Source organism: Rhinoraja longicauda, chromosome 31 (genome assembly GCF_053455715.1).
Source record: "Rhinoraja longicauda isolate Sanriku21f chromosome 31, sRhiLon1.1, whole genome shotgun sequence".
NCBI classification, from domain to species: domain Eukaryota; kingdom Metazoa; phylum Chordata; class Chondrichthyes; order Rajiformes; family Arhynchobatidae; genus Rhinoraja; species Rhinoraja longicauda.
In genome coordinates, this window is record NC_135983.1 from 18196425 (window position 1) to 18421227 (window position 224803).

At 41.7% G+C, this 224803-nt stretch overlaps 2 protein-coding genes across 13 annotated transcripts; one reads left to right on the forward strand and one right to left on the reverse strand.

Annotated features, from left to right (window-relative positions):
* Positions 1-3895: 3895 nt before the first annotated feature.
* Positions 3896-153211, forward strand: gpsm1b (G protein signaling modulator 1b). 12 transcript variants are annotated; one of them, XM_078426477.1, is made up of 15 exons: positions 4142-4280; positions 15577-15661; positions 62579-62800; positions 63295-63430; positions 65990-66132; positions 69297-69420; positions 72678-72793; positions 78813-78968; positions 82139-82247; positions 91010-91136; positions 129629-129699; positions 130622-130798; positions 144911-145070; positions 148274-148494; positions 150576-153211. In XM_078426477.1, the coding sequence occupies exons 1-15, from the start codon at positions 4274-4276 to the stop codon at positions 150756-150758; spliced, it is 2037 nt and encodes a 678-aa protein (XP_078282603.1). In that variant the 5' UTR covers positions 4142-4273; the 3' UTR covers positions 150759-153211. The 12 variants fall into 12 exon arrangements, with proteins under 12 accessions (XP_078282601.1, XP_078282603.1, XP_078282613.1 ...); XM_078426475.1 differs by lacking the exon at positions 15577-15661 and having other exon boundaries at positions 3896-4280; XM_078426487.1 differs by lacking the exons at positions 4142-4280; positions 15577-15661 and adding an exon at positions 9803-9815.
* A 25427-nt stretch (positions 153212-178638) lies between these two features.
* On the reverse strand, positions 178639-200277 carry LOC144608460 (prostaglandin E synthase-like). Its single transcript, XM_078426237.1, has 3 exons — positions 199682-200277; positions 192633-192715; positions 178639-182307 (listed from the first exon to the last, which is right to left on the reverse strand). The coding sequence occupies exons 1-3, from the start codon at positions 199784-199786 to the stop codon at positions 182058-182060; spliced, it is 438 nt and encodes a 145-aa protein (XP_078282363.1). The 5' UTR covers positions 199787-200277; the 3' UTR covers positions 178639-182057.
* Positions 200278-224803: the final 24526 nt, after the last annotated feature.

Consider the following 224803-nt stretch of genomic DNA (forward strand, 5'->3'; position numbering starts at 1 on the left):
CTTTCTGGCCTGTTGTGTACCTTTTAGTTACATCGTATCTCAACTTCATTAACTTTCTTTGCTCTGTATCCTTTCATATCCGTATCCAACAAAATCCATTTACTTGGCCTTAAGTGAGGTAGTAATGTTGGTTAAAACACATACCTACTATAATCAGTCTGAAGAAGCGTCCCGACCCGAAACGTCATCTATCCATGTTCTCCAGAGATTCTGCCTGACCAACTGAGTGACTCCAGCACTTTTCCATTTTTGGTAAACCAGCATCTGCAGTTCCCTGTTTCTATATACTGTAACTACTATAATCCCTAAAATCCTCAACCTACAGACATTTCTTCCAGAACTCCTGCAATGGTCAGTCATAGTTTTACCAATGCTGGCTCTGCTTTGGTGCAGATGAATCACTGATTCTTGCACGGTGTCCACTGATCATATAGAGTTTCTGGTGAACTAATGGACAAATTCAGCAAGGAAAATAATATAGGTCTAAAATGTGGATAATGAGACAGAGACACCAAACAACCCCCCCCCCCCCCCCCCCCTCCACCCCCACCCTGTTTTAATTGAAGATTGGAGATAAGTAATGGCTTGTGAAGACTGAGGAGTCAAGGATCAGTTATTACTCAAAAATTACTTAGCGTCCCACCCCAATATGTTGCCTTCCTTTCCCTCCCCAGATGCCATTGAGTTCCTCCAGCACTTTATATTTTCTTGAAGATTCCAGCATCTCCAATCTCTTGTGCCTCAAGATTTACTGCCCGGTCTAGCCAGAATATGACCATCACCTCTCCCGGTATTTCCAAATTGCTATATCCCTCCAGTTCTGATCTCCTGTGTATCTCTGCCCCTGTACTCCACTATTGGCAACCATGCCTTCATAGAATTTTTTCCCCACTGCTGATCTCTCTCATTGCCTCTTCCTGTTTCTTTAGCCCCATGTTAAAGCTTTTTCCTATTGGCCAAACTATGATGAATTCTCACTCTACTCAACCTCCAACATTCTCTTCATTGATTCTTTGTGCAGTGCTCGGTTTTGCTGTATTCTTATGTAAATACAAGTTACTGTTGGCCTGGAGCACCCTCCTATGGCCGGATCAAAACAACGAAGGCAACAAGAAGGGTTGGATCCTTCCTCCCTGGACTATCTCCCTTGCTGCAATTATTGACCAACTTCAAAGGCACCAGGAAATTGGAAAGGAGGAGGAAGGGAGTCTTCATTTCCTTGGAACATATCAAGCTCAGCTGTTCTAATAATAAGCCAATCTAATCATCCCTTCAATCCTTTTTGGATTCACGAAGGAAACAAATTAATTTTTATGATAAGAAACAGCGGAAAGAAAGGGAAACAGATGTTATAATGAACTATAAATATTTCCTGGCTGACTAATTCGCTAATATTTTCAATGTAGCTATCAATAAGACTTGTTACTGAAAAGAAGGGTAAAAATAGAATCAGTTGCAACTAAGTAATTGTACCAAAATTGTATACCATGGTATACTCATCTCTGAAGGTATGCTTACACCTTTATAGTGAGGTTCAGGTAACCTTAGTTCTGATATTTCATCGCCTTGGCTTGAATTCCCACCAGTTGTGAAGATTAGCTCCACTCCAGTGGAAAGTTTGTCGAGGTGATGTGCATAAGTATGGTTGAGAATGACTGAAACACGTGCCAGGGCACTGACATAGCCTTGTTTGCCATTAGTCTACAGTGTTATTGGCTCTATTGGAGACCTGATCATTAAAATTGTGGCTTTACAATTGTGAAGCAAATGTAATAAAGAGAAGAATGTCTCAGAACAGCTGAAATAGAAATAGAAATAGAAAGCTCCCCACTTTACCTCCAGCTTGGAGGATTCAAATATTTTACTGAGGTTCAAAAAGGCCAAATAGAGTGGTTGGTCCTGCTCTCTGCATTTCTGCAGTCATGCAGCTAAGATCATGTGTGTTGTGCCATTGGATTGACAAAATTTAAAGTAAAACTCAGGGAGCATCTTTTTGACTACCTCAGGAGGACGTGGGTGAGGAGGACGCTGGAGATGACTTTTCCTGTTGCAGACAAAAAGGAGATGAAGAGATCGACCAGAAATGTGGACTGTCCATTTCCCTTCACAGATGCTGCTTGACCTGCTGTTCCACCAGTAGCTCTCCTTTCTTTTGCTGAAGATGCCAGCATCTGCAGTCTGTTCTGCCTCCTGCTCGTAGCTCATTGCCATGTCATAAATCCTTGCAATCTTTATTTGAACTTATGAACAGCAAAGATCGGACAGCTGAAGTATTTATCCCAGGGCAGGGAGTCGAGAACTAGGGTATGGATTTAAGGTGAGAGTGGAGAAATTGAAAGGAGATCTGAGGGTATGTTTTTTCACACAGAGTGGTGGTTATCAGGAATTAGCTGCCAGAGGAGGTGGTGGAGGCAGATACAATTACAACATTTAAAAAGCATTTGGGCAGGTACTTAAATAGGAAAGGCGTAGAGGGATATGAGACTTGCAGGATTAGCCGAGATAGGACTGGACGAGGTGGGTGGACAGGGCCAGCTTCTACAATTCTATGAATGCTGTACAAATACCAAACAATTTGTTATTTTCCCAGCAAATTCTGGACCCAATCAATTCTCCAGCATTTGCAGCCCACTCACCTCTCAGTGCCAGAACACAATTTGGATATTTAGCATTTGCTTTCATTTCTTTAGTGTCCCATGTTGATTCTCGGGGAGATACGCCAACTAACACAAGAGGCTTCTAACTTGATGAGCCTTCTAACTTGATACTGGTATTGCGGTACTGTTACCAAGACCACATTCCGGCAATTTGCAGTGCAAGTATGGCATAATTTTAATAATGAATATAAAAATGCAAATCCTTTGAGCAACCACAAGAGGATGTTTTTTTGTTGACAGCGAGTTGCCAACTTCTCTTAAAATATCTCGGTGAATCTGTTAGGGAAGATACACATAAACAGCTGCATTATTTATATATATCAGATCTATTGATAAAATAAAGATAAACTTCTGTCAATCATTCTGTATGAAAATAATGTAATTGCATCAGTGCTTCAAATGACAGAGACAGAATAAAACAGGAACACAAGAAACTGCAGATGCTAGAATCTTGAGGAAAAACACAAAGCTTTGGAGAAACTCAGCAAGTCAGGCAGCATCTGTGGAGGGAATGGACAAGCGATGTTTTGGATGGGGGCTCTTCAGATTGATTGCAGTGGGGGGGATAAATCCTGAAAAGAGGAGTGAGGGCAGGATAAAGACTAACAAGTGATAGGTGGAGGTAGGCGAGGGGGTGATTGGCAGATGGGTGGACAAAGGCTAGAGATTGAACATTTTTCTCCCCTTCTCTCTTTATCTGACAGGGTGTCAGAGAAGGAGAGAAGAATAATGAAATGTAAAGCCAGAGGGAGGGATATAAACCGGTCCTGCTGAGCCGGATGGTCACATCGCACAGTGAACCGGCACAGACCTACTTGAACTTTATACTGTTTTAAAACTGTTTCTAATTTTGTTTCACTGGATTGTATAAATTTATACTGATTAGCTAATTAATTTATTGCATCGTATGGAAGGCGCATTCCTAATCTCGTTGTACCCCTGTACAATGACAATAAATATATATTGTATTGTATGTTGGTGGAGGGGGAGAGGGTGAAAGTAGGGGTTGGAAAAGATGAGTAGAAAGGGGGTGCAAGGGGGGGGGGTGTGGGTGCAAGGGGGGGGGGGGGGGGGGTGCAAGGGGGGGGGGGTTGGAAAGAGCGGAAAATGACATTGTGGGAGAAATGGGCAGAGGAAAGAACGAGGATAGTATTTAAAATTGGATGTTGGGTTATAAGCTCTGCTGGAAGTTCTGCAGACAGCAGATGGCACGATTGCTCCAGAATAAAAGTTTCACAAAGCAAACCAGAGAACTAAGTTTGAAACAATCATCCTTTCTTTGGCATTTTGCAGAGTGACGCTGCAAATTAAAAAAATAAAGCTAGTTGAAGGCAGTGAGTGGCGGGGCTGCGTTGGGTTGTTCGAGCCCTTGGACGCGGTATTGTTGCTACCACTCAACTCGGGGAAGTTCAGGCAGCGTTGACGGCGACCATGGATGGAGCTGCCCGCTCGGCTGCCGCTCCCCACTCCGCGCCGAGGCCCGGCTCAGCCTCTGGGATGTCCCCGGGCGCAACCGCGATGCCTCAGTGAAATACTCCACAGAGAGAGGGGAAAAAAAGTTTTAGTCGAGGAGAGGTTTGTAGCTGAAGACAGTCACCTGCGGCGGCCTGTCAGACATGCTGTGTAAGTAGTAGTATATATCACAATCATCACCTCAAAGCTCGCCACCTTTGCTCTGCTTTACTTCCACCTACTTCAGCAGTGTTTCAGGAACTCGAGGGAAATGTGGCCTTGGCTTAATTGTTTCAAGAACTTTGGGTAGAGTTTGCCTGATTCACTGTTTGAGGGCATGCTGCGCAAAATCTTATTTGCATTTAAAAAAGGAAAAGCCTTGCTACGCGTGCCAACGTGACTTTTTGTTGTGTGTTTTATTTAATATGCGTTTGATGGCTTCGCTCTCTCTCTCTCTCCCACTACTTACTTTTTATGACAAGGCCTAGTCGAGAACGGGACCTCGGCCCCGAGTGAGAGTGTCGGCGGCAGGAAGGCGAGGCAAGGCCGGCGATCTGACTGTGGCCTTGTTGTACGGAGTTGAGTTGAACAGCGAAGGGTGCATCTTCCTGCTCTGGTGCTGGCTTTTAATGTCAGGAAGAAAATGTACATGTTTGATCTATGTTGTTGGTTCTGACTTTCCAACAATAGAAACTCAGTAGCCATTAACTCCGTTAAACTGGAAAAGGAAGTTAAAAGATTAAATTTGAAGCATTGTGCAGTGTCTCAGCACACATGTGTTCTGGTACAGTATTCAAATGGTCTGTAAACTGGCAGAAACTTTAATGTTTACACGAATTTAGGACACCAGGGAATAATTGTTTAGCTATAATATTTCTCTTGTGGTTCAATGTCAACTGATTAGTGTGCCAACATTTATTTATTTTTCGCTTACTTAAAAAGCAGTTGAGTAGGCATACGGCTAGATTATCCTTTATCTGTGTCTGTATCTGTGTTTATACAGCTCACTGACATTTGTGTTCAGTAAGTACACTTAACCACAACACCACATCCCTAGACGTCAGTCTGTGTGACCCTGTAAAACTGGCAATGTTACATTAATCAACTCCAGATCTGTATGGATATCAAATTGTACAACAGCTGGATCAATGAAGGGTGTAACTTGGCACTCCAACAAACTTGGACATGTTAAATCCTCCAACCAACTCCGACATGTCAAATTAACTAATCTGAGGGAGGGAAAGGCTTTGGTGTTCTTGTGTTTTTAGGAAGGACAAGATTAATCAGATCAATTTTCCTCCAATTGCAAACCAAAACAATTTGCTTTGTTTTCACTGGCGCCTAGTTAAAAGTATGGCTAAAAATTAGATGACAGGTTGGCCTCTAATATCTGTAGAGGGAATGGATAGGCGATGTTTTGGGTCAGGGCAGAGACACAAGGAATTACAGATGTCAGAGACATGAACAAAAAAAACATTGGTTCTGGAGGGATTGAGTGGGTCAGGTAGCAGCTGGGGAGGGAATAGACAGGTGACATTTTGGGTCAAGAATCTGAGGAACTGTCCTGACCTTTGCTTATCCACTCCCTCCACAGATGCTGTCTAATCCGTTGAGTTCCTCCAGCACATTGGTTTGGCTCCATTTTGCTGCTTTCTCTCTAGACTTGGAGAGCAAAGAAGTTGAAGAGTTGTAGTCACCCAAATGTACTACTCAAGAAGTTATCACAAAAAGCTGGAGTAACTCAGCGGGTCAGGCTGCATCTCAGGAGAGAAGGAATGGGTGATGTTTTGGGTCAAGACCCTTCTTCAGACTGATGTCGGGAGGGGGCAGGACAAAGAAAGGATGTAGAAACATAGAAAATAGAAACATAGAAAATAGGTGCAGGAGTAGGCCATTCGGCCCTTCGAGCCTGCACCGCCATTCAATATGATCATGGCTGATCATCCAGTTCAGTAACATGTACCTGCCTTCTCTCCATACCCCCTGATCCCTTTAGCCACAAGGGCCACATCTAACTCCCTCTTAAACTTCATCCTCAACATTGATGGTCTCCCAATATCCACCTCCCCTCACATCCGGAATCTTGGAATCATCTTTGATCAAACCCTCTCCTTCGACAAACACGTCAAACACATCACAAAGACAGCCTTCTTCCACCTCAAAAACATTGCCCGTCTCCGTCCATCCCTCTCCTCCACAGCTGCAGAAACCCTCATCCACGCCTTCGTCACCTCCCGTCTGGACTACTGCAACAGCCTCCTCTATGGCGCACCCTCAAAAATCATCAGTAAACTTCAATACATTCAAAACTCCGCTGCCCGTCTACTCACCCACACCCCGATCCGTGACCATATCACCCCCGTCCTTTACAAACTCCACTGGCTCCCCATCCCCCAGAGAATCCAGTACAAAATCCTCCTCATAACCTACAAAGCCCTCCATAACCTGGCCCCATCCTACCTGACCGACCTCCTCCACAGGCACACTCCCACCTGCACCCTCCGCTCTGCTGCTGCCAATCTACTATCCCCCCACATCCGGACCAAACTCAGATCCTGGGGGGACAGGGCTTTCTCCATCGCTGCTCCCACCCTATGGAACTCACTACCCCAAACCGTTAGAGACTCCTCCACACTCACCACATTCAAAACATCGCTGAAGTCTCACCTGTTCAGTACTGCCTTCAACCACTGAAGGTCACCTCACCTTCTGTCTCCTTTCTCTGTTCGTTTACTTATTTACTTATTTATCTATTTATTCATTTCCCTATGTTCTCTAAATCTCTGTAAAGCGTCTTTGAGTATATGAAAAGCGCTATATAAATAAAATGCATTATTATTATTATTATTATTAAATATAGCCAATGAACTGGCCTCAACTACCTTCTGTGGCAGAGAATGTAGTTGGAGACAGGAGGTCGGTGGGAGAACTGGGAAGGGGGAGGGGAAAGAGAGGGACAGAGGAGCTATCTAAAGTTAGAGAAATGAATGTTCATAAGCTGCCCAGGCAAAATATGAGGTGCTGTTCCTGCATTTTGGGCTGGGCCTCACTTATTTCGCTTGGGCAGCTTACACCTCAGCAGTATGAACGTTGATTTCTCTAACTTTAGATAACTCCTCTGTCCCTCTCTTTCCCTTCCCCCTTCCCAGTTCTCCCACTGTCTTCCTGTCTCCAACTACATCCTTTCTTTGTCCCGCCCCCTTCCCTGACATCAGTCTGAAGAAGGGTCTCGATCCGAAACGTCACCCATTCCTTCTCTCCTGAGATGCTGCCTGACCCGCTGAGTTACTCCAGCTTTTTGTGATACCTTCGATTTGTACCAGCATCTACAGTTATTTTCCTACCTCAAGAAGTTATGATGAGAGACATTGATTTTGTCTATGGTTTTCACATGGGATTTGGATGCTTCCGGGGAATAAAGGGTGGTAAAATTAGAAGAGGATAGTATTGGTTAAAATTGTTTTTATTTAATGTTCGTAATTGGAATGAAGAAGGGGAGAAAAGCAAATTGCTTTGAAGTGTGGTGCCGGATAACAAATTTATGAATCTCTGCATTTCTGTATCCCTTTTTAAAGTTAGCATTGAACCTGTTTCTATTAAGAATCTGCTGATGAGTGTGTGGAAGGGGCTTCGGCCATAAATAGGCTCTGCCCTAGATCATTTGACAGGATGGCTTGTTTCTGTGCTGTAGAGGATAACACCATCAAACTGTGCGCCTTAGGTAAAAATAAAAGTAATTTTGCGATTCCGTGCCCTCTTGTTACTGATCCACTGTCAGGGGAAATTGCTTTTTGGCAGAAGTTGGGACAATCCAAGCTTCTCATTTTTTCTCTTTCACCGTGGAATTGGAATCTCTCATTGCTGGAAGCATTGTGATTTTCTTTTGCACCCTTGCCAAAGACCTGACATGTTTCCTAATGAATTAGACCGAGGTTTGACGCAAGATTCTTGCTTGGTAATTCAACAAAATCAACCAAATTCAAACCTTGCTCTTGGTTTAATTTTTGAAATGAAGCTAAATTATCTGCTTATTTTCCCTTTTAACTGGGTGGATTCTAGTTATTTGTATGATTTTTTTTTTTAAAACACTCTAGTAAGAGCATATATTGGAAAAAAAAAAGTTGCATGTTCAAATTTAAACTGAGAGCTCTCCAGCAGCCCCTCCACACCAGCTTTTCATGAAATTTTCTTGGACAGGAGAGATGATTATTGCGCATTCCTGTTCTATCGTCATAAGACAAGTATTTGTCACCAACTCTCACTTGCCACTAATATAAAATTTAAATTAAATACTTTTCTACATTGGAACAGTATAGCCCCAAAACAGGTCCTTTGGCCCACAATCTCTGTGCCGAACATGATGCTGGAACCAACTCTTATCTGTTTGCACATAATCCATATCCCTCCATTCCCTGCATATCCATGTGCCTATCCATAATTCTCTTAAATGCCACTATCGTATCTGCCACAACCATCACTCCACAGCACATTCCAGGCATTCATCACCCTGTGTTTTTAAAAATACACTTTCTCTGCACATCTCCTTTACGTTATGACCCTCTCATCTTAAAGCTATGCCCTCTAGTATTTGATTTTTCCATCCTGGGTTCTTTGAAGTTGAGTTATTGCATGAAGGTATCCCAATCAAAATTGTGAGGTTTTGGGCAGCAATATTATCACATAGGTTGGACTGTGGGTAGTGGAGAGGAGGGACAGAGCAAGCTGTGCTCTAAAATGTTTGGAAAAGATCTTAATATTTAGACGGGTTGTACCACCAAGCTTTGCTACTTGTCAGTAAAACCAGATAATGCTGGAAATACTAATTGGATTGTGTCTACCTTGGATATGGGGAAAAGTTTCCTGCAGTCTACCCTCTCTTTACCCCTCATGATTTCATATACCTCAATCATGTTCCCCTTAACCTCCTGTGCACCAGGGAGAAAAGCCCTAGCTTCTCTAGTCTCTCCTCAAACCGGAAATGCCCCATGTCAAGCAACATCCTGTTGAAGTGTCTCCGCACCCTCTCCAGCGCTATCACATCCTTACTATACCATAGTGACCAGACTGCGTACAGTGTTTCTTCATATAAGGTTTAATAAAGTTCAAGCATAATCTCTCTCTTTCTGCATTGATACCCCAAGCAATGAGGGTGGTATCCTGCCTGCCTTCCTAACCTTGTTGTATATCTGCAATGCTGCTTTCTAGTTTGTCCGAGCCTTATTAGTGCTCTCGAAATGTATCGCCTCACATTTATTTGGATTAAATTCCCCCTCTATATTTCACCCCATTTTACATAAACATCAATATCCCTCTGTAGCCTAAGTTATCTTCCACATCATCAACAGCTCTGCCAATCTATGTCATTCCTAAACTTACTCAACTTGCCTCCTACATCCACAACAACAAGTGCCGCAGTACTGATCCTTGCACTAGTCACCAGTATCCAATTGCAAATACAACCGTCTACCATTACTCTCTGTCTCTTATGGTCCAGCTAATTTCTGATCCAGTTTGCCAACTTGCCCCAGATCCCATGGGCCTTAACCTATTTTACTAGTCTCTCATTATGTATTGAAATGCATGTAAATCGCATTTACACCCTACTCTCATCAATATATGTTGTTATTTCTTCAAAGGATTAAAAAAAACTGAAGAGAGCAAAAATGGAATTACTGTGACAATGTTGATGACCTTTCATTACAACAGGTCGGTTTAACACGGGCTGAAAAGGCTAAATTGCATGGTGACTCTTGAGGCCTCTAATGAGCCTAGTTGAAGGATGAGATGCTATTAAATTGTACATTGTTGGAACAGTGTAGGTGGCCAAAGGCAGAGGTCGTTGTGAGTGTCGGATGGAGAATTAAAGTGACAGGCAACTCGGAGCCCAGAATTACCCTTGGAGACTTGATGGTAGTTTTGCTAAAACAGTCAGTCAATCTGAGTTTGGTTTCTTCTGGTTTCCAGACAAGATCAAGGGTGGGAATATAAGATGGGCGGCAGTTTTGTTTTGAGAAATCATCACAGGTGTGAGAAGGGATAGTATGTTGGAAGACTCATGAAATGTGGCTTTATGGTTTGACGCTGATAAAAAGAAAAGCACAGAATATTTGTAAGGGCAATGAATTCCTAAATTGCATTCACTTCTTTTTAGCTTGTTTGTAAACAAGTCACACACGAGGGAATGGTATGATTCTGGAATTAAGACAGGGAGATATAATATCCACTGATATTCCATATTAATTATGATGTGGTTACATTTAATAGAATTATAGATGATAAAGATTTACTAGAAGTTCTGAGTTTGTGTGAACATCAATGTGATTGGAATGAGAATTGAGCTAGAAGAAGTAACTGAAAACAACTGCAGTACTTAACTATTCTCATACCAATGGGAAACACTTGAAGATAAACTATTCTCATACCAATGGTAAGAAGGAAGTTTGGGGTAAATATTTTCCCGCAGGGATAAAGGATGTGGCTACAAAATGTACTGCAAATGAATGGCAATTCCTCTGTCTATACTAGAATTCGGAGGCAAAATGCTGCCACATTGCCTTCGCTCTTGAATGCAGCCGTTCAGTTCATGGTGGGACAAAGCTTATAATGAGATCTGGGGCCAGCAGTCTGGGCAAAACTGCACTGAGCCTGTATGTCTTTGCACTACCCGATGATAACTTCGATAATTTTGCTTACTGGCTTTGATTTGTTCTTTCAGTGGAGAGGGCAACAGTGGCAACTTTTCATAATTCCAGTCTAATGCCAGTGTAGTCACTGTTGGAGCAGTTGGAATGCAAGTTTAGCTAACTACTAAGGAGCATAAGTGTTTAGTTGGTGGGTTGGTATGTTGTCCCACAGTCTTTGCTGAATCCAGTGCTACTAGCCATCTCTTGAACGCAGGTGGAATTAATCAAATGAGCTGAAGACTTTGAAGACTGGGTTTAATAATACTGGGGATAATGGGAGGAGGCCAAGATGAATGGCTTTGTACTGTTTATTGGAGGAGCCCTTTGAGCTGCTGTCAGCTCCTCACATATACCCCTGGCTGTCATCGCACCATTGGCACGAGAATAATTGTAGCATCATTTCCCACACCAACCTTTCAAAAAGCTTTTGAAACAAAAACATTGAAGTCAAGGGGAAATTTGTCCCAATGAATTGATGAACATGCTCTTCTACTTGAACTTAATGGTGCTATGTTCAAACCCAGACTACGTGTCTTGTCCTTTGTTTCACTGAATTTTCGAGAGGAAACATGAAGGTTGTTAGTGATTATGTGCTGTTTACATGTAGCGTTGGCTTGAACACATCCTTGAACATAGAGTGTGTGGGGGTGGCAAGCCTAAATGTGTCTCCTCTTGCCTGCCTCGATCTGACTCATAATGGCCAGGATGTGTGACTTAAAAAAAAACCTACAACAGCTATTTTCATGCAGAGTTAGCTCAGTGCACATTTCTGCATGGTAAGAATGTAACAAGGTATCAGCAGGAAGTGGTGAGCTTCTATGTTGGAATGCTATGTTGGAAAAATACTACTTAGACCTCCTATTAAAATAATATTTTGCACAGAACAACTCCTTGAGTAGTTTCACAAGTCATGGCAAAGGAAAATTAAATGACTTCAGATGCTGGAAATCTGAAATGCTGGAACCACTGAATGGGTCAGGCAACAGCTGTCAAAAGAGAAAGTAAATGTTTAAGACATAAGAGGCTGTAGATGCTGGATTCTTGAGCAAACCAGAAAGTGGTGGAGGAACTCCAGAGAGGGAATAGAGTCAGAAGAAGGATCCGGACCTGAAAGATTGCGTGTCCATTCCTTCCCCAAATGCTGCCTGACCTGCTGAGTTCCTTCAGCACTAACGGATTTGCAGTAAACATTTGAGGTTGAAAACCATTTTGCCAGAACAATCTTTGATCTGACACATTAAATTAATTTCTCTATTCACAGATGTGTCTGACTTTCTGTGTGCTTCTAACATTTTAGAGTTATAGAGTGATACAGTGTGGAAACAGGCCCCTCTGCCCAACTTGCCCACACCGACCAACATGTCCCAGCTACGCTAGTCCCACCTGCCTGCGTTTGGTCCATGTTCCTCTAAACGTCCTATCCATGTACCTGTCTAACTGTTTCTTAAACTTTGGGATAGTCCCAGCCTCAACTACCTCCTCTGGCTGCTTGTTCCATACACCCGCCACCTTTGTGTGAAAAAGTTACCCCTTAGATTCCTATTAAATCTTCTCCCCTTCACCTTGAACCTATGTCCTCTGGTCTTCGATTTCCCTACTCTGGGCAAGAAATTCTGTGCATCTACCTGATTTATTCCTCTCATGATTTTATACACCACACCCTCCTATGCTCCAAGGGATAGCGACCCAGCCTACTCAACCTCTCCCTATAGCTCAGGCTGTCTAGTCCTGGCAACATCCTCGTAAATCTTCTCTGAACACTTTCAAGCTTGACGATATCTTTCCTATAATATGGTGCCCGGAACTGAACACAATACTCTAAATACGGTCTCACCAACATGTAGGTCCTGCCACTGTGTAGGTCCTGCCCTTGTTAGACGTCCCAAAATGCAACACCTCACATTTCTAATTCAGATTTCCAGTACTTGCATTTTGGGTTTGTCAATGTGCATTAAAGTTGGAGATGGGTTTGGCAATTAAATGCTCCGATTGATTCTAAAAGTTAGAGTTGGAGCATCTGAAGAAGACACCACTAATATTGTGAAGGGTAGAGCACAAATGTAATCAGATCCTCAAAAACTGGCTGCTTTAATATTTTATAACAATCTTTATGTGTCCTCAAACACTTTGGTACCAAACAAGTATGTTTTCATTTACATATTTTAAACAGTTTTATATCAGTTAAAATGTGGGAAATTTGTGCGCGATAAGCCCAAACAAATAACAATGAGAACAATAGCCAGTTTGAGCAATATTCATTGAGGACATAATTGTTGATGGGTTTTGATTTAATATTTGATCTGAAAACCAGTGGTCTGAATGCAGCATTCACTGTGCTGCACTGGCACATGGTGACGTTTGGATGTCATGGGAATATATGTGGGAATGGAATCTTGTGGAATGTGAGAGAGATGTACCCTCAGGTTATGAGGAGGTAGACTAGGTGTTTAGCAGCAGCAAAGTTGAAATTACACTAAACCTTGTTGCAGAGGAGAGTTGAAGGTAGCCTTAATAAACTGATGAGTGTGAAATAGAAAGCAAGTAAACAATAGAGAGTGATTGGGGAAAGGGAATTTGGAAACTACATCAGTGACACCATTTAGAAATTAATTCATGGTCATTGAAGCACTTTGGGTTATCTTAAAAAGTTGTAAAAAGCACTTTAATAAAAATGGAAGTGCAATTATCTTTGCTTGAGACTAACTGCTGCATCAACTATGCATACAAGATGTGCTCTGGGATGACTAATTGAAAGGTTGCAACTTTGGTCTCCTGCATGGGATGAGTGCGAATGTCACCAGTGGCTTTGAAGATCTTTGGGGAAGTCCCTAAAACCAAGTTTGTAGCTCCTATTACTTTTTGAATTGGGAGACAAGCAATAAGCGGATGGTTTGGTATTTTTACTTTGATGTGTTGAGTTGACTAGATTGTGGGTGTTTCCACTTGAAATCTTTTAACTTGGGTTGTGGGGAATGAGAGAAAGGAACTTGAACCTGTCATAAACCTGGCACCCAATGCCATGAACATTGGTAAGTCTGAAGAAGGGTCTCGACCCGAAACGTCACCCATTCCTTCTCTCCTAGATGCTGCCTGACCTGCTGAGTTACTCCAGCATTTTGTGATACCTTCGATATGAACGTTGGTAATGTAATTACTGACTTAATCATGGTGGAAAAAAATCACCAGCGATACCGAACAGATAAGCAATTTTACTAAAAGCTGATTGAGGGATAAATATTTATGCAAACTGCACAGGTTTGAAATAGTGCGCTGCAAAATTCAGTGACCGCCTAAGAATGTGAATTTAATGTGAGGATGGCATCTCTGACAGTGCAGGTTTCCCTCAGTACTGCGTACACTGAATTGTTAACCTCGATTCCTTTCTGAACCTGGCACAGATCCATTAAGGCAAAAAATCTGAGTGGAAAAGTTCTGCTCATCAGTTCTCTGCTATTCCTCCAAAATGTGTCCCTCTCCTCATAAATGGAATCCATAAATGGCTGCTTGTAATAACATTGCTTTCTTGGCAGAATGCAGACTATTAGATATGCCATTAAATCCACTCGGGGCACTGTTGTAACTAACTGGGATTTATATTTTTGTGCATAATTTTGTTTTGTGTTGCTAATCGCCCGTCATTGCTTTTTGTGGGAAGAAATCTCAGTAGGAGATTTAGCTGTACTTCCAGCGCCTTAAATGTTTGGTGTCATTTATAGTAACATTCTTAAGAAAATGAGATGGCTTAGTATCATGCCACTGTGACAGTTATTTGTTATTTGTCCGCATGGAACTGCCATCAGCTTGATAAACACAGCTGCTGCATTGGGTATTTCAATCATTCACTGCACAGAATTTATTATAGTCATAGTCATACAGCACGGAAACAGACCCTTGGTCCAATTTATCAACAGTGACCAAGATGCCTCATTTATGTTCTATTTGCCTGCATTTGGCCCATATCCCTCTAAGCCTTTCTTATCCATGTACCTGTCTAAGTGGCTTTACTATGTTGTTATTGTACCTGCCTTAACTACCTCCTCTGGCAGTTCCATGTACCTATCGCCCTCTGAGTGAAAAAAGGTTGCTCCTCAGGTCCATATTAAATCTTTCCTATCTCACTTTAAACTTATGTACTCTTGTTCTTGATTTCCCTGCCTTGGGTAAACGACTCTGTGTATCCGCCCTATCAGTACCCCTCGTGATTTTATTTCTCAGATCACCCCTTAACCTTCTGTGCTCCAAGGAATAAAGTCCTAACTTGCTCAATCTCTCCCCATAGGTCAGGCCTTCGAGTTCTGGCAACATACTCGTAAATCTTCTCTGCACTCTTTCTAGCTTAACAATATCCTTTCCCTAGCATAATGACCAAAACTGGGCGCCATACTCCAAATACAGCCTCACCAACGTGTTGTACAACTGTAACCTAACATACCAACCTCTAGCTCCACAATACCCCGACTGATGAAGGCCAATGTACCATAAGTTGTCTTTACTACCCTATCTACCAGTGACACCACTTTCATGGAACTATGCACATGTGCTCCCTTTGCCCTGCAGCATTCCTCAGCCCCTACCATCAATGTGAAAGTTCCTGCCCTGGTTTGAAACCTCACACTTATTTGCACAGAATTCCATTAGCCATCCTTCTCTCCATTGCCGAGCTGATCAAGATCCTGCTGTAATTTTTGATAACCATTTTCACAGTCTATGATGCTACCTACTTTAGGTATAAACCAGTGTCATATGAACTGGTGTCATATAAACCAGTTCTGTTTCCTGTGCAGCACGTGTTAATGGGATCCTGATGAATGGATCGGCCTTTGATGCAGGGACTGCAAGCTGGGAAAGTGGATGGTCTACTCGCAGTCGGTAAGCTTTGACTTCTTGTTCATCCTCTGTTGGGAATAGACTATGATGGAAGCTGAGAGGAGAAGATAATAATAATAATAATAATAATAATAATAATAATAATATTCACAAAATATATTATTTCTAAGGTAGACACAAAATGCTGGAGTAACTCAGCGGGCCAGGCAGCATCTCAGGAGAGAAGGAATGGGTGACGTTTCGGGTCGAGACCTTTCTTCAGACTGAAGAAGGTCTGAAGAAGGGTCTCATTCCTTCTCTCCTGAGATGCTGCCTGACCCGCTGAGTTACTCCAGCATTTTGTGTCTACCTTCGATTTAAACCAACATCTGCAGTTTTTTTCTGACAGATATTATTTCTACCTCTGTCATATCCTGAAGGCATTCCCTGTTTAATTTCTTCTGAGGAAGTGCTTTTTTTTAACCTGGTTTTGACTTGGTCAGCTATGGTAGTCTGCAAAGTGCAGCATGATAACTAGAAGCAGCAGATTCAGTTGTTTCAACAGAACATATACTTGAAGGGAAAAATATTTGGCAAAGGGAGCCTAATTGAATCTCACTTTCAAAGAGCTTGTCAGAATGATGGGCGGAATAACCTTATTCCGTGTTGTATTTTTGATCCTGCAATATGCATATCACTTTTCAAAGACAATTTGACAGCACTTTACATGTTACAGTAAAAATGTCTTGGCATCAAATCATGATCACGTTATGTGCTCTTTCTGGGAAGTAATTAAGTATTTGATTTATTCACAAAATGCTGGAGTAACTCAGCAGGTCGGGCAGCATCTCGGGAGAGAAGGAATGGGTGACGTTTCGGGTCGAGACCCTTCTTCAGACTGATGTCAGGGGGGTGGGACAAAGGAAGGATATAGGTGGAGACAGGAAGATAGAGGGAGATCTGGGAAGGAGGAGGGGAAGGGAGGGACAGAGGAGCTATCTAAAGTTGGAGAAGTCGACGTTCATACCACTGGGCTAAGTATTTGAGTTTGGGATGTTTGCAGGTGATAATTAGAAAGATTTGCATTTAAGTAGCATCAGTCAATGCGATGGGTTATTCTAACAACTGATGATTAAAATGCGATTGCTATGGTAATTTAAGGAATCTGGAAATCCGGTGTAGGAAGTGTTTCTTGTGTTTCTCCTGATGTTATTTGATGTGGGTGCTGCACCAATGCAGGAGACGTTTGGGCCCACTTGGTCTAGTATATCTTAATTATGAATACCTGTTTTGATTGTGTGACCTTCCACTTGCTTTGACTCGCATTTAAATCCAAAGATGCACATATTGCATCGAAAGATTCATTTGCCTGCAATTTCGGGCCTGGGACAGAGCAGATGCTGTTAGATTTCTATCTGTGTATTAATTTTTTTTTTTTCTAACCTAATTGCTTCTCTTTAGTTGCTGTTTGATTATTGAAACAGATTTTCAACAATGATAGAATTAGTAGCAACATTTAAGAGGCATCTGGACAGGTATGTGAATGAGCAAGCAGAGGCATTAATGCGGGCAAATGCAATTAGCATAGATAGACATGGCGGCAGACATAGAAGTTGTGGACTGAAGGGGATATTTTTATGGTGTACAACTTTGTCCCAGCACGAGAGAAGTTGTCTCTCAGCATCTATACCAGGTAGTTAATGGTATTTTAATTTGAAATTCAAGGCAGAAGTCTGCATGAGTATCTCCATGTTGGAGTGTGGCTTAATCCCACCTCCATCCTTTACTTTAGACCTTGGAGATATAGTGCGGAAACAGGCCCTTCGGCCCACCGAGTCCGTGCCAACTAGCGATCACCCCAAACACGAACACTCTCCTGTACACTACGGACAATTTTACCATTTTTAACAAAGCCTATTAACCTACAAACTTGTACGTCTTTAGTGTGTGGGAGAAAACTGGAGCACCCGGAGAAAATCCATGCGGTTACAGAGAGAACCTACAAACTCTGTACAGACAGCACGCGTAGTCAGGATTGAACCCGGGTCTCTGGCGCTGTAAGGCAGCAACTCTACTGCTGCACTACTGTAAGGCCCTGTTCCTTACAATCTCACAGTACATTTTTTTCTCTCCAACTACACAGTGCTGAATTCATTGAATTAAGTAGGTTAAAGTGCAGAAATGAACTATCATCGCATCCAGTCAAATATTGTGTCTGTTTCAGTCTGCTTTCCAAACAATGCATCCTTCTGAAGACATGAAATTGATAAGAGTGTGAATAATAAGGAATGTTGTAGACGGATACAGATCAATTGGAAATTTTGGTGATGACAATGAAGTGTGAGGTGATGCATTTTGGGAGGTTGAATGCAAGAGGAACGTCTACAGTGAATGGCAGGCTACTTTGGAGCGTTGATGCACGGAAGGATCCTGGACTGCATCTCCATAGCTTCCTCAATGTGGCAACACTAGTGGATAGAGTGGCAAAGATTGTTGCATTGGTGGACATTGAGTACACAAGTTGGGGAAGTTGTGTTTCAGTCATAAAACTTTGTTTAGACCACATTTGGAGTATTGTGTGCAGCTCTGGTCACTTCATTATAGGAAGCCTTCGGACATGGTGCAGAAGGGGTTCATAAGTTCATGTCATCAGAGCAGAAGTATGCCATTTGGCCTCATGGCTCATGAGCCATTTGGTTCATCAGGATGTTGCCTGGATTGGAATTAATTTGCAATAACAAGAAAGTAGACATATTTGGATTGTTTTCAAAGAAGTTTTGGAGGCTGAGTGGCAACCAAAGATAATAGAGCAGAGCAAGATAGACCACTCGACCCTAAAAACCGTAGTATGTCATGGCGCCATTTTAGTAGGCAGAAAGTTGCAGAAACATTCAAAAAGAAAAATAACAAAAACCTGTGAATTGATAGATGAGATATATTCTGCATTATATGGTATCATCACATGTACTGTTCCCCCAAAACACTGATTACACTACGAGAGGCATAGCGAACGGCGGGTTTTGCCTACTAAAATGGCGGAAGTTTTGCTCCTTTGCGTACTACACTTCAGTATAGGCGATATCAATGGAGTAGTTCATCTTGCTCCTCCAGTATCTTTGGTGGCAACCGAATAGAAGTATATAAATCACAAGTGGTGTAGATAGGGCAGATAGTCTTTTCCAAGGATGGAAAAGTCAGATACCAGAGGACAGAGCTTTATGATTAAATGGGGTGGGTTTAATGGAGATTTGTGAGGCAATTTTTTTTAACATTGTGGTAGATGCCTGCAAGAATACTGCCAGGGGATGTGATAGAACCAAATTTGATGGTAATGTTAGAGAGGTATCAATAGGCAGGCAATAGTGAGATATTGACCACATGCAAGCAGATAGGATTCATTTTGATTGGCATCATGGTTGGCACAGATGGGTTAAAGGGGCTCCACAGCTGTATATTCTATTTTATGTTCTGTTCTTTTCTCAAATGCACAGGATGGTTAGGAGGCCAGTGTGCCTGCCACGTTCTTTTTCTGTTCACTAATTCTTGATCCTTCCACCAATTTGAACAGGTTCTCTCTTGGTAATTAGTCTAGAGCGTTAGTGATTTGAAATGCACTGCCTTCTTGTAATATCCTTAGCCCTATCCACATAACTGATGTTCCTCTTTGGAATAGTTTTAGTAAATCTCTTGTTCCCTCTGTATCGCCTGTTTATCCTTCCTGAAGTGTGCACTCAGAACTGGGCACAGTCCTTCAATTCTAGCTGATCAACTGTTTTATAAATGTTATCATGATTGTTCTTACCTCCTCCTCCTCCCCACCAATATATATTTGTCTAACCTATCTATGCTATTCATCTTGGCTATTATTTGTTAGATTATTAAACAAGTTCCACATTATTGGAATGAGAACTTTTACTCCATTTCATACCTGCCAAATGGTGTCAGAGGTTATGGGGAGAAGGCAGGAGAATGGGGTTAGGAGGGAGAGATAGATCAGCCATGATTGAATGGTGGAGTAGATTTGATGGGCAGAATGGCCCAATTCTGCTCCTAATATGCATGATTTTACGATTAGCCAGGAAAATAAACTCCAACGTGGTCCTGGTGTGGAGTAATTGTGTTTTCAGTTGGACACTTGCAGATGTGTTGCCCCTGGCCATGTTCGGCTTGTTGCTGCTTTTGTTTATGCACAATGGACATGTTGAACAATTGAGACTGATAACTAGCTAATTAATGATTTGTGCCTGGGAACCAGAGCAGTCGACTTTCAAAAGGCTGTCTGAGTGGAATGATCGAACACTCATTGATGTTTGAAACCAAAAGTCAGGAGGTTGGACTTTTGCATGAATGGTCAGTATTTCCTTGCACTGACCTTCGCTTTGGTCATAATGATGCCAGAAACAGCGGGGTGTGGCTTCTCCTCTTTCTTCACTGTGTCTCATCCTCTGTACACGACCACACAGCCCAAATGCATAAGCAGATGGAGAGCTAACAGCTGGGAGGAGTTGCCAGAGCTGGCTCGGCTGATTTATTCCTGTCACTGCTACATTTGTGTGGTAAAAGGTAGGCAAGTCGATGACTTCATGGCTTTGTTTCCTAGCAATGAGAATCGGAGAATAACAACAAGGACAATCTCATCCAGGTAAGATTGTGCATCTGACATCTATTCTCATCTGGATACATCAATGTTGCTTTCTCATGTGTTCTATTTGTTCATGTGTCTTTTGCTTTATAAATCTGTTTAATTACAACTTGCAAATGTTGTAAAGATCTGGAATAAACATTATGGTCTGTATTTAAATGACATTAACTTATTCTGTTTTCTTGAACAATCTTTTTTTAACACACACCAGTTGAATCCAAACATTTATTTTATTAGTAATTAATGGTCGTGACATATTCACATCTCAATTAATTTCAAGCATGTTTTCTAACAGACCTCATCTTTACTCTGTGCAGTTTGAGTCTGTATGCAAATCTATCAGACACGTATGTGTTCAAGCCGTTTTTAAGTCCCATTTTTCACCTTGCAGTCTTTTTTTTAAAGCTTAATAAGAAATATTAGTATTCATCACCACACCTCTGGCTCTAGTGTGCAGTCTTGCTCCTTCCATGTGAGTAATCTTTTGAAATATTGCATCTCACTGCTGTGTAGTTTAAACAATGCAATGCGATTGACATTAATGCTTGTTGGATATAATTGCATTGATGCTTGGGACAAAACACAAGGGAGTAATACAGACCAAAGCTTTAATAAACATACAGCATGTCGCCAGCAGTATTGATTCTTCTTGTAATTGATATCTTCCTGTGTTTGTGTTATTGGTCAAATGTCCTGCACCTGCATACAAGCATATAAAATTGAATGGTGGAAAATTATTATCAAGCAGGACTTTTCTTAATCTCCCTTCTTTTCTTCCAAGTACCAATGAAACATTCAGAGTACAGATGCAGCAAAGGGAAAGTAAAAGTACTCAATAATATGACACAAAGAAATTTGATTTCTGTGGTGTTTATATTTTAGCATTGCTTTGAATTTTTTGTAAAGCAATGCAAGAGAGTCCACAAACAATGAGACCAAAAGATCGGCAGTAAAGTCAAATGCTGAATTGCATGATTTAAGTTGCTTTGCCTAATTCTTATCTGGAGTATAACTTGTGCATTAATGTCATTTGTCATCTACCTCACATGGTTTCTCAAACTGATAAAAAAGCACATTTTCACCAGTAAGCCATGCTTTAATGGTTGTGATGAAAGATTTTTGGAATCAGTGTGAAACCATTGCTCCAGCCCTCGCAGAATATTTTTAGGTTTGTGGATTTTTTTAAAGGCTTAGAATTGGTGTTTGGTTTGGAGAGGAGACCTTGGATAGATACCAGCATCCGCTGTCTCTTGAACAAAAAAAAGAAAGTGCTGGAGGAACTTACAAGCAAGCAGCATCTGTGGAGGCAAAGACGCTTTGGGACGATACCCTGCATCTAGATTGAGAGTGCAAAGGGGAGATAGTTAATATAACAAGGAGAGAGGGAAGGGCAACATTTTATATGCAATTTTGATAGGATTGTACATATTTAGACTTATCCATCTCATTCCTGTAATATCCGCTGACTGTCCCCACAAAATCCCTGTTATTGGTTCAATTCAGTTTAGTAGTTCTCTGTTGAGTGATTGTAGCAATTCTTGTATATCAATGCATCCAAAATAGTAAAAGTCAACTATTCATGTAACGCATTCAATGGAGTAAAATGTCCCAAGATATTTGATAAGTGGTTGTCAAACAAAAACACCCCTGTTTTCCTTCCTAATTCCTTGCTTGTTAACTTTGATTAATAATGTATAAGAACACCCAAGTCTCTCTGAACATTAATGTGTTTCAAATCTCTTACAACATAAAGACAAAATGCCTCATCCAATTTGTATGAAAATAGAATGATGATGCCACAGTTTTCCACGCCCTGTTCTATGTGCTGCAATGTTGCAATCTTGAGATGATTGCATTAATTCCCTTATCTGTTTCAGTGGGCGTTATAATCTGGGATTGACCATACACACAATTTGTACTGTAACCATTCTCAACTTGTCACATTTACCCAGTGAAGGTATTCTGCTGTGCTGGGGAGTATCTACTCTAGTTTTGGGCCAAACTTTGAGGGAGCCCCATAAATTGAAACCCCAAGTACTGCTCCACCTCCTTCTCCTCATTGGCAGACACGTGTGTACTCCAATTAGAAATTGGGTTCCAAATGGGCCACTAGTCTGATGCCAGTTCTGCACGAGTAGTGCTAAGTGTCAAGTTGTAAAGAACTACAATGCTATAAAATTGATGCAACATGTGCAGTCACAAACCAACCACGTGGCGGCACAGACTGTAGGTTAGTGTGCCACAGACTGTAGGTGTTTTGGTGTTAGTTGTGATTGTATGTGTTATTGCATTTTTATTGATTAATCTTATTGGTCTTATTGTTCAACTGCGGGTAATGTTTCATTTTACTACACATTTATGTGTATGTAACAAATAAACGACTATTGACTATTGACATTGATATTGACTAGTGTAGTTGCAATGCTTTGGTGAACCAGCACTTTCTCACCGACAGGTGGATGACTGAAGCTGGTGCAATTGAGGCTGAATGCTCAAGTCTAAACAAGACAAAAATACAAAAAGACAAAAATACTTTTTGTCTTTGATATCTAATGGAAAACATCCCAACCATGATAGTTGAACAGAGAGTTTGAAGTATAGCGTGTATAAATTGTGGATGGGCATGTGGAAATGTTCAATTGTGAATAATCTTTAAAATAGATGTTATGGTTACCTGGTGAGAATGCACCAGGCCACCATGTACCATTGATCTTTGCTGCCAGATTCTGATTCTGTGCAGAATCCCAAATAGCTCATAGCTGACAGGCTCCACAGAATCCTTGCTACAGAATCCCTGTTAGTTCCATTCAGTCGTTCTCTGATATGGTTGCAGCAACTTGCACATTAATGGATCATGATATTGATGGTCAACTACTTATGTAGTACAATTAATGGAGTAAAATGTCCTAAGATACTGGACAAGAGTGGTTGTCAAACAAAATAACCAAATAATCTGCTTTGGGTGGAGGTTAAGAAATGAATATTTGTGGAGGTAAGGGAAAGCTCTACAATTTATCTTTGAAAATCCTTATGGGATTTTAAAATATCCATTTAAGATGTATTTATAAGCTCATTTTGATATTTTTCTTAAAGAGAGAATGATGATGGCACCCGTTCAGAAGATTTATTGATTCAAATCAAGTGATAGCCACAATTGACTGGGGAAGGACATAATCATTTTGATTAAGTAGGCCTTGTGAAATAGAATTGTCCGTACAGCTCATTTCTGTTTAGCATTTTTATATAGCATTTAGAATTAGGCTGTCTTTCTGCAGCAGTTGTTAAACTAGTAAGTAAATATGTATGTACACCCTTATTAATGAATACGTTGAAAGCTAGTTTCGGATGCGATGATAGGTTATCAGAACAAATCCAGTGTAATTTAATTCTTTGTGCATTTGAGTAAACAAAGCTGAGGTTTTGTTGAAAGTGAATCAACAGCTCCTCCGATTACATTGTGCAAATGCAAAGAATTAACCTTGCTTTTGTTGTGCAGCAATCACGGTATTTTTCCCTGGTCTGTGTTCAGAGCAAGGTTACCATAGTGATGAGATCAGAAGCTGCTGGACCTTTATGGTGTCGGAGTTGGGCATTCACAACAAAAGCAAACAATCCCCAATGATGAATACTCTCATCAGAGAGCTTTAACGGATGAATTTCATTAATCGTAGAAAATTTTCGAGAAAATGGAAAACGCTGGAAATAATCAACCAATAATCATGCCAAACAGCATCTGGAGAGAGCAAAATACAGTTAGTGGGCTGGATGGTACAACTGCTGTAACAGTGTATACTTGCTGCCATTACAGCTCAGAAGATGAACAGGTCAGCAATTTCCTTTGCAATCACCGAGTCATCTACCTGATCCTACGCCACATTGCTGGGACTGGAATCTCCTCACCTCATTAGCAGGCAGCTTCTCGCTCAATTAATGAGGATCCACATCTAGAACATAATGCATCAGAATCACAGGTACAGGTCTCCATCTAGTACTATAGGATCAGTGTTGCATAATGTGGGGGGAGCCCAGTTCCAAAGTACAGCATGAAGGAATTTTGCAAAGTACTTTAAACTAATTGAAATAGAGATTTAGGGCAAGATGGCTTTCTACATATAAATGCGAGCACATATTCAACAATGGGATTATTATTTTTTAGAATTCAGACTATTTCAAATCTTAATTGTCGAAAGAATTCAAATCAAGTGGGCAATTGTAATAACCGTCATTAACAGTATAAGAAATGGGAGTTAGACCTTGTGTCTCTTTTGAGTTTGTTCTACCATTCAACAACATCATTGACTGAACTTCTTCCTCTTCACCAATTTCCTGTCCTATCTCCGCATCCCATGATTCATCAAATCATCAAACTGTTTTAATCTCCGTTTTAAATGACATCACGGACTGAGCAGGGGAAACATTTCCAAGAATCTACCACCCTTTGAGTAGTCATAGAGTCGCAGTTTTGACAGAAATGAGCCCTTCAGGCCTAACTGTCCACGCCAGCCAAGTTCAATGGTTCAATATTGTCGCATGAACTGAGGTACAGGGACATTTGATTTGCCTCCTGAGTTAGTTTTTGGCTTGGCTCCATTTGCCTGTGTTTGGCTTGTATCCCTCAAAATCTTTTCTACCTGTGCAACTATTCTTTTAAACATTGTAATTGTACCTGACTCTACTTCTTCCTCTGGCAGCTCATTTTAGATACCTACCTCCATCTGTGTAGGGATAAAAAGCTGCTCATCTGTCCTCTTTCAGTCTTCCTCCTCTCACCATTAAATTCATGCTCTCTAGTTTGAGATGCCCCTATCCTGGGAATAAAGACTGGGATCATCCACCTTATCAAAACCCTTCATGATTTTATGTACTTTCATCAGGCCATCCATCACTTGAAGAGAAAAAGACCCACTTTTAGCTGTTTCAGACTGCCAGCAATTCCTCTTTCATGATGTAAATATATTTCAAAACATCACAGTTCTCTTCCCTAAATTTCTCAGCTTCCATTACTTCTACTTGGTAAATTCAGATGAAAAATGTTCATTTAAAATGTGTTTCTTCTCATTTCAGTCACAAATGCATGACTTGTATTTTCAGGGAACATCTTCCTTGTATCTCCCCTGCTGAGCCTTCTAAGAATTTGAATGTTTCAATTATGTCTCATCCTTCTAAACTCGGCATTTCTGTTTTTACTGCCAAAGGAAACCACCTCACATTGAACCACGTCGTCATTCTATCAGCCGTGTCATTGCCTACTCAGCTTTTCTATATTCTTAGAAGTCTCTCTGCATCCTAATGATCATTGATACTCCCATCTGGTTTTGTGTCATCAGCAAATGTTTGGCCTTCTCTGCCAAACTGTTGATGTCGATGAAAAATATTTGGAGTTCAAGCAGTGGTGTCTCCAAAGTTCTCCCTTTGTGGTGTCTCCCTGTGGTGTCTCCAAAGTTCACCCAAGACAGACCAGTTTATTCCTGCTCTTGGTTTTCTATATATTAATTAACTCTCAATGCAAATTGGTAAATTATCCCCAATTCAGTGAGCTACAACTTCATTCTGCAATCTTCTGGGGGAAATCTTATTTAAAGCCAACAGGAAATCTAATTGCACCACATCCACTCGTTTCACCCCACCTCCCTGTCCACTCTACGTTCTTGAGGAATTCTAGCAGATGAGTCAATAATGATTTCCCTTTTATGATTTTTTTGGTCACTTTTAGTCTCCCTTATTTTATGAATGTCTTATCTCATCCATGATTTATGGAGTCAGGATGGGTACCAATGATAAAACTGCAGATTACATTCATAGTTGAGAGAAGATTTATGAACCCCAACCAGCCTAGGTAAAAGCAGTCAGGTACCAGTACCAAATAGTATATTTACTGCTGTAATGCTTTGAAGAGTTTTGTGGTATGTGTTTGAGAATATGGTGGGATAGCTTAAGTCCCTTTGCAGTTGATGTCAAGTCAAGTTTAATGCCATATGCACAAGTACAACGAGGTACACAGATACAGTGAAAATCTTACTTCCAGCAGCATTCACAAGTACATAAACTCAGACAACACACAAAACATGTGTTCGACATAAAGTTTACAAGACAGCAAAAGGAAAAAGACTACGCAAATGGAAAAAGGCAAAAACACAATTAGAAAACAAGTCCGTGATAGTGCAAGGAGTAGTCTGTAGTGTTCTGTTGTTGAGGTAAGATTAGGGCTGAGCAGGTCAGTTCAAGAACCTGATGGTTGTAGGGAAGTAGCTGTTTCTGAACCTGGTGATGTGAACTGCAGGCCTCTCTGTACCTCTTTCCCGAAGGTAGCAGGGATTAGATGGTGGGGATACTTAATGATACATGCTACCTTCTTGTAGATGAATGTAGATGCTTCAGATTGTGCAGAGGACTGTGCCCATGATGGTCAGGGCTGAGTCCACCACCCTGCACCCCCTTTGTTCCGTGTCATTGATCTGAAATCTCTCTATGTCCTACTAGATATTTACAATATTCTATTCTCTTATTTCAGATTTCCAGCATCTACAGTATTTCAGTTTAAGATATTATAAATATTAATTGCCTCTTGTAAGTTGCCACGAGTATGCAGATGAATGATAAAACCTGGGAGAGGGTTATTGATGGCAATATGGGGAGAATAAAATGGTATTCTTGCAAATGGGTGCTTGATGTTCAGCATGGACACAGTGGGTCAAATGGCCTGTTTCCATGCTGTGTTATTTTATGACCCTATGCCCAGACTGGAACAAACTACATTGCTATGTCTCACAGAAAGACACTGTTAATACGAAAGTAAGTTACCATAGCAACCCTATTTTTATCTGGAAGAAGCAAGTGGACAATTAATCCATTGTGTAGCCAGGCGAAGAAGGGGAGAAATGGACAGGGATTGAATGGGCAGCTCTTGATAAAGAAATATCTCAAGGTCATTCCTGGTCAGCGCTGGAGCTGTCCAGCCACTGCTGAGTCCATAATCAAACGAAATGCTTCAAACCAGAAGAGCATATGTTCCCTTCTGTTGTAAGTACATCAGCTCAGTTGAGCTGACTTGTTCTTTTACCAAGATTGCAATAAACATTGAATGGATTGGGCTTGGCATAGATTATACATATATTTTAATCTTCTAAACCTGTGCATAATTCACTATCTTAATTTGTGGCTAGTTGTTTGCTGCAATTTTAGTTCCTTCTATTTATGCTCTTCCGTGTGACTCCCCAAATCCAGCATCAAAATGGTTATTTCCAGATGTTCTTGTTTTTAGCTGTGAATCATATCCCAGTTTAAAGTGACATCCAACAATTTATCCTCGTATTCACGTTGCACCAGGTCCACTTAGTCAAGGGAAAACTACTCAGTTTAATTCAAGCAGTAAGGCAGTCATCGTTATTTTTTTGTATATCTTTCATTCATTTGTTCTATACATCACCGTCTATATCTCTCGTCTTCCTTTCCAGTGACTCTAGTTTGAAGAAGGGTCTCGACCCGAAACGTCACCCGTTCCTTCTCTCCAGAGATGCTGCCTGTCCCGCTGAGTTACTCTAGCATTTTGTGTCAGGTGGATTTGGCTCTTTGGTTGGATTTGTCATTGGATTGTCTATAGCCATGTAAAGGCAATACTGAGCTCCCCGTTTGGAAACATAATGAGCAACACAGCACTACATGTGAAGATAGACACAAAATGCTGGAGTAACTCAGCGGGACAGGTAGCATCTCTGGATAGAAGGAATGGGAGAGGAATCGGGTTGAAATGTCACCCATTCTGCCGATCTCTCAGCATCCAGCATTTTGTGTCTATCTTCAATGTAAACCAGGCAGTTCCTTCCTACAGAAGTACATGTGTCCTGCCCTGAAGTGGGAAGGTTGTATTTTCATAGCCATTGGTTCTGTCACTGTTAAGGGAGTTGTTATTTAAAATGTAACCTTTAGTGACCTAAAACTAGCAAAAAAGTTTAATCAGTGAGAGATGAATAAAATTTCTAATGATTTTACAGAGAAAAAAATAATAGACAATAGACAATAGACAATAGGTGCAGGAGTAGGCCATTCAGCCCTTCGAGCCAGCACCGCCATTCAATGCGATCATGGCTGATCACTCTCAATCAGTACCCCGTTCCTGCCTTCTCCCCATACCCCCTCACTCCGCTATCCTTAAGAGCTCTATCCAGCTCTCTCTTGAAAGCATCCAACGAACTGGCCTCCACTGCCTTCTGAGGCAGAGAATTCCACACCTTCACCACCCTCTGACTGAAAAAGTTCTTCCTCATCTCCGTTCTAAATGGCCTACCCCTTATTCTTAAACTGTGGCCCCTTGTTCTGGACTCCCCCAACATTGGGAACATGTTATCTGCCTCTAATGTGTCCAATCCCCTAATTATCTTATATGTTTCAATAAGATCCCCCCTCATCCTTCTAAATTCCAGTGTATACAAGCCCAATCGCTCCAGCCTTTCAACATACGACAGTCCCGCCATTCCGGGAATTAACCTAGTGAACCTACGCTGCACGCCCTCCATAGCAAGAATATCCTTCCTCAAATTTGGAGACCAAAACTGCACACAGTACTCCAGGTGCGGTCTCACCAGGGCCCGGTACAACTGTAGAAGGACCTCTTTGCTCCTATACTCAACTCCTCTTGTTACGAAGGCCAACATTCCATTGGCTTTCTTCACTGCCTGCTGTACCTGCATGCTTCCTTTCATTGACTGATGCACTAGGACACCCAGATCTCGTTGAACTCCCCCTCCTCCTAACTTGACACCATTCAGATAATAATCTGCCTTTCTATTCTTACTTCCAAAGTGAATAACCTCACACTTATCTACATTAAACTGCATCTGCCATGTATCCGCCCACTCACACAATCTGTCCAAGTCACCCTGCAGCCTTATTGCATCTTCCTCACAATTCACACTACCCCCCAACTTAGTATCATCTGCAAATTTGCTAATGGTACTTTTAATCCCTTCGTCTAAGTCATTAATGTATATCGTAAATAGCTGGGGTCCCAGCACCGAACCTTGCGGTACCCCACTGGTCACTGCCTGCCATTCCGAAAGGGACCCATTTATCCCCACTCTTTGCTTTCTGTCTGTCAACCAATTTTTTATCCATGTCTAATAATGGAAACTGCATGATTTAGCAGAAAAATGCCGAGGAGATAACCACCTTACTGCTCAAGGCTAAAATAATGACCATATTTGGTGCAACTGTCTTGAAAGGATATTGGGTTTGCTACTGTATCAAAAGCATACATGAATTTATTTTTGTTATTGAACTTGGGACACAGGATTTGCTTTGAATTGTTTCAGAAAGAGATTACAGTAATACTCTGTGCATCATAATCCCCATTGATATAATTTTGTATTCGTACGTGGATGCTGCAAGTCTTAAGTCAACCATAAACTATGATTAGTTCTGTGCCACTAACGCTGTTCTTTTCCTTGCAACCTCCTCATTTGATGGACAAAATGCCATTGAACAGACAAGCAATATTACCAGCAGTTCAAGTAGCTGATGACTTTGCTGTGCAAATAATATCTGTGTGATTTAAAATCTAGTCTTGCTGCATGAGGGAGTTTTGTTGCAGTACTTAGTCAGGCATGCACTGATGCATGCGTGCGTGCACAGAACACTTGCAGCAATCTGGCTGGATTAATTTCTATTGTATTGTACAATGAACTATTCCAGCGACCAAAATCTTGTACTGCATTCCTTTCAGATGAAACCAAGCTCTATGCAGCAAATATGTCAAGCATCTAATTGAACATTCATTGTCTAATTTATTCATGTTTTTGACACAGTAATGAACTTTAACAATCGCAGTAACTTGTATTTATGTAGCGCCACTGCATAATAAAATATCGCAAAATGCTTCACAATGTGCTTATCAAATAAGAATGTGGCAGAATTTCACCCTCATTGATCATTGGACGTCATATTAGCTGTTCTGACAAACCTAATTGAATAGCCTCAAAGTTCATATTGAGTGATATCACTTCTGGTTGCATAAGATTGAGCAGATGACCAAAGATGATTGTTTGGTTGAAAGAACAAGAAAGCAGATAAATTAGCATTCGACGAGAGGAATCTATTAACAATATTGGCTAATGTTGCATCAAAGAGTGAAAGCTGGTGGTCCATGGTTTGGTTGAAAGAGCATGAGTCTCATGTCTTGAACTTGGAGCAAGCATATGAGGAGTTCAGGGTGGATCTTGAGGAAAATGTGATTTTTGGGACTGGGGGAGCAAGAAACATGGGAAGGTATGGACGTGAACAATGAGAAGTGGGGTTGTGATCGGCCAGTACGAATCGTCGAAACAATGAGAACTCTTACTATTAAAAGTGGTGTGTGAAGGAGAAACAAATAGCTCGAGAAGTCAATATGTGGTAATAAAAACTAGGGATTTTCTTTCAAATCCTTTGATATTGGAAAAATAATCTGTTTTTGTAAAAGGAAAGCATGTGGCAAATACATTAAAACATGGTCCAGTCAAATCTGACAATTGATGCCAACCCGATTTTCTGCTGGAGATATTTCAACCCTTAATCCTTTGATTTCAGAGCAGAGGGTATAGACCTTGAAATGCGTTGGGGAGTTTTTTTTATTAGAGACAAAGAGCATCTTAGGGTTGTGATTCGCCAGATTACTAGCTGCAGCGATATGGTTAGAGGACTGAAGGCTTGAAAACTAGCATTTTGGAAGTTATTTCAGGGAAAGTTTGTTCCAGAGCCAAACCCAGAGAATTGGTGTTTAGAGAATTGGGTTGTGAAGAACAGGAGTAGGCAGTAAAACCTGGAGAAAAAAAAACAGAAATTTATTTTTATAGTTACAATAATGATAGTAGAAGGGCCAGGTTAAATGGTAAGATTAATGGGATGGCTTTGACTCTGGAGAGAAGAGATCGTAAATAATCGGACAATCAAATGAGAGGAGGAAGGATTTGAATGGTTGAGCAAATAGTTGAAATTGCCTTGAGTGAGTAACCATTCAATGGTGGTTGAGCAAAGAAAGCAGAACAAAGTAATTCCATCTACAAACGTGGCATGAGATGTTTGTGGATGGTAAAGATCGATTTGATGTCCTGATGTTGTCTTCATACAATGTTAACAGAGGAATACTATTGTTCAAGACACCAGGAATAATTATCTTGTCATTCTTAAAAATACTGCCATAGAATCTATTACACTCTTTTGGAGAGGATAGGCAGGATTTTGGCTGAACATCTTATTTGAAAAAGCATTTGGTTAATATTTTGTAGAATTCTTCATTCTCCATCATTGGACAGCAAAGTACTGCCATAAAACATTAATCCAAATAGAGCATCACCATGTTATACAGTTTAAAGGAAATGTAAGATGTTTGAGGGAATTTGATTAGTTATTCATGATTGAAATACAGCACGAGGTAAAAGAGTCAGTGTTCAAATTGAGTCAAGAGATCTTATAAATGTAAGAAGAGTTTTTTTTATCCTTCATCTTAGTCGAAGAAAATAGAAGTATGCTCTAAATTTAGCTTTGACGAATAACGGGCTCTTTCTTACCTTGTTGTTTTTAAACTCTGTGGTTTTTCTCGTGTTGGGCATTTGGTTCAAAATACAATCGGAACCTGATAAACATGTAATTTGTTCACTCAGAAATTTTGCGTTTGAAACCAAATTCATATTGGATCAATAGAAAACATAGAAAATAGGTGCAGGAGGAGGCCATTTGGCCCTTCGAGCCAACACCGCCTTTCATTGTCATCATGGCTGATCATCCACAATCAGTAACCCGTCTCTGCCTTCTCCCCATATCCCTTGATTCTGCTAGCTGCTAGAGCTCTATCTAACTCTCTTTTCAATTCATCCAGGGAGAGAATTCCACAAATTTGCAACACTCTGGGTCAAAAGGTTTTTTTCTCATCCCAGTTTTAATGGCCTCCCCGTTATTCTTAGACTGTGGCCCCTGGTTCTGGACTCCCCCAACATTGGGAACATTTTTCTTGCATCTAGCTTGTCCAGTCCTTTTATAATTTTATACGTTTCGTATACAATTTCGTATACAATTTATGTATCTTTTATTTATAATGAATGACCTCTTGCTCTCTTGCTATCCACTTTGCTGCTGTAACACTGTACAGGGAGCGGGAGGGGAGAGGGAGGGGGGTAAGAGGGGGTGCCGTACCAATGCAGGAGAGGTTTGGGCCCAACGGGTCCACTTGGTCTAGTATATTATAAATAGTTGCGGCCCCAGCACCGAGCCTTGCGGTACTCCACTCGCCACTGCCTGCCATTCTGACAGGGACCCGTTTATTCCTACTCTTTGTTTCCTGTCTGCTAACCAATTCTCTATCCATGTCAACACCCTTCCCCCAATACCATGTCCTCTAATTTTGCCCACTAATCTCCTGTTAGGACCTTATCAAAGGCTTTCTGAAAGTCCAGATACACTACATCCACTGGCTCTCCTTCATTAATTTTACTTGTCACGTCCTCTAAAAAAATTCCAGAAGATTCGTTAAGCAGTATTTGCCCTTCATAAATCTATGCTGATTTGGACCAATCCTTTTACTGCTATCCAAATGTGCCCTTATTACTTTAATAATTGACTAGTGTCTTCCCCACCACCGATATCAGGCTAACTGGTCTATAATTCCCTCTCTCTTGCTCCTTTCTTGAAAAGTGGGAAAACATCCGCTACCCTCCAAACCACAGGAACGGATCCTGAATCGAAAGAACATTGGAAAATGACCACCAATGTGTCCACTATTTCTAGAGCCACCTCCTTGAGTACCCTGGGATGCAGACCATCAGGCCCTAAGGATTTGTCAGCCTTCAGTCCCATCAGTCTACCCAATACTGTATCTCGCCGAATGCAAATTTTTCAGTTCCTATGTCTTCCTAGATCCTCTGTCCTCTCGTACATTGTTTGTGTCTTCCTTAGTGAAGACAGAACCAAAGTACTTGTTCAACTCTTCTGCCATTTCCTTGTTCCCCATAATAGTTTCACCTGTTTCTGCCTTCAAGGGACCCACATTTGTCTTTGCTAATATTTTTCTCTTAACATATCTAAAGATGCTTTTACCATCCTTTATATTCTTGGCCAGCTTACCCTCGTACTTCATCTATTCACCCCGTATTGCCCTTTTGTTACCTTCTGTTGTCCTTTGAAAGTTTCCCAGGCCTCTGGCCTCCTGCTACTCTTTGCTATGTTATACACCTTTTCTTTTAGTTTTATTCCATCCCTAACTTTCCTTATACCTCATACCCTATACCGTGTGACAACAATAACCTAAACCTCTCTTTAGTGCTGTTACTTATTTTTCATTGTGTACATCTTCCACCATGATCCTGCAAGTATAATCTCTTTTCACCTTGTGTTCTGTCCTGGACCTGTGTGCATTCGTACATTCCCGTCTTTTCTCAATCTAAAACTACTGATACCTTTCTGTTTGCAGTGTTCTTGAATCCCTCAACTTTTCATTCCCTCATCTGTCCTCATTCACTTTCAAAAGATTCCGTAAAAGCTTACCTCTTGTTGAAGAAAGCTTTTTGTCTACTTTTAATTCTGTCTCTCTCGTTTTTTGCTTGAGACCGCAACACCTACTTTCACCATCTCTCACCTTAAATGTTGACATGCTTAATTAACTGCGAAGTGCAAGATTAATTTGTTAGCTAAATATTCAGTGGTCTGTTCATACATGAGTACACGCTTTCTATTGTGTGTGTAAATGATGGGTTTTTTTCAGCCATTGCCATTTCAGAAGTTTGATGACATTTCTGCATCTTTTCCTTTGTCCCTTTATTTCTTAGATTCAACCTGCTTTCACCCATCCTTGTTTCTCAAAGCTTTATATTGCCAATGTAAACTTGTGCTGCTCCATTGACGATTTACGTTTTTCCAATATTTATTATTATTTATTTATAAATTAACATAATTAAAATCAGACTATTTAGTTATTATGAAGTTGCTTGCTGTACATAAACCTGCATATTTTAAAATTGCGACAATTACTTTTTCTCTTCCATGGTATTTTGTTCATTGTAATATGCTAACGTTAAACTGAAGACTTGAAAGGACCGTACATATGCAACTCTTTTTAACTTTTAATGAGTGTGGTTGTACATAGACTTGTATTTATAGTCTCCTAAATTATATTTATGCTCCTTCTGAATGCCAAAAAAACACGTTTTGACCATTTCAAAAACATTCTAAGCATAAGTGATAAATTATTACTTGGATCACATGACCTAATTTGAAAGCATAAATTTGCCAATCAAATCTCAGTAGTGGTTTCAGTGGAGCTACAGCAATAAGCAAAGCAGTTATTTAAAGCAGCATGATACAGGAGAACGTACATTCTGACTTCAACGTGTAACAGGAAGCCAGCAGGGCCAGAGAATAATCCTTTGAACATGGTATGGCTTGTCTAACTCCTCACCCTGCAGAATTGTGGAAACATTATCTTGGAGGCTCCGATAATGTGTATCTTTGCTTTCAAAGAAGGTATGTCCCAATGTAAATGATATGTACTTTTAAACAATACATTTTGGAGTCTATGACTGCTTCTTACTGTATTTGATGCCGAGGTCTAGCGTTATCTTCATAGACTGATGTGGATCTGTTATGATCATGACCATTTGTATTCTTGTTTGCTGCTAGATTTGTGCATATGAGCTAGAAATTAAATGGAAATCCACACACTGGGTGTATCTAGCACAAATAGAAAAAGAGCATAATATTTGAGGAAAGATGAGGTCTTGAAGTGAGCAAGTCATTTCTTTTTAAAATACATGCCCCCAGCTGCAGTATAGTTGTAGGAAATTGCCTATTTCAGAAATGGAATTTGCATAAATGGTAACTGCAAATTCCTGTACATTTTTATAAAAGCATAATTAAGGGCATAATTGCAGTATCAAGCTCTCCTGCTATTATTTTACATTTATACTTTACGGATAATTTATTTTATAAAATGATTAGGTCAAGGTTTTCCACAGAGATTTCTCTGCTTTCTGTGTCAACATAAGCTTTTCAATCTAGGGATGAATACAAGCCAAGGATTCTTAGATCTCTTTAATGTCCAGTTTGTTTTGGAACTTGGTTTCGGTTGCAGTTTAAGTTGGATTTTTATTTTGATGCAAAAGTGGGAAAAAGTATCCAAAGTGTTGCATCTGACGTTTTTGAACCAGACTCCAAACCATTTTAAAGTTCTGATCTAGTCAGCCATTTCAAACATAGTTGATAGGTTTGCCTGCTTAGACAGATTTAGGCGATTAAAATAATCAAATACATCTGCCAGATATGCAAGCGTAGCACGATATTGGAAATTGTGAAACTATTCTACTAAGGCAAAAAGCTTCAAGTTCACATTGTATTTCAGTCAGTTTAAAACTTTCCAAGGGGGTAGCTATCACACTTCAGCAAATAAAAGTTGGGGATGGTCACCTGCCATTCCATCTCACTGCAGCACAGGCATGACAACTGAGGAAACATTGCAGGTTGAGACCCTTCTTCAGACGGTCTGAAACGTCACCCATACTTTCTATCCAGAGACGCCTGCCCCGCTGAGTTACTCCAGCATTTTGTGTCAATCGTCGGTGTAAACTAGCATCTGCAGTTCTTTCCAACGTTATTCATAGCTTTAATTACTGTGACAAAGTGGTTGTTAAAGCTCGAGAGGCAATTGCTTGGCTATCAATATCTCTGCATGAATGCAGCAATTTGTTGCTTCAGCATCTGGTGCATTTTCTCTCCCTCTGGCCACAACACCTAAATGTCCACTTGTCATTGCAGCTGCTCATCACTGTACATCCGTTTAGTCTGAAGAAGGGTCCCAACCCGAAACGTCACCTATGCATTTTCTCCAGAGATGCTGCCTGGCCGGCTGAGTTACTCCAGCATTTTTTGTCTATCCTCCAGCATAATCCTTTGGAATCTATGCCCTAAATATACTTGTGCAGAATTCAACATATTTCAGCATCAGTTGTTTTTTCTGGCAGTTCTTCACAGTGTAGTAAATCTTAATGGAACGCCCCTTCAAAGTTGTGTAAACTGACTTGTCCAATTGCATTGCAAACCAGCCTGATATCCCAGCAGTTGTTTAAGATAACAATACATTTGTGATTCATTGTGAAACAATAAGATTTGACAAAGTCATTTTGATGATTTTCTATTCACAAAATGCTGGAGTAACTCAGCAGGTCAGGCAGCATCTCGGGAGATGATTTTCTAGGTATTTATTACCCAAAGATGAATGCTGGATATCTATTATTGAAGGCATTATTAAGTCATCATCTATTGTAAGGGGTGATTTACATTTGGCAGTGTAGTGAGCCAGGAGATCAGCTTTTGATGTAACTTCAATTGTCATTATTGCAGAATGTGTCTTTGGTTGAGGTGCCACGTTATCATGCTTCAGGTAGAAAAATCACACTTACTTTTATTTTAAATTTGTGTGTTCTCAAGGTAATGAATCATTTGGGAAAGTTTCATGGTGTTTTTAAGGACTGCACAGTTCTGGTTGTGGCATTTTTCTTAGGGGACTTGGGAAAAACAATCCTTATTTTATGTTATCTCGTGCGTATTTTCTGTTGAAGGCCAAACACTTCCATGTCTTTTGTGTGATGTTATTCGTGTCTCATTTCCGTAATTTCCCAAGGTTGTTACTGGCTCTCAAGGATTGAGGATCTGCTCTGGGGAATTTAATGTTCAAACATTGGTGGGTACATGTGAACTGCCACTAAACACATGCACTAACTGCCCTGTCATGCTCACAGATGGACTCGTGGCTCACTGGCTCACAGCTTCCCTACTTGTTTCTTGGCCACTTCTGTACCCCCCTCCCATATTTCTGGCTATATTCTGACTTCCAACTCCCAATCTCAGCCACTGACCTGGTAGACCTACCCATTCCCAAGCTCCAGCCACGTATCTGTCCACATTCCTGGCTCCAGGTCTCTAGTTCTTATTTAAAAATCATCATTCGTATTCATCATTTCACTCTGCCTGTTTAGTGCTAGGTTTTGGTCCACTTGAGTGGGCATAAAAGATCTCTGCTTCTCTTCTTCCTGGAAAGACAACACTGTCAATGTAGGATTTCCTCAGTGTGGGCCAAGATGTTTATGCAAAAGTGGAGGTGTGAACCATCAACTACTGACACCAGCAAAGTTGCGCTCAGACCCAAGACAGACACTCTTTCACTGGATAAAATATGTATGTCAGAATCAGAATCCGAATAACCTTTATTGTCATCCAAAAACATGTTTTTGGACGAAATTCCGTTACCCACAGTCCAACAATAAGAAGCGACAAAAATAAAGCAATAACAAACACAATCACAACCAACATAAAACAAACAAAAAACATCCATCACAGTGAGTCCCCTCCAGTCCCCTCCTCACTGTGGTGGAAGGCCAGAATGTCTTTCTCTTCCCTGCCGTCTTCTCCGGTGGTCAGGCTGTTGAAATTGCCACGTCGGGGCGGTCCCGACATTGAAGCCCCCGCCGGGCGGAGAAAATCCCGCGGCCTATTCCAGGTTCACAGCGGGCCGACCCAAGCCCTGTGATTCGGGGCGGGCGAAGACGCTGCCGCTGCCGGAGCCCCCGAGGTTGGCCCCCACCCAGGGACCTGCGAGCTTCCTTTTATAATTTCAGAAGTCGCACCTCAAAAGTAATTTGGGGAGACTGATGATGTGCAGCTTATTTTTCCTTAACTATGTATGCATGTTAAATTATGAGTGGCACGGTGGGGCAGCTGGTAGATCTGCAGCCTGACAGCTCATGACCCAGGTTCAAACTTGATCTCCAGGGCTAACAGTATAGAGTTTTCACATTCTCCACATGTTTCGTCCTTTTACCCCAAGTTGTAGATAATTGGCTATTGTAAATTCCACTCGAGTATGTATGTAATTGAAATGTAGGGAGAATAAAATGGGATTAGTGCAGGACAGGACAGAATGTATCACTTGATGGAATTGGAAACCAGTGGAAACATCACTTCAACTCTATTTTTGCCTTTCATTATTCTGTAAGTTTCAATGAGGTCCCCCCTCAAGCTTCTAAACTCCAGTGAGTAAAGGTGCAGTGCTGTCAAACGTTCATCATATGCGAACTCACTCTTTCCTGGAATCATTCCTGTAAACCTCTGGAGCCTCTCCAGAGCCAGCACACCCTTCCTCAAATATTGGGCCCAAATCTGCTCACAGTGCTCCAAATCCGGCCTGACCAGCGCCTTATAGAGCCTCGGCATTCCATCTCAGAATGGGTAGTTGATGGTTATTGATGGGCCACGAGACCTATTTCTATTGTGTCTCTTTTTTTAAAATTCAGGCAATTGTCGGCCGCATAATTTTCAAGGGTATTTGCACTTTGAGTTGTTAATATTCCCAATGGGATTTGGACTTTGATAGGTTTTTCAAAATCAAAATTGTTGAAAAAAATAAGAATCAGAAAGGTTTTGTGAAATATTGCAACCAGTTTAAATACGCTCTTGACACAATGTTGACATTCTGAACGTTGAGTCCTACAATCTCCGTTCACGGCTCCACGGTGAACCAAGTGATGATTTGAGCATAATATATTCACCCTTTAACGAAACGAGTGCTGTGGACTAGCATACTCAAACATCCAAGAGGATATGCAGAAGGATGTGGTGCTGCTGCATGCAACCACTATAAGGACTCTAATAAGGGGAATAGCTACAGTTATGGGTGGTATAATGGGGCATCTTCTATCGCTGCAGCTTCAAAGCTCACGAGTCCCGTGTTCAATCCTAATGTCCAGTGATACCTGTGCAAAGTTTGCGCATTCACCAGAAATTGGTTCTGTTGCTGGTTTAAAACAAAATCCGGTTGGTATTTTTTGAAGAGCAGTAACATTCTCAGTCTCCTGACTAATGCGTAACACCTCACCAAACTAGGTTTGAATCTACTTGAAGGGTTTTATCGTATGACCTTTTTGTCCCTCGTAGTCTTACCTAGTCAAACAGGCTTGTTTGTCTTGCCCCTCCCCTACCCTCAACTTACTCCCTAAGCTAATTTCCAGTCTGAGTATAATGAAAATAAGTTTTTAAAGCACAATTACGTTGCTGCCCCTGTGCTTTTCCTCCCAGGTGACTTGAAACAGTGACTTGGGGATTAACATTGCATTCCTAACATCTGTCTCCAAGAGATTCCTAAAGTTTTGGACAACCTAGTTCTTGTTTGTGTGACACTGCCTTGTGTAGATAAGCTTTTAGCAAAGGTAAGCTTCATATCTTGCATTTCCTCTCGAATGCTTTGGGGAAATAAGTTCCAAGACATATGCATGTGTATCAGGAAATTAGGAAGGTAAATTATTCACTAACATTTAATACTAGAGGATTTAAATTCAGGTTAGGGAGGTCTTTCTGCAATTAAATGAAACATTGAAGATAGACATAAAATGCTGGAGTAACTCAGCGGGTCAGGCAGCATCTCTGGAGAGAAGGAATGGGTCATTCATTCTCTCCAGAGATGCTGCCTGACCCGCTGAGTTACTCCAGCATTTTGTGTCTACCTTCGATTTAAACCAGCATCTGCAGTTTTCTTTCCTACAAATGAAACATTGATGTGATCACACCTGGAATGTATAAGAAAATAACTGCAGATGCTGGTACAAATCGAAGGTATTTATTCACAAAATGCTGGAGTAACTCAGCAGGTCAGGTAGCATCTCGGGAGAGAAGGAATGGGTGACGCTTCGGGTCGAGACCCTTCCTCAGACTGTTGTACACAACTTTCCAATTTGTTGTCTAAATATGACTATATTTCCTACAGAGGGTCTGCAATGAAGATTCATCACACTATTCCCAGGAATGAGGAGAGACTGAGTAGGTTAAGGAGAATGAGAATCCCCCCCCCCAATTGCTTCAAATGCGAAGAGAGTATGTATTAAATCTTGAAAGAGGATTGTTGTGCATTGTACTATACAGTGGAGCAAGAAATGGTCAGTGCTGAACTACGCTTGGAAACCTTGCGGTCTCGTGTTGGGTGTAATTTTGCACAATAGCTTTGAGCCAAAATGTCTCAAGGTTTTCAGTGTTGTTGTTCAACTAAACTCTGTCTACAAAATGTTCGTGCAGGTGTGAAAATTAGTTAATGCAGTGGTGCACAAATAAAATGAAGAGATTTATTCTGGCGTGAGTAAAAGGTAACCTTTCAGATGTCTTTGTGGTTTCTAAAGGGAGAGGGGCAGAATTCAGGAAATTATAACCTGGTTAACTTAACATCTGCTTTGTACAATGTTCGAAGCTATAAACATATTATAACAGGGCACTTAGAAAATTCAAGGCAATCTGGCAAAGTCAACGTGGTTTTATGGAAAGGAAATAACATTTGAGGTCTTTTTATAGAACTCAAAATAAATAATATGCTATGGATAAGAGTGAATTGGTGGATTTACTCCACCTAGATTTTTAAAAGGCATTTGGTGCTGCATTGAGTCATTGCAGAATCTAAAAGCACATGGTGTAGCTTATGGCATGGATTGAAAACTTGCTGGCTAAATAAGGCATAAATGGATCTTTTTCCAGTTGGCAGGATGTAATTGTTGGTGTACCACAAGGATTTTTTACAATTTATATAATTAAACACATGAAGGTGTTGAACGTATGTTGCCTGACTGATTTCAGGTGAGGGACCCTCTGAAGGGTCCAAGAGGTGAAGTATTAACTGCTTCTCTCTCCATACATGCTACCTGATCTGCAGAATGTTTCCAGGATTTTCTGTTTCTATTGCATTTTTTTCTCTCCTGTAATTGCCTGGCTACAGCTACAATCTTGGGTGCAGTGCACAAGCTAAATAACTAGGTATCACAAAATGCTGGAGTAACTCAGCAGGTCAGGCAGCATCTCTGGGGAGAAGGAATGGGTGACGTTTCGGGTCGAGACCCTTCTTCAGACTGATGTCAGGGGGGGGCGGGACAAAGAAAGGATATAGGTGGAATTTCATCCAAAAGACTTGTTTTTTTGGATGACAATAAAGGCGATTCTGATTCTGACAGGAAGACAGTGGGAGAACTGGGAAGGGGAGGGGAAGAGAGGGACAAAGGAACTATCTAAAGTTAGAGGTCAATGTTCATACCGCTGGGCTGTAAGCTGCCCAAGCGGAATATGAGGTGCTGTTCCTCCAATTTGCTAAATAACTAGGTCACTGAGGTTGACTGTCTTTCATCTTGAGCTGGTCAGAATTCTTCCATTATTTCAGCTTCCTAAATGTTTTTAATTTGAATCTGAAACTAAGAAACAGATGATTTTAAGGATAACAATAGCCATTTATAAAGCATTTTTAATGTCATGAAAACTTTGCAAAGAACATAATTCAAGCATTATTAAGCAACAGATTTGATAATACCTCATGGAAAATTGTAAAAAGGATTACAGAGGGAATCCCAGACCAGTTCAAATCTCAAATAATTTGGTTTAGATTTTAGATTTAGAGATACAGCGCAGAAACAGGCCCTTCGGCCCACCGGGTCTGCGCCGCCCAACGATCCCCGCTACGGACAATTGTTTTTTACATTTGCCCAGCCAAATGTACGTCTTTGGAGTGTGGGAGGAAACCGAAGATCTCGGAGAAAACCCACGCAGGTCACGGGGAGAACGTACAAAATCCGTACAGACGGCGCCCGTAGTCAGGGTCTGAGTCTCCGGTGCTGCATTCGCTGTAAGGCAGCAACTACCGCTGCACCACCGTGGAGGGATTAACATTCAAATATGAGCAAGAAGTCTGAATTGGAGGAGTGAAGGAACTGTGGCAAGTTAAAGAATTGGCAGAGGTTAAATGCTTTGCGGTAAACAAAATTAGGGTCAATTGGGTATTGAGTCATGAAATTTTGGAATTCTTCAGCTTCAGAAATAATATAATGCTTAAAATATTCCCATATTGGGTCCAGAAATTGTGTGGCACTGGTGTTTTGAATGATCTTTTTTGGTAACCAATTTACAAAATATACAAGATCCCAAGAGATGGATTTCCTTTTGAAGTATAATCTAGAAACACGGGTCACCCAGGCAAGAAAGATGGGATTTTTTTCCCTTGAGCGTCATGAATATTTGGAACTCTATTCCTGGCAGTGTGGACTTTGAATATTTTTAAGGAAGTGGTAGATTCTTGATAAGAAAGGAAGTGAAAGGTTACAGGAGGTCAGTAACCTTTCCTTAAGAACTTATTATAACTTCAACTCTGAACATTGGTCTGGGGGTTTCTGCTATTTCTGCTAAATTTCAACTGAGCTGTGTAAGCAGACAAGAAAATAAGCATTGTGTCAAGCTTAGACCACGTATTAAGCTTCTTGAGAGGCGAGGTTTAGGGATGGATTTCAGAGTGGTTAGGGCTTGGTTATGGTGGAGAGATGAATAATTTGGGATACGCAAAAAGCAGGAATTGGAATAATGCAGAGAAAATTACAGAGATGGGAGGGGAACACGCACACGCACATGCGCACACGCGCACACACACACACACACACACGCAGTAACTTTATAACAATATAGAAAGTTTTAAAATGGCCTCTACTTTTTGCAGATGATAAACTAAGTTGCATTTTATTTCCAAATAATTGGAACAAAGTATTCCACTTTGATTTAGACAATAGACAATTTGGAGTTGTTTCTGCATCACTGACTTTCTTTACTCTATGAGGATAAAGGCCAGTGAAATCAAACAGTTCACAGTAATTATCGCCCCCAGTGTTTTGCTCTTAGAGATGGCAATCCTGAAGAATAAAGCACCAATAAAGGCACCATTGAACCATTGAGGAATAATTATCTTTTATCTTAAATGCATTGCTGTAACACAGGTCCGCTACAGCAGTACATTCTGTACTTGTGGTAGGTATATTTGTGAATATGTAACAGAGACCATGACGTTGGGAAATAAAGGGAGCAGAATTAAACAGTTTGATTTGACTATCATTACCAGTGTTTAACCCAGAATTAACCTTGCTCATGTTTAATGTTAGCTGACTGTTTACTGGCTCTTTTTAGGGGGGTTTCTGTTTTATTGGTTAATCATTGATGGAATTTAAAAGTCAGTAAGATAAGCAGACAAGGAGTATAATTTATCTTTTAGATATTTCATTAACAGCACAAATTCGATGAACGAAATAGTCTCCTGTGTTATGCAGTGAGCTCTTTGAGACTGATTTTTATTTTCTGGAGTTGGGGTTTGCAAAATCAAGAAATTGATAAAACTGTTTCAGACCAGCTTTTAAATTAGGAACACTGGATATTTGGAATAACATTTTTTTGGAAAAAAATGATATTGGTCCAAGAGTAAACAATTGAACAGAAATCCTAAGAAATTGAACAGAATGAGAAGCAAAAACTGAATTACCAGCTACGTGGATTCAAGATAACAAGGCACAGTTGAGGTGAATATCATTGAAACATTTACTGGTAAGTAAGAGAGTACAGCAGAAATATATATTGAAGAAAGAGGATGAAGAAGAACGAACGATATGCTGCTTGTGTTGACTTCAAACACTAGGAGGACTTTGCTTTAAGGAACTGCAAATTTCATTTAATATTTAGCTTTTTTTAATGAGGAAATAATATGAAATAAATACTTGGAATTTTAATTGATTGTGTCTTTCAATTTGAAAACTGTCGCTGGCATAGAATTTTAAAGCATTTCTGCTTTGATAAAGTGAAAGTCTTAGAAGATCAGAAAAAAATCTAGTTCATCATAAGCCAAAGTAATGACTGTGCCAATCTTTTGATCGTCCAAACAAGTCTCATTTACGTAGTGCCAGCCCATGGTCTGTTGCTCGGATGTTTGAATAGGTTTATTTCTGTTGCTATGTCAATGACATTTAGTCTGAGAGTGCTTTGGATCACATCAGTTCATCTCTGGAACGAGGGGTTGAGATCGTCCTGTATTTCAATTTTGTGTTTGTGTCCACAACACAGGCATTGATGCAGCATAGCATAGCACAGCACAACACATAATCTGTTGCATTTTCCTTTAGCAATGCTGCAGAATGTACTGCTAAAGAAAATGCTGCTAAAATTGAGTTATGTTGCTGGAAATCTACAAAAATATATGAAGAAATTTAAGCGTTGGGCACAGAAAGAATTACAATCACCAAACTCTTGAAAAGATTCTTGATGACAAAAGTTTGCCACCTTTTTGCCTCCAGGTGAGACGGAAATAAGAAATGGAAAAAGCTCAGTGGAAGGAATGGGCAATAGACTCCAGAATGCTGCTGCAATCCAAAACAGATTGGGAGATAACTTGGGACAAGTGTTATCTCTTTGCCTCCGTCTCTTTGCCTCCGTCTCTTTGCTCCGAAACAATACTGAATGAATGCTGCCTGAAATTTGTCTAGCTCCCTGTTAAATGCTATTATTAGTTCCCATCACTACTTGCAATTTATTTTACAGGCTCTCTGGAAGATGCCAGATCAGTTGCATGGTATAAACGTGTCTCTGAATCCTGCTCTGTTTTCTTAATTTGTCATTAAATGCCTTTTAATTGGTAGTTGATGAAATCTCTGAGTGATAAGGTAAATAACAAGATTTGAAGTGAGTTCATTGCTTTGTTGCCCCAACTCTATTCTTTTTGTTTGTAGGTGGTAACATTAAGAGGTGCTAGGCATTTTGGATCTCACTAACTGTGAATTCTATTTTGCAAGGCGTGTTGAATTGGATGACTGTCGAAAAGAATCAGCACCCTGTGAGCTATTTTTGTTGAAGTGTATCACATAGACCTGCCTAGTCATTTGTGTGAAACAATACTGAATCAATGCTGCCTGAAATTTGTCTGTGCATTGATTAGGAAAACATTGATGCATGTGTGTTTGCTACTGAAGAAAAGAAAGCTCCAGCTCTCAAGCATGTAACCTCTTGAAAGCTCTGAGGTTGCAATATATCAAAGAATTTGGAACAAACATTATCCTAGTGTAATCAATCTTCTTGAAACACAACATGGACAGTTTTGCAGTGTTTCATGCAATCCCCAATTATGGCATTGAATAAAATGTTCAATGAAACTATTTCCTCACCATTCTATTCTGGTTGTTTCACCTCATGCTTTATACTTTACCAATGTGATCAACAACTGTGTTTCAATACTGTTGCAGATCTGAAGCTGTCTTTGTAGAGTGAGCCATTTAAAAAAAATGCCTGTGTTTATTTAAATTACCAGTTATCCATGATATCTTAGAGAGTGAATGAGGAAAGATACTGCTGCCCAAAAGACACAAAAAACCTCTAAATTTGATAGAACAATTTAATTAACAAACATTCAGCAAAAAACAAACTGCTGGAGGAACTTAGTGGGTCAGGCAACATCTGTGGAGAGAAATGGACAGATGATGTTTTGGGTCGAGGCCCTTCTTCACACTGATGGGGTAGAAGGGGGATAACTTGTGGAAAGAGGTGAGAACATTGGGTGCAGCAAGAGCAAGCAAGCGATGGGTGGATCCAGCTAAGGGGTTGATTCGCAGATGAGTCAGGTGGGAGAAGCTAGGGCAGATTTAAATACCAAGACTCGAGTGGAGAAGACAAAAGGGTGCAAATTGTATCATCTGATAAGAAAGTATATTGGGGATTGGGGAATGAATTGTAGAACTGGAGGGGGGGATGAGTAGAAGGGGACGGTGGTTGGAGGGAAGAAAAATGAGGAAGCCAAAGTAGGGAGGGTTGGGTGATGAGCAGATGGAGTCAACGGAGGAAGGGGAAGGAACTGGGTGGCAGACAGATGAGTCGGGTCGCATAGAAAGTTACCAAGGCTTTGGTAAGACCCGATACATCGTCTGTCCATTTCACTCCAAAAGTGCTGCTTGATCCGTTGAGTTCCTCTGGCAGTTTGATTATTGCTCAAGATTCCAGCAAGTGCAGGCTGTTTGTCTTTAGTTCATGGCATTGTTACGCGATATACATGGGCCGTTCATCCTGACTGCACGAGTGCTCTAGAGTGAAATTAAACTATTGATCCAACAGGCTGTTTAACAGATGGCTGTTTTGAGGCCCTTTTGGTATCAAATAGGCTCTTACTGATTAAAAAAATAAATTATGATTAGTTAGTCAACAGGACATACGATGAAAAGCTTGACCAAGTTGGTAAAGTAGTTTGGTATTTCTGTTGATTATAGTAAAGATCTTTGATTTAGACTGAAGATGTCACCAGTGTCCGAGCTGTGATCCACTCTTTGACCATTGCCTGTTATTAAGAATAACATTTTGTACTTCTGTTTTGAATCTACCAGTTGCTATTCATTTTCCACTCTTGCATTTCATATCTGAATTTCCTTTGCCCTTACCACCTCCCAGCCCTCACACTTCTGCTCCATGTCAGTAATGCAATAGTCCAGTGTTTGACAATTCATTTTAATTGAAGATGCAATCTTTGAAAACATGGTGTTTGGAAATAATAGGTTAGAACAATCAAGTGTGTTTCACATGACCCTTTGTGAAATATTTCATCTTGCTCACATCTGTGTTTATGTTCCCTGCCAGTAATCTGAGGGTTAAAGAATAGAAAGCTGATGCTGGCACTTATCTGAATTAGAGGATTTCAGTGACAGTGTTAGCTGCGCAGTAACAGATGTCATTGTGCCTTCCATGATTTCAAAGGAGTGAATTTCCTCTCATTTAAGTAGCTCAAGCTCAATCTTTTGTGCTGTTACAATACACCTGTGTTGTTCCAGAATGTTGCATGTTTTGCTAGAAAAGTTTCTGGTAGAATAATATCTACCAGAATAATATCAATTCCGTGAAGATTACATCGTATTCACATTACAGTTTTGTGAATCTGCTATTCATAAAAAGGAGTCCCATTTTGATCCTGAGGAAACAAGTGGATACCTTTTCCGTTTTTTTGCAAGATCTGGATCTTGTTCCAAATCTACTCCTAAACCATGCGGATACTACACGTAAAGACTCAGCCCTTGGGTTTCAACAGGGCTGAGATGGCGGTTTGCAGACTTGTCTATTCTGGGTCGAGACCCTGTGCAGTCTTGCTACCGATAGACACAGAGTTGTGCTTCTATGTTCAGAAGATTAAATGCATGCAAAAGAAAAGGTAAGTTGCTTTTGCACAGTTTAAAAAAACAAATGCTAATAACACTAGTACGCGTGGTGTTCCATTTCAATCAATGTTAGACACATAAATCTTCACACATATTGAGGGCTTGTACTATATTGTCTGTTACTTTGACAAAATAAATCCACAATCCAAAAAGGCAACTACCTCACTAAGTGTTTGCTTTTTGCTTCTCATAAAATATGTGTTGCATTTAGAAAGACTGGGAGTATGTGGTGTTGGACATTACTGGCAATAATTAGAGAGGCCATTGAACGAAAAAGAAATGTTATAACACAATCTGCTTTTGAAATTAATTGAATTGCAGGGGAAGTGTGGATTGAGAGATTTCAAATGTTTTGCTGTTGTATATCTGCAAAAAGAACCAACGAGCACAAGTAATTTCTCCAGCCATTTGACCCACTGTGTCAGCTGTGGTAATTGAAAACAAAACAAGTGTAGGTCATGGGTGCAAGACTGAAATCTAAAGGCCAAGTTGAATGCTGCCAGTCCAGTACAGGAATGTTCCAATATTAGAAGCAACTGCTTTCAGATGAAATGATAAACTGAGGCTCCATCAGCTGAACATGCAAGATCCCATGGCATTATTTCAGATGGTTGCATGCCTGCCTTGCCCACCTATTGTTCCTAATGTTCAATGATATATTATTATCATATGTACAGTGAAATTCCATTTTTGCATGCAGTTCAGTAAAAGTCTTATTATACATGGGCACAATCATACTTAAGGACGAGTGTAAAAATAGTAGATTACTCTAAGGTAGTACACAAGAGTCACCATGTTTCTGGCTCCAATTGGTATCCTTCAAGTACAAAATTGTTAAAAATGTTGGCCTGAACTTGGGTATAAAGGCACATTGTCTTGGCAGCCCTGGGTTGGAGTTGCAGGGGTCGGCCTGGCCAGGCAATGTTGTTGGTGCCTTTCTCTGCCGCTCCGTGCTTCTGCAGGCATGTCCATTCTGTGCGCTCGGCCTGTTGGAGCAACACCCAATCTAATTTGGTCCCAAGCTGCCACAAGGCCTCCTGCGGCCTACTCCACCAATGCCAGAGACGTTGACCTGTGAGCACATCGTCCCTCGCTTCACAGAGTCACACACAGCCTCTGTGCCCTGGGGCGCCTGTTGCACACTAACCTCTGAAAACCAGAGCAACTCCGAGGGCACGGGAGTGGAGTCCTCGGTCTCCGCAATGGAATTGTTCATTTCCTCCATCCACCGCCGCTGTCATCCTGAAGGATCTGTCTCATGTCTAGCTGAAAATTCATGCTTCTATCAATGTCAGTGACACAATTCACTTATTATCTTTCCTGTTTGTGCAAACTAGCTGTGCACAAATGGTCTGCGGTATTTCCTGCATTTTTTGAGGTAGAGAAAGGTGAAATTAATTGTGCTTTTTTCGTGTTATCCTGCGGTTATAGAAGATAAAAATTCAAGAATTGCATTTCATAGAAAGAAAGAAAATAAGAAAGTTTGAAGTTTTTCTTGAATTTCATAGCAACACTTAATGCTCATCTATTTTCCCCTTCCTAGTGTTGAATCACATGATGAATCAATTAACTTTAAATAACATTCCTCATCCCCAAATAATAGTTTTGTAAACTATGGTTTGAGATCTTGGATTTGTTTTGCTGTGAAGCAGACTAAGATGCTGATTTCTGTCCCTGGATGAAAAGATGTACAGGATTTCACTGGAAAACATATAAATTCCTATATTTGATTGCAGTTAATAAATTAGTAAAATGGAGGTAGAAATTTAGAAATGAGTCATAAACTATTATGAAGACACAAAAGACACACTGGTTTATTTCTGTTTAGTTTGAGAAATTAATACCTTTCCATCTCATTGTTTTGCCTAAATTATTTGTCAAAGTTAATAGACTTATTTCTCTGATTTGCAAAAAACTCAAAAAAGCAATGTTAAGGTTATTCCTAGCAGCAGTATAAAACAATTCTCCAAAATGAGCACCCTCTGGAAAACACAAGTACCTTAGAATGATCCCCAGGTAATTATATATTTGTGTTTTGCAAGACTGCTATAAACATCTAATTGTGTGGTTCTTTAGGGAGTTGAGCATCAGACCAGTGAGAAAGCATGAACAAAAACTAAATGCTATGCAAATAAGAAATACAAATAAATAGTGGAAAATGCTTAGCAAGTCAGGCAGAATGTGTGGAAAGAAGCAAAGTTAATGTTTCAGACTAGTGACCTACTGCCAGAAGCGTTAACAGATTAAATATACAAAAATAATGAAAGGTGTAAAATCTGTAATTGGATGCAAGGTAGAACGATGATGCTGCAGTTTTGCTGGTGTTTCACTGCTCCATGCATTCGGTTTAATTTTAACTTCAGGTGATGTCTATGTGGGGTTTGCATGTTCACCTGTGACCATGTGGGTTTCTGCTGGTTGCTCCAGATTCCTGCCACATTCCAGGTGGGCTAATTGTTAAATTACCTCTTAGTGTAAGTAAATGGCTAAATATTAAAAATAAAAGAGGGGTTGATGGACAAATGTGAGAATAAGTTGTAGGGCCACAGGGGAGTGAGAGTAAGGACAACAGGTGGACCTGAAGAGCTGATATATCATAGATTACATGCAAAATGGAATAAATGTTTAAAGTGGTGATGTTGCAACTCAAACGGACAGTAGTAATGAGACAACAAACAAAAAGGGTCTAGCTTTGCTGTAAAAGGCAACAGCTAAACATAATCGAATATAAAATACTGGAGTAACTCAGCGGGTCAGACAGCATCTCTGGAGAACATTGATAAATGAAGATTCAGGTTTGGACTGAAGAAGGATCCCAACCAGAAACTTCACCTATCCCTGTTTTCCAGAGATGCCTCCTGACCCGCTGAGTTACTTCAGCACTTTGTGTCTTTCTTTTATAAACCCGGACCTGCAGTTCTTTGTTTCTCCAAACATAATCAGATCTTCTGTCCTCAAAATTGAGTTGTGAACCAAAGTCACTCCTGATGAACCTAAAGACAAACTGCTGGAGGTACTCAGCAGGTTAGGCAGCATCTCGGACTCTTCTTCAGACTGAAGAAGGATCCTGACCCAAAACGTTTACTTTCCATTCCCTCTATGGATGCTGTGTGATGTGCTGAGTTTCTCCTGCAGTTTGATTTTGCTCAAGAGTGCAGCATCTGCAGTCTCTTGTGTGGCAGTGATCTGATGATTTGGAGTTTATATAACAATTGATCAGAACAGGCGTAGGCTTATGGACCGAATCAATACTTTCGGTCATTTGGAGGAGCCGGCAAACATGAGCATTTAGTACAGGAGTATGACATTCTTTTTATAATCTTTGCTGTTAATTTTGAACCACATCTCTGAAATGATGCTTGCCAACAATATACTCCTTCTAAGTAGAACATGAGGATTGATTGGCACACCCATTTCTTTCTTTCTATCTCTTGTAGCCAAGTTAAATAAATCTCTCGTCAATCTGGAGCCAAGGTTTGTAAGTTGCTACGGTGATGTGAATTTCAGTGTGATTTTTAATGAGGTGTGAAAGATATTACGGCTTCAGCATGTAGATGGAAACAAGCACAAGTTTTCAGTGCACGCTGTTGCCAGTGTGGGTTTTTATTTTACAAAAGTACACTGCGGAGGTACTCATATTTATGAGACTGATAAGATATTGAATATATCACATGACACATCATACCATTCTAGTACTCGGTACTTAAAGTACAGTACCATTATATACACTACACTGCTCTCTTAGAAAGTAAAATAACTTGTAAATTAGACAAACACGAATAATTTTATAAATATAATCTGATGACTGGTTTACACACTCTGATCTCCTGAGTGGTTTAGGGGGAGTGTCAGGATGTGGTTCTAAACGAGAGTCAAGTTCAGGATCATTTACCTTTGTCTCTACTTTCTTTGGAGATTCTGCTGTTGCATCTGAACTTGGAATAATACCAAAGTCTGACAGTTCTGCTTCTTCGTCTATACATAGCTCATGAGCACAATTCTAATACGTCCTCCAATTTCTACCAAGTACCTCCTGGTTCCACACACTTCAACTATTGTTCCTCCCTCCATTTGTTTGCTTTGTAAGGGGGGCTGAGAACATGAATCTGATCATGTGTATTGAACCTACGTTTTTTTTAACTTCAATGACGTTTCTGATCAGATTGTTTGCGTTCAACCTTAGGAGATGGGTTAGGTCAAACCAAAGTCTAGTTCTGAGCCTTCTTTTCATGAGAAGTTCAGCTGGTGTATACGCTGTGGTAGATTGGGGCGTGATACGATATTTCAGTAAGAAACTAGCTAGCTGCTGTGACATACTGAATTTTGAATTCCCTTCAAGAACTTGTTTCTTGGGAACTTTGACTATCCTAACTGACCTTTCGGCTGTGCCGTTAGATGCCGGATGGTAAGTTGGCACTAAGGTATGCTTGATACCATTTAGCTTCATGAAAGTTTGGAACTGTGCAGCACGAAATTGGGGGCTCTTCAGGTAATCCATGACATGCAAAGATAGATCACAATGCGTCTGTTGTTCTTTCTGTTGTTGTGGTTGTACCCATATGTACCACCTCAATCCACTTTGAGCGGCTATTTACCAAAATAAGAAAATTATTATTCCAATCAATTATTATTGATTCACAAAAATCCACATGAATCCTCTGAAAAGGTCTAGTCGGCCAAGACCATGTTTGCAAAGGGGTTTGGGCAGGCCTACTTCTACAACTCTGACAAGTGCTACATTTGCTTGCCATTTTTCTATGTCATTGTCCATTCCTGGCCTATACATGCCACCTCTGGCTGTAGACTTCATTCCCACAATATCTGTGTGTTCACTATGGAGTTCTTTAAGTAATCTTTGTCTTAAACAATTGGGTATTACTAACTTTAACTCGCGATTTGTATCACAGTAAACAATGCATCACTGGTCAGGCTCTTGCATGCATCATAAGCATTTTGTTGCTCTTTGGACCTTTTGCCATTTTTTAATCCTTGATCAACAACTTGTGAAGAGGAGCTAGCTTTGTTGCTAACTCGGGTAAGAAGCGTGAGTAATACTGTACCATACCCAGGAAGGAGCGGAGTTGAGACACATTCTGTGGTGTTGGTGCGTTTGCGATAGCTTCAATCTTTTCCTTCACTGGTTGTAGTCCATGTTGATCCACTTTCAACCCAAGATCACTACCACGGTCTGTCCGAATGCACACATTGCTTCTTTTCAACTTTATATTGTGATCTTCAAGCCGTTTCAACACTTCACTGAGTATCACCAGATTCTCCTCCTTAGTAACAGTTGCAATCAGCAAGTGATCTTGATTGCTCAACCATCGTGAGGTTCCTTGCAGAATCTTGTCCATTATAGCTTGGAAGATTTTTGGTGCTGACTTCACACCATATGGTAGTTTTGTGTAGGAATACAGCCCCATGTATGTGTTTATCGCAAGGTACTGCTGGCTCTTACGATCAACATTTAGCTGAGCACATGCATGTGACAGATGTAGCTTGGAGAATACCCTGGAACCAGCAAGTTCAGCATATAAATCTTGTGAGGTTGGTAGTGGTACTGTTCATCATCTACTGCCTGATTGATGGTCACTTTGTAGTCTCCACACAAAACTCACTGTGTTGTCCGCTTTCGGGACCACTATTATTGGAGTAGCCCAATCACTGTGATCTGTTTTAACCAGAACACCGTTTTGTTCCAACTTTTTGATTTCAGCTTCCACTTTACTTTTCAGCGAATATGACACTGGTCGCGGTCTACAGTCGACAGTTCCACATCGGGTCGAATCCTGATGTGTGCTTGCTCACCCTTTATGCCATCGTAGCTTTCATTGAACATAGCTTGATGTTTCTACAACAACTGATCCAGTTGTGTTTGCGCTTTGACTTGGAATACAGATTTCCAGTCCAGTTTGAGTAAGCGGAGCCATTTTTTGCCCATCAACGTTGGCCTATTGACATAACTCGCGACAACTATTGGCAACTTAAGTCTTGCCTTTGTGTTGTACATCACAAACTATCTCTCCAGATGTCTCCAACACTTTTCCAGAGTACATATTCAGCTGAACGTTTGTTTCTGTGATAGGCATACTGCTAAACTTGGATTCATAGGTGTCTTTGCTTATAATTGTGCAATCAGCAGCGGTATCAGTACACATTATAATTTATTGATTGTTCACTTTGATCCTTATCGAAAAGTCTCCCTTTCCAGACCCACCGTTCGTAGTATAGATGCCGTACAGTCCAAGTTCATTACTCTCTGACTGTTCTTCGAGGTTGTGAATCCCACGCATTTAGTTTTGTCGAGCCTTTTGTTTTGCTTTGTCCTGTGATGGTGCTCTACATACTGATGCAATATGGCCTTTCTTTTAACAGTTGTTGCACTTAGAGTCCTTGAACTGGCACTTATTTGCTTTGTGTTGACCATTGCACCGATAGCACATATCTACGCTTTTCCCAGAACATTGCTGTGAAGGCCTTTCCCCTGTCTTGTCATGCTTGTGCTTTGGAACTGCCTTTTGACTGTTGACTGTTCCAGCATGTGTTGGTCGAAACTCATGTGCACTTTGACATGCCACAGCAGTTTTACGTGCCAAATCAAAGGTAAGGTCTGGTGTGTTCAGTAATTTTGATTGAATTTGCTCATCTAGCATACCACATACAAATCTATCACGCAAAGCTCGATCCAGAAATGTCGCAAAATTGTAGTGTAGAGACAACTTCTTCAATGAGATAATGTACTCACCCACAGTCTCACCAGACTTCTGGTTTTGTTGTGTGAAATTTGTAACTTTCTGCAATCTCTAAGGGCTTAGGGTTAAAGTGAGCATCAAGTTTTGAAAAAACAGTCTGAAATGAAACATTCATTGCTTTCTCTGGGGCTGGGATGTTGGTGAGAGTTTCGTAAACTTCAGGGCCAATTTCAGTTAATACAATGGCTTTCTTTTGTTCATGGATGGCCTTGTTTTGTGCTCATACCTGCCCTTGATCATCATCCTCTGTTTCTTCAGCTTCAATAATGTAATTTGCAATAAAAAACATTTCCATTCGCTCACAGTACGAGGTAAAGGTTTCACTGTTTTTGTCGGAAGTCCCTAGTCGGGCCTATGTATCCCAAGGACGCCATCTTGCCCCGTAGATATAAATTACTTAGAGGAGGGGACCAAGTGTCAGATGACGCAAAAATGGAAGGTAAAGCAGGGAGTGAGGAGGATAGAAAAAGCCTGCAAAAGGATATAGATAAGCTAGGAGAATGGGCAGCGACTTGGCAGATGAAATTTAATACTGATAAATGTGAAGTTATGCATTTTGGAAAAAAAATCATAAAGAAAGTTATTTTCTAAATGGGGAGGAGCTGCGTGGTAATGCAACACAAAGGGACCTGGGGGTACTAGTACAGGAATCACAAAAAGTTAGTATGCATGTGCAGCAAGTGATTAGGAAGGCCTTTACTGCCAGGGCAATAGAGTATTAAAGTAGGGAGGTGTTGCTGCAGCTGTATACAGTGTTGGTAAGACTGCATTTGGAATACTGTGTGCAGTTTTGGTGTCCATATTTAAGAAAGGATGTACTTGCTCTGGAGGCAGTGCAGAGAAGGTTTACACGGTTAATTCCAGGGATGAGGGGGTTGACATATGAGGAAAGGTTAAGTAGGTTGGGACTTTTCTCATTGGAGTTCAGAAGAATGAGAGACGATCTTATTGACGATTTGTACAGCTGCTGTTTTAAACTACAGTCCCAGTCTGATAGGCCCAGAAGGATCTGTGGCCTATCATGTCCAGTTCGCAAACAACTGTGACACAACTTCGTATTTGCTGCTTAAAATGTTAAACAATACTGCATCTTTGCAAAACAGTCCTGCACTGTATTTAAAGGTTGAGTTCACAAACTCTATCCGATCTTCGTCGCCATTGTAAGATATTACAGCTTCAGCATGTAGATAGAAACAAGCACAGGTTTTCAGTGCACACTGTTGCCAGTGTGGGTCTTCTTTATTTTACAAATGTACACTGCGCGTACTCACATATTCATGAGACTGGTAAGATATTGAATATATCACATGATACAAATCATACCATTCTAGTACTCAGTACTTAAAGTTACACTACCATTATACACACTACAAGGTGTAATTGATTATTTTGTTTGTTTCGGTCTGTTTGCAGCCAATATTATTACTTCCACATAAAATTCTGAAATGTTTTCACTACACTATGACAGGCCCTGTACAATTTTTCTGTCTGTGCACAAAAGTAAATTTTTAAGTATTGAAGACAACTTTGAGACTTGTTAACCCTTTGCAGCTAAAATGCGCTCTTCACTCCCATAGCTGCTTCAAAATCAGATCTTGCACATGGTATTATTGGCTTGTACCTAAATGCTCAATATATTCCACCTAGATCATTCTGTGTATGTTCCTTGTCATGGAAGTTTAACACATCTTGTGTAACTACAACATCACACATTGTGAGAGCAGTCAAGGTGAAGAATGAAGCCATTCTTTTTCAATGGTTGAATTGATATAATTATCTGGGAGAATTTATGGCAATGGAAAAATCTTAAATCAATCAACCATCTCAAACATTTATAGCTACTATCTCCACCCAATCTAGTTTCAAAATAAGCATTGTGACTTTATTTCCAGGCTTATCATTGAGTAAAGGTTCTGTGTCAGATGCAAATGGATTTGCCTCTCGTGCTGGGCTAATTAAATATATATTTAATTTATTTTTGAACTTCTCCAATCCTATTTTCTCCAGTTCTGCAATCCCTCAGCCTCGCTAGATCTATCTTGCTCTGTCCTCAGTTTTATACATTCCATCAACGATTGCCTTTAGTTTTAAGTGCCCAAACTTCTAGAATTCCCTGCGAGGGCTTCTCCTTCTGCCATGCAGGTTGATTCACTGCTCACCTGCTCTATTATCTCAACGAGAAGTCAAACCAGGGAAGGACCTTCACAGTGAATATTAGGGCCCTGAAGAGTGTTATAGAGCAGAAGGATCTAGGAGAGCAGGTACATAGTTCTTTGAAAATAGCATCATGGGTAGATAGACTAGTCTCCAAAGATTGATAAGAACATTGGTCCTTATCAGTCAGGGTATTGTATAAAAGTTAGAATGTTATGTTACGGTTGTAGAAGCCATTCGTGAGGTTGCTTTTGGAGTACAGATGCTCCCCGGCTTACGATGCTTCGACTTACGATATTTCGACTTTGCGATGGTGCAAACGGCAGCGACCCGTAGCGAGCCACAGCTCGCTTCCGGCCACGTGATCACGTGTATTAAATGCATTTCGACATGATATTTTCGGTTTCCGATGGGTTTCTCAGAATGTAACCCCATCGTAAGTTGAGGAGCACCTGTTTTGGTCACCCTGTTATCGGAAGGATGTTGTCAAGCTGGAAAGAGTGCAGAGAAGATTGCTAGGACTTGTGGGCCTGAACTATTGGCAGAGGCTGAGCAGGAATGCATGAGGCTGAGGGATGATAGAGTTGTATAAAATCATGAGAGGATAAGATAAGGTGAATGAATAAAGTCTTTTAGCCAGAGTAGGGGAATCAAGAAACAGAGGACATAGATATTAGGTGTGACTGGAAAGATTTAATAGGAACCTGAGGGACAATTTTTTCCATGGTGGATATATGGAACGAGCCATCAGAGGAGGTAGTTGAAGCAGGTACAATAACAGCACGTAAAAGACACTTGGACAGATAGGAAAGGTTTTGAGGGAAATGGGCCAAACACAGGATGGTGTGACTGGTGTAGATGGGTCATCTTGGTCGGCTCGGGCAAGTTGGGTTGAATGCTTCCATGTTGTATGACTCTAAGGTGCTTATAGTGAAGTTGCATTGCATAAGTTTTATCCAATGCCTTGGGCATTTGACTTTTGTTAAAGTTGCTTGATAAATGCCCATGTTGTTGCCATGTATCATCATTTACGCTGTTGACCGTCGCTGTGACTTAACACTTAAAAAGCTGCCACTTCAGACAATCTGTTGTGCTTATGCTACCAGTTATCGGCAGTATATAGTTGTTTGCCTCAAAGCCCAAAATGTCACTGCTTTTCAAAAGTCATGTACATCTCGCAGATGTCCTTGTGTAGGAAAGTCTCCGACTACATTCTATCTCTGTCCCGCCCATTCCCCTGACATCTGTCTGAAGAAGGGTCTCGACCCGAAATGTCACCCATTTCTTCCCTCCAGAAATGCTGCCTGCCCCGCTGAGTTACTCCGGCATTTTGTGTCTACCTTGCAGATGTACTTGCCTGGTCTAGGCATGGTTTAATACTATCTTACTTTTGGACGTCAAATTGAAGAGCCAGATATGTTTTAATGATGGCCATCGTACATTGGAAGTTGATCCATTTTTGTGCATCTTTGATGGAGTCGTGTTGAATTGTTAATGTATTGTCATTATTAGTTTTGAAAAAGCTTTTCAGAATAAATTGCTATCGTATGCATATATTTACATTAATTCAGTCCATAAGCCTACATTTCTGATCACTAGCCATTCTGTAAATGAAAAATAGAGGTTGAATAGAGACCTTTTGCAAACTTAACTTCTAAGTACACTGAACATGGTCTGTTTCACTGGTATCTTGTGCTCACCAAAAGAACAAAATCAATTAATCAAGCAATGGAAAATCAATATCTGACTTTGCTTTTCATTGATAAACAACTCACAATATTTCTGTGGAGCTTAGCATCCTGAGTCATTTTTGAAATAAAACTCCAGTGTATTTTTAATCAGATGATTTCTTCCATAACTGCATCTGCGAGATTACTATGGAAACGCATGATGGTTGTGCAGTGTGCTTGCATAAGCCACAGCGTTTCATTTTCAATTTCATTGTATCTCAAACCGCACTGAGATACGCTGCCTATGTGTACTGGCTGTGCAGTTTGCTGGGTTTCAGTATTCATGTGAGTACTTGCCATATTTATTGTGGTGCTATTAGAAAATAGCTTTTGTCATTTCTTTTGAAAGGAAATGTATATTTCTGAGGAAATGTAAGTTGCATTTAATATTGAAGTGGATATGCAAGTACTTTGCCCTCTAATACCCTTTCAGGCAGTGAATTCTAACTTATTCTTCACTTTAATGCTCCTCTGAACTACTTCAAAACTGATGTGGGGTCCGCACGTGAAACATCGTCTCTCCATTTCCCTCCACAGATCTGCTTGATCCGCTATGTTCCTCTGGCAGTTTGTTTTTCCTTCAAATCTGTTCTCACTGGTTATTTCCTACAAAAGAAAATGTGTTCATGCATTTTGTCTAGAATCCATGTAATTATGCACCCTTCAATTAAATCTCCCCTTGGCTGTTTTTGTTCCAAGGGAAAGAAGCCTAGACTGTTTGATTTTTCTCCCCTAGCTGAAGTCTTGATGGCATCCTGCAGATCTCCATTACACCCTCTATAGTGGTAGCTCACTGTTCCTGTTTTGTGACAATCCAAACTGTGCATGCTGGCTAGTTGTGGTCTGAGTAGTCTTTACCTTTGTTACTTATTTTATCTTCCCTGTCTCAGTATGCTGCTATTTCATCCTCTTTCCATGCTATCTTCAGGGATCTGTAGGCACACAGCCAAAGGTCCAATTGGTCAGCTAGACTTCTCTGTGGTTTTCCACTAATTGTGCATTCCTCTGCTTTATTAGCCCTCCACGGGTTCGTTACTTCATGGTCTTTCGACTGAATTCCTTTCGCACTTTTCTGCCCGCAAAAGCAATCTGTTTGAGATGCTAGGAACTATTGAGGCAAAACACAATCATGAGCAAAACACAAAGTGCTGAAGGAACTCAGGGGGTCAGGCAGAATCTGGAGAGGTAAAGGACAGGCGATGTTTCGGGTCAGGACCCTTCTTCAACAGTCTATTGTTATGTTCCTCCGGTCAAGATGATCTCTGACGACTACCTGGCCAATTTTTGCGTGGTTTGTAAATCTCTTTATTATGACTCCAGCATTTATTTCTAACTCATTGAAAGATATCATGTAATCCACACAAACTACATGATCTGCACCCTTATTGGTGGGACGGTTTCATTGATTTCTGAGGGCATGATTTACTTCTCATCATAAGTATGAAGAAACAAAAGATATGAACAGATTAATTTCTGTTCAGAACTGTAATTCTGTTCAGATTACTAGTAAACAGTAAGAAGATACTAAGGCTTCTGACCCAGAATCTATCCATTCTCTCCATAAATATGGCCTGACCTGCTTAGTTCCTCCAACCCTTTGTGTTTTGAATATAGGTGGCGAGCTTAAAGCTTGCCGTTACAAAATTACAGAGATAATTAACAACTGCCCACCTTCACTGTGTCCTCTGCCCAGATGGCTTTATGTGCCCTTTGTCTTTCCACTTTGTTGACCCCTGTCTCTCCACACCCCACCCCATAGCTCCATCTTCCTTCAATCAACCCTCCTCTGTCTACCTGTCACCAAATGTGGCGTCTCTCACCCCTGTCCCCCTCCCCTCGATACTGACTATCTTCCCTCTCCACTCACATTTCGGGTGCAGGATCTCGAGCAAATGGTCACAATTCTCTACTCCACACATGCCACTCAATCTGCAGGTTCCTCCAGCAGATTGTTTCTTTTGCTCCAGATTGCAACATCTGCCATCAATTTCCAATTGGTTATGTTTTTTTCTTCAATCTCAGGCCCCATTCACATTAATTGTTGCCTTTGATGCCTACAAGATTTTTCAATTAGCTCGCAAGATATTTAACATTGACATTAATCATTTATCCTGCCACGATAATTAAAGATTCATTGCAACAAACTACTCTTCTACCCTGCTCTTATTCAGTCTTTTTCAGAATATAGCCCCCCTAATCTGTTTGCCAATGTTATACAGCGTGATGTGTTCTACAGCAGCAACAATAAAAAAAATATTGATCACACTTATCTTTTTTTAAATGCTGTAGTATAATAACAGAATGATTGATAGAACCTAAGTTGAGCTTATAGGACTTGATATTACAATCCATACTATAATTCGCACCTTCTTACTATCTTGAGTCGGGGTGGTGTGGTCTGTAATTGGGAGTGGTTAATATATAATAGTTAAAATTCAATGACTAATTCTGAAATTTATCCTTATCAAGAGTGGTCAGTGGGTTCATTGTCCTCCTGTAAAAAGTGTACAAATGAGTGGTCGAATTGGGAGTTGATGAGAAAATGGGGAGAATACAATTTTTTGAGAGAAAGATTAGTGATGGTGTTTGCTGATCAGCGCCACACTCAGTGGGCCAAAGGGACAGTTTCCATGCTCTGTAATTCTATGATTAGGATGTTTAACTCAACCACATGGAGGATTAGAAGCAATTAAATCAAGATGCCTTTAAGGGGAAATCTGAGCTAGATCATGATCAACAATTGAATAGAAAGGTATGTTCATATTGTTATATAAACATATTGCAAGGAACATAAATATCAGTGAGTAGTTAAACAATGTGGCTTTTCTCTGTGCTGTGAATTCTATGTAATGAAATTCCACCATAAATTGCATTTGGCCTATTTTGATCAGGATTGCAGTTTTCTTCAAGCAGCAGATAATACGTGAAAAATGGTTCACTTGTAAATGTCACTAATATTATCCTGGTTTATACGCTGGTCTGATTGCTTTTGAAGCTTATGTGACACGTAATGGGTGTTAATAGGTCTCATCAACGTAATGTTCAATGGTGCAGCAAGGGCATAACCTCCAGAGTCGGGCTGCTTAATGATTACTGTGGATCTCTGAGAATGATGAGAACCAGCTGCTCTGCTCTCTGTTGACTCATAAAAACAACTGCATCTTCCAGAAACTACTTCTCAGCCAATTCCTAGACACTAATCATTTTATTTTTGATGTGACTTTTCTTTACTGTTTCCCTGCTATTTCCACTGATATATATTTTTGGATTATAATCACAGTGCAGAGACACAGTACCACGCTGCAAGGAGTCGCAAAATAATGCCTGGAATTCTTTAGCTGTTGCTGACATTTGATCAGAGTTACGCCAGTTTATTGAACATAAACTCCAGGAACAGAAGAAAGAGGACCTTGCAGATTCAGCGTATACATTTCAGCGCAGTTCTCTGGTGGTGTTTGATGCTAGTTTGAGAACTAACTTTCTAAATTAGTACAATTTATTTACCACTTCCTCTACCATTAATTTGACCAGAATGACTGCAATATTGTCTCTACCCTGCATAGTGGAGGCATTTTGCAGCAGAATACATCTATGATTTCAGAATCATAGAGTCAAATAGCTGTACAGCACGGAAACAGGCCCTTCAGCCTACCTTGTCAATGCCAACCATGTTGGCATACTGGACTAGTCTCATTAGCCTGCGTTTGGCCTGTAGAGTTTTTTAATTCATCCTGGAAAAGAACAGATTAGTACAAATTATAAGTACAAATTAAAGCTTTTCTTTTATCCTGACAAATATAATTATTTTCTCCATCTCTATGCAGAGATTTGGAATTGCAGATGTGAATCGATGTGAAAGGTTGAGTCTTTTCACCCAGACTTTTTTTAAGTAGAAATAAAACACCTGTGAAATGGTTCTGGATGCCTCTTATTCTCTTATTTCTCATAAGAAAAGTCTTATTCTCCAGTGTCTATTTAAAGTTGTAATTGTAAGGTCACCAGGGGATTCTGTGGTTGAAGATCCTTCAGGGTCAAGTAAAACATGACAATTATGAAATCTTAAAGTGGATTTTCAAACTTGTATTTCAGACGGGAATACTTTTGATCATTCTGCCTTGGTGCCCTAAGATCTCTTCATAAAATGGTCCATCTCTTTTTAACTTGCATGTTTGAACTTTTTGGTCATCTATTGTAATGTCTTGTAATGTGGGTAGCTGATGATTGTTTCTGACAATTTCTGGTTTTTATTTTGAAATTATTTTGTTACGAACGCTCCACAAATCCAGGCAGTTTGTGTTGTACTAATGATGCTAGTCACGAAATGGACTTCAAAGCTTTAAATGTGTTCAAGTGTATGATGTGTAGAAGATGTGAAGATGGCCAGGAGAGCATTGGATTGAGTAAATCTAGAAAGAAAGGCTTGTAAAGGAGTTTCTGTCCTGAGGCAGGACTGGAGATGGGTCGTGTTTTCGAGGTGGAAACAAGTGGTCTTGGTCATAGGACGTTTCTATGATTGGAGCTTGTAATAGGGTCGAATAGGACATCGCATTAATGAATGATATGGTTAGGCCTTGGACAGTGGCTTTGGAGAGGGATGGTGCAATTGCTGCACAATGACAGAGGGCCATGATGTGGAAAGAATACTTCAATTCTGTGTGTCTTTTTGTATTCAACAGAATGGAGGCCTCGTGCCTTGAGCTTGCCCTCGAAGGTGAACGGCTGTGCAAAACTGGAGATTTCAAGGCTGGAGTGGCCTTCTTTGAAGCTGCTGTGCAGGTTGGGACGGAGGACCTGAAGACTTTGAGCGCCATCTACAGTCAGCTGGGCAATGCCTACTTTTACTTGAAGGAATATTCCAAAGCTCTGGAGTACCACAAGCATGATCTAACCCTGGCCAGGTGAGTTTGGTGAATCTGGCTGGAGCAGAATGTTGTAACCAATCTAAGGTGCAGGGAGCCCATTCCCCAACCTGCTTGGTTACCCAAGATTCAGGTAGGCTAAATGGATTGCTCTTGGAAAGAGACGATGCAGATATGATAGTCAGCTTCTCAATTGTACTTTTCTATTCGGAGGCGAGTGTAATTTCTCTGCTGCTGAGGATATTGCGGTAAGATCTCCCCATTAAACTGAATAGTTCTAAACTTTATAAAACACAATTTTTAATCAATTAAGGAATACTTGAACTAACTGATTTGCCATAGATTCATGGGAAGCTTTGGATGCCTATTTTAAGCTGCCATTTCATGGCACAATGCCTTTGTTAAAAGTGTTGTGAACCTTCATCTGGTAGATCTTTGCACTGAGTAGGAGTAAATGGCATCTTACATGAAAATATTCAATTAGTTTGAGTTCCAGTGGCCGAGCATTGATTAATTGATCTGTCTTTCAAAAGGACCATTGGGGATCGGATTGGTGAGGCAAAAGCTAGTGGTAATCTCGGAAATACACTGAAGATACTTGGCAACTTTGATGAAGCAATTGCTTGTTGTCAGAGGCACTTGGACATCTCGAGAGAACAGAAGGATAAGGTAATCTTCTTTTCCAGGTTGACCATTTGATTCATGTGCTGACCAATTTAATTTCCAAGACAGTCATCAATGATATTTGTTTAATTGCTTACTGAGGCAGGGAGTTGCATGTTACCATTACCCTGTCACAACCTCTTCACTTCATTGTCCTGAATTATTGGTGTTCCCAAAAATAAAAATAAATTTTGGCCTAAGTTGTTTCTTTCTTGATTGCAAAGTTAATGTTTGCATGTAGAAGATGTTTAGTTATGTCCTATGTTACCTGTTCATGTAAGCCTGTTGCATAAAACATCCCCATGCAATATGATTACTGTGGAGAACTAGAGAAAGCACTTCAGTCACTGAAGCCATTCTCAATTAGAAAGTGGCTGATTATGTGGTATTGCATGTGCACATCACATGTAATGGATGACTTAGTGCAAGTCTCTCAGTGATGAGTAGGCCTTTGTGTACATCCAGTACTTTCAGTTTGAAAATTTTAAACATGTCTGGAGCGATTGCCATTGCAATGTGCAAACTTTGTAATACATCATTAAAAATGTTATGAAATTATTCCTATTCCAGCTAAATGACTAAAATGCATATTTGCAAATTAAACGTAAGCAGATTGTTTTAATTTTTAAAGGTTGGCTCATCCATTTTGACATGATTTACTTGCATCTAATATCAGAAGCAAAAGTAAAGATAGGCACATGGATATGGTGGGATGTGGACTCGTGAGGCGATGAGAATATTAGCATCATGTTCGGTATGGGCATTGTGGGCTGAAAGGCCTGTTCCCATGCTGTACTGTTCTATGTAATGCTATTATATTTTTTAATATTTTCATCTCTTCAAACAACAACAATAATAAAAGAAACCTAGAAACCGAGGCTCTTGATTACTGCACAACACTAACCACTACCTCAGCAACTGTGGTTTACTTTGGATCTTGATTTGATTGCACTACGGACTTTGGTTTTGCACAATTATGGTCACCTGGAACTGATTCATTTAATGTATTAAATCAATAATTTAATGTATTATTGATTATTATATATTGATCTTGTATTATTGCATTAACGGTCTACTAAGAAGCAGCAAGTAAGAATGTAATTTTTCCTTTGCCATTACGTTTACCAATTGAATACCCTGACTCTTGAGACACATATACTAACAGACTGCATTTGAAAGTTTCATCTATCCCTGCAGTTGAGCAACAGGAAGGACCGAGATATTAAAATTTATGATAATATCCATCTGACAGGAGAGTCAGCATTGAGATCTGCCTTGGGTAATTTTTGAGAAGTTCTCTGAGGCTAGGTGGGTGGTGCAGTTGTAAAGTTGCTGCTTTACAGCACCAGAGACCCGGGATCGATCCTGACTACGGGTGCTGTCAGTACGGAGTTTGCACGTTCACCTGTGACTTATTGGGTTTTCCCCGGGTGTTCTGGTTTCCTCCCACACTCCAAAGACATAGAGGTTTGTAGGCTAATTGGCTTCGGTAAAGTTGTAAATTGTCCCTAGTATGTAGAATAGTCCCAGTGTACAGGGTGATCTCTCGTCAATGCAGACTCAGTGGCTGAAGGGCCTGTTTCCGCGCTGTATCTTCAAAGTCTAAAGCCAGTGGAGCTGAATGTTGGAGGAGGTTGGTGCGGCCAACGGAGGAAGAGATTGAGCACATCAGGAAATAACAGTACAGAATGCTCTGGAACACAGATTGAGTGTATTTATTTTATTGATTGATGATTAAATTCTGATAAGTTCAAGGGATGACTGATGCAGGGAGCATTGTGCAAAAGCAATATTTAATTGTGGAAAAAAATTATAATTACATTATAATCCAGGTATTTGCTGCCTAATGGATCTCTCCATGTTAAAAATTACAACATATAATAGAAATTGAAAATTAAAATATAAACAAAGTGCTGGGAATGGGTCAGGCAGCATCTTGTGAGAGAGAAGAAAAGTTTGTGTTTCAGGTCTGTGACCTTTTGTCAGTTTTCATGATTAAGTTCAACAAACAGCCATTTGCAACTCTGCTCAATTCACTTTTTGTTACTTGTCCTATTAACCAACTTTGTCTGTATTGCCATTGTTTTGATAGACAAACCTTCCTGGCATTCACCCTATCACAGATATTCCATTTTCATCCTTTCCTCTCCCCTCCTCTCTGTTCCTCTATTCACTTGAAACCTTTATCGTATCATTAGCTTTAATTCCTAAACTTGAAAGAAAAGAGACAGACCTAACATGTTAACATTAATCCTGTTTTTCTCTCCACAGATGGCACCTAAGTAATTTGTACATTTATTGTCCTAATATTTTTTTTTAGGGCATCCATTGAATCTCCTGTGGGGTTTCCTTGTGACTCTCCTCATTGAAAGTAATTCTGCAATAAAGTGGGAAATAAGTTGCCCAATGTGTAACGTTAAAATATTTTATCTTCCTGCTGTCCCACACTTAATCTAACTGGATGCTGAGAAAATTGTTTCTTCCTTCTGAAAATGTTTGTTTTCCATAATTTTTCAAAGCAATGGTTGATAACTAAACATATCTCTCTTACTCTCCCTTGCCCAGGTCAGTGAAGCACGAGCACAGTACAACATTGGCAATGTTTTTCATGCCAAAGGAAAGCAGCTGTCCTGGGTCACAGCCCAGGAATCCGGAGACTTACCGAGTGAAGTGAAGGAAACTTTAGAGAAGGCCACTGAGTACTATGAGTGAGTAATACAGCATCTGCCTACAAATGAAGCTCTTGAGAGGAATTGGCAGTAATTGAGACTGTTGTTCAAAATGTGTTCTGACTATCACACTTACACCATTCCCTGAATGCTTGGAATTTTAACTCAAATGCTTTCATGTGCAACTTGGTGAAAGATGTACATTAAAAATGAAACACATACATGAATAAAAATATACATGAAAGCATTTTATCAGGATGCATCACAGCATGGTTTGGGAATAGCTCAGTCCAAGACCACAAGAAATTGCAGATTTGTGGACGCAGCCCAGACCATCATACAAACCATATTCCCTTCCATTGATTCTATCACACTTCACGCTGCCACAGCAATGCCAAGAACAAGTCTCATCCTTCTTCTCCCCTCCCCTCCCCTCTCCCACCAGGCAAGAGGTACAGAAGACGCATCTTTCCAGATTTGAGGACAGTTTCTGCCCAGCTGTTATCAGGCAAATGAACCATCTTATCACCAGCTAGAGAGCAATCGTGACCTATCATCTTCCTCATTGGAGACCCTCAGACTATCTTTATTGAGACTTTACTGGACTTTATCTTGCACTAAACGTTATTCCCTTTACCTTTACACTGTGGACGGCTTGATTGTAATCATGTATAGTCTTTCCCCAGAGAGGATAGCACACAGCAAAAAAGGTTTTCACTGTACCTCTAAACTAAACATTAATTGAGATCCACCAGTTTAGTTGACTGTCTGCAATCCATTTTTTAATATCCAAACTTGTGCCAAGTTCTGTTTGCTCATCAGTCCTGTGTTTACCGAGCCACATCTGTCTCTATCCAGAAATTACATGATTTAAAAATTCACTTTTAAAAATCAAGTTTTCAGTCCGTTGAAAAGACAAAATCTTGTCCTATTTCACCTCTTCATAGCTGGATAACCTTTCTCAATCTCGTGCTCATCTGCATCCCTGATTTGAATTGCTTCATCATTCACCTGGCAGGACAGTGAGTTCAGAAATTCTCCCCTCTCTTTCTCTTTCCCTTAAAGCATACCCTTTTGCCACTTTTGTTTGGCCAGCCACCTGAATATCTCTGAAAATCTCTTTCAGAATCATGGTGTCAAGTTTTTTTGGGAGGTTTCAGTCTGTTTAAAAATGCCATGGGAATTCAAATTGTTATTTTCATGGATAATGCATGGAAACAATCAGGTTTTAGGCTTTAATTGAATAACGTACCACATTTTTATAAAATGGTTATTTAGATAGTTGTTTGGGAAACTACACTTCAGAATATAATTTACTTAAAAAGGAGGTGCAATGGGTTATCCCAAGGTTATGAAGGACATAATTTGAAAGCATTTCCTTTTTCTCTTTCACTGCTCCAAAGTTAATTATTTACTTGCATTCATTGTCTTCTACTGTTTAATAGTGGATGACAGTTGCAGCCCTAAAGTTTCCCAAAGATGAGGGAATGTAAGAGCAATGGATTGTTCCAACCTGGCCAATGAATACGGGCATGAACAATGGGAAGATTTATTTCTCAGCCTATCAAAGTTGACACTAATTTAGAAGACTAAAAGATACATGGGACTGAGCCATCTTTTGGAGTGAAGGAGAAAACAATTTTTTGAACTGCTGCTTCAAGAACCTATTTATCACGAGAAATATTTAGGAATACATATATCTGAACTTCAAATTTTACTATATATATATACTTAAAAGAAAAAAATCAACATTCCGTCTGCTGGATGATAATGTTGTCTGAATTTTAAATTCTGCAGCATTTGAGAAGTTGATTGATCTACTTCCATATAATAGTTTTTGTAGAAACGGGCCATTTGACCTAACTGAGTGGTCTGTACTTATACACCACACATACTTTTCTTGTCCCCTTTCACTAACCCCGCCAATAAAACTTTTGTTTGTCATTTGTTTATCTAGCTTTTCCTGTAGTTTCTAAACAAGTGCAACAAAATTTCAGCATTTGCTTTGTGTATGACCATCAATTAATGAGAACACTTATTTATTATGACTTGGTTATTTTTTTCTTTGCTCAATTCTTTTAGTCTCATGGGTGCCTTGTGTAGTGCGCCCTTCTTGCTAGCCTTGCTACCACTATAGTACCTTGTAATCAAAAGTGAACTCCTACAGTTAAATGTGGTTAGCCTTATGCCATTAATGGATACGGCAATATAGATTTTGCATATATTCAAAGGCGACAGGTTATGAAAGGAAGAATGGGACTTTAGAACAGAGAACTCATTGTAAAAATGTTAAAGATCTGATTTGACGATATTTGCATCAAAGATGATTGTGTAAAGGTAGGTTGGAAGTGTATCTTTTATTAAAATGATACCAATATAGTTTTACATCTTTACAAAGAGAAGTGGAAGTCAAGAATATTGCTTGTTAATGGTTTTTACATTGTATTCATTAAGGTCTAATTTTTTTGCTTTTTCATTTTCTTCCATCTCCTCCTTGCTTATATTCCCTACTTTCCCATTTCATTTTGTATTTTTTAAGAAATAGAAGCAGGAGTCGGCCATTCAGAAAGATCATGGCTGTTTTAATGGTGTATGTTCTCCCTTCCCTTGATTTCTTTGGTGTAATTTTTTTTTTAAATCACTTGCTGCTTTCCTATCTTTTTCCCTTTCTTGCATCAGAGGGCAGATTGCAAATTATCTTGGATGACGAACTGGACCACCACCATCAGTGATTGATTCATCAAGCAAATCACTTCAGTAGCCATCTTGTTCCAAATTCTACAATGATGAACTTAGGCTTACATTCACCAAGTATCTGGAGGAAATGCTGCAATACAATCTGAGTGCTGTTCTTCACCAAACAACTGTTAATTAAAAAAGTTCAAAGCTAATTCTTGAAGACTAGCAACCACTTAATCAAACTTAGTTTGAACTATTAATTTGAATTAAATTCTCTTTGCTGATGTGGAATTTGGGTCACACTTGTCATGAACATACAAGCTATTCATTATAAAATAAAACAAGTGTATCTGAAAGCATTTCTAAAACTATCTAGATTTAGACAATAGTTAGAAACTATTGGAGTTCTTGAATCCAAGGTTGGTCTGCTTCTACAATGAATATCATTTTGTGGTTGGGTTGAATATAAAGGATTCTTCGGGTTTTCAATGTTTGTAATATTTTTCTTTCTTTGTCTCATTTAGGATGAATCTTAAAATTGTCAAAGAATTAGGTGATCGAGCAGCTCAAGGCCGAGCCTATGGTAACCTTGGCAACACACATTATCTTTTAGGAAACTACAACGATGCCATTTCATTTCACAAGGAGGTAAAAATACAGTTATCACATTTCACCTCAGATTTGATAAAGTTCTGATGTTGTACGTTCAGGTGTGCTCACTTGCATGGAACTTTTCCAAAGGATAGAGCTCTTAAAGATAGCAGAGTCAGGTGGTATGGGGAGAAGGCAGGAACCGGGTACTGATTGTAAATGATCAGCCATGATCACATTGAAAGGTGGTGCTAGCTCGAAGGGCTGAATGGCCTACTCCTGCACCTATTGTCTGTTGGATGGTGTCTGGAAGTTTTTTTTTTGGTCTTCATCATCTCATAATGTGATCCTGTAGCCATGCTTTTGTTGCACTATGTTAAATGCACTGTAGAGTGTAGCCCAGGAAGGAACACAAAACTCGTCTTTGTCGTAGTGCCCATTGGTGTCAGTGTGCCGCTGCTAACTTGTATGTCAGGCAATAATTTGGAGCAAAAAAAAACTCGGATGTAGGGTCAGTTTAAAAGTAAGCAATTAATTTAACAGAAAATAAAATCAATTTGTCCAGTGGAGTCTAGTTGAACGGCATGGTAACATAGCAGTAGAGCTGCTGCCTTGCAGCACCAGAGACCCGGGTATAATCCTGACTATGGGTGTTTATTTGTACAGAGTTTGTACGTTCTCCCCGTGACATGCATGCGTTTTCTTCGAGATCTCTCTTGCGAGTGATAGGATGGTTCAATTTCCTCCCACTCTCCAAGGACATAGAAACATAAAAACATAGAAAATAGGTGCAGGAGGAGGCCATTCAGCCCTTCGAGCCAACACCGCCATTCATTTTGATCATGGCTGATCATCCACAATCAGTAACCTGTGCCCAACTTCTCCCCATATCCCTTGATTCCACCAGCCCCCAGAGCTCTATCTAACTCTTTCTTAATTTCATCCAGTGATTTGGCCTCCACTGCCCTCTGCGGCAGAGAATTCCACAAATTCACAACTCTCTGGGTGAAAAAGCTCCTTCTCACCTCAGTTTTAAATGGCCTCACCTTTATTCTAAGACTGTGGCCCCTGGTTCTGGACTCCCCCAACATTGGGAACATTTTTCCTGCATCGAGCTTGTGCAGTCCTTTAATAATTTTATATGTCTCTATAAGATCCTCTCTCATCCTTCTAAACTTCCTCATATGTCAGTCCCGCCATCCCAGGAATCAATCTCGTGAACCTACGCTGCACTGCCTCAATTCCAAGGATGTCCTTCCTCAAATTAGGAGACCAAAACTGTACATAATACTCCAGATGTGGTCTTACCAGGGCCCTATACAACTGTAGAAGAACCGCTTTACTCCTATAATGAAATCCACTCGTTATGAAGGTTCATGACAAGCAGATGTTTGTAGCAGCAAGAACATTGGATTAAGAAACCACCCAGGTTAATAAATGAGTCGAGCTGGCCAGATGGCTGAATTGGCCAATGTGATGAATGGTGAGGGCTATGAAATTAAATTTCTGCACAACGTATTGAGCATGTTACTTGCTGAAGAAATGACGATCGTAGAGTTTTAGTAATTAGAGTTCTGCAGTTTAAAGAGATGTGTGTCTATGTACATGAATTATTTTCAGCTGGAAAATACAGCTGAACAATCCACCAGAAGAAAAATTCTGTGAACCACTGATGTCCAGAAAGCAAATCAGCACATAAATATTAATAATAGACTTTCAATATAATTGCTGGGTAACTGATTTTTTAAAATCTCTCACGAGGTTACAGTGGAAATTGAAACATCAGCTCAAGGGTAATAAACTTGAAAGAAAATGTAAAAAATAAATATCCTGAAATAACTGCTTTCTAAAAGCAGACAGTTGTTGATATTTGGGAGGTGTATTTAAGTGGAAGATGATCTCTTATCCAAACGTGATCCAGCAATGCTGTGTAATGTGGAAACAGAAATGCGTGCCATCGGAAAATAAGGCAGATTTAATCATGGCATATTTGGCTGTATCCTAGCTATTGGCTACAAAGGATGATTTTGATAGTCACACGGAGAAATTGGAATTGTTTTTCTCCTCAGAACAAGGAGAGGTTGCATGTTATGAGTGATTTTGATTGAACATATAAGGAGAAGTTATGTGGAATGGTAATCTAATACTTAACCCTGAGAAAGATGATTCCTCAGAGAATTTATAATTTGGAAGCATCACCCAAAATGACAGTAAAGTCAATTTCCAAAGAACCCTAAAATGGGCAGTTGTACAAATATTCCCCTTGTGTTTGTGCGGCAGAAAAGGTTGGGGTTTGTGGGAAAAAATAGACGTTCATTGAAATTGGTGGTTTTGTGATGGTGAGGAGGATAATCGTGGGCTATAGAAATGTATTGATCAGTTATTACAGTGGGAAGATCAGACACCTTTGGAGGCCTAATATTCGTAAGAAATAAATAATGATTGGATTGTCCTTGTGTGTATTGTGGAACAGAGGGTCAATGGTATATAACCCAAGGATCCCTGAAGGTGGCAGCACTTTAAATGAAATAGAGAAGAAGCCGTGCAGGTACTCTGCTTCCTTCGTCTGGGCATGGAAAATAAGAGAAAGGAAGCTATGCAAGGTATTGATCAATCCACATCAGGATTAGAGAATGGTTGGGTCTTTCTTCAGTCCCATCTCTCTATGGCTTTGTTTATGATTAAAAAAGATTACATGTTATGGAGACTTGAGCTTTAAGAGATTGTCTTGTTGTAGTGACCAAGTATTTGAACAAGGGAACATTGAGCATCTAATTTGAGGGCAAGGTTTGATTTTAAATTGGCAATATATTTTCAATTTTTAATTGAGGAAAGTCTTAAATATTTCACCGGTATTATTCAAGTGGTGTATCAACCTGTTGGGCAAAAGAGTTGTGTACTTTTCCCAAATGCTAATGACAAATAGGAAATGCCTGAAAAGGTTTTCTGTCGGTCATGTTGTATTTATCCCTAAGTGCGTGGAGAAAGAGGCATATTTCAAAATATCGTTGAAAGCAACTATTACAGCAGTGTTTGTGGAGGTAATAATTATCGGAGGCTTGTGTGGCTGTGTGAGACCATCTTCTATAGGGGGCGCTGGTGTCAAATAAGAAACTTAGCAAAACAAGATGTTCATTAAAACACAGTTTAAGTCATGCAATCAAAGAATGGCCCTGAAATATCCCAATTATAAAAGTTAAAAATGATAAAAATTGTTTGACCATCTAGGAAGTTGTGAATCTTGAAATGATATTCCAGTGAAGTTCAAGATAAACAGGATGTTTATTAAATATACTTATTCAAACTTTTTTCAGCGTCTTTCAATAGCTAAAGAATTTGGAGATAAAGCAGCTGAGAGAAGGGCCTACAGTAACCTGGGGAACGCGCACATATTCCTGGGGAAATTTGACGTGGCTGCTGAATATTACAAGTAAGGTTTTATTCTTTGGTTCAAAATTGAATGGTGCATTGCACTGTTAATTTTGCTTTGCAGGTGCATTTCAGGCTTCACTGATGCTGATATGAATTCACTGAGTATTCAATCATATTGTACTTCATAGATACTGCATATTATGAAAGTACCCATTCCAAATACTCAGCTTTGTACAGTTCAATGAGAATTTTTTGATTTTGTTTTTAAATTGTTGGATTTCTAAATTTTCAGTTAAATTTTTTTTTGTTTTGCTTTAGGCTAAAAAGCTGCTTTTTAGCTGGTCATTTTACTGTAAGGCATAAATAGCTCCAATTTTAGAATGGTTACTGATTTCATAAACTTCTAAACAAAAATGTGTTGGGACACATATAACAGTTAACACTAGGTTATTGGGTGCTGTACATCGATCTAGTTTTTAACTCTACGGAGGTGCTGAAATAGAGAAGAAGCCTCGTGCTTATCGTCACAAAAGAGCTCTACCGACAAAGAAGCCCGTTAAATGAGTTCCTGTTTCTGTGATGATCAATGTTAGACTTGAAGTCGCACGCTAGCTTGATGGCACAGGGTCAAGTCCAGATAAAGGTACATGAGATTATGTACTTCGATATAAAATTCTCTTAAATTGCATGGAACTTGTTGAAGAAACAGCCTTATCCCGAACTCCACTCTATGTTGAACAATTTCTGAAAGACCACACCTTACCGCTAGTAATGAGAATTCTTTGTGTTGTCATGTAACGTTACATGTTTTTAATTATATTCTTTGAAACTTTTTTTGTCCAGTGTCAGAATGTACTAAAATCTGAAGTTTGTATTTTGCTTATCCAATTAATCTCATTCCCTTGCACTTTTCCTTAAGGGCTGTGGGTGTGTTTTTTCCCCCTCTTCATAAAAACACATCCAATTCCATTACAATAAGTATTGAATTGTCTTCAAAAAGAAGGTAGACACAAAATGCTGGAGTAACTCAGAGGGACAGGCAGCATCTCTGGAGAGAAGGAATGGGTGGTGTTTCGGGTTGAGACCCTTCTTCAGACTGAATTCTCTTCAAACGTTTTAAGGCAGCGTTTTCCAGATATGGCCAGTCTCAGCTGGAGCACCAACGCGGCTGTGCATTTGACTTCAGTGCCCAGAGACAAAGAATGGGAACATCAATCAAGGATTTGAATACTTACTGAGACTGACCATTGTGGCTCCCAGGTGTAGAGCCAAACAGAAGGGTAGCCTGGGAAAACACATCACAGTTCAATGCATTATGGTGAGACTGTGGTTTTAAAGAGTCGCAATGGATCAAATGACTGCTTTCTGCACAGAGAGATTCATGGTGGTTTTGGGAACAAGAGAAGATTTAAAAAAGAAATAAACAAAAAAAAACAAAAGAGAAATGTAGAATCGAGGAATTGCAGATGCAGGTTTGCAAACAAAAAGACACAATGTGCTAGAATAACTTTGTGGGCAAGATTTAATAGGATCTTTAATGAATGTCCTCATTCTTTAATGAACATGGTCTCCCCCCACACCTGTCATAGATGGATCCCTCACCTGCATCTTTTCTGTGGCCCTTAGTTCTGCTCTCAATCCCTCTCCTCCCAGTCGCATCAAAGATCGAGTTCCCCAGGTCCTCGCCTTTCACTGTATCAGCCTCCGCATTCAACACATCATCCTCTGACATTTCCATCACCTCCAACGTGATCCCACCATTAGTCCCAATTTTCCATCTCCACCCTTTTCTACCTTGTGCAGAGACTGCTTCCTCCACAACTCCTTGGTTCACTCATCCCTTCCCACCCAAACCACCCTCTCCTCAGGTACTTTCCCCTGCAACCACAGGAGATGTTACACCTGTCCCTGTACCTCCTTCTTTGCCTCCATCTAGGGACCCCAGCAGTCCTTCCAGGTCAGACAGAGGTTCACATGCACCATCTCAAGAGGTTCACATACACCACCTCATCTACAGCATTCCCTGTTTCTGATAAGTGCTCCTGTACGTCAGCGAGACCAAGCGTCGACTTGGCGAATGCTTTGCCAACACTTGCGCACAGTCCACCAAGGCCTACTGGATCTCCTGGTTGGTAACCATTTTAACTCCCCTTCCCATTCCCGTACTGACCCTTCTAGCCTGAGCCACCTCCATTGGCAGAGTAAAGCCATACACAAACTGGAGAAACAGCATCTCATATTCTGCTTGGGTAAATTACAACCCAACGGTATGAGCATTGAATTTTCCAATTTTAAGTAACTAACCCACAACAGCCACCTTCCCCCTCACTGAACTCTGGCTGACCTCACACTGACTTCCCCCACTCCCCATCCGCTTGTACCTTTTACAATGGATTCGCAATATTTCAATCCCTGAGCTTAATAATTTGCAGGGTTCTGGCTCCTTTCAGGCACACACCTGTCTCTTCATCTCTGGCCTTTGTCCAACAATCTGCCTATCAAACCCTTCGCCTGTGTTCACCTATTACTGGCGCTGCTGTGTCCTGCTCCTTCTCTCAACTTTCTTTCCTGCCCCCCTACAATCAGTCTGAAGAAGGGTTCTGAGCCAAATCGTCGCCTATGCTAGTTCTCGAGTGATGCTGCATGACCCGCTGAGGTACGCCAGCATTTTGTGTTTATCTTTGGTATAAACCAGCATCTGTAGTTCATTGTTATTATATGTTGTATTGGGAATGCTGGGTTAGATTATCTTCTTAAATCTCTGGATGGACATTGAATTGTAAATGGTCTTAGGAAGTCTTAAAGAAGGGATGGAAATCCAGTGTGTTCTGTCGATGTTAGGAAATACTTCATCTCTAGTTCTTCACTAAGGCTGCTTATTTACATTTCTCAGTGGATTCTTTTTGCTCCCATTCTAATAGATTTTGATCTCATGTTCATTGCATAATTGCGGTTTATGGCAGTGAACTGATTTGTAATTTTGCAAAGCCACTTCCTGGGCAAAGAAGAACACGCAAGGAATTGCAGATGCTAGAATCTTGAGCAAAACACAAAGTTCTGGAGGAACTCAATGGGTCAGGCGGCATCTGTGGAGGGGGAAGGAGTCTGAAGAAGGGTCCCGACCCGAAACATTGCCGTCCATTTCCTCTACAGATGCTGCCTGACCTGCTGAGTTCCTCTAGCATTTTGTGTTTTGCTCCTTGGCTAAAACCTTTCTTCTGGTTTCTGATTAACTGTGCAACATTTAGTGATAAGTACAGCTTAGTCTTTAAGTTGTAAGTCTTGAAACTTGCCTGCAGAAATACCTGGCAGCTGTGCAGACACGGAAAGTTGCGGATTATGAGCAGTCCTGTTTTACTGGAAATTGCCTTACTGCTGTCCCTTAAAATCTGAGAACTTGTTTATGGTGGAGACATTTTTTCCCCTTTTGAATCTGAGCATTTTTCATTACCAGCTTTTGACATTTTCTTTCTTAAAATGTTTAGATAGAATATGCCTCTCTCTCCAGAAGCCTGTTTTCAAATGTTGGTTCCCATTTTTCAGCTCAGCCCCGTCATCCTATTCCCACCATCCTAACTTCAGATGTGGCATGATAGTGATCTTGTTCCTACTCATTTTTCATTTACTGCCATCGGAGCAGATTGCATGATATAAATGCGTAGGAATCTTGGCATCAACCTGTTAGTTCAGATCTTTGCAGTTGATTTATAGAGAACAATGGGGGGGGGGGGGGGGACCTTTGGTTTTGCACAATTAATTTATTTAGATCTTAACTGTTAACTTTTGGTCAGGAGCTGTCCATAATTATAAAACATGTGTGTGCAATAATTATCTTGTTAAACAAATTTTTTAAAGATATAGAAACAAGAACTGCACATGTTCATTTACAAAAAAAAGAAGAGACAAAGTGCTGGAGTAATTCAGTGGGTCAGCCAGCATCCCCAGAGAATATGGATTGGTGATGTTTTGGGTCGAAACCTTTCTTCAGACTCCTTAAAGAAGATATGCTACGTTAAGTATTAGTGAGTAGAGATAATAGCTATCGGGAAAGATGGCATAATCTTGAATTTACCCAGAGAGGTGTCAACGTTATGAAAGGATGTGGTAGCATAGTAGTTGTGAACCTTATGATGATTACCAATAAATCCATTGAAATTGGGTTCTTTAGCTTTAGAGTGGTAAGAATATGAAACTCACTATGAAGAATAGTTGAGGTGAATAATAGATAAGCCATAATGCTCTTCAAGAGTCTCAATATCACTTCCTTCTTGATCACAAACTGCCTGAACATATTAGTATTCTCACTGTCTTCCATGTCTTTTTACTTGGTGAATGCACATGCAAAATATTTGTTTAGCACCTCACCTACATCCTCTGCCTCAAAGCATATTTTTTCTATTTATCCTTGAGTGATCCTACCTTCTTGGTTACCCTCTCGTTTTTTAACATGCTTATAAAATCCCTTGTGATTTTCTATGGCCCCTTTTGGCACTTCTAATTGCCTGTTTTAATTCTTTCCAGCTTGCGCTATATTTCTCAAAGGCACCATCTGATTTCATATTTCTAATCCTTGTCTACGCTCCTTTTTCCTTTTGACCAAATTTACATCCTCTGATCATCCCTGGTTCCCTTACCTTGCCGTCCTTAACCTTCCTAATTAATGGAACTTGCCAGTCCTGAACTCTGATCAATTCATTCACAAAATGCTGGAGTAACTCAGCAGGTCAGGCAGCATCTCGGGAGAGAAGGAATGGGTGACGTTTCGGGTCGAGACCCTTCTTCAGACTGATGTCGGGGGTGGGACAAAGGAAGGATATAGGTGGAGACAGGAAGATAGAGGGAGATCTGGGAAGGAGGAGGGGAAGGGAGGGACAGAGGAGCTATCTGAAGTTGGAGAAGTCAACGTTCATACCACCGGGCCGCAAACTGCCCAGGCGAAATATGAGGTGCTGCTCCTCCAATTTCCGGCGGGCCTCACTATGGCACTGGAGGAGGCCCATGACAGAGAGGTCAGACTGGGAATGGGAGGGGGAGTTGAACTCTGATCAACTGGCCTTTAAACAACTCCCACATGTCAGATGCAGACTCCTCCCATTTTACTCTTCCTTGCTCCTGCCAAAGAATGCTGTAATCTGCCTTAGCCCAATACAATACTTTTCCACAAGTCCCAGACTTGTCTTTATTTACAACTTTCTTTAAAGTTATGAACATGTGTTTGCATGCAAGCACAGACAAGATGCCAATTTAATGTCATGTGCCTGAGAAGGTAGCTCCAGCACTGCAGCAATCCATCAATATACTACCAGAGTACCAGTTGTTTAGAGGGGTTTGAACTGTCAGAGAGGTGAGCCATGGCTAGCTGAAAGGGTTAAATAGTTTCCAACATCTGAAATCCAAGGCAGCCAGTAATGTGCATGTGGGCTTTTACATTTCTTTTCAACCTTCCCTCCCTCCCTTTCTCCTCTCCTTTTCCTTTCCCTCCCATCCTTCTCTTCCCCTGTACTCGCCTCCCACTCCCTGTCATCACTTGTCTCTTATTCTTTATTGCACTTTATAGAAATCAATGTATTTCAAACTGCAGGAATCTTCCCGTGGGAGTTGCAATTGCTTACATTCGATAACTAGTCATTAGTAAGCCAAGCTTGCTGATTTTGCATGCTTGCTGGATTTTAATATTCTGCAATGTAGTAAAAGAATGTATGTACTTGTAAAACACTTTCATTTGCTCTTGCAAAAGCCTGCTCCAAAGCACTGCACAACCATAGAGAACAATTTTTATTGTGCTGGAGGAAGCTCATCAGCTGGTTTACTGCACCAAGTTCCAACAAACAAGTAATCTGCCTTTGGACGTATTGACAGAGCACATGGCATGGAATCCTTTCTAACTTTGGAAAGTGGATTGGTAATTTTATTGCTTCTCCATAAAGGCTAATAAAGTAACAACTGGAGTGTTGTAAATTTTTTGTGACGGTGTTAGGATATCCAAATTGACTAAATTACTTTGTGATACTGCATTTCCTTTTTAGGAATCAGTTTGATTAACTTTGTCAATGGACTTTTTGCTTTAATTTCCACAGAAAAACTCTTCATATGTCAAGGCAGCTGAAGGACCAGGCAGTTGAAGCTCAAGCTTGTTATAGCCTGGGCAACACATATACTCTGCTGGAGGATTATGAGAAAGCTATCGACTACCATCTCAAACATCTTTCCATTGCTCAGGAACTGAATGATAGGTAGAAGTTTGATTACATTGATTATTAAAAAAATGTCATATATGTTAATTGGTGTTGGCATTTGTTTCATTTTCCTCGTGCGGTGTTACTGATACCAGCTTTTACTTTTTGCCTTCCTTTTTTTGTTAGAAATAATATCTCATTGAACATGTGGTCATTGTGTGGATCAGCTTCCTGAGGAGGATGATAGAAACAATTAGCATTGATTCATTCAATTGGTGTGGGTTACAGTATATTAGTAATTTGGAACATGGCATGCACTAATGTAGTCTGCTTTGAGGGATTGGGTGACTTTGACCTACAATTCCTAAAGGCCTCCATACAGGCTTTTCCTTGCTTCATGCCGAAAGCTACTGTCTCCTAATTAATAGAAATGAATTGCAATGGTTTATAAACAACAAGGGTAAAATACCAAGAAAGTAAATATATGGTCTTTATCAACCTATGTTTTCACTCTTGTAGTAACAATGGTGAGTGGGCTTTTAACTCTTCAGGGAATCATTATTTATATCTTGGCTTTGAAAGTAACAAATTAAATTTATCATATTTCAGTTGTGTGTTGAATTTTAAGCTCGGCATAGAAGGAGCAATTAAATTTCATTTTACCTGCAAAATAAAATCTCTATAACTTGCTCTAAAACCATTTCAGTTCAGTGAAATAAAGCATATCCCTATACATCTTTGGTTGCTTTGGTGACTAAATACTCATTTAGAGTGGTATACAGCAGGTTGATCTTGAGTCTGTGCTTCCAGGGGGGCAGCTGGTGGAAAAAACGTACTGGTTTTACCTGACCCAGGAATGGAACAGAAGTTGTATGTGTTTTTTTTCTCATGTTTTATTAAGTTTAAAAATGGTGCTCTATAAACTAATTAAAGTGTTTGTAGTTTTGGAAGTGAAAGGAATCTTAAACTAAGGTACGACCATTTTGGAGGTAAATCTGGAAGTTTTTGTTTTATTCCAAGGGACAGTAAAAATTGGGAAGTCCCCAATAGCTGTAGATGGTAAATTAATTGAAATTTTCAAGGCATGTTATATCTTTGTTGGCAAAAAATTAAGAGGGATATGAAGCAAAGGCAATTAAAAGGAATTGATGCACACTGGCGTAGAACATAGAAGAGTACAACAGAGGAACTGGTCTTTTGGCCCACAATGTCCTTAGCAAACATGATGTCAAGTTATACCTATGTCCTCTACCTGCATGTCCATCCCTGTACCTCTACTTCCATACTCTTTCATTTCCTGCATTTCCATGTGCCTGTGTAAAAGCCTCTTAAATGCTCCTATTGTATCTGTTTCCATCACCAGACCTGGCAGTGTGTTTGAGACACCCACTACTCTCTGTGTAAACAAAAAATGTTGCCCACACATCTCCTTTACATTTTGCCCCTCTTATCCTAAAGATATGCCCTCTAGTCCTTCATGTTGAATCGGCTTGAGGAGATGAGTAATCATCTCCTTTTCCTATATTCCTAATTGATGATTTCCTGTGGATCCTTTTGGCAATTGCATATGTTTGTGTAAGGAGAATTGGGGTGCTGTCTTCTGCGATCAAGCACAATAGAATAATCCTTCAGGAACTGCAGTGCAGGGAAGATAGCCACCCGGAGGAGATGCTGAGCAGCAGATGGTCCCCATTTTATCATAAGACAGCATTTGACAGAGCCTTTATTTGAGGAATCGGGTCAGACGTTTAAACTGCAGGAATTGTGATCAGAACACTTATACTTTTGATTTATTGATCAAAAAAGTTAAATTAGAAAATATGGACATCTTTAATGTGTTTTTGCCTCGGATTTCCTTTCTTTCTGGATTGTAGTTATGTTGTTACGAAACTATATTGCATGATTTACAAATAATGTTTAAGGACGCAAGCACTGATAGCTACTGAATTGAATGTTAATAGTGTATTCAAAAGCTTCATTTTGTTCTCTTTTTGTGGCAGTAAATTTTTTTGGACAGCTTAAATACTACATTTTATCCCTGCCTGTGAACAATATGAATTGACCACTGTTGTATCACAGCAGTACAGTGCAAGTCCCTGGAAAACATGTTGATATGGAATTTACGCATGGGTCATTCAATTTATTCTGTCACAGCCAATCAAGTTCATGCTACCAAATCAAACCCCTTTATTCCACTGGAGTGGGATAGATCTTTATGGCAAGGTACAGGGATTTTATTTTGTAGGGAAAATTAAATTTCATTGCTCAGAGCTTAAAATTCATAATACCATTAAAATATCATACGTTTTATCTTATTTAAAACATCAAAACAACCCCTTATTCCATGAAGAATTAATAGCCACTTTACCATCTTTACTACTTGTTATGCAGTGTAGAGGGCTCTTATGCTTGGTTTGTTTAAATAAACATACAAGGTTAAATTCTACCAAATGAATTGGCTGGCAAGTGGAATAAAGATTTGAAAAGTTGCATATCTTGTCCATTCCCTTGGCTTTAAGTAAGAGCAGATTTGGCTGTCAGTAGGAAGAACGAATCATCCTCTTAAGGATGAGTATAAATGGACAGCATCTGCACTCAGTTTGTCTCTTTTATATCAGAATGTCTTTGGACCTTTCTGCAGCGTTTAAGAAATTTGACCTCTCAGAACAAATGCAATCCTGTATTGTTCTTCATCCCTGCAACTTGCCCAGCTGATGTTCTGGGTTGAAATTTGCTTGGCTACAGTGTGTTGCCAACTTTTCCAATGAACCTTCATCCCTTTCATGAATATTTTTCCATTTTCGGTCAGTCTGGCCTTGTTACCGTTACATATGTGAGAAGATCTGTAATGAGAACCCAATAAATTGTGGTGCAGATGACACTCTGACCATGTGAACAAAAAACAAATGAGAATTTACATAGTTTCACACTCTTCACGTTATAGCTAGTAGTATGGTCTCCAATGTCTCCAAATTCATGAATTTGATTTTGCAGTACAGGATGGGCACCAGTCATTATTCTAAATTGAAAAGATTTGCAATGGCATGTTTTGGAGAAAAGAGCTCTAAAACCAAGTTTTTCATACTTTATAGTAAAGAGATAACAGAAATATGTTTGATTGGCATTGACAACCGATGAAAGAAAAATATTCTAATCTCATTTTGAGTTGTACGATAGCAGGACCCAAGAAACTGAACTATCAGGTGTGCTTTTTGGTTTTTGGACAGAGTTGGCGAAGGAAGAGCATGTTGGAGTCTGGGAAATGCCTACGTATCACTTGGAAGCCATGAGCAAGGGCTACATTTTGCATCAAGACACCTAGAAATCTCCAGAAAGGTAAGAAAACTTCACACCCACATCATAGAATTTTGCAGCATTGGAGGCTGCCATTTTGCCTAATGTACTTCTGCTGATTGTTTGAAAGGTCTGTCTGATTTTGTGATACCCGTACATCTATTTCCCCTAGTCCGTTTATGTTCCTCGTAACCAGTGGTCTTTTGAAATTTACTTTCTGAATCTGCGTTCAACATCCCTTCAGCAGCGTAGTCCAGATTTGAAATAACTTAATATTTTTCAGCAAAGTTCTGATCATCTCAACTTTATTCCATGTCGGTCACCTGACATATATCGCCTTTCCCCCAGTGGATGCAATTTCTCATTATTTAATCTTTTCTATTTTCTCTGTTCTAACGAGCACCGTCTTGGTTCAAGGCAGAGAGAATCATGAAATATCCACTCCACACAAGGGTGGAGTGGTGGAATAACCCAATAATTTCCAAGACTGACAGAGAAAAGTGATTGAACATGAAATTAAATGAGCCTCATAAATAATCTTAGCATGATATAATCTGTTCAAAATATTCTGAACAGTTTGCTGTAATTGTCTTTATCTCAATGTACTTAGTTAAGGAGATTAATTGTTGATGAGGTAAATAATTTCACTGGTTAAAACGTGCAGCATGTGACTATGCCTCGAGATTCTCATGTCCCCAGTAAAAATTTTGAGGAATATAAAAATAAACTCAAAACAGTGAATTTTATTTTGGAGTTATTCAAAATGAAAATAATTTTTAGTTAATTTATGTTAATAAATAAGAGCGGTGTGGTTATAAGCTGAGAAGCGGCAACATCCTTTGAAGTTTTAGCACTTCATATGATAGTAAGTACAGTCATTCATTTGATGTATTTTTCTGTTTTACATAAATGCTGATTAGCCTTAAAATAGAGAGACATGCAACATGGTACTTTAAAAGAGCAAGAAGATGATCTAATAGTTTGACAATTAATTAGAAGATTTAGGCATAGCACACTAGTGCGTGATGTGCAGTAATGTTAATTTTAGGACATTTTTATAACCTGCCTATTAATGCAACTGGCCTCTTCATGCTCCTTGGACCCAGATGGATGAGATATGTTAATTGGAAGCACCAAGGAAAATCTTGAGCAAGGAAAGAACTTTCATTGTTGACAATATTGACACCTGATTTACGCAAAGTAGGGCCTCATTAATGATAAGGAAAATGATCGAAACGTGTATTTTTGGCCCTAGATGGAGGATTAATGTTGGCCAGGGTGATTACCCTGTTCCACTCCAAATTGTTTCCATACTATCTTTTATATCCACCAGAATAAGCAGATGGCTTAGTTTTTTTTTTTAGATTTAGAGATACAGCGCGGAAACAGGCCCTTCGGCCCACCGAGTCCGCGCCGCCCAGCGATCCCAGCACATTAACACTATCCTACACACACTAGGGACAATTTTTACATATTACCCAGTCAATTAACCTACATACCTGTACGTCTTTGGAGTATGGGAGGAAACCGAAGATCTCGGAGAAAACCCACGCAGGTCATGGGGAGAACTTTCAAACTCCGTACAGACGGCGCCCGTAGTCAGGATTGAACCTGAGTCTCCGGTGCTGCATTCGCTGTAAGGCAGCAACTCTACCGCTGCGCCACCGTGCCGCCCTACAACAGATGACATATTTTGTTAATACTGCTTTCTCTAATTATTATACTGCACTGACACAAGATTATATGGTCAGGTCCTGATTGGAGCTTGAGCCCACATTGTCAGATATTGAAATACTGAAGTGTAGCACACAAGCCAAGATTTTCCTATTGTGATGAAAAGAGTTTGAGCAGATAAACACTGAAGATTTAGGTCATTACAATGTGTAAATGCATCCCATTTTATTGCATTGTACCAATCAAATCGGCTACATGCTAAGCAATAAGGAAATGGAATAAAATCATTGGTTTTAGGCAAAGGAAAGTGGTGGATAAATTTCAAATTCTGAATTTTGTGTGTGAGAAACAAAACTGAATGATTAAAAAAGGCCTTATATAATTTAGTAAACAGATTGAATATGGATTTGATCATTGAAAGTGTCCTTAAATAACCTTGGGGCCGCTTGCATGTTGTCATGAATCTCAGACTGGAGATATCAAGGCCATATCATTGCCACCACAATTTTTCAGTCCTTTACACATGCAACAAGCTTCCAGCTGGAGTGCAATTAACCTGCAGGGCAAATGGGAAACTATTCAAGCTATGCTACTTCCACTCAAAACCATGGTTACCTCACTTTTAGTAGTCAAGCTGCATTAAGACCTGGCTCACTCACCAAAGTGTATGAAAGGAGGGGCCTGACACACAACATCAGCAAAACAAATATCTTGTATCAACTTGCCCCCACTGTAAACATAGCCTTCTGACAGTGAAAGTCCATGATGATGCACTGGAAAATACTGACCGCCTCCCATAACGCGAGAGCGTTAATGAAGTTCATCATCAATGTACCAGGACAGATTTTTGGTCATGATAGGGAAGAGTATGTTTGAAAGGCCGAGACTTCAAACCCAACTCAGTGGTTTACCAAACAGCACCTCCGTACCATTCTGAGTTATGAACTATCAACAGTAGACATCTCAGCACTGGAAAGAGACCACCACTGCACAGCGTCCTCTGAATCTACTGGTGTAACAAGTGAACCCCTGCTGGATGGGCCATGTCATTCCAACATTCAATCACAGATTGCTGAATGAAACACTCAGTCCAAGCTCTTTTGTGGTAAGAGATTACATGGTGGATGAAGGAAAAGAATGAAAGATGTTCAAAGAGTCTCCCTCAAAAATAGCAACATCATTGATGCCTGGTTCCTGATTCTTCAAAGTAGTGAAGGAGCATTCAGGTTGGCACTGAGAGTGATAAAACCTCTTTTTGAGGGTTAGGAATAACCCTGTGTAAACAGTGGAAGGGTAGAGCATTGAACAATATGGCTCAGGAACAGGCCCTTCAGCCCACAATCTCCATGCTGAACATGACCCTAGACTAAACTAATCTTCTCTGCCTGCACGTGATCCATATTTCTCAATTCCCTGCACCTCCATCTCCCTGTCTAAAATATTGCAGGCACTATGCCATAGGATTGTGCCATGGGCACAATGAAAAATGCAAGCATTGGGGCTAATGAAACACACTTGTTCTCCCAGTGATCAGTTTTTCATATGTTTAAATTAGTGACTCAAAATTCGAATCTTGTGGGTCATATAATTGTTCTGCTATTAGAGGTAAGATGTTAATTAGTTATGGTAATTACATCTAAATTATATATACAGAATTGGGTTAATTAGAAACGGACTCATTTGCTGAAAAGCCAAGTCATTCCATGTAATGCTGACGCCCTATTTGGTGTAAGCATCTGTATGTGGAGCTCATTTTAGCACTGTGCTACAGGTTAATTGCATTGTGATTTTTACCTGTCAAAACAAGACATTCTCCTTTGAAATGTTAGTTTGGATCATAATCCTGGTTGAAAAGATGAGGAGAAGTTTTAGTTGCAAGCAACGGGACTCACTTGATCACAAATTGGGCAATGTGTATTCTGCTGACATTTAAATTCTTCACCAGGCTTACATTCTGATTTGAGCCCAGTAATGAACAATTGTGAAATGTGCCTCCTCCTGGAGTTCGTTATAGAGAGCACGATAACTTAATTGTGCGGACCACAAAACAAGCCTTACTCGTATCAATTATAAATTGACTTGTACCGTCCTTGAGTGACTTTTAATATCTTTAAACCCTCCAAAACACTTAAAAATCATGCTGCATTTGATTTCATTAAAGGCATTTGTCACAGTTAAATCCTTCTGATGTATTTGTTTCTAAATCCAATTAAGATTGTTTGTGTTAATTACAAACTAAAATGGTATATCATGAAATCTTTCTTAAGTGCGATAACTTAAGAACAGTTTCCACAGGTTGTGCTTGGCCAAAAATGTTGCTCGTTCCCAGGGAGAATGATACAGCTTGGTTGTTTAAGCCAATATTATTTGAACAGCGATTGCTGCAATAAACATGAATCATACTCGTTAAAAGTGAAGTATGGGTTGTTCAGGCATCTGTGTATCTCTGCTGCATCCAATAGCAGAAGATCATTGCACGTAATTGTCCAGATCATCTGATGGCAAGAGGAAATCAGGTTCATTTGTGGTATTAATTTTAAACCAAATTCATATCATTTTTGTAGCATCTGCTGTATGTCAAATAAAACCTTCCCAAGTACGTAGATGTTTGATAACGTGGTCATTAGATCTGGGGAATTAGAAAATCTGGATAAATGTTGAATCCTTTGAGGGTTAAAACATCATTGCAGTACCAAGCACTGCTGTCATTCATACATTCATGCACGTGCATAAAGAAAATCCTGTGGTACTGTCTGAAGATCAGGGGACACATCTTTCTCGCACTCTTGCTCTCCTGAATTTGTAAATGTATTTTTTTTCTGAGAATGCTTTGAAATATTTGAGTAGTTTGATGCAAATTTATTTAAATTCAAGTACATTCAGTCTAGTTTAAATCCAGGTTCTTTTAACAGATGTAAGAATTAATGGGCATTAGGCTTGAAGAGTTAAAGCAACCAAGCATCTCTTGCAAAACCATCTAAATTATGTCTAAAAGTGAATGCATGAAAGAGATTTATGACGTAATTCAACTGAATTACTCTGAAAGTGCTGTAAATTTTGAGGAAAGTTAGATTAGAAAGTTAGGCCACTTGAAATCCAAGATGGCTTGGTAAATTGGATCTAAAGTTGGTTTGGTGATATGAGGCAGGTAGAGGGTTGTTTTTCTGACTAGAATTCTGTGACCTGTGGTGTACTGCACTAATTGGTAGTGGGATCTTTGCTGTTTGTCTTGTATATAAATTGGACGAATGTCTGTGGTTTGGTGAGTGATTTTGCTGATGACGCAAAGATTTGTGAAGTTGTGGACAGTGAGGATAGTGTGCTTATGTACACGGGGATAGAATGCTGACAAATTGGGCAGAGTGGAGCAAATGGCTTAATCCACAAATTTTGAGTTGCCTAACCCTGGCCAGGTATTCCAGCTCCAGTTGCAGGGGAAAGTACCTGGGGACGAGGTGGTTTGGGTGGGAAGGGATGAGTGAGCCAAGGAGTTACGGAGGGAGCAGTATCTGCGGAAGGCAGAAAGGAGTGGAGATGGGAAGTTGTGACTGGTGGTAGAATCGCAATGGAGGTGACAGAAACGTTGGAGGATGATGTGTTGGATGCAGAGGCTGGTGGGATGAAAAGTGAGGACCAGGGGAACTCTATTCTTGTTCTGTGGGGAAGGGGGAACAAGAGCAGACTACGGCTCACAGGAGATGCCAGTGAGGGATCCATCTTTCACAGAAGGGGAAAATCATGTTTACTGAAGGAAGAGAACACCTTGGATGGCCTAGTATGGAAAGTGTCATCTTGGTGGCAGACGTGGAGACGGAGGAATTGAGAGTAGGGAATAGCGTCTTTGCAAGAGGCAGGGTAGGAGGAAATGTAGTTCAGATAACTGTGGGAGTCAGCTTATCCAAAGGCACTACCATATCTGGCTCAGCAACCACCCCTCACAGCCCCATCCAGGCACTCACCACAATCTCAGTTGTGCGTCTCTCTCCCACACATCTCCTTTAAACTTTGCCCCTCTCGCCTTAAAGCTGTGCCTTCTCGTATTTGATTTTTCCATCCTGGGAGAAAGGTTCTGACTGTCTACCCAATCTATGCCTCTCATTATTTTATATACTTCCATGAGGTCTCCCTGCAACCTCCGGTGTTCCGGAGAAAACAATCCAGGTCTGTCCAACCTCTCCCTGTAGCTAATCCTTCCGAATCCAGGCAGCATTCTAATAGACCTCCTCCAAACCTTTTCCAAAGATTCCACATCCTTCCGGTAATAAAAGGAATTATTCTTTAACATCAGGTGGATTCGTAATGCTCAGCAAGTGAGATGACATCTGAAGAACACATAACAGGATTAAAAACACCTTAAGAATGTGTGGGGGGGGAATGGGGGAATATTCCAAGTTATGTTTTATCTCAGATGGCAAGTCTGGATTTTGAATAATCACACCTCTTTGTTTTAAAATGTAATTCAATGCGTCGCTTTTGCAGTTTCTGACATGACAAGCTATTAGAATGAGATAACAACTTTATTTCTTGGAGCGCAAGAGGCTGAGTGATGATCTTATGGAGGTGTATAAAATCCTGAGGGGAAATAGATAGGATGAATGCACAAAGTCATTGTCCCTGGGTAGGGGAATCGAGAACTGGAGGGCACAGGTTTAAGGTGAAAGGGGAAAGATTTAATAAGAACCTGAGGAGCAAACCTTTCGCGCAGAAGGTGGTGGACATATGGAACGAGGTGCCAGAAGATGTAATCGAGGCAGGTACAATATTTGAAAGACATGGGCAGGTATATGAATCTGATGATTTTGGAGGGATATGAGCTAAACACGAGCAAATGGGACTAGCTTGGATGGGGTATCTTGGTCAGCATGGTGAAGTTAGGTTGAAGGGCCTGGTTCCACGCTGTATATCATTAACAAATTCACATTAACTTACTTAATTCAGCTCTGCCTTTGATGAGTAAATCTCCTGTGCTCATGGTGTTTGTCGAAGAGCTATGGAGAGGAAAGCATCATGCTGATTTAATGTCTTCCCATAAATCAATGATATGTTTATATTGCTATAATATTTTCCTCATGGAGAGGAATTATTTGTTCTGAGCATCACTGGTAAATCATCTTTATCGTCCATTCTGGATTAACAGGGAAGATGCTGAAACTGAAATAAAACATATAATTTCTTTCCTCATCATGATTTTCAGCAAGCAGAATTGCACAGTAAATTTTCAGCCTCCCATTGCCTCTGTTTTCTATCTCCTGCCCTTTTCTCACCTCCTGACATTTGCAGACTTTGTACTGATAATGAACAAAGAAACATAACAACAGAATAGTCATTAATTAATGAGATCTGGTTATTACAGTGTTACACAGCTTTAATGCAATCTCAGGAGAGCAGTGAATCGTACAAAGCATTAGCTCGGTACTTATGCTTGATGAATGGAGTTTGAAGAATTTTTATTTTGTAGCATAAAATATTTAATTTTAAGCATTTGTCGTGTTTGGAATTACTCTCTTTCCTAATTCTTGATGTGATTAAATCAATGCTTGGGTGCAATGTATTTGCCCTTTTACCATTTGGCCACCTATTTGAGTTGGATGAACAGGTTTTAGACCATTCACTCTCTGCCTCTGCGCAATTCCTGGTTACATCATATTGCAACATTGGGTCCAGGCAGAGAAATAGGCGATATAGTAAATTAGTACTTGAGTCTTCATTAAGGAAGAAACTGCTGCTGGAATCCCATTTCCCACAGGCCGAGGTGTTCCAAGCACAAGTGTTCGGTGTTGTCGAGGTAACACAGAGGACTTTGATGCCATTTAAGAGAGGATGATAATTTTATTTTTCATAGTTGATCTATTTGGAGGATGCAAATCGTGGGTGATAAATCTGGACGATGCAACTGATGGGGATGGATTTGGAGGACGACATGCAGAGTAAGAATAAATGCTGAAATGATGACTTACAGAATACCACAATGGATATGAAGGGTTTTGAAGGCAATGAACTAAATGCAGAGAAATGGGACAAGGCCAATATGCTACTGTGGTTGTAATGAACAAGGTGGGCCACATCCACTGTGGCCCAGTGTCCAATTTTATTTGGTAATGATCCTGTCCATTAGGTCCTTAGGATGTTTAAAGGCATTGTATAAACGCAAGATGCCATTGCCGAGAATCAATGATTGAAAAGAGTTGGAAGTTAAAGTAGGAAAATTAGGAATTGGTAATGTTATTTTTTTTATGTTAAAGAAGCAGGTGTTACCTTATAGTGGTAAAGAATTCCAGGGAAAGTAATGTGTTTCTGTCCAAAACAAGATTATGTACTTGGTTTAAAACTGCTTTTAAAAATGTCATGCAGAGAAAAGGAGCCACAGTAAGTGTATGCTACTCTTGTACATCCTCATCTGAGTAAAATACTGAGGTTTGTGCTTAGTGCTGTTCTTTCACCATCAGTCCTTGAATGAAGATTGTTTCAATTCAAACCTTTCCATTAATCATAGCTGTTCAGCAGAGTAAGGGTTAATATTTTAAAACAAAAACAAAATTTTGCATTCAGGTGCCCAAGTAATGTTCAAAAACAAACAACTTTCCAAAAGCAGAACTTGATGCCAATAACAGCAGCGTGTCTTTTAAACACAGTGGTTTAAAGATTTGCACAAGACTTCCAATGTTCCATTATGCATAATGTAATATCAACATTTAAATGTTCCTTCAGCATATGAATATATTTCATTAGTGATACTAATTTTTGCGTTGGTCTGGTGTAATGTGCATAAAATATGGAAGAATCATAGTCTCATCTGCTATGCAGCAATCAGGATTGGCCATTAAACAATAATAAACAGGAGGTGGTCTGGAATGTGCAATGACAACTCAATTAGACATCGACGTACAGTGCAGCTTCTGAATTTAGTCTGATGTTTTTTGCATCAATTTCATCAGACCGGGAACTAAATTTCCTGTTTTTCTTTGCATTCAACTCCTGACTCCTGCCCCACCCCACACTTGCCACCTTCGGTATATCACTCGGACAACCCACCCCCTTCCCCCGAATCCAAAAAAACTACATGGCAACATAACCTCGGGGGTAATGCCTTGTGCAGTGCAAGTTTTCAGTCTTGGGATGTCTTCTTGCAGATCGGTGATCGAAGTGGTGAACTTGCAGCCAGTTTTAATGTGACACAACTGCAGTCAGTGCTCGGCATGAGCTCAGCGCCAGAGAATAGACAGTCGACTCCTTACCACTCCGATTACGAAGCACAAGGTAGGTGGATCCTTTTTTCCCCCAAAATAACAATGTTACAGATAAACTCTTTTATTCATCAGGCATGTAATTGGACAGAAGAAGAATAGAATCATAGTGTGTGCCAATAATACCCCGTAACTTATAGCACCGTAAAAGGCATAATGATTAGTGGTGTTAAATTCTCAAAGATCTATCCCTGTTTTTAAAAAATCCTTTTGACTGTCTGAGTTATGTCTTGTTGACACAAGCTGTTGGTTTTGTGGGTGTGATTCTGGGGTTTGTATGTTCCTTTTCAATTTTTTAATCCAGTAATGTACTGTACTTGTACGAGTTTTGCAAAGTAGAGCTTAGTAAATACGTAATAAGCTAAATCCAGATTGGCCAGCTGAAGATCTTAAAGTTTGTTTGTCTTCTAATTAAATGTAAGCTATATTTGTATTCTAATTTGTTTTTTAAATGTGACTTAATTTCTTGTTCTTTTATTGCTCATACCTGTGGTGCTTGAAGACATATTTAAATAATTCCAAGTTTTTATATCATCCATATTGAAGTTATTGCAACAATGCCTGGTTTTCGATATTCATTTTTCAGTCTACAAGGGAATTGATTATCTGGCAAACATACTGAAGGTTATGTCATGCAACAAATAGTCTCAAATTTGAACTTGAAATGAAATTGAAATGTTTGCCACGTGCTGATTTTTGAATTTTGTATCACCCCTCTTTGATCTTTCCCTGGATACAAATAATATGGGTTGCTTCTCCTTGGGTGCTTTTGAGAAGAGACTAAATAGGTAATTGAGCATAGAAGGAAATGCTAAATGTAAACCAAGGAAGTGGAAAACTCACAAAATCAGGTAGCATTTGTTGAGAGGTTTAGTTATCAATGTGAAACAATATGCTTTCATCAGATGGATATAATGATACGGTGATAAGGTAAATTAATGAGATTTAAATGGAGTCTACAATGAATTAGAAACCCAAGCACAAATCACTTAGGCCAATACATCTGGATCAGTGCTAAAAAGTCAACGTAAACACTGCAGCTGAGGTCCCAGACCATGCATCAGCATTGTACCTTTCTGGAACAAGGAAGCAACCAACGTCTGTGACTCTGCACAAGTGTTTTGGTTGATATCACTGAATCCTGAAGTACTTTCAGGATAGAGGAATTGGAACAGCATGGGGACATGTATCCCATCAAGCCTGTGCCTGCTCTTTGCAGAGCAATCCATTCAATCCGAGTCTCTTGTGCTTTCCACGCAACCTTACATTGTTTTTGGTCTTCAAATATTTATTCATTTCCTTTCTGATAACTATAATTGAATCTGCATTTAACACACTCACAAGCAGAGCATTCCAGAAACAAACTGTTAGTCATTTATCCTGTGAAGGGTTTACACCCCTCAATCTTTTACAATCATTTAAAATTCGTGCCCTGTGGTCATTGACTCCTCCACCATTGGAACTATTGTTCTCTACCCAAAGTGAACCCTTCAAGGATTTTGCTCCCATATCTCCTCTCAACCTCGTTCTTCATACTGCAAACATTATAGATATTACCGAGCACACAGGTGCAAGCATTCCACCATGGTTGCTCTGCTAAAATAGTTGTGATTACATACCCAGGAACTGGAGGGAGAGGATTTTGCAGGTAATTTAGATGGAGCCCCTTTTGATAACACGGTCTTGGGAGTGGATGCAACAAGTTTGAGCAGTTCACCACCAGGTTCTCAGCAAGATACAATTTACTTTCTGAAAAAGGACACAAAGTGCTGGAATAACTCAGCGGGTCAAGCAGCATCCGTGGGGAACATGTTCTCCATAGATGTTGCCTGACCTGCTGAGTTACTCCAGTACTTTGTGTCTTTTATTTTTGTAAACATGCATCTGCAGTTCCTTGTTTCTCCAGTTTAGTTTTTGATTTGTTGCTGTGCTTTCTACTTTATATTAGTAAATGCACTAATTTGCTGAGAAGTCCTGACCTAAAATTTTGCAATACAAGTAAAATGAAATGAGAGATCAGATTGATTTACCGGATAAAGAGTGGATGGATGGGAGGGGTGGTGGTGGTGGGTGGAATTGAGACATTTGAAGATGACTGTCAAAGACATGGGCATCAGACGGGCAAGACGCACAATGAATAGAAATGGTCTATAGTCCATGTAGGATATTGAACCCTCTTTACACCCATATTAAGATACATTAGCCAGAGCTGTGACAAAACATTTGGAATTGACTGCTAAAGAAACCCATGAAGTTACCAAATGTGGCTGTGTTTCCTAGAGTATGTATGTGCTTGTGTTACGTTTGGCTGATCTTCTGATTTCTTGGCTTGTTTTTTAAATCCGTACTGCCAACGACTCTCAGAGTTGGATGCAAGCATGGAAGAATAGTTTTCTCCAAATGATGTTGTTCAATGATTGAACATGCTCTCTTGGGCACATGTTGCCAGATTGTAACTCGTTCCCCTGTTCAGTTGTTATAATGGAGACACAAGGGACTGCAGATGCTAGAATCTGCTGGAAGAGTTTAGAAAATCCAGAAGCATCCATGCAGGGGAAGGAATGGTTGACATTTCAGATTGAAACCCTGCATCAGGACTCGCGTAAGGGCCCCTGATGCAGGGTTCTGACCCGAAATCTTGACCATCTCTTTCAATCCACATATTCTGCTTGACCCACTGGGTTTCTCCAGCAAATTAGTTGAAACTTTTATATTTGCTTCAGTGTCTTCAGGTTGAATTGTTTGATCATTGTGTATCAACAAATTTTTCACAATAGGCTTTCAGAGTGAATTTGTGTGAAATTTCTTTGGTAGTATTCACATCTACTGTTTGAAAGTCATCCTGTCAATTGCATTGAGAGGGGCATGTGTCACCCGAGGACAGATGAGGGGGAAAGAGTTGTTTCCTGTAGAAACAATGAACTGCAGATGATGGTTTATACACAAAAGGACACAAAGTGCTGGGGTAACTCGAGGTGTCAGGCAGCGTCCCTGGAGAACAAGGGTAGGTGATGTTTTGGGTTGTTCCTGTTGAGTGTTGCTGTCAAAGTTCCTGTTTGACACTGTTGCTGTCAACGACAACAAAGAAGGAATATTGTTGATGGAGTTGATGCCTGAGAGTCGAGATACAGGTGGCAGAGTTTTGAATGAACTTAAATTTGTGGAGGACAAGAAAATATATGATAGTCAATTTGAGAGGCATTTAAGAAACATGAGCACAATTTAGCAAAAAACAAGCAGTCGCAATTGAAAGCAGCTAAAATGGAACTAAATCTCATTGACCGACCAAAGGAGCATGATTGAAACAGTCTGAAGCACAATGCAGTTACATTGTGAGAATCTCCAAGAATCTGCAACAGAGCACGAGTTAACCAGCCCTTCAGCAAAAGTAGATAGAGTAGTCATAGAGCTACACAGTGCAGAAATAGGCCATTTGGCCTACTATGTCCATGTAGACCAAGTTGGCATTTGGGGATAATCCAATTTGCCTACATTTAGCCGAAAACCCTCTAAACCCTTCCTATCCTCAGATCATTGTTGAAGAGGACAACGTGAGGAGGTGAATGTCGATCTATTTATTATTCTTGATGCAAAACATCTGAAATCTTAAAGGGTGAACTAATGCTTGTGGGATGTTTCTAAATCTTTTATTCAGCTTCTATTTTTCCCCATTATCCGGACAAGAGTTAATTTCAATTATTTTAGATTATGCACAGTCGGGCCTTGGAGTGATAATATTGGTCTGTTGAGAGTCCCCAGGCGCAGTAGGAATACAGTGTGAATTTTAACCTGCTAAATAGGCTAATTATTATCCCTGAGCACCCAATTTGAAAAAGTATTCTTCTGGTTCTCAAGGGGCTTAACCTATTTTAGAGGGAGTCCGATGCAGCCTCTGATGTAAAACCTGTTTTGAGGTCCAAATACCGCCAAGGAGAACAGTTTGCTGCAAATAACTCAACAATGCTTTCTTTGTGCGTTACTTAATACTTGCTTCAAGATTATGTACTTTGTCTACATTAAACCAGTATTATCCTCCAATAGACTAATCCTTAGACAAACATGGGAAATAAGGCCTGACCCAACCCTGCAAGTCTTCAGTGCTGCTTTGAAAAGTGTCAGTCGCACAAATAGAGGAAGACAAATTGGAAAACATTTGAACAGGACTAGTGAAAATATGATTATTGAATTTTGTCTAACCCAAAATTGAGCTATCCTTTTGTATATGCCTATCAATTTTGTGTTTGACTCTCCATTTAAATCCTGTTTCTACAGGACATTGATAAATTTAAGCTGGTAATAAGTTTTACAGTGTTTATGGTTAGTTAGCGCGGTAATTGATGTATCAGTGCCTTTAAAAGCGGCTGCTTTTTACCAGAGGACTCAAATCTACTTGTTCACTTGGATATTGAGGTTGAAGATAATTTGCAAGGACAATACCGTGCAACAGGTTTGTAGATTAACTGGCGTCATTAAAATTGTCCCAAGTGTGTAGGATGGTGTTAGTGTACGGGGTGACCGCTGGTTGTCGCAGACTTGGTGGGCTGAAGGGCTTGTTTCCATGCTGTACCTCTAAAGTAAAGTAAACTAAAATATGTGTGTTTTCTCCATTGGTAGAAACGTCTACAGGTAAATTTGCTGCTAGCAGGAGACCTGGCAAAAACTTTTCAATCTGCGCTTTACACCCAAGGCTGCAGTCCTCCAAGGACAATAGGGAATGTTGTAGGGATGTCTTAGGTTAGGCAGATGGGATTAGTTTGGATTGACATAATGTGCTGGGCTGAAGGGTTTGTTCCTGTACTGTTCTATGCCTCATTGGGCTGCTGCATTGTAAACTTCAAGTTGTATTTTATTGCGCAATCAGCACACACTATTGAATTACTTTCATGCATTCTGATGCCGAAAGGTCCACGCTGATGTTAAATATGATGCTGCCTTGCTTATGTTGTTCACTCTTTGGACAACATAATGCGTGGGTCGCACCTGTGCTTCATTGCTCGACTCACTCCATGGTTTTTATGGGTCATAAAATCTTTGTATGAGGCACAAGCAATCAATTTAATCCCAGCTGTTTCTTGAACCGGATACAAACAGCTGAATTTTTTTTGAAAGGTGCAGCAAGTTGAGGGAAGGGAAAGGCGTATGAATTACACGGTAGGTTTCCTTGCATTCTGTTTTCTTAACATTTTTAGTTAAACATCGTTTCAGCGAGTTTTTCCTGCTGTACTCATGCTAAAATGAGAGTTTGTTTCAGGTTACTGTTGTTAGTTAAAATATTAAATGGAATGAATGCATTATTAACACATTTATTGCACAAAATAAACTGATTGTTCAAGGCTATTTTAGATTCTGCATTATAATTGTTAAAGCTTATTGGCACGCAGCAATTTTTTTCTGTATTTGACCATTTAATTTGTACCACACACCATAATTTCATCAAAAGATGTGTACCTTCCACAACCGCACGATGTTTCATAGTGTGGAAAACTGAAATCAAAAAGATGTTGAGGATGAGGTTGCTTTTTAAGATTTCACCGTTGTAATGAAAAAATATTCAGCTTGAAACAAAATTGATTTTTAAATTAAAATCCAGACATTCAACAATAATTATATCACTGTATAAGATATGCCTATTTCTGAGAAATCAATAATTTGACCTGACATGTCCTGGTTTAGTAACATTTATTGTTTTAAACTTGACTTTTACAACTTTGAGTTGCTTAACTCGTACTATGGGACATCAGAGTTATGTGGACCCTCTCAATCACGAATAGAAACTCTGCAGTATGGAGTCTATATCAAATTAAATAAGCCTCTTAGTCACTTGGTGACAGTAGTTTTCATAGTTCTCTGTTTCGTGCTTTTCTTTTTGTGCTTTATGCTCTCTATTCTTATGAGTTTGCAAATTCACAGAATTGCTTCAATGTTTTACCTTGGTAAACTTAAATATGTGGAAACTGGCATGAGCTTCACGAGACTGCAGATGCCGGAATGTGGAACAACAGGCAATCTACTGGAGGAACTCGGCGGTCAGGTGGCATCTGTGGAGGGAAATGCGACAATGGACATTTCCAAGTGGAGATTCACTAGCACCTTCTCAAACAGTCTATTGCATTTGTTCTTTTCAATGTGGTCTCTACATGGGTGAGGCCGAACACAGACTAGATGACTGAGCACCTGTGCTTTGTCCACTGTAGCCATCTGCAGCTCTCAATTGCAAGCCAATATAATCTACTTCCCGTTCCCACATCATCTTGTATGACCTCTGCATTTTCTGAGGCCAAACACAAACTGGAGGAACAGCACTTCATATTCCAGCTGGTAGTCTACACCCAATGGTATCCAATTCAATTTCAGGTAACCTGCACCCTCTATGTCCCTTTCTCTCTCCTCCTGACCTACCCTGATCCTCTCTCACACACACCCACGTTTTTAACCCCTGCTCCAGTCCAGCCCCCATTTACCCAGTTTCCTCCCTCACCACCCCCACTGTCCATCATTCACACACTCTTCCCACTGTGCCCCCATTGTTTCCATCTGCCCACCTGAGTCCCTTATTTGGGTCCGTTCTTTACCGTCTGTTCCCATCAGATCCCATCATCTTCAGCCCTTTGTTACCTCCTCCCCTCACCTTTCCACACTCTCTCCCCAACCCCCTTCCTGCTAATCAATTCCTCCTCAGCTGAATTTCTTATTAACCCCTGCCCCATCACTTTCTTTACACTGGGTTTCTTCCCTCTACTCTTTGGGTCCAGGTGAAGACTCCTGACCCAAAATGTTAACTGACCTTTTCCCTCTACGGTTGCAGCTCAACGTGCTGTGATCCTCCAACTGATTGTTTATAGCTGTGTGTTTTTATGCACGTGCACACACTCGTGTTCACATCACTGCCACTCTTCCCCTATTTCTAACATCATATTAAAAGCAGATACCGTACCTAGGCTGAAGTTTTTTAATCACATGGCAGAAAGCAGTTTACTGTCATTAGTAAGTATAGTGTGCTCAAGTTTAAGTAGGTCACAAGCAGGTGTGTTGCTTCAGGTGGGTTGAAGAAAAGAGCTTTCCTTTGGTGGTGCATCACCCTGTAATTGAAGTTAAGCCACTCAAGCTGGTACAGATCAACCAGAATCTAATTGACTGACATAACAAGCTCAAGAGACTGAACACCAATTCCTGTTTTTACATTACTAAAAACGATCTAAGAATCACTTCCCATGACAATTAAGCATAAAGAGTATTTATTTGCAAAATGCTGGAGTAACTCAGCAGGTCAGGCAGCATCTCAGGAGAGAAGGAATGGGTGACGTTTCGGGTCGAGACCCTTCTTCAGACTGATGTCGGGGGGCAGGACAAAGGAAGGATATAGGTGGAGACAGGATAGAGGGAGATCTGGGAAGGGGGAGGGTTCGAGAGGGACAACCACAGGAATCTTACATTTCACGGGAATCACATAGAATCACATAGAATGCGAGATTCCACGCTTACCTGACCGTCAAACTGTCGCCTCCAATCTACCTGTCAAATGTCCTGATGGTAAATAAATTGGTTAAACAAAACTATCTTCTGGTATCTTCAAATGCCTTTTCTTAATTTAATATTACGTGCTTCTAAATGCATCTGCGACAACCTAGCAAACCTGGGGACAGCACCCGCAATAAGCTATGATACCTGGCGACAAGCCAGCTGTCGCTGAGAAATTTCTATCTGGAATTATTTTCCGCGATGCGCCGAGATCCGCTAGGATTCATTGAAGACTCCTCACGATCATGCCCGCAACACCCCAGCGAACGTTCGGCAACAGCCTAGTCGCCGGCAGTCACCTTAAAATCGCCTAGGTGGGACAGGCCCTTTAGAATTTTCGGGACCTTTAGGCCTTTGCAAGTAGAACCAGATTCCTTTGGTGTCAAAGATCTACCTCAGATATAAATGCATTCATGAATTGATTATCCACAGGCAGCATAGGGTGAAGAATTGAAAAAATAAATTTCAACCCTCTCAATAACTTCTTAGGTTCACTTATTCAACCTTCTATCCTGATTCAAAATCTGAGAAATATTGTCTCAACAGCTGCCAGATCAATTCTTCCAAGAATGTTATCACTCATTGAGACCATCTCTCATTCTTCAACTTTCCACCGTGTAGATGCCGCCTAATCACTCTCTCCTTATGTAGACCTTATATAGACAACATCCCCATCTCAGAAATAAATCTTGCAATCCACTTCAGGTGTGATCACCCCAAAGTCTTGTACATTCTCACTAAATGTAATCTTGCACCAATAATTAAATGATTAAAATATATTTTGTGTACTAATTGTTCAGTGATTCAGCACTCCCTCCACACTGTTAGCATTAATTTGTGTGCTTGGATTCCTGGAGCAGGAATTGCACCTCTGTCTGGTGAGCTGCCACCAACACTGATCATGTTTATCTACCCCAGCATCTGCTGCTGGAATTCACAACTGTGCCTCCCGTATATCAACTCGGGCTCTCTAGAAGAGGGATTTGCATTTCTGCCAAGTTGTTCTCCAGCAGATGTCAATATCTTTGGGAGAAAAATGAAGAACCAGAGAAAGGAAAAGAAGTGATGTTTTGACTGGAAACCAAATCCATAACTTATCATTTTGTAGTTGCATGAGTAACTTCAGAGACAACACAGTTTGGTCATCGAAATCCTGCATGTCATCTGATTCCACAATGTTTCTAGTGAAGTTGACCGCACTTTAATAAAATGTCAGCATTTTTAGGCTATTAATAGAAATTGAATTTTAAAAAGTGCATGAAATACATTGCATTTGGATGCAATATTAGCTAACAAAGTATTTTTGTCTGTGGTAATGGATCAATTGTCAGCTCATTTTGAGACGCTATTTTAATACCATTATCAACACTGTTCCGTGGTTTGACTAATCCAAGAAGTGAATTGTTTTCATGAAGAAAATGAGGCAAGGAAGTCCAAAATGATTGTGTTACTATTACAATTGGACAGCTGGATATTTTGGCAGAGACAATCCATATTAATGCAGGCCTAAACCCGTATTAGTGGCCGTATAAAAATATTGATGAATTTGAGGACATTGACCTAATAGTCTATCTTGTAAATCGGGGAAACAGAAGCATTCAATGTGATTCCCGTGGAATGTAAGATTTCTGTGGTTGTAAATGCAGAGACAATTATGGAGAGTGGGTATTCAGAGAAGTGACACAATGACTTGCAAAGGTGACAGAAGGACCATGATGCAAGGGAATGAGGTGCCTCAATTTGGGCAGGAGGAAATGGAAAACAGAATATATATTTTTATTAGTGGAGATCTTCGATACTGGAGTACAAGAGCTCTTGAGGTGCTTGTCTGTGAAACATAAAGCTTAGTGTACAACCACAGCAAGCAACCAAGAATGGAAATTATGTGCCGGCATGTATTGTGGGGGAGAGGGGAGTAGAAAGTCAGATTGTACACGATCAGTGAGATCACATCTGAAGGGGTGCAGTGTAGATTTGTTGAGGATTATTAATTAATTTCCTGTAAAGAACAATTCAAAAGTACCACGGTAACTGCTGGTTGTGTTGCGGTCATGAAAGGTATTACAGGTCCCCACCAGGATACTAATGGCTGACTTATGTACAGCCTGTACATCAAGCAAGCAAAAAAAGACCGATGGGATGGATTTGCCGGTTACTGCGGGGCTGCAGGCATTCACTGCTGCCAAGGAACTAGTTCGTAGCCGCATTTCTGACTTGCAAACTGTCCGGGTCACGAACAGTTTACAGGAACAGAACCCCGTCGTAACCTGTGCAGGACCTGTATATAATTCCACATCTCTGTTTCTTTTAGTGGCAAATTTTGCAAGATATAATTGTCAGACTTGTGGGGATCGTTTGCTGCGTGTTATGGTCAAAGAGGAGAAAAATATCGCAAAGGGAGTACGGCTCTGTATTGTAAGAAAATAACTGCAGATGCTGGTACAAATCTAAGGTATTTATTCACAAAATGCTGGAGTAACTCAGCAGGTCAGGCAGCATCTCAGGAGAGAAGGAATGGGTGACGTTTGGGGTCGAGACCCTTCTTCAGACTGATCTGTATTGATTTAATGAAATGCAGATTTAAAGTGAGTAATATTCTGCTGGTAAGAGAGGTAACTGACAATTTGTCCTATTAACCCTCTGTTCCATTTTGAGTTATTTAGGAATCATGCATGCATAAAACTTAGATTACTGTATTTTAAACCACATATTAAATTTCTGATTGCTCTATTGTGTTAGACTGTTTAAACTTGAACTTCTAAGTGGTTCATTGATTTGTGTAATAGATCATTCAGTCACAGTGCTCCAGAAAACAATGCACTAATCAGCCCTTATGATTTTGGCAAGTTACTCAGTAACCTGCCTGAATGTGGTCAGGTTACTAAAGTTCACAAAGATTGATGGTTGTTTACATTGACAACTTTGATGGATTGAAAGCTCTTGGTAATAATTGAAGAGAACAGCAGGATGATTTGAGATGTGGAACACGTTGGCGATTGCACACATTGTGCACAGAGGTCATGCACCTGTTTCCTCACTGATGGATCCCTGGTCCGAATCCAGACCCAGGCACAATGTCAGATCACATTCATGTGAGTGCTGTTGCTCACCTCTTTAGCTGCTTGCAGCAACCTCGAGGTTTGATGTACAAGACGTAATCTAGGTTTGTAGGAACAATGGAATAGTGCTCTGTAATAAGGCAATACTTTTCTTCCATGTTTTTTGCAGACAAAATGGTGGTGGTACGCATATGAAGTAACAGTTTATGCGACACTATTAGCTGCTGTGCATCAATCTACTTTTTAACTTTTTAGAGGTACCTGTACAATATGCCAAAACCGTCACCAAAAAAATGTACTTTACCCAGAGCTATTAGCAATAATTTCATTTGGCTGGATGACCAAATGAGAGGTTAAAATCAAGTCACAGTGGGAATGAGAAATATTTGAGGGTTTTCCAGAACTGGTGGTCGAAGGAGGTGAGACACAATTGCCAATAATGAAATTCCAAAAATTGGGAAAGTGTAGTAGCCCTAAATAGGGGAAGCACAAAGATCTTGGGTCTTCATAGACTGGAGATGGGAAGAGATGTGACCCTTTGTAGATTTGGAACAGAGGATGGGCATTGCCAGGCCAGGAGCCAGTGTAAGTTACACACATCACTCATTCCTTCTCGCCTGAGATGCTGCCTGACCTGCTGAGTTACTCCAGCATTTTGTGTCTACCTTCAATACACAGCAATGATCAGTGTGGCTTTTATTGGCCCATATGAGCACTCCTCATCTAAGTTTAGCTCTCTCGCTCAAAGCGCACAATAATGCAACCTCTCATCATGCTTGGAAGCATTTGCCCAGAGCTGTAATGTTATTGATCCTTGAGGGTAGATGTAATGGCAGTTTCTATACCTTCTCAAAGTCCAATTTCGATAGCCATTACTGCTCGGGGATGTGGTGGAGATATAGCTTACCCACACACCGTACTCTCAGTTGGCAAAAACAAACATCCAAACGTTGTATCTTGATTAATTGGTCTTTATTAAAGTGGCGCAATCAAAAGAATAATCCATAGCTTATTATTCTTATCAACTGTTTCCTCTTCAAACACAGTCGTTACCGTGAGGTTGTTACCGTGTGGTAAAAAACTGTTTCCTCTCCATCCTCCGAGACTAAACTGACCCCCAATCTCCGTGGCTAAGCTAGTCTCCTCGGATGTAGACACGCCCCTCTACGTATCAAATCACACCTTCCAAATTACAGACAGATAGAAACTAGAAATATTAAACATGGCCATAATATTATAACAGTAACTAATTTAAGCGTAAATGGCCCCTACAGTAGATTTATAAAATAAATTACAAGAACATTTTTATGCAAAGGTATATGGAAAATCGCGAAGTAAATGGATTAAGTTAATAGACAATAGACAATAGGTGCAGGAGGAGGCCATTCGGCCCTTCGAGCCAGCACCGCCATTCAATGTGATCATGGCTGATCAGGTTTATGCAGAGGTGTAAGAGTGACAAGTAATTGTAAGAGCACTTAACAGCTGTAACGCACTTTGCATCTTTCTGCCATCCTGCAATGCGAAACCTTTCATTTTTCCTCCTTGCAAGGTAATTAAACTTCCACCCCTTTGCAAGGGCCTCAACATATATATTGTACAAATAACGATGATCTTTACAAATGTCACATCTACAATAAATTAACATTTATTTCATCTTCAATTGCAAGTTCCAACAGGAGCGATTAAAATTAAATGTGGAACTTGTTTACTGTTTGTTGACCTAATCTTCTTGACTATGTTAAATTACAGGCAAACAGGAAAAGCACAGGAAGTGATGGAATTATTTTTAAATATACACACTCAAAAACTGTCCCTCAAGACCCATGTCACATACTTTCACACTTTCTGTGTTTTTCTTAGACTAAAAATTAATAATTGATGAAATGTTGAGAATGCATTAACTGTAACAGTACATTTATGTTAATTGCTTAATAAATTAGTTAATGAATATAATTTAAATTCCATTATGAGGAAAAAATGCCTTCATTTATATTTATATGTGGGTTAACAATGGAACAGATACATCCCTGCAAATAATGATGGGGATTTGAAGAAAGACTTAAATACTTTCCATATCCAATCGATAGAATAAATTTGTTATAATGTGCAAAGTGAAAAAGTGAAATGCACTTTGATATCCTTTTTCCTTCAATAATATCAAGGTAATCCTCTAACTGGATGCCGAATCAAATAGTGATTTAGAAATGTCAGTGTAGGAAGAAACTGCAGATGCTGGTTTAAACTGAAGATAGACACAAAATGCTGGAGTAACTCAGCGGAACAGGCAGCATCTCTGGAGAGAAGGAATGGGTGATGTGTTGGGTCAAGATTCTTCAGTTGTCAGAAGGGTCTTGACCCGAAATGTCACCCATTCCTTCTTTTCAGATATGCTACCTGTCCTGCTGAGTTACTCCAGCATTTTGTGTCTATCTGTCTATTTAGAAATGTCACACTGTGCCAGAAGACAGGAAATTCATGGTAAATCATAGTAGTGAGTTTGAATAAAAGTATAGTTTAGGTCTTGCAAAGTTTGTATTGTGAGGAACAAATCAAATGTAATAAAAAAAGAAAATACTTATATTTTTATTATACTTTACAGGGGTTGCAGAATGATCCAAAGTGCTTTACAACCCATTAAGTTTAGCTTGAGGAACAACACCACATCTTCCATCCAGGCATGTTGCCTTCCAGACTCAATACTGAATTCTGTAAATTCAGGTAATTCTCATTCACTATCTGTGTCAGAACTGGCCATTTCGTCCGTAAGTCATCCATCTGTGATGTTGGCTTAATTTTTCTCCCTCCATTATTAAAACTTGATCTGGTGGACATGTCCTACATTTTGTGACTTTTACATTCAATTGTGTTCTCACCCTCTAAACACATTAGTTTCATAGCAGATCCCTTTCTGTAAATGCCCTCAGTAACATACAGAGCCAAACAGCATGGAAACAGGACCTTTGGCTCAACTCATCCAAACTTGTCCATGCCGCCCAAGACGCCCCATCTAAGCTAGTCCCATTTGCCTGTGTTTAGTCCTATTCCTCAAAACCTTTCCCATCTCCATGTACCTGTCAACTGGGTGGCGTTCAGAAGTTGTTCCATTTGTCCTTTCACTTTCACATCTCCTCTGCACCTTAAATACAAATATTTTCCTCCAGCTTTCAGTTTTGATGAAGGATCTTCACCCTGCAACATTAACTCTGTTTCCCTTCCCACAGATGCTGGTTGATCTGCTGTTTCCAACATGTCCTGTTCTTTTTTTCAGAATTTCAACATGTGCATTTTATTTATTTCCATCATGTTTCACAATGAAAAAAATGTGTTCAATATTTTGACACTGCCACAGCTTTTTACAATAGTACCCCCTAATTAAACACCCATGCATAATTCAGCTGCTAAATATTTGTGAACTGGAAAGCCTACTTAGTTCTTTTAAACCATAGTTTTATATTTCATCCAATCCTTTCTTTATGGGATTGGCATTTCCAGCCAATTTGTCTACCACAAACAGCACCTGATTTTTAGTCACATGTCAAACTGGGGCAGTAACGTTGACAGAACACTGACAAGTCTGCCACTCCTAACATCACCAACTTTCCCACCCTCAAGTGCTTGCAACACTGGAACTGAAAGAGGTTTTGAACCCAGCAGCAGACTGCTTTTTAATTCGGCATCTTCAGTTATTGAATACCTGCTCCGAGAGAGAGAAATGAGGACGATAGAGAAAAATGTTATACTGAAGAAAGCTTGTGTAACAGATAGAATTGCAGCTGAGAGACTCTAAAGCATATTGTGAGTGCAATTTGTAAAACAATTGCTTCTTTCCACAGCCACATGTTGTGAATGATGACAAAATCAATGATGAGAAGTGCAGGTGCTTGACTTTTGTCAAATTATTAAATGTTTTCATAAGTCTTAACTCCTAAATTATGCTGTCAGCCAATGTTCAGTTGACATCACTTTTATCTGCGAATTAGAAGGTTGGGAGTTTAAATATCATACAACATAAGCTGCCAGTCAGGAACTAGCACAGAGAGAGTGCTGCATTGCCATTTGGTTGTGGTGAAGTAGTATCCATCTGCTCAGGTGATTTAGGAAGACCCCACAATAGCACTTAAGAATGCAACCAAGTTCCTATCCCTCAGCCAATATCACAAACCAATTTTGCTGTTTGTGGGAGCTTAACAAGTGCAGAAAAGTTGCTGCATTTCCTCCACTACAGTGTTGACCGCACTTCAGAAAAATTTAGCTGGAGCTTGAGGTATCCCAAAATCAGAAAATATGTCATATAATGCAAGTTAGGAAGAGGGGATGTTCAACGAGATCTGGGTGTCCTAGTGCATCAGTCACTGAAAGGAAGCGTGCAGGTACAGCAGGCAGTGAAGAAAGCCAATGGAATGTTAGCCTTCATAACGAGAGGAGTTGAGTATAGGGGCAAAGAGGTCCTTCTACAGTTGTACCGGGCCCTGGTGAGACCGCACCTGGAGCACTGTGTGCAGTTTTGGTCTCCAAATTTGAGGAAGGATATTCTTGCTATTGAGGGTAGGTTCACTAGGTTAATTCCCGGAATGGCGGGACTGTCGTATGTTGAAAGGCTGGAGCAATTAGGCTTGTATACATTGGAATTTAGAAGGATGAGGGGGGATCTTATTGAAACATATAAGATAATTAGGGGATTGGACACATTAGAGGGAGGAAACATGTTCCCAATGTTGGGGGAGTCCAGAACAAGGGGCCACAGTTTAAGAATAAGGGGTAGGCCATTTAGAACGGAGATGAGGAAGAACTTTTTCAGTCAGAGAGTGGTGAAGGTGTGGAATTCTCTGCCTCAGAAGGCAGTGGAGGCCAGTTCGTTGGATGCTTTCAAGAGAGAGCTGGATAGAGCTCTTAAGGATAGCGGAGTGAGGGGGTATGGGGAGAAGGCAGGAACGGGGTACTGATTGAGAGTGATCAGCCATGATCGCATTGAATGGCGGTGCTGGCTCGAAGGGCTGAATGGCCTACTCCTGCATCTATTGTCTATTGTCTATTGTCTAAGTCATTGTCTCTTTATAAATGCACATACAAAGTGCTGGAATTATCCCGACCAGATTTTCCATTGCATGTGTCCTTTGCTTCAGGCAGAAAGTAGCTCACTTGTTCAGCACTGTGTTTACATTTCTAGAGAGATTCCAGCCCGCTGACATTATAGAGAAAATAAGCTTCATAAGGTCCCACTTCCCCTGCTCTTATCATCTTTTGCCTTTAAGTTTATGATGACTCGCACTAGATTTCTTTTATAAGACCCATTGTCAACATTTCAAATTATTTCCTTGAAAGCCAAGCTCATCACTTATCTACTGAATCCTGGAGACTCTGCTCAGCTGAGTCCAGCTAAGTCACTTCAATGATAAACACAAATAGGCAATTAATATTTTCAAAGACCTGTGGCGAGCAGGTAGCTTTATACATTAAATAGCTGGTGCAGTGGGTGAAGCATACCCTCGTTTCTGCTGCAATATTCCTCCTGTTAAATCACCCTACTTCTCACTGCTTCTCTCTGGCAGGATCCAAATATTTATACACTGGAGAGGAAAAAGAGCATTGACGCAGCGGCACAATCGCATGGAAACGCTGAATTGCCAAAATGGGTCAGTGGGACTAGCTGGCCTACTTCCATATCTGTTATTCCATATAGTTCTGTGATGGCATTTGGGGTGTCAAAAGTGTTTCATTGTCATTCTGGCAACAGAACAATTAAATTCTCACTTGCTGCAGCTTAACAGGACCGTTAATGCAATAAGGCACGTAAATAAATAATAAGCAATAATATAATATAATAAATCAAGAACTGTAATACTAGGTAACCATAATAGTGCAAACCTGAAGTCCACAGTGCAGCCAAAAACACAGTCCATGGAAGATCATACTTGCTGAGGTTAGTTTTGCACTGTTTGTAAGAGCTTGATGGTGGCTGGGGAAAAAACTGTTCTTGAAACTGGGAGTCATGAGGCTACTGTACTTTTCTCCCAATGGTCATTAGTGAGGCAGTGCCTTCTCTCGCTCCCTTTGAAGGTGGGGAGGTCTGTACCTGTGATGGACCGTGCAGTGTCTACCACTCTCTATAAGGTTTACTGAACCAAAATGCCACATATGTTGCAATTATGGTAATACTCTGCAAATCAGACAACTTCAGTGTAAAGAGAAGCAGGGGGTAAGAGTAATTCCATTTATTTACTGATGCTACCTGACCTGAATGATAGCAACACTTTTGATTTTATTTCAATGCACAAATAACTGTGCAGTTGGTTTTTATTGCTTGTATGAGGTTTTTATTGCTTGTATGCTTCAGGTTGAGTGAATTTTGAGTTTAATCAGGTCAGACACAAGTACCCAAGAGCAGGACTCGATTGAAGTCTAGCGCCGAGTGCAGTACGGACAGAATCCTGCAGTAAATAATCTATATTATCACTTTGAGGAAGAATTGGGAAGTTGAAGTTGTCAATTATAATTTGAGAATAGATTTGATTGTTTGATACGGCATGGAAACAGGACCTTCAACCCACCGAGTCTGTGCCGACCATCGATCGCCAGGTCTCTTGCCCAAAGTAGGCGAATCAAGGACCAGAAGATATAGGTTTAAGTTGAAGGGGAAAAGATTTAATACCCATCTGAGGGGTAACTTTTTTACACAAAGCGTGGTGGATGTATGGAACAAGCTGCCAAAGAAAGGAGTTAAGGCAGGGACTGTCCCAACATTTAAGAAGCAGTTATAGACAGTTACACGGATGGGACAGGCTTGGAGGAATATGGACCAAATGTTGGCAGGTGGGACTAGTGGAGCTTGGACTTGTTGGCCAGTGTGGGCAAGTTGGGCCGAAGGACCCGTTTCCACACCGTATCACTCTATGCCACTTGCGCATCTATTCCAAGCAATTTACAGAAGCCAATTAACAAATCTGCACGTCTTTGGGATGTGGAAGAAAGGTGGAACACCGGTAAAAACCCTTAGGATCACAGGTGTAAATGTATAAATTCCATAATGACACTACCCGAGGTGCCAAAGGAGGGAGTCTAGCACAGTGTGGCAACAGCTCTACCAACTGCGCCACCTTAACAAAATGTAGACTATTTTGTTTGCTAAACTGACAACATGACCAAGGGAAGATTGTAATCCATGAGTGCAGAGAGGAGGCTCCTTCGATCAAGAGAAGTGTTATGTCGTTCAGTGCCTTTTTACTGCTGAGCACTACCTTGAAAATGTGCAAGATGCAGATGCTGGAATCTTGAGCAAAACACAAAGTGCTGGGGGAACTCAGTGGTCAGGCAACATTTATGGAGGGAATGGATAGGTAACGATTCAGGGAGAACCCTTCTTCAGGTTTTGTTCTTCAGGCTTGTGATTGTTGTGTCCAATTCCTTTATTTTGGTGTTAGTGATATTGTGCTGCAGTACTGATGGAAATGTCAAAAGAAGTTTTCAAAACAACAAGAATTAGGCAAACTGAGTTTCATGAAGCACACTTTAAATATCTTGCCTCGTATTTAATCAAACCCATTCCCAGAATAAATCCTTTGTCCCTTCTTGGCCATGGTTAATTTGTGAGGCAAGTATCCATGGCGGTTGATGTTCATACCACCTAAATCTGGATAAGAAAGAATATGCAAACATAGCCAGGGGCTGTTAGACACTGCAGTAGCACACTGGAGACAAGGCTACTTTTGAATTCTTCTTCTTCTTGGGTATGGCGTGCACAGCCTAAAGTTGTAGGTCAAGGGTAGACATCATAAGCACTCAACCACAATGGATTCCTTGGTACTTGTGCATTGTGGTACTTTTACAATTTAGGTAATTAATTCATTCTTGCAACTTAATCTGTGGGAAAAAGATGGCACATTTTGATTTAAGCATGTACTGTAATTGTCTTATGAGGCAAATAAAATTGAGGGTCATCAGAATATACAGTAAGATGCCATATTGCAAAATGCCACATTGCAGTTGAAAAATGCTGTGGGGGAAAATACCTTTGAACATCAAAGGATTTAGGGAGCATTCAATGCAAATTGTGAAGTAGACCAGTGGTAAAATTAATGGATAAGTGAATGTCAAGTGACGAGAGAGTTATAAAACAGTGACGTTGTATATCATTTATCACCTCCTATTTTACATAAACTGTATATCATATTTTGCCTCACTTTGTCCCAGATGTATACCCTGATACCTAACTAAGGTTGCAAGATGTTCAGAGTAATTGGATTGATCCACAGAGAGAGATGAGAAGAAATGTAATGCAAGTGTTAAAATTGTGAAAGTCTTTAAATGGATTTAATAAAGAGAACTAGATTCCATTCGTAGATAGGTAATTACCAGTAGAAAAGACTTACGGGTATTAAAAACTGAAGGAATTACATTTTTGATACATTGATGATCTTAAATGCATTGCCCAAAAGAACGATAGAAGTAAATTAATTCATAATTTTCAAAAGAGAATGAGACATTTGCTAATTCTAATTTAGCAATGACGCAAGAAAGATGTAAGTTTAATTAAGTAATTATTTTTAGGAACTGTCACAGTCATAATGAATTGAAGGCCTCTTTTGTAATGTGTGCAGGACTTTAAAAAAAGAATCTGTGCCTTTATCAATTATCATTACAAGATCAGTGAAAGAGACACATCTTTAAGCTCTGTTACTGCTCTTCCATCTTTTAGAGAAATGGCTTAGGTCCCTCACGAAGACCACATCGTGTAGGTGAGGAATTGATTGTGGGGAGAATATTTGATCACTTTAAAGGAAAATTAACTTTAAAAGAGTGGAATAGAAAATGGTGGACACACTCATCTATGAAAAGAGAAACAATTGTTAACATTTCAAGTCAAAGCCATTGTTAAAATGGAAAAAGTGGGAAAACATTAGTTTTAACTTGCAGAGAGAGAAGCGATGGGTAGGATTAAGGGGCCATCTCTGAGAGGATGAGGCCATGGTTGCTTTAGGGACAAGATGTTGATGAATTAATTGATAGGTTAGTTAGTGAGGGAAACAGATGGATCTAAAAGAATGCAATGCAGAGCTCTAGAGATGCCCAGTGGATTAGGCAGTACTGATGGAGAGAAAGATACTGAGTCATATTATAGATGGATGATCTACAGTGGAACTAATCAGTTCTGTTACAAACAGTGGAAGTAAATTACCTGAAATAAAAGCTGGTCAGCAAGTCAGGCAGTGCCTGCGGAAGAAGAAACAGAGTTACGGTTTCAGGTTAAAGACCTTTCAGTTCTGACGATCGTTATTCGAAGTGAAGCATTAACTCTATTTCTCTATCCACAAGTGGCGTCTGATCTGCTGAGCTTTTGCGGCATTTGATATTTTCATTTCTAATGTTGAGTCTCTGCAGCTGTGAGTTGCCTGAATTTGTTAAATTCAGTATTGACTTTGGAAGGCTGCAATGTACCCAGATGATGGGTTGTTCTTCCACAAGCTCATGTTCAAAGATATTTATGTACTTTAGCATGTTGCCTTTTCAGTCACGTGCTACATGATTGAAACCTCGTTCAGTAAATATTTTGATGCATGATAAGAAGAAATTACTCTTTTGTATCCTACCAAGAGCTGAGACATCTTTATACACCAGTTTAACAAAACCAACAATTATTAGGTTGCAGGAATTGGGCTTTTTCAACTAATTTCACATTTAAACTGTGGAATATAATTCTTTTGAAAACTTCTTCCTTCAAGAACAAGTACGTTCTTTATCAGCAAATGATACATTAACCAATGCCCAGTAGGAGTCAATGGATACTAACCAGAACCAAGGCAAAAGTTTTCTTCGCTCGGTTTTAGGGACAGTTTGTTGCTACTTCATCACCCAAGCTGAGAATTCTCTGGGTCTTTCTGATCTTCTTAACTTCTTCTTGCGTTTGAGGCAGCAGAAATTATGTAGCGCCCTCCAGGCGCTGTAGCCAGTGCAATGTGCTGTTGTCAAGGGCCGTGAGGTCTACCCCTCCACCAGGGGGACGGAGGACAGTGCAGTCGAAAATGACATGCTGCACTGTTTGCTGGTCTGCTCCACACACGCAGGCTGCTGATGGACGCAACCCCCAACGATGCATGTTGGCATTGAACTGGCCGACCCCTGTGCGGAGCCGGTTCAGGGCGACCCACTCTTTGCGGGGCGTGTCTGAGCCGGGTGGGGCTGTGGTGTTCGGTGCGACAGTGAATTGAGGAGGTGGCGATGTCTGTTCCCAGCTGGTTCTCCATGCTCCTAGTATGTTGAAACCGGAGCCACAGAGGGTCGCTGCATGACGGGAGAAAGGGTGACGAGATGACAGGCCGTTGAGGTCCCAGTTCTGTGAATCCTGGGCGAGGTGGTGCAAAGGATGTTTGGCATCCGATGGGGCCTTGCACACCAGCCTATGAGTGAAGAACTCTCTACGAAGCTTGGTGGGTGCGATACCTGCGAGCACCGGCAGGAGATCCGTCGGAGTAGGGCGTAGACAGCCAGTGATGATCCGCATGATGTCATTGAGGGTGGCGTCTAGCTTGCTGGTATGAGCGCTGCGGCACCATGCTGGGGCGGTATATTCAGCGACGCTGTACACGAGTGCAAGAGTACTGGCTCGAAGAGTAGATGTCCTGGCGCCCCATGACGATCCGGCCAAGCAATGCAGGAGGTTGATCCGTGCCGAGACTTTAGCACGGAAAGCTTCAAGGTGTTGCTTGAATGGAGTCCCCCAAGGCTCGGTACTGGCCCCCATGCTCTTCAATCTCTATATCAGCGATCTGCCACGCACGACCTCGCACCAGTATGGATACACAGATGACCTGGCCCTACTGCACTTGGACATGAGCTGGTCAAATGTTGGGGATGTGCTCTCGGCGGATATGGAACTTGTCGCGAGCTACCTTAAGACCTGGAGACTAAAACTGAGTGTGGCAAAAACCACCCCAACAGCCTTTCACCTGAACAACAAGGAAGCTCAACGCCAGCTAACCGTCACCCTCAATGGGTCACCCCTACCCTACAACTCATTTCCTACATACCTCGGGGTGAAACTAGATCTTCTTGACTCAGTTACATGAACCGATCTGCTTCGTGACTAAATCTGATATTTGTATGTTAATATATTGGAATTTAACAGATAAACACAGATTAAATGCCGTCAGACATTATTGTTTGTAGGACTTTAAAATTTGGGAGATATCTCTCCACAGTCACCTACAAAACGGTGACTAATGGAGATGCTGTTGGGAATTTTTTTTTTACATCACAGGATAAATGATATTGTCTTCACTTTCATTCCCTCGAGAGGCCTGTCACACAGTCCATCAGCACTGGATTGCACATATGTCGTGATTATCCGAGTGGCTTTCGGTAATTCTATTTCTGAATTGAATTACTTGTGCTGCGAACAACACAGGCTGCTTTCAACAAACTTGTCGTGGATAGAGAGCGTGTATGAGAATGTATGATTGACTGAGATCACATTAACGTGCAACGAAGAGGAGGTGGAGCTTTGAGCATTTATACATTACTAAAAGGTGGTGTGGACGAGCTCATTTGCTGAACAGATGAATTTGAAGGATGGACTTCAGTGAATTAAGCAACAATATTGCAGATGATCATGCTAACCTGTCATTGCTTGTGGCTGTAACAGATTGTCAATGCTGCCTGTGAAACTGGTTTGGAACAAGTAGGTTTTTTTCTCATTTTCTTATCTGTCTTTGCTCACTGCTATGTTTAAATAACATTCCATTGATCTTGGGTCATAACTGGCCCCTAAAGTTGTAGTACTTTAATATAGATAGGAACAGAAGGCAATTATAATGACTGACTTACCTTACATTTGTGTACTCAGGGAGAATAGCAAAATAAAACTAGTTGAGGTCTGCATGTTGATTCACACCATGGAGTGGCAGCAATGTGTTTAGATAAGGGAATTATGTGATAATTTCAAAGAGCTGAGCACAAATATCAATTTTAATTTGAAGCTGCAACGCACCTTTGCAGAGAAGGCTAATTGTTATCGAGCTGACAGTGTTTTAAACTTGATTTAATTGTATACATTCCACTTTGTCACTTGAGTGCTTCTCAGTCTTTCAAAGCAGATTCTGCATGATCCAGTCAGCTTTTTTGTTATCGACACAGAACAAGCTAAAGTTGTTCGTCTTCTTGTTGAATAACAAGGGGATAAAATGTTACGTGCTTGGGGACTTGTGTTCCCAAAAATGATTATTTAACAAAAGGCTTGGGCTGCCAAATAGAAGTGGTAAGATTAAAGCAGGTAGAAGTGAAGGCTTACACTTGTATGCAGTGTTGTGCAAGTGATTTATAGTGATTTGGATACCTGGATCTTCATGCTCTACCAAAGCATGATAAATATATTATTAAATGTTTATATACTGTAATGCATCAATTAATGTCTTCTCTTGTCCTAACTATACAATTTAAAGGGTGTGGACTGAAATTCATTTATTTTGAAAGATTGGCAGTCGATGTAATTTTTCTCTGCTGCCTTCAAAATTAGTGAAATTTTACACCTTTAGAGATTATTTGTCATGCAAAATGTTCTGATTCTCCGTGAAATCATTCCTCCGCATTGCAAAATCTCACTCTTTAACAAAAATGAACAGATGCAGTTTTTGCTGAAAGATGTTAACTTTGTCCAAGGTAGTTTTTGAAAGTACGTGCCATTGAAATGTTTTCTTCAGTATCAGTAGCATAGATACTGTACAGATGTTAAATTGTTAATGTTAAATTGCTGTGTTTTTAATAGTGTTGATACTAATCTAGCAGCAGTTTCCAACACTGGACATAAATACTAAAATAGAACTGAGAAATTGCTTTCAAGAGTGCATTACCAAATCAATGCCTGATTTTCTTCTGCGTAATGTCAATCAATAACTTGCTTACTTTCAGAGGTTAGACACCATAAAACTTGGGGTTTATCATTTAAGTATCTATTGTTTTAGGACAATGACAAAACTTGAAATGTCAGCAGTTAACTGAATTAGGAAACTATTAATTGAGATTAGAAAGTGTATCACATGTTAGAGAACAGAGGATTCCTATAAAGTTAAGTTACACTGTTTGGTTGAATTCACAAAATGCTGGAGTAACGCAGCAGGTCAGTCTGAAGAAGGGTCTCAACCCGAAATGTCGCCCATTCCTTCTCTCCCGAGATGCTGCCTGAACTGCTGAGTTACTCCAGCATTTTGAAAATAAATACCTTCGATTTGTACCAGCATCTGCAGTTATTTTTTTATACTACCTGTTTGGTTGAATGGTGAGTTGAGATCAGTCTGTCATTTGAATGCTGCCCTTTTTTTACATACTTGAGCCTCTCTATATTGGCTGTGAAACCAGGAAAGCAGATTGTGTGGAGAAGGGTCTGAGTGCGACTGGAAATAGTCAAAGTGGCTTTACTCATAGACCAACCAAGAATAAATGGCATTTTCAAGGTCAGTTTATTGTCACAAGTACCAATTAAGGTCCAGTGAAATGTGAGTGACCATACAGCCATACTAAGTGAAAAGCAACATGACACACAACCACATAAAAGTTACCATAAACATCCATCACAGTGGATTCCACATTCCTCCCTGTGATGGAACGCAATAAAGTTCAATCTTCTTCCTTTTTGTTCTCCCGCGGTCAGGGCAGTCAACCCATCCGCAGTCGGGGCCATCAAAGCCCCCGCAGCCAACGATTAAAGCCCCCATCGGGGTGATCGAAATTCCTGCGTCAGGGAGGTTGAACGTCTCTCCACGGCATGGAGCTTCCGAGTCGGCCTCTTCTTACCAGAGACTGTGGGCTTCACGATGTTAAAGTCCACAGGCCCCGCGGTTGCAATTTCGATCCCCGGCAAAGGAATCGCAAGCTCCGCAATGTTAAAGTCCTGCAGCCTCCTGCGACTTGGAGCGCCCATTGGTCTCCAGGAAAGGCCCCCAACCCCACGATGTTAGGCCACAGTGGGGACGGAGATACGACACGGAAAAAAGTCGCATCTCCGTCGAGGTAAGAGATTGAAAATAAGTTTCCCCCAACCCACCACCCCCCCCCCCCCCCCATATAAAATAAACCAAGGAACACTAAAGCATACTTTTAAACACATTCTAAAAATAACAAAACGAAGAAAGGACAGACAGACTGCTGGTGGCGCCACCCAGTCAATTCGAGTTGGAATGCTGAATCTTACAGATATTTATGCCCAAGGTGTACATATCTGGATAGTTCACAAATTATAAGAGTAGAATTAGGTCATTTGGCCCATCGAGTCTACTCCGTCATTCAATCATAACTGATCTCTGCCTCCTAATCCCATTTTCCTGCCATCTGCCCATAACCCTTGACACCCATTCTAATCAAGAATTTGTCTGTCTCTGACTTAAAAATATCCACTAACATGGCCTCCACAACCCTCTGCGGCAATGACTTCCACAGATGAACTACCCTCTGACTAGAGAAGTTCCTCTTCACCTCCTTTCTAAGAGTGCCCTTTAATTCTGAAGTTATGACCTCTGGTCCTAGACTGTCCCACCAATGGAAACATCCTTTGCACATCCACTCTATGCCTTTCATTATTCTGTAAGTTTCTATGAGGTCCCTTCGCTACCTTCTAAACTCCAGCGAGTTGAGGCCCTGTGCTGTCTAACGCTCATCATATGCTAACCCATTAATTCTTGGAATCATTCTTGTAAACCTTCTCTGGACCCTCTCCAGAGCCAGCATATCCTTCTTCAAATATGGGGCACAAATTTGCTCACAGGACTCCAAATGCAGCCTGACCAGCATCTTATAGCTTCCATAAAAAGACATCTGTGGGGCAAGATAGACTTTATTTTGTTTATCTATTGAATTAATTTTAAAGATACACCATTGAAACAGGTCCTCCAGCCCACTGAGTCCACTTTCACAGCCACTCCTGACACATTAGGGGCCATTTTACAGAGGCCAATTAACTTACCAACCCACACGTCTTTGATAAATGGGTAGAAACCGGAGCACACGGATTAAAACCCACGTGGTCATGGAGAACGTACAAACTCCACAGCCTCTTCTCCGCTTCATATTTGAACCCGGTATAGGTGCACCATTCCATGTGCTCAGGCAAGAAACGTAACCTCTCCATTACAATCAAAACTATTGCAAGGTCAAGCATTGCATTAAAAGAATAAAGGCAGTATAAATGAGTTCTGTAGACATCACCAATGAGATAGCTGTGATATCTCTGGGAAAAGGATCATTGCGTGATTTGACTTCAGATTCAAACAATGCAATAAAAGGCAGAGCTATACGATTGGGTCTGAAACCAACTATGAAACCTCCTTCTGCTAACAGGAAATTTAAATTAAAACATAATTTAAATAATAAATTAAAGTGACATGGTGGTGGAACGTAGAGTTGCTGCCACACAGCACCAGAGACGCAGGTTTGATCCTGACTACGGGTGCTGTGTGTACGGAGTTTTTTTATGTTCTCCCCGTGACCACATGGGATTTTCCCAGGTGCACAGGTTCCCTTCCACACTCTAAAGACGTAAAGGTTTGTAGGTTAATTGGTAAAGATTGTAAATTGTTCCTCGTGTGCAGGATAGTGCTAGTGTACGGGGATCGCTGGTCGGCGCAGACTCGGAGGGCTGAAGGGCCTGTTTCCGCACTGTATCTCTAAGCTAAACGTGGTCAAAATGATGTATCCAACAATATTCTCCAATTAACTCTGGAGGATATTTGGTGAGGTGAATTAAGATGGACTGATAGGATTTACTCCTTGCTTCAAAATTTGAAATTCTTCAAATTTTACCAGTATCCGTTCACTTTTAAGATTACATTTTCAGTGTGAGTGAACATGCATTGACTTTAATGACCTGCAATGTGTAGGGGTGCCAAGTTTGAGTTGCATATGTCTATTGTACTGTTTCATAAATGTTTCATACGTTCATGTAATAGGAGTAGAATTAGGCCATTTGGCCCATCAAGTCTACACCGCCATTCAATCATGGCTGATCTACCTCTCCCTCCTAACCCCATTCTCCTGCCTTCTCCCCATAAGCTCTGATACCCGTTTCATTCAAGAATGTAGGAAAATCAAAAATCACTTTATCTTCTTGTGGATTAGGCCTCTACTTCATTGACATCCCTCACAAGTGAAGTTAGATGCAGCTTCTTATTATTTGTTGGTGTTCTGTGATAATTATGAGGTTTGTTGAGGCAAATGACAGATTTCCGGTTCCATTGTTTCTTAAAGAATGGCGATTAAATAATGTGAATACTAGCAAATACTCTTGAGAAACTGAAAACATTAGATGCCAGAAGCAAGTGACTTCTTATCCAAAATGAAACTCACTATATCCTCATTGACAGAGAAACCCACCAGGATAGATTTTAAAGTCAATTTGGATTTAAGTGATATTTTGATGATCTTTCCCCAGATCTTCACATGTTTGTTTTCCTGCCAAAAATCAATTTTAATATAATCAGATTCAATCAGAATTAGGCTTTTTTAAAGAAAAAGCATCAGTAATTGAAAGGATTTTAAAATGTTAGTCCCCTTTTATTTCTGAGCTGATTACTGGTGCAGGGCTCTAATCAGGAAAAAAAACTCATCACCACCACCATCTACCACCAAGCCAATTTTGGATCCAATTGACTCGCTCCTCCTAGACCTACCTGATCAAACCTTGGATCTACCTTGCAGGACCTTGTCAAAGCAGTTACAATGTCTAAAAGACATATGGACAGGTACATGGATATGAAAGAAGGCTGTGGAGTCAATGGATATTTTTAAGGCAAAGATAGATAGATTCTTGATTAGGATGGGTGCCAGGGGTTATTGGGAGAAGGCAGGGAAATGGGGTTAGGAGGGAGAGATAGATCAGCCATGATTAAATGGCGGAGTAGACTTGATGGGCTGAATGGCCTAATTCTACTTATGAACTTATGAAAGGTTTAGAGGGACATTGGGCCAAATGCAGGCAAATGGGACTAGCTTAGGTAGTAACCTTGCTCCTCATGAATGACGTGGGCTGAAGGGCCTGTTTTCTTGCTGTATGACTGATGAAATGAAGTGCCTCCTGACAAGGAAACATAAAATAACTATTAGAGAAACTGTTGGCTTTTTTTCCCCTTTCGTGTTTTCTTGGTGTCTTTTTTGGCCAAGCATGTAAGTTTGGAGGCTAGTGCCAGACCACCACCAGTTAGCTGTGTATAACCAGCTGCTCAGTGATGGAAAGGCCAGCAGAGCTGATAAGTACCTGTTTGTTTGATCTGCATTGAGCATCTTTCCAGAGCAGCCATTTTTGAAATCTGGTGTGGTCGACATGGATTTTATTTCACATTTCTTTTAACATGGTATTTGGTGTTTTGCTCCTTACAATAAAAGGTTCCATCATAAATATGAAGTAGTAGTAAAACGAACAAAACACTCCACTGGAGATGCAAGGAGCTTCAGATGCTGTAATCTTGAGCAAAATACACAGTGCTGGGGAAACTGACTGGATCAGGCAGCATCTGGGGAAGGAATTGATAGGTGGCCTTTCAGGTCGGAACCCATCTTCAAACTGATATGAATAGGAGGATGGGATCTGGAAAAGATAGGCAGGGACAGAACAAAGCCTGGCAAGCGATCAAACAGCCTGGTGGGGTAGATGATTTACTTTTGAAATGTCTCTTGCTAATACTAGTGAAAATCTGTTATTGTAGAGTTATTTGGGAATTAAGCGGTGGCTAAAGTTGTGCACTTCATAGTAAAACTGAGAAATCTATCGTTCAGTAAGGAAAACCAAAAGGGCCTTCATTTAAAATAATTCCTGACAGACAGTATCTCTTGCAGTGCAGCATTCAATCAATGCAATACTGGAAGTGTCAGCCTCACTTATGTGTTCACATCTCTGGATTTGAACTCGCAACCTCCCGATTTAGAGGCTATTAGTGGAAATCTGTGAACGGGATTCTCTCTCATATCTCTCTCATCTGCAGATGCTGGAATCTGCTGCAAAAACCCATCTGTTGGAGAAACTCATTGGGCCAGGCAGCATCTGTGGAGGAAAAGGAATGGTCAACATTTTAGGTTGAGACCTCCACGTCGGCTCCTGATGCGGAGTCTCGATCAGAAACTTAAATGTTGCCCACAGCTGGCTCTTGCAAACACCAGTGAAAGTCTGTTGTAGTAGAGTTATTTGATGGTTAAATGTTGGCTAAGGCCATGCTCCTCATATTAAAGCTGGAAAATCTTTTATTCATTAAGGAAAACCTAATGAACAAAAGTTAAACATTAGATAGACACAAAAAGCTGGAGCTTGTCTACTATCAGTAAAATGATCCCTTTTAGGACCAGTTTTGAGTTTACACCCACATTGAGGAGCTCAAGGCATAGCTTGCCATACTTCGCTGGAGTCAGCTTGTTCAAAATGCCTCTGACTTTCCTGAAGGTCGAGACCCGAAACATCACCCATTCCTTCTCTCCAGAGATGCTGCCTGTCCCGATGTGTTACTCCAGCTTTTTGTGTCTATCTTCGGTTTAAACCAGCATCTGCAGTTCCTTCCTTGAAAGAAGATAAACATTAACCATTCCATGCCCTCCACAGATGCTGCCTGACTCTGAGTTCTTCCAGCGGCAGGATTTTTGCAATAGAGAGATGGATGTCCTTTAGGAGTAATCAAAACTTGAAAATAATAAGTAACAACAAGAAAAAACATATTTTCAAAGCAGGGACTCTACATATTCAGTTTGATGGCCGTACAATGCAGGAATCTCATTATATTTTTATTTATTGCACAATAAAGCTTTTAATGAAAAGGTCAAATATAGAGATGTTTTAAATCAATTGAAAAGTACCTATATGAGAAGAGTCAATTGTTTCATAGTTTAATAATAATAATATTCATTTATTGTCATTGCAACGAGTACAACAAAATTAAAAAATAGCCAATCCTGACGGTGCGTACAAACATATATGCAATAAATGCAAAAACAAATAAATACATAAATACAATTAAATACAATTATATTAAGTACAAGATTTTTTAACGGTGTTGCCGAGTGCAAAGGTAGTGTTCAGTTCTCGTATGGCCCTGGGGTAAAAACTGTTCTTAAGTCTGTTTGTTCGGGATTTGATCGACCTGAAACGTCGACCAGAGGGCAGATGAACAAACAGACGGTGGCCGGGGTGGGATGGATCTTTTATTATTTTGCCTGCTCTACTGAGGCAGCGTAGGCTGAACAGGTGCTCCAGGGAGGGCAGTGAGCAGCCGATGATCTTCTGGGCCGTCGTGATGACCCTCTGAAGGGCCTTCCTGTCCTTTTCTGAGCAGCTGGCATACCATGTGGTTATACAGTATGCCAGCACACTCTCGATGGAGCAGCGATAGAAGGACAACATGAGCTTCTCCTGCAGGTTGGTTTTCCTGAGGATCCTCAGGAAGTGGAGTCTCTGCTGTGCCTTCTTTACTGTGGTGATGGTGTTGGTAGACCAGGTAAGATCCTCTGCGATGTGCGTACCCAGGAACCTGAAAGCTGGTACCCTTTCCACACAGACCCCATTGATGTAGAGTGGGTCGTAATCTACACTGGTTTTTCTAAAGTCAATTATAAGTTCCTTTGTTTTGGAGGAGTTCAGGACCAGATTGTTCACTGAACACCATGCTGCCAGCCTTTGGATTTCATCCCTATAGGCTGTCTCATCTCCTTCTGAGATGAGTCCAACCACAGTCGTGTCATCCGCGAACTTGATGATGGTGTTGGTGGGATGGGTGGGGGCGCAGTCGTGAGTGTAGAGGGAGTAAAGGATGGGGCTCAACACACAGCCCTTTGGTGAGCCGGTGCTCAGTGTAATGGTGGAGGAGAGGTGAGGGCCTATTTTGACGGTCTGGGGGCGGTTGGTCAGGAAGTCCTTGATCCATTGGCAGATGGTTTGGGAAAATCCAAGGTCGGAAAGTTTGGTGACCAGTCTGCTCGGGATGACCGTGTTAAAGGCAGAGCTGAAGTCGAGGAAGAGCATCCTCACATAGCTCCCCTGGTGTTCAAGGTGGGTCAGTGCAGTGTGAAGAGCAGTGTCGATGGCATCCCCGGTAGACCTATTTGCTCTGTAGGCAAACTGGTGTGGGTCGAAGGTGGGTGGGAGGCTGGCTTTGATGTGCTGCAGGACCAGTCTCTCGAAGCACTTTGTGATGACCGGTGTGAGTGCTACCGGACGGTAGTCGTTAAGACCGCTGATGACAGACTTTTTCGGCAGTGGGATGATTGTGGCGGACTTCAGGCAGGGAGGGATGGTGGATTTTAAAAGGGACAGGTTGAAGATTTTTGTGAAGACCTCAGATAATTGGTCTGCACATTCCCTCAGCACTCTGCCCGTCACACCATCGGGGCCTGCAGCTTTCCTGGGATTCACTGCTCTGAGCACGCGCTTAACATCATACTCCTGCACAGTGAAGGTGTTGCTGTCAGGTGCTGGAGAGGGTGTTATGTCTGCCACTGTAGCTTTCACCTCGAAACGAGCAAAGAAACAGTTAAGTTCCTCTGCCAGCGAGGCGTCGCCGTCGGCAGTCGTGCGGTTGCTGGTCTTGTAGTTGGTGATGTGCTGGATGCCTTGCCATACCCGCCGTGGGTCATTGTTGGAAAAGTGGTCCTCAATCTTCCTCTTGTAGGACGCTTTGGCATCCTTGATGCCTCTCTTCAGGTTGGTTCTAGCAGCACTGTATAGAGCTCTATCACTAGACCTGAAGGCGGTGTTACGGTCCTTGAGGAGAGACCTGACATCCTTTGTCATCCAGGGTTTTTGATTGGGATACAACCGGATGCGTTTGTCGACGGTGACATTGTCAACACAGTTTTGGATGTAGCAAAGTACAGTTGATGTGTACTCCTCCAAGTCCTGATCCTCAAAAATATCCCAGTTGGTCCTTTCGAAGCAATCCTGCAGCTGCGAGGAAGCTCCTTCAGGCCATGTTCAATGGGTGAGAATGCAGGGTCCATTATGTAGTGAATAATTGGAATGACTTGGATGAAGGGATTAAAAGTACCATTAGCAAATTTGCCGATGATACAAAGCTAGGTGGCAGTGTGAACTGTGAGGAAGATGCTATGAGGTTGCAGGGTGACTTGGACAGGTTGTGTGAGTGGGCGGATGCATGGCAGATGCAGTTTAATGTGGATAAGTGTGAGGTTATCCACTTTGGTGGTAAGAATAGGAAGGCAGATTATTATTTGAATGGTGTCAAGTTAGGAAAAGGGGACGTACAACGTGATCTGGGTGTCTTAGTGCATCAGTCACTGAAAGGAAGCATGCAGGTACAGCAGGCAGTGAAGAAAGCCAATGGAATGTTGGCCTTCATAACAAGAGGAGTTGAGTATAGGAGCAAAGAGGTCCTTCTGCAGTTGTACAGGGCCCTAGTGAGACCACACCTGGAGTACTGTGTGCAGTTTTGGTCTGCAAATTTGAGGAAGGATATTCTTGCTATTGATGGCGTGCAGCGTAGGTTTACTAGGTTAATTCCTGGAATGGCGGGACTGTCATATGTTGAAAGACTGGAGCGACTAGGTTTGTATACACTGGAATTTAGACGGATGAGAGGGGATCTTATCGAAACGTATAAGATTATTAAGGGGTTGGACATGTTAGAGGCAGGAAACATGTTCCCAATGTTGGGGGAGTCCAGAACCAGGGGCCACAGTTTAAGAATAAGGGGTAGGCCATTTTGAACAGAGATGAGGAAAAACTTTTTTAGTCAGAGAGTTGTGAATCTGTGGAATTCTCTGCCTCAGAGGGCATTGGAGGCCAATTCTCTGAATACATTCAAGAGAGAACTAGATAGAGCTCTTAAGGATAGCGGAGTCAGGGGGTATGGGGAAAAAGCAGGAACGGGGTACTGATTGAGAATGATCAGCCATGATCACATTGAATGGCGGTGCTGGCTCGAAGGGCCGAATGGCCTACTCCTGCACCTATTGTCTATTGTAGTAAATAATTTGAATGTATTTCATGTGCTGTGATAATATGCCCCTTAAATACCTGGATCCTTCCTTGCAGTATTTGACTGAATTTCATTAAATTCCATTGAACATCTCAGCCACTTCTGACATAACGTATCAGAATCAATTGTAACATTGCTGTTGCTGACTATAACTTCCACAGTACTACTTTGCACTGTACCTCATTGCCCAGTGACTTTCAATATGTTGCATTGAATCATCTTCCAATTAGTCTTAGCTATCCCTTCCATAAATCCAATTCATAACATAAAGTACTCTTCAGCGCTGGACAATTTGGTATCTCAAGATTCAAGATTCAAGATAGCTTTATTTGTCATCCAATATTGGACGAAATTCAGTCACCCACAGTCCAACAATAAAAGCATTAAATAGGCATTCAAATTACACAACCCCAAAACCCCCAAAAACACAGTCCAACAATAAAAGCATTAAATAGGCATTCAAATTACCCAACCCCAAAAACACACAAAAAAAAGAAACATCCATCAAAGAAACATCCATCACAGTGAGTCTCCTCCAGTCCTCTCCTCACTGTGATGGAAGGCCACAATGTCTTTCCCTTCTCCTGCTGTCCTCGCCCGCAGTCAGGTTGTTGTGGTTGCAGGCCGCACCGGACGGTCCACAGCGGGCCAAGCCCAAGGCGCGTCGCGTCGCAGCCGCTCCCGCAGCCTCCGAAGACGGCCGGCTCCGCCGATGATAAGTCCGATCCGGGGCGGGCGAACACGCTGTTGCTGCCGCTGTTGCTGCACGTCGGGACGGTCGTGGCTCCCGACATTGAAGCCCCCGCCCAGCAGAGAAATATCCCGCGGCATATCTTGGGCCGCGCCGGACGGTGAAATGTCCTCGACCCAAGCCCCGCGATCCGGGGCGGGCGAACCCGCTGCCGCTGCCGGAGCTCCCGATGTCGGCATCCACGATGCCCGAGCCTAAGGCGAGTCGCAGCCGCAGTCGCAACTGCTCCCGCAGCCTCCGAAGACGGCCGGCTCCGGTGATGGTAAGTCCGATCCGCGGGCTCTGCGAACCGGAGCCCTGGAGGCCGACAGCTCCAGGAGTTGGGCCGATGGTAGGCCGCAGCAGGAACGGAGACACCACCCAGAAAACAAAGGTCGGGTCTCCGTTCGGAAGGGACACCTATTTACAATGTTACAGTTCCCCCCCTCCCCCCCACATACACACACAGTACACAAACACAAAAACACCACATCACAACTACAATTAAGACAAAAAAACAACAAAAACACAAAGACAAATCCAATTCATAACATAAAGTACTCTTCAGCGCTGGACAATTTGGTATCTCCACCATCACCCCGCCGCAGAACTCCCTCATAAATGAAGGAGAGAATAGGATTACACTGAGAACCAGCAAAGACTTGAAGGGCCAATTAACCTCCTACGTCATGAAGAATTATGAGAATAGCCTGCCACTTTTCAACTCTGTAGGCTCACACATGAAGTTTGTTACTTGTCTAAGGGCTAAACATAACCAGAAAAAATGTATGCCGGTCAATGAAAATCAAAACAAAAAATGCAGCTACCGGAAATCAGAAATTAAACTTTAAAAATGCTAATAATACTCAACAGCATCTGTGGGATGAGAAACGGTTGACTTTTCAGGTTGTCGACCCTTGATGAGAACTGGGAAGAAGGTGTACATGTTGGTTTTAAGTTGCAGAGAGGCTGGGGAGCGATGAATAGGACAGTGAATATCTCTGATCATGGTGGCCTTGGATTGGCATGGGGATCAGCTGTAAACAAGGCATCTCGTTGATGGGTTAATAGTGGCAGTTAAAGAGAGTGAGCCTGAACAAAGCAACATAACAACTATAAGATGAGGGTGGGTAGAGAGTGAACAAAGATATGTAAATGTTGCAGATTTCTGTGAGAGAGGACATGCTCTGTACCTCTTGCAGCTCGGCATGCTCTAACTGTTACATATCATGAGTGTTGCCACTCTCTATCTGCTCTCACTTCATGGCTTTTACTTTGCTTCGTTCAGATTCACTCTCTCTCTAACCGCTCCCATTAACCCAACAAACCACAAAATGCTGGAGGAACTCAACTGATCAGGCAGCATCTGTGGGAGAATGGACAGGGACCCTTCTTCAGACTAATTCCAGCATCATCAGTTCCTTCGTGTCCCCTTTAACCTATCGGTCAGATAACCACATTTACAGCTTATTTGCAACAACATCAGAAATATTCACTTTGCCATATCTGTCCTTCCCCCAGTCTCGCTGCAACTTGAAACTAACTTGTTTTCTCTCTTTCCGGGTTGTGAGGAACAGCCTAGGACCTGAAATGGTAGCTCTGTTGCTCGTTCCACAATTGCTGCAAGAATAAATGCTTTTCCTTCAGGAGCAGAGAATTAATTCCTTACTTTGATATGTAAAATGGTAAATGAGTCACCCTGTCATTTACTGAGGGCTGTTATCCGAGAAATACAAATTTGCTGAGTTGGACCCTGAAGAAAAATAAAAACAAAGCCTGTATTTAGAAGGCTCCAGAGCTTTTAGGTTAGCTGGCCTCTACATTGTACATGCGCCAACGAGCACACATAGAACCACACGGTGCTTGATGTTGGTTCTTTTGCTGTTTACGTGTCAGATCTGAGAGCTGACTGCCAGCACGATTCCGTGACTCAGATTTCTCTGCGTCCGTGCAATGATTGGAACAGAGCCGGCAATGGCCTAACTCACCCATCAGTTCTTTTTTGCTGGAATTCTTCGAGTTGGCAGGATATATATTTTATGCTTTCCCCAATGACTGGCATAGAATAAGCATTTGAACGTACAAAATTCCCAAATAACAGTCACAGTGCCTTATCAAGCAGTTGTATTGATTTATGAAAATATATCTTTGGTCTTTGAACACAGTCGGTTAAGTCTTTTGGATTAAAAAAATACTCCCTTACTCTGCCATATTTGACCCTTATAAGAACACCAATATGAATGGTGTCTCTGATATTGGCAAAAATGAAATAAACAAATTTACTGATGGTGTATATTACCTCTATTTCAGTAAATTTACAGATATTGGTAATATACAAATAAATATACCAATATACCAATATAATATACCAATAAACATACTGATATAGAGGTAATATGCACCAGTAAATTTGTTTATTTCATTTTTGCCAAATTCCTTCCTTGTGCTTGGACTTGAGCCACCACTAACTCGGACAACCTGCTCACTGGCCTTTGCCAGTGGAACTGTGTTGATCTGACAACTTGGAAGTAATGTGTTTCTCTCTCAAGTTCCCTCACGCTGGGACAAAAATCCTTGTTTCCTTGCGTGTTCTGTCACCTGATTATATGCATGGGAACACCATCGCCGAAGCAGCTCATTCAGAATTGCATATCATCCCAACATGGATATTGCGTATCGATGAGGTAAGATTTTATGAATGCATGTTGAAGAGGGAACAGCTTCACCGCACAGATTGCAGCAGATAAAGCAGACAATGACCCATTAACATCTTCTCAATATGTGTAATAAATATAGATCTTAGCAGCAATCCTAACCCAAAAATCAGGAAACCAAACGATACTAGGATTAAAAAGAATGATGTGAAGTGCAGCTTGCCACACATATTTTGTTGGAGTCAAAATAAGATAATTTCTCTCTCTGTTGCCTCAATCTATACTGTTTACTTTCATGCTGTTTATTGCTGCTCTAATGTTCAAGAGAAAACAATTGTGTAAAAAACTCTTTATAGACATTACTACTGTGGCAAGACATGGGCAGGCTGTAAGGTTTGGAACTGTAATGCACATTAAGCTCTAACAAATTTATGCCATGTTTTGCTTTTGTTGATGGTGCTGTTGTTGGAGGGTTGGGGGAATGAGGAAGTGAAGGCATATGCAGAGGCTGGAAATCTGAAATGAAAACAAAATTTTGCAAACACTCAGTCGGTCTGGCAGCATCTGTAGAAAGATTTAATGTTTAAATCAACATTTAATGTTGAGGACTTTTCGTCAGAAAGGGGGAAAATAAATTAATTCTGAGTTGCAGAGGTTGAGAACGCATGGACGGAAGAAAGGTCCTAGTCCAATCTTTGTTTGAAGAAGGGTCCCGACCCGAAGTCTGAAGAAAGTCCCAGACTTGAAACGTCACCCATCCTTTTTCTCAAGAGATGCTGCCTGACCCGCTGAGTTACTCCAGCACTTTGTGTCTTTTTTTATGTTGTAGAAGACATTTGGGGTAGTCAGAGACAGAGAATACAAAGGAGCACAAAAAACAATGAAGATCAGAATGTCAGGACATGCCCAGTGGATGAGACTATGCTAACGAAGAGAGAATAACACAATGGGGATGGCCATCTCTGATACAAACAGAGAAAGCAAGTTACAATGCACCTGTGTATATTGTAGAGTGCTTTCCTCAAAACCATTGTATCGTGATTTTCCCTGAACCTTTGACCAAAAATGGACAAAATTTGTTTCTTTCGCATTTTTTTTTTCTCTCACAGAAATTCCACCAAAGTTAATTTTATTCAACATTTCAAATTATTTGGTAATAATTTGTGTAATGGTGAATTTCCGTTACCCAAACTGCTGTATTAGGGAGGGAGGGAGGGAGGGAGGGAGGGAGGGAGGGAGGGGTGGGGTGGGGGGAGTACACTGTGCTTAATGCTATAGAATTGAATAGTGAGTCCCGATGTCAGCAACATGCCCTGATGGAAGATGGAGTGGTGCGCTCCAACCTTGCATTGGGTCTTGTTAAATATAATGCACAAGCTTATTGGTGACAGAAACTGTACATAGACTATTTACAATGCTTACCCAAATTATACAGTTCCAAAGATATATTATATTTATTGATGTGTTGATGAAAATGTAGATAGGATCTGGATGTTGAATTGTGTTGGCCAGTTTTGTAAGTGGCTTTCGTCTAATATTTGGATGGTGCTGATATTAATGACCACTCAATCGGAAAATTTACAAATCCAAAGAATCCTGATCAACTTCCAATAACTAGCTATTCAACACTACTACTTGTGGGATGTGTGCCAATTGCTTGTGTCAAGTTTCAAAATCTGTCTGTAAAGTATTCTGCTATGTCTTGAAAGCATGGGCCCTTTTTCATAGAAGCAAGATTATCTTTCCCCCGTCTTTATTTGAAGTAGGCTGATGCAAACTATATCAACAACAGGGTGCAGCTGGTCATGTTGATATCTGAGTGTCAGAGACCTGGGTTTAAACCTGATCTTCAATGCTATCTGTGTGAAGTTTGTACGTTCTCCGAGTGATCTCGTTTGATTCCTCTGTAAGATCCGTTTTCCTCCCACATCCCAAAAATATTCGGGTCTATCGTTTAGTTGACCTCTGTAAATTTCTCTGAGAGTGTAGGAAGTGGGTGAAAAAGTGGGATAACATGGAGCTAGTGTGAATGGATTATGGTCGGCATGGACTTGGACTGTTTCCAAGCTGGATCTCTAAACTAAAGTAAATTAAACATACATTGCGTAGGTCCACCCAGCAGAATACAGGGCAGTTCAATCTGAGATCCATCACTGAATTCCCTTATTAGATTGAGAAGATTGGGTGAATGAGGAACAGCAAGGTTGGCATGAGTGCCCATTGTGGAAAGATGCTGGGGGGGAAGAACTGACTATACTGTTGATTCAATAGAGAATTAAAATCCAAAATTTGAGCAGGTTGACTGTTGCAGAACACCTTTGACTGCCTTTGAGATTTTGGAGGAACTCAGTGTTGCTAGCATTGATTGGCAAGATAGTTAATTGATAGTGTCGAGGACAATAAGTTCCGATCGGAAAACAAGTTGACATTGTCATTTATACTCTGAGCAGCATTGTTCAATTTTGATGCATTAGTCAAATGTTGATTACGCACTGACTTGATTAACTTGGGTTGAAATAAGGTCATTGCTTCCAATGAATAAACATAACATTAATAAACCTGATTTAACTCGGTTTGATCTTCTTGTGCTTTAGGAGCACGGCCAAGAATTGCGGCCCGGTACAGCATGGAGAACATGAACGTGGTCAAGTTTTCACCAGATAAGGTGAGGTGATTTATTTTCATTGACAATCATAAAAGCATGTTTAGGGAAAAAAATTAACCTCTAATTTGATTTATTTGTTTTAAGAAAGGATACAAGAATAAATTGGTATAAGAGGGAGTATGACCAACATGGCAGCAAGTGCATACGTTTTAAGCATGTTTTTCATGAAAGAGGAAGGAAAATCTTGCCACAAAATGAGCATTCAGTAGAGAAGAACAATATGAAGCTGCAGGGTTTTCCCCCATGCATAATATTGTAAGTTATGAAAGTGGTGGAGGTGCTGTGATGTGAAACATGTTGGGAAAGGATCAATTGTGAAATAACTGGAATAGTTTATCACTGCTTTTCAAAGCAAACCATTCTAATAGGACCAAACAGGATAGCATTGGTAGCATACACAGGCCTTTGCTTGCAATGTCACAATAAGATATCCTAGAGATGTATTACCAGTTAATTGCTGACCTGGTGAGTCCTGTTTACACATTATGAAATTTCTGAACTGCAGTATTCGTTTTTAAGAGGATCAAATGCCAAAGCCAAGATGTTGATGTGTAGTTCCACTTGTTCCATCCGTACAATCCAAACGGAAACAGTCAAACAATGCTAATAGAATTGGAAATTTTACGTGAGTCAGACCAAAATCATTTCTGTTTGGTTTTCCACAAGCCTTCCCACTGCACCAGGATTCAGTTCTCTGGATCAACCAGATGTTCTTGGAACTGACCATGAATCCCTGGTCAGAATTGTGAGATTTCATTGTCTTGACATGGCTGCTCAGGATATATTTAGCTAGGAATTAAATATCACCTGACATGCAATGTCTGACACATCTTTTAGGTGCAATTTATGATTACTTTCCAATTGAAAATCTTATCTCTATATTATATAATTTTCTATTTACATCTGATTTACAATTTTTAAGGACCAAAATGGAGAACTAACTGGAGAGTACCATTCCAATGATCTTGAAGGCACAGTTAAAACACCCCAGATTGGTAAACTAAGGAATAAAAAGTTCAACTCAGAAAATAAACAAGGAGCCAATACATTGTTGCCTTTGGTGGATGCCAATGATGTTAGAGTTCAAGTGGCCCCAATGGTAAGTGTCCTGAACTTGTATTTATCACATCAACATTTGACATTGTGATTTGTACCTGTGATTGTGTATGTCAAGTCAAGTCAAGTCAAGTCAATTTTATTTGTATAGCACATTTAAAAACAACCCACGTTGACCAAAGTGCTGTACATCTGATGGGTGCTTCGTGTGGTAACAGTTGTGTCAGATGTGAACGTTGAATGGATGTATTATTATCACTGCTGCTTTGCTGAACATCCATTAAACGTGCACATGTTGCACACATGGAAGCTTTATCAAAGGCTAGGGGCCCTTTTTATTTGCAATCAACTTGACTATAATTCAATTTGATAATACAGAGTACATGGACAGGCAGTTGTAATGGGCAGGTGCGTGGCAGATGAAGTTTAATGCAGAGAAAAGTAAAGTGATGCATTTTAATAGAAAAATGTGAAGACGCCATAGCATAAAGATGATTGTCCTAATTCCAATGTTGCGAAGGTCGCCCTACCAAGAAAGGCAAGACACTTTTAGTCTTTTGCTTGAGGTTGAGATGAATGAGGAGTGACGTTATTCAAATATGTAAGACCCTGAGGGGATTCAATAGATGTTGCGATGTTTTCACCAGTGGAAGAGACACAAGCAAGACAACAGAGCTACAAAATAAGGGCTGATCATTTAAAACTGAGCTGCGTAAACAAGTCTTCTCTCGGGGGAAAGTGACTCTGGAATTCTGTCTATGTGAGTAGTGGAGGTCAGATCATTAGACGTACTTAAAATGGAGATAGATAAATATTTGAAAGATTGAGGAATTGTAGATTCTAGGGAACTGGCACACTAGTTAAGACCAGCATTGATCAGCCATGATCATATTGAATGTTGAGGCAGGCTTGAGCGGTCTGGCGGACCACTGCTCATATTTTCTTGTATTCCTCTGTTCTTCCATCCTTCCCTTCTAGCCCACATTCCACCTCCATCATTATCACCAACCCTTCAACTGTAGTCCATCTGCCCCTCGCTCTCCCGCCAGCCTCCTCTCCCTCACTGCCCCTCTTTCCTTCTGTATTTATCCCCTGCTCTCTCCTCCACAAACAACTATCCTCGCATGCCTTTCTCCTCTTCTACCCATATTCCTCCTTATCTGACTTCCACTGTCCTCCTTTAACTCCCAGCCTCCATCTCCTCTCCATGATCCTCTCCACCGTTGCTCCCAGCCATCTAACATTGCCCCCTGCCCTTTCTCCTGCCTCATCATCCAAGTCCACTGACATGCTTATGCAGTAGACTGACCGATTACACCAGTTAGGAGAATTTTATATTTTTAAATAACTATAGTAGTGACACCAGAAGAGGTAGTTGGATTTTTTTTTGTAAATGGTGGGATTTCTGTCTAGCTAAACGTAACACTCTTATAAACCCATCTGAGTGGATAAGAGCAACATAATTGATGGAAGAACATGTTGAAAAGTGGACATTACCCTTATAGAAGCTAGCAGTGAAATTTAGAATGGGTATGACTCTGCTGCATATATTGAATCTGCTGCCTGGAAGGTTGATGGAAGCAGATTTATTAGTAACTCTGGAAAGGAAATTAGTTATCTACTTAAAGGAGAAAATGTCGCTGCTTTGGGGGAGAGCAGGAAACATGGAACGATTTAAAGATAGCTTTTTCAAAGAGCTGGCAAGGGTGGGATGGACATATTATGCCTTGATGCCTGTAATTGATAGATAAAATGAATAATTAACATTTTTAGTAAGAAATATAAATTATTCATTGTGTTCTGTTAGTTGACTAACAGAACTGGACCTGTGTGATTTTAGTTTTTAAATAAAAGCACATACATCGCTACAACCATCTCATTCAGTTATGTCTGTCTACCTTTGAAACCCTTCTTTCTTCCTCCTCATCTTTCTCTCGTGACCATCACCTCTAAGGAGCTCAAATGTAATATCTAGCTATTCAGCAAATATTCAACATCTTGCCAAAATAAATGTTGAAGGCTAAGGCTGAGTACATTCTGAAACAGTAGCTGGCATAAGGCATTGGCCACATAAGGCAGTAACAAATATTTGTACGGTAGATCTGGAAGCTTCGGTACAAATTCAAAGCAACCTCACTGTCTTTGGGCCTTATAATTTAGTTAAATTCTCAGGTGACTAATTGTGGGAGTTCCCACTTTCATTTGACGATATAAAGGAGAGGACTTCCGCAGCTGTGGAAATAATCTTCTGATAAAATTAGACTACATTGAAAATGTTTTTATAAATGTGGGCCCAAAGGAACATATGGAACATTCAAACAACTACAGAATCAGAATTGATGCTTCAAATGGCAGTTTGCGCAATTGCTTTCCAAACCTGAATGCTTTTTGGTGAGTTTCACAGCTATTCCTCATTTACAAAATATCTATTAACAAATATAATTCAACATTCAGTCCAGCAGAAGGAAAAATATGTTCAGGGCTTTCACTGAATTGCTGTTTGTGTAAAGTGACCAGAGAGAGTTCAGTGGTAAAAGTCCATCGGAAGTTGCAAAAATGTTTGAGATTCCAGATTGAAATAGCTTGCGCCTTAGATTTGGGCTCTTTGTTGTTCATAGTTGAAGAATGTGATTCGTTGTGATAAGTTTATTTTCATCAACCAGCACTAAAATCATCATATCAGTAATGTATCTACTTTGGTTAGATCTTTGGCCAGAGAAAAGTTGACATGAATAAATATTGATGCATGTAAGGGAAAATCCATATGAGGCACTAAATGGACTCCTTCCATTTTGCAAAATATGTGGTAAGTTTTCTTAGAATTTAAAAAAAGTTATTTTATCCAGTATTTAAAATAGTCAGCGATCAAAAGTGGTTGATTTATAGTCAGCTAAAAGTAGCCATTGACTTATTTTCTGTCAATGCCAAAAAATGCAAAAATGCAAATTAAATTATTACGTAGTTCAAACAATTACTCTGCTCTTTAGTTTCACCAAATCCACTACCTGTGTTCAGATATTACCCACACCTGGGCAGGATTTGATCTTGGCGAGGTTTTGTTTTTGGGACGATACTGACAAGTACCAATCAAGTGACCTTCCTTCACTGTGCTGTTTTGTTCTTGGTTTCCTGCATCTCTTTCTTGCCAGGACCCAACACCAGATGGGAGACTTAACATCTCTCCCAGGCTGCTGTACCTGCATTTGACTGGCCACAATGAATTTTAGGCTGACAAGACAATAAAAGCATTTCTACAGTTGCAAATTCAATAAAAAGCTTTTCTCAAGCCCAATATCCTATTAAACTATTAAAAAAATTACGTGATTAATCTATGTTTCTTTTATGCTAGAAAATGAAGGTAAAATGATTAGTCCTTGCATCAATTCAACGACATTATGTAAAGTACATGCATTCTCGTCACAGTCTCACATGTGTAGATAAGTCAGTATATTGAACTTTATTAGAGAAAGACAGTGCATGACAGGGTGCCATGGTGGTGCAGCGGTAGAGTGCTGCCTTACAGTGCTTGCAGCGCCGGAGAGCCGGGTTCGATCCTGACTACGGGTGCTGTCTTTATGGAGTTTGTACATTCTCCCCGTGACCGCATGGGATTTCTCTGAGATCTTCAGTTTCTTCCCGCAATCCAAAGATGTACAGGTATGTAGGTAAATTGGCTTGGTATATGTGTAATTTGTCCCTAGTGTGTGTAAGATATTGTCAATGTGCGAGGATTGTTGGTCGGTGTGGACCCGGTGGGCCAAACGGCCTGTTTCCGTGCTGTATCTCTAAACTCAACTCAACTCAACTGAGCTAAACTAAACTAAATTCATAGTCAGTTCATCACAAGCGTACATTCGCTCCTGTTTCGTATGTTAGAAGCAAATCATGTATTAGTTGTTTAAATGTTTATTACTGCTTGGTATTACTGTCATACTTTTTAAGCATTGTACAAAAGGCACAAGCTACGTCAGTGCTGCACTGAGTTGTCAATCTCTCCTACGCAAGCAGTGAAGAGGTAGTTGAAGTACATGGAAAGTAAACTGAAGTGAAAAGTCGAGAGGATAAGCAATACTGAGTTTGGATTCACAACACTTTGCTGGAAAAGAACAGAGCAAATCTTATTTTGTTTCTGGTCATGCACAATCTAGGAATGCTTGATGCAAACACTTCATGCCAAAAGTAGGAACATGTTCCTGCACTGAACACTGATAGTTTAGTGGCTGTAAAGCACTTTAGAATTTCTGAGATCTTGAAAAGCTCTAAATATAAACGTTGGTTGTTCGCCTAAAGGATGACAGAAAAACAGTAGACTCGGACACCGGGCAAGAAACAAGGTATGCATTTTGCCAAAAAGTTTGCCAAGAATGAATTGTACTGTATTCCAAAAGTCGTTACTGCACTGTGCTTTTTTTGCAAAGCACAACAAAACCAGAATTTGTGTATGGATTTCAAGTGAGAACATCGTGCTTTCATAAAATGAATTCAAAATGTTCACTCTCTGCAGTTTAACATCACGGACTGAAGGGCCTGTTCCTCTGCTGTACTGTTTTATGTCGCACGGCACGGGAATAGATTTGTCCTTTGATTATATCTAGGTAGACTTTACAGGAAGGATCGTGGATTGCATACAGCACAGGTTTACTCAAATAATACTGGGAATATTAAGTTATAACTATGAATAAAGATTGATGTTGAGGGGGTGACTTTTACCACTTGAAATGAGGGCATTGAAAAGGTTAAAGAGAACGTAATCACAGTAGGATATCTGGTAGCCATTAGTTGCAGAGGAAGATTGTCACACAACCTATGAGGTCCGCAATCAAAATGCTGATCCCAGAGGTGAAAAGATAATGCATTAGTTCAACTCATCCACTGTTAGTAATGGGAAAGCCATAAACTATTGTGAGCGCAGTCGTACTGAGGAATCCATGCTGAAACTTTGCAGATCTCACAATGCAGACTTGTATGAGCTCAGACTGGAGGCATTTGATTTTTACAATGCAGTCCATGTTTCAGAGCTCAGTTTCCCTACATTCATCAGAGCTCAAGAGAACATCACGGCGTGAGGATGATTAGCAGACTATTGAAAGAATCGGTGTTGATATTTTTCAAGTCATTGGAGTTAGGAATGCTTCACGGATGCCTATTGAGAAGGAATTGGACATAATTTAAAGAGGAATATAAATAGAATACTAGGAATCAATGTGAGATTTGGATCGAAGTATATAATTTCAGTTCATGAACTAGCACTGGGGATTTATCCACCTTAATGGTTTTCAAGACACCCAATACCACCTCCTGACATATTCCTACACTCCACCCTGATCTCACTATCCACTATGTCCTTCTCCTTGGTGAATTCAGATGTGAAGTACTCGTGTAGGACCTCACCTACATCCTTTAACTCTAAATTCCCATCTTTGTCCTTGAGCAGTCTGGTCTTGTCCCTAATTACCCTCTTGTTTTTAATATATGTATAAAAAGTCTTGCATTTTCTTCAATCCAACTCGCCAATGACATTTCATGGGCCCTTTGACCTGCCTAATTCCCTGCTTGGTTTCTTTCCTGCTTGGTTTCTATCCCTTAAAGGCCCTGTGATTTCAACTCACTAAACCGTACACAAGTTTCCTTTTGCCCAACTTTACAACAGTTCTGAAGATAGGCACAAAATGCTGGAGTAACTCAGCGGGACAGGCAGCATCTCTGGAGAGAAGGAATGGGTGATGTCAAGACCCTTCTTCAGACAGTCCTGCACTTTAGCATGAATCTCTGAATTTGTATACTCGTGGCTGTATTGGCTGGATATCTTAATCTTTTCAACATTATCACATTCAAGAACGTGTTTATTCTTCACATTACGATCATTTTGTTTATGATTTGTGAAGATAGAATTAAAGTGGTAAAAATTAAATATTTAACTGGATAATTTTGAATCCCTATGATTTAGATAGTCCAAGAAAATATTCACGTATGTACCAAATGCATCAGAGAGAATCATTGTACTCATTTGGAACTGTACCTGAACTTAAGGAACTTTCTGAAAGGGCATTAATGGTGGAATTTTTATATGCACTAGAATAAATTTTTGTAGTTAATCATTTCTTAAGAAGGCTGTTAAGTTATTGATGGCTGAGATTGTGTCCAAGTGTGGATTTATTTGTTAAGTTCAGATTCGTAGTTGCTTTTCTTGGCGTTGTCAGTGTCAGCACTTTGATTAGACAATGTTAGCGGACACATTCAGCTGACAGTATTCAGAATATCATCCTCCCAAAGAGAACACAGTCAGGAAATTAAATCTCTAGATCCAAGGACTCCTTCCTTAGCTGTGAGGGACCGAACCTTGCAAATTGTTCAGAAACCTGTTAAATTTTAAAATGGGAGAGTCTGGGCTTTGTTCGTGAACCCATGCTGGAAAATTTCCACCCTGTTAATTTTTGATTGATGCTGAGAAATATTTTTTTTCTCATGCTCTTTTCTGCAACATTAAACAAGTTCCTGCATGGTCATCAGCTGCTCCATTGAACTGGTATAAATCTTTGTTTTTTTTTTGCATTGAACGGTTTTACTTTATTTTTATGCAGTACCAGAACGGCCTTGACCAGAATTGCCAAAAGCATTTACGGTGCAACAGACTCATCACAGCATGCCAAATGTTAGCTAATGCGAAAATTCACGGTTTTGTTCGACAAACTGTCAGTGTTTCACAGTTTATTCACAAAATGCTGGAGTAACTCAGCAGGTCAGGCAGCATCTCGGGAGAGAAGGAATGGGTGACGTTTCGGGTCGAGACCCTTCTTCAGACTCAGAAGAAGGGTCTCGACCCGAAACGTCACCCACTCCTTCTCTCCCGAGATGCTGCCTGACCTGCTGAGTTACTCCAGCATTTTGTGAATAAATCGATTTGTACCAGCATCTGCAGTTATTTTCTTATACTAAGTGTTTCACAGTTTGTTGGACTCGACCAAATTACACTCTGTCCTCCATCGCTGAAGGTTCCAAGTGGAACCAATAGCTACTTTAAGACATTTGGTTTGTTCAATTTGTATCTCTCCGGATATTCAAAATGTTTTTTTGATAAATCTTGTTCTGCTTCAAAAACTCTTAATACAGAATTGATCGACAATCTGATAGAAGTATATGAAATTCTATGAGTTATAGATAAGCTAGACAGTCCGAACCTTTTTTCCCCGAGATTGGAAATGTCAAACTTTGGAGGGGCATGGTTTTAGGTGAGAGGAGCAAACTTTAAAGGAGATGTGCGGGGTAAGTTTTTGTTTTACGGAGAGGTGGGTATGTGGAACACTCTGCCAGGGGTGGTAGTGGAGGCAGATAGGAAAGTGGCATTAGAGGCTTTTGGATATACTGAGAGAGGGGTGGGATGTGGACCTCTGCAGGAAGCTGAGATTAGTTTAACTTGACATCATGTTTGGCATGGACATTTTGGGACAAAAGGCCTGGTCCTGTGCTCTGTAATCATGTTCTCACCAGATCTTACAGGATAATACAGTTGCCTCCATATTATTCTGCAGTTGGTTTAACATTCTGCTGCAGTAATTAAGACTGTGCCATGCTTGTCACCGTTTCTCCCGTGGCCTGAAGATGATATCAAATAACTGCAACCACAATTACAGGACCCACAAGCACCACTATCGACTGGAAATATATAATGTTGCTTGGCACTTAGAAATCATTTGTTCAAACTTTTAATATCTCCAGTTTTAGATTGGAGTTGATGTCAGATAGGGAAGAGAATTTATGTGATAACCTTTGTGAGAATTTATCAAAAGTTGCTTATTGAAAGAATTTCTTGATATGTAAACAGGTTTATTAAAATGTTGCAATATATCATGGATGGGTCACCAGTATCCATTTATTCGACATTGCTGCCCTTAGCCTTAGGGTCTTCTGCCTTTACAATGTGTGTTATTTGCATGATGTTTCTTTGAAATGTAAAGGATAGCAGGAGACCCAGTGATCCTACAGTTATTTCCTTTCCCACGAGGGAACTCGATTGAAGTTACTCTTGAACCTGCTTCCTTTAAGGCAGTGGATTTTAATCTCCAGTATTTTAAAACAGTGGATTTTAATCACCATTATTAAGGCAAACCTTTTCAGCTCCCCTCTTGTTTTATTTAAATATCTATTAAATTTGATGAGCCTTGGATTAGTCTCAGTTTCCTTTGTTGAAATCTCAGTCTGCAAGTGTGCTGCAGTGTTTAATGGGTGGGAGGGCAATTTTGACAAAGGCTCGTATCTTATTGCCCTTGCAAAAAGGTTAATAAGCACTCCATGTGGTGGAAATCCCAATGGTTCTTTGATTATGGAATTCTATAATATTTTCTCGCTGGGAACAAAGATTACATAATGGATTTCTGGTTGGTATGTGATTTGAAAGTAATGTTATTCCTAGGATAATATTGTTATGAGGAGTATAGATAGGGTAGAAGACGGTCAGAATTTTTTTTTACAGGATAAAACTAAAATACTAGAGGTCATAGCTTTAAGGTGAGAGGGGCAAAGTATAAAGGAAAGGTGCAGGGCAAGTTTTTTAAGAGGATGCTGTGTGCGTGGTATATGCTGCCAGGGGTGATGGTTGAAGGAGACACATCAGTGACATTTGGATAGGCATATCGATATGCATGGAATGGAGGGATGTGGGTTACGTGCAGGTAGATAAGTCTTGGCATCATGGTCGGCAGACATTGTGGGCCAAAACACTAGTTCTTGTACTGTATATTCTGTACAATACTGTATATTCTATTGTAGTTTCAGACGATGATGGCATTGTAAGTTCAAGGAATCTTTGGTTGTTGTAGGTTGATCCAGCTTCATGAACTGGAGTTGGCGGATGGTTTGGTCATGACCCAGTGACATCCATTGGAAGGGTGACCAGTACTGATTGGTGTTGGATCAGTTTGAGGAAAGGCAGGACTACACATGTCCTGCACGTATTCAACTCACCTGCTATTATTCACTTCTGCTAAAACCCCATCCACACTAAAGCTAGGTTGGAGTATCTAAGTGGGCCAAACTCCCCAGGAACCATATCTCCTGAAGTTAGCAATGGCAGGAGATCATGGAGAAAAAAAAAGAGAAATATCGAGATCTACACGCCCCATCTAGGAGAAGCTTAAAGGAGATGCTCAAAATTACAAGGATTGTTAGAGTCATACAGTACACCTTGTCCATGCCAACCATGATGTACACATTTATATTAATCGTATTGACCAGCACTTGAAAATGAAAGAATGCAACAAGGAGAGGTTTTAATTGTTAGTTCAGTGAGGCAACTCAGGAATATTGGAGTGGAGTCAAGTGTTTAATTGTTGTACGTACCAACAATGGAATAATATTTTTTTTATTAGCAGCAGCATAATAAATCTGTGAACACAATATATAATACACAAAAATTTAATAAATTAATAACCACAGTACTAAAGTCATAAGTGATACGAGCAGAATTGGGCCATTCGGCCCATCAAGTCAACTTCACCATTCAATCATGGCTGATCTATCTCTCCTTCCTAACCACAATCCCCTGCCTTCCCCCCATAACCCCAGACACCCATACAAATCAAGAATCTATCTCTGCCTTAAAAATATCCATTGACTTGGCCTCTACAGCCTTCTGTGGCAAAGAATTCCACAGATTCACCACCTGACTAGTCAAAAAAAAAAAAAATCTTTAGTGCAACCAAAGACGGTCCATATAAGTTTATAGTTGAGATCAGTATTGTGTGGTGTTCAAGAACCTGATGGTTGTGGTAAAGATGCTGTTCTTGAATCTGATGATCATCTGAATCACCTTTCTCATGATAGGAGTGATCATGGCCATGGTGATGTGGGTCTTTGATGTTATTGCTGCCTGTTTGCAGCAGCACCTCCTTTGCTGCAGTCTACGTTTCCTTATTGGTCCGTAGGAATTTTACATGTGTGGCAAGTCCAGCATTTATTAACCTATATTCTAATAGCTCTTGGACTGAAGGACCTGGTAGGTCATATCAGGGAGTAATTAAGACTCTGTTACTGTGGATCTGGAAAAAAAATCAATTGTATGATGATAACAGATTTCTTAATGCAATTTTGTGAACCCTCTGGATTTTCATGGTTTTACAGTCACTATACTGATGCTGGCTTTTTATTCCAAATTTGTTTAATTAACTGTAATTAAGTTCCCCAGCCATGAGGATGAATTCAAATTTGTTGCCAAATCTGAAAAATGAAGCGGCATAGTTTAAAAACATCACAAAATGCTGGAGTAACTCAGCAGGTCCGGCAGCATCTAGGAGAGAGGGAATGGGTGACCTTTCGGGTCGAGACCCTTCCTCAGAAACGTCACCCATTCCCTCTCTCCTAGATGCTGCTGCCTGACCTGCTGAGTTACTCCAGCATTTTGTGATACCTTCGATTTGTACCAGCATCTGCAGTTATTTTCCTACATAGTTTGAAAGCACTTCAGTTAGGTAATCTCAGAGTGGCCAATTAATTGACTGGATTCCAATGAGGAATCCTACTTTAAAGTAATTTATCTATTTTTATTTTCAAATGTTGATCAAATCAACTTGTGTCTTTGCTATTTTTGTTATTCAAAATAATTTGGCCACATCATTGCGAGTTCTGCAGAAGGTGCTGTCACAGGCACGGTATTTTGTTTCTTATTATAACATCCTCAAGTCTCTTGCCATTTTGAGGCACCGTGTTTTGTCAAGTGTGAGGGTTTTTTTAGCATCGACAATGGAGACTTCATTTTGTCCTGCCAAGAAATTAAGTGTTTTCATAACTCTGAGATTAGGATAATTCCTCGTGCTATGATTGTGCAATGTGGGAGGCTGATTATGAGGTTTTCAGAGTGTATGTCGAACACAACACATCTTATCTGCACTCCTTCCCATATTCTGCATCCATGTGACCAGTGTTTAGCTGTGTACCGTGACATGTAGCAAGGCACATTTGTGACTTGCCAGACGTGAGGTGAAGCAGCTGCCCAGTTTATCACATTCAAAATGTTTCTCTCATGCTGTAAATGATTACCTATTAAAATATGAAACCTAACCACCTTGGGATATCACATGAATATGGAACAGAACTGTTTTACAACTGCTTTCAACCAAATAGAATATAATTTGATTTGGAACCGAAAGTGATACAAGGGAAAAACCTGTGCAGACACTGACTCTTTGAGGAGGGAGGTTAGTGGAGTCAGATGCTCAAGGGCAAACTAGGGGTGTGGGGGGTTAGGAAAACAGGGAGAGGGTAAAGGCTTAAATGAGCTGGATTGTTCATGCATAAAGTTGCAATAAAATCAGGTCTGAATGCCCACAACCTGTGCTATAACTTGATTTATTCACAAAATGCTGGAGTAACTCAGCAGGTCAGGCAGCATCTCGGGAGAGAAGGAATGGGTGACGTTTCGGGTCGAGACCCTTCTTCAGACTGTGCTATAACTTTCTGTGATTCTATTCTGCAACTCACCACTTCTGAGGAGCTATGTTTTAGTTTAATTGATTTATTATTAGTCATGAATCAAACCCTGAACCCAGATCCCTTTAGAATCACACAGCTTTGCAGATTCCACTCCCATCCAACACCCTGCTCCATCTGACAACAAGCTAAACCCATGCAAATCAGAACGTGCCAGAAAATTCTTTAAAATTATCTATCGGTCTTGGTGTTGAAATTATCAATTGTTGCTCTACCTACAACTTGCGGAGTGATTTCTTTGTATGGAAACGATTTGTCAGACTTTGCTCTTAAATGATCCGATATAAATTTAAGATTATATTCTCAGTGAGCAATGGGGAGGGGAGGGGGCGCATTTACATCTCAAAATTGCATTGAATCTCTCTTGATAATCTCTTTTGATCCCCTGATAAGATCTGAGTGTCATTGATGTGTACTGATTAATATCTTTATATATTATACAAACTGCCACCCTTGTTAACCTGTAAAGAATTGGGTGATATTTTAGAGTAAATTAAGACTATTATGTAACAGAAGATATGCATTTCCATTATGCTGCTCACAACCTCAAGATTTCCTGAAGCACTTTATAGACAATGAGTCTACCCAGTAATAAAATAATCTCCAAGTAATCTCTAGCACTGGTGTAGATTAAGAGATGCGCATGAACCAATTTTGCAGAGTATAACGATTCTTGCCATTGAAACTTGACGTGAACCTCACTTTTCCATTAAAGTGGAAATGTAAATTAGCATGTCCCACCTCTGATTGCCTTTTCAATCAATAGGTCAATAATAATATATATATTATTTATTTGTCATTCGAACATATAAGTATACATTTGAACGAAATGTCGTTCCTCACGGGGCTGAGGTGCAAGTTGTATAGTGGTTGATATTGATGTAAGGTGCCGGTGCATTGCGTGTGTGTGTTTTAGGTGAGGTGTGTGTGTGCCCGTTGGGGGGCAGCAGGGTGTTCATCATTCTAACAGCTGGGAGAAGAAGCTGTCGCACATTCTGGTGGTGCTGGCCTTGATGCTCCGGTATCTCATGCCGGATGGCAGAGGGGCAAAGAGTCCATGGGAGGGGTGGGAGGAGTCCTTTGTAATGTTGGAGGCTTTTCGGAGGCATATTTTGTTGAAAATGTCCAGAATGGATGGGGGAGGCTTCCTGATGAAGTTCTCCGCTGTCCTGACTAATCGCTGCAGGATCTTCCCGCCTGATGCGGTGCAGTTCCCGTACCAGACGGTGATGCGGCTGGTCATGACGCTCTCTATGGTATCTCTGTAGAACATAGAAAGGATGGGTGGGGGAAGCCTCGCTCGTTTCAGCCTCCTGAGGAAGTACAGCCTCTGTTGAGCCCTCCCGGCCAGTTGTGCAGTGTTGAGATACCAGGAGAGGTCATCTGCAAGGTGCACCCCTAGGAATTTGATGTTGCTCACCCTCTCCATGATGGAGCCATTGATGTGCAGGTGGGAGTGCGCAGCTTGCGTTCTACTGAAGTCTACAATCATCTCTTTGGTCTTGGTGATGTTCAGAGAAAGATTGTTGATTTAACCAGTTCACAAGCTGCGCCACTTCCTCTCTGTAGGCAGTCTCATTGTTGTCTCTGATGAGGCCCACCACTGTAGTGTCATCTGCAAATTTGATTATTTGGTTGGTGTTATGTTTGGCAGCACAGTCGTGGGTAAGTAGCAGTGCCCTGCAAAATGGGCTGAATAGCAAAGATGAACTGTTGACTTCCTTCCACATCTATCAGATGGGACTGGCCTTACTTTCTGCTCAAGCTTGTCTGTGCTGCACATCATGTGCTGTTACTAGTGAATGGTGTTCAGATGAGACTACACAAAAAGTCATTCAACTGAGAATGCTCTGCCCACTCACAGCTTATAATCAAAATGTTGACTGTAAAATCATGTAAATGCCAGTTATGGTCATTGATATGTCACAAACATTACATTTTACTGAGTTTTATGTCATTTTACGTCATTGCATTACAGTGTTAAAATAAATTTAGAAACCATCAAGCCTATCAGACACAACTTTAGAACGAGTAAACTGTCTCAGTGTGAATCTCGGCAGCCAGTTGCATTGGATTCCTTTCCTATTTAGATCCCTCACCCACCCTGCCCATGAATGCGAAGGTCAGCACTTCAGGTCAGCTTTCTTGCATCATAACAGGTCCTAACTTTCATACTGTGGCAAGTTTTGAATGACTACTTGGGTCAGAAGAATCATTTTGTATATGAGCGTGTAAAGGTAAAAAAGGGAATATTGAAAATGTTCCTTTTTTTTTCTGGTGTACTTATTGATTTGCATCAAAGACATGGTATGAACAGTGTGTTAACAATTCAAGGTTCTTCCCAAAAAGCAAAATGCCAGAGGAACTCAGCAAATCAGGCAGCATCTGTGGAGGGAGTATATAGGAACGTTTCAAGTCTGGATCCATCTTCCAGTAGGTCTTCAAACCTATCCATTCCCTCCACAGATGCTGCTTGACCTGCTGAGTTACTCAGAACTTTGTGTTTTGCTGAAGATTCCAGCATCTGCAGTTCCCTTGCATCCTCTTCCAGATCAAATTTAATAAAATCTTTTTTTTTCTTATTGCCTTGATATAGTAAATTAATGGTACATTGTCCAACATATTAAATCAACATTAAATTCATATTTTGTTAATTATAACCTTAATTATATAGAGGGTAAACCGGGATCCTTCAGATGAAGACTGCTTCTTCGATCTACTAAGTCGCTTCCAAAGTAATCGCATGGATGACCAGCGCTACACATTTGAAGAGCAACAAAATGGCTTGACTGGGAGTGCACCAGCCCCAGTGTCTCCTCTGCAGGACAGAATATGTGAGTACAAGATGAGAGTGTTAAATAAATAACATAACATAGTATGTCCAGTGTTTTGCTCAAGATACCAACATCTGCAGTCTTCTTTGTGTCTATTTAACTTGAGTGTTGGTTTAAGCCAAAATGTTCATCATTTTGCTGTCTTGGTCCGGCTGCTGCAACTCTGTAACAGGCCACAGTAGAGTTCCAATTGAACACGATCACTTTCAGACGAAAGGTCGATCCATGTTGATTTGAGAAATAACCAAACTGGATCTGCCAGAAATATTTTTTATAATTTAAATTGACCAAGAATGTTGAAGCCCCAGTGTGCCTGGAAACCCCATGGAGAAGGGTTATATCACACCCAGTTTTGGGTAAACAAGATCGGCACACCAAATAATCCATTTAGCACAGTTTATACAAGAATCAATTGTCGATGTAATGGGAACCCAGGAGCTTCACATGCTTGATCCAGTTCTCTGATCCCCCCACTCAATACATTGAACAGTGCCTGCAGCACTTCATCTAATCGTGGCAAGCTCTTGGCTACACTTCCAGTTTTGGCAAACCCCACATTCAATGACAGAAACCAATTTTTTTAATGCTGACCCATGCAGGAGGTTGCAGTGTGAAACACTGTGAATACAGTTCACAGGTGAATGTGGAATTTGTCAGTATTGGTCCACCTTTTTTGCCCATGTGTAGACGATACACCAACAGCAAGTTACGAGCAATCATCACACACTGCTGAGTAAACAGTTGAAATACTGTGCACAATGCAGATCTTCATTTTAATGAGAGGAGACAGAGGCACTGGAACATATGCAGGAAAGATGAAGGATCAGCTGAAAGGCAACTTTAAAAGCGATTTATTAAGTCAAAGGAGATGTATTCGCACACATGGAGACTCCAGAACAAAGACTCATAATTATGTTATTCACTCCCAAGTCCAAAAAAGAACTTAGTAGAAACTTCCTATCTAAATGTAGTTAAAATGGGGAAGCTTGATGAGGATTTGTGAGGAAAGAATATATCAGTGCTTTTTTTTTGTAGACAAAATGGTGCCAGTACATAAATAACAGTTCACATGATGCCATTGGCTGCTGTATGTCAATCCAGTTCTTATCTTTTAAAGGTGCCGGTATGCCGTACCAACAAGTGCCCTCACAAAAAAAAGCACTGGGTTAAATACAGCAGATGTTAAAAGTTGGAAGTAAAGTAGAAAACTGCAACCCAGCAAGTCAAGCAGCATCTCTCGGGAGAGAATAGTTTTAACATTTCAGGATAATGAACTTCCATTATTTTCAAATTAATGCCAGAGAAAGAAACAGAACATATGTTGATGGGATTGGATGAAGCAGGAGGATTTTGTGAAGCATAGGTCTGTTTCTGTGCTGTAAATTAATTTGTGTAAAGTTTTTTCAGCTCAATTTCCAGTATTGACTAATCAAGTAATTTGTATCATGACAACAGTGTATGTGTCAGTTCTCTCTATAATATTTCCTTCAATCTTAACTAAATATTAGTTAAACCAGCAGATAAAAGTCAGTTTAGACAAAAGTCAACACATGACATTAAATTCATAGGTTAATTTCCAACATACAGGTATTGTTTAATTATTTTGGATAATTTTGAGCCATTCTGCCATTGAGGTAGTGTTCACGACGAACATCTACAACCGTGCCATTTACCGTGTAAGTCCTGCACAAAATCCTACTGTGTAAGTACTTCTAAAAATGAATCACTTCACTCTTGTCTGAGTTAACTTTCATTTGCCATTCCTTTGCCCACATTGCCATTTTTGGTGTCATTAGCAAACTTATTATGTCAGTGACACTCTCATCCAAATTATTAATAAATCATTAATTAAGAAGGAATTAATTAATGGTGCTGATGGATTAGGTTCAGACAGTTAGGTAGGTTAACAGGGTGGTAGATAACATTTTAGTTAAGTTCTTGCATTGATCCAAGGCAGCTGGGGTATTTTGAATTCAGTTAAATTTGCCGGCTGCACAGTGGTGTAGCGGTAGAACTGCTGCCTTACAGCGCTAGAGTCCCAGGTTCGACTCTGATTACCGGTGCTGTCTGTACCGAGTTTGTACGTTATCTCTGTGACTGCGTGGATTTTCGCTGTGAGCTCCGGTTTCCTCCCACACTCTAAAGACGTACAGGTTTGTAGTTTCATTAGCTTTGGAAAATTGTCCCTAGTGTGTAGTATAGTGTTATTGTACAGGATGATGTCTGGTCAGTGTGGACCTAGTGGGCCGTAGGGCCTGTTTCTGCACTGATTCTCTAAACTCTAAACCAAATAAATCTGAAATTAAAAAGAAAACATCAGGACTCAGTAAGCACTAAAAACCCAATGGTTCAATTATTTCTTTCATGGAAGGAATTATTTTGGCTTTGCTTGATCTGATCTCTATGTGACTCGAGACCCATCAATGTGGTTGACTCTTAACTGCCTCCTTGGTTCAGGGACAATCAGGGATTATCAATAAACACAAGTATTCCCAATAGTGTCCACAAACTGTGAATGAATAAACTTTAAAAAAAATCTGGGCCAACCAAAGGAATGGTTATCACCACAGTTGATGGATGGATCTTTGGATGCTAAGTATATTGAGAGCGGTGGGGTAATGCAGAAGAATTGTGCTGAGGGATAAGGTCAGCCATGATCTTATTGAATGTTGGAATAGACACGAGAATCTGTTAGATTTTAGATAAGATTACCTCAGAAAAAGAAAATTAAACCTTGTATTGGTATATTGCATTTCACAACACTGGGCATGCACAAGTGCACTTTTGAAGTATAATTATTGCTGTGGTGTCAGTAATGCTGCAGCTAATTTAGGTACTTTTGGTTGCCACATGTGGTTGTATAAATGGCCAGCTAATCTTTGTGATTAGCTGGTCATTTGCTGTGTGAATGGAGTCTAAAAATTAGCCAGAACACCAGGGTGAATTCCCTTGCACTTTGATTAATGTCACTTGCAAGGGTTAAATGAAGCCTCGATGTAACATCTCACAGCATCACTGCATCTCATCCAAACAACAGCATTGAAAGACATCCCGTCCATCACAAACTCTTTAGCATGTGGTACCAAAAATGCTCAGGCAGTCATTTATAGTTAACAACTAAAATACGCTGCTGTCGTTTTCACTCTGATGTTGGCTTCTCATTTTCTTTACTGGTTTTCCACCCTTTGCCCCTTCCTTTACAGCTCAGGCATCACTCGTTACATCCCCACAGACAGAGGAATTTTTTGACTTGATAGCAAGCTCTCAGAGTCGGAGGTTAGATGATCAACGAGCCAATGTGGGCAGCCTGCCTGGACTGAGGATCACGCACAACAACAGCCAGGTGGTGATGGGGCATCTGCGGCCCGATGGAGATCCTCAGGAGCCCGGAGATGATTTCTTCAACATGTTAATGAAATGCCAGGTGGGAACTGTGAGGGGTCTGGCTCACTCCAGGAATGAGGAAAATCCCACTGTTATAAGCAATGTATCACATGTATGCATATGTTAAAATTGAATGGTATGCTTACCTTCATCAATTGGGGTATTAAGTGTAAGAGTCAGGAAGTCATGTTGCATCTTTATAGGACTGATTAGGCCGCATTTGGAGTATTGGGTACAAGATTGAATGACGGACATAAAAATAGTGGCAGTTTAGGACTGGTGGGCATCTTAAGTTGTTATTTGGATATCTGCTCTTTTGACATCTGTTGATAATCCAGATTCCACATCCAGTTCCCTGCTCTTTCTCTGTAGTTCCACAAATTATTTTCCCCTTGAGGTATTTCTCTTGAATTCCTTTTGAATGTGCATCCACTCACACGATGTTAAACTCAAGGGTTTAAGCAATGTGATAAACTCAGTGATAGTCACCAACAGAGTGGTTAAGTGGGCTGATTAACTCATGCAAGAAAGTATGAAATGTTTTGGCAGGCAGAATGGGAAAAGACTAGATTAAATAAACGGTACAATTTTAAACAGAACAGATGAATAGCAGTGGATGCAAGTCCAAATCCCACCAATGCATTTGAATTCAGTTTAAAATTAATCCCTGCAAATACCACCGGCATCAATAGTGTTCAGGAAGCTGCTGGAGTACATAGAACAGCATAGGAACAGGCTCTGGCCCACTATGTCTTTGCCGAACACGATGCCAAGACTAGCTCTTATCGGCCTACACATAAAACAATCCCTCTATTCCCTCCAGTCTCTTAAATGCCACTGTCGTATCTGCCTCCACCACCTCCCTTACTCGTGCATTCCAGGCAATTACCATTAAAAACAACTTGCCCACATATCTCCTTCAAACGTTTCCCCTTCACACCTTAAAGCTTGCCCTCTAAAAAAGGTTCTAACTGTCCGATCTATGCCTCTCATAATTTTATATACTTCTATCAGTCTCACTCCTATCCCCTCAACCTCTGGCAGTCCAGAGAAAATAATCCAAGTCTGTCCAACCTCTCCCTGTTGCTAATACCTCCTAAACCAGCACCATTCTGGTAAACTTCCTCAGCATGGTTTCCAAAGCTTCCACATCCTTCCAGTAATGGGGTGACCAGAACTCCATGCAATACTCCAAATGTGACCTAACCAAAGCCCTATAAAGCTGCATCTTGACTTCCTGACTCCTATACTCAATGACCTGACCAATGAAAGCTACCATACCATATGGCCATTGAAAACCTAAAGGATTTATTAATGTGAGGAGACATGGCATTATGGACTGGACATGTCATTCCAGCCTCATACTAATGTTCAGACCTTTAACTGCCCCCTTAGGTGGCCAACGAAGCCACCATATTAGCTATAAAGAGGGATTGGACAAATTTAGATTGTTTTCTTTGGAGAGTCGGAGGCTGAGGGGGAGCCTGGATAGAAGTCCATAAAATCAAGGTATGTATGGTAAGGGTAGACAGTCAGAACCTTTATCCAAGGATGGAAATGTTAAAGACTAGGGGCCAAGTTTAAAGGAGAAGTATATGGCAGGCTGTTTTACATGGAAAATGGTGGGTGGAATATGCCAGCAGGAGTGGTGGTGGAGGCAGATTTGATAGTGGCATTTAAGAGGCTTTTGGATAGGTGCATGGACATGTAGGGAACGGAGCTAGATAGATCATGTGCAGACACAGGAGATTGGTTTAACTTTGCATCATGTTCGGCACAGATATTGGGGCCCAAAGGCCCCGTTCGTGTATTGCACGTCTCTGTGTTTGACTCTCCCTTCTCAAGAAAATGATGGAATGGTCACAAAGGACCAGCATGGCCAGTAGGGTCTGAATCCCACAGATTTCAAAGATGTTCATGCTTGGACATAGACTCTCAGTACGGATATTGTGGGCCGATGGGCCTCTCCCTGTGCTAGACTGTTTTAAGTTAATCAAATCCTCTCCCTAAATACCCCCAGTCAGTACGCCATCATTGTTTGGTTAAAACTATTATAAGGTGGCTCCTTCATTTTAGGTGGGCTGATGTCTGATGATTCAAATGCTTTATTTTCTGTTGCAGTCATCCAGGATAGATGACCAGAGATGTGCTCCTCCCAGCCCGACACCAAGAGGACCCACTGTCCCCGACGAGGATTTTTTCAGCCTGATCCAGAGGGTGCAGGCCAAGCGGCTGGACGAGCAGCGTGTTGACCTTCCCTCAAACCGCGAAGGGCTGGAACAGAGCGGCCCGAGCTCCTGCTGAGCAGTGTGCGGCTGACAGACTTGTAAACAAGCTGGACTTGCTGTGCGGATCAATGCCCCTGCCAACACTACAACGGAGCCCAGGCCAAAAGCTGTCCACACTACCCCGGTGAGATCACCACATGCTTCTAGACAACTGCTTAATGAACCAAAATATGAACATGTTATACTTAATTTCAAATGGTACAAGAGTTATCCGTGAGAGGTGAAAAGATGTAAGCACATCATTAGGTAATTTTGCACACGGTGGCATTAAATGAATGTAACACTGCAGGTACTGTAGGGCATGTGGGTCTGTAGTCACATGCAGATTTTAACAGACTTATGCACAGTGCGTGCAGGCAAAATGACATGCACACAAACATGTCACTCAGCTCAATTCATACAGTTCACAGGTGCAGACACATCTCATACATTATTTCACAAACATTATGGATATTATACACCACATACATACATACAAACAAACCACATTCCATGTTCAATCCACAGCAACCCTAGAGCCACATAGAGATTGATTAATTTCCTTGCTTTGATATTTCATAAAAGAACATTGGACGAACAGATTGTTTTCTTTTATTGAAGGTATTGCTTCTAATTTCTCTGTTGTGAAGTTTCAGTGACAGAGATTTTAACTTTTAAATTTACAAAATTAAACAAAGCATTTTGGCAATATGTGGCAAGAATTTGCAGCCCTCTTCAACTTGTGTATTGTATGCACCATATCTTACACCTGAGGTAACCAAAATCCTCCATGTTACGGATGATCTAGTGAGCTGAATATTACGTGAATCAGTCCCGAGAGACAAGAACGCTGACAGTGCCACAGTTTTTCTACGGGAACAATTGGGAATCCTGGCTAATTCTATCGAGAACCCAGAGGTGCTCCACTTACTAACAGTACATGAAAACCCTGGGATTGCATCAGGACTGCCTGTCAAAAAGCACCAGGAATTTGTCAAAGTTACTACATGCAATTAAAAGGGAGTAAATAATAGCATAATACTAATGACAAACAGTGAGTCATCTTGAAATTACAATTGTAATGAGTTTGTATGGAATTGTTTTCACTGCTTTCAAAAACATTTAAAGATATATAGGCTAATGCAACAGTTAAAATAGTGGATTGAGAATTAACGACATATTGGCACTACAAACTGATGCTGTATTTCACAGCCAATGTGTGCATCATGCAATGTAACTGTTTGCATCTATAGTTCCATAAGGCATTTCTGTTGAAAGTTTTTCTTTGTTTCAGAAAATGAATGTAATTAGGAACCATGGCAGAAGCAATCTCATGCTATTCTCAAATTGTTGTCTTTGCTGGAAGCATGGTGATTGCATTTCCTTACTCCAACCCCCAAGTTGGTTAAAGACAAAATTGAATTTACTGTTATTTTAAGAATCAATTTTCCAAACTCCTGTTTCTCCTTGTAGCTGTCTTCTGCGTTATCTGTTATCTAGTTTCCTACCTCTCTTACAAGCAGTTGAAAATCAAATTCTCATGCGAGGTTCCTTGGTGCCACACTGAAATCATAATGTTGCTGCATTTTTAAATGATAATAATTGCTTTGTACTTCAAGAAAAATCGTGTTTTATGATTAACCCAAGTGCCACAGTGGATCTTAGTTTGCCCCAGCCAGTGAAATAAAATGGTTCCACTGCACTAAAAGAGCTGGCTGCCAGTTATCCTTGAACCCAACATCAGTATAAGCAGATAGGTACCTCACTGTTTGGGTGTTTTGCTGGGCACACTTCAGCCGCTGACTGGTTTCAGAAGTAATTCATTGGCTGTGAAATGCTTTGTGGCATCCTTCACATTGTGGAAAAGTGAAGAGAAATGCTTCAATTAAGTTCTACCGTTATTCCTGCAAATGTTGTACATGGTGTTTAGAGGAGGACTGATCAATGTACCCAATATGGAGTCATACGGCTGGACCCAGCGCAGTGGGACCCACAGCACAGCCAGTGCAGCCTCCAGTGATGAACTCTCAACCTACACCAGCATCAGTCCTTAAAATGTGAAGAAAGTGACCTAATGACTCCTTCGGTACCAATACTCCTTCCAGCTTTTCATAATATATTTACATTTCTCACCCATTGAACTACAAAATAAGAACAGGCCAAGTATGTCCAGGACGTGGAGGGCACACCAGCAGAGAAGTTCAAAGGTGCAGATCAATCCACTGTACTGCCGTAAGAAAAAAATTACAATTCAGGGTTCAATTTATGTATGAATGAAAGAGCTTTTGGTCACCTGAGGAGAGATGTAAATGCTGTTCCCTGTTGTAACTGCTGCTGTATGTTTAACATTTTGAACCTTAAAATCCCCTTCTGGTACTATTTTTTTTCATCCAAACACTGCCAGTAAGTAAAGCATTTATCTCTTAGATTTCAGACAATTTATGTAAATGCAGTGAGCTCATTTTATCTAAAAGATTCAGTTTCAGTTAATTTGCAAATGTATTACATTTTACACAAGTTTGTAATAAAACTACAAACTGTGCATTGATTGTTTTGTTTTCTCCAGATAATGGGGGCTGATATCAGCAAGTGTTTCCAGTGATGTGATTTGTGAACCCATTTTGTTCCTGCACCATATGGCAGATTAGGACCTGCTAGGACTGTGCCCACCAGACTTACAAAGCCTGAGCTGGTAAACCCACACTCCACTGAGAAGAGAGGCAGGCCCAAGTGATGTAACACAGACCTGGTTAAATATTTTCCTGGTTATCAGTACTGTTGTGTAATGTTGGGACAACGTGTATTCCAAGGATAACAGATGGACTAGCATGACACAGTTTAAAAAGAACTTGTAACAATATCTATCACATGAGATATGGTACAGGAAAGACTAATGGGATTGAAGACCTCAACCCAAGAGTTTTAAAGTGTTTGCAATGCTAGTGGAGCCATTGGTTGAAATTGTTCAAAATCTTAAAATATATACCAGTATTCAAGGCAGTCCAAAGGGGATTCTCAAGGCTGATTCCCGGGAGAAGGGGATTCTCCTATCACGAGCAGTTAAAGTAGTTGGATCTATATTCTTTCAAAGTTGAAAAGAATGAGGAGTGATCTCATCAAAACTAAGATGCATAATGAAATGGCTGTAGTAGTGGAAGAGTGTCAGACAAATTACAAGGAGGAGGTCATTTAAAACTGGTGCTTGGGAGTTTCTTCTCCGAGGATGGTGAACCTGGGGAATTCTCTACCCCAAAGGGTTGTAAACCAGCATCTCTGACAGTGGAGTGTGCCCTCAGAGTGGGCCACCTGTCTCCTGAAGTCTCTCCACTGCCATTCAATCCAATTATGGTTGATCTCTCCTAGTCCCCATGCAAACTGACTTTAATTTTACTTAACCACAGTATACAAAGTATCCTCTACTTTGTATATATTTCTAAAATAGTCCTTTGACTTGGAGCATGCTGTGGCTGTGGAAGTGGTTAAGTGCACATTGCAAACTTAAGAAATTCCTTGGTAATTACAGCTGAGTTTAAAGTAACTAAGTTTTATATACAAGAGAGACACCCTGTGCTGGAAATAGGCCCTATTTAACCCCAACCATAACAATCAAATTACTGAGTCATTTCTATCAACGACATCAAAGGGTGAAAATGCATTTGTTTACATTACGATCATAAAGATGTAAAGATCCAGTTGCTAATTTCTGTATGCAACAAGTTGCTCCCTATAGTAGTTACTAATCACTGCTCGTGGTCTAGTCCACAGTTCTAGGCTTTGGTTACAGCTGCCCAGAACTCTCTTCCCAGTTCTTTCAAAACATCTCAGGCCTGAAACATTAACTCTGCTTCTCTTTCCACAGATGCTGCCTGACCTCCTGGCTGTTCCCAACATTTGCTTTTGTTTCTATCAAATCCCTGCATGCCTTCTCCTAGCCTCAGATTGCTGTAGGCATCTCCTGACCTTGTCTACCCTGCTGCTCTCCATCACTGATGCCAATTTGGTTAGCTAACAAGAACTTCAGTTCGAATTTCCACCATTAGCTGTCTTCATTCTTTAAAACCTACCAATTTATCCCAAGCTTTTGGTCACCAGTCATGATGTGGCCACTCATTTTTGGCTAATTTTGTGTAGCAAAACATCACAGAATATTTTGAGTTATTTCATCACTTTATCATCTGCACATCACTCAACAACATCTGATTGGTTGGTTAATTAACATTCAATTACTTCAGCCCAAGCACAAAACTTGGGATATTCACAATGAAACTCCAACTTTTTGTACAACAAGTTGAGTGCCATTTCAACGGAGAAATCATTTTATACCTGCATTAGTAATTCATACAGTAACATCAAATTCTGATGCTAGACATAGACACAAAGCAGATTTTATCTTAATTCTCTCCAATAACTCCAAGTACAGCAGAAATGCAGGAGGCTGTGGTTCTACTCTGAAACTGACCCCGTACTTGGTGTGCTGCTGGCCTTGTTTGAGTTGGCCTGGAGCACCCTCAGTTTCTGTGGCTGTTGATATAAGCTGCTTGCCTTCATTCACTGAAACCAACCTGACAACTCAGGACAACCCAGCAAGTTTTCTGGAGGTACCAGGGCAGTGGCCTTTATTGCGAGAGCAGAGGAAAATGTCAAAAAAAGGTAGAAGTAATGTTGTAGCAGAATAGTTTGATTGGTAGCAGTAAAACAGCTGCTGTGAATAGAGTCAAAGGATGGGCAGGTAGAATGGGGAGGGAGTGTTCTCCAGGTATGGACAGTATTGTTATAATTGATTGAAGGTGAAAGTGACACAGATAAAATGTAAAAAGGTAGATAATTGGCATTTTTTTTAAATGACTGAATGCAAATCTATATTGAATTGAATAAATGTCATTGGAAACATTGAGAGCCAGAAGGAAAGTACAGAAACATTTCAGGAGATGCATCTAAGCGGACAGCATTTATAAAGAGCCACAGTGGGCCAAATGGCCTCCCGTTCAATTAATACTCAACCATTACATGCAAGGGCTGAAACTCAAGGCATTCTAGTTACAGCATCTTGCACACGCCATAGAAACAGAGCTTCTGCGTACTTCAGTTCAAACTCACACTGTCTCTTTGTACCCTGTTATTCAATGGGCCACTGTATACAAAGCTGAGGCATAGATATAGTTTAATAACTCCTGCAGACTCACGGAAACCATTTAAAGTTGTGGCCAGTTTCTAGCCCCAGGCCAATCACTGGCCATGCCTATCCCAATACCACTTCTCAATTTACCCCTCACAGAGACTCCAGCAACTAGTACTTCACTCACTCTTAGATTCCTCAGTTTTATGGTGATTCATATCACAATGTTGTTTTCCTCCTCAAATAAATGTACACACAGCTCCCCACAGAGACAAACTGATTCACACACAGTCACGTACACCAGCAGTGTTCAGTCTCTTATCAGCAGTGTTTTCAGATCTACACTGGGGGCTCCTAGTCCAAAGAACCCAGGACTAAAATCCCTGCTGCCGCTCCAAGTGAGATTAATTCACTCTTTTTAAATTTAGGCATCAATATTATCACCTCCCTTATCTCACAGCTCCACATTCAACTCAATAATCCCTCTGTGGATCTGTAGATGCTGTAGTGGAGAAACGTGGCTTTACAAACGACACCACGCCTTCAGAAAGCCAAAGCATGCACTCTCTGACCTCGAAACATTCATCCTCACTTTGGCTGGAAATGTCAGACACTACTTCCTCCCCCTCTTCACAAAAATCAATCTGCTCTTCCTTGCACTGGATAGAGGAGTATTTAAACTCAGTCTCAATATCTCTGGATGAAATCAAACCATTGAATATACCAAGTTTCAAAATAAAGTAGAATTTAAAAAAGAGCTGGTGTGAGTCATCTCATGGTCTGTCGATTCAATGCCATGCAATTTTTTTCCGATTTGGCATCAGTTCATAAAAATAAATATTTGGAGAAAAATACCTAGCCTAACAGGAAAGCCAGTTTCCCTGCTGTATTTTGTCCGAGATGATATTTTGAATCTGTCTGTCGGATTTAGATCAATGTGAATGGTCCCAGGACAAGACCCCAAGTTCCTCCAGTGATCTGGCCAACATTTGTTTCTCAACCAACATCACCAAAACAGCAATAAAAGTATCTGCTTACAGTATCTGGAATTAGTCACTTCATAGCAATGGAGGTTGATAGAAGTGTTTACAAATAGGAGTAAAGAGGGAGAAATTGCTCGTGGTAGGAGGAATGGTAACCAAGGCAGAGATTAAAACAGCAGAAGCAGTGGAAAGTGATGAAGAAAAAAATATATTACTCAACATATTGGAATGCACAGCCTGAAAGGAGTGGGAGCATATTCAACAAATCACACAGTCTTGCTCTGATTGCAACATACAATGACCCTATAGAGTCGTAGAGCCTTGCAGCATGGAAACAGGCCCTTTGGCCCATGTTGACCAAGTTGGGCAAATTCATTTACCTGCATTTTACAGAGGACTCTGTTTACATATCTGATGTGCAGCTGCAAGAAAGAATTTCAGTGGTCTATTTCAACACATATGACAATAAAACACTCATGACTCTCAGCCTAAAGCCCTCTAGGTCCTTCTACAATATTTAAGTAAGTAAGTAACAAGAACTGCCTCACTTCAACGATGCTTATTGAGATATGTTGATGTTTTACGATGGTAAGTGACGAAGTGTGGAATTAGGAGCAGTTTGTTAAGTAATTTACACAGATTGGAACAGAGTAATTCTGCTAAAACCGGGCATCCGTAAGCAAGTTATTGTAATCAATATCAACCACCACTTATCAGCACTGTGCTGATGATGGAGTGGAGAGATTTAGGGAAGGGTTTTCAGAACTTGTAACCCTGGATTTGCTGACGGAATTCCAAAATCAATCGCAAGCAAGCCCAACTGAGCTTTCACGGTTCATGTGAGCTCCCCACTCCAAGCTGCACCTTAGCTGCTGTTCCTTTGGTGAGCTCTCAGCTGCTGCCACCTTGGAAGATGTCAATCCAGTCAAACATCCACACTACATGGCTTATAGTACCTGACAGTAAAACATAGTTAAATATGAAACCAGAAATGGTGGCTTCCTTTAATCCTGTAGAAAGAAAGGAATGGACAAGTGCCTTTGCCTCCCCCCCCCCCCCCCCCCCCCCAAATGCTGTACATTATCAATCAGCCAACAAGGACACAGAGTGCTGCAGCCGCTCAGTGGGTCTGGCAGCATCTCAGGAGAACATGGATCAGTGACATTTCAGACCAGGACCCTTCAGACTGTTGACCAACATCACTCAGCCAAGACCTTGCTTGTTATGTACGGGGCCAGAATGACCAGCTAACTGGTAACCACTTGCTAACTGGCAACAGATTTAATGCCAACATTTGTGAAAACAGGAACATTCCTCAGAACATTAATCCTTACGGTTACCAGCCCTGGTGTTACAGAGTAGCTTGTACCTTCTCCCAGACTGCCAATTCTTAATTCCTTTCTTAAGATACACACATGCTCCTCCCCAATTTTACGTTTTCCTCCAATCCACCCTTCCTCCCCTGATCCTACCCTGACAAGCTCTATTCCCCCACCCTATCCTTCCCTGAACCACCTAGTGCCAGTACATCACTCTAAGCATCAGCATGACCCTGTTTCCCCGAGCATGCTTAGTGATGAGCCACATAATGTATGTGCCGATAAGATCAGATTTGGCACATTCATTGTCTCAACTTTATATTAAAAGTCCTCTTATATAGATTGGAGTGTTTCAGAAATGACATGATTATGTTGCAAGAAAATAACTGCAGATGCTGGTACAAATCGAAGGTATTTATTTCACAAAATGCTGGAGTAACTCAGCATCTCAGGAGAGAAGGAATGGGTGATGTGTCGGGTCGAGACCCTTCTTTTCAGAAGGGTCTCGACCCGAAACGTCACCCATTCCTTCTCTCCTGAGATGCTGCCTGACCTGCTGAGTTACTCCAGCATTTTGTGAATAAATACCTTTGATTATGTTGCAAAATGAATTCATCCAACACCTACTGACAGCCGGTGATACTAGGAGGCATCCTAGCTGGCAGAATCGGGGAGACTCTGGCACTTCCCATCAGGTGCTGTGAGCTCACTGGCTGAAGCAGCTGGCTCGTCTACTGTGGGTCTGAGTCACAAAGCATGTCTGGTGTGGATAATAATGTTTCCTGCTGTGCCTGCAACTGGTTATCAAACCATTGGGTCTACCTCAAGGTTGCGCGAGGTGTTATGAGGTGTTTGCGCAGTAATTAATCAGAACTAGAAGGTTTCAAGGTCAGTTTATTGTCACATGTACCAATTAAAGTACAGTGAAATTTGAGTTACCGTACAACCACTGAGAAACAATCTGCTGCAGCAGTGGTTTCCTCCAGCATTTGGCTTTCAATAGCCTGGATTAACAGAACCAATGATGCCATTCAAAAGATGTAATTAAAGGAACATTCTGCGAAAACCATACTCCAGTCTCAACACTACGGATCTCAGGCACAGAGATACATTATATGGAAGGGTTTGCAGGCTTGGAGCAGGTGACTTGAGACCTCAGCTGCCAAAGTTTCACCACTGGGTTTTCCTACAACACGTGCAGGTCGAATGAAGTAACCCATGGAGAATGATGACTGCAGTCGGTTAACGACTCCATTGACTACCAGGCCAATTGGAGGGAATTGAGAAAAATCTCCTCTAGCTGCTCGGTTCTTTTGCTCCCATTTAATAGTCTATATTTTGACAAAGAGCAGGAGTTGTACGCTGGCCAATGATGATTGTAACTCATCTGATGACAAAGTCAGAATATCCAGCCAACACCACAATGCAAGTCATACACCTCAAGACCACATGATATTGTAAATAACATGGTTAGTAAATTTGTGGATGACACTAAAATTGGTGGTAGTTCAGTTTCGTTTATTGCTGTCACGTATACCGAGGTACAGTGAAAAGGTTTTGTTGCGTGCTATCCAGTCGGTAGCCAAAACATGATTACAATCGAGCCAATGTGTTCAGAGAGGAAAGATGCCCAAGTTTACAAAAGGATCTGGATCAACTGCAGAAGGCAAAGGGAATGTAACTCTTGACAAGTTTGAGGTGATAATTTATTTGTATGTTTCCGTATATTTTTGATGTCATTAAGCTGGAAAACGTACAGAGGATTCATTCACCAGGATGTTACCAGGACTCTCGGCCTTAAGTTATATGGAGAGGCTGAATAGTCTGGGACTTTTTTCCTGAAGTGTAGGAGGCTGAAGGGTGAACATACTAGAAATATACAAAATTGTGAGAGGTATAAAAACGGTGAATGGTCACAGTCTTTACCCCAGAGTAGAGGTGATAGAACAAACAAAAAGTATGGGTTTAAGGGTGAAAGACAACATTTAAAAGGGACCTGAAGAGCAGTAAGGGTGGTGCATATATGTAACAAGATGCCAGAGGTGGGTACAATAATTTAAAAATACATTTAAAAGACAATTTTAAACAGGTACATGGTAGGAAGTATATAGAGGGATATATACTAAAGGTGGGCAGATGAGACTAGCTCAGCTATTGTGGACGAATTGAGTCAAATGGCCTGTTTCTGTGCTGTATCACTCTATGACTCTACAAGTTGACAAGTTTTGAGGACAAGGGACAGAGGTTCTTTCTGGAGAGAATTCTAGAACTAAGGGCCTATGAAGTTTAAAACTTGGCCCCAAAGGAGGTCAGTGAGAAGGGAGGAGAAAGGGGGAACCAGAATTGGAGGTGTGGAGAGAATGTTGTTAGAGAAAGAGAATGACAGAGTGCTGGAGGCACTTGAACCCATGATAGCGACTTTAAATTGAATCAGCGAGCAGAGGGCATTTGGTGAGGGGGACTTGGTGAGTGTTCCCAAGAGCTCAGGTTTATGGACAGTGGATGAGAGGACAACCAGGAGAGAGTAGAAACAAGGAATTGCAGATGCTGGTTTACACAGAAGGACACAGTGCTGGAGTAACTCAGCGGGTCAGGCAGCATCTCTGGAGAACACGGATAGGTGAAGTTGCAGGTCGGGACCCTTCTTCAGAGTGATTGCAGGAGAGAGTCGAGTTGCACTGTACAGTAGAATTACACTATTATCCCACAACAGCAAGTCCATAACAAAATCAAAGGATATAGAATATTACAGGGTTAAAGCTACAAAATATTTAAGGATACAAACCCAGAAACAATTACGGCAGCTATATTAGTGCTTAATTCTTTAATATGCTATCAGTAATCTCAACTCGTTAAAAAGAAATGCCCAAGTTAAAATGAGTGTGAGATAAATGTAGACTGTACTAGATATATTGCTGCACTTAACCCCCAAAAGGTAAACAACTGCACATTTCCAGTACTTACAATGAAAGCACAGAATTCTAAATCCCAAATCCCTGTGTGAACCCTTCCTCCTGCCAAATACACAGCAGGTCATCATTGACACTTGCTCTCTGTTGCTGTGTAAAGGAGCTTCTTTTGTCTCTAGTCGCTCTGGAAGCCCGTGAACAGCTCATGACTCCCGTCTGAAATTTGCCACAGCTGTATTTCAAACCACTATGATGAGATGTGTTCCCCTTTGAGCCAATAAAATAGATGCAAATGCCAGCCACACTAAGTGAACAGTTACAGTACCACAAAGTTTTCCATGATCTTCAGTGGGAAATGATTTACCGGTAAAGCTCTGACGTTTACAGAGACATTGAAACAGCATCTTTCACAACCTCAAGGCATCTCAAAGCATTTTGGAGCCAATGAATCATCTACAGTGTGGTTAGGTGGCAGCTCACAACACTGCCCTACAAACAATGTGATTACGACTATATTAGGCCAAAGAACTAATGCCAGTTTGAACTCTGGCAGAATTTCATTGGTTTTGTTCACATAGTGGTCTAACATCACATACAGGAAGGGCAGAAAGAGCTTTGCCCAAAGTATCAGAGCTCCAACTCTGCTTATCTACCTTAGTGCCAACTTAAATTTTGTGTTGTAGGACTTAAATATAACCTTCTGATTCAGAAACAAGAGGCATCTGATTCAGAGACGATACCAGAAGCATGTTAAAATATGTTTTTTTAAAGGTATAACATTAAGTCTTAACCTTTGTCAAAGCAGAGTGTGTTGCAAACGGTGACCTATACGCTGTCAGGGCAGCAAGCAGCAGGACGCAGAGCGAGGGGAGAGAGTTGAACAAGAAAACAGGAATGAAAATACACACAAGTCCCAGGTTTACCCAAATATTGTTCCACTGAAATACATCCTGAAAGATTCAGTCATAGAGCCATACGGCATGGAAACAGACCCTTCGATCCAACTTGCCCAAGCCAACCAAGATATCGTATCTACATGAATCCATCTGTCTGCATTTGGCCCAAATCCCTCTAAACCTTTCTTACCTAACCTAATGCTTTTGAAATATTGTTGCCTCAACTACCTTTTCTGGCAGCTCGTTCCATACACCCACCACCTGCTGGCAGGTTTCTATTAAATCTTTCCCCTCTCACTTATGTCCTCTGGTTCTTGATTTCCCTACTCTGGGTAAAGTACATTTGCCATATCTATTCCTCTCATGATCTTATACACCTCAATAAGATCACACTCCTCCTGCGCCCCAAGGAATAGAGTCCTAGCCTACCCAACCTCTCCCTATAGCTCAGGCCCTCAAGTCCTGGCGACATCCTCGTAATTTTTTTCTGCGCTCTTATGACCAGTTGAGCTACTCCTACACTTCGTCTTTTAAGTAAGCATCGTGTTTGGCACAGTCATTGGGGGTCAAAGGGACCTGTTCCTGTGCTATATTGTTCTATATTCAATTTCAATGCTCTACATTTTTTTCAGCAGTGTTATCACAGCTATAAGTAAAGAATTAGAAAATTGAATGTTTTATATTCCTCTGAGACAGTCATGCAGCATGGGATGAGCTGAACTCACCCATGCCAACCAAGATGCCCCATCTAAGCTATTCCTACCTGCCCATGCCCATCTAAGCTAGTCCTACCTGCCCATGCTCTGCCCATATCCCTCTAAACGTCCTCTGGCAGCTTGTCCCATTTACCCACCTACGAGTAAAAATGTCGCCCCTCGGGTTCATATTAAATCTTGTATATCTCACCTTAAGGTCATGCTTCAGCCTCCTGCATTCCAAGGAATAAAGTCCTAGCATGCCCAACCAATCTCTTTCACTCAGTCCCTTGTCCTGGGAACATCCTCGTAAATCACCTCTGCACTCTTTCCAGCTTAATGACACCCTTCCCACAGAAGAGTGACCAAAACTAAACACAGTGAATGAAACCATGTGGCCTCACCAACGTCTACAACTGCAGAATAACGATAAAAAGTTATCATTTTTTAATGATTATGGAATTCATTAGGTTACATCTAGACTCACCACTGGCGAAGAGGTCTAGAGCAAGAGAGAATAATTTGGAAACATGTTGGTTTTTCAGGAGCAAAATCAAGAAGCTCCTTTTTACATTCGGATTAGTGAAAATGTTGAACTTACTCCCCTCGAAGGTCTGACGGATGCTACATTGAAATTTTCAAAACTGCCTTTTTCTAAAACTAGGGTGGGAACCTCAAAGGTTAATGGCAAACCCAAACAAAGGTAGGGAGGTGGTGGGTGAACTCTGTAGTTAAAAGGCTAAGATAGACACAAAAAGCTGGAGTAACTCAGCGGGACAGGCAGCGTCTCTGGAGGGAAGGAATGGGTGACGTTTCGGGTCGAGTCTGACGAAGGCTCTCCAGAGATGCTGCCTGTCCCGCTGAGATGCTCCAGCTTTTCTGTCTATCTTTGGTTTAAACCAGCACCTGCAGTTCCTTCCTACACAATGTTGAAAGGCTAAATGACCTCTTCCTGTTCAAAACAATTAGCCCTCAGTCTCACCTCTAAAGCTCCACTGAATAAAGGTTGATTTCTTAAGACTTAACTTTTTACATAATTTTACATACTCTTATCAAGTCTTCCCTCAACCTCTAGCATTCCATGAACTCACCTGGATGCCGGGATCAGATAGCATTAGCAATAAGAAGAGGATGGACAGACTTGGATTGTTTTCTATGGAATGCTAGAGGTTGAGGGAAGACTTGATAAGAGTATGTAAAATTATGAAAGGCACAGATAGGGTAGACAGTCAGGACGGCATAGGTCCAAAGTGAGGGGTAAAGTTTAAAGGAGACATGCAGGGCAAATATTTTTATGCAGAGTAGTGAGTGCCTGGAATATTCTGCCTGGGGGTGGTAGTGGAGACCGATGTGCAGGCAGATACGATTAGTTTATGAGAAAATAACTGCAGATGCTGGTACAAATCGAAGCATTTGTGAATTTATTCACAAAATGCTGGAGTAACTCAGCAGGTCAGGCAGCATCTCGGGAGAGAAGGAATGGGTGACGTTTCGGGTCGAGACCCTTCTTCAGACTTGGCATCATATTCAGCACAGATGCTATTCTATGTATGTATAATCTATTCAATATAATCTAAAGCCCCCACCCCAACCCTGATACATGGCCTCACTCTCAGCCAAAGGAATGGCACAATGCAGGAATGCCTCTCTATCTGTGTAACCCCCCCCCAGCGCCACACATCAGCACATCTATTAAAGCTGCTTTACAAATGCAGGTTGTTGTTGGTGTGGCGGTCGGTCAATTTACAACCATTTTGCAACCAGACAAAAAAATGTCAATGTACAGCCCTCCAGTGGCAGGTAGAGGTACTGCCAGGCAGTGCAGCATATTACTCAGCTTTGACTTAGAAATGTAAAAATAAGGAACTGCAGATCCCAGTTTACAAACGAAGATTCAAAATGCTGGAGTAACTCAGCAGATCAGACAACATCTCAAGATAGGTGACGTTTTGGAGCTATTCTCCAGTCCTCCAGGACCTCACCGGTGGTTAGACAAGATACAAAGATCTTAATCAAGCCTCCCACAATCTTCTCTCTTGCCTCTTTCAATAACCTGGGATAGATCCTATCTAGTCATAGAGCATGGAAACAAGGCCTTCAGCCCAAATTGTCCAAAAGGAAAAGATGACATTTCAGTTGGAGACCCTTACTTCAGACTGAAGTCAGGGAGGGGGACACTAGAGGTATGGGACGGTGCAGAACGCAGAGCCTGCATCGAGGACTCAGGAAAGGTGGAGCCCACAATAGCACATTGTTGGTTGGGGACGAGGTGATAACAAAGGAATGCCCTGGGTGGAGAGAAGGGAAGAGGTGTAGGAACAGGTGCCATATCACCTCTGGTTGCAGCTGAAAGCAACTGGGGAGGTGCATGTGAAACACGTCTCACCTGGAAGGACTGCTGGGGTCCCTGGATGGAGGTGAGGGAGGAGGTACAGGGACAGGCATTATATCACCTCCGGGTGCAGGTAAAAATATCTGGGGAAATGCATGCAAACCCTTGCCTTGTCTCACCTGGAAGGACAGCTAGGGTCGCTGGAAGGAGGTGTTGCATCTCATGCACTTGCAACTGAAAGTGCCTGTGAATCCCTGACTCACCTGGATGGAGGTGAGGGAGGAGGTGCTACACGTGTTACATCCTGAACCCGGAAGATGCTGCATCCTGATGGGAACTACATCTCCCATGACGCCCCGCGCCCGGCCATTGCCGGGCCTCGGGAAACAACGACGGAAACACAAACCTTCCCGACCCCTCAAGCTCCTCATTCTGCGCTGTACTAAACTAAAACTGCGCGTCACCATAGATCCCGTGTCCTCCATTTGCCCTACGGCCGCCCCTGATCGGCCCCAGTAAAGAGCGTAGATACAAAAGCAACAGAGGTATTTTTACTTAGAAAACCCACGCAGTTTTTTGCGCTCCTCCATCTTTTATCAATCACATTTCCACGGGCTCAATATGATTATAGCGCATGCGCCCTTTCAACTGCGCCAAATTGAAGCTGGTGCGGCCATCTTTGATCAAGTCAACGAGAATGCGAGCAACTAAATAGAGATGTAAAGTCAGACACAAAATGCTGGAGTAAATCAGTGGGTCAGGCAGCATTCCTGGTGAAAAAGAATAGGTGATGTTTCAGGTCGAGACCTTTCTTCAGACTGCGAGTCAGGGGAAAGGGGAACGAGAGATGTAGATGGCACTTAGGAGAAATGTATGGAATATATGCAAAAAGCAACGATAATCAAAGACATGTGGGGCACACATTAGGCCATTGTTGGCCGTGGGATCGATGATAATGAGTATACAGACAGAGGAACTAAACAGGATGACAGTAAACTAGTACGATGACTAGGGTGGGGGAGGGACAGATAGAGAGAGAGGGAATGCAAGGGTTATTGAAGTTAGAGAAATCAATATTCATGCTTGAAGAAGTGTCTCGACCCGAAAAGTCACCCATTCCTTCTCTCCAGAGATGCTGCCTGTTACTGATGCTGAGTTACTCCAGCATTTTGTGTCTATCTTCAATATTCATACCGCTGGATTGTAAGTTACCCAACCAAAATATGAGGTGGTATTCCTCCAATTTATGTTGGGCATCACTCTGACAATGGAGGAGGCCCAGGACAGAAAGGTTAGAATGGGAATGGGAAGGGGAGTTAACTATTGGGCAACTGGGAAATCACGTAAGCCAAGGAGGTCTGAGCGAAGTTGTTCTGCGAAACAATTGCCAAGTCTTCAACAAAGTGCAAGTGTCGGAAGGAACTGCAGATGCTGGTTTACATCAAAGATGGACACACAAATCTGGAGTGACTCAGCGGGTCAGGCAGCATCTCAGGAGGACATCATCATACACACATCATGTTTTGTTTAAGCGAAAGAAAATCACATATCTAATCACCCTTTAATGAAAGGATTTTTTTGCCAAACCTCTTCATTAAATCGTATATATAAATATTTTAAATTTGTATCCTCACATTATTTCTGCCGAATGGAAATTATAAACTTACTTGTTCAGTTCAGACAATAAGAAGGCAACACTTGAACTTGGTTCACAAGTTCACAAGTTATAGGAGTAGAATTAGGCCATTTAGCCCATTGAGTCCACTCCGCCATTCAATCATGACTGATCTCTGCCTCCTAATCCCATTTTCCTGCCTTCTCCCCATAACCCTTGACAACCGTTCTAATCAAGAATTTGTCTATTTCTGCCTTAAAAATATCCACTGACTTGGCCTCCACAGCCCTCTGTGGCAATGAGTTCCACAGATTAACAACCCTCCTCCTCGCCTCCTTTCTAAAAGAGCACCCTTTAATTCTGAGGCTATGACCTCTGGTTCTGGACTCTCCCACCAGTGGAAACGTCCTTTCCACATCCACTCTTTCTATGCCTTTCATTATTGTGTAAGTTTCAATGAGGTCTCCCCAAACCTTCGAAACTCCAGCGAATAGAGGCCCAGTGCTGTCAAACGCTCATCATATGCTAACCTACTCGTTCCTGGAATCATTCTTGTAAGTTAGTTGGGGGTTGACTGAAGTTCTTCGGAGAACCACCAGATGGCAAATCTGTCTCCAAAAAAAATCTCATATTTTGCTAGATAGAGAAGCTCTATTGACATGAACTGGAATATCTTAAAGGACAACCAATGAATGGGCATATTTTTTCCAGGCAGTTCATATCCAGTCATTCTATTCCTTTCCCCCCCCCTTTGTTCCCTCATCTCCTATCCTGGAGTCCCATATTTCCATTTTATCCCCATCCACCCAGCTTTGCATTTCACTCCGCTCTGCTCATCTGACACCCATTGGGCTCCTTTTCACTTCTAGCCTTTGCCACTTGCTCCACCCATCTGCCAATCACCCCCACCCCACACCTGTATTCACCTATCACTTGCCAGGCTTTGACCTGCCCCACCTCTCTTTTCCCCCCTACTCCAATCAGTCCGAAGAATTTGCAAAAGGAGGAGAATGAATATTGAGCACTCATAATAATACTCAAGAGTCTCCGAAGAGAGGGCACAATTAAGTTGCAAGTATCCGGGAAAATAATGTCAATGTTTAATTTCATTCACAACTCTTTGGACAATGAAGCAGACAATCCTGCATAAAACAAAATCTGGACAACTTTCAGGCTGCAGATTTGGTTAATAATTACGGAAACAGGCCCACCAAGCCCACCCTACCATCAATCACCTCTTCATACTAGCTTTGTGTTATCTCACTTTCACACCCACTCCTTACACACTAAGGCCAATTTACAGAAGATAATTAACTTACAAACCCTCACATCTTTGGGATGTGGGAAGAAAATCGGAGCACCCGGAGGAAACCCACGTGGTCACAGGGAGAACGTGCAAACTCCACACAGACAGCATCTGAGGTTGGGATTGAAACCTGGTCTCTGGTGCAGCGAGGCAGCAACTCTACTTGCTGCACAACTGTGCCACCCCTGGGGATAAAGGCATGTTGGCCATTATTGCGAAGGGGTGGGATGCAGTTGTACTACAATAGGTGTTGGCGAGGCCACACCTGGAGTACAGCACACAGTTTGATGTCCTTACCTAAAAACAGATATGGGAACACTGGAGACAGTACAAATGAGGTTCACGAGGCTACTTGCTGGGATCAGAGAGCTATCCAATCAAGGGAGGAATGGAGTCTTCATTCCTTGGAGTTTAGCAGAATGAGAGGTGACCTTATTCAAATTTCAGATCCTAATAGTGGGGGTGGGGGGGGGGGGGGTGTGGGGGGGGGGGGGTGGTTCACACGGCATATGTTGGGATGCTTTCCCTTGTGAGAGAGTCACATACAAGGAGATGGAACTACAAAATAAGGGGCCTAATATTTAAATCTGAGGCGCTTAGAAATTTCTTCTCTAAGATGGTCTCTGAAATTGTCAACTCCCAAGGGTGGTTATGGTCAGAACATTCGATAAATATTTGGAGGATCAAGAAATTGGGGATCAGGGATACTGACACGGAATTGGAGGCACTGTCGGCCATGATCACATTGAATAGCAGAGCCTATTCCTTCTCCTATTTTCTTATGTTCTTGGAAACAAGAAGCCTTCAGTTTGTGATAAGTTAGTTTCACAATAGCTTTGGGATTGGATATGTCCCTGTATGCCTTTCCTGTGATTATGGTGAGAATATGTTTCTGCTGCAACAACATTTTCCGTTGCAGAATGAGTGATTGGTCCCTTGGCAATTTGTATAAAAATGCTTTTTCTTTCTTATATACTAATAATAATAAACATTTATTTTATATAGCACTTTTCCAAGTGCTCAAAGACGCTTTACAAAAACAGTCATGACATAAAAACAAACAGACGAACTATCCTGACGGAAATCGGCGAACAAATAGCGCCAGCGTCCTCTCACGTCAGGGTCCGGCAGTAGACAATAAAAAGCATAAGACACACAATTACAATTTTTAACACAAACAGCCATCACAGTGATTGCTCCAGGCACACCCTCACTGTGATGGAAGGCAAAGAAAAGTCTTATCTCCTCCTCATTCTTCTCCCGTGGTGCCACGAGGCGATCGAGACTCCCGACTTTTGAAGCCCCCACCGGGCGATGGAAAGTCCCAGGGCCGAGCCGAGCAGGCCGATGAAGGTCCTGAGCCCCCACCGGGCGATGGAAAGTGCCGCGGCTAGGCCACGCAGGGCGATGAAGGGCCTGCGAGCGGGTCGATCAAACCTCGGGCTCCGGGGCGGTCGAAGCTGCTACGGCTGGAGCTCCCGAAAGCCGGTCGCCAGCCAGGGACCTGCGAACTCCAGATGTTGCGGTCTGCAGGGCCCACGGCCGAAGCCTCCGAGATGGTAAGTCCAGGCCCTGCGACCGGAGTCTTCAAGGTCGATCCCAGCTGGAGGCCGCCGACTCCACGGTGTTAGGCCGTAGCGCGAACGGAGATACGACACGATAAAGGTCGCATCTCCGTTGAGGAGGAGATTGGAAAAAAAGGTTTCCCCCACCCCCCACATAACAGAGTTAAAAATAGATCAAAACGCACATTTAAACGATGACAATAGACAAAATCAAAAAAAAAGACAGAGAGACTGCCGGTGAGCCGCACCCAGCTGCAGAACGCAGCCAAGCCCCCTTTATGTTGGCAGTGATTCCCGAGACTCTTGATGATTAATATCCCATTACCTCATTCAAAGATATATTGAGATAGTGGAGGACAACAGAAGATCAATGAAGCTTAAAACAGAATATTGACAAATAAAGCAAGATCTCTGACTCGGAGATTGCCAGAGCTAGGGGATCTGGGCTATAGGGAGAGGTTGAGCAGGCTGGGACTCTATTCCCTGGAGCACAAGAGGATGAGGGGTGATCTTATAGAGGTGGATAAAATCATGAGAGGTATAGATTGTGTAGACGCACAGAGTCTCTTGCCCTGAGTTTGACCATAGGACATAGGTTTAAGGTGGAGGGCAAAAGATTTAGCAGGAATCTGAGGGGTAACTTTTTCACACAAAGGGTGGTGGTTGTATGGAACAAGCTGCCAGAGGAGGTAGTTGAGGCAGGGACTATCCCAATGTTTAAGAAGCAGTTGGACAGGTACATGGATAGGACATCGTTTAGAGGGATATGGACCATATGCTGGCAGGTGGGACTAGTGTAGCTGGGACATGTTGGCCGGTGTGGGCAAGTTGGGCTGAAGGACCTGTTTCCACACTGCAACACTCTGTGACTCTATGACAAGAGTCCTTCACATCTCTCCAACTCAAATGGAACCAATTGATCACATAGGTTTCCAAGATGACGCCCAAGATGTCGCAGCAGCGGAGCTGCAATCACACATTACAATCGCTCCACACTTTTAAATCTTTACTTCTACAGCAACATTTTTTACTTTAACAATGATCCCTTATCATGTATCTGTACACTGTGAAAGGCTCGATTGTAATGATGTATTGTCTTTCTGCTGACTAGTTAGCATGCAACAAAAGCTTTTCACTGTACCTCGGTACACGTGACAATAAACTCAACTAAACTGAACTGAACTGAACATTTCTCATGTGCACTGGGGCAATTTTGTCTCCAAATACTGCTGTCAACTCTGGAGGGTTGTATCCCTGGACGTTCGATCTAACATCTCCTTTGCATTTGATAGTTAACGGATTCATCCCCGGGATTAGGGTGACCGACAGGAGATTCTGTGGCAGCAAACGGGACTCCAGGATGGTGTGTTACCTCCCTGGTGCCAGGGTCCAGGATGTCTCTGAGCAGCTGCAGACCATTCTCAAGGTGGGGGGGGGGGGGGGGGGGGGCAGCAAGCAGCCAGAGTCGTTGTTCATGTTGACACCTCAGGTATCAGAGGTTATGGGGAGTTGGCAGGAGAATGGAGTTAAGAGGGAGAGATAGATCAGCCATCTGGGGCAATTTCCTCTGGGCCTCGTTTCCCTTATCCCTAACCTGTCTGAAGAAGGGTCTCGACCCGAAACGTCACGCATTCCTTCTCTCCAGAGATGCTGCCTGTCCCGCTGAGTTACTCCAGCTTTTTGTGTCTATCTTCGGTTTAAACCAGCATCTGCATTTCCTTCTTACACTTAGGTCAGCAATGATTGAATGGTGGAGCAGACTTGATGGGCCGAATGGCCTAATTCTACTCCTATTCCTTATGACCTTATGATGTAGGTAGGAAAAGGGATGAGGTCCTGCAAAATGAATCTGGGGAGTTAGACAGACGATTAAAAAGCAGGACCCCGAGGGTAGTAATCTCTGGATTATTCCCCGCGTCACCTATTCCTTCTCTCCAGAGATGCTGTCTGACCCCACTGAGTTACTCCAGCTTTTGTGTCTATCTTCGGATTAAACCAGCATCTGCAGTTCCTTCCTACACATTATGCCTTTTAACAGACATTTGGACATATATATGGTTAGGAAAGGTTTAAGGGCCAGGGAGGTCAATACAAGCAAATGGGACTAGCCCAATATGCAATTTGGGCAGAAGGGTCTGTTTTAGAGCTCTATGATTATATGAACATAGCTAGAGAACGGTTGCTTGAGAGACCCAGGGAATGAACCATGGTGCTCACTGCCAATGTGTAGGAAGGAACTGCAGATGGTCTTAAGTATGAACAAGGGTCTCGACCCGAAACATCACCTATTCCTTTTCTTCGGAGATGTTGCCGGACCCACTGATTACTCCAGCATTTTGTGCCTATCTTCAGTGCTCACTGCTAAACTATCTGCCTGTTATTTGCTATCCCCTATCTTGCAGAAATCATTCTGCTGCAAGATTAATGCTGTGAGATTGGTAATTAATCTCACCATGCAGGATTGGTGAGAAGATCATTAGGTGCTGGAGAGATGCCAGAAGTTCCATGTTAAACTCTTTGATTCTACTCTTCTCATGCTGTGAGTAAACCTGCAAATGCCACGCAGTAGGTTCCAACGCTGCACACTATTGTTCCCAATGAGGCTTGGCAAATTAATAGTAGGACATAGGATAATCTCCCATGATATTCGGATACTCCGCGGCACCACTTGATAACATGCAATCAAAAAACTACAGATGCTGGAAATGTGAATTAAAAAGAGAAAATGCTGGAAATCTCAGCAGGCCAGGCAGCATCTGTAGAATTGGAAATTGAGCTAACATTTCTAGCCAGAGACCTTTAACGTAGTGACACCAAACAGAGCTGTTATATTTCACAAGGAATAGATTTTCAGGGAAATATTTAATTTAGAAACTCAAGGGCTAATCGATTGCTGGTATCTTGAGCAAAAAACAAACTGCTTGAGTAACTCAGCGGGTCAGGTAGTATCTGGGAAATGGATAGATGATGTTTTGTGAAGGGCCCTGACCCAAAGCGTAGTCTTTCCATTTCCCTCCAGACCTGCTGAGTTCCACCAACAGTTTATTTTGTGCACAAGTTTAATTTACATTGTTTTTGATTTTGGGAGATTCCAGCAAATCTCCCAGGTGTATAAATACATACAAGTCTTATCATGCTCATACATCATATTCAAAAATCATATTGAAGGATTAATCCTCTGCACTTTCTAGAACCATGCGATATAATGCCTGTGCTGAACAAAATGCCAAGTCAATCTCTTATCTGCCTTCATCAAAATCCATGTCCCTCTATTCCCTGCATCTTAAATGCCACAATAGCATCTGCCTCTACCACCACACCAGCCATGTGTTCCCGACGCCCACTGTGCAAAAAGCCTTTCCCCGCACATCTCCTTTAAACTTTGCCCCTCTCTGAGCAAGGCTACAGTGGCGCAGAGGTAAAGCTGCTGCCTTACAGCACCAGAGACCCGGATTCGATCCTGACTTTGGGAGCTGTCGATACATAGTTTGGATGTTCTCCCTGTGACAGCATTGGTTTTCTCCGGGTGCTCCAGTTTCCTCTCACACTCTAAAGATGCCCAGGTTTTGTAGGTTAATTGGCTTTAGTAAAGTTATAATTGTTCCTGGTGCGTAGGACAGTGTTGATGTACGGGGTGTTTGCTGGTCAGCATGGACTCGATGGGCCAAAGGGCCTGTTTCCCTGGTCAATTGCTAAAGTCTAAAGTCTCTCACATTAAAGCTATACCCTCTAATATTTGACATTTCCATCTTAGGAGATTCTGCCTGGCTATCCTATCCATGCTTTTCTATTCCAAGAATTGAATGCAATTTGTAAAATGATTTCTATGTTATTAGGACACGTTCATCTTTCTGTGTAGGCAAAGCAGAGCTACAGAGCTCAGCAGAGCTGTGTCTGCGTTTCATCTCCAACTCGCACAGACATCGCAGTAATGAGCATGAATTGTACCCGAGTGTCTTTGGTTGATGGGAGTGTGATTATAAACAGAGCCCCATGTTCTTGGCTGCAGAATTCACGACTCTTGAGCTCAGTAAAAGCTGCTGCCTAGGCTTTGTGGAGTTCACACATGGGAGATGCCAGATATTTGATGTCAAACTCTGCACTGACATTGAGAAAACCACGTTACACATGGTGCAGTGGCACATCTGGTAGAGCTGCAGCCTCATACTGCCAGAGACCCGGGTTGGATCCTGACTTTAGGTGCTGTCTGTGTGGAGTTTACGTGTTCTCCCTGTGAGTACGTTGGTTTCCTCTGTGTGCTCCGGTTTCCATGTTTTATCTGTAAACTAAACACTGTGGCCCTGATGTTTACCACATTGATGATCGTTACTGTACAAAGACTTTTAGACTTTGCTTCTCTGATTAGGAATCTGTGGCTAGTGGTAAACCACACGAATCATGCTGGGACCTTGTTGTTTGTGAAATATATTAACAACTTGGTTATGAATGTGAAGAGATGATAAGTTTGCATAGTCTCGATCATTGGTGGTGTTGTGGATAGTGAGAAAGATTGTCTTAGGCAAGTCTGAGGAAGGGTGATGACCCAATATGTTGCCTATACATGTTCTCCAGAGATGTTGCCTGAGCCACTGAGTTACTCCAGCAATTTGTGTCTATGCTTATTCTATTATCCTTGTTAGATGTCACATGCTTCTAACTTCCTGGTGTATTCCTTGCTCCACGTTACTACTAGACAATGTTCACCAGTGTTTTCTGCCCTTTGCCCTGTCTAGCACCATTCATACAGGCTCAAACATACAATGTGTGGCAATGACTGAGCCTCTTCATGCTGCTTCTTCTCCGTATTTCCATGAGCTAGGAAATTCTTCATTATAACCCAAATCTATCACTGAATCAATGACTAATACAGATGATTGGCAAATCACTATTCATGGGACCTGCTGAGACTGGGTTTGGATGTTATTTGGTATTGGTTTATCATTGTCACGTTTGATCGACTGATTGGGAGATCAGCATGGAATCAGGCCCTTCAACTCACTGGCCATCGTCACCCATTCACAGTAGTTCTATGTTATCCCATCCACTCTCAATACACTAGGGGCAATTTACAGAGGCTAATTAACCTACAGACCACACGTCTTTGGCATGTGGGAAGAAACCCATGCGGCCACATGGAGAACGTACAAATTCCGCGCAAACAGAACCTGAGGTCAGGATTGAACCTGAGTCTCTGGCTCTGTGAGGCAACAGCTCTACCAGCTGCACCATGTGCCACTGTCACGTTTACCAAGATACAGTGAAAAAATTTGTATTGTTGCTTCTCAGGCAGATCATAGCACGCATGAGAACATCAGGTAGTCAAAGGAGAAACAAAGTGCAGAATCAAATGTTATACCTAGAGTATATTTCCTATGTGAAGTTAAGGAAAAGGTTGTGCAATTGCTAAGAGTTTCTTGTGCGTCTACAAGTTGCCTCAATCAGCTTCAATGGGCAGTAGAACAGATTCAACAGTAGCATTGTGAACGGAAGCATCTGCATGCTTAACAATGGAGAGTAATTGCAAGGCCATGGGAAAATAGAGGAGAGTGGGTAGCATTATTTTTTCATATGGCTGGGACAGGCACTCTGGCGAACAGCTACATCATATTTATTTTCACATGTTTATTTTCACATGTTTAAATTATAATATTTTATTTTTAATTGCTGTGTGTTGTGTTTTTACCATGTATGAGCACAGCTCCAAGTCAAATTCCTTGAATGTATACATACTTAGCTAATAAATTTATTCTGACTTCTGACTCGTTTGCATTTGTTTTTCTTTTGGAAGACCAGCCCTTTCCAAACCTATCTGGATGGAATCAAATCGCAAGCCTTTCCTGCACTCATGTTGATCTGGATTTAGTTCATACTTCATCCATTCATGCCTGTCTCTGTGCGGCAGTATGATATGAAAGAATGCTCGCTAAGATTGATGGGAGAAATGGTGTCCAGTGCAACTTTAATGACCAAAAGTCTGTAGCCTCCTTTTGCTCTGGTATTTTATTTCATTCGCATGTTTAAACTATAATGTTTTATTCGTAATGTTTTAATATTTTATGTTTTATTCTTAATTGTACACTGTATGTCGTGTTGTTACTTACGAGCCGAACACCAAGGCAAATTCCTTGTACGAATACCTACTTGGTCAATAAATTTATTCATCCATTAAATTTTAAATGTATTCATTTGAGACTAGTGCCGGCATGATAGGACATGGAAGATGGTAACACCTTGAGGAGTAACTAAAAAAGGCAGTTGGCAGGATATTGCTTCTATCTGCAGCAATCAAGCAAAACATTGGACTTATTTTTTGGCTGGAGTACAATCCGTTTGAAACAAACCAAAGCTTCGTAATAAAGAGATTTTATTACCAAATGCTGAATCTCCCCTCCTCTTCAAATGCCTCCAAGTACTCTGCCTGCTAGTTTCTCTTCCCATTGGAGCTGGTGATTGGGACAATGGCAAAATCTCCATGCTTCAAAACAGTGACACGATATTTTCCATGCACCTGAGAGGGAAGGCACCTTTGTCAGTGCTGCATCCCTGGAAGAGATTCACTAGGATGTTACCTGGACTTGCCAGCTTGAATTATAGGGAAAGGTTGAATAGGCTGGATGCTGAGGGGTGACCTTATTGAGGTGCACAAGACCATGAGCGGCGAGGATAAAGTGAACTTTCACAGTCTTTTACTCAGAGTAGACTAGAGGATTCTAAAACTAAAGGGTGTTGGCTTAAGATGAGAGGGGAGAGATTTAAGAGGGACCTCAGGGGCAACATTTTAACTCAGAGGGTAATAGGTATCTGGAATTAGCTGTCAGAGGAAGCTACCAAACCGGATGCAATCACAACTTTAAAAACAATATTTCGACTGATGCATGGACAGGAAAGGTTTAGAGGGATGTAGGCCAAATGCAGACATGGAACCACCCAACATGCCATCTTGGTCGGCATGGATAAGCTGGGCTGAAGGGCCTGTGTCTGTGCTGCACAGTGCTATGAACCCACGAATGAATCTGTCCCAGGGTTAAAGCAGCGCTGTAATATTCCAGAGAAAGGACCATCCAATACCTCGGAATCTAGAGTTATTGTATAAAAATCTTTTGCTTAAAAATCCTGCTTTTAATAATTCTATGAAGATGATCATTGCAAAAATAAGATGACATTCCTTTCATGGTTCACCCTTTGATGGTTGCTTATTTCAAAAGATTTTCTTCACTGTCGTGCTCACATTTTAATGAGTTATTTTGTTCGTGGATTCTGTTAGCTGCTGGCGTTATGTCTGATACAAAAGGCACGTGGGATATTTTCCAAATCAACCTAGAACTAATTTCCAGTAAAATTCATTCACCTGGCTGCACACGAGATGCATTCAATCGAAAGGAGAACATTTGAAACCTGGCCATCTTGGAAATAATTAGATAATTCCACCCTCAATGCAGCCCACAGGCTGATCACATTAAGTGATCATGTGGATATAATGCATGCTTTACTATCCTCTATTCATTGTAATCTGCTGAGGGGAAGCAGCCAGTTGGGAGACTTAGTTTGCTATAGCCCATGAAATTCTTGCAAATGCAAGCCCTATCCTGTCTCTGATACACCCATTGTCGATGTTCATTGTATATTCTGACTGAGTATATACAGTATGTCTACCTAAGAATGCATCATAGGTGATATACACATAACATCTCCTGCCCTCCTACTCTACGACCACATCTTGACCCAGTGAGGCCCACCGGAAATTGGAGGAACAGCACCTCATATTTCGCCTGGGCAGTTTGCAGCCCAGTGGTATGAACATCGACTTCTCCAACTTTAGATAGTTCCTCTGTCCCTCCCTTCCCCTCCTCCTTCCCAGATCTCCCTCTATCTTCCTGTCTCCACCTGTATCCTTCCTTTGTCCCGCCCCCCTGACATCAGTCTGAAGAAGGGTCTCGACCCGAAACATCACCCATTCCTTCTCTCCCGAGATGCTGCCTGACCTGCTGAGTTACTCCAGCATTTTGTGAATAAATCAACTTGTAATGGGGGCAGGTTTCGCTTTACAGATGCTTGTTATTTCTAGCATTCGCTATTTTATTGTACAATTTTAATATCTGCACTTGTGGATAGCCACGTGTTGAATTGAGAGGAGCCATTTTATGTCTCATAAGAGGGTCTGGAGGTTTAAGTGACAAATACTCCCCAGTTTCCATTCGAGGGTTAGCAGTACTTGGGTCCACCATTACCTAAATTTCTCTATCAAATCAGTAAGACGATGCCTCCAGGACTCTAGTGCCTGAGCTGTGGGAAGAGGTTGGGCAGACCATGACTTTATTCCTTGGCGCACAGGAGGCTGTAGGGGGTGTATAAAATTATGAGGGGAATAGTTCAGGTGAATGCAGAGTCCATCACCACGGTGAGGAAATCAAGAACCAGAGAAAATAGGTTTAAGGTGAGAGAGGAGAGATTTAATAGGAACTTGAGAGGCAACTTTTTCCAGAGGGCAGTGGGTATATGGAATGAGTTGCCGGAGGCAGGTACAATGACAGCATTTAAAAGACACTTGGACAAGTGCACGGATGGGAAAGATTGAGAGGGATATGTGTCAGTGACGGGCAAATGGGACCAGCTTAGCCAGGCATCTTGCTCAGCATGGACAAGTTGGGCTGCAGGGCCTGTTTCCTTGGTCTATGACCCTTTGACTCTACCTCTCCCTGGCCAATTGGAAAGCAAAAAGGCAAGTTGATTCCTAATGGGTTGGAACTTCAGCCTCTCCAAAAGTCTTTCCTTCATGCTCTAACTCTCAATTTCTTTGTGACTATTAAATGATCAGAGAATATCTTCATATCGAAAGGCACATATTAATCAGCGCCAGTCAGCATGGATTTGTTAAGGGAAGGACATTGCTTGCCAATATGATTCAATTTTTTGCATTGGATGTAATCTATGTGGATTTTCACAAGGCTCTTGGCAAGGCACCACGCAGACTGCTTAAAACATCTAAAAACACATCAGATCAAAGGGGGAAGAACAAATTAGATCCAAAATTGGTTCAGTAGCAGAAAGCAAATGAGATTTGGCAGATTTTTCATGGGCGCAACCCACATACTCAGCTCTGCTGCTCATCCCACAAATGCATGTTCCTTACAAATGTGGCACCATTTAAAAGGGAAATAAACAGGCTTTCCAACGGTATAAGATTTATTGCCAAGAAGCATTGTTACAACAAAGAAATGATCTACCAAACACAAATTTCCTTACTTTTTGTGCTATGTTTAGTTGATGGATGCTTTTTGAAACATAGAAAATGGGTGCAGGAGTAGGCCATTCAGCCCTTCGGGTCAGCACCACCATTCAATATGATCATGGCTGATCATCCAAAATCAGTACCCTGTTCCTGCTTTCTCCCCATATCCCTTGATTTCATTAGCCCCAAGAGTTAAATCTAACTCTCTCTTGAAAACATCCAGTGAATTGGCCTTGACTGTCTTCTGTGGCAGGGAATTCCACAGATTCACAACTGTCTGGTTGAAAAGGTTTTTCCTCATCTCAGTCCTAAACGGCCTACCCCTTATTCTTAAACTGTGACCTTTGGTTCTGGACTCCCCCAACATCAGGAACATTTTTCCTGCATCTAGCCTGTCCAATCCCATAAGAATTTTATATGTTTCTTTGGAACACAAACCATTTCCTGCTGGATTGCACGGGACACCTTGCTAATTTGTAATATATCTTTATGATTTAGACCTAAATGCAGAGTGCATGGTAAAGAAAGCTGCAAATAAGATCAACAACAGGGACAATTTTTGTAAGATGGTTGGTTAGTTGAACAGCACAGTGGCAAATAGAATTTAATCAAAATAAATATGGGGCAATGCATTTGAAGGGGTGCAAAATGCTAGAGAATATTCAATCAAAGGTATTTATTCACAAAATGCTGGAGTAACTCAGCAGGTCAGGCAGCATCTCAGGAGAGTAGGAATGGGTGACGTTTTGGGTCGAGACCCTTCTTCAGACTGATGTCAGGGTGGCGGGATAAAGGAAGGATATAAGTGGAGACAGGAAGATAGAGGGAGATCTGGGAAGGAGGAGGGGAAGAGAGGGACAGAAGAACTATCTAAAGTTGGAGAAGTCGATGTTCATACCACTGGGCTGCAAGCTGCCCAGGCGAAATATGAGGTGCTGTTCCTCCAATTTCCGGTGGGCCTCACTATGGCACTGGAGGAGGCCCATGTCAGAAAGGTCAGACTGGGAATGGGAGGGGGAGTTGAAGAATATTCAATAAATGGTGCAGAGAGTTATAAAGGAACCTTGTCTGCAGATCTTTAAAAGTAGCAGGCAGATCAATAAATGGTTAAAAATGTGACTTTTATTTATGCTTTGATTTATTAACTGTGGCACAGACTATAAGAGGCAGGGGAGTTATGCTAATACAATATAAACTCTGGTCTTTTTAGCTTTGTACGAGTCTCAATATGGCATTTTTGGAACTTGTGATTGCATTGGAGAGTGTGCAAAGGGGATTTAGGGATGATACCAGGACTGGAGCTAATTTAGTTGTGAACAAAGATTCTTGAAACTGAATAGTTGTTTTAAACTTTGGAACAAGGGAAGATGTAATAGCAGGGTATAAAATTGAGGGGTTTGCATAAATAAATATGTGAAGAGAACAAAGGATCATGAAGACACATGTAGGTCATGACAGTTATGCTTTCAAGGCAGCACAGTGGTGCAACAGTAGAGCAGCGTCCTCACAGCATCAGAGACCCGGGTTCAATCCTGTCTGCACTGTTTGTACGTTCTTCCTGTGACCGCATCGGTTTTCTCCAGGTGCACCGGTCTCCACCCACATTCCAAAGAAGTACAGGATTGTAAGTTCATTGGCTTCTGTAAATTGCGTAGGACATAGAACTGCTGTATGCGTGATCAATGGTCAATGTGGACTCAATTGACCGTAGCGCCTGTTTCCACACTGTACATTTAAACTAAACTAGACTAGACGATTTCCACTGGGGGGTTTTGAGGAATTAAATATCCATAGGGAGAATCAGCGGATGTCATGTGTTTGGATTTTCAGGAAGCTTTTTATGTGGTCCCATGCAAGAGGCTAATGTGCAAAATTGAAGAACTTGAAATTGCAACTAATGCATTGAGAAATGATCGGTAGGAACAAAACAGGGTAAAAATAAATGGGTATTTTTCCAGATGGCAGGCAGAGATGAACAAAATCCTGTCAGGAGTCAATACTTGAGAACGTAGCATCACAATAATTTGGACCCAAGATGTATCAGGTTGGGAGGCTTCTTCCTCCAACAGTTTGTTAATTAGCCCTTGGTTCAGGTCATAAAGCCAGTCATACAGCACAGAAACATGCCTGTCGCCCTAACTTGCCTATGCCGACCAAGATCCCCCATCAACACTAGTCCCACTTGCCCACATTCGCCCCATATCCCTCTAAACCTTTCCCATGCATGTACAGGTCAAGGGTAAAACAATGAGGGGTGTTGATGGGCATACGGGGGTGAGAACAAGTTGTAGGGGTACAGGGTAAGGAGAGTAATAGGATTGCACCATGGGAACTGGCATGGGCTCAATGGTCCGATTTACCTCCTCCGAGAAAGGATTTACATTGAATGGCTTTTTTCCCCCCTTAGAATCAAACACGCAACAAAACATTTTTCTTGTATTAGCATTATTATTGCTTTCAATTACAAAGTTCTTCTTTATAGAATTCTGCAGATTAAACTTCGGTTACTGCAGAGTCCAGGATATTTTTCCACACTTTCATAAAAATATTGAAAGTATTACCGGGCTTTAAATTATCAGATAAGGACATGCGCTCTGGGGATGGAGGAACAACAAGAGAAGATAATTTCAACAAAAGATTTACAGATGAAGGATTATTATTAGCCACCATTTTTCACAACTGGTTAAGTTAGGAGGTTACTGGGTTCCATTGATGACAGCAGAACATTGGGGGTCGCTAGGTTATTTCCAGTTGTGTCCATGCTATGTCCAACAGGGGAGTCCATGTATTTCTCCCCACACCATCTCTCTCTCGGACCCTCCTCCTCCCCCTACCAACACTCACTACCCCCAATTATACCAGCATTCTGTTTCCTGCCTTTGGTCCGTATGTCCAAACTCTTGCTGCACAATCCTCTAACATTACGCAAACTCAGGGACAGTTATCCATCCCAGTCTACAGGGTGGCATGTCGGGAGACAGCTCTGGCCACATGCAGCCCATCACATGGACTTGATGTTAACACTGGAAATGTCACCACAGAAAGGGGTAGATGACAACCTACCATCACCTCAACAGAACAAAACACACTTAAATTAGTTTGAAAAGCATGGAGGCATATATCTTACTCTTTGTAGCAATTTTCAGCAACCTCTTAGATAAATAGAATCAAGTAAGGCAATAGTTCATTCTAATATCTTTGCGCATAATGTACTGAAGCAGAACTTTCATTCTGAAAGACACTTTGTGTATTTTGCATCATGGTTTCTCCAAAGTTTATAAAGTGCGCTACATCATAAACACATGTTGTTCAGTCCTGAACCATCAAAGTCGGGCATCAATACGTCGAGCGTCGCTGTGGAAGTGTCGGCTCTACCAATGGGTCACTGCATTGACAAGGATCTGCAGGGCGATGGACACGCAGGGAATCTGTCCAATGGTGTAGGCCAGAGAACGGGTTGGAGCTTTCATAGCAAACACGTAGGCAACACTATGAACCACCCGAGCCACGAAGAACACCAGAAAATGGACGTTGGCAATGAAGAGGTTGGGCTCCATCAGCGAGTAGATAGCACCAAGGAACAAGAAGGCATAGATGTTTTCCATGTCATTGCGGTGGGCTCTGTCAAGGAAGGGAAACAGATTAAAATAGTTATTCATTCAGCACACCTCTGAACATGCTGGAGCAACTCAGCAGGTCAGGTAGCACCTGGGGAGGGATTGGATAGACAACATTTCAGGTTGGGACCTATTTCAATCCCAACCCAAAGAATCGTCTGCCCTTTCCCTCCACCAGATGCTGCCTGACCCATCGAGTTCCTCCAGCACTTTGTGTGTTTTGTTCAAGATTCCAGCTCCTGCGGTTTCTTCTGAATATGTCTGGCTTCATTAAAGATTTCCATCAACTTCTCTCTCTCTCTTTGGGATATTTCATATCCAGAGACTTTTCTTAAATAAACAATAAACAGAGCTTGGTACAATCTTTCAAGACCCAGTGTTTGCTCAACAAAAAAGGCACAAAGTGCTGGAGTAACTCAGCAGGTCAGGCAGCATCTCTGGAAAACATGGATAGGTGATGTTTCTGGTTGAGACCCTTCTTCAGACTGAAGAGGTCCAAATCACCTCCCATTTTGCAGAAAGTGACACCTATTGCCCTTTACACCTCCTGTCGACCAGTGGTCCCAAAGATGGAGGCTCCTGGTGCTGTGGGTGTTGGGGGATGATTGCAACAGGTATTACAGGGCTCCGAGTCTTTAACAATAGAGGTTGCTAAAAAAAAAAAAAAATCACAAAAACTGACAAATTATATATAAATATCCTTCACACCCAGGTTGCCCTGGGCATTGGACATCCTTCAGTCCCCCAGAACTCCCCAACTAATTAAATGAGTAGCCAATGCATCATCAGGCTACTACATGGGATGTTATTTATTCAGCACAAGTATGGTTTACACTCTGAAGAAGGGTCTTGATCCAAAACGTCGCCCATTCCTTCTCTCCCGAGATGCTGCCTGACCTGCTGAGTTACTCCAGCATTTTAGGTCTACCTGAGATTTAACAGCATCTGCACTTTTTTTACCCCCATGGTTTACACTTCGCAGCCTCAGAAAAGCAGCCAACGTAATCAAAGACTTAACCAACCCTGGCCATTCCACTCTCCTCGTTTCCATCGGCAGAGGATACAGAGCATGAAAGCGCACACCACCAGACTCAGGAACAGTTTCTTCCTTACTGTTATCAAGCTTCTGAATGGTCCTTCCATTAGCTTGGGTACTGTCCGATTCACCTCAACCCCATTGAGGACATTGGATTTTGTCTTTGGATCTGATGCGCTACAATGCCAACATCTATATGCTGCATTTTATCTTCCTCTTTGCTCTATTGTACTTGCTTTTGATATGATTTAATTTATGTCTAGTATATCTGATCTTTATTGATAGCATGCAAAACAAAGTGTTTCACTGTATCCTGGCACATGACAATAACAAACCTAAACCTGCTGACCCCGACCTCTAGCACTCCCAACCCTCTTCCTCTGTAGACAAACCACTTAGATCTTATAGGTGGGGGGGGGGGGGGGGGGACGGACGGACAAGGGCAGAGCAGACAGAGGGGCAGAGGACGAGGGGCCCAAACTCTACTTATGCAAGTACAGAGAGGCTGTCAGGTCAAAACTGACTTTACTGAACCACAAAACAGGCTCATAGGGAGTTAGGACCCTACGCCTACTCCTCTGACAGCTTCTTAAATCTGACAAATGTCATTGATGTTAGTGCACAACTGTCCGAGTTTTCGCCATAGCCCAAGTGACAACACATCAAAACAATATTTTTGCCAAGAGCTTTGCCCTTGAGATAATGAAAGGTACTGGATATTTGCAACTATTTAGCTATTTTCCCCAAATTACCAGCAAGAGGGAAACAAGAGCTAAGCAACCAAACTCTGCCACACTTTGACACTGGAGTTCTGTGAGGTGACTGTGACCACAAGATACAATAGACAGATGTTGCTTGACCCATTGAAACCCTGAGGACAGATTGTTGGTCCAGATTCCAGCATCTCCAGTCTCACGTGTCCCCAAGGTATAGTTGTTCATGCCTGTACTCCAAAACAACATGCCTTCTTCATTAACTTTGGCCAATGCATTGTGCCAGAATATGCACAATCATCATTTCCTGTCTCAGTGTTTACAAGAAAAGTTCAGGGAGGAATGTTCCCTCAGCAACGAGGGAAATGCAGTTATTTTTTCTTTTTATTGAAGCAAACATGCTATTTACTACAGACCAGTTTTTATTTCTACAAAGGTAGCACGGAAAAACAGAGACATTATGTTTAAGCCACGGTTTGACGATATATTAAGTGTCGTGAATAGTTTCAATTTTCATTATATCATGGTTCACAGCTGTGTAACAAGAGCTAGAAAAATTATATTCAATCGAGCACTGTTGAACCACCCAGGTTTATTGCTCCCAAAAAGAGGAAATAGAGTATCATTTCACCTGTTCTAATACTTTGGGATTTGGCTTTATTATTTGCATGTGTACTGAGTTACAATGAAAACTTTTGTTTGTGTGAGATACAATCAAATCAGATAACACTATAGACGAATACAATAAAATCAAACACAAGTACAAAAGGTAGTGTGAAGAGAAAAATACCACTGCAGAATAAAGGTTCTCAGCATTGTAGTGTAACAGCTCCAGAGGGGAAATCGCAATATCTGCAATGAGGTTGGAAGATCAGGAATGTACCTTCATTTATGGAAGGACCATGCAGAAGTTTAATAAGAGGAGAAGAAGTTGTTCCCGAGCCTGGTGGTGTGGGCTTTCAAGCTTTTGCATCTTCTACAGAATGGAGAGAAGGAGGAATGACCAGAGTGGGAAAGGTCCTTGATTATGCTGGCTGCTTTCCTGAGGCAGCATGACGTGTGGGTGGTGTTGCTGCTGAGGGGCCTGGTCTGGGAGGGGTTGAGCTCCATCCACAACTCGCTAGAATTTCTTGCATCTTGGGCTGTGACGCAACACAGTATGTTTTCACGAGCGCATCTGTAAAATTTGGTGAAACTCATTGGAGACATAATGAATTTCAAACCATGATGTTCCACATGGCAAAATTACCTTGTCATGCATTATGCAAAACATAGTCAAAGACGAGATAGGATTTTGGTGGACCCCTCCCTGGATCAGCTCCCTTTTATCCTGTCCATCTCCCCTTTGATCCCAACAACAGGGACCACCCTCCACTGCTCCGGAGGATGATAAAATGATCTACATTGACATTCGTCCAATCCAGGGTGGGAACGAACTCTCACTCCTGCAGGTGGAAAAGTCTTCCTAGAAATTTTAGAATCGGAAATACACGTTGTTTTTACTACATTTCCTTTGCCCCGTTTCTGTTCTCAATGCAATTTTCTTTCTCCTAATGCACTTGCTATTCAATATAACTCACTTCGTTTCCTCTGTTATAGACAATAGACAATAGGTGCAGGAGTAGGCCATTCAGCCCTTCGAGCCAGCACCGCCATTCAATGCGATCATGGCTGATCATGGCTCTTTTTCTTTACTTTCTTTATCCTTGAACGTTGATTTAGCAGAGGGAACTCTGGTGTCCCTTGTTACATAAAGTGATTATAAGCAAACTCGGGACATTAAACAGGGCCTCCGTGCTGCAGCAGTAAACCGATTACTGGGAAGGTGCTCCCACATCATGGACCAGATAAACGACTGCACATTCATCTCACTGTCCGTGGGATCTTGCTACATTCAAAGGACTATTATGTTTGAATCTCACACAAGCAGACCCAAACTCAATTGATTGCAAGACCCACCAATTCACCCAGAGGTCACAGATGAAGCTTCTTCCCAAAATCAATAGGACACCCTGCAAGTGATATTTTTCCACACTTTGTCTGCTTGTAGGAGATTTCACAATGTGTTGGAATCAGAGATCAACTAATGAGACCTTAGGCTGCATCATCTCTGGGTGTATCGGACAAGACGCACCGACCGGTTGGCCTTTTTCCATCTTTTAATCAAGGTGCATGAAGTTTTATGTCTACTGGTGTTAGGTATGTGATGGGGGAGATCCAGCAATATCTTAAATGCAAGGTAAAAAAAAAAGGATTGAGAATGATCAGCCATGATCGCATTGAATGGCGGTGCTGGCTCGAAGGGCTGAATGGCCTACTCCTACTCCTGCACCTATTGTCTATTGTCTATTGTATGGTTCGAGTGTCAACACACCCCGAGGGATATCCTAAAATGATTTGCAACCAGCACTCTGCAGTACAGTCACTGTCACCTGAAGTACAACAGGAACACAAATACAAGACTGGAGAGAGTCAAGTTAAAAAGTGTTTAATTGTCACATGTTTCAAAATGAAACAATGACATTCGTACTTGCATTAGAATGACAGGTCTGTAAATTGGACAATGACCCATTATTGTGACACAATAGGATAAATATTGGCGAACACTCTGGAGAACTCCCTGCCTTAAAACACCACCACAGGCAGCTGACAACCCAGCGGTATCTATCTTCCTGTATCCACCTATATCCTTCCTTTGTCCCACCCCCGACATCAGTCTGAAGAAGGGTCTCGACCCGAAACGTCACCCATTCCTTCTCTCCCGAGTTGCTGCCTGACCTGCTGAGTTACGCCAGCATTTTGTGAATAAATCGATTTGTACCAGCATCTGCAGTTATTTTCTTATACCAGCGGTATGAATATTGACTTCTCTAACTTCAGGTAACCCTTGCTCTCCCTCGATCCCTCCCCCATCCTAGTTCTCCGACTAGTTTCACTGTCCTCCTGATTAAATTTTACCGATGGTATGCCTCGTTGTCACTTTCCCCTCCGCTAACAATGAACCATTCTACATTCAAGGCATCAAGCCTTAGTTAGGTGTCCCTGCCTTTATACCAAGTTCTTTGAAGTGCAAATATGAAAACAAAGAATACTAAGTATTCTGCACACACAAGGAGTGATATTAAATTAACAACAGCCTTCATACGTATAAACATTTTTGGCCTGGGGGACAGAACTTATTACATTTCTCAGAGAGGACGATAATGGGACAGCTGCCAGAGGTATGAAGGATCGGCTGTTGACTGATTCATACATTAAGAAACCCTTCTGTTAACGAACAGATCCTTTCAATTGCCCAATGGAAACTTTGACGTAGAATTTCGCTGCACCTCACACATAGTAAATCTGTTTGTCACTGTACGATTTTTCTTTCAAAGGTTATTCTCTTCGTCATGTCGTTAAAAAAAAAAAAGAACCCTTAACCAATTGGGAGCAAAGAATTAAAGTTCTGGAGCAGAACACAGTGCTGGAGAAACTCAGCTGGTCAGACAGCCTCTGTGGAGGGAACGGACAGCCAATGTTTGGGATCGGGACCCTTCTTCATCGCCTTGTGTCTCTATCGCTCAAAATACCAGCATCTGCATTTCCTTGCGTTCACAAATAAATTATTTTTCCAGCGTCATCTAATCCTATTGCTCTGTTGCAATCAGTCAGAGATATGCAGAACAGAAAGGGCAAGAGTTATGAAATGTAAATTGAGCTCAGCCAACAAGTTATTTTAACTGCTTTAAGGATTTAGTTGGATTGAGATCAGCAATATACTTTGCCAAGGAACAATTTCACACATCATTTTTGCATGAGTCTCAATCTTAAAGGGACTTCACCACAAGAGGAATAAAACTAAAAAACATCATCTGTTCTAAATCAAAACAGTGATGCATGTGGAAATCCACATCCCAATTTCTGAATAACAATTTTGGAAAGGGAGCTGAAGAGGTTACCAAAATTATTTCTTTGGATGTAAGCAGAAAAATTTAGAGTTGAAATCAAGAGACTTAACGCTTAAGCTAAAACTGAAGTTTAAAAACTCTGGAGAATCCCAGAGATTGATATTGCAGAACTTGCAAGCACAGGGAGTAATTGATACAAACAGCAGAGAAGTCTTTTGGAAGACTTGTTACGCAGTTCTCAGGAAAGGAACCCTGTGGTAAGTTGTGGACTGTGCGAATCCCTACAAGCAGCAGGCTGCTGTTCACATCACACATAACCCAACATGAAAATACAGCTCTGCTTATCATTGCTGACACCCTGGCATTCCCCACTCAACAGCATTGTGGGGCACTTTCACCCCAACAACTGCAAGGCTTCAAGGTGGCAGCTCTGCCACCTACAAGGGCATTTAGGGATGGGTAATGAAAATTGGCCTTGACTGCAACCCCTACCTTTTGATGAATAAAGAAATGAAAAACAATGATGTGGTTACATACATTGTAGAATGATTACACGAGGGAGCTTAACTACATCCTTGCTTTAACTGAACAGCAATATTTGTATTCTGAAGTCCATCTTAAAAAGATAGAAATATGATAGAACATAAACAGTGTAGCACAGGAAGAGGCCCTTTGGTCCACGATGTCTGTGCCAAGTTAAACACATCTCCCCTGCCTTCATACAATATATTCCTTTATTCATCCCACACCGGGGAAATTTACAGTGTTACAGCAGCAAAGTGGATAGCAAGAGATCGTTCATTAAAAATAAAAGTAAAGACAAGGATAAATTGTCATCAGTTTTCTGTGTGTTCTAAGCTGCTACTGTTGACTCGTCTGCTGGGAGCAGTGCTGGTTGTGCAGTCTCACAGCAGCGGGAAGGAAGGACCTCCTATATCTCTAATCCATATCCCTCTATTTCCTGCACATCCATGGGCCTATCTAATAGCCACTTAAATGTATCTATCATGTCTGCTTCTACCACCAACCTCGGCAGTGTGTTCCAGGCACCAACCACCGTGTCAAAAACTATCCCTGCTCATCTTGTTTAAACTTGGACCCTCTAAACTTAAAGCTATACTCTCTAGTCTCTGTCATTTCCACTCTGGGAAGAAGGTTCTGACTGTTTACCCTATCTATGCCTCTCAATTTTATATACTTGCATCAGGTCTCCCCCTTAACCTTCAACACTCCAGAGAAAACAACCCAAGCTTGTCCAACCTTGCAGTTCAGAGCTTCCTAATCAGGGTATTCTGGGATACCTCTTCTGCACTCGCGCCAATGCCTTCACATTTCGTCCTGGAATGAGGCGATCAGAAATGCATGTAACGCTCTCTGTACAGCCTAACCAAAGTCCTAGAAAGCTGCAATATAACTGTGATTCTTATACTTTTCACAAAAGTATTTAGGAAGAGGGAAAGAGCAGTGAGCTCAATGAAAATACACTTTTTTCCCCCTTAAATTATACACAGCGCTAGCATGTACAGCTTAATGTGAGAAAAGAACATTCTGATGGAGTTCAGTCAAGGTAAAGTTTTAAAGTATGGAAAAAACAACAATCATGTTGCCTTCTTTAAAAAGATGCACATCTCCAGGGAATGGAAGAACACCAGGTTGAAAAATTCATAAAGAGCTTGAATTACAGGAATAAAAATGCCAAAAGAATGAATATGCTCATAGATTTCATATCTGACCTACTGAATATGAAAGCAGGAAATACTCAAACTAATTGACTGCATCAGAAGCAGGTCGGAGAATCTGCTTTATGCAATGTGTTTCTTAGAATCAAAGAAAATACATGCCAACAGTTCAGAAATATTGCCAAGATTAATAGATCAAACCCGACAGGAAAGATTTAAAAGTTGAGAATGTGTGTGTACTGGTTAGATTAAGGGCCATGTCCCCCAGAACTAGTAAACGATGTTGTTGAGGTAAAGAGTGAAATGTGGACACTTGCAACAGTAACACAAGTAGGTAGTGGTGCATTCAATTAACAGCCTCTCCGCACCGTACAACCATATCTCTTTCCATACGATTTCTATGCTTTCTTTTTTGCATTTTAACTTCCTTTAAAAGAATGTTACTTGGATGACCTGTTGAATAGTGGTGCACTTGAACATCTTCCAGAAAGAACCAGTTCCACAATCCCACAGGCAACAACAAATTGGTTGGTTACGTGTTTTCATGTGTTCAGCGGGGTATGTGGTAATCCAAATATGCAGTAAACAGCGATGGTTTTGAAAGACTAATGATAAGCCATCCGCACTTCAGCCTGAAGTGTCAGAAAGATTTATTTCCACTTTTTTTTTTCCATTAAATTCATATCATTAGATCAATGAGAGGTTTAGTGTCAGTTTCAGATTAATAAAAAGATAGAACAGTACAGTATTGTGCAGAAACAAAGAACTGCAGATGCTGGCTTACAAAAACAAAAGACAGTGCTGGAGTAACTCAGCATCTCTGGAAAATGTGGATAGGTGACGTTTTGGGTTGAGACCCTTCGGACTGGTTGAGGAGGTGAGGGGGAATGCAGGAAGGGAGGAGGGGCAGGATTTTGCTTTAATAGAACAGCACAGAGCAGAAATAGGCCCTTCATTCCACAATGTATGTGCCAAACATGATGCCAAGCTAAACTAAACTCTTCTGCCGGCTTGTGATCCGTATTGTGCCTTTGCAAAAGCACTATCGTATCAGCCTCCATCACTGCCCCTGCCAGCACATTTCATGCACCTACTACCCTCGGTGTAAAGAAAAACTTGCTCTGCATATATCCCTCAAACATTTCCCCTCACACCTTAAAACTATGCCCTCCAGTTTTGACATTTCCACTGTGGGGGAAAATAGATTCTGGCTGTCTACTCAAATTATGGCTTCCATACTTTAATATACTTGTGTCAGATTTCCCCTTGGCCTCTGCACGCCAGACAAGACCATCCATGTTTGTCCAACCTCTCCTTTTTCAGTCAGAGAGTGGTGAAGGTGTGGAATTCTCTGCCTCAGAAGGCAGTGGAGGCCAGTTCGTTGGATGCTTTCAAGAGAGAGCTGGATAGAGCTTTTAAGGATAGCGGAGTGAGGGGGTATGGGGAGAAGGCAGGAACGAGGTACTGATTGAGTGATCAGCCATGATCGCATTGAATGGCAGTGCTGGCTCGAAGGGCTGAATGGCCTACTCCTGCACCTATTGTCTATTGTCTATTGTCTAATACCTTCTCATCCATGCAGCATTTTTGGCAAACTTATTACAAAATACATACTTTAATTTTTTTTTTTAAAAAGACCTCTTGATGTCACCCAGTGCGATCTGACACAAACATACCCCGATGTAAACGTGGCTCATGCCTCTGTGGAAATATCAACAAAGTGGAGAAAGAACCACGAGAAATGTGCAAGAATGTGGCAAGTTTTACCAAGTGTGAAAATTGAAGCGTATAACAGAATAATGAGTAAATGAAGATTAAGAAAACACATGGTGAAAAATATAAACCCTCAGAAGAAAAACCACTGGAAATTGGGATTTCATCTACAAGATCTAATTGCAAATTCAGTCTGAATAACAGGCTGAATGTAATTTTCCAATTATAATCCTTAAACAATGAGAAGACTTTTTTCTCCATTCCATGCTTCCTCAGGCAGGGCTATCAGCTAAATATTTTAGTCTCCCGAGCTCTGCGAAGCACCAATGCCAAATTTGGCTTGGTTCAGTTCCAGCAGACTTGTATCCTCTGGGAACTAGGATGGAAACCATGTAAACTAGACTAACAATTAACAACCAAAACCGTTAAGACATATAATTGACGCATGGCGACCTTGCACAGTTAACTCCGCGTGACATGTGGTATGGAAATGCTATTCAAAGTCATGCATTATATTCTTATTTCATCAGCGCCATGATTCAATTACCACAATAGGCGGAGGATCAATATGCCACACCACATCGTAATAACAGTTGCCGTCAATGAAGAGACAGCACTCACTCTGCCAGGGGAGAGGGCATAATTAGCCCGACAACTTTTCATAGACCTATTCACATGAAAATTATATATTTTATTCAAGGTATTCATGCAAAAATGTCAGTGTATCTTCTGGACGTATCACTAGAACTAGTCTTACTGAAAATGAGATTAGATTCTCCAGCTATGTATGACCATATTTAAGGCAAGTTCGACACTTGTGGAATGGATAACATTTAAGACCAGTTCTACAGTTGTGTATTGTGCTGGAAATGTACACAAAAAAACTGCCCAACCTCTCCTCAACAATGACTTCCCATTCATCATTATTCAGATTTAAAAAGTAAGGTGCTGGACACGTGAAGGACTTTTTCCCCTCGCAGTTTGCAGTTGAATGCACAAAACTAAAGGGCTGTCCTTTGTCTCTCTGGCCATTCACCTTGCAAAGGCAATACGAGAGGGGATTTCATTCCTGCTCTGAGAGGTTGTTATCTTGAATGCATTGCTTGGGAGGGAGGTGGAGGCAGATTCAAGCTAAGCTTTCAGAAGGCAGCCAGATAAACACAAGGGAAACAAAAATGCAGGACTGTGGGAAGGAGTGGCATCAGCTGCATAATATTGCCGGCTTTTATATAGAAAATATTTTATCTTCTCAGCTTTCGCCGATTGCTTCATTGTACGAGTCAGCTTCGGAGAAATACCTTCGAGTCCGCTCCACATCAGCGTCAGTCCGATGGTACGTCAGTCCACCATGTCTCATCGCATCCTCTGGGTTGACAAAGGCCTGGGGAAGAGAGGAGGAAGAGGTTAGACAAGTCACTTTACAGTGAAAACCTAGAACCAATGCTTCAGTGCTTCAATACGATCACCACAGGTTACTCCACCAGAGGAGATTGTTATTGCAGATTGTAAAACAGCACAGGAGTATTGTGCGCAGTTTTGGTCTCCTAATTTGAGGAAGGACATTCTTGCTATTGAGGGAGTACAGAGTAGGTTCATGAGGATACTTCCCGGGATGGCGGGACTGTCATACGATGAAAGAATGGAGCGACTGGGCTTGTATTCACTGGAATTTTGAAGGATGAGAGGGGATCTTATAGAAACATAAAATAAAGGGATTGTAAAAGCTAGATGCAGGAAACATGTTCCCGGTGTTGGGGGGAGTCCAGAACCAGGAGCCACAGTTTAAGAATAAGGGGTAGGCCATTTAGAGCTGAGATGAGGAAAAACTTTTCACACAGAGTTGTGAATTTGTGGAATTCTCTGCCACAGAAGGCAGTGGAGGCCAATTCACTGGATGCATTCAAAAGAGTTAGATCGAGCTCTTGGGGCTAGTGGAATCAAGGGGTATGGGGAGAAGCCAGGAACAGGGTATTGATTGTGGATGATCAGCCATGGTCACATTGAATGGCAGAGCTTGGCTTGAAGGGCTGAATGGCCTACTCCTGCACCTATTGTCTATGTATCTATGTATCTAGGATCAAATGTCAGCATGTACACACTTCAACAGCATGTACACACTTCAAATGGCAGCATGCACACACTTCAACAGCATGTACACACTTCAAATGTCAGCATGTACACACTTCATGATCACCTCCCTGCTCCACAACTAACCCATGCCTGCTGAGTGTCAAACGGCAGCATTCTTGCTTCTCAAGATCATGGGTCAAAACCCATCCAAAGTCAAGATTGTTAAATCAGGCCAATGTCCCCCCTCCCAGTTAAGGGTAAGAACCAGCTCTTACCCTTAACCTCCCAGTTAAGGGTAAGAACCAACGCCCGCCCCATATCCCAGTTCTCTGAATCAGTGCTGACCCACCAAGGATAACTCCTGATCAAATCTTATCCCAGGGCACTCCAACCCCTATATAAACAATCGCTCTGCACCTTGTCAAATAGGAGCAGGGTTCCTGGCAAATGTTCTCTCTCATCCAACATTCCCACAAATCACAATTGGTGTCTGCATTTTTAGCACCCACAACTATTTCCCCTGTAAACCAAGGCTGAAAAGCATTTGGCATATCCCTAAAGTTACAAAAGACACTGAGAAATACATTTCTTCTATCCACAACAGTGCGTTACCTCCTACGTGATGATTTTTTAGTTTCTGCAATAACTTTAATGCAGCATCTTATCAAATGCCCCGCACGGCCCGATTTTACCTCCTACCTAAAATCCATAAACAGAACTGTCCCAGCAGACCCATTGTCTCTGCCTGCTCATGTCCCACCGAACTTATCTCCACCTACCTCAACTCCATCCTATCCCCCCCGTCAAATCCCTCCCCACCTACGTCCAAGACACCTCACACGCTCTTCATCTCCTCGATACATCCGGTTTCCAGGCCACCACTCCCTCATCTTTACCATAGATGTCCAGTCACTCTACACTTCCATCCCCCACACGGATAGTCTCGAAGCCCTCCGTTTCGTCCTCGACCGTAGAACCAGCCAATCCCCATCTACTAACACTCTCCTCCACCCAGCAGAGCAGGTTCTTACCCTTAACAACTTCTCCTTTGACTCCACGTCCTCCAAACCAGAGGCGTAGCTATGGGCACTCGCATGGGCCCTAGCTACGCCTGCCTCTTTGTCGGGTACTTCGAACAATCCCTGTTCCTGGCATACACTGGCCCCATCCCCGAACTCTACCTCCGCTACATCGACGACTGCATTGGTGCTACCTCTTGTACCCATGCAGAACTCACTGACTTCATACACTACTTTCAATTTCCATCCTGCCCTTAAATATGCCTGGACTATCTCTGACATCTCCCTCCCGTTTCTGGACCTCACCATCTCCATCACAGGAGACAGACTAGTGACGGACATTTACTATAAACCCACTGACTCGCACAGCTATCTGGACTACACTTCTTCCCACCCCGTCTCCTGGAAAAAGTCTATCCCCTACTCCCAGTTCCTCTGTCTACGCCGCATCTGCGCCTAGAATGAGGTGTTTCACACTAGGGCATCAGAGATGTTCGTATTCTTCAGGAAACAGGGCTTCCCCTCTTCCATTATAGATGAGGCTCTCACTAGGGTCTCTTCTACATCCCGCAGCTCCTCCTCCCCCCATTCATAACAAGGACAGAATCCCCCTCGTTCTCACCTTCCACCCCACCAGCCAGCATATCCAACAAATCATCCGCCAACATTTCCGTCACCCACAACGGGACCCCACCACTGGCCACATCTTTCCATCCCCTCCCCTTTCTGCGTTCCGCAGAGACCGTTCCCTCCAACTCCCTGGTCCACTCGTATCTTCCTACCCAAACCACCCCATCCCCGGGCACTTTCCCCTGCAACCCGAGGAGATGCAACACCTGTCCCTTTACCTCCCCCCTCAACTCCACCCAAGGACCACAGTCTTTCCAGGTGAGACAAAGGTTCACCTGCACCTCCTTCAACCTCATCTATTGTATCCGCTGCTCTAGATGTCAACTTCTTTACATCGGCGAAACCAAACGCAGGCTCGGCGATCGCTTCGCTCAATATCTTTGCTCAGTCCGCCTTAACCAACCTGATCCCCCGGTCGCTGAGCACTTCAACTCCCCCTCCCACTCCCAGTCTGACCTTTCTGTCATGGGCCTCCTCCAGTGCAATAGTGAGGCCCCGGGAAATTGGAGGAACAGCACCTCGTATTCGCCTGGGCAGCTTGCAGCCCAACGGTATGAACATTGACTTCTCCAACTTCAGATAGTTCCTGTCCCTCTCTTCCCCTCCCCCTTCCCAGATCTCCCACTGTCTTCCCGTCTCCACCTATATCCTTCCTTTGTCCCGCCCCCCTGACATCAGTCTGAAGAAGGGTCTCGACCCGACACGTCACCCATTCCTTCTCTCCTGAGATGCTGCCTGACCTGCTGAGTTACTCCAGCATTGTGTGAATAAATACCTTCGATTTGTACCAGCATCTGCAGTTATCTTCTTATCACCTCTCTGCTCTGCAACTCCAGACTTCACCGTGACCTGTGCCGGCAGCAACTCCGGAGGCAATATTCTTGCCTCTCGAAATCGTTGGGTTAAAACCTATCCAAAAATGGGATCATTCCATCAGACAGATAACCCCCCCCCCCCCCCCCCCCCCCCAGTCCTCTGCTGATGGAGTGCTGCCCATCAGGGGTGACTTCTGAAGATACCCTGATGACACATCCCCTTTAAGATCTAATCCTCTCCCGGCCACAGGCAAATGAGCCACAGCCAAATCCAATTAAGGGTTATCGGACCAATAAACCCGATCCTACCTACCTGTAAACCCTGGAGTCCAGAGGGGCAGGGAGAGGGGACACTGAGGGATGATTCTAGACCCACCCGTTTGTCTCTAGAAATGAAGCCCAGCAGGTGAGTTCACCTTACTGTGGGCAACAGTGTATTCATTATTGATCCGGCATCATGACTGATGCCACAAGACCTTAAACCAGGACCCTCCAACTCCTGTGTAAACACCCTGCAGCATTTTATCAAACATGAGCAGTGGTCTATCACTGCATCGTGGCAAATGCTTCTCTTTCATCCAACATCTCCAGAAATACAACAACCTAAAGCCATAGAATCATGGAGTCTGGAAAAAGGTTCTCCCACTGGATCCAGACAAACTTCCAGAAGCACTTCCCTCTGGAAGGCGACTCCGGACTGTCAAAGCTGCCACAGCCAGACATAAAAACAGCTTTTTCCACAAGCAGTAGCTCTACTCAATAACCAAAAGTCTGTAACCTCTGGTATTTTATTTCCTTCACATGTTTAAACTATAATGTTTTATGTTTGATTCTTAATCATTTACTGTATGTCATGTTGTTACTGGCGAGCAAAGCACCAAGGCAAATTCCTTGAATGTATGCATAATTGGCTAATAAAAAATTATTCAATTATTCAATTAAATTCTATCAAGCAGCCATTTACACCAAACCTTCCTTATTCTCCTCGCATTCCCATTTACTCCCCCTCACCCTGATTCTAATACTCCTTGGCATAAGGGACAATTTACAGTGTCTAATTAATCTGCTAACCCACAAGTCAATGCAATGTGGGAGGAAATTGAAGCCTCCAGGGAAACTGATGGTGGCAGAGAGATCGGGTAGACGCCACACAGGGAACCGAGGTCAGGTCACTGAGCTATGGGGTGGTGACTCTACAGCTGAGCCACCGTGCTGTTCCTCCACAACCCGACGTGTAAAATAAGTTACAAAAGGACACCAAGTGCTGGAGTAACTCAGCAGGTCAGGCAGCATCTCTAGAGAACATGGATTGGTGAAGTTTCGGTCAAGACCCTTCTTTAGTCTATCACTCAATCCACCGCTTCTCACAACAGTTCTCCTTCTGTATTCTTTGTTTCTACATGTGAAATATGTTTCTCTCGCTCCTTATGGCAACCCTAAAAATGACCTAATTTTAACACCTTAACTTCCATCTAATCCAGTGACTCCACCAGTTCTGCAATCCTTCGCCTCAGACTTCTTGGATATCATCAATTCCTTTGTTCCAGAACCAGCTTCTCCTCTTTCAGTCCCCTCGGCTTCAGAACTTCCTCCTTCAACTTCCCCATCTCCCTCCCACTCAGCATCAAAAACCCACCTCAGAGGGAAACCTGCCCCACAATCTCATAGCAAAACGCAGAATGCTAGAATAACTAGCGGGTGGGGAAGCATCTGTTGTGGGAACGGAGAGACAATGTTTTGGGTCATTTCATTCTGAAGAAAGGTCCCAACTCAAAACATCTCTTGTCCACTCCCTCTACAAATGCTTCCTGACCTGCCGAGTTCCTCCAACACTTTGTTTTGCACGATTCCATCATCTGCAGTTCCTCTTCTCTCCAAAGTCTCATTCATCAGCCAAGCACAACATCTTGTTTGTTTCTGAAGAGTGCTGCTTTCCCATGTTTTACACTATTAAACATAATACAAATTTGTTAACGTCCATCTTTTACACTCAGTCTATCAATCTCCATTCATTTTGGACCCTGATGATCACCGGACAAAATCTGTTTCCAACCACATAATTTAAGATATTTCTTCCTATTCCAAAGAAATGTGCCAGAGAAGACACTTGATGACAGAGTGATCACTAGACACTATTATGTGAAAGGCAAACACAAATATCCACTCACAATTACTTAGGACGGCAGTGGCACAACTGCTGCCTCACAGCACCAGGTTCAAACCTGACCCCAGGTGCTGGGTGGAGTTTGCACCTTCTCCCTGTGACCGGGTGGGTTTCAGCCAGAGGCTCTGGTTTCCTCTCCCATGTCCGAAGGACGTGTGGGTTTGTAGGTTAATTGGCCCCTGTAAAAATTGCCCCAAGTTTGCGTTGGGACGAATGTGGGGTTGTGAATGTGGGACAACATAGAATTCAGTTCAGTTTAATTTATTGTAACATGTAGGTACAGGAAAAGCTTTATGTTGCATGCTATCCAGTCAGCGAAAAGACTACACATGATTACAATCGAGCCGTGCACAGTGTTACAGATACCGCAGAACAGGAATCTGTTGGAGCAGAGGTTTAGAAGAGTGGAGTAATTGTAACAAATTACGGCAGATCCGCTTCTGGGACCAGCATTCAGAGTCACCTGGCGAAGAAGGCGTCATCTTTAACTAAAGTGAATTGATGGTTGGCGTGGACTTGGTGGGCCGAAGGACCTGTTTTTCTGCTGCATCTCCAAAACGTCACAACTATTTGGATCTCCTCAACCTTCAAGTATATATTTCTCCTACACCTCTCCAATATGGAAAATCAGGTTGCCACGATGGAGGGTTTTTGGTTTCAAACCATTCGATGTCCGAGTTTCTCAACAAATGTTTTGGAAATAAATACACGAACTGGACAGTGGCATCTGTATCCGACATGCGAGTGCTTAAAAGCAGCAAAAATCACAGAGCCGCAGCGGGTGGCTGGAGTTGTGATAGGGATCAACATGTGTTTTATATATTGACAGCAGCGCTCGCCAACTGGGTTCCAGTTCCTCGCGTTTTTCTTTTAACTGCTGTTTTCTCACTCTCGTCCCAAGACCAACGTGGCTCAAACTCTGCGCCAAAAGCCCATTTATGGTCAGGGGAAGAGTGGAGGGGATAAATTAAAACGGCTATTTGTTACGCAAAAGTTTGTAAAACAACTAAAAACGCAGCTAGAACAGGGAATCTCCTCTCCCTCTCTCTCTCGTTATTAAACATGAAATCGGATATACAACGTGTTGGAGATCAACAAAGTGGACTCTGTCCCTCCAACAGAATAAACGCATGGACCTCGTCAAATGGAAATTATGCATGCCTTAATAACAAGTGCAAACAGACATTTAAACTGCTGAAAGCATACACAGTCAAAGTTAGGCAGAGGTGCTGTCTGACTCGCTGAGTTACTCCGACATTGTGTCCTTTTTTTTGTAAGCCAGCATCTGCAGTTCCTTGTGTCTACATCTTAAAAAAAGTTTATTCCAGGTGGAGATGAATAAACTTCACCTTTAACCACCACACGTTAACATTACAAAAACATAAACACCTTCTCTAGGGCTTGGTTTCGGATATACAATATAAACATTGTTAGTAGAAGATAGACACAAAAAGCTGGAGTAACTCAGCGGGTCGGGCAGCATCTCTGAAGGAGGGTCTCGACACGAAACGTCACCTATTCCTTTCCTCAGCGATGCTGCCTGCCCCGCTGAGTTACTCCAACCTTTTCTGTCTATCTTCGGTTTAAGGCAGCGGCTGCAGTTCCTTCCTACATATTGCTAGTAGAAGGCAGACGGGTAGAGTGGTCACCTTTTTGCGGAGTCGCTGCTGCCCGGTGAGGAAGGCCAGTGCGTACATCTTCAGGATGAGTAGCGTGGCGTAGAAGGTGAAGGAAGCGAAGACGGCGCTTTCCATGTCCTTCCCTGGGGCTGGGGCTGCAGGCAATGAGCGAGGCGGCCCGGACGGTGGGCAAAGTGTAGCCGATCACGCCTCCTCTCCAGTCCTAGCCCAGTCCCAGCCCAGCCCTGTCCAGCCGTGCCCAGTCCAGCCCTGCCCAGCCGTGCCCAGCCGTGCCCAGCCCAGAGCACTCCCCGCCGGCGCCGTCCCCGCTCTGCCAGACTGGCCCCACTTTCCAGAGACCGCAACCCTCCGACTATTTCCTTCAATCAGCTGCCTCTCACACGCTCAGATTTCACTTTGAGCAAAGCTCCGCGGGGCAGCGAGTGTTGCGTGGTGGAGTTGCTGATATTTAGGCTCGCTGGTGTGTGAAACGAAACACAAAATACTGGAGGAACTTAGGCAGGTGATTAATTAGGAGGCAGATGATTAATTAGTGAATTGATTAATTAATTGATTGATTGAGTAATTGATTGATTGAGTAATTGATTGATTGATTCAGCAGCCTCGGCAAGTCCACCAGCACAACAAAGGCCAAGTTTCACTCGGGTCACTACTCCCCCCCCCTCTCCCCCCCCCCTCTCCCCCCCCCCTCTCCCCCCCCCCTCTCCCCCCCCCTCTCCCCCCCCCTCTCCCCCCCCCTCTTCCCCCTCTGGCTTTATCTTGCACAGAACGTTATTCCCTTTATCGTGGATCTATGCACAGCTCGATTGTAATCATGTGTCGTCTTTCTGCTGACTGGTCAGCACGCAACAAAAACTCTTCACGGTACACGTGACAATTAAATAAACTGAACTCGGAATTCCTGGCAGATCATATTGTCTGGTGCACATTTTCCTGTCTTTATAAGCATGTAAATGCCTTCCTCCAGTCTCAAGCGAACTCTCCCAGTACACCCTTCTCTGGAGAGTTCATATGCAGACACAAGACACGGTTTCTTGAATCTAAGCAGAATACAAAGTGCTGGAGTAACTCAGTGGGTTTCTGGAGTGAAATTAACAGATGAGGTTCAGGGTCCTTCTTCAAACTGATCCCAGGAGTGTGGAAGAAAGCTGGAAAAGAGAGAAAGGGAGGGACAAAGTTTGGCAAGTGATAGGTGGATACAGGTGAGGGGAATTTGATTGGCAGATGAGTGGAGTAAGTTCATATAGTTGCCTGCTGTCTATCACAAATTCCGTCAGAACGGTATAAAGATCCATTTAGAGATAGAGCGTGGAATCAGGCCATTTGATCCACTGAGTGCAGATGCAATCATCACTCGTACACCAGTTTTATCTTACACACTAGGGGCAATGTTACAATTACAATATTACATTAACCTACAAACCTACACGGCTTTGGAGTATGGGAGGAAACTGGCTGTGGAGGATGCCGTGCCACTTTAGGCCAATGACCACATGGCTGCACTTTAGAAGAATCTCCTGATCTGCGCTATTTCTATGTTCCTGTCCCTAAGCCCTGTGATGCTCTCCTTTTTGACTGAGGCCAGAACATACAGTGAATGACAGGGCCATGGAGAGTGCTGTTGAACTGGGAGGCTTCAGGGTGCAAGTACACAGTTCCCAGAAAGTGACCACACAGGGAAGCAGGGTGGTGAAGACGATGTATGTATGGCACGCTTGAATTAATTGCTTGTGGCATTGAGTACAAGAGTTGGCAGGTCACTTTACACTTGTACAAAACTTTGGTTAGGCCGCAATAGATTATTGCGTGTGGTTACGGTCACCTCGCGATAGGAAGAATGTGATTAAGTTGGAGAGGACACGGATAAGATTCACAAGGATGTTGCCTAGACTGGAGCGCTTGAGTTTAGTTTAGTTTAGTATAGAGATACAGCATGGAAACAGGCCCTTGCCCACTGAGCCCTCGCTGACTATTCACACTAGTTCGATGTTATCCCACTTTCTCATCCACTCCCTACAAATTAGGGCAATTTTACAGAGGCCAATGAACCCACAAACCCATGTCTTTGGGATGTAGAATCCTGGTCTGTGGTGCTGTCAGCTGCAAACCTACCAGCTGTGCCACTGTGCTGAGTTATAAGGAGGGATAGGATAGGCTGGGACTGCTTTTCATGGATCAAAGGAGCCTGGGGGGGGGGGGTGATCTTTTAGAGGTTAAAACATGATGAAGGGCATAGATAGGATAGATAGCCACTACCATTTTCCCAGGATAGGTGGGGAATCTAGAACTAGAGGGTAAGGGTTTAAGATGAGGGGGGGAAGGTTTAAAGAAGATCTGAGGGATAGATTTTCCACTCAGTGGGTGGTGGGTAAATGGAATGAGCTGCCAGAGGAGGTGGTAGAGCTTGGTACAACTACAACATTTAAAAACTGCTGGACAGGTTCAAGCATAGGAAAGGCAGAGAGATTTTTTAAAAAAGGTCAAACTCAGGCAAATAGGACTAGCTTAGATAGGCATCTTGGTTGCATGGAGATGCTGGATCGAAGGGCCTGTTTCTGAGCTGCATAACTCAATGTATACCATCTTTAAATTTGCTGACAACACCACTGTTGTTGGACGAATTATGGATAATGATGGGTTGGACTATAGGAGGGAGATCGATCATCCGATCGTATGGTGCCAGAACACCAACCTTGCTCTCAACATCTGCGAAACCAAGGAACTGATTATTGACTTTAGAAGAGGAAGGCCAAAGATCCACAATCCCTTCTTCATCAACAGGTCAGCGATGGAGAGGGTCAACAAATTCAAGTTCCTGAGCCTGCATGTCTCTGAAGATCTGTCCTGGACATCGATGCACTCATAAAGAAAGCCCATCAACACCTCTATTTCCTTAGAAGATAGTGGAGATTCGGTATATCGATGAATACTCTCTTGAACTGCCATATGTGCATGGCGGAGTATGGTACCAGCATATTGACTGGTTTCATCATGGCCTGATTCAGCAACTCGAACGGCCAGGAATGAAGGAGATTACAAAACGTGGTGAACATTGCTGGTACTGCGCTCCCCACCATCAAAGGAATCTATAAGAGGTGTTGTCCCGAAAAGGCAGCCAGGGTCATCAAGGGACCACACCACCCTGGCCAAGCTCTCATTTCACTCTTGTCATCAGGAAGAAAGTATAGGGGTCTGAAAACTGTAACGTTCAGATTCAGCTACAGCTTCTTCTCAACAACCACCATGCTATGAACACTATGAACCACAATCTGCCTGGGTTGTACTAGGGTCTTAGGGCTTTGTTTTGTTTTTGCACTTTGTTTTGTTTTTTAAAATTTATTAAACGTTTTTTTGTTTGTCTATTATATTATCTGTTGGGTAGATATGTGTTTACAAACCTGTTGTGCTGCTGCTGCAAGTAAGAATTTCATTGTTCCGTTCTGGTAGATATGACAATAAACATTCTTGAATTTTAATCGATATTTAGACCCTTTGGCCCAGCTTGTCCATGCCAAACAAGTTGGTATGCTGGGCTCTTTCTATTTACCTGCATTTGGCCCATGGCTCTCTAAACTCTTCCTATCCCTGTATCTGTCCATTTTATTTCTCACAAAAAGCTGGAGTAACTCAGCAGTTCAGGCAGCATCTCTGGATATTTGAACAAATATTTGGTTGTTCTATCTTGTCTATCTTTGGTTTAAACCAGCATCTGCAGTTCCTTCCCACATATTTTATTTCTCATACTTTCATGTGAAGGAGATCACTTAAGTCCGTGCACACTTTCAGAGCAAGTCAATAAAACTCAATCTGCCAGTTACTTGCTACAATCTCTCACACGCACTATATTGTTTTTTAAAATTTATTTTAAAAAAAATTGTTTGTCTATTATATTATCTGTTGGGTAGAGAGATGTGTTTACAAACCTGTTGTGCTGCTGCTGCAAGTAAGAATTTCATTGTTCCGTTCTGGTAGATATGACAATAAGCATTCTTGAACGTCACCCATTCCTTCTCTCCTGAGATGTTGCCTGACCAGCTGAGTTACTCCAGCATTTTGTGAATAAATATCTTCGATTTGTACCAGCATCTGCAGTTATTTTCTTATACTCACACGCACTCAGGTACATTTGTCAATAGCAAATCATTGTGAAAGTTGTTTTTGAATCTGCTTTTGACATGCTTTGAGGCGGTGTATAATAAATATTCTGCTCATATCCTTCCGAGATCAATTGCCTTTACCGGAACTCTGGGTCCTTTAGATAACCTCCGGCTTCCGTATACGGCACAATTTGTTTCCACAAACTGATCAAACGTAACCCATCCCTTTCCTCCAGAGATGCTGCTTGACCCGCTGAGTTACTCCAGCATTTTGTGTCCCTCTTCGGTGTAAACCCACGTCTACAGTTCCTTCCTACACAAAATCCACCAAAGTTAGACTGTTTTCACTAAGGTTGCAGTATTATCAAAGACCCACACCACACCACCCTGGTCATGCTCTAATTTCACTCCTACCATCGGGAAGAAAGTACACGAGTCTGAAAACCGTGACAACCGGATTCAAGAACAGCTTCACCATCAGACTCTTGAACACCACACAACACTAACCTCAACTATGAAGTTCTATCGACTGTCTTTGCTTGCACTAAAGAGTTAGGATGTTTTTGCACTAGTATTCTGATTATTAATTAGTTGTACTTTTTAAAATAATGTATTATCTGTGTGTATTGTGCTTTCAGATCTGTTGAGCTGCAGGTAAATAAGAGTTTCATTGTTCCTTTGTCAGTACATATGACAACTATATACTCTTCACTCATCTCTTAAATCTCTCCTGTAAGATCTGTAATCTGTAATAACCCCATCTTCCTCAGTCATCCCATACTTCCCAATAACCTCGACAGTCCTCTACATTATTACCCGGAGAAGAATGTGGAACATTATAATTACACCTCAAACCTATATCTGAAGAAGGGTCTCCACCTGAAATGTCATCCATCTATGTTCTCCAGAGACGCTGCCTGACCCACTGTGTTACACCAGCACTTTGTGTCCTTACTTGCATCTCTACCCAATTGCAATTAACTACTGCCATCCAAAGCAAGCCGCAGCGTAGATTTCACTCAGTTGAGGCAATGGGCTGAATTGTGCAAGATGGACCTCAACACGGGCAACACAATAATTTAACACAGCACAAAGAAATAATTAATATCCTGACTATAGCCTGTGAGCGGCCAGGGAAAGATGCTCACGGGACATTCCAGACAGTTTCTCAGCTTGCTAAGGCACCTGGATAGGAAAGGCTTGGAGGGATACTAGCCAGGTACAGGCAAGTGAGGCTAGCTCGGTTGGGGAACTTGGTCAGCATGGATTAGTTGGGCTGAAGGGTCTGTTTCCCAGCTGTATAATTCTATGACACTTTCTGGCTAAACCCTAAAAGGATAGTTGAATGGCTCATCTGTGGAATCATCTGACCATAAGGTCACAAAAGAGATTCCCACTTTGTTCAAGGTTCCTCGGGATAAGCCAGTCAATATGTAATGTCAGCCTGATTTAGTCAAAAGCAATAAGTGACATTCAGCAAATAGTGGTAAATTTTTATTAAGTATTACAAACACATTACACCATTTCAACATTATTTCATTTTTAGGTCACTCCTGAAATTTAATAATTTCAGGACATTGAGTCAATTACTTTCGGGATTTCTTCAGTTGTAATTGAGTTGACAAGGAGTCCACAATTAACCCTTTAATGATATTAATATTCAACACTAACCTGTTGACTGAGGGGTGGTGCAACTTAATCTAGTCATAATGACCAGAAATGTTTTCATTGCTGCTTTTCATATTAGATCTCTCATACACTGACACTACTGGAAGGGATACGTTCAGGCTTATAGTTTTAAGTTGACGAAAGTAACATTGCACCACTGTATAAACCTTCAATCAGATAACATTGCCAATCCAACAAAAGCACAAAGCCAAATTAACTTGTATGATTACAAAAACTTCAAAAACAATTTAGCCAGACAACCTTTTCAGACCAAAAGATTTCCATGCAAGACACTGTAAGGTGAGGAGATTGTTGATGCATCTGTCCAAATTCTCCTTGGGTTTTGTGATTCAGGAAACCGATCCCTTGAATGGGAAAGTGGCAAATCGAATATTTAGAAACTGTAGAAAACAAACAAGTAAATCATTTAACATCTTAGATAATTGACTTGTTTATTTATGGGAATTTAGTCGTTCTTTTCATTCTGGAGAGTGTAACGGGGCATTTAGATACGAGAGTCAAGGTGGGTGGATGTAGTCCAGGAGTGGATCGGTCTTCATTATACTCGATGGTTCTCAAACTTTTTGTCATAGTCGCCATTCCTGAGGGTCTCAACAGGTTATGGGCTGCATCCTTCCAACTTACCCTCTGTGTCTGCGTGTTAAAAATGTTTTGTACTAGTTATTGCTTGGAAGTGTTGAATAGGTCTACTAGTGTCCATTCACCATGTCCTTCTTTTGCATACACCGCCACTCCACTCCAAAGACTCTTGGAAACGTGTGCCTGCACTGCCCTAGCAGCTGCGGCTTATCTGCAGTCCGTCTGTCTTTGTATTTTATGCTGTTTTTTTGTTTTGATTGTAGTGTTTTAGATGCGATGTAGTTTTTTGTGGTTGTGTACTATGTGGGGTGGGGGGGGGGGGGGGGGACTGTAAAATTGTCTCTCTCGAACGGAGACGAGACCTTTTGTCTCCGTTCCCGCTGCGGCCTACCATCGGCCAAACACCTGGGATCACCTGGGGCTCTGGTTTGCAGAGCCCGCGGTCCGGACTTACCATCTGGACATCGGAAGCTCGCAGGCCCCTTGGTGGGGGCCGACATCAGGAGTTCCGGCAGCGGCAGCGTCTTCGCTCGCCCCGAATCGCGGGGCTTGGGTCGGCCCGCCGCGGACCTTTCACCGTCCGGCGCGGCCTGGAACGTGGCAAGTTCAACAGCCTGACCGCCGGAGAAGACGGCAGGGGAAGAGAAAAGACATTCTGGCCTTCCATCACAGTGAGGAGGTGACTGGAGGAGACTCACTGTGATGGATGTTTCTTTTTTTTTGTTTGTTTGTGTTGGTTGTGATTGTGTGTGATTTTTTATTTATTTATTGCTCTATTGCTGGACCTTTTATTTCACTGCACATCTTGTATGTGTACGTGACAAATAAACTTGACTTGACTTGACATCACCCAGCTTAACATGCATATTTTGAGACACTCTTACACCATAAAGGAACACTCTAAAAACCAAAGATAGACACAAAAAGCTGGAGTAATCAGCGGGACAGGCAGCATCTCAGGAGAGGAGGAATGGGTGACGATTTGGGTCATCTCCAGAGGTGCTGCCTGCCCGCTGAGTTACTCCAGCTTTTTGTGTCTATCTTCGGTTTAAACCATCATCTGCAGTTCCTGCCGACTCTAAAAACCAGCTGGTTACATAGCAATGATTGATATCGTAGCCAAACTACGGAGCAGGACTACAACCTTGTCCCAAAAGCCTGGCTAATTTCTTCTTCACTTGCACTTATTTCTCATTTTGAGTACCAGGGAAGAAAAACACGGGGGACGGGAGAGGGGAGAGTTCTGTTTCTGCAGTAAAAATATCACACAAGGAGATTGATTTAACACAAGCAATCCAGTTCAGTTTTCCTTGGTTTCATCTTTCATCGTCTGCACTCAAGTCATCTCAGAGTCGGAGTCTCCAGATGCGGAACTCTCCTCACAACAGTCCTCTGCCTCCGAGAAGGAGGACAAGTAATGTAACCCCGAGACCCGCTGGTACTGCGAGAGACACGAGCTGGGGAACAGAGACAGCTCCATGCAATTCCTCCTCCGGCGCTCCTTCCAGGAGAGGCTCCACATTTCCAGCAGGGGAGAACACATCACACATCCCATGGTGACAGGGGTGACCCACAGAGTGCACAGGTCCTCAGTGAAATGGTGGTCAGGAGAGAGTAAAGGAGGTGGGAAATGCCCGCTACCTCCAGGAGCTAAAGAAGCTCAGGATAAAGGCTGTGAATCATTCTTCCTAAGCCGACTCAGTGACAGATTCACTGTTGGTAGAATCCTTCAAACAGGCACAAGAAGGCATCTGGAAAAATACAAAGCACAGGGCGACACGAGTGGATTAGAATCATGTTACCGTTGTGTCAGGTAAGTGATTTCACTTAAAGAACAAAATAGTTTGAGAAAAGAAGTGACCATATTTGCAATTTAAATAACGAAATCCCTATTAAAAATGAATACAAATTCTCACACATACCTGTTCATACTGCAGTAACAGCATCTAATATTGTGCTTGTGTACCTTACAGCCTAACAGTATGAACATTGAATTCTCCAAATTTAGTTAGTGAACAAACAACCCCATTTATTTATTTATTCCCCCCACTTTCTCTTCCGTGTGCCCCACCTGCATTAGCACCCATTTCTCCCCTTTCCCCTCTCCCTGTCCCCTTCCACCTTTTTGTCTTTTCATCTCTGGCCTTTGTCCAACCATCAACACCCCCCCCCCACCCCCCACTCCCCACCCACCTGTATCCACCTATCACTCACCAGACTTTGTCCTGCCCCATCCCATCTCTTCTCCTCCCCCCCCCCCACCCCCCACTACCACAGTCAGTCTGAAGAAGGGCCCTGGCCCAAAATGCCGTCTGTTTGTGTTCTCCAGAGATGTTGCCTAACCTGCTGAGTTACTCCTGCACTCTGTGTCTTTTTAAGAATCTCAGTGTAAACATTGAGATTGCCTTGACAATGTAGTAAAATGTGCCAAGGTGCTTCAGAGGCATGTTATCAGGTGCAATTTGATAAGGAAGTGATGTTGGATGTGATTGATCACAATCTGGCTCACTGCCCATGCGGGTTGCTTGGACCACCCTTACTCTTTATGGCCCTATGGGTCTGATCCTGCTGGAGTCCTTGTTGCTGCACCCAACCCACAACTCAGCTTCACACTGCAGAACCAGCAGGTCTACCATAGATCACACTGAGGCCCCTTTAGAATGGTCACTGCTCTCAAAGACATTTGGGCTGCTTCTAAATTTTCATCAGAAACATTTATTAACAATGCAAAAAGACTAAGCAATTAATTTTAAATATATATAATTCTATGGAAATAATACATAAATTGGGATAATACATGCCAAAGGTGCATGGGTTTGTTGGTTAATTGGCCTCTGTAAATTGCCCCTAGTGTGTAGAAGTGGATGTAAAAGTGGGATAACACAACCAGTGTGAACAGGTGATCGATGGTCAGTGTGGATTCGGTGGGCCAAAGGGCCTGTTTCCATGCTGTATCGCTAAACTAAACCAAGCAACCTGGTTGCTTCTGCTGATTTGGGCATGTGTCATCAATTCTACGGGAAGCTGTGAAACTCTGCAAACAATACCAACAGATATGCAGAATTGCAGTGGTGATTGGACAGTGATACAAGGCCCCTTTAAGGTTAATAGGCAGGTGAGGAAGGGTTTTGTTTTATCCTTGTCCATGCTGTTAACCCAGCATAACATCAGTGCTCAGACTGAAATAACCATGCATTGGGTTGTGTTGCTTTCCTTACATTAACTTAGACCAGCATCAACACCAACAAAATAGCAGTGGGAAATTAAAAGAGTAATAAAAACAAGGAGACAAAACAGTTTGTCAATAATCTTTTAACAGAGAAAGAAACTGCCTCAAGAGGAAGAACAGCGTGGGGAGATGAAGTGTGTTACTGCTGATAGCACTCTGCATTAGGATTAAGCGTGCTGCCTTAAAGCTTCCTTTTAAAAAACAATTAATGGGATTCTGCAGCATATATCATTGCGGCTGTAATTTGCCTTGAAAGCCTTTTTAGCTTTACAATTTGGCAGTTGCTCAGGCCATGATTGTTGAGCTGTTCAGATAATTAAATTCCTGAATATTAACAACACCCTCACAAATCTTGGTAGGTGAAAAACCAAAGAGGTCTCTATCACTTTTGAAGCAGCACGGTGGCACAGCTGGTAGAGCTGCTGCCTCACAGCATTAGAGGCACGGGTTCGATCCTGACCTCAGGATCTGTCTGTCCGCTGTCTGTGTGGAGTTTGCACATTCTCCTTGTGACTGTGAAGGTTCCCTCCAGGTGCTCCGGCTTCCAACCACATCCCCAAAGACGTGCATGCTTGTAGGTTAATTAGCCTGCGTAAACTGCATCAAGGGTGTGGGCAAAAGTGGGATAACATAGAACTTGTGTGAATTTCTGGTCAGCGTAGACTCGATGGGCTGAATGGCCTGTTTCCCTGCTGTTTCTTTCAATCAATCAATTAATCAATCGAGACTATTTGCGATTGTGGAACGGTAGGTATTAAGAACGTTTATTGGAAAAGGGAAGGGTTTAGTTTCAAGTGTGCCCTCTGTCGCCAACGCACTAACATGGCATCATTTAAGGGCCTACTCTGAAATAACAGTGGGTTGGGGGCCAAACCTGAAGTTACCAGGAATTAACAGCGAATCTCCTGGAACATGCTGCAACCCAATAGAGAGAAAATATAAAGGTGCTATAAGAATGGTTGTCAACGGACATAGATCAGTTACAAATATGGATGGAGAAATGGCAGATGGAGTTTAATCCAGGCATGTGTGAGGTTTTACAGTTTTGGCTTACCTACAAAAGTAAGGGGAGAGTATAAGGTTGATGGCAGGACCCTTCACAGCATTGAGGCATGGAGCATTGAGCATTGAGGTATGGGGGGATGTAGGGATTTATGCCCATAGTTCATTGAAAGTGGCAATGGAAACGGATAGAATAATGAAGGTGTATGGTATGTTTGCCTTCACTGGTCAGGGCATTGAGTTATAAGCATCAGAAAGTCACATTGCAGCTTTATAAAAGATAGACACAAAATGCTGGAGTAACTCAGCGGGACAGGCAGCATCTCAGGAGAGAAGGAATGGGTGATGTTTCTGGTCGAGACCCTTCCTCGGACTCTCACTGGTTTCACTAGTGCCTTGTCACAGCTGAAGGTCCTCAATCTATTCACAATCATTTCCAAAGCATCCTTATCCTTTGGTGCTGTCTGTGTGGAGTTTGCACGTTCCACCTGTGAAAGTGTGGGTCTCCTCCAGTATCCTCTCACATCCAAAAGATGTGCAGGTTTGTAGGTTGATTGGCCTATGGAAGTTGCCGCTAGCATGTAGGGAGTGGATGGGAGAGTGGGATAGAAAGTGGAAAGTGGGCCAGAGCTAGTGTGAATGGGTGATCAATGGTCAGTGTGGACTTGATGGGCCGAAGGGCCTGTTTCCAAGCTGTACCTTTCAATCTTTCAATCAAAACCCTTGAGATATTGGCTCATCAAAAAATACACTAATTGATATCTTTGTCAGATATTTTGTTCAAATGGTTTTCAAAAACTATTAATTGTAAACTTTCTTTTGAGTTTGTTACTTTTGACACATTTTTGCCTTTGGCTGCTACATCGAAAAAGGCATTGACAACTGTCTACAAAACTCTCTGGAGCCTTTCGGTTGAACCTTGCTATCGTTTGGATAGCTCACACCAATTGCTGAGGTGGTTTTGGCAAAGAATTAAATGATTTGTGGCAGCGAGCCTGCGTTCACACATGTACTCGCTGTGCCTGAAGATCCAACCTGTGTCCTTCCATCCTTCGGACTGGAGCAACGGGTTAACCTTCATGTACTGAAACCAACTGGACTAACTTGATGCTGCCATTAGTAGAGACCGCTTGATATCTAAGGGAGAATGATGGTCATAAGGTCATGTGATAGGAGCAGAATTAGGTCATTTGGCCCATCACGTCTACTCCGCCATTCAATCATGGCTGATCTATCTCTCCCTCCTAACCCCATTCTCCTGCCTTCTCCCCATAACCCCTGACACCCGTACTAATCAAGAATTGCTCTGACCAAACTTAACACATGAGCAACATCACAAGAAAAACAGCTTATGTAGTCATCATTGTATTTCAAATGTTGAGCGATCACTCTACTGTATGTAAATCAGCTGCTGCTTTTACTACACTGTCACGGTGCCAGGGATATATTGGCAGTGAGATGAATTAGGACATCGTAGAAGGCAACAGACTGATGTGAGTCTTCCTCCTGCTGGTTGTACATTATGCAATGACATGTGCCTGACCGCAAAGCTGAAACAAAATTAAATTAGCTGTCAGTTATGTTTCAGAAAATGAACTGAATTTAGTTTAGAGATCCAGCATGGAAACAGACCCTTCAGTCGACCAAATCCACTCTGACCATCGATCACCCGCTCACACTAGTTTCATGTTATCCCACTTTCCCATCCAGTCCCTACACACCAAGGGTAATTTTACAGAGGGTCAATTAACCTACAATCCCGCATGTCTTTGGATGTGGGAGGAAACCGGAACACCCAGAGGAAACTAACCTGGTCGCAGGGAGAACGTACAAACCCCATACAGACAGCAGGCAAGGTCAGGATCAAAGCCAGGTCTCTAGAGCTGTGAGGCAGCAGCTCTACCAGCTGCTCCACTGTGCCTCTCTCAGCATCATTTAAGTATATAGGGGAAGTTAGCTGTGCATAATATCATTGTTTACATGGAATATGTTTTTGATCTCATTGCAGATGTGGAAGACTTTTTTCTATGCACAGTGTTGCTTGTTTAGTCTGATCTCAGCACATTGTGTGGTCTTCTCTTCCCAAGAATAATTTACTCAAGAAGTTCTCTTTCATGTTCTCATCCTCCAGTTTACGTTGCTTCTGCGCGCGTGACAGCTTTTGACGTTGGCATTTGCACCAGAGGCTTATGTTACTCTATTCCCCACCTACTTTCCTTAAATTGGTTTTGCACTTACATGCTTTCAAACTTCATAAAAAACACTGTGATGGATAATAGATCCCTTAAACGAATTCCAGATTTTCAGGCGAGCAGCTGTTGGTGCAAGTGACATCTCCACTTGTGAATTCTGACTCCATTACATATTCATGGCTGCTGTTCGCTCTGAATAATACAACATGTAGTGAGACTCAAAACCAGCACAGCAACTTACAACATTCATTTGACAGCAAAGGACGCTAATGTCTAGTTTCAGCCGTAATAAAGCTCAAGCACTCAAGATGCCCATGGAGCAGATTCTAATTCCCAAAGCGATGAATTTCCACTCTCAGTAAAATATGGATTGTGAGACAGCTGCATCTTTCTGGACGTTACTCATCTGCTGGTTAGAAGCCCAGGGATTTAAGTTGCATTTCAGAGAAATGAGCAAAAAGTGTTGGCCAACACGTTGGTGTAGTGGAGACATAAGGAACCGCAGATGCTGTAACCTTGAGTAAACCACAAAGTGCTGGAGGAACTCAGGGGGTCAAACAGCGTCTGTGGAGGGAATGGTCAAGTGACATTTCCGGTCAGGACCATTCTTCAAATTGAAATGTCGCCTGTCCATTCCCTGCACAAATGCTACCTGACCCACTCAGTTCTTCCAGCACTTTGTCTTTTACATTAATGGTACTCAGCTCCCAAAGTAGGTCTCCTTCACTATAGTTTAAATAATCATTGTGAATTTATGCTGCATGTAAGTCACAAAGCCCGAGAAGCAATTACTGGTTCATTCCTCATCCAAAGTTTTGCTCTTCATGCCCTGACCTGTATCATCCATACACTCATCACGTCCTTTCCTTATTGACCAATAGTGACTACTCGATTTTCAAATCCTCATCTTTACCTTTATGTCTCACCCCTCCAGAACCTCCAACCCCACGGCCCTCTGAGATCTCTGCGCTCAGCCAATTTTGACCTCTCAAGAATATCCTACAACCATTGTCGACTGTGCCTCCATCAGTCTAAGTACCAAGCTCTAGAACTCTTCACCAATAAAGACTACAGCTTTTGAACCATTTAAAAAATCTTATAATGATTGCTTTTTTGACTCAATGTCAGTTTTTGTTTAACAAATGCTGCTCCTGGGATATTTACTGTTCAAAAGGCATGATACAAATGCATGTGGTTGCTTGGGGTTAGGGGATCAGTTTAAGTTCAGTTTAGTTTATTGTCACGTGTACTGAGGTACAATGAAAAGCTTTTGTTGTGTGCTGTTCAGTCAGCAGAAAGGCAGTTCATGATTACAATCAAGATAAAACATTTAGTGCCACAATAGTTCAGCTGTTAGAGCTGCTGCCTCACAGTGCTAGAGACCCAGGTTGGAAAGGTTGGGAGAGTGGGCAGAGAAATTGCAGATGGAATATGGCGTAGTAAAGTGTAGAGTCATGCATTTTGGTAGTAAGAATAAAGGTGTAGACTATTTTATAAATGGGGAGAGAATCCAGAAATTGGAGGTGCAAAGGGGATGCCGGTGCAGGATTCGAAATAGTTTCACTGCAAGTCGAATCAGTAGTAAGGAAAGCCCTCTTTATTTCAAGAGGGCTTGTATACAATAATGGCGATATAATGAATGCTGAGGCTCTATAAGGCGCTGGTAAGACCGCATTTGGAATATTGTGAGCAATTTTGGGCACCATATCTGAGGAAGGATCTGAGGAAGGATAAGGGAATAACATTTAGTACAAGGTAAAACCAGCAAAGTCCGAACAAGGATAGTCCGAGGGTCACTAATGAGGTAGATGGTAGGTTCAGCACTGCCCTCTGGTTGTGGTAGGATGATTCAGTTGCATGATAACAGCTGGGGAGAAACTGTCCCTGAATCATTGCGTGTGCCTCAATGCAACCATAGGGTTCAGCATCTGGGAAACAGGGAAGCAAATGTTCCTCGGCCTGTAGTGGGCCAGCACTTGGAAGAATCTATGCTGAGCCACCTGTATTGGAGTGGACTCTGAAGTCCTCCTTTGTGTATTTGGGACATTCCCTATTGTCCGCCCCTTGGTGCAAGGTGTCATTGGGCTACAAGTTACTGTGGAACCATGGAGATTCTTCCTTCAAGACAAAAAACTGCGTAAATGGGAACCAATTCAAATTTCACTCTGGTATATTGTGCTGATACGCTGTCACTTATTTCATACACATTCCTGCATTACTCTTTAGTATTAAATCCATGTCTTCCTTCTAATTAAAAATAACCAACCCACAGACTGACCTCTATGTCCTCCGACCAAAACATGACTTGAAATATATTTTAGGGGGTAATATTTTGGAAACACAGTGACCACAACAGGGCAGTGAGCAGTGAGCTAGCTGCTTCTGGAAGTGTGTGTGTGTGTGTGTGTGTGTGTGTGTGTGTGTACCATCAGTTTAAAGCCATCATCAACTTGCACAGATTAGAAATCTTAATGCTGTTTAAAATTGAGGCAAACCGCTGAATGCCTTGTACAGTGCAAGAAAACAAAACATGTTTTACTTAAAGACCTCTTTAAGAGATGTACTCAACATGGCGAATGATGTCGTATCATTTAAGATAAAATATTAATATGTGATTACACTGATTGTCTTGGCTAAATGCAATCCTCTTTAATTAGAATTCAGTTAAAAGATCTGGGAAAGTTTACCATTAATAAATCTGACAGCTTTGTACATCTGACAACAAGCACATTGTTCATTGTGAGCCAGCTAATAGACAGTTGCACAAAATGCATTTCACAGTTTAGAATGTTACGTCTTTAGAATATTATTCTAAATGAATAATTAAAAAGAAGGCAACAGAGTCCCTGTGGATTTCACTGATGTGCATCTTTCCTGATTGGTGCTGAACTGGGCTTTGTCACAGACAATGTTCAAAGCACAATCTCAAATCCAAGCATAGATATAATGAGGATTTTAGTTCACTGACCTGAAACTGTCCATTTAAAAATCTCGGGGAGCAGAAAGTGATAAAATGAATGTACACCTACCTGTGCTGTAAGGATGCAAGAAGCAGCCATTCCCTGCACTAGTCACTGGTTCATTAAGGCTCAAAGTAAATGCTTCAGAAATTTCACCGTACCTTCCGCTGAGCTAAAAGGATGCGAGCTGTTGCTGGAGTGAGCTTGATGTAACGGAGGGAGGGATGGAAATCCCGATCTCCCCAGCAGCTCCCTCTCCTGGGACTAAGGGGAGACTAGAGCACAGTTAACCCTTGGTGGGGCAGATCGTGGTACAGCCAAGACCCCGAGCAAGCAGAGTAGGAAGGAGACTTTGCCTTCACTGAAATCAGTTCAATGCACATCCCCGCGGGAGGGAAACGATCCACACACAGCTCGCCACAATGAATCAAAGCAGAGTGTATGACAGCAATTCAGGAAGTTCACACAGGGGATAAAACATTTAGTGCCACAATAGTTCAGCTGGTAGAGCTGCTGCCTCACAGTGCTGGAGACCCAGGTTGGAAAGGTTGGGAGAGTGGGCTGAGAAATTGCAGATGGAATATGGCGTAGCAAAGTGTGGAGTCATGCATTTTGGTAGTAAGAATAAAGGTGTAGACTATTTTCTAAATGGGGAGAGAATCCAGAAATTGGAGGTGGAAAGGGGATGCCGGTGCAGGATTCAAAATAGTTTCACTGCAAGTCGAATCAGTAGTAAGGAAAGCCCTCTTTATTTCAAGAGGGCTTGTATACAAAAACAGGGATATAATTAATGCTGAGGCTCTATAAGGCGCTGGTCAGACCGCATTTGGAATATTGTGAGCAATTTTGGGCACCATATCTGAAGAAGGATGTGCTGGCTCCGAAGAGGGTCGAGAGGAGGTTTACAAGAATGATCCCAGGAATGTGTAGGTTAACCTATGATGAGCATTTGTCGGCACTGGGCCTGTACTCGCTGGAGTTTAGAAGAATGAGGGGGGACCCCATTGAAACATACAGAATAGTGAAAGGCTTGGATAGACTGGATACGGAGAGGATATTTCCACTAGTGGGAGAGGTCTAGGACTAGAGGTCATTGCCCCAGAATTAAAGGACGTTCTTTTAGGAAGGAGATGAGGAGAAATTTATTTAATTAGAGGGTGGTGAATCTGTGGAATTCTTTGCCACAGAAGGCTGTGGAAGCCAAGTTAGTGAATATTTTTAAGGCAGAGATAGATAGATTCTTGATTCGTACAGGTGTTAGAGGTTATGGGGTGAAGGCAGGACAATGGGGTTTGGAGGGAGAGATAGATCAGCCTGATTGAATGGCGGAGTAGACTTGATGGGCCGAATGGCCTAATTGTGCTCCTATTCCTTATGACCAATCCTGACCTCGGGTGCTGTCTGTGTGGAGTTTGCACATTCTCCCGGTGACCGCGTGGGTTTCCTCTGGGGGCTCCGGTTTCCTTTCATATCCAAAAAACGTGCGGATTTATAGGTTATGTGGCCTTTGTAAATTGCCCCCCCTGGTGTGTTTCGAGTGAATGAGAATGTGGACTAGTATGACCAGGTGGTCAATGGTCGGCGTGGACTGAGTGAGCCAAAATGCCTGTTGACATGCGGTATCTCTAAACTAAACTAAAGAAGAATTTCACTCTTGTGGGTTGTTTTGATTTGAGGTAGGGTGGAGTATGTCCTTACTGCTGGATGGCAGAGTGAGTGGCTTTACTAAGATTAAGATGCACAGTAAGGAACACACTTAGGTTGAGGTTTATTGTCAGGTGCACCTAGGTACAGTGAAAGGTTTTGTTTTGCATGCTATCCAATCAGATTACATAACACCATCAGGCCAAACTCAAGTGCAATAGGTAGAGTGAGAGGAAAGATACAGAAGATAGATCTAGGCATTGAAGCGTAACATTCCAGAAGCAAAGTCTAAAGTCTGCAATGGGGTAGAGTTGAATCGGATATTATTTTAGCTTATGGAAGGACCATTCAGAAGCCCAATAACAGAGGAGAAGAAGTTGTACCTGTGTCTGGTGGTGCGCACTTTCAAGCTCCTGTACCTTCTGCCCAACAGGAGCGGGGAGAAGGAATAGCCAGAATGAGAAAGGTCCTTGATAATGTTGGCTGTTTTAAAGGCCTGTCCCACTTAGGCGATTTTTTGTGCAACTGCCGGCGACTGTCATAGTCGTAGCAGGTCGCCGAAAAACCAGCGACTGGAAACCCCTACGACAATGTCTACGACAAGCTACAACAACCTACCGCCTAGTCGACGCCAAGCTACGGCAAGCTACCGACAACCGGCGACCCAATCGTCGCGAGTGGGACGTCCACCTACGACCGCACCTACGACAACCTACAACAACCGAAGTCAACCTACGTCCACCCGCGACAAGCTATGACAACCTACGACCCTGTCGGCGACAACTGAAGACAATTCACGTCATTTTCGCCTCCGGTTTTGACGCCGGTACCTGTTGCTGAATGACGTAGGTTGACGTAGGTTGACGTAGGTTGACGTAGGTAGTCGCCAATGGAATTCGCCGAAGTCAGCACCGGCGACAACCTACGTCACCTGGCGACAACCTGGCGATAACCTACGACAGCGCCTACGTCAAGCTATGCTCGTTGGCGTCAAACCCACTGTCGCCAAAAATGTTTCAACATTCTGAAAATCCAGCGGCGACCAGAAAGACGCTACGACTCTTTGGAGACGACTCACGACCATACAGGAGACACCCCGGCGACCATTTGGTGATAGCCTAGTCGCCTGTAGTCGCCTAAAAAATCACCTAAGTGGGACAGGCCCTTTACAGAGTGCAATGGGGGAGCCTGGTCTGTGTGACAGTCTGGGCCATATCCGCAACCCTATACAATCTATTGGGGATGAAGGACTACTGCTGTACCTGATGGAAGGGAGCTTGAAAATGGACCAGGCAATAAAGCATGCAAAGATCGCATCCAAAGGTGCCTCTTGTACGCAGTTGTGCACACTTACGCAAGTAGCTACATATGTTCCCAGTTAACAAGAGGCTGAGTTCACAAGCTACTTCTCACAGCTTTGATTCTTTTTCAATTTTGCATCCTGTCTGAGCCAGATGGACATTGAGTGAGTGAGGTTGTTTACTCAAAAGGTCAACTGTAAAGGCCAACGATATGCACGGCTCAGAGCGGATGGTGAGAGCTTCATTTCCATAAGCACTTCACAGGAAGGAACAGCTCTTTCATTGACTGCTAAGGGAAAGGGGCAGGGACTCGGAAGATGGAATCTCTGCTCTGTCTGTCTATTTGGACTCCAGCAAGGATCTTCTTTCAGAAGGTGCACGTAACATAATCAGTGTGTGCCTTGCATGAAAGCCTGACTTTTGACTTCTTGACAGGATAGCTAATCCCCGCAGTGGTTAGAGTGTTGTGTGCAGCGCGGGTGGCTACTGTACAGCATGCGGTCGCACTGGAGAGAATGCAGAGGAGATACACGAGGAAGTTGCCCGGATTGAACTTCAGTTATGGGGAGAGGGTTGGAAAGAGTGCAGAGGAGATGGCCTGGATGTTACCTGGGCTTGTGTTAAAGGGAGAGGTTGGATAGGTTGGGACACCTTTCTATGGAGTGTTGGAGGCTGAGGAATGGCCTTATGAAGGATCATGAGGGGCATGGATAAATTGATCGCTCACGGGATAGAGCATTCTAACACTACAGGGCATAGGCTTGAGAGAGGAGAGATTTAAGAGGGACCTCAGGGCCAATGTTTTTCCCCTCAGAGGGTCATCTGTATCTGGAATGAGCTGCCAGAGGCAGCTATAGAAGTGGATACAATTATAACTTTTAAAAGACTTTTGGACAGATATAAGAATAGGAAGAGTTTAGAGAGCTTTTGGCCAAATGCAGGCAAATGGGGCTTGCCCAGTTTGTCAATTTGGTCGACATGGACAAGGTGGGCATGTGGGCCATTTCTGTGCCTTCCAGCTCTATGACGATGAGAGATTGGATACACTGGGCTTGACTTCCATGAAGGCTGAGGGACAACCTCAAAGAGATATATAAAAATTATAAGAGGTGTAGAGAGGGTCGATAGTTAGGATCTTTTAATCGATGTAGGGCCTAGGTTTGAGGTGAGAGGAAGGGGTTTTAAAGGGGACTGAGGGGAGAGTTTTACAGAGTGAGTGGTTGATGTAATGAACTCGCTGCCAGAGGAGGTGGTGGAGTCAGATCCAGTCTGGGTCAATCCTGGAGCGTCTCCACCAACACCGCAACCACCGCAAACGTGTCGACTGTCTCCAACAGCAGCCGCCCCTCCGCTTCCCTCCCCCATGGACGCCGTGTCCCGCTTCGCCGGCTGATGACAGATCTTTAAGACGCTTCCAGAGTGACCATCCTCCTAACCCATCACGTCAGCATATCTTAGCCCAAGGCTCCGTCGGTCCCATCAGTCACATCAGAATGCACAGGAAGCAACTCACCCCCTAAGGCCATGGCCACATCTCAGAAGAAGATGACTTCATTGTTGTGAGATGGTTTGAGCAAGAAAGCCATGATATACAGACAATTCTACTTTTAATAAAATAGTGACACAGCTGCAATGGGTCAAGCAGATACCTTTGGTGCAGTCGCGCCCCATCGTAAATCCTTCTGACATCCTCACACACGCTGGTCCTCTATCACTGAGTCACATATTTCCAACAGCCATCGACAAAGCTGGTGGTTGATGAGTCAGTAAAAAGTCATTTGCTATTTTTTATTTTCTGAGAAAAGGAGACTTGCTCATGCAAACAGTCTTAATCAGATAAAACCCTGTTCAAGCATGGGCCTCCAATAATACCTCAGAGGCAAATCTAGAATCCCAAGAGGAACTGAGCTCCAAGTCAGACAGGACTGAGGTCCAACATTGTTACCTAATGTTAGCCATAGGACTGCAGACATGTAACAGCCCCAAGAGAGGGAAGGGCAAATTACAGCTTGGCCGGTCTCTGTAAATATTAGTTTTTAAATTGTAAAGGAGGGTGGAAGCTGTGAAGATTATTATCATCAACACAGTCAACTGGTGAGGGCACAGAGGAGAATATTTGCAGATTAGAAAGCAGAAAAGAAAGGTTCGAAGGACAAAGTGTCAATGAAATAGAGGAAGGAAGGATCTTGTTAAAGAATTTGGAGCCACAGATAAAAAATGGATTTCATAATAAAGGATAATCTTTTCCTCTTTTATCTAACAACTGGGACTAGTTTAGAACAGGCATGGACATGTTGGGCAGGAGGGCCTATTTCTGTGCTGTCTGACTGACCACTAGGGTATAAGCAAAGCTGTGCCTAATCGGACACAGGACGAGTGCTATGTTCAAGTCTTGGTCAGTTACGACTCAAAAAAGTATGAACCCGAGTAGACTAATGGAGGAGCCATTCTTAAAGATAAAGAAAAGTCAATGGATAGACCATGATTTTTGCCAAGTCTGTACTGTATTTTGTAAAGTTTGCTTGTGTGGATACTAGATCCGAATAAAATGAGGCCCAGCTATGATTAACAACCATGTGACATTCTCGTCTGCTCACGTGCAAAGACTATGGCAGATCTGGGCACAAATCAGCATGGCCAAGGAATTGGATTAAATAAAAACTAAAAGTTGTGGAAATACTCAGCAGGTCAGATAGCATCTATGGAGAGAGAAACAAAGCGAAGATTTCATGTTGATATCCTTCTATCAGGCTTGACGAACGATCATTAAACTGAAATGTTAATCCTGTTTCTCCCTTCACTGATGTTGCCTGATGCTGAGCGTTTTCTGCTTTTAATTTCAGATTTCTATCATCCTCACTTCTTTGCTATTCAGTTCAAAACTAGATTTCCATTGTATTTTGCACGCAGTATTCAGTTCCATTGCACTCTGTTGAATGAAATATCTGGAACTGCACATATTGGTGCCCGATCTGATTCTGTTCACATTATGCCATCACCCAAGATGAAGCTGAGTAAGGAATTAGAACAGAATGTAGAACAGTGCTCCAGATATAGACAAATTAAAACATTCTGAAAAGGGACACTGGATTTATGGTCTGAAGAAGGGTCTCGACACAAAATGTCTCCTATTCATTTTCTCGAGAGATGCTGCCTGACCTGCTGAGTTACTCCAGCCTTTTGTGTCTGTCTACAGGATTTATGGTTATCAATCCAGACAGAAGATCAAATACTTGAATTATTTAAGTTCTCAGCTCTATTTAGTTTAGTTCAGAGATAGAGCATGGAAACAAGTCCTTCTACACACTGAGTCGACACCAAACATTGATTACCTATCCACACTAGTTCTACGTTATCTCATTTTCACACTAAGCGCCATTTACAGAGGCCAATTAACCTACAAACCCGCACATCTTTGGGATGTGGGAAGAAACCGGAGGAAACCCGTGCACCGACTGTGAGAACATGCAAACTGCACACAGACAGATTCCGAGGATCAGGATTGAACTCATGTCTCTTGCGCTGTGAGGAAGAAGCTCCAGCAGTTGTGTCACTGTCCTGCCATTAACCATCTGTCACTGTTTTGGACAATTCTAAAGTTTGGCACTGTCTTCCTCTAAACATTACATGGAAACTCTAAGTTGGTGATGATCTATTTTCTTCTCAAAATGATCTAGTGATGCAATGGAATAAGTGTCTTTACTGATTTCCTGTCTTTTAAATCATATGTTTTGCAGGAATCTGCCCTTTAATTACAGACCCATAGGTCATACGGATGGAAACAGGCCCTTCGGCCCAACCCGTCTATGCTATCCAAAATGCCCCATTCAAGCTAGTCTCATTTGCCTTCACTTAGTCCATATCCCTCTAAACCTTCCCTATCCATGTCCCTATCCGAATATCCCTGTCCATTTCTTTCATATATTCATGCATTGGTTTGCAGAAGTCATGGCTTGTCCAATTACTCCACATTATCTTTAAGAATAGCTCCACCATTAGTCTACTAATGTTCATACGTTTTGATCCAGAACTGCCTAAGACTGGATCGCAACACTCCCTCTGCCTCTATATCAATCAAGGCTTTACTATCACCCTCGTTGTCATAGAGTGATGTTGTATGGAAACAGGTCCTTCAGCACAGTTTGTCCATGCCGACCAAGATGCCCATTTTAGCTGGTTGAGCTGATTGAGATAAAGGGGGAATTTTTTTGTTGTTGTTGTGAAATCCATTTTTCACTTATGGCTCTAAGTTCTTTCTCAAGACCCTTCCTTTCTATGTATAGTATTACTGAGCCTATTGCCATGCAATCCCCCTGAACCTTTCCTACATTCTACATTCCCCCCAGGCTCTCACTAGTTGACTGTGCTCAAGTCAATGCTCCTCACAGCTTCCACTCGGCTTTAGAATTCAAAAGCTAAAACTTATTACAGGCCATCGCTGGGTTATGAATGCCCGACTAATGGACATCCCTGCACACAAATGAGTTCCCATAATATCATTAAATTCCAAAGTACATACATCGTATTGCTTACAATGGTTCCTACAAATAGTAAAACTAATTTAATCTTACTCCACTTTTAGTAATTGTTCTTTCTAGCCAGTCTTATGTGCTGTGATTGTCATCCGCTCCAGTACTGTGGAGGTGTGGTTACCATATCCTGTGAAATTTATGTAGTTTCCAACTTATCAAAAACATCAACTGATTAGATGTCGGTAAAAACAGAGCCCTGAGTCAGCCAGTACCTGCACTCTTTCCCTTCTGGCCTTGGTGACATTCCGTTCTGTGAGTATAGGTCTCCACCAGCTTTTAAAGAAAACAGAAGGCCTATCATCGCTCTGGGACTTGCTCAAAGTAAATAACTTCAACACCGCATTACTAAAGCCTTCTGTGAGGCCCTTCTGCATTGCCAGAGTGAAGCCACCTGCAAACTGGGGAGACAGTGCCCCATATTCTGCTTGGGTCGCTTAGAACAACACAGTATGAACATTGAATCTTCCAATTTAAAGTAACACCCCCCATTCTCTCGCTGTCCTATGCACCTATTACACCCAGTACACCCATGTATCTCACTATCCTGCCCCTTTCCCTCGCCCACTCCCCCTCCGTTTTCCACCTATTTCCCTCCCTATGACTTTACGTTTCATTCCTCTTCTCCACTTATCTGTCACACTTTTGTCTCCTTTTCACAGTGAGACATTGTCACTTACTCCACCCATCTGCCAATCAGACCACCCTCACCTGATTCCACCCGTCACATGTGTTGGAAGGAACTGCAGATGCTGGTTTAAACTGAAGCTAGACCCAAAAAGCTGGAGTAACTCAGCGGGTCAGGCAGCATCTCTGGAGAAAATTTCTCCAGAGATGCTGCCTGACCCGCTGTCACGGGTCATTTGTGTCAAGTTCCAGTCTTTGTCCTCCCCAACCTCTCTTTTCCAGCTTTCTCCCCCCCCCCCCCCCACTACAATCAGTCTGAAGAAAGGTCCCATCCTGAAACGGTTCCTTTCCATTCCATTCAGAGATGGCGCCTAACCCGCTGAGTTACTCCAGCACCGTGTGTTTTGCCTGAGCCTATTGTCTTTGAAACACCAGGAAATTGCACAGGAATATGACTCATAGCTAATAACAAGCTAATATTGATTTCCAGAACTGCTCAATTATGCGGCACCTTCTTGATCTTTTTAACTCCCCAGGTTGTCTCTAAAAATAAGCACCAAGGCATAGCAGTGTGGGATTGTACAGGACACTGCACTCTGCAAGCTCCCACAGCCAACAACTGTGCCTCGTCTGTTTTTGGTCATGTTACTTTCAGGGCAAATGTTCAGCAGGACTCAGGGAAGGAAGGCGAGTCCAGCGGTCTGTGCTCAAGAATGGGGAGAGCCACACCTGATCTACAGTCTCCAAAAGGCAGTCAGCATCATCAAAGACCCACACCCCACCTTGGCTATGCTCTCATTTCACTCCTGCCATTGTGAAGAAGGTACTGAAGGAGTCTGAAAACCACAACCATCGGGTTCAAGAATAGCTTCTTCCCAACAACGATTAGGCTCTTGAACCCTACACCCCACCTATCGATAAACGATGGAATATCTTAGGTTGCGGACTTCTTTTTGCAGTAGGATTGAGGTTGTTAATTTTTTGTTTATGATATATTAACTATGTGTATTGTGTGTACAGGCCTGTTATACTGCTGCAAGTAAGAATCATATTGTTCCATTGTTAGTACATATGACAATTAAACACTCTTTTACTCTCTGGAGACACAAGGAACTGCAGATGCTGGTTCACAAAAATATACACAAAGTCCTGGAGTAACTCAGCGGGTCAGGAGTCATCCCTGGTGAGCATGGATAGATGACATTTTGGGTCGGGGGCCTTCCTCAGACTGGTTGTGGTGGTGGTGGTGGTGGTGGGGGGGGGGGGGGGATTGTCTACTCCT

What these genes read in the sequence shown, in the direction of transcription:
- LOC144608460 (XM_078426237.1), bottom strand. Translation starts at nt 199,786, where the DNA reads ATGGAAAGCGCCGTCTTCGCTTCCTTCACCTTCTACGCCACGCTACTC. An exon ending in AGCAGCGACTCCGCAAAAAG is followed by an intron (nt 192,716 to 199,681) that starts GTGACCACTCTA and finishes TCTCTTCCCCAG; the next exon opens with GCCTTTGTCAACCCAGAGGA. An exon ending in GATGTGGAGCGGACTCGAAG is followed by an intron (nt 182,308 to 192,632) that starts GTATTTCTCCGA and finishes CTTCCTTGACAG; the next exon opens with AGCCCACCGCAATGACATGG.
- gpsm1b (XM_078426475.1), top strand. Translation starts at nt 4,093, where the DNA reads ATGGAGCTGCCCGCTCGGCTGCCGCTCCCCACTCCGCGCCGAGGCCCG. An exon ending in CGGCCTGTCAGACATGCTGT is followed by an intron (nt 4,281 to 62,578) that starts GTAAGTAGTAGT and finishes TGTATTCAACAG; the next exon opens with AATGGAGGCCTCGTGCCTTG. An exon ending in TCAAGTTTTCACCAGATAAG is followed by an intron (nt 129,700 to 130,621) that starts GTGAGGTGATTT and finishes ACAATTTTTAAG; the next exon opens with GACCAAAATGGAGAACTAAC.